At 44.9% G+C, this 210,488-nt stretch overlaps 9 protein-coding genes and 2 long non-coding RNA genes across 22 annotated transcripts; 5 read left to right on the top strand and 6 right to left on the bottom strand.

The window, feature by feature from the left end:
• The first annotated feature begins 15,579 nt into the window (after nucleotides 1–15,579).
• Nucleotides 15,580–57,790, top strand: TJAP1 (tight junction associated protein 1). 8 transcript variants are annotated; one of them, XM_077925673.1, is made up of 12 exons: nucleotides 15,580–15,746; nucleotides 16,183–16,298; nucleotides 35,310–35,404; nucleotides 37,132–37,183; nucleotides 39,770–39,927; nucleotides 42,949–42,977; nucleotides 45,514–45,675; nucleotides 47,307–47,373; nucleotides 47,831–47,860; nucleotides 50,449–50,556; nucleotides 51,701–51,784; nucleotides 53,772–57,790. In XM_077925673.1, exons 5-12 carry the CDS (start codon nucleotides 39,802–39,804, stop codon nucleotides 55,089–55,091), a joined length of 1,926 nt encoding a protein of 641 aa, XP_077781799.1. In that variant the 5' UTR covers nucleotides 15,580–15,746; nucleotides 16,183–16,298; nucleotides 35,310–35,404; nucleotides 37,132–37,183; nucleotides 39,770–39,801; the 3' UTR covers nucleotides 55,092–57,790. The 8 variants fall into 8 exon arrangements, with proteins under 8 accessions (XP_077781799.1, XP_077781798.1, XP_077781797.1 ...); XM_077925672.1 differs by having other exon boundaries at nucleotides 15,580–16,298; nucleotides 35,310–35,400; XM_077925671.1 differs by having other exon boundaries at nucleotides 15,580–16,298.
• LOC144327232 (uncharacterized) lies at nucleotides 29,537–30,908 on the bottom strand. The gene is made up of 2 exons (XR_013392174.1): nucleotides 30,555–30,908; nucleotides 29,537–29,762 (listed from the first exon to the last, which is right to left on the bottom strand). It is a non-coding gene; the product is annotated as an uncharacterized LOC144327232 (long non-coding RNA).
• Nucleotides 57,791–60,587: 2,797 nt separating the features above from the next.
• Nucleotides 60,588–70,580, bottom strand: LRRC73 (leucine rich repeat containing 73). The gene is made up of 6 exons (XM_028724320.2): nucleotides 69,133–70,580; nucleotides 68,004–68,164; nucleotides 65,492–65,614; nucleotides 62,900–63,000; nucleotides 62,502–62,685; nucleotides 60,588–61,131 (listed from the first exon to the last, which is right to left on the bottom strand). The coding sequence occupies exons 1-6, from the start codon at nucleotides 69,402–69,404 to the stop codon at nucleotides 61,061–61,063; spliced, it is 912 nt and encodes a 303-aa protein (XP_028580153.2). The 5' UTR covers nucleotides 69,405–70,580; the 3' UTR covers nucleotides 60,588–61,060.
• Nucleotides 63,613–68,164, top strand: LOC114594516 (uncharacterized). Its single transcript, XR_003706005.2, has 2 exons — nucleotides 63,613–63,932; nucleotides 66,909–68,164. It is a non-coding gene; the product is annotated as an uncharacterized LOC114594516 (long non-coding RNA).
• A 6,086-nt stretch (nucleotides 70,581–76,666) lies between the features above and the next one.
• Nucleotides 76,667–87,899, bottom strand: YIPF3 (Yip1 domain family member 3). Its single transcript, XM_028724329.2, has 9 exons — nucleotides 87,657–87,899; nucleotides 85,357–85,557; nucleotides 83,919–84,025; nucleotides 82,634–82,679; nucleotides 82,216–82,308; nucleotides 81,838–81,969; nucleotides 80,767–80,880; nucleotides 79,549–79,672; nucleotides 76,667–78,259 (listed from the first exon to the last, which is right to left on the bottom strand). Exons 1-9 carry the CDS (start codon nucleotides 87,753–87,755, stop codon nucleotides 78,138–78,140), a joined length of 1,038 nt encoding a protein of 345 aa, XP_028580162.1. The 5' UTR covers nucleotides 87,756–87,899; the 3' UTR covers nucleotides 76,667–78,137.
• Nucleotides 87,900–88,054: 155 nt separating this feature from the next.
• Nucleotides 88,055–98,983, top strand: POLR1C (RNA polymerase I and III subunit C). Its single transcript, XM_028724331.2, has 9 exons — nucleotides 88,055–88,406; nucleotides 89,101–89,172; nucleotides 92,229–92,336; nucleotides 94,135–94,267; nucleotides 94,767–94,883; nucleotides 95,128–95,277; nucleotides 96,740–96,889; nucleotides 97,634–97,750; nucleotides 98,337–98,983. Exons 1-9 carry the CDS (start codon nucleotides 88,338–88,340, stop codon nucleotides 98,453–98,455), a joined length of 1,035 nt encoding a protein of 344 aa, XP_028580164.2. The 5' UTR covers nucleotides 88,055–88,337; the 3' UTR covers nucleotides 98,456–98,983.
• A 388-nt stretch (nucleotides 98,984–99,371) lies between these two features.
• On the bottom strand, nucleotides 99,372–138,103 carry XPO5 (exportin 5). 2 transcript variants are annotated; one of them, XM_028724322.2, is made up of 32 exons: nucleotides 137,872–138,103; nucleotides 135,140–135,261; nucleotides 133,349–133,421; nucleotides 131,334–131,471; nucleotides 130,954–131,136; nucleotides 130,532–130,558; nucleotides 129,843–130,028; nucleotides 129,084–129,160; nucleotides 128,203–128,302; nucleotides 125,348–125,431; nucleotides 124,722–124,847; nucleotides 122,593–122,683; nucleotides 121,954–122,082; nucleotides 121,460–121,575; nucleotides 119,620–119,775; nucleotides 118,824–118,865; nucleotides 117,725–117,814; nucleotides 116,166–116,365; nucleotides 115,855–115,954; nucleotides 114,673–114,854; nucleotides 109,909–110,009; nucleotides 108,137–108,233; nucleotides 107,403–107,539; nucleotides 106,682–106,779; nucleotides 105,989–106,035; nucleotides 105,058–105,155; nucleotides 103,661–103,723; nucleotides 103,415–103,497; nucleotides 102,894–103,001; nucleotides 102,577–102,717; nucleotides 102,211–102,375; nucleotides 99,372–100,894 (listed from the first exon to the last, which is right to left on the bottom strand). In XM_028724322.2, exons 1-32 carry the CDS (start codon nucleotides 137,974–137,976, stop codon nucleotides 100,757–100,759), a joined length of 3,603 nt encoding a protein of 1,200 aa, XP_028580155.2. In that variant the 5' UTR covers nucleotides 137,977–138,103; the 3' UTR covers nucleotides 99,372–100,756. The 2 variants fall into 2 exon arrangements, with proteins under 2 accessions (XP_028580155.2, XP_028580156.2); XM_028724323.2 differs by having other exon boundaries at nucleotides 105,058–105,152.
• POLH (DNA polymerase eta) lies at nucleotides 137,660–150,949 on the top strand. Of its 3 annotated transcripts, XM_028724328.2 has the most exons (11): nucleotides 137,660–137,722; nucleotides 138,854–139,031; nucleotides 140,147–140,281; nucleotides 141,117–141,334; nucleotides 142,824–142,993; nucleotides 144,322–144,425; nucleotides 145,025–145,144; nucleotides 146,554–146,677; nucleotides 147,323–147,388; nucleotides 148,278–148,450; nucleotides 148,778–150,949. In XM_028724328.2, the coding sequence occupies exons 3-11, from the start codon at nucleotides 140,196–140,198 to the stop codon at nucleotides 149,619–149,621; spliced, it is 1,905 nt and encodes a 634-aa protein (XP_028580161.2). In that variant the 5' UTR covers nucleotides 137,660–137,722; nucleotides 138,854–139,031; nucleotides 140,147–140,195; the 3' UTR covers nucleotides 149,622–150,949. The 3 variants fall into 3 exon arrangements, with proteins under 3 accessions (XP_028580161.2, XP_028580158.2, XP_028580159.2); XM_028724325.2 differs by lacking the exons at nucleotides 137,660–137,722; nucleotides 138,854–139,031 and adding an exon at nucleotides 139,071–139,348; XM_028724326.2 differs by lacking the exons at nucleotides 137,660–137,722; nucleotides 138,854–139,031 and adding an exon at nucleotides 139,310–139,417.
• Nucleotides 150,950–152,107: 1,158 nt separating this feature from the next.
• Nucleotides 152,108–163,951, bottom strand: GTPBP2 (GTP binding protein 2). 2 transcript variants are annotated; one of them, XM_028724332.2, is made up of 12 exons: nucleotides 163,672–163,950; nucleotides 160,005–160,031; nucleotides 159,298–159,482; nucleotides 158,374–158,482; nucleotides 157,882–158,079; nucleotides 157,610–157,784; nucleotides 157,179–157,398; nucleotides 156,345–156,480; nucleotides 155,865–155,923; nucleotides 155,311–155,482; nucleotides 154,628–154,792; nucleotides 152,108–154,330 (listed from the first exon to the last, which is right to left on the bottom strand). In XM_028724332.2, the coding sequence occupies exons 1-12, from the start codon at nucleotides 163,855–163,857 to the stop codon at nucleotides 154,133–154,135; spliced, it is 1,830 nt and encodes a 609-aa protein (XP_028580165.2). In that variant the 5' UTR covers nucleotides 163,858–163,950; the 3' UTR covers nucleotides 152,108–154,132. The 2 variants fall into 2 exon arrangements, with proteins under 2 accessions (XP_028580165.2, XP_028580166.2); XM_028724333.2 differs by lacking the exon at nucleotides 154,628–154,792 and having other exon boundaries at nucleotides 163,672–163,951.
• A 4,387-nt stretch (nucleotides 163,952–168,338) lies between these two features.
• On the top strand, nucleotides 168,339–175,140 carry MAD2L1BP (MAD2L1 binding protein). The gene is made up of 3 exons (XM_028724335.2): nucleotides 168,339–168,801; nucleotides 168,928–169,181; nucleotides 171,948–175,140. The coding sequence occupies exons 1-3, from the start codon at nucleotides 168,717–168,719 to the stop codon at nucleotides 172,485–172,487; spliced, it is 879 nt and encodes a 292-aa protein (XP_028580168.2). The 5' UTR covers nucleotides 168,339–168,716; the 3' UTR covers nucleotides 172,488–175,140.
• On the bottom strand, nucleotides 175,109–188,435 carry LOC114594523 (epoxide hydrolase 1-like). The gene is made up of 9 exons (XM_028724334.2): nucleotides 188,279–188,435; nucleotides 184,012–184,222; nucleotides 180,589–180,769; nucleotides 180,215–180,445; nucleotides 179,985–180,114; nucleotides 178,568–178,773; nucleotides 177,377–177,485; nucleotides 176,999–177,124; nucleotides 175,109–175,525 (listed from the first exon to the last, which is right to left on the bottom strand). The coding sequence occupies exons 1-9, from the start codon at nucleotides 188,305–188,307 to the stop codon at nucleotides 175,324–175,326; spliced, it is 1,425 nt and encodes a 474-aa protein (XP_028580167.2). The 5' UTR covers nucleotides 188,308–188,435; the 3' UTR covers nucleotides 175,109–175,323.
• Between the last annotated feature and the right edge of the window lie 22,053 nt (nucleotides 188,436–210,488).

Raw genomic sequence — 210,488 nt, 5'->3', positions numbered from 1 at the left:
AGTTGCAAATGAAATGGTAGGGGCAAATAAGGAACACTGACAGTCATTCCGAGTCAGAGTCAAGTTGCACTACTGCAGTCACTGAGTCACTAACTATCATTGGAAATATTAGGTGATACCCAACAGTCATACTCAGAGAGTAGATTCTTTTAATTTAATGGACTTGAGTTATTTACGTCAATTGATTTCAATTGATCTACTCTATCATTTGATGTCATTCATTCATATTAGAATTATTAGGTGTGTTAAATGCTTCTACAGGGACTTTTCTGCAGAAACACTTTACACTTAAATCCTTAGCACAGTTGCTAGGGTGCAAGTCCCAGTGAATTAAGTGGGATTTGCTTCTTAATACACTTAGACTAGAATCCATTGGTTTGTAGTTACACATTTACACAGGTATCCAAGCAGTGGAATCAGTCACAGAAATGGTCCCTTGAAAGGAGTATAATATGCTTTAACATATATTATAATACACTGCCCTAGAATCCATAGGATGAAGGCAGTTTAAATATTTTTAAAATAAACAATAAATGTGTGATTTAGCCCTTAAAGGTAAAGGTACCCCTGCCCGTACAGGCCAGTCGTGTCCGACTCTAGGGTTGTGTGCCCATTTCACTTAAGAAGCCGGGGGCCAGCGCTGTCCGGAGACACTTCCGGGTCACGTGGCCAGCGTGACGAAGCTGCTCTGGCGAGCCAGCACCAGCGCAGCACACGGAAACGCCGTTTACCTTCCCGCTATAAAGCGGTACCTATTTATCTACTTGCACTTAAGAGTGCTTTCGAACTGCTAGGTGGGCAGGAGCTGGGACCGAAAGACGGGAGCTCACCCCGCCGCGGGGATTCGAACCGCCGACCATGCGATCGGCAAGCCTTAGGCACTGAGGTTTTACCCACAGCGCCACCCGCGTCCCTTCGATTTAGCCCTTAGCAACTTCAAAAACAGAAGTACATTTATTGTAAGCAGACATATTTATGTTCCAAGGAAGAGGTGTAATTTCCTGAAATATTCAGACAGCATTCATCAAATAGCCTAAAGCCAAAATTTGGGAAACTATGATAACACTACAGAGTAGCATAGAAGTCTCCATCCTAACTCTAACCCCCTGCAATGTATTGGTCCTCAATTCCCAGTGTCGGAAATGTGAAAAGATGGATGGCAAAGCCACCAAATCATGGAAATTCAAAGGATCATTTATATGCAAGTTGTGTAGTTGACTCATTTGGACTACATGGGAATCATTCCAGGTGCCATGCCATGGATGGTAGATATTATGTTGGAACTGACTTTCAGTGAGGATATGTAGTGCTGTGTACTCGTGTTGCTGTTTCTCTTGTCAAAGCGCAGCCATTTTCATATCAGGTCTACGAGAGTTATGCTTCCAGCTTGCCAATCACCTTCTGCTTCATGTTAACCAAGCCTTCCCAGGCAACAGCTTCTATTTTTCCTCAGGTCCAATTTGAAATGTAACTAGAGTTTTATTTCATTTGGGCAACCTATCTGCATGACTCAGGAGCTCACCAGCTATGCTAGAAACTAGGATCTATTATTCTAGAAAAGGAAGTGTGTTTCCCCCCCAGCAGTGGTCCTGGCTTGTTAGATTTTTTGAGCCTCTGAGTTATTTTGTTCTCTAGCAGTGTAGCAACTTTATTACAAACCATTGCAACTAGTAATCTTGCCCTGACAGAGCAGTCAGACTTTTATTGACGTTAGCAGGCTGATTTAAAAATAGTAATTCTGACATTTGTATATTACACTTTCTCCCAGGGCCCAGAGTGGTGTATGTGATTTCTCCCATTTTATCTACAGAAGAATCCCATGAGGTAGGCTAAGGTGATAGGTAATGGCTGACCCATGGCCCCCTAGGAACCATAGATGAAAATTAATTTGAAAGCAGATCTCCACATAGTTTGATACTATCCACTACGCAATACTGGCTCTCAGTGATTTTTGTTTTTGTTTTTGAAAATCAATCTTATTGTTTAATTTATCCTTTTGCTTTGTGTTATTCTGAAACTCTGTCCAGATAGTGAGTCATGCAGCAGTAGTATGAGTCATACTACTACTTGATTCTGTGTTACTGAATAAATATTCCTTAGGGGAATGGAGAGGCTGATGTTATTCAGACTACCAGCTTGGATATAAATATGTAGTAATAAAGCTGGTGGCAGCTATTTTGGATGAACATGAAACCAAGTTAGCTTAAGTGTTGAGAGCCAGCTCACAAATTCGTCTGATGTGGACTCACATTGACTCAATCAGACCAAGTGAAATCATGCACCTGCAATCTGCCCATTAAATCAACTCTGTTGGTAATAATAAACCTTGATTGCAGCCAATAGACAAGCCATTGCATTCTTCTCAGTTGTAGAAACATGACTGCAGAACAAGGTTAAATTGTCACGATCCCTTCCGGGACCTCATAAGCATAAAAGTGGCATAAGATTTAAGCCTTTTGTACAGCAGAAAATGTAACAGGATATGTGTATGTCACATATCAACCTCATTCCCACCCTACACACATCTGAGGTCCCCTTGACATAGGAACCCATGCATACAGGAGACTCCGGTTCTACAGTCTATACTCTGCCAAAATTGAGAGTAAAGATTATTTGGCAGCGAAATGGTAGTGTTGCATGTCATGAAGTTTCCTGACAGGGTAGTATACCATCTCTCCCACACATGTAGGATAAACCTCATGATCCATTAGAAGGTTCCTGTGACCCACAGACAGGTCCTGAACTACTATCTGAGAATGCCTTACAAGAGGCAAGGATAAGCAACTTATACACCCTGATAAGTTGTTTTTCCTTGCATTTGGTAGGGCATTCTCAGGTAATAGACCAGGACTTGTCTGTGTGTATGGCTGGATGACCCCTTAGGAGACAGGGGAAATAAAAGAATGTGCAATTAAGTTGCATATTAATTCATTAATTCATTCATCCTCATCCTAACTTGATCCTTCCTGAATGAATAAAGTGGACTGTACGGTGCTATCCTCTTGAAATTGTTAAACTGGAAAATAAAAAAGGATGTTATTTAGTGATACCCAGACTGACTATGGGCATTTTGCAAATCCAGTAGTTGTTCATGAGTTTGTGATGGGGGGCAGCTTCTGCAAAAGTATAATATATGGTGTGGGTCTAGCCCCTGAGAAGGACCCATTACCTATGCCCATCATCCATCACCAGATAGGTTCTGACTTGTGAGCAGTCTTGGTTGTCTAAAAGGTGAGTTTTATAATGTGACCTTTAGTGTTTTGTCCTGTCACTTTAAAATGGATTCAGTGTGCTATAGAGACACTAATGTAATGAGAAGGCAAAATATTTTCTGTTTTTGGGGGTGTTGTATGTATGTCAGAATCTCCAAATTTTGTAACAAGATGACCCAAAACAGTACATTCTACTTATTGTCTTTTAATTCCCCTAACACCCTGCCCAGCCCTGCCAGTGGACCATAAGGAAATAGTGTGGGCTACTTTAGCATTTGCGCTTCAGAACAGTGGCGTAGCGTGGGTTGTCAGCACCCGGGGCAAGGCAAGTAATTTGCGCCCCCTAACCCGTGGATCTAGGTAGGGGCAGAGAGCTGCGAGTGCGAGTGCGCCCCCCCCCAGATGTTGCGCCCGGTGCAGCCGGCCCCCCCTGCACCCCCACGCTACGCCACTGCTTCAGAAGTATTTATTGGCCCTCTCAATTCCATCTCCTTCCATCAGAACTTTCTTTAATCAATAGAAAGATAAGAGTGTTTGATAGGATGGCATTGAATGCTCCTGAATATCTGCTAAGCAAAGATATACGGTATATTCAATCAATCTATTGTGTGTGCTGCAGACATTGTCTTCCTTCCCAAGATCCTCAATTCAAGATTCTCAGTTGGGGGGGGGGGAGAATCAAAATTAAGCAAATTGGGTAAAGTTAACCCCCTTTAAAAATCTGGATTTCATACTAACCACTGACCTTATCTTCAAATTAGTGTAATCTTGCCTGTATTTTATTTTTGATCCCAGCAACAAACATTCAACAGCGACTGGTTTGTATTTATTGATGTCTAGCAGGCTAGGTACTAAAAAGATCGGTGAACTACTGACTCTTTTGCTACAACCTGAATCATAATGGGTTACAGCAAAATGTCAGGATTCCTGGCCCAGATTGCATCTTCTTTTTAGCAGAAGAACTCAGAACAATAATGTCTGAATATAATCTTCCCCAGCCAGAGGTTCATTTCAGACTACATGACTCCTTGGCCACAGAGTTTTCTTGTGAGCAGGCAGTAATGAAGTCAGCTAAGCGCCAGCCATGTCCTAGGGTAAGGTAATTCTTCCTTCACCTGCCTGGACCTGTCCCTATAAACAACAGGCTCCACAGGGGAAAGCAGTGTTATGGATTTCACAAGACTTCTCCTTGATGCTGCAGGGATATGTTCAGCAGAAACAGCAACATTCCAACGGTCCTGTCACCCCATGCTGCATAGCTGTGCATCAGACCAGGCAGGGACTCGGTGTGATCAGGAGTGTGGGGTCAAATGCAGTCACAGTCTGCGGTGAATTATCAACATAAAAGTGTTGCTGAAACACACAGGATGAGAATTCCCCTCCCCCCTTCACAGAGAGCACTGTGAAACTGCACACACAACTCGCCTCACGCTCAGCCCAAAGCCCACAGGCAGTGGTGAAACTAGGGTTTATTTCACCTGGGTCAAAATCCCAGTTTGGCAAACAACAATATGCTACCACTCAGTGGATTTGTAACTGGCTGACTGACCGAACCCAAAGGGTGCTCATCAATGGTTCCTCTTCATCCTGGAGAAGAGTGACTAGTGGGGTGCCACAGGGTTCTGTCTTGGGCCCGGTCTTATTCAACATCTTTATCAACGACTTGGATGATGGACTCAAGGGCATCCTGATCAAATTTGCAGATGACACCAAACTGGGAGGGGTGGCTAACACCCCAGAGGACAGGATCACACTTCAAAACGACCTTGACAGATTGCAGTGTTTCCCAACCGGTGTTCCGCGGCACACGAGTGTGCCGTGAGACGTTGCCTCGTGTGCCGCGAGATGCCTGGAGGGAGGCGGGCGAGTCGGGCGGCGAGAGGCGGGGCGGCGGCGGCGAGGAGAGGCCGCGCCTCCTGCTGTTGCCTGGCGCTCCTCCTCGCAGCCGGAAGCGCTGCCTGGGTGCCTCCGCGCGACTCTGCCTCGCTGGGTTTGGTCTCCCAGCAGAGACGGGTCACACGCGCCCCTCCCTCCCTCCCTCAGCCTGCGCGGAGGGAAAGCCAGAGAGAGGCATCGCTCCTGCGCGGCGGGAGAGGGAGCAGCCGGAGCGATGCCCCAAACGAACGCATGGGACCGGAGGGGAAATCCTCTCCGAGGCGGATTGAGCGCAGCTGAGAGAAGCCTTTCGAGGAGCTGCCGTGTCCCCTGGAAACCCCCTTCCCAGCTCTGCCTCAGCCGCCGCCGCCTCAGTTGCCGCCGTCCCTCAGTCCCTCGCTCTGCTGCCTCCTCCCACCCCCAAAGCTTGGAGGTTCCCCAGCAAGGGGGAGGGAAAAAACTTTCACTTTTGTGCGTCCCTCCCGGCGTGACGCTGCGCGCTGACGTCACGGGGCGGGGCTTTAATGGTGGTGTGCCGCGAGATTTTTTTTTAGTAAACAGGTGTGCCGTTGCCCAAAAACATTTGGGAAACACTGGATTAGAGAACTGGGCCAAAACAAACAAGATGAACTTTAACAGGGAGAAATGTAAAGTATTGCACTTGGGCAAAAAAAATAATGAGAGGCACAAATACAAGATGGGTGACACCTGGCTTGAGAGCAGTACATGTGAAAAGGATCTAGGAGTCTTGGTTGACCACAAACTTGACATGAGCCAACAGTGTGACGCGGCAGCTAAAAAAGCCAATGCAATTCTGGGCTGCATCAATAGGAGTATAGCATCTAGATCAAGGGAAGTAATAGTGCCACTGTATTCTGCTCTGGTCAGACCTCACCTGGAGTACTGTGTCCAGTTCTGGGCACCACAGTTCAAGAAGGACACTGACAAACTGGAACGTGTTCAGAGGAGGGCAACCAAAATGGTCAAAGGCCTGGAAACGATGCCTTATGAGGAACGGCTAAGGGAGCTGGGCATGTTTAGCCTGGAGAAGAGGAGGTTAAGGGGTGATATGATAGCCATGTTCAAATATATAAAAGGATGTCACATAGAGGAGGGAGAAAGGTTGTTTTCTGCTGCTCCAGAGAAGCGGACACGGAGCAATGGATCCAAACTACAAGAAAGAAGATTCCACCTAAACATTAGGAAGAACTTCCTGACAGTAAGAGCTGTTCGACAGTGGAATTTGCTGCCAAGGAGTGTGGTGGAGTCTCCGTCTTTGGAGGTCTTTAAGCAGAGGTTTGACAACCATATGTCAGGAGTGCTCTGATGGTGTTTCCTGCTTGGCAGGGGGTTGGACTCGATGGCCCTTGTGGTCTATTCCAACTCCATGATTCTATGATAACCACCACCACAACAACAACCACATGCATTTGTGTACACACACAGAGAGGCTGGGAGCCTCAATAGTGCCCCTCAGGAGGCTTCACCTGGAGTAGAAAACCAGGTTAGCCCCCCACATAGCTACAGCACTGCCCACAGGTGGTAATCTATGCAACTGCATACCCATATTGCAAGCCTTATCCCTTTTCACCCATTCCATAAAGTCTGACACCCCTATCCACTAAGCATTTTAGTCAGCTTCTTGAGGAGAGGGGAAATGAGTATACTTTGTGTTCGCACAAGAACCAATATCCATAATCCACATATACCCCTGAATCCATTTCATACTTTTCTGATTTTTCTTAGTTCCCATATTCTTGGCCATGGAGATCGTAAGTCCTTAACAGGCTGGACAGTTTGCATGGCAGGTGTTGCCACAGGGACCCTGAGGATCATCTAGTCCAACCCCTGCAATGCAGGAATATGCAGCTGTCCCATACGGGGATCAGACCTGTAACCTTGCTGCTGTTAGCACCATGCTCTAACCAACCCAGCTATCCAAGCTCTACATGTACTGAGATTTCCATGTGGCGTAATTAAAGCATTGCATCTCTCCCTGAAATTCAAGGCATGGTCCAATCCTCATGTGATCCCACGGTCCAATCAATCATGTACATTTGAATGTAACAACAACAACAACAACAACAACAACAACAACAACAACAACAACATAATAATAATTGTCAGTTTCCTGCATTTTAATTGTACCTCTGTTGCTTCTGCCTCTGGAACAGGTTGCCTTGTTCTGTCTTGCACTGCTGAATGGGATGGATATCCCAGTTTCTTGGTGGGAACATGCAGAACCTGGTCAGTTCCCCATGAAGAATCTGCACAGTCCCCCATTATGACATGGAATGACTATGAAGCTAAGAAGACAGAGGTTCTGTTAAATCTCTTTCTAGATGATGCATTATGCTCCAAGTTCCAGGCATCCGCTCTGTCAATTCTCAGACTTGTGCTTTACTAAACAGAGAGATTCATCTTTCTGCAGAGGGACACATGACCCTCCAATAGTCTCTTCTATGGACTTATGCCAGTCTATATAAAGTGCTGACTCTTGGAAAGTATGTTGAAGAGATTACTTTCTGCTTTTCACCAAGGGCCATAAATTCAGCTGGTATTTAATAGAATTTAAAATGTATTTCCAAGGCTCTTTGGTGGTAACTTCAGCATCAGCCGGAGCCCCCTTGAAATAAAGGGATTATTGGGAGCCAAGTGTTAAATTACCTGATGCTTGTTAATTGAACTTCAGAGGATTTACTGAGCAACTGGTTCCAGCAAGGAACAGCACTGTGGTATTAATGGTGTTTATAATAGTAAATATAATATTGCATAGTCAAGTTCCTCTCGTAGCATCCATTGTGCAAAGAGCTTTCTGGTCTGCTTAATGAAACCCGAGGAAAGGGAAAATGATGGACACTCAACAGTGAGTCTTGGGTTTGGCATTTAAATTGGGAGGAGGGGAATAGGGTTTTCTGTTGTGATTAGAGTTAGAGGCTGGGAACTGGATTTTTTTAATTCTGCTGCCAGCACTTTCCTGCATATTTATCATGAAATTATTTGAAGGAACATAAAAATCCAACTAGTTGATCTATACCTTACCTGGTGTCCTCCTGATGTTTTATGCTGCAACTCCTACGAAACCTGACCATTGGTCACTGGCTGGGGTTGATGTAGTCCAAAACATGTGGAAGGCACCAGATTGCAGACGGTTGATGTAATCTAAACCTGCAAACATGGCTCTGTACAGTCAAACCACCTTGAAAGTACTAGTCCATTCTATAGCCTAGAAGCCGCCTATGTTCCAACAGTTTATAATAACCATCCATATTGTAGAATGTTGCAGAAAAGAACCAAAGTGTGCAAGATTCTTTACCACTCTTCACCAAAGACAGGGCAGTTTACCAAAATACAAATTGCCTTGAAGGAACAGGAGTTTCTGCTTGATTTTGAGCACATTCGTTAGGATGTATTTATTTAGAGATTTAGAGATTTCTGTCCTCCCGCCCTTCTAGTGTCCATCCATGCACCACTTGGAGCAGTTTATAAACATTTAAAACAGTAATAAAAAGCACATACAATACATTCAATAAATTAAGGGTGTAACAAAAATATAAAGACAGAGTCAAACGTGTAGGAAGAGAATACAGATAAAACCTAGCGTTCAATAAAAGTTCACCATTTGGTAGACAAAAGCTGGCTATAATAAGAATGTCTTGACCAGCCAAGGAATGGACAATGCAAGAAGGATCTACCATGGGGCCAAGTGTTCTGCAATATTGGGAAAGTCACTGAGAAGGCCCTGTCTTTTGTCACTACCAGTCTACTCTTAACAGGGACACAGAGGACCTTTACTGATCTTATGAAGTGGACAGGTTGGTAAGGGAGGAGGCACTCCTCCAGTATTCTGAACTCAAGCCATTTAAGGCTTTAATCATCAACACTTTGAATTGTTCCCAGAAGCAAAGAGGCAGCCAATGCAGATATTGCAGGGTAGGCATCATGTGTTCCCAAGGACATGTGCCTGCTAACATTCTTCCTGCTGCATTTTGGACCAACTGCAGCTTCCAAAGGCTCTTCAACCATAGTCACATGTGAAGTGCATTGCTGCGATCCAGTCCTGATAGATCTTAGTCCTGTGCATTATCATAGTTAGGACTAACTTCCTCAGGTTCAGGTGCAAGTGGCACATCAGGCTAATCTACGCAAAAGCACTCCCGGCCACCACCACCTGGTCATCCAGATGCAGGGCTGAATCCAAGAGCATACCAAAACTGTATACCTGTTTTTTTAAGGGGAATACCATCCAAAATGGATCACTGGCATCTTGTCTGGATTGAGCTTTACCTCCAGTTTAGAACTCCAACAGATTTCATGGCATTAGGTACAGAAAGGGAAAGAAGAGTGGGGTGTCATTCACATACTGATGACAATGTATTCCAAAGCCTCAGACAAATTCTTCTAGTAGTTCCATGTAGACATTGAATGATATGGAGGATAAAATGGATCCCTATGAAGGGCACCAAATTGTCAAAAATGGAACCCTACAACATCACCTTCCTGAACTGAACTTTAAGAGAGGACTGGAGCCACCACTGAAGAGCACTTTCCAAACCCTCCCCTGCTAGGCAGTATAGAAAGATATTATGCTCAATGGTATTGAATTCCATGGTGTGGTCCTTTTTAGGTCCTGGAAAAGGTCATCTACTCAGCTGACCAAAGTTGCTTCCATCCTTAAACCAGGCCTGAAGCCATTTTGAAATGGGCCGAAAATTTATGCTGAGAATTTCTGGATCTGAGATGCCACTACACGCTCAAGCATTAATTGCCCCTACCTGGGGCAGAACTCAAAAAGCCTGTAAAACAACCTCTTACAAGATTTTAATGTGTTACTTTCTTTTAAATCCTCTGCTTTTAAGAGCACTGTAAAAGAGCAAATGGCTCTTATAATTGTCACCTACAGCAGACACCCTCAGAAACCTGAACAGGGCACAACTGTGAAGGCTTCAAGACAGAAGGGCCCATCGGAAACGGGAAACCTCATTGTGGCTATGAAAATTTCATCAGCTGGCGCTAGGGAGGCAAGAATCTGGAAGTGTAGAGCAGATGGGCAGCCTGGATTCTTGGAGTCATTGTCTTTCTGCCTGTTATCTGACTCCAGTGCCGAGAGAGGATTTGGAGAATTTATGGAGGGCCAAGTACTGAGCGCCTTTCTTGAAATATCCCTGACTGATGTATGAACTGATGTACTGCTAACTCCCCAGAAGTCATACAAATGAAGTAATCTCTTCCTTTGCACAATATGTTCCCAAGGTCATGCAAGTCGGACCCTGCCAAGTGCCTCTTCTTCCCATGTACGATTAACTGTATCAGTATTTGCTACTGGGCTGTGAGTCTTGGGGGAGGGGCATGATTTTAAGGCAATTGTATTTTAGATACTATCCAGATAGCATGCATCTTTCTTCCATTTCTATAAATAAAGGAGTTTTAGGTAAAGGTAAAGGTACCCCTGCCCATACGGGCCAGTCTTGACAGACTCTAGGGTTGTGCGCCCATCTCACTCTATAGGCCGGGGGCCAGCGCTGTCCGCAGACACTTCCGGGTCATGTGGCCAGCGTGACAAGCTGCATCTGGCGAGCCAGCGCAGCACACGGAACGCCGTTTACCTTCCCGCTAGTAAGCGGTCCCTATTTATCTACTTGCACTGGTGTGCTTTCGAACTGCTAGGTTGGCAGGCACTGGGACCGAGCAACGGGAGCGCACCCCGCCGCGGGGATTCGAACCGCCGACCTTTCGATCGGCAAGTCCTAGGCGCTGAGGCTTTAACCCACAGCGCCACCCGCGTCCCTAAAGGAGTTTTAAGCATCATTAAATAAGCAGCAAGTTATCTTCATAGACACCTACCATACCTCCATTTTGTACAATTAATTTAATAAAGAAGTGTGTACACTGATTATAGGAATGCAGAAGAGTCCAGCAGGGTCTGAATATGATCTCTTCCTGGTCCTTTGTCTCACAATTGGCCAAGCAGAGATCTATCTATTTGAAGTCCACAAGCAAAACCTGAGTTTAACATTACTCTCCTGCTTCTTGAACCCTAGCAACTGGCATTCAGAAACATAGTGCTTCTGATGCTGGAGACTAATTCACAGAGAGTCAGTTGGATACAGCAGCTAGGGCTGGGATTGGACTGTAGAGAGCTGGGTTCAAATCCCTGATCACCATCAAGCCACTTGACTTTAAGCCAGTGAAATCTCAGCCTGACCTGCTTCACACAAGAGTTTTAAGGGTGTGGAAATGGGAGAAAATAACCCTTTGCATTTTGTCCAGAAGATTTTGGAAGAAAGGTGGAACACAGATATAATGAGTACTAATAAACAGCAAACAGGATACGGTCCGCATTGTGGTATAGGACTCAAATAATCATGAGTACTGTACAGTATTGAGAACAATCCACAGAGTTGCTCAGAGATACCTTCAATAGACCTTGATACCAAAGGTATACTAGCCACCATCCTATCTTATATTTCAGAAACACCCACCCTCTTGTCTTTTTCTAATATGGTTTATTCCATTCTCCACCCACACCTTTTCCTTTCTGCCTAGTCCCACAGCCAGTTTAGAAGAATCCTTTGTTTGTGGTTCTGTACCTGTTACCATAGAAACTAGTTATGCTTTGTCCTCAGATATTGCCCGCAGAGCCCCATCCTATGTAAAGTCAGGAGTGCCTTTGAAATGAATGGGCTTGGATGTACTTAGGACTAGGCTGGTACAGAGTCAGAAGAGGGTTATTGGAAACTAGTTACATAACAAGGGAGAAGAGGTCCAGTTCCATTCTTACAATAACTACCTTGTACTCTCCTGTCTGTACAAGTCCCCATCCACAGAACTCTCTCCTTTCAGTACATTTGTACAGCTAAATGTTTGCCTGATCATTTTAGTGAGAGAAATGGACAGGCAGCAAACCACTATAGGGTTGGAGATAATTCCTCACCCCCCCCTTGCATTCATTACTGAGCTTAGTGAAGTATTCAAAGATTTATTCACTGGGCCATCTCCTCTCCCAACTCTGTTAAAGAAGTCTGGGGTTTGTAGCAGCCAGCCAACAATGTATACATACAAGTACATGGACACTGTGGAGGAGCTGAAACCAGCTGCTAGATTCACAAGCATCCTCATTATAAAATATACTTTTCCCCCTTTTGTTTTTCCTTTCTTAATGATTTATTAAAGGTAAAGATAAAGGGACCCGACCATTGGGTCCAGTCATGACTGACTCTGGGGTTGCGACGCTCATCTCACTTTATTGGCCGAGGGAGCCGGCGTACAATTTCCGGGTCATGTGGCCAGCATGACTAAGCCGCTTTTGGCGAACCAGAGCAGTGCATGGAAACGCCGTTTACCTTCCCGCCGGAGCGGTGCCTATTTATCTACTTGCACTTTGACGTGCTTTCGAACTGCTGGGTTGGCAGGAGCAGGGACCAAGCAACGGGAGCTCACCCCGTCGTGGGGATTCGAACTGCCGACCGGCAAGTCCTAGGCTCTGTGGTTTAACCCACAGCCCCACCCCTTTCACCATTGCTTGCAAGGTCCTGCCATAAACTGTACTTCAATTTATCTCCACCTCCCACCTCTCAAAGCTAATAATAGACAATTCTTTATATACACACACACACACACACACACACACACACATATATATATGTATATATACTATATATGATTTTCTTTTCTCATAACAAATATCCAATATCATTGCTTAACATTCATTTTCCAGTTTCCCCCCTCCCTGTTGACTTTCCCCAACTTCTATTTCTGGTTTATTACAGCAAATGTTACATTCTGCTGTTTGTACATAATATTATGTTGTCACCTGCTATATTTCTTGTTCTCTGTAAATAAAGTTGAAAATGTTTATTTAAATCCTGCCAACGAGTCCATTTTTGTTGTTGTTTCTGCAAACAAGTTGTAAAAGGTTCTCATTCCTTTTCAAAGTCACTATTGTCCTTTTCACACAGTTTATCCGTTAACTTTGCTAACTCTGCATAGTTCATCAGCTTTTCTTGCCACTGTTCTTTTGATGGTACTTCTCCAGTCTTCCAATTTTGTGTTATTAAGATTCTTGCTGCTGTTGTAGCATAAATAAATAATGTCTGTTTTTCCTCCGGCAAGTCTTGTCCTTAAAAACCTAACAGAAAAGCTTCTGATTTTTTAACAGAACTTGTTTCAAACATTTTTTTCAATTCATTGTATATCATTTCCCAATTTTTTAAATGATCTTGCAATTTTACATATGGTAAAATGTACAATTCTTTGTCCAATGCAGACGTCCTTCACAGTAAGAACAGTTGAGCAGTAAGATGAGTATTAGCAAAATGCATGCTTAGAGGTCACTTCAGGATTTTGGAGACAAAGCAGGGAGGTTCCAGCAGTTTATGGCAGAAGCCCTAGAAAATTAGTATTCTGATGAGGAGCCTCTGCTTGGAATTTCAGATTTTGTTGCAAGTGGTTCATAGACCTCAGGAGGCTAATTTGCTAAATGGGTGCTGTACTTGCACGACTCCGTTGGCAATCTTATACATACTTACCTATGAGTTCCCTATTGAACTCCATTATACTTACTTCTGAATAGGTATGCATAGGACTGAATAGGCACACATAATTTCCAAGTCAGATTGCAGTATTGCTCAGTTTGTTATTGCAGGTGATTTTAGTGTCATTTGAAACAACCCCCTGAATTACTTTATTCTGTCAGAATTACATTCATGTGGGTTCTCCTGAAGGATGCTCCTGACATGTGATTATGGTCCTGGTTTGGTAATCTTCCCCCAGGGCAATTGGCAAGGCTCTGTAGATCCTTTTGGTTGTTCAGAGACCCTTCTTCAGAAAACTTTTCAGGCTGTAGACAAAAATTACTTGATGGGAAACGATGCAGGCAGAAGTTCATTATTGCATTTCAAAAGACTAACCTGTGTATTGTGGCAGGATATATTGTGGACTACAGTCTTCTTGATCAATAGCATGAAATGTTATCCCCAGTTTGCAGGAAAGAAAGAAATAGGTTAGCTAGCCAGTATTGATACTTCATTGGTTTACTGTGGTCTTTTGACATTCCCTGATATTTTAATACCAGATGTTATTGATCCTTAGATTGAGCAGTTATCTAATTTTTATATTATTGTTGGGTGCAGTGTGTTTTAAATTATAATTATATTTACATTATATTTATATTAATGATGCTTTTGAATTATGGTGCTGGAGGAGACTCTTGAGAGTCCCATGGACTGCAAGAAGATCAAACGCATCCATTCTTAAGGAAATCAGACCTGAGTGCTCACTGGAAGGACAGATCGTGAAGTTGAGGCTCCAATACTTTGGCCACCTCATGAGAAGAGAAGACTCCCTGGAAAAGACCCTGATGTTGGGAAAGATGGAGGGCACAAGGAGAAGGGGACGACAGAGGATGAGATGGTTGGATAGTGTTCTTGAAGCTACAAACATGAGCCTGACCAAACTGCGGGAGGCGGTGGAAGACAGGAGTGCCTGGCGTGCTCTGGTCCATGGGGTCACGAAGAGTCGGACACGACTAAACGACTAAACAACAACAACAACAATTATAAATTATAATTAAAGTACAGTTATAATGTATACTGCCTTGGTCATGTTTTGTTTAAGGACAGCATATAACTGTTTAAATAAATAAATGAATAAATTAAAGCGCGCTGCAAATTCAACAAAGTGATCCAGCTGTTTACTTGGACGTACGTTCCACACCACTTCCAAGTAAACACACTTCAGTATTATTCCCAAGCGTGCAGAGGATTGCAGCCTGATGCTGTAGCCTTACAATGCAATCCTATGCCTCCTAATACGAAGCAAGCACCATTGAGTTCAATAGGACTTAACATGAGGTAAGCAGGACTGCGCCCTTAAGCCCTCTCACCGAAGGAGTACCTAATTCATTTAGACTTAACTAGCTTATTAAATATTGCGCTGGGAAGGGAAATAATAATTTAAGTAAACAAAGTATACTCTATATGTTAATGTATTATAAGATACACTTAGGTTGGACTTTGAGTATTTATATGTATTCTTATTGTTACCTTCTCTCCTTTTTCTTTGTCCGTGTTTTTTCTTTTTGTATAATCTCAATAAAAAAGTATGATGCAAAAAAAAAAATATTGCGCTGCAGAAGTAATGCGTGACATGTAGAGCCGCCATAAATAAAAAAGCATTTATTATTGACTATATCACCACCTCAACTAAAACACAAAAAAATCATTTAAATGTGTTGAGAAGCCTACAGTTTGCCTCAAGACTCGCCCCGCCCGATTCCACCCATAGCAAAACTTGTTTTTTCTTCTTCGTGTTTTATTTCCTAAGGTCGCCGCCTACCTTTCCCCATCCTCCACTTTCCCCGCTGTCATGGTAACCCTCCCGACGCCCGGCGCGCTCTCTCCCTCTCTCAATATCATCCCACCCGCTCCTTCGCTCTCGGTTTGATGATGATGCAAGCGCGCCGGTACGTGGGGATTCCGCCGGATTACCCGGCATGCCCCGCGGCAAAATGGCGGCCTGAGCCGAGCGCGCGGGTCCCGGCTGAGAGGGGCGGGGGGCAAAGTTTTGCGGCGGGCAAAGGGCGCTTTCCAACCGGCTCGGAACCGGCCTCAAAGTTACGGGGGTTTCCCCAGGGAAGCCGGAGCGCGGGGTTGGGCCCGGGTAGGGGGAGGCGCGGATCCGAAGCGGGGAGCCTGTTGCTGAGATCCGGAGCCCCTCGGTGGGACCACGGGGCGCCCGTGGTTGGGGCCGGGTCGCCAGCCGCCTCTTGGCCCTGGGCTGATGCGGGGTCGTCCGTAGGCAGCAGCAGCAGCGGGTACCGGCGGGCGGGGCTGACCTGCGTCCTCCGTCGGGATCGCGGCTGAGTTGCAGGGAGTGGGCAAGCCGGCTAGGTCTGGGGGTGAAGCGGAGCGGTGGGCTCTCTTGGGGCTGAAAGTTTGATATAAGTGAGCCACGGGGGAGCTGGCTTTTGGGGGACAATTGGAGCAGGAGTTGGGGGAATTGAGAATGGATATTAATACAGTAGGTGCGGATTTAAGAATTGATTTAGATCTACTCTTGGGGCAGTGATTTCTTACCCGTACTGTGTGCACAACAGAGGGGGGAATAAGTAAGACTGAAACTTACTGCTGGAGGAGAAATCGCCTGCCTGAGGGACAAAGGATGGAAACAGTGGAGATTAGTACATAGTACTAAAAGGAGCTGCTGGAGCAGGTGAGAGTGAAATTCATGTAGTGTAATTTAACTTTATCTTTATTCCCATTATTTGTGATGATAAAACTTGTTTCTGCCGTCCTTATAGGAATTGGAAATCTTCAGTGAATACAGCTCCAGACTGAGAGTTATTCTAGGTTATTTATGTTTATTTATGGTTATTTGTTTTGAAGATTTATATCCAGCCTTTAAATCTAACGAGTCTCAAGACGGGTTACAAGAAACAGGTGACAGTGTGTAGTCTCATGGATGCTGGCATAAGTGATTGATTGTGAACAAGAAGTCTAGCTAAGGAAGGTAGTAAGATACAGTATGTGAAATAAAAGGGAAAGATGATATTATTTGATATTTCAGTGATAGGCAAGAGTGAATGGACAATGTATTGAATGGCCATGACCTGAGAGAAGCTGGAGAAAGTGAGAGGCTTCTCCGTAGTTGTTTGTGACTCTCAGCACTGCACATCTGTCTTGCAGAATTGCATTTGTTGTGGATACAGATTTAAGTGAAGTAATGAAAGAGGAAATTTGTGGCTTTAGACTGTGTCATCTGCGCTGACACAGCTTTGTCTGCCAGTTGGACCAGCAGGGCTCATAAATAAGAGTTTGTGGTTTTTCTTGGCATATAAACAGGATTAAATTAAATATGCACAATTTGTGGATACAGTAGAAATGGATTTGGTTTCTGAAATGGATTAGTGTTGTCTACGTACACACAAATTTAGCTGAAATCTCTTTGTTTTCCAAAAAATAAATTGATTGCAGTATAACAGAACCACAAGGCTGTCAAACAAAATGGACACCGTCTACCAAGATCTGCGAGAGGAGTTAAAATGATCATTTGTATAAGTAATGTAATTTGCTTGTTTTCACCAAAAGGATGGGAAACTACCCAACTAATCTGTATCAAGAAGCTGTTATACCCCTGGCATCTAGGTACCGTTGGTGAGCACCAATGACTCACATAATCCCTGGTCATTGTAGCTGTGTCTAATGGGAGATGGAGGCCAACAAAATCTAGAGGACCATAGGTTAGTATATACTGTTCTAAATGCTAGAATGGAAAGATCTCTGCCAACTGCTTCATTTTGAAGAGGAAAAAAGTGACACTTCCGCTTACAATTCAGCTATGAGAAAATATCCCAAACAAACCAAATTCAAGAATAATGTGAGGGAAAGTACGTTAGAGGGGATTAGTATTAGTATCCATTCCTCATCACTATACAGGAGATAGAGGTAAACTAGGATGGAGTTGTACCAGAGAAGGCTTGACCTAGAAGTCTTCCTTGCCTTGAGAAGAATAGGAAGTTGAATGTAAGCACTGAATTGCCTTTCCTTAAGGGCAGGAGACATTCTAGCACTGGGATATAGAAAGCAGTACATTCCAAGGTTAGTGTTCTTCCTCTTTCCCCCTACCCTGCCAGCAACCCTGCTAATTGCAGAAACTCTATGATCCATCACCCAAATACACCCTCAGTGGAGACAAACAAGCCTGTCTTACAATGCCTCATGAAAGTATACCCAGAGACCTATGTGACCATGGTGTGGAAGTCACAGGTCCCTTTTACCGAATGATACAGGAAGTCACTCGGCACTTGGAGGACACTGGATTTCTGGGTCAAAGAAATGATTTCCCTAAGCCAGGAATACTATGAAGACCACCTTGCTTGGAACAGATTTCTTGAATGAAACAAAAGGGGTTATGTGTTGCATTAGGGGCTGCCTGTGCATTTCCTGAGTGTCCTGCATAAGCCTAACATGTGCTTCTCTTCCAGAGAGTAGAAGATGTGGGATGAAAGGAATATGGGAGGCTGCTTTATGCAGAGTCCAATAATTGGCCTGCCTAGCTCATTATTGACTACAGCGAGTGGCATTGCCTCTCCAGGGTTACCTTTAAATGCCAGGGATTGAACTCAAGACTGCCTGCCTGCAATTTGCAAAGCATGTTCTCTATCAATGATCAGTCTTAAAAATCATAAAACGTAGCAAAATCTGTTATACTTTTCCCACTTAGGGGAGAGTATAAAGGGATTGAGATGGATAATGTGGCAGTCAAAGGCTATGTGAATAGGCAAGGAAGAGAGGAACTGGTCCCTCTCCTGCAAATAGCCCTCTTGATTTTCTCTGGCAAGAGCGTCTGAAAGGTATATTTGTGGCCATCATGTCTAACTTATTAGCTTGCAGAGCACCTGGCTAGTTACTATAGATTGCTAGATTAGGCTGATGTTGGTTTGCTTCAGCAAGGAAATTCTTATGAAAGAAGTCTAATCTGTATGGGTAATTCCTAGATAGCTTCGGCCAGTGCTTTTCTTCTGGGGGTACGCATACCCCTAAACATTTTGTGAATGTAAATATGGCCTCATTGAGGGGCAGTATTTCAATATGAGTAGAAAAATGAGAATACCCCTAAACATTTTTTTTTGGGGGGGGGGAAGCATTGACTTCAGATGATACTTTGCAAATCAGGAATGGGGAACCTCCAGCCCCTGGACCAAATGTGGTCTGACGGGTTCAAATTTGGTCTGCAAGACTATTTTCCCCAAATCTTGTCCAACTAACATAATATGTGCCATCAGGTGTGTGGCAGGTAGTGATGTGGCTGCCTGTGCACAATTGAGAGCCTTAAAGTATGCTCCTAATTGTGCACTGGCAAGGGAAAGCAGCCATTGGCTCTACCACCCATCAGTGGCTCAGCAGTAGAGTTGAAACTTGATGGATTGACTGTATATGATTCTTTGATGTCTGACTTTGGGACTTCAAAGCACCCAGTCACCTGATATTGTGATTGACAGGTGCAGAGCCCTCCCAAATTTGGCCTGGTAGGCTTGATCCAGGATCTGGCCACAGAGCTCATACCTGCTTTAAATAATCGCTGTAAGGAAGACTTTCTCAAAATGGCTTATTAAAATAGTTCTTAAGAGCTATGAGGAAGTGACAAAGACAAATACACAGCAACCTTTATTTTTAAGTCCATTCTTTTATCTAAAATTTTTGTAAGCCATATCCATTTTATATGAATTTTGGCTAATTGCCTATTTAGTGCTCAAAGTAAACTGCATGTAAACACAATGGCAATCAACGGGTCACAAATCTGGATATTTTAGAGGCGTGAGTTGCACAACTAAGGGTATACCTGTTGCCTAGCCCTAAGTGTTGTTTTTGCACTAAAGACTCTTGCCAGGCTTGGATATAGTTGTGTCTGATCTTCAGGAACACTGAGCACACTTTTTCTTAGTCACTGCTCGGAGAATAAAAGTATGTGGAATTTGGTCCCTCCACGTCGCAGGCCCATAGTGAACTTTAGTCAGAATGAAACGGGAAACTGTGCTGCCTTGTGGGAAGGAGATCATAAGACTATTCTAGCTTGATCTCATGCCTCCTTCATCCTATTCATACTGATGTCTTTGACCCATTATGCACCGAAGACCTGCTCATAATTCAGGATTGGCTCTTGTGCTGTCCCTGGTTGGAAGAGCTGCTGATTGATTCAGAAGCTAATAAAGGAGGAACTCTGGTAAGCAGGACTGTCTGACGTTCTTAATATGGGTTCTCTGAAGCCTGCTGGAGAAAGCATATTAAGTGTCGAGTCTTCTGATTTCCATTTAATGTGAGGAAGATCAGCCCCCTCTCAGTTCAAAGGATCTCTTGGAGGGATTCATAGTGGGCTCTTTTCTTCCCCACTTTAGCCATTTGCCTGCTTTACCCCCTGTACAAGACTTGTTGGAAAAACATCATGTCGTTTCCTGCCTGTGCAGGAAATCCATTGGTGTCTTTCTCAGGGAAGGGGTTGGCCTGCATCAACTACAGTTCCTTGAACTATGAGGTAGGCAAGTGAAGTCCACGTGAGAGAGCCAGTGTGGTGCAGTGGTTAAGAGCGGTAGTCTCGTAATCTGGGGAACCGGGTTCGCGTCTCTGCTCCTCCACATGCAGCTGCTGGGTGACCTTGGGCCAGTCACACTTCTTTGAAGTCTCTCTGCCCCACTCACCTCACAGAGTGTTTGTTGTGGGGGAGGAAGGGAAAGGAGAATGTTAGCCGCTTTGAGACTCCTTAAGGGGAGTGATAAAGTGGTATATCAAATCCAAACTACTACTCCTCCTCCTCCTCTTCTTCTTCTTCTTCTTCTTCTTCTTCTTCTTCTTCTTCTTCCTGGGACAGGTGTCCTTTCGCTCCCACATGTAGACTTCTGGTCAAAGGTGGAACTGGTCTGTTGGCTGATTCTCTTCAATTGAAGCCACCTGGTAACTGAGGGCCCTCCATTGCCAGGTCTCCATTGTCGTATGAGGGAAGCATGTGTTAAACAGTCAGCCTTTGGTCTTCAGGAAGTTTTAACAATAGTTTGCCTTTGTATCCCAAGTTTCCCCAGGTATGGAGGAATCACCTACCCTTACCTAAGTCTTGTTGGGGCACCCTCCCAATTCTCACACAGTATACCCACTTGAATATTATATGGAATGATACAGTGGTGCCCCGCAAGACGAATGCCTTGCAAGACGGAAAACTCGCTAGACGAAAGGGTTTTCCGTTTTTTGAGTCGTTCCGCAAGACGAATTTCCCTATGGGCTTGCTTCGCAAGACGAAACGTCTTGCGAGTTTTTGCGAGTTTGTTTCCTTTTTCTTAAAGCCGCTAAGCCGCTAATAGCCGTGCTTCGCAAGACGAAAAAACCGCAAGACGAAGAGACTCGCGGAACGGATTAATTTCGTCTTGCGAGGCACCACTGTATGCTAAACTGTGCATCTCACTTTGCACACCGTTTCTGGCAAGTTCCCTAAAGTCAGTTGTGTGTCTGCCTGCCTTGCTTCCTGTACTGCCTTTTCAAATTGTTTGCTTAAAATTGTTTTTGCATGGAAGTAGAGTAATCAACATATCCCGAAATGCAGGGAAAATGAAATCTTTGGTAAAATTGGCCAGAAAGAGTAAACAAAGTGGTTATGCTTATGATACTGTTGCAGATTTTAAGTATTGGGGAGAGTCTATAATTGTATACTGTATATGTTGTTGCCACAATTCATTTTCAGTGGCTTGAGTTTGGGGGGGTAAAATAGTTTACCTTAGACCCCCTTTTCCCACAGTGCTTTTAATTTAGGCCTGGGAAATAGTGGATAAATATTAGTAATTTTTTTTCAGGGTCGAGGACTTAGTGGTTCAAGTTAAATCAGAACTGCAGTATAGCCAAAAGAAGAGGGATTTTGGAGCTGGAAAAGGATTTTAGATTATTTGAAGCTTCCATGCATAGTTCTTGCGAAACTTCGTTAGGAATTATGTGCATGCAAGAGCAGAGTTAAGCCTTTAGTCTATATAGTATATAAATCTGTCTGGGGATCAAAAAATAAACATCTCGGTTTAGCTAGTTTGAAGAGGTTGAAGAAGAGAGAAGCAGCCATTTTCCTTGGGACATGACCTGTGACTGGTTCACTTCAGCACCAGGTTGGAGCTTTGATTTGACTAACTGGGATGGTCACTTAATGCAGTGTTAATGATCGTTTCAATGCCCAGGGATCAACAGAGTCAGACTTTTGCTTCCAGCAAGGTCAACATCTTATGCCTGAGGCTGCTTTATCATAGCCAAGCTATAAAGTTGGATTCACAGACACCTGCTGCAGGAATTGCCATTGGGAGTTCTGGCTTGCGTGTTTTAATGTTTCAGTTCTAAGCTTTCTTTAATGTGCTTTTGTTTCTCAAAAGGATTAGATCAAACATACATTTTCACCGGGTTTCTTTTAAATGTTCAAGTGAGCACCGCCTACTACTCCCCCCGTCCCCATGTCCTTTAATTTAACCAATATATATGTTTTACATCCCTAGTTCACACAGTAGTTGTGCCTTAATTTTGGCTGTTCCTGAACCTGAATTATGTTTTTTTTAATTATTATTATTATTTTGTGATATAGTTCCCTCCCCTGAATCTTAATTTTCTTTGTTCTTTATAAATAAATGCTATCAGCTTGAAATCAAATTCTTTCAAGGAAGAGGCAGGAAGTACTCAGTGGCACTAGGTAATTTGAGAGGGCTTCTTTTGAGCACTGGTTTAAAACTGCATTCATATCACACTACTGTTTTTGTCTCTATTTCCTTATTTCCTTCTTTTCACCTTTAAGTAGACATGGTTAGGCTTGCAGCCTTCATCCTTCTAATGAAAGCATGTAATATTTGTTCATTAATATGCCTTCAAACGTGGTGATGGCAGTGATTTCCAGGGCATGGATTTTTAAGTTGTTGCAACTTAAAAAGGGCACATAATTTTAAACCGGTCTGTTTGTGATTATTCAAAATAGCAGTCTATTTCTTAAAAGGTCAAAAGAGTTTGCACACACATTTACATATTTACCTGCTGCCTCGCAGGACATCTTTGGGAGGAAAAAAGGCTAAGGAGTAAACCCTATACAAATTCGGAGTGGAGTTCCTAAGTGTTGGATGGCACATGGTTCTCCTCCTTTTGGCAACTCCTGTAGCCAAACTGGGGCTAAACATATTGCTCTGCTTTCCTTTGGACCACGTCAGTGAGGCTGTGAGGGGGTTCTTTTCATCTGGGCAACCCAGGACCTCTATACACGCAGCCAAGGCTTGTGGCTCAGAGAGAGTTCACTTTGGTGCTGCTAATGCAATAAAACCAACGTGGGAGGCAGCAGTTACCAGTCTCTGCAGCCACAGCAGCTGCTGTGATTCTACAATGATTTGTAGTCCATCGTCTCAAGACAGACAGATGCCAACAACAACAAAATTTTGATTTATTTGTAATTATATATTATTTTGTAAAGAGTTGGTAACTACAATCTTTAGAAATAACAAGTTGTTGAAATACTGAAGTACCTTGATCCGGAAACGCATCATTTAAAAATACCCACTATAAAACCAGAACACAGTTTGTGCTGTTAAGACATTTAGCATTTGTTTTAAAATAGGTATACAGTGTTTTTACTTTTGGCTAGTGTATAGTGGCAGCTGTAGAATTTCTACACACCTTGTATTGATATTGAACAATTTTCAGTCTTGTGTTGGAGTGTATATCTATTGCTATATAAATTCCAGCCCTGAGAAATTTAGACTCTCCTGCTTAGATGTGTCTCTGGGGCAGGAGGAGGTTGATTTGAAGTTGTGTTGAAGTTACCACCATTTCCTTGTTATGGTCGGATCCCTGTTCTAAGAGACCCTTCACCTCTGTGGAGGGGCCCAATTCACTGAGAATCCTAACAGGAAAGGACCCAATACCCCTTCCCTTTCACTGGAGGAGAAGACTATATTCTTCGAGAATAGTATATTCTTGGTGGCAAATGGGGGTCATTTCACAGTTACCTATATATAAAGAGGGAATTTAGTAAACTCCTCTCCTTTCTGCTCTTTTGTGGGAAGCTGAAAGGAAACTCCCTTTTCTCTCGCCTGAGGAGAGGAGGATTGTGTCCCAATGTAAACTCCTGCATTGTTCTCCATTCCAAACCCAGCATTTTCCCCCTGTGTGGAAGGCTGGGAATAAGCACCACAAGCAACATTACACATCATTGCTTAGTTCTTCAGAGCCTATAACTCATAAATAAGTAAATAAATGTAGTCTGATCATCTTTGTTGTTGAGACAAAGTCTGTCTGGGTCCTTAGGAAATTTTAATCTGAAAATCATCCACAACAGCAGTAACTGGTAGAACTACAGCCTTTTTTAAAGCTTTGCTATGCTCACTTAATACTTAAAGTGTAGAGAAACAATTGTGTTTGAGGCCTTTAGGAAATAGTATCAAACTTACTGATAAATTTTAATTGAGCAACTGCCCGTTGGAATTTTCATTTCATTGAAGAGTAGTGATTTTAAGGAGAGACTGAAACACCGTTCCAAAGAAACAAAAGACATTTTTCTGAGTTTGTAGAAAGTCTTCAAGGGAAGAGTTACTTCTGTGTTCTCTCTAGATCAGCTGAAAAATTTGACTATTAAGATTGGGATGGGCATTTAATGATGTGTGTGCATCGTGAGGCTACCTATGAATAAGCAATGGTCTCATGCTAACTGGGAACCCTTGAAAGTACAGGGATGCTGCAGAAAGTAAGCCAAGTTCTTTGTAAGATTCTAAAACTTCTAAAGGGTATATTTACAAGGATCAAACCTCCCAGCTCCCAACTTGTAGCTTCAGAAATAACTCTGATAGGATTTAGCGTAGTCAGCGCCCCGGCTGGGTGTGGAGAATGTATTGCCATGTAGTATTTAGTATTGGATTGACAGCCTGTAATATAAACATTAGTCCAAACACGATCTTATACCGAAACTCCGCCCATGCAAGGAGCCAGCCGTCTTCCTGCCACGCGCCATAAATCGTTTACGGTTTGCTCGTGCCAGTGCATTTGAGAAACAGCTGCACACTGGGATTAGCAGTTTGTAGAGGGCCTCTGCTGAGCTAAATTAGGGCCTACTGCCCTGGTTGTCAATGCTGGTAATGGGGGGGGGGGAGTGAAATAGCAGAAGTGTTTCTCTGCACCAAAAGGCTATTAGTTCAGGGAATGAGGGTGGGGATTTGTGTAGTAGAGGGCAGTGAGTAATGGTGTTCTGGGCTGATAGAGTAGCTATGTGCTGACATACTTCTTGCTCATGAGCAGAGCTGGAATGCCTGATCGATGGTTGCCCCGCATCATGGGGAGATTAGTCATTAAATGGAACCAGTATGCCATCAAGCTTTTTTTCTGTAGCATGGCAAATGTGCAGGTAAATGTTAACATGCTGAGGAAGAGAGTAGCTTGGCAGTAGGGATGTTTCGTTGGGATTGCTTTCTTCTCATACAGAATGGCCACCCTTCCCAGTTATTTGGAAGGAGACTTTGTGCCTAATATCCTAAAGATATTTCTCTGTAACTCTTAGGTCTTCCTTCTGTCCAGTTCTCTTTTCTCATGACCTGTACAGTTTTTATTTTTTAATTGCTCTTCTAAACTGCCCTTTACTCAAATGAACTCCCTAAAATATAAATGATAGACTTCAGGACAAAGAGTAGCAGCAATTACAGATAAAAATTCAGCAGTAGACATAATACTCCTCAAATTCCCAAACCTTGGAGAGTCTAATCAGTGCCAACAAAAGCCTGGGTAAACAAGTGTGTTTTACTTGGCACCAGAAACCCATCAGTGTAGAGGCTAACTGCACCTCTGTGTCAGGGAATTCCTTAGTTAGGGTCTTCTCTGTAGTGGCACCCCATCCCCTGTCACTATACAGTGTTTTATCCCCACTGAAACAAGGAAGAAAGCCTCTTCTGCTGATCTCAGGTCAGCTTGTAAATGGAAACAGGTATTTTGATTCTGGGCTTATTTCGGGCTTTGTTTCTCAGCATTGACACCTTAAATGGGAGCCAGAAATTTATAGGGAGCCAGTGCAGGCCACACCACTAGCATAATCCTGCATAGATGTTCCAGGCAACAGCCTAGCAACAGTGTTCTGCACTAGCTGGTGTTTTCAGACCATCTTAGAAGGCATTTCTGAGTAGGAAAAGCATCATGTTTGGAACAGCTTTGACTTGCACTATGGATGCTGGTCTGATATTAGAATAGCTCCATAATTTCTGTGGGATAAAATGTTGGGTGAGATCACATGGAACCTCTTTAATATTCTGTCTTTTTTCATTCTGCAGTTGAGTAAGTGGGCAAGAGGCCACTATATTATTGGTTACAGAAACAGAATAAAAATGATCCATAAATACACACATGCACAAACAAAAAACTAGCCATTTTTTGGAAACCCATGTTGCAGAGTTTGGGGTACTTTGCAGAATGTATTATTTGTTTATTAAAAACACCCTCAATTCAAATGATTATTTGGAGGATCAGTGCATTAGTGACTTCCTTTTCCATTCCCTGTTTCAACATGAACCATAGTTTGCTTTGGGCTTTGTGCTTTCTCTCTAAATCAGAATTAGAAACCTACTTCAAACTATGGTTTCAGATTCCAGTTTGGAGGGCAAGTTCTAACCAGAGATTGCCAATTCAGACATCACAATACATGATTGTTAGTGCTAAATGGGAAGCAGAGATAGACACTGCATGCAAGAGGCAAGGAGAGGATGTACAAGTCTGTGGCTTGTACACGGTCTTCTAAAGTACCATTTTGCAGAGCTATCTGATTTTTTATTCATTCTCTTTTCACTTAACGCTGGTTGAAAACCCACAATTTTGCTACTTGTGCCCAAGTATTAACCTTAGGACACATTAATAATTCAGCCTATCACAGATGGACTTCCCATGCTGTTTGGTAAGTAAAACAGTATTTTATTTACCTGTATGTAGTGAGCTATGCTTGGGAACGACCATTTTAAAATCTTGTAGTTTTATCTGTTGCCATGTCTCTTCGGTTAGCTCCACTGAGTATTGAACATATTGATGTTCGTATTATATTTATTTTCTGAACCAAAAGGACATTGATAGGGAGGAAAGAAAAAGCCCAATTATGGCCTGGTTCCCATGTTATGCTAAGCCATGGTTAAGCCAAAGTTTATAAACTGGTAAGAAACCATGGTTTGTGAGATGGTTTGTTCATGATTAGTAAACCATGGTTAAGCTACTGGGCCAGGTTCATAAAATGTGGTTTATAAACTGTAGTTAGTATTGCATGCAAACACAGCCATAAAAATATTGAGGTGGAAGTACTTAGACATAGGCCTTGTTCCCATCTCACTGGAAACCAAACTATGGCTTACTAGAACTGCACAAACATACTGCTTCCTGCACAAGAGCTTATATCCACTTTGCTGCTCCCTGGTCCTTTTAGCATAGCACTCTGCTGCAGCTAAGCCAGGGTTTGACTTAGTGTGTTGTCTGAACCAGGCTAGAGTCTCTTTTTGCCCCTGTTCCGAGAGCCAAAATAGTATGAACAAAAGGCCATGGAAGGCCCAGGAGCACAGCTCTAGGTTTACAGGGCTTGATTGTGTTCAGTGACGACAAATATATGCTTTTTGCAAAAACCTAAATTTCTCAAACTGATGACATTGCTATGACAGGGTCATCAGCAATGGGTTGGCTAACTGTATGTATCTGAAAACTTAGTGAATACCTGTATCCACAACCTTTTCACCTAGGCACAGTCCCACCACACAAGTTCAAAGGAGCCCACTGATGGCATCCTCTCCAGCACTGTGGAGGTATTAAAGTGGGGTCTACAGTCACCGTAAGAGTACTTTGAGCAACGCCTCCTGAATTCTGGCAGAGGTAGAGAGGAGGTTTAGTCCAAATCGAGTCCCCACAGTTCTCTTCAGTGCCTATGTCCAGATCACCTTCCCATATAGTTCCCACCAGTGATAATTGGTATATCTGGGAGGCCTCCCTTGAGCTTCCATCTGGCTGGATGAGGAAGTACTCATAAACTAGCTGTGAGTAGATACCATCTCAACAGCTTCCACACAATGACCTCCCCTGGGCAATGCATATTTCTACTTTTGCTCAGAGTGAAGCCTTGCTGCAATTTGCTCCTAGACACTGTTTTGTTCTTAAGAAACAACTGGAGAGTGGTATGCAAATATAACAAAATGATTGATAGGCATAAATTCAAAGTCCCACCTCCCCAGCCCATTAGTGTTCCTAAGCAACCATGAGGGCTAGTAACTTTAGTAAAGCAATATGTACTGAAATATAACAGGGTCTCACGAGCTGTGTCTTGCAGTGCCTTTCCCCAAATAAGTAAATCAAGATTCTTTGTTTGTGTAGAATTCAACCTACATATAATGCATGGAGTATTTCCCCTCCACTGTGTGTGTGAGAGAGATATTTCTAACCCTCTCTCTCCTCCTGCTGGGTGTTTGTTGTTGCTGCTGGAAGTGATTTTCTTTCCACCCCTCACCCCCACCCCATTAAAAAATCCAAAATAGAGTGTTAGCTTTCTGCCTGAAAGAAGTTAACCTCATGTTGACCGATGAACCTTGGATATGCTTATTTCAAGGGATTGCATGTTGTCCACTGCACCTGTGTGCATCTACACTCACTGACTTTTAAACTGGGGATAATTCATTGTCGGTCATGATAGTTCTTGGTCTGTTGCTGGCTACTTTTCACATGGAAATGTTTTGGAGGTACTGTGAATAATTGGGGGGGGGGGTTGTTGAGGGGAGGGATTGGACAAGGGAGAGCTGATGGGCATGCAAATAAGACTTTAATTCTCCTTGTCGTGTTCTCTTTGCCCAGCTGTATATAGTAACTTCACAGTACGTGTCTCTTCCTATTCCTATGAAAGTAGACTTTGTTCTCTGAAGACTGCTAATCATGCCCCATGGGGGTGTAATCAGTTATAAGGTATTTAATATATGCAGGCAGGAACAGGCCGCCTGGCCAGGCTGGCAGATTGCAACACTACAATTATAAAGGGCCCCTTTCCCCTGCTCTGCCCGCCCACCAGTGGCAGGATGAGGGCTTTGCCCTGAGATGCTGTAAAACATACAAAGGATAAACGTGGGCGGGAGCTGGGTAAGCGCAGAGACTCCTCCTTTGCCTGCCTGCTGTTTTCCTGCTTATCTGAATGCTGGGAGAGACAGTACTGCTGAGACTTCTGGAAGCTGGGAGCAGTTGGAGAGGGGGGGGGGTGGCTGGTAAAAGGGCTCCCCCCCCCCTCTTTCTTTTGGTGGAGCCTAAAGGGGCTTTTCTTCATGGGCATGTGCTTGGAAACGAGGAAACGTATTTCAATATCTTCGAAGAGAATGGGATTTTTGTTGCATTTCTCTAGCTTGCGGTGCGAATGTGGCACACCCTGCTGCCTCATCGGTCTTTACTTCGTATTGCCTCTCTATGTTTTTGGCGCTTTCCCTGCCCATTTTCATTTTTGTAGGCCGCCCCCCCCCCACCCCGCAGTTTTAATTAAAACCATGGTAGCAAACCTTCCACAACTTTCCAGGTGCTCCCTGTGTTCCTTGATCGTTTACATGAAGCCAAACCACCCCTGGATTGTTGAAGAGCGTTTGCTAAAAAAGCAAAACCAAACCGATTGTGCTATAAAATGGAACAAACAAGGCGTGAGCTGTTTGTCTTTGCCTTGCAATAACACTTGGTCTGGGGTTCTAACAAGCTTCTACCTGTAAGGGGAGTGGGGCAGAAATTGTCTTGGACAATCTCAAGGCAGTCCTGGATTTAAGTTCAGTGTTTTTGGAGAGAGAATGTGATTCACACTTTTAGTTTCCAAAAGCAAACTTGAAAGCAGAACATTTGTGTGAGACAATTAAGAGGGAAGGCAGTGCCCTTCAGCTTGATCTAGGCTTGTCTGGGAAGCTGGCAACAGCTCTTTTTGAGGTAAACCGTCTCCTATTTCAGTAATGTCCTTTAATTGTATGTTATTAGCACAATCCATTCATATTAGTCCTACATAGTGCACACCACGGACAGCTGCTTGTACTTGACAAAAACTGGCAACCGTTTGATTTTGATGGAGACATAAGGTTACCTGTTCATATTGTCCACTGTTACTGTACGGCGTCACTCATGTCAGCGCCTAAGTGGAGTGGAATTGGCTTTGCTTGTCTTCACAACAGCACTGTAGGGAGATAAAAGTTGTAGTACTGTATTCTGCTTTGCACGTGGGCACTTGACACTAAGCCATAACATAGCCAATGTGGTCCTATAGCTGAAACAGAATCAGAGCTTCTCAGTCTGGAGAAGTTTAATAGGTTGGAGTCTCAGAATTCACTGTTGCCTTTGCGAAGGAGAAGCAGAATTAGAGAACACTTCTGCCTCTGAAGACTTTGTGGGTGCATAGCATGTATGTAGCTCCACCCTGTGTGGGCGGCTATAAGAGCAGGGTCCCCTCCATGTTTACCAGGCATCAGAGACCTTTGCCTTGATTTTTGAGGCTTTCTGTTGTGGCAGGTGGCTCTGAGAGGAAGAGTTCAGTAGAGCAGAAATCATATCAGCCTTTGCTGACTTTTGGCAGTGTATTTGTGTGAAAGGGTGTTGAGGTGGAGAAGAGAGAGAGAGAAATACCCTGCCGGGGGGGGGGGGGGAGAGGATGGTAACCGGCTTTGAAAAAGGGAGTTGTGTTAAACCAAACATTAAAGGGTAGTTTAGCAGTTTCTTTCAGCTTCCTTCTGTTAAACCGAGATTTTTCGATGGTTGAATACTGGCTGTTTTGAGCAAAAGCTGGGTTGGCAGGGAGGAAGGGAGAAGCTTCTTACATATTTCTTAAAACCATTATTGGCTAGAAGGATCCAGCTGCTTCCCAGTTAGCCCAGTCTACAGAAACAAATGCGCATGCGTGCACGTGCGCGCGCGCGCGCACACACACACACACACACACATGAAAGTTATTCTTATGAATTCCCCTTCTCACCCTATTTCGTTTGCTTCAGTGCACTTGGTAGTCACTCCAGTACTCCTCTGTCCGGGTTCACGGCTAAGGCAGTGGTGGAGGTCTGTAGCTGGCATAGTTGGAGGGACTGCGGAGGCCACGTGGGCTTGGCTGCTTGTTTTTGTTCTCTGCTTTGCGTGGAATGCAGTGTGTTTGTCTTTCTTGGCCTGTGGTTTCAGCCTGCATTCCTGCGCATAGAGTCAGCCTGGCGGCAGGCGGCGTGCTGTTCATGCCCTGCGGCTACATGCTTTCAGCTCCACATCAAAGGTGTGTTTAGTGCGTAGCTTGTGCCGTTCTTGGCCACACCTGGTGGCCTGCAGGCACGCAGGTAGGAGGGGCCTGGGTTGTGTTTGCAGACGGTGTTTTAAGATTTAGACTTCTTCTCCGTACTTATGAAAGCAGAAGAGTTGAGTTTATGTTAAACAGTGGGAAAAAAATCCACATCCATGGTAACTGAGGAACTCAGCAGGGAGAGACGGTTGCTTTAGGGTTGGGTGGCGCTGTGGTCTAAACCACTGAGCCCGCGATAGGGTGAGCTCCCATTGCTCGGTCTCTGCTCCTGCCAACCTAGCAGCTCGAAAGCAAGTAGATAAATAGGTACTGCTCTGGCGGGAAGGTAAAGGGCGTTTCCGTGCGCTGCTCTGGTTTCGCCGGAAGCGGCTCAGTCATGCTGGCCACATGACCTGGAAAAACTGTCTGCGGACAAACATCGGCTCCCTTGGTCAGTAAAGCGAGATGAGCGTCACAACCCCAGAGTCATTCGTGACTGGACTTAACTGTTGGGGTCCTTTACCTTTACCTTAATCAGCAGCAGCACCTAAAAGCCTACAATAACTGTTGCCTGTTCCCTTCAAATGGACTAGCTTGTGCTCAATTCAACTCCAGTTAAGGTCAGTTGAGGTGGGTCCACTTCTGCATGTTACTGGTTGGATCCCTGATGACTGGATTAGTTGCTTGAGCTATCAGACTGTACCTTCTGAACTGAAGGGGAAATTGGGACTCATCCTACTTCTGCTCTCAGGAGAACAGCCATGTGTGGCGTGCTTGGCACCTGCCTGTTCCTGCCAGTCTACACAACAGAGGTAGCTCACATCAGTGTGGTTGTGGGGCTGTTCTGGAAGGAAAGGTTGACTAGGATGCTTTCTTCCTGGTTGAGTGTGCTCTCTCCAAGTACAGATGATTTAATGCCTTTATAATTGAAGATCTTGCCTGTGATTGAAAGCCCATATTTTGGGGTGTTGTTCTTTGAACTGTGGGGGAAAGAGTTTCATGGAAACTGCTTTTCAGTGGGTGCTTCCCATATTCCCAGCTGCGAGCTACAATACTTTGCCTGGTGTGTGAAAAACTGCTGTTTAGAAAAGTCCTTGTGGTCAGAGGTTTCCTTGTTCCGCAAAAGCACTACCAATTATTTTCTTCCTTTATTCTCCCAATCTCGTTGACCTCCCTGGACACATCCCATATACCCAAAGGGTATACATATTTTAAAAGTGCACATAATGGATTGTTAATAGCATATGGTCAGAAGAGCTCACCTGTTCCCATTGGCAGGTGGTGGATCTCAACAGAGACCGCAAGTAATACTTTCGTTTAGAGCGGGTGGCTCTGTGGTCTAAACCACAGAGCCTAGGGCTTGCCGATCATAAGGTTGGCGGTTCAAATCCCCATGAGGGGGTGAGCTCCTGTTGCTCGGTCCCTGTTCCTGCCAACCTAGCAGTCAAAAGCACATCAAAGTGCAAGTAGATAAATAGGTACTGCTCCGACGGGAAGGTAAATGGTGTTTCCGTGCGCTGCTCTGGTTTGCCAGAAGCGGCTTAGTCATGCTGGCCACATGACCCGGAAGCTGTATGCTGCCTCCCTCGGCCAGTAAAGTGAGATGAGCGCCGCAACCCCAGAGTCGTCTGCGACTGGACCTAACAGTCAGGGGTCCCTTTACCTTTAATGTTCACATTGCAATTTGTGAGCTTTAATGGTAGGGTTATGTGAGGATACGGAGACTTGCTACATAGCCATTACTCAATATAGTGCAAGGTGCCACTTACAGATTTTTATTCTGAAGCTCTGTCATGTTCTTCGTCCAGAGCTATGTGCGGGATGCTCCTAGGAGTGGAGTGGTCTGGAATTGTAAGGGTTGTAGACAAGACTTTTAGGGTTGAAAAGCCAGGTTTGTCTTCTGCAGTGCAACCTCGACTCGTTCTGGCTTGTCCCATGTAAGAACATAATAAGTCTTTTTGGATCAAGGCCCATCTAGTCCGGCATCCTGTTCTCACAGTGGCCAGCCAGTCGCCTGTGGGAAGCCTGCAAGCAGGACTGGCATGCGGCAGCACTCTCGCCATTTGTGAATCCCAGAAAACGGCGTTCAGAGTCATATGATCTTGTTCAGTGGAGGCAGAACGTATCCATTGCGGCTAGTAACCACTCCTAAGTAGAATGTGGTACTTGTGTGTTCTCTAGCCTCCTCCCCACTCTACTTGTTTGTGGTGATTGACAGTGGAAGGAGCTGATGGGGCAGCACACTATTTTAAGCAGGCTTATAAATAAAAGAGAGACGAAGGATTCATCTAATAAAAATATATATAAGTTTGTGAGAATCCCCGTGACAACACTACCGTTCTCTGGCTAGAGCTAAAGCTCCCTCTCCTGGACAGATTTGCTTCACTGCAGTCACTTAACAAGGCACAAACTATTGATGTAGTGCTGGACTACATATTAAATTCAGTTGTGTGTTTCATTCCTCTGACTTTTTATCTTTTCTCCACGGAAAAGTAACTGTGGAAACCATCATCAGAACCATGCAACTTCCTCCCCAGCCCTCTGCCCCCCGTAGGAAAGCAACATTTTCCTTGCCATTTGTCTACCCTGAGAAGAATTAAAAGCGTGTATTCCACTCCCAACAACAGCCTCAAAGTCTGTTTCATTGAATAAATAGAAAAGCCAGGGGAAAGTAGCATACAATTTCATGCCATTTGTTGACTGTCCCAACATTTACTTAGCTTGTCAAAATTTTTGATAGATTCCCTCTTCACTGGTTCTAGGAAACAAAATAATGTACAAAATAATGAAGGTTCGGTTTCTTTAGATTTGTAGAAATAACTTTGCTGCAGTACAGAATACTGACTGCTGAAGGCAGGAATGACAACCGTGTACCAAAATAATGCTTAGGGGTTGAATCTTCAACCTCAGTCCTTTAAGGACCCAGGAATCAGTTAAGTTGATTCATCTCATTTTCCAGTGGTGTGAAAATTGTTAGGCATGCTCAGCTGTAACACTTGTATTATGAAATTAGTATCGGAAAGGTGAGGAAATTGAGCTTCTACTCTCTGAACTGGCCATAATTAAAGCTCTCAGAAAAACAACAGCAAAAACTGCTCCCTGCTTCTTTGGAAACCTGGTTATCTAAATCTTCAGCTTCCTGTTGTAACCTGTTTTTTTCTCCGCAGCTGTGCAGCAACATAATGAATCTGCTTGTGTTTTGGTGGCAGCTGAGTGGTATTGGGAACAGTGATTGTTTGTTGTTGATAAATTTTATAAAAGGCTTAGGATAGAAGGTGGTGAACAAATGGAAGACAATAATCCACAGTTCATGGAATAATTGATGAGTTTGTTTAAGAATGGAAGTGCATGTATGTGTGTTTTGAACAGAAGAGGAAAAATGGGCAGTTTGGGGAATGTGGTTTGTTTTTTATAGTTTCTTCCTCCATTCTTTTTAATGCCAAGTTTTCTTAGCCAGATCTTCCGAAGGCTGCATTAATTTTCTCAAAACAATTTTATCAAACAATGATGCGCGAACAAGGCCTGTGAGTTCGACTCTGAACTAAATCCAATTTGTAGTTAAATTTCATTGGTGTTTTGGCATAAATATGAGAACTAATTTTGTGGAATTGATGTTGCTTTTTAAGCCTTAACATGGGTAAGCTGTGACTGTGCTAGTGAACTAGAAGAGGGAAAGCTATGGGAGATTGGCTATTTCACATGATCCCTGATAGCATGACTTAGAAGCATCTTATGATACGACTAATCCAGAAAATAACGTAACTTAAAAGTGTTGAGGCTTATTAGATTCCCATGAATGTGGCTTCCTTATAAGTTATAGAGACCAAGCTTTTTAAAACCAAGCTACTTTTTCTTTTTACCATTATAAAGCTAACTGTAAACTATCTATTGCTGTCACTTGCCTGTGGCTTTAAACTTTCAAAAACCTGTTTCTCTCAGGGAACTGCTATTCTCCAGTTACTCTAGTTGTCCTTAGATAAGATTACTTCTCAAAACCGGATGGAATACCGAATTGCAGATTGTATTGACCTGCTGCTCACTGAGCTCTTAACAGCATCCAAGCCTCTCTGTGGCCAAGTGAGGGACACCCCGCACAGAAGATCTCTCCTCTGTTTCACAGCAAATTAGGTTGGGCTGTTGTGACTGAGGTGGAACAATGAACGTATCTGCATAATTCATGGCGATCTTCTACTCCAGAATAAATGCCTGTTCAATAAGTACATCAAAGAGTTGAATATTCCTGTCATTTTTTTCTTTTTTTAAAAAGGGGGATAGTTTTAAAGGCCTTTCCAGTATGCTGTGGAATTGTGGCCTGATGCTCGGGTTCTGTGATACTCATTGAAAACCTAGTTAGAATACTGTGTCCAGTGCTGACCGTGTTCTTGCCTGTACTGTGGTTTTCTTTGTGTGCTCCTGCGTGTCAAGCCGATTGGTAACTCTCACAAAGTTCCCTTTCTCCGGTTTCAGAAGCCGTTGCCCAGATGCTGTTGGATGCGGTGCGGATACCGCAGACTCAGAGCCGGGAGGACGAACATGTTTGGACAGGACATCACTTTGGGTCTGTAAGTCCCTTATTTTATGAGAGGCCTATGTGGGGAATGTCTGCAAGGGATTGTGCAGTGGTACCCTGGGTATTTTGTCATGTGCGATGGACGGGAGGAAGGGAGCTGAGCAGGGGACGTGTATGTTGTACTCTAGAACCCAGCAGGACACAGGAGTGGTTGCGAATGGGATCCGTTCCGGAGGCCCATTTGCCACATGAAAAGAGCACAACCTGAAGTGCCATATCTGCGCAGGTGCGCGGCGTAATTTGGCACTTGTGTGCATGTGTGAAGCAGCAAAACCTGGAAGTAACCCTTTCCGGTACTTCTGGGTCGCCGTGGGACGTAACCTGAAAGAACGTAACATGAACGTAACATGTAAATAAAAAAGTGAGATTCTCAGGCTGCTGAATTTTGCACCTGATGAAAATAATTGTCCTGTTTCTGTGTGTGCATGGAATTGGAGAGTATGCTGAGCCTTCTTGGAAAGCCTCTCCCCACCCCCACAAGTCTATTCACAGGCACCGTGCTGCGTTCCTGTATTGTTGGACTTGGAGAAGTGTAGATCTAGTTATTGCTCTGTGGCCTTGGAACAGAATAGCTATGCTATTGTGAGATTGTTTGTTCTGTGCTAGTTGAGGCCCGAAGAAAACACTGTAGTAAGGAAAGGGGCCAACAAGCTTGTTGGGGCAGGGCCAATCCTAGGGCATCTCAAAGACTTGTTTCAGCAGCTCTCTTGCCCAGCACAGGCCCTCCTGGCTTCCTGTTACACTAACTTTGTTTATGGCTCTGACTTAGGGTGTGGAGTTTTTGTACACATAATGTAACCCCAACTCCAAGGTTGGGTGTCATTGATAGAGGAAAGTAGCTGGGAGGGCCAGGGAAGACTTCAGCAATGCAACCCCACCAGATTGTGTGAGAGCTTGAGTGGAAATAGCAGGCCAGAATCCTATTCTCCGACCTGTTGTTCTATCCCTCTGTTCATAGTTCCCTGACCTTGTGGGCATCCGGTTGTATATATGCCATACCTGTACATTTTAGGCTCATTTTGGTCTGAGAGCTAGGCATGGGAGAGAAGGTGATGGACATTCTCTTAAGAGGGCCAACAAATAGTTGGTACAGATTTCAAAAGCATTCCCCCCCAATACATCTTACAATTCCTTTCAGAAATAGAGGACAGTGTAGTCTGTTTCATGGGAATGTGCTGCCCACCTTCATTTTGACTCCTGAGCCTTTTATGAATCAGTACCTGAACTCTTGTTTTCTGATGGATCAGTGCAGCAGCAAATAGTTGTAAAATCAAAATACAGTTGTACCTTGGTTCTCAAACGGAATCCGTTCTGGAAGTCCATTCGACTTCCAAAACGTTCGGAAACCAAGGCGCGGTTTCCGATTGGCTGCAGGAAGCTCCAAAGATAGTTCACAAACCAGAACACTCACTTCTGGGTTTGCGGCATTCGGGAGCCAAAGCGTTTGAGAACTAAGCTGTTTGAAAACTAAGGTACGACTGTACTCACTATTACCCTTTGGTGTAGATGGGAAAATGTGCTCTACCAGAATGTTTTGTTGACAGTTTTGAGCTTTATTTAGGTATTTGCAGCTATTCCCCCCACCCCCATCTGACCTGTGATCCTACAGACTGGGCATATTTCGGGTGGGGACTGACATATGTGTTTATTCCTTGAGCTGGAAAAGAGAGGAGGAGCTGAGCTCCATAGTAAACTGTCTTTGTTTTCCTCACTTTTTAGGTTGTTGGGTTGAGTGCCTTCTTCATGAGGCTTCAAATCTGAATCCAGGCTGGTAAGTTCTTCAGCACATCTCTTATAGGCTTAGCTGTGGGGATTGCCTCATACTTAGGCATTGGACTGCTCCACATTTGACCTTCCTTTAGTGAGAGTCGGCCAAAGAGGCCTTACCCAATCCCCTTTATGAACGAGATGTACATAAGAAGTCGTCATATATCTGGTCACTACTTACCCATCTAGTCCAGTTTAGCCTATTTGTTGAGGCTCCCCAGGGAGTCTCACTCGTGTCATCTGCTCTTTGGTCCTTTTACCTGGAGATGATTCAGCCTGGGGCCTTTTGCATTCAAAACCATAGCTACTACTGAGCTATGATTCTTCCTACAATGAGAAATGTAGAGCGCCGAGGAAGCCCTTCTCAAGACTGACCCCAGATTATAGAACGTTACTTCCAGAAGGTCTCTTAAATGGCCAGCCTTCTTCTTCTTCTTCTTCTTCTTCTTGTTGTTGTTGTTTTTAAAAAACCATAAGTCATTTCTGTTTAAACTGGTTTTCAAGAATATACTAGGACATGTTTAATTTGCAACCAGTTATCTTTGCTCATTTTTGCGCTTGCTGTTATGATTTAATTAATGGATAGTTTTTACAGCCTTTTTTGATTAGCAGGGTAGCATGTTTTAATTCAGTGGGTTCAATACTGGGGAGGAGGTAGCAAAAGGCATGCACTTTCACCCATGAGTCATCAGGTTACTAGAGGCCTTACAGAAGCTTTGACTGCTGCAGTCTGGAAGACGTGGTGCCTGCAAAACATTGTCATTGGTATTGTAGCTGCCCTGTGTTTACCTCCAGCTGTACAGATATGTTTTGACTTGTGTGTAATGGAATGCTGGAGGGAACCATGGGAGTAATGGGACAGTTCCAGGCAGTTTAAGCACAAAGGTACTGTGCCTTCTTTACCCAAATTGTTATTGACTTGATAAGAACCCAGTGGCTCTACAGAGCAAAATGCCACGGAGAACCTGTGTTTGTTTCTTTGTCTTCGTTTACCTCTTGCTCTGCTCTAAGCAGGCATTACAATAGGCTGACTCTTGAGGGCTGCAAAACCTATGATGTTGGTTTTTTTTATTGCACATTGGCTGAAGGAAATGCATTCCTTGTGGAGGAGGAAATGGACAAGAAACTGCTTGCTTGAAATGAAGGTGCCTTCAGCAAAGCATTCCCTGAAGCGTCATACTCTGGCCATGTCTGTGCTTCCTGCTCCTTTAGCAGGCCTCACCTTTTCTGCCCTGACTGACCTTTGTTGTGAGCACGTGCTTCTTGTCACTTTCCTGCAGTGCCAAGCCTGCTGTTTGCCCTTGATGTATGTCAGTAGTAGAAGTACTTGATGCTGTTACATCATTCTAGCGTAGTACTTAGAAACGGAAGCAAGCCAAGAGCTGTGCCGAATCCAGCACAGGCAAGTTCTGCGTGCAGTCCTTGTCTGTAGAGGAGTATCATCTGTTAAGGGCGTTCTAGTTGAGATTTCACAGAGCAACATTTCCTGTATCCTTTTAGCTACCTCAGGAAATGCTGTTTTGGGGCCACATGGTTTGTGAACTTTGCAGGGGTTGTGAGGACTGAAAGGCCCGAGGAAGGCAGATTCCAGCTCCCTTGTATATCATAGAAGGATTTCATGGCTGAGCTTCCATCAAGCCTGGCTGCCTGATTTCTGGAAGGGTTTTGGACACTTGCATTTGTTGACAAGTTTATAGTCTTGGCCGGCAGCAGCATGATCACTGCCTTTGGCTAATTTTTTACCTACACAGCAGAAGGCAGAGGCCTCTTGTCTGTGCTTTCAGGAACATTTGCATCAGTCCTGATTCTCCCCCCCCCCCATCCCCATTATAAATTGCCTGCTGCCTCTGGCCAATGCTGTCCTGGAACCTGACACAGGTAGGTGCTGTTCATGGCTCATAGCTTTTACAGAATGTAGGCCTGCGTTGTTAAGCCCTGATGCAGCAGCATAGCTCAGCAGCTTTCAGCAGGCTTCCTTCTGTCCTAGAAGTGCCTCCAAGCTTTGCCCTTAGAGAGAGTGGCAGCGAAAGTGCCTCTCTCTGCCGTTTTATCCCTGACACACTTGGGAGTAATTTGGCTTTAACTAATACAAGCACATAATTCCTCCAGCCTGTCGGCATGCTTAATGCCTGCCGTTCTCTCCCATGTAGTCCCTCTTGGCAGCGACAGCACAAGATCAATAGCTCCTGCCTGGCCTGTCATTCCCGCCTGCAAGGTTTTCAGTTTCCATATCGGAAACGGCCTTTCCTAAAGAGCCCAATCAATATGCCGCTCTGAGGCCTGTTCTCGTTTGCTATATATAATCTGGACACACACTGTATGTTAGTGTGTGTATGTGCATAACAGAGAGAGAGAGAGGATGAGCCAATCCTCTGCTCTTGCTGGCTGGGAGGACGCAGCTGTGCTTTTTCTTCTTCCCTCCTTTTTTACTACAGCTGCTTTCCAAGGCTCTGGCCTGCCTCTTTCCTCGGTTCTCTGGATGTTTGGGTGCTGTGGGACACAGGATATCTGACTGCCTTGTGGGAACGTATCTGGGCTGAATGGGGCATATGTGACTCTGTCTCTCCTCTGCAATTTCTGCTCTCGGCAGGTGACCTATTGTGCAAGTCAAGTGAGGGGACAATGACGAGCACTGCACCTTCCAAGAAGCCTTACCGCAAGGCTCCTCCGCAGCACCGCGAGATCCGGCACGAGCTGCCCATCCTGCGCGACGACCAAGATGGTGTGATTTTGGCGGAGCAGAGTCAGGTAACTGAAAGCCGGGCAGCTAAGGGCCTGGTCCCACTTCGTCAGCCGAAGGGGTTTAGTTACCCCAAGGCAGGCCAGCCCAAACAGCAGGTGGATGGGTATGAGGTTTGCAACGTTAACTTTTCTTCCTGGTCTCTGGAGTCGAGCAGCGACAAGGAGCTAGCAGGGTGCCGAGCAGAGCTGAACCTGAAGAGCCGGACTCTGTCGCCTGTGCTGCTTCACAGCGGGAAAACGGGAAGGCGGAGTGTGAGGCACTGTCGGCACCCTAGCCGCGGGCGGCTCAGTAAGTTCATGAGTCGAAGCGTCGAGACGGTAGTGGTTTCTGGGGACGAAGGCCGGAGGCCGACTTGCTCCTTCAAGAGTAGAAGCCTGGAGCGCTCCCTCATGTTCAAAGAGCCCGCTGAGATCTTAGCCCCTAGGAAGTTCCATGTCCCATCGACCCACCTGCTGCCCCTCAAGGGCATCTTGAAGCAGGCAGACATGCTGGAAGTGCGGCCGGAGAGCCTGCGCAAATCTCGCTCGGTGGAGACCCTGGCCCGTGGCCGCCGCTCACGGAAGTACAGCGACCCTCAGCTGTGCCTGAGCAGGCAGGACAAGCACAACAGCGGGAGCTGCTCCGACTCTGTCAGGCGGAAGGAGAAGATCACGGAGGAGAAGCTCCAGTTCTCCAAGTTCCTGGACGAGATCACCCACCGGGTGCTGAGCCCTGTCCACTTGCACTCCTTGGGGGAGGGCAGAGCAGGAGAAGGGAGCCAGGACTCCCCCACTTCTCCCAGGTGCTCCACACCAGAAGGGCAGAAGGAGAGCCAGCCTGAAGGCACCAGGAGGACCGCTGAGAAAAGCCCTCGGCTCACTAGGAGGAAAGCAGAGCGGAGGCGCGAGGGTCTCGATGTGGCACCTTGCCGTAAGAAGCTGCCAGAGGAGATGGAGAGGGCTTCCAGGCTAAGGAGGAAGCCCGTCTTGGTGAGGGCGGACAGCAAGGAGAAGTTCCTCTCCATGGAGAAGCGGGTGGTGGATCTGTGTCAGTATCAGCTGCAGCACCTGGCAGAGCTGGGCTTGGCAAGGGTGTCTTCTGAGCAGCAGCATCTCCCTCCGTGGAAGACGCTGGGTCAGGAGGGAGGGAGGGACGAAGGGCAAGACCAGAGTGAATACCCACCGCGGCTCGTGTGGCTACAGCCCCTGGGCTGCAGAACTAGCCCGAGGCCAGTGCTGGAGCCGAGCTACTCAGGAAAAGGGTCCTTCTCCCCTCCCTCACGTTGGAGCCAGGAGGAGGGCAGTGCCTCACCCAGAGCCTCCCCTTCCTTCAGCTTAGCGCTAAACAAGGTAGGTGCTTAGTGAGGAGGGAGTGAGGGACAGATGTTTGTCTGCCAAGTTTTGTCTGTCGTAGCTTAGAGCAGATCTCCTTAAGTCTCTGTGAGGTTTGACCAAAGGGGTTTTATCCCCAAATATTATCCACCCAACATGTTTCTTATCAGCTCATTCCCTGCTTGTGTTTATCCTTAAAATCGGAAACTGAGCCCACATGCTTGAATACTGAATACGTCATGCTTTCTGCGTAGCCCTTTGATTTTTCTTCCTTCCTTTTGGCATCCAGGTTGCCCTGGGTTTGCTTCTTTGGAGATGCTTACCTGTCGAGTGCCAGTATATGTGTTTGTGGCAGCTTACCTGTTTTGCTAAACTGCCCGGTAAATTCCTCAGGCACCTTTGTATGAGTCACAGTTCTTGAGAAAAACTGCCACTCACTCCCATCCATCACGGAAAGAGGTTCTTAAGCTGAGTGTACCCTAATGAAAAGGCGTTTTGTCTTTGCCCAGATCTCTCTCCTGCCCTCTTATATCAGGCATTGCATGCTGGGAGATTGCCAGTTGCCCCATACTGTGTAATCTGATAGGGCAAATCTTGCTACAGTCAGTACGTTCAGGACCACTGTCTTAGGCTGGCATGATTGGGCACCTGCCAAGGCCCTTTGCCCTAGCAAGGGGCCCATCATTGAAAGCCCCCTGGACCTAGAGATGCAGTGAGCAAGCAAAAAGTAGCAGAGACCCGGACAAACTGGTAGATAAGCAGGTGGTAGCAACACAAATAAAAAGAATGGAAGCAGGCAGTTGCAGTTTGCTGAGGGTGTTTTGCTCAAGGGTCCTCCCCAAAATCTGAACTCAGCAGTATTTGTCAGTATTGTTTAGGGATAATAAGTCCATATGGTGTAGTGTTTGATTAGGTCTGGGAAAACCAGAGTTCAAATTCCTACAGAGGCACGAAGCTCACAGGACGACCTTCGACTGCTAACACTCTCTAGGCCTAACCTACCTCAAAGGCCTTTTTCTGAGGATAAATTGGGGGGTGGGGAGAGGCCCTGCATGCTCCCCTGAGCTCCTTGGAGGAATAGCTGGTTGGGAGGGGGCCAGGAAATGTAAGAAATAATTAAAAACAAAACAATGGCATGTAACTTGAAGTGTCTTCCTATACAATGGGGATTGTTTTAAGATTGTTGGTAGCGGTCTCATTTGTGTGGTGCTTTACCTACATGTATGGTGGCCTGAGTAATATAGAGTACAGGACAGTATACAGTATTTGCTGGCCAGTGGGTATCCTAAATGCAGTGTGGATGCTCATGGGCAGTAAAAGAGAACAAAAAAAGTGGCTGGGAGTATCTCCCTCGGTCTGTTCATTAACGAAGGATCATATTCACCACAGAGCAGGTCTTCGGTTTTCATAGTGAACACTGTAATGCTGTCAATTTAAAGCTGTCTAGTGACTGAGATAATTTAGGCTGGTATAGTGCAGGATTGAATCTTAACCGCCCTGAGATCTCTGGGTATAGGGTGGTATATAAATTCAATAAATAAAAAAATAAATAAAATTAATCCCATCTGGGTGTGGTTGGACCAGAGCTCTTTGTATGAGAATTAGAGGGTGCTGTGGGTTATATCCATCTGGCACTTGTATGCTTCAGTTTGCCACTCTGAAAACTTGCCCATATTTTTCAGTGAGATTCTTGCTTCTGTTTCCTTTTTTGCACAGGAGCCCTTGACGGATGCAGAAAGGATGAGGTAAGTATCCTCGTCGCTTTCGTTATGCAAATCTTTATTTTCCAGGCTACTACGTTTATGCTCATTCTCTGAACTTATGTGATGGCTTTCCCTGCCTTTAAGGCTCTACACCAGGGCTGGGGCCTTTTGGGTTGGATGGGCCAGATCTTCATCTTCCCCCACCCTGATGGGCCAAGCTTGGTAGGTGGGTGGGACCACCTACCTGCCAATCACCTGGTGTCATAGTGACACCAGGTGATTGATAGGTGGTGGTGCTGCCCACCTGTTAAAGCTGGGGTGGGGGAGATACTGCCCAAGTGGGATTAAACGCATATCAGCTAAAATTTAAACCTGCATTCTGCAGCCATGTTTCTACCTGCCCTACCTGCCATCACACATTATGTCAAGCGTGGAGAAGGTGGGTTTCGTTTTGGGACCGGAAGTTGTCACCTGGCAGGTGAGGTTTACCCTGGCCTTCGGCACCTGAGATACTCCTATTATTGGCACCTATTATTGTGACTGAAATTTGTTTTAATGGTTTTTAATACTAAATTTCAAATTTTTGTAACCCGCCCTGGTAATAAATTTGATGATGATGATAATTTGCAGGCCAGAAGTTCTCTGCTCTGTGCCCATCAGGAAGCATTATCTCACAACCTTGATGGTGCAGTGGCTGAAAGGACGGTCCCGGAACTGATATAGCTGCCTCAGGCATAGATGCCAAAGCTAGTGTAGGTGGAGACCCAGCTGTACAAGCACAAACAAAGGGTCCAAACTCTACATTGGGTTTTCAACTTGCTGTTCCAGCAGGAAGAGTGGATAGGCAATCATTCCTTCCAACAGCAGGCATCTATTTTAATTTCTTGAAAACACGTTTTAAGCGCTATTATTTGAATGTGATCTGCTGTGCTTGGGATATGTCCTTTGTGCAGTCTCTCTCACTATGAAAGTTGGATGTGTACAAATACCTGCGGGAGGCAATTTTTTGGACTGCTCTTAAATCAGTGAAGAACAAACCCAATACAGTAGTAGCAGAACTGTTGGGAGACTTTGTGCATGCAAGCAGATGTATGGCTGGGACAGCAGAAGACTTCTGTGCCAGTGAGCCGTTACGCAAACATAGGCTGTATCTTCCTCCATAGACTGATTCCACTCACTTGCTTGGAAACTGGGTCACTTTTCCTCTGTGAGGGTGGAGATGGGCCGATGTCAACTAACCCGCCTCCCTGCATCCTTGCTAGATGTTTCATGGCAGCACGTAAATTATTGAGTGAGTCTCATCTTCCAGTGGAGGACACCTAAACTGCACAGCCCCATCTGGCTACTGTGTTTAGTACAGATACTGTAAACTGAGACGCTGCTGGCATGGATGAGTGGCGGGCTACTGAGAATAAGGCTCTCTGTCTCTGCTCTGGTGGCAATATGATCAACTGACATGACCTTTTCTTATCTACAGCAGATTCCCGTATGTGCTCAGGCCTCTGCTCAAAGCGACTCGCTACTCATAAACAGAATTTAGTGGCACAAGATCCAGAAAAGGCTTCACTAGAACACCCTTACTATTCCTGACCCCCAGAATGCACCCTATTACCCATCTTTCCCAGTGTCTGCTGTTCCTCTTCTTCCTGGTGTGCAGATAATGCCTTCAGAGTCGTCCTCCTGGAACTCGAAGGCACTGGCAGGAATCCAGTAGAGCTTAGGGCAGGCATAGGCAACCTTCATCCCTCCAGATGTTTTGGACTACAATTCCCATCATCCCTGGTCCTGTTAGCTAGGGATCATGGGAGTTGTAGGCCAAAACATCTGGAGGGCCAAAGGTTGCCTATGTCTGGCTTGGGGGATACCTGAAAACCTCTGTAGTAAAATGTACTGTAATTCCTTGTTGAACATGAAAACTTAAGAGTGAATAAACTGGTTTTTTTGCTCATTCATGCATTTGAAGTTGCACTGGGTCTAGAGCTGAGCATGCCTCAGCACTATGAAATGGAGGTTTGCAAATGGGGTTTTTAAATTATTATTATGTTGGAAACCTGGGCTTTATTTCCTCTCTTGTGGTGAATGGTTGCTGGGGGTAGGGAAGATCTGTAAACTCATCCCGAGATTTTTTCACAACACAGTCATTTTCTCCAGATGTCTTTTCATGTCCTGTGTGCAGCTTTGCACCTGAACAGAGAAGGGGAGGGGTTGGCAGAACTGTCGGAGTGCGTCTTGCTGCAGCCCTCTTTCAGAAGTGAGGCTGTAAGTGTTGTACAGTCGTACTATGGAATGGAATTCGTTCCGGAAGTCCGTTTTCAACTTCCAAAACGTTCAGAAACCAAAGCGCAGTTTCTGATTGGCTGCAGGAAGCTCCTGCAGCCAATCAGAAGCCGCGGAAGCCCCGTCAGACACTCGGGTTCCAAAAGAATGTTTGAAAACCGGAACACTCACTTCCGGGTTTCGATCATTTGGCAGCCAATTTGTTCGGGAACCAAGGTATTCGACTTCCTAGGTACAACTGTATGGAAGACTGCAGCACTTGTAGTTTTTATTCAGGATGTTGTTGCTTTGTTTGCATTAGGTTGTTGCAGCATGAGAATGAGGAGCTGCGTCGGCGTCTGGCTTATGTCACCAACAAAATGGAGGCAATGGAAAGGGAGTTGGAGTCTGGGCAAGACTATCTGGAGATGGAGCTGGGCCAGAATCGTGAGGAGCTGGAAAAATTCAAGGACAAGTTCCGTAGGTATGTCAGCTTTAAGAAGCTCTGGGGTGCTGTAAGAGAAGGGAACCAGCTGGATAGAAGGACACATTGCTTCCTAACAATCTGAGATGTATGTCCTATACTTGGGATTGCTATTTGCAGATTTTTGGGGGAAGCAATAAATGTGTCATTGCACAATATATTTTGTCCCCTCCCTCCCCGCTGACAGTTGTATGAATCATTCCGTGCACGGGAAATGGTTTAGTGTTAAGTGGGTCCATGGGATGGGGGCCATGAGTGGGGTGGAAACATTATTTTAAAAGCCAAAATTCGTCCGTCAGCATTTTTCATGCTATGACTTGCTGGCTTCGTGTTCCCTGGGACTGATATGTTAATATCTTTATGACTACCACATGGCACAATCTGAGAGGTGAAACAGGTATGATGAAGAAGATTAGGCCTTGCCTCATCTTTGCTAAAAACTAAAAGCAGCTGAGTATCTTAAAGGGATTTGGCTTCACCCTGCCTCAAGGGAAGGGTTCTGCATTTAATCATCGTAGGGTAGAGGGAAGGCAGGCACAATTGTCAGAAGATGCGTTCATTAATCCTCCCCCATGGTATCTGTTTTAGCTGCATCATTTTGTTCCAGTGAGCAAAACTACTAGCATTTGTTGAGGCATTGAGGTGATGACCTGTAGATGGAAGTTTGGAGGATTCTTCCCCTGTCCCCAGCAACCTTGGAGGTTTACCAGATGGAACTGGACCTGAGACTTAGGTTCATACCATGTTCAGCTCCTGATTTCTCGAGTGCAGAGAGCATAGACAAGTTGACCGTCCTCAGCTTAGAAATAAGGATAATGGTGGCAAGTTCATTATGAAGATGGATGCAGTAATTACAGTGGTGCCTCGCAAGACGAAATTAATTCGTTCCGCGAGTTTTGTCGTCTTGCGATTTTCTTCGTCTTGCGAAGCACGGTGTCGGGAAAGTTTTGGAAAAGCTTCAAAAATCACCAAAGTCTTTAAAAACCTCAAAAAAGGCTACCACACCGCGTTCTATGAGTTGCTCCTCGAAGTCAAGTCGCAACTGTATTAATGGTGTTAAGAAAAAGGAAACAAACTTGCAAGACGTTTCCATCTTGCGAAGCAAGCCCATAGGGAAAATCGTCTTGCGAAGCAGCTCAAAAAACAAAAAACCCTTTCGTCTAGTGAGTTTTTTGTCTTGCGAGGCATTCGTCTTGCGAGGTACCACTGTATTGTAAAGGTCTTCATAGATAGAAAAGAAGATGGGAAATGCAGAAAGGGCGATGGGGTTGACACTTGTTGGCATAGCTTTTCCTCCCAGGTTTAGGAGTCTTCTTTGAATCTTCTGATTCTTTTAGCATCCTTTCTCCAAGCCTGAGACCAAGACCAGTTTTGGTCCTCTGCAAGTTGGTCAGGCTTGTTTTTTCTTCCATCTCTTCTATCCATGAACATATCGTTCCTCCCTCAACTTAAACTTCTTGGGCTTGCTACAAGGAAAGGTCAACTGCTCATCTATGGACTGGAAGGTGTGAAACTGTGGCTTGGAGCCATGGCACACGGCTTCTTGAAATATCTCCACCTTACCTAACTTCTGAATTGCAGGGTGTCTGGTGTCACTTCAGTAACCTGAACGATCTTGTGTCTGTCTATAGGTTGCAGAACAGTTACACAGCCTCACAGAGAACCAATCAGGACTTGGAGGAGAAGCTGCACACCCTGGTAATTGACCTGCTGAGTCTATAAGAGGGAAGAGCGGGTGGGCCACACTCTTGTCTAATGGCTTGACTCCGATTGCAGTGTAGTAACACCAGGATGTAAGTCAGGATTTGAGGCAGAATCTCAGCATGAAGTTGCCCAGAGGGAGCTTTGCATTCTAGATCGTCTATGTTGCCTGCACCAGAGTTTGGGTTCTTCTGCAATGTAGCTACTTGTAGTTTTTGTCTCACATCAGCTTTTTAAAAACCCAGAGTGCTGGAAATTTGATGTGCTGCTTTTTGTAGGATCTGGGTGGGGAAAACTCATCATGGGGTTGTGGGAGTGGAGCCAACATTTGTGTATTGTGTGCATTCATAACACTCATGGCTGTTTCTTTTCTTTCCTTTTTCTCTCTCTGTCTCTCTCCTTTTCTTTCCAATGCTGCTGCTGCTGGCAAATGCTGGGTGCACTCACCTCTCAGGCCTCGCTCAGTCAAAGCTGGATTTTTGCAGTTGCGTCTTTTCGTTTGTGTGTTGTTGTTTTTCTATCTCCTCTGCACATGCCTCAGCCTGTCCAGTTTCATTGTTGGTCGCACATTATCCAGCCCTACTTCTGTCCTAGATGGGGTCCCAGCAGCTTGGGTTTTGCAGGGGAAAGGTTATTCTTGGGAATCCGACCAGTTCTGGCCCGCATGTTCTAGCATGGACTGCTCCTTCTTACTTTCAGCTATTGTCTAGCTTGGGAAAGAAATGTCCTCTGCTTAGAGAAACCTGGAACTCATGGGACCCTCTCTAGAGTAGTGCTCCTCTCTAGTCATCTGGATGCAGCTCCAGTGATTAGTATGTTGGCCACCAGCTTGTATTATAAGGCACTTCTTGTCACTTGGGATCTCTGTGGATTGTGAACAAATTCCTGCAGAACTTCATACATTTTTAAAAAAGACGTGCCCTATTAACATTTAAGGCACTGAAATTGGACGTGGTAGTTCAGCCATCTCTGCCCTGTGGCATTCCCCTATTCATCTCTGTTGAATTTCAGAGAAGCAGAAAAACTCTTCCCTGGCATCTTGAATATGTCTCTTTAATTATAGCTCTTAGGGACCAAGTTAATAAGTCCCACAGAGGTGTGCACACTCAGGGCCGTTCATTGCAGTACAAACTCAATCTGCATCCCAGATCATTTTAATAGGCTACCTGCATCCTGCTGAGGTCATCCGTGCCCTCCATTTTTCTTGTAGAAAGGCAAGTGTGGAGGAAGTTCAGCTGTTATCTGAGCCTAGTGAAATTTGCTGCTGAGGCAGGTGTTTGGCGGGATGGCCTTAGGACTCTTCTGTGTTGGTGCCTGAGCCATCACATGAAGGATCTGGGGGAAGGCAGAGGGCTGGGACCTTGATTCTTGGAGCAAGGGGTCTCCAGTTCCATTCATTTTAAATCCAGTTTCTGTAACTGGAGGGAGGGGGGGACTTGGATCCAAAGTTAATTGGACTTCGTGCTCATTGAAATCAATGGTACAGGTTAATCACGGCTTAAATTCCATTGATCCCAGGGGAGACGCAAGTAAGTTCAACTAACTTGGTCTGGAGCCTACCTTTTTTGCAGTGTATTATACCGCTCTCTGATTGCACCGCACTGAATGCAAAATAAGCACCCGGAGAATCTCAGCTTTCTTGTTAATACTTAAGGCTGCAGTTTTATGCACACTTCATTTGATGTAAGCCCCATTGGAGACAGTGATAACTTACTTCTGAGCAAACATGCATGGTATTTGACTGCATGTCTGCAAAGAAGATAGGTTTCAAAATGAGCAAGAAAATGCCTATTGAATTTCCAGAACTGGATTTCCCCTTCACAGAGCTCTTCCCTTCCCTGTGACTGGAAGTAACAGAATAATTTTTGCAAAATAAGAATCCCCCCCCCCCCCATTTGCTTCTCTTCCATAACATACACAATTTCCAGTATTCTAACTTTCTTGCTTCTGAAGTTTTATTCTTTTTTTAGAAAAAAAAAGACTTGCATGTACAGAGCTCTGTATATGTATACTCTGCTTAAAATTCTCATGCCTTGATCGAGTTTCCAAATTTGGCAATTCTGCAGAATCTCTCCCACTCTTTTTTGGTGGGGAGGCTAGGAATTGCAAGGAGTTAAAAAAAAGCCTGGTGAAATTAGAGGAGCAGGAATTGAAGCTTATGATGCAAGCACTGAGTGAATGTGTGCTGCTCTTGTATATGCTAGAAAACCTGCCATGATTCTTTGTTTTTTTAAAAGTGTGTAACTCTGGCCACATGTCTCCAAGGTGCCCCCCCTCCAGCTGTGTGGACTAGAAGCATGTTCTTTGGTAAAATGAAAACTGAGATTTTATTGGAATTTGCAGAGGGTGCATAGTTTGTTTTACAGTCATATTTTACCATCAATGAGGTGCAAGCAGATTGCTGGATCCCTACCTATAGTGTCAGAAGTGTCATTATATATTGCCATTATCCTTTGTAGGATAAAGTGTTAGTAATTGCTGTGCTGAGGAAGAGAAGGTTTGCTTAGGAGACCACATTACTCAATGGGAGCTGGGCTGTGTACTCTTCCAGTTGTTACGGTTGCCATCCATGCCTTAGATAAAGAGGTCCTACACTAGCGGTTGTTGTTGTTTTTTAACTGACTACCCAAGTGATGGATGCGCTACAGGTATGCTAAGGATATCTCTCAACAGGCTTCACACAACTAGGGAGCATCTTCAAAGCCCAATGTCACAATAGTCCCTGTTGGCATGTCCAAACCCTGACTACTTAAGGGACGGTGTTCACCCTCTGCATGATCTGCTTGCCAAATAGCTATGAAGAGCAGCTGCACCAGTGAAGGCTCCAAGTGCAGACTGCTTTCATAACTAGTAAATGTGTCTTAAGTCCTCCAAGCAAACGGATGCAGAATGACTGATTCCATGTGCTGTTTGAGCCCCATCTTCCTCCCTTGCTTAAGGGCAAAAAGGGAGCTATGAATTTATCGGCGTTGAGTGGGGTTGGGTTTCTTTCTTTGAAGGGAATTGGGCAGGGAGGAAGTTCCGCTGCCGCTGACAAATGGGACTCACCCCCTATATATCCCTGTACTCCAGATTAAAAAAGCCGAAATGGATCGCAAGACTCTTGATTGGGAGATTGTGGAGCTCACTAATAAACTATTGGATGCCAAAACAACCATCAATAAACTGGAAGAGCTTAATGTAAGTACTCCTTTCCCCCAGATTATGAATTCACTGCAAGGAAAGAAATGAACTAAGAGGTTTCATTTTCCATGAACAAAGGACCTGTATAATCACAGTTGGTGTTGGAACTTTTGCTGACTATGTAGGTCAGAGCTTTCCATACTTTTCATGTTGGTGACGCACTTTTTAGACATGCATCGTTTTGCGACACGGTAATTCAGTTTTATTAGCAAATCAGGGGTTAAACCAACCCCTTTCCAGCCCCAGGAGGAGCGTGGGGAGTGTTTGTGTGACACACCTACACACTGCAGCCACCACTAACATGTCGCAACACACAGTTTGGAAAGCTCTGATGTAGGTTATCTTATGTTGGATGGGAAGAACTGTTTCCTTAGCACACCTACTGTCTAGGAATGCTATCTTTAACAATAAATGGGCATCTCTTTCACCTTCATGCATTTTGGTGCAATGGTAGTGAGATTATCCCACATTTTTTGGGCATCTCAATACTGAAAATCCTGTGTTTTATTTTAAGACATTCAAGGGATGAACAGCAAAGAGGCATCTTCAGTAGAATTAAATGCTCAGGCTGCTTGACTTAAGAAAGCAAGATCTGTGTGTCCCTACTCTTACTGACCAGTTCGTGAGCCATTTTAATCCAGAACATTTGGATTGGAATAATACTAGATTTCGTTGACGCAGATGATCTTAAATCTTGTTTAAACTCAAATACTCTGGTTGTGGATGGAGGTGAAATATAGCATAAATTTGTTGAAATTCAGTAAGTCTGTAAAACTTAACAGACATACAGGATAGATTTGGGAGGGTGCTCTGCTTCAAATCTTACAGCATTTTCTTCTGTCCAGATGAATGTGAGTTAGCACCTAGCTCATTTTACAGGGCTGGCAGGGAGGATTATTATTGCTATGATTATTATTGCTATGATTATTATTATTAGTGATGTAATCAGAACCATTCCTACTGCTAGCCTAAGTGAGCTGGCTTTCTTTAAAGTGGCAGATTCTGAGGTACCATTAAAGTTCTCAGGTATCACCATGAAGCAACTTTTTGGGGGGTCTTTTTCATTTTTTGCCTCAGGCCCCAAAATGTCTTGGGGCATCTCTGAATGCGATTTGCCAATCCCTGCATGTTGTCTTGACAGGAGCGATATCGGCAGGACTGTAACCTGGCAGTGCAGCTTCTGAAGTGCAACAAGTCTCACTTTCGGAATCACAAGTTTGCTGATGTGAGTGGAAATCTTGAGTGGGGTGGTTGGTTGGGGGAACCTTGTTCCAGGCTTCTCTCTCATCCATTACATAGAAAGTGTAGGAGGAACTGCTTTTCCTCATTCTGCAGGGACTCCCATGGGGGACAACAAAAGACAATGAATGCCTTGTCACCTTCTCATTGTTCCTCAGCTGCGTTTCTGTAGGTGGGAAGGAGGGAGGTTGTTGTCATTGCTACACCAGCCTTGAGCTTGATAGCCTGTTAGGGCCCTGAATGGAGCCTAGAGAATTGCAGGTCTCCTGCTGAATCGTCTCTTTCTTCCCCGTTGCGGCAAAGGAGTTAGTGAATGAATGAAGAAGCCTGTTAACTCCAGGGGCTCTTGACTCATCATGATGGAGGAAGTTTTGTGTAGTGTCAGGAGAGAAAATAAAAGAGACTAGGTGGGCTGGGATGGCTGGCAACCCTTGGGTGGTTTCTAGCCTTCAGGAAGATTTCAGTTTATCATCTCACAGCTATCCCAGAGTTCAGCACATCTTATAATGGGCATATACTTGTATAGATTGCAGCTTTTTTATACCCATATGTGCTTTGCATGCATTATATGCTCAAAGCAGGCTCCTGGACACCAGTAGCAGTCAGGCAAAGAAGGTGGGAGGAGGTTTACATTGCGCAAGGAGTAACCTTGTGCTGACAGAGCATTCATTCTAGTGCTATTGAATACAACCTCCTCTACCTTAACTGGATTTATGTCCTACCAAGTCTGTGCCCCTTCTCATTGCAAAGCCTCAGTATAGGTAGGCAACATGTTAAATGCCAGAAACTGTTAAGCAAGAAACAAAATTCATACGGACATTTCCCTGCTGTATTGACTGTGGAAAACACTGAGGCTTGGACTTCAGCAAAAAAGAGAAAAAGGAATGTTCTTGCCTTTCAAGCAAAGCGCTCTGATGCTCCTATAAAGGATTGCACCTGCTTGGTCCATATTACTGGTTGTGATGGGACACAGAAAAAGAGGTGCTTGCTAAGGAGTATGGGGTTGTTCAAGCCTCTTGAGGACTGGAATTCATTTGTTCACTCATTGCCAAAGCCAGTTAGGCAATTTAGGGCAAAATCTCCCACTGAATTTCTTATGCATCTCCTGCCATACTAATGAATACTTGGTGTGTCCCTCACCTGACAATCCATGCATGCATGAAGCAAGGCTGAGGTCTTTGCCTGAATTTAGCATGGAGATATAGAAGGCCGTGTAGCTAAACCCCTCCTTCTAATCTAGTTCCTTGCTGTCAATCCATGGGGCAGAGGTATATCTAAGGTCCTGTGGAGTATACGCCTAAGCCCAGGGCACAGTCCTGTAGCTGCTCAACCCTGGGAGGAGTGGGATGCTGCTTCTCTACATTAACAACACGGTTCTGATGCAGGTGGACCACCTCCATGTTCCTTGATGCAATGGGCTTGAGGTGGTTTCAAGAGCAGTGGGAGTGTCAGGCTGCTTCTGTCTCCGGAGCCGGCAAGTGCCAGGATGGCAATTGATTCTTAGTCTGGGGCAGGCTGCCAAGGCAGTGCCCTATAATTACTACAGGCTTCCTGGGAGCCTCAGATTCTAGTAGTGGGGGCTGGTCACTCGATTCAGCGCAGCCACCAGCTAATTTTTTCCACTAATCAATAGCATTATGCTGGCCTAACATGCACCAGCAAGGCTCTCTTGTTCAAGTTTGAGCGTATGCTTCTCCCTGTTTCTTCTGAAGGGGCCTTGTTTGTCAGGCCCAGAGCCAAGGCGGGGGGCAGAACCACATTTTTTCCCCAGTTACTGGGACACAAATGGATCTTTTGAATTTATAGGTGCCTGGTGGTTTGAAAGATGCTTTTAATGACATGGTGTGTCAGGACAGGAAGTTAGAGCTGGGCAAACAGCGCCTTCCACATAACTGCTTCATCCATCTGTCCTGCCCTATTAGCTCAGTGGTTCTCTTAGTTCCGAGATAACATCCTTTTTCCTGTCTCCGTAGCTTCCCTATGAGCTGCAAGACATGGTCAACAAGCACCTGCATAGCACTCAGGAGACCTCCGGCCCTGGCCAGGAGGCCCCTCACACCTTGGCTCCATCGGACGTGGTGCCCACTTCGGTGATTGCCAGAGTCCTGGAGAAGCCGGAGTCCCTGGTGCTCAACTCAGCCAAGTCCAGCAGCGGCAGTTGCTCCATCGCCGAGGACGTCTTTGTGCACGTCGACATGAGCGGAGCTCCGTCCGACGCTTGCCCAAGCCCCGGCCAGCCTGGGAGCGAGGGGGCAGAGGGAGCACGGCAGCAGAATGGGGGCTGCAAACCTCCAGGCGGCTTGGAGGGCCTCCCTGGCGAGGTGCCCACATTTGAGAAGCTGAGCCCGTACCCCCCGCCGCCCCCGCCCCACCCCATGTACCCGGGCCGCAAGGTGATCGAGTTCTCGGAAGACAAGGTGCGGATCCCGAAGAACAGCCCCCTGCCCAACTGCACCTATGCCACGCGCCAAGCCATCTCCTTGAGCCTGGTCCAGGGGGAGGAGGAGAACGGCGACAGGCAGCGCACCCTTCCCAGCAGCCCCGCCTCAGAGGGCCAGCGCTCGGCTTCCAGCTGCTCTTACCAGCCGTCCCCCAAGGTGAGCCGAGCTCACGGCTCCTCACAGAGCAGCCCCTTCAGCAGCCCCCCGCAGGTGCCCAGCACCTTTGCCAGCTCGGCCAGCTCCGAGGAGGACCTGCTGGCCAACTGGCAGCGGATGTTTGTGGAGAAGGCTCCCCCGACCACGGAGCGGGTGCTGGTGAACCGCACCTCCTTCAGCCGCGACACGGCCCAGGAGCTCCAGAAACGTTTCAGCCGCTCCATGCAGGAGCTAGGCCGGGCCGCCTCCACCTACTCGGACGGCGAGGAGTCGGTGCAGAGCTGCAGCTGGACGGTGAGCAGGGACTCCAGCACCGACACCGACAGCACCGAGTCCCGCGCTCGCCGGGGCCACCTCTCCTCCGACTACGGCACGGACTTCTCCCAGGACGAAGCCCACAAGCTGCTGCAAGGGGGTGGCGGAGAGGGGGCGGCAGAGCCCGCCAGCTCTTCCCCAGAGAAGCACAAAGACTACGTAGACCTTGACTCGTCCGGGAGCCCGGCCGAAGAGCAGGAAACGCTGCTGCAGGGAAGCCAGGAAAACAGCCAAGAGGGCAGCTCCGAGCAGAGCAGGGAGTGCAAGAGCAAGCCTCCTCCGGGCCGCCCCCACCGCAGCCCCAAGAGGATGGGGGTTCACCACCTCCATCGGAAAGACAGCCTGACGCAGGCCCAGGAGCAAGGCAACTTGCTCAACTGAGGGTAGGAAGGAAGCTGGCCAGGTGCAGCGTTGCACCCAGCTCCCAAGGGCTGTTACTCTACTCCTTAGGTTGAAAGGAGGACCGTCATGGGACTCCTTCCCAGGAATTCCAGGCCATTTTTATATATTTATTGTCTTTTTTAATGCACACTAAGAATGGAGGCAGCTCTCCTGCTACAGCGCCAGGGCAAAACACTCGGGTTCCCACCAGCACAGGTGCTTTGTGTCCACAGCTCAGTTTGCACTCATGCCCTTCCTTCCACAGCTCAGTTCTGCCTTCACACTCCAATTCCTTCTTGCTAACATCCCATCCCATTGTTGGTTCTGAGTTACACCCCTTCGGCATCTCAAGCCTCTATTCCTACGTGCCAAGAAGTAGGAACACGCTTTCCCTATTTTCCTTGTGTGAATCTTCCCCCAGGTGAAGGCTGCGGGTGAGGTGCGACGGCTTCCATTAGGTGGGCGTCCCCAGATGTGTGAGCTTCACTGCTTTCTTTTCCTGCATTCTGCTACGTGGATGTGCGCTGGCATGAATAGGTGGAACGATGCTCAGAGGCCACCTCCAGAGTTCCCTTGCTTCCTGAACCCAGCATGGTTACTCGTTGGGAGGAGCGCCACTCGGGAGCCTGCCAGAATGGGCCTTGGAGCTTCTCTGCTCCAGCTAGCCAGCAAAATGGAGGCTGGTCCATTTGCCATAATGGGTTCGGCTGTGTATGACTGTCATGTTGGCTCTTTCTTGGGTGGTCTGTGTCTCATTTGAATGACGTGAAGCTATGTGTTCTTTTACTTGCTTTCTTATAGGTCTTTGTCTTTTGAAATGTGCTTACCTCTTCCTTTTGTGAACGAGCAAAGAATGTGCAGGGGTGGGGTGGGGGGATTGGTCAGAGAGCATCTGCTCTGCAAGAAGTGGCTTATCTCATTGTCGCTGTTGCTCTATGGCCACCACCCGCTGAGGAGTTGCTAAAGCCTAAGCAATGCGGCCATCTTGCCTCTGTAGGACCATCCTGTTTGCCCCTTGGAGAGATGGTGGAGTGAGGATGAGCATCCTATTGGGGCTGTGATCCAAATCGATACTAGTGCCTTCCCAAGGCCTTAGGCAAGGTCTGATATTCCCCCTCCCCTACTTGCTTTGTTTTTTTGTATGTATTCAGTGTTGTATTATTATTATTTTCTCCCATTGCAGTATGTTTCTGTGTTTTGCGTATATCTGTGCACGCACCTGGGGGAGGAAAAGGTTGCCAGTGTTAGGAATTTTTCACTGAATGATCACGTTCCATAGACACAGTTTCCTAGCCTGCCCTTGGTGCAGCCAGTGCAATCTTCAAGAAAACAGTGAGAAGACTAGGCTGCTGAGCTTGGTTGCACTGCCAGCTGCTTATGTCCGGATGGAGTCTGTGTGATCTTCTGCTGGAGAGTACCCTAAAGCCTTTCTTCTCAGCACAGGGAGTCTTCTCCCTTGCAAACACCAGCAAAGCAGCTGCAAGCTGCTCAGAAAACCCACTCATAGACCTGCAGGACCAAGAACTTACCCCAAAACCTTCCAGTATCCATTGGATGGCTGCCATGGCCCATCTTGTGTTGATCTGCTTGCCTTTTGTGCTGTCCCCTGCTGCCTCCCTTTAGACCTAACCAGGGTCTGCTGTGTGTTAATTGTGGAGCAGTCTGGCCATAGCTAACTTTTTGATGTGGCCTTCTTCATTGGCCACTTCTCTTGCTGATAAGCTGCTGGCGGTTGCATCCCAGCATTGGGGTGTGACTCAGTATTTTCAGTTTAGCTATGCTAATAAATTGGTGCTAAATATGGACACCCTACATTTTGCCTATGCGGCACTTAACCCGTAATGATCTGACTTCTACAGCTGGCAGCTGCTTGCTTTGCTCAGCCACTCTCCTCCTTCAACCCTTGATTTCTTGGAATTCCCTTTGCTCTTCAAAAGGTAGAACCCAAGTTGCCACATGTTCCTGCTCCAGCACTGCAGTGTTCTTTTTCTCGCTGCAAAGGCTGCTGGAGATGGGAAGGCTTTGGGGCTTCCTGGTGACCTCTCGTTTGTGGTCAGTATTGGACAGACATGGTGCTGGGTGAAGCCTATCCCATAGAATCTGGGCCCTTCTCATGAGCTTGGCGGAAATGGAACTGATTTTAGCACATCCCACCGAGACAATTTTTTTAGTCCGGAGCCCAGGCCTCTTTTCTGTGACTGGACTGCACAACTGCACATAAGGCAATCTGAAACTGTCACAATTGCAGCCACCAAACGGACAATTCCAAGCAGTCACTATGATGTTGATTGAGACCAATCTCCATTTCTTTTAATTCTATTGTACTAAAGGTTGGGAGGAGGGGAGAGAAAGGAGATCATTCTCGAGTGCAACCGAACTGTGCCATTTATTTCACATGGGTCTGGGTGGCAGCGAAAACCTGCAGGAGAATTGAGGATCAGGTCTGTGTTAGTCCTGCTGCTGCAGCCTTCCTCCCAGAGCTCCTTTTGTGCAGTCCTGCATCTCAGCCCTTTGCATCCTTCTCCTCTCTGGCAGTATTATGAATTCTCTCTCGGGGAGCTTGAGTTGCCTTCTTTGGCTGCCCCGTATTTTACAATGTCCCAACTCAAGACTGTTAATCTGCGACTAATGTGTTTTTTCTGAGATTTTCAAACTGATGATGTATATTTTAAAGCCAGAAATAAACTATTTTAAAAGTACGTCTGAAGCTGACTGTTGTGATGCTAGGAGCTGAAAGGGGAGCACAGGAAACCACAGAAACTGAAAGATTTTTAGGGTATTCAGTTTTTTGACCTGCGGCTCTGCATGGCTGCAAGCAAAGGGTCTTCCCTTTCATTCTTTTAACTCAGGGTTGGTGAGCCTGTGGCCCGGACACTGTAGGATGAAAATTCCCATCAGCCCTTACTATTGGCCATGTTTCCTGGGGCTAATGAGAATTGGAATTTCAGCAACATGCAGAGAAGGCCCCAGGTTCCCGATCCTTGCTTTAATTTGAGATGCATGGGATTGAATCTTGAACCCTTCTGCAGGCACAATGTGTGCTGCGTCCATGATCTATGGTCCTTCTTGTAAAGGTACACCCAGACTTGATTGGTCTTCTCAGTGGGCCACATGCAACTGGTTGTGCTAGCGGAAGCCAGCACATGGACTCCTGCTAGCTGTGAATATCTTCCCATGCTTGCAATACTCTGCCCCACCCTCAAGTCTTTTTGTGCAGGCTTAGGGGATACACAAGGGCAGAAGAGGGTGAGCTTGCCTTCCCAAGGAAAAACATGGCACTGATGGAGCTATGTTGAATATAAGCCATTGTCATGACTGTGTTTACACTGCCAATTTGCTTCTGGATCTTTTAGCAACTGTGCTACTAATGTAGGGTTTGTATTTGGACCTCTGTAGGATAGAAAGCAACCTCTTGCTATATGACGAGGCATCTGCCTCTGTAAAATGGAAGTAGATTGTCCACTTTCACGACATAATGTCTCTATTCCCTCTCCCCCGTTTATGTAGCTGTCCCATAAATCATGCGGTCTGTGGCAGCCACAATATCCTAATTAGAAGCTGCATGGCACTGCTGCCTCCTGGTGGTTCTCTTGGCTTTTGTGATTGACACAGAGAAAATAATTTATTGGTTTTGTTTGTGTGGGGCTAGGAAAATAGTCCAAAGCAAAACAGAGTCCTGCTGTCCCTAGAATCCTGCATGGAAACAACAGAGCCGCTGTGAACTCTTAGGAGGAGGAATGGGTACCATTGTAACAAAACGCATTTCCACAAACTGCCTTACATGGCTGAGGCCTTACGTCACAGATGGAGAACTTGTGGCTCTCCAGATGTTCTTAGACTGCAGCTACCATTAGCCCCAGCCAGTATGGCCAGTGGTTGGAGGTGGTGGGAGCTGTAGTAGTCAACAATTGCTGGAGGGCCACAGTTCCCAACAGGAGAACAGGAGGTATTTCCTGTTGCCCCATTTTGCAGCCCTTGTGCATACTATTCCAAAACAGTTTACCCGCAGTGAAGTGGCTGTTTACACAAAAAAGAAGCAAGGTCAGTAGTTGTCCGCATATAGCACTTTGGGGTTTGCTTGAAGTTGGGTTTGTGTGCTTAGAATTACACATATCTTCAAATGTAAAAATGGAGCAGATTCTGAACAACAGCAGAGCCAATGCTCACTGCCTTAGATCTTGCGTGTCACTGGATTGCAGAGCGGTATAAACATCACAACCAGACCAATTTAGTCCTCTGAGAGGGTTGAATGAGAGGTGCTTGTGTGCATAGATTGATAGGGATGTGGCCACCTCCACTGCTGGCATATGACCCAAATTATGACCTTCAAGGTAATGCAGCCTTCTGAAATTAGGGGTACTTCAAGAGCACCCAAAGTGTGCACTCTGTCCCTATAGGATTTTTTTCTCCTGGGTATTTCTGGTAGCACCTGTGACTGCCTTGAGTGTCTTAGTACAGTCGTTATGGAACTCAAGGGCATTCACTCCAACTTATTTGGGGAAAATAATTATTTAGGCCAGGGGTCAGCAACCTTTTTCAGCCGTGGGCTGGTCTACTGTCCCTCAGACCTTGTGGTAGGCTGGGCTATATCTATTTTTTTTTTGGGGGGGGAATGAACGAATTCCTATGCCCCACAAATAACCCAGAGATGCATTTTAAATAAAAGGACACATTCTACTCATGTAAAAACACACTGATTCCCGGACTGTCAACGGGCCAGATTGAGAAGGCGATTGGGCAGGATCCGGCCCATGGACCTTAGGTTGCCTACCCTTGATTTAGGCTATATAAGGCCTGGTTCACAGGAGCCTTCTGCTAACAGAAATCAGCTTTCTCTTTGTGGGGGGTTTTAGACTTAATTATCAAGTGCTAAGTTGCTTTCTGGGACGCGGGTGGCGCTGTGGGTAAAAGCCTCAGCGCCTAGGGCTTGCCGATCAAAAGGTCGGCAGTTTGAATCCCCGCGGCGGGGTGCGCTCTCGCTGCTCGGTCCCAGCGCCTGCCAACCTAGCAGTTCGAAAGCACCCCCGGGTGCAAGTAGATAAATAGGGACCGCTTACTGGCGGGAAGGTAAACGGCGTTTCCGTGTGCTGCGCTGGCTCGCCAGATGCAGCTTGTCACGCTGGCCACGTGACCCGGAAGTGTCTGCGGACAGCGCTGGCCCCCGGCCTCTTAAGTGAGATGGGTGCACAACCCTAGAGTCTGTCAAGACTGGCCCGTACGGGCAGGGGTACCTTTACCTTTACCTTTAAGTTGCTTTCTCAGCCCATTAGAGGCAGCGCAACAAAAAATGCATTACTATAAGGTTGCATTGTCTTTGTCACAATGCAACCTTCTAGTAATGCACCGAAGACAGGAGTGCCTGGCGTGCTCTGGTCTGTGGGGTCACGAAGAGTCGGACACGACTAAACAACAACATAAGGTTGCATTATTTCCCTTAGTGAAGCTGCCTTGCTGATGTGTAGTTAGAAAGGAAAGAGCCTCATGGCCACAACTGGGCCATTTCTGTGAACTTTATATAAAATTCTACTTAAGACATAGGTACAAGCAATAAAAAGTATCTGTTATACATAAATATACACATCTGAATAAATACAGCCTCCCGCAAAGATTAGTCAAGAATGGATGGTGCGACCTAAGAATACAGCAACTGGACAATCACAAGCAACTGACAAGTTGTGTGACACAGACATCGAGATTCACTTGGGTCACGTCCCAGTGTGGAGCTAAAAGTGACTTCAGTAAGACACAGTGTGTGGATCTGCACTCAGGGCAGGCGCAGCAATTACACATAGACATTAGGCTTTCACACCCATCTGTTTGCCTAGTGCATACACTCACTTGCAAACACACAAGCACAGTACACATTCACACATGATATATGTGTGAATGCACTTTTTTTTTTAAATAAACACAGTCTTTCCACATACATGGAAGTGATGTTCTCATCAGAGGCAATGGGAGTTTCCTTTTCACATCTCTGTTTCTGCTAGAAGACTTTCTCCAAGGCCCGAAGTTACCAAGACCATCTGGGAACTAGAATCTGCGAAATGGAGAAAAGGTGGTTTTAGCCGATGAACAGGATATGGAGGGAGACAACCGTGATTTGTAGCTGGATCCTAAGCACAGGGCTAGGAAGACTATTATAAAGGAGAACATGAAACGTTAAGTACAATTCAAGAAAGCACCTGCTTGAGTACTCCTGAAGTGAAGCACTTGGCAATTAAATAGATTCATTTTATGCCTAAAGTGTATAGCACAATACTAACCATGTCTACGCAGAAGTGTCTCTTACTGAATTCAGTGGGGCTTACTCCCAGATAAGTGGGATTGCAATTGTATCTGCAGACCATGACCACATAGAGTCCAATCCCCTCCCTTCCTCCCCAACTCCATGGATTCCTATGTGCTGTTTCTGCAGACAGGCTGTGTGGTTCCACTAGTTTTCCTTAACCTAGTGCCCTCCCTGTTTCCAGCATCTGCCAGTTTGGTCAATGGTCAAGGATGATGAAAGTTCAAATAAGCACCAGGTTGGGGAAGGTAAGGGCTACACAAGCAGGCAGCTCCTCTGTTGTAATTATTGGGCTCCAAGTGCAGTATCAGAACACCCATTAGGATGTGCTGCCTCTTGGTTTGAAGTCTGCACACAACAAAGTTTCCTTTTCCAAAATACACAGTTAAAAAGGAGACCTGCTAATGTGAAGCTGGATTAAACTCTGTGCTTAGGCATCCACAGTTAACTTGCTCTAGTCTCCTTTTCCTTTTGCTCTAGTATTTTCCTTTAACTCCTGGAGACAACGGTAGCTCTCTGCTTGATAGGCACATGAGATGTGCTTTACAAAATCTTTGGGTTTCCATTTAAGGCTTTGCCCTATAATTACACAAAAGAACCCAAATGGGATACCAGACTCTGGTTTTTGTTCAAACAGGAGATTACCACCCCTTCATAAGCCAATTTGTAGGGTTAATTTCAGAAAATCATCAGAGGCTGGATTGCATTTCAGTTTAGGGCTGCCAGTGCATTTGTGCCAAGGACTAGATTTCATAGTGTAGGAAAGTGTTTTCATCCCTAACTAAGCTCTATTCTAATATCAGTACTGGGACAAAAGTACATGCTTCTATGTGTGCATTTTAGCTCAGCTGGTAGAGCATGAGACTCTTAATCTCAGGGTTGTGGATTCGAGACTCACATTGGGCAAAAGATTCCTGCACTGAGGGGGGTTGGACTAGATGACTCTCATGGTCCCTTCCAACCCTATGATTCTAGGATGCTGTTAAATACCAGTACTGAAATTCTGTGACCTTCAATTTTTTGAGGGCCTGAATGTCATGGTTTCCCATGGTCAGCCTCCCCCTTCCAGCTTCACCCCCCCCCATCCTCCTCCTCCTTAGTGGAGGCCCCAGCAGACTTACTGCTCTGGCAGATCCAGTTGTTCTTCTCTCTTGCCATGACTTCACGAGTCTCCGTCTCGTCGTCTTCCTCGCCCTCAGAAAGAAGGTCAGAGATCTGCTGCTGAAGTTCAGGGCTGATGTTGTTCTCTGCCAGGATCAGCGTCCGCAAAGCCGTCGGGTAGTTTTCCACCATATCCAGCAGGATCTGAACAGAACAAGAGTCGAGAGGCTGGTTGGTAAGCAACTCGGCTTAGAGGCAAGAGAACCAAGGAAGGAGAATGCAAAGGGGCTCCAGTCTTCCTGGCAAAATGCCCCTGAGACAGTGCATTTGGGGTGGATAAAAGCAGACGACGCTAGTCTGCCCACTTCCATGACTTAGAAGGCGAATGGAAGGCGGCAAAGGACCATGTTCTCCTTACCAAGGCTGATTGGTTGGTGAGTCCCGTTCCTTCCAAGTCCAAAACCTCGAGGGTGCGGCTGGATGCCACAGAAACTGCCAGCATTCCTGCTATTTGGTCACCTAGATGGTAGAAAGTCAGGAGATGTTAGAAGACCTCACAGAGGCCATGTTGCATGCAGCCATTCCAGGAGTGGCAGAATTTGCTGGGCAGTACAACAACCTCAACTCTACCAGCACTTCCCCCTGCCCCCAAAAAATGAATAACCACAGATGCATTCAACAGGTGCAGTTTTCTAATCTCACTCAAAGGTGCTGCACCTGTTTAATGTCTGCCTGTTAAAGGCACAAGACACTGGGGGAGAGTGATCACTTTATGCATCTGTTTTGCTGCTGCTGCTGCTGCTTTTCTTTCTCTTCTTAAATTGGCTAAGGGGAAAAAAACGATACCTCTGCACCTGGGGCAGCAGCACATGACCTCTAGGCGAGCTTAGTCTTAATTAGAAGGTATTGCTTCTGGGTCAGAGAAGAAGCCTTCTGCCAGGCTTTAAGGCCCGAGCACCTCTCATTTTGCAGGGTAAGCCCTGACAGCGGAAAGGCAGAAAGAAGAAAGGCCTCACCCAGTTTTGAAAGGGCAGGATTAGGTGGGGTGTGCTGAGGAGCGTCTCACATTTGCTTCCCTGAGGCAGGAGGGATGGGGAGAGGAGAGAGCTGCCTGGTCTAGTCTCTTCTCTCACCAGCTGCCAATTCTGCTCAGGCAGCACAGCTGCAGAGAGAGGGAGAGAGGCGGTTTCCATGGTAACCACTGCTGGGGCTCATCTCCTCTTTGCTGTATTTGGAAGAAGATGAGGAGGCAAGGGCGGGGGAAGAAGCATGGTCTGACTCCCAAGCCCAGTGGCAGCAGCCTACATGGGGCTGCAAAGATAACATTCGGAGGACGGGTACTGCCACACTGTACACAGGAAGAGGAAGTGCACATAACCTAAGGCTTGTATGGTGGGCTGCTCTTCAGGCCTCCTCAGCTTGGAAGCAAGTCTCATCCCTTGCAGAATATGGTAGGCCGCCATCTTATATTCTCCCAGGCCCAGGCTGGCAATTGTCAGTTTCATTTCGCATTTTGAATAGCCAGGTTCTTTAATAGCCTATTGCCTAGGCCTTTTTTAAAAAAAAGGTGCAAAGGTGGTAACTATTCCAGACAAAGGGGACACTAGTTTACACACATAGGCAAACTCTATCAGGAAAAGAAAGGGGTTGTAGCTCAAGGGCAGATCACACAGGTAGGAAACATTCCTGTCTGAAATCCTGGAGAGCTGCTACCTAAGTACAGACCAGGTGGATGGAGCACCTCTCTGACCCTTCAGGTGCCTCTGGACTACAACTCCCATAATCCCTTACCACCAGCCATGTTGGGTGAGCTGATGGGAGTGGAAGTCCAACTTCTGGAGGGTGGCAGATTTCTCATTCTTGGTGCAGATCGAGATGGACCGTGGTCTGACTCAGTAAAAAGCAACTTCCTATTTTACCTAACCATGAAGACACAATGGCCCTCTGCCAGTCATTCAGCAACTTCCAAACTGGACCATTGTAAGGCACTCTATGTGAGACAGGCCTTCAAAACTGTCCAGAACCTGCAAACAGGGCAAAATACTGCAGCCAGAGTGCTGACAGGTGGAATGGTGAACTTAGGTACTACTATTATGGCAGCTTGTGTAAGGCACCTCCGCCACCCTCATGTGCCTTCCCAAAGGCAAGTGAGGAGGAGCCCAGCTTTGAGAAGGAGGTGTGGGGGCTCTGGCAAGTTCTAGAACCCTCCTACCTCCTTCCCAAAGCTGGGAAAGTGCTAACGAGGCTTTAGGAAAGGGGGGGGGGGGAAATAAGACTCTAGGACTCTCTCAGAGCCCTCACGCCTCCTTCCCAAAGCCCAATGCCTTTGAGAGGGCACCCCTCCTCAGCTCAGCACCCAGTGTGTGCACTTCTGACCCAGCCCTAAATCCGCTTGACAGGTGTTTGGTGATTTGATTCCATCATATTGGTTTTCTGTTATCAGAAACTAATCACTGTTGATTAGTTTCAAGCTCGATTCAAGGTGCTAGGGTTGGTTTTAAAAACCCTTAAACAGCTTTGGACCTAGGAGCTGCCTCAACCTCAAGAGCTTTAAAGCAGGGTCAGGACCTTCTCTGCTTTGGCACCCAACTATGTGGAATGCTTTGCCAAGTAAGATGTGCTGGGCCCCGTCATAATACTGCAGTTGCTAGCATAGCTTTTGACTGATTAATTCATTTTCTGGTAGCTTAGTATGATGGTGGTTTTGGAAACGTTAAATTAGCTTTGTGTTATATTTTCAGAGAGCATGTGCAATATTGGAATGGATACTTGTTTCACAGTGTTTTGTTATCTGCTCTGTTTGCCGCCTTGAGAAATTAAAAAAAATACATAAAATAATGAAGAGGAAGGGCCGAGTTGGATTGTGATTGGACTTGTCCTAGATGTGGGCTCTTTAACTATCATTAACCAAGCAACATCCCCATGTGTTTAAGAGAGAGAGAGAGAGAGAGAGAGAGAGAGAGAGAGAGAGACATACATAAGTCACGCACGATATTCATGCTCCTCTCACCCAGTGGGTTGTAGTCCAAGTTCAACACTCGCACCTGGGAACTATGAGCCACTGCAATAGCCAGGCGCCCCCATCCTTTGCCTGTGATGCCAGGGTTAGCACTGAGAGTCAACTCCTTCAAACCTAAGGGAAGCCAAGTGAGTTTACACAGTTACAAGATCTCACTCTTGTATTCAGGATTATATCAACTGCATATATACTGCCCTTTCCTTCTCCCTGCAGAATCATGGGTGTGGATTAAAATCCCCACTCCGCATTTTACATTTGCTTTAAAATACTATTACTACAGTCATACTTCATGTTATGGACGCTTCAGGTTACGTCTTTTCAGGATGTGTCCCGCAACGACCCGGAAGTACTGTAAAGGGTTACTTCCGGGTTTCGCTGCTCACGCATGCGCACATGTGCCAAATCGCACCGCACACCTGCATAGATACGGCGCTTCAGGTTGCGCTCTTTTCAGGTTGTGAACAGGCCTCCGGAATGGATCCCATTCGCAACCAGAGGTACCACTGTACTACTACTATTAATAACCCCTGAACACATTTTAACCACTCTTTTGGGCAAACTATCAGGATGGTTAAAAGGACAGATTTCTTAAGAACAAACTGTGGGACAGTTGTATGTTAACACAAGTTGTATTCAGAGACATTAAATGTGTAGTTAAATTGTTGTCCTCCAGCCTTTTAAAGGCTTCTTGGAGCAGAAGTGGCTCAAGTCATTTTGGTGGCTGGCAAAGGAAACTCCAACAGCACCCACATCCCCAAGGCTGATAAAAATAAAATAAGGGAAAGGAAAACTAATCTGTACCAAGTCATCTTGTGAATGCTTGATTAGAATTTGACATTTTGATGTTTGCCACTCTCGGCTCCTTTGGGAGAAAGGGTGGGACACAAATAATAATAAATAACAATTAAATGTTCCTGAATGTCCTGCAACTTTGGCAGCATTTGATGACATGCTACATTTGCCCATGTGAACACACACTTCAGCTGAGTCTGATAACTGTAGACATAAATGTTGTGGAAACTGTTCCCAAGATAAGCATTGGGAGAACATGATGTGCTAATTTTCACATGCTAACAGGATACAAGCAGAATAATTTGCATCATACTTACAGAGTTAATTTTCTGGTATGATACTGTCTGAACGATCCCCTCATTTGTCTATGCTAGAGATGGGAAACTATATTATTTTTATTATAAAATATATTACCCGCCCTTCACCAGCAGATTCCAGGGCAGGTTAACAAAAATAAATCCCTCCAGATGTGGACTTTCAAGCCCCATCAATCCTAGCCCGCATGGCCAATGGTCACAGATGAGGCAAACTTTAATCCAAGAACATATGGAGGACAACAAGTTCTTGATCCCTGGCCTACAGTATCTGATCCCTTTCCCTTTCACCCCAACCACAGAAACAGCAAGCCCCAAACGAGGACAAAGTGCTATCACAAGAAGGACAAGAAGAAGCAAGAAAGAAGAGCTCTTTAAGGCGAAAGGATGATCTCATGCAAAAAGGCAGAGGGGCAATGTTTCTTCCTAATGGACCATGTTAAACACCAAGGTTCCAAATTTACCAGAATACACACAACAGATCTGCAGTGCCCTTATTTTTCTTTCTCCGGATTTTGCTCTTGCAAGCCTAGTGGCATGCTTAATGCAGTAGAGTGGAAGAGGACGGCTGAAAACTCGGTCAAAGTATTATTTTCCAGTCCGCCAGTCTCCAATACTCTTTTCTCAAAAGACTTTTGATTTAGCTCAAGATAATTCCTTCGGCAAAAAATAACCTTTGGTGATATTTCTGAGTAGCACCAACAGATAAAATTCACAGCAATAGGGCATTTCAGAAAAAGGAAAACGGCTTTTAATGTGACAGCATCAAGTTTTGGTTGCAAAAAATAAAATGCAAAACAACTGCAAAGCCTACAGATCCTCACACTGACTTAGTGGGAAATGACACCGTTTAGTTCTATAACAGGGCAAAGTATAATTACTTCTATTCTGAATACCTTCTCTCCCAGAATGAGAATCCACTTATTCTTAGCAAGCCACAGATCCTTAGCCGACAGAGTAAATTTCACTATAATTTCACTTTGCTGAAAACTCAGTGCTACAATTTGTCAGGGGGTCTCTTTACTCTCTGAAGAAGAAAAAGAATAGTTTAAAGGGATGTCATGAAGGCAGAGCAGACTTGTTCTCTGTTGTTCCGGAACCAGCACGCAGAAATTGCAGGAGAGCAAATTTTGGCTAGAAGTTAAGAACAGAAACTTCCCCAATGGTTAGAGCTGTTAAACAAAGAACAGGCTGCCTTGGGAAACATTTAAGCGGAGGCTGGACAGCCATCTGTCAGGGATGCTGTGGTTGCATCCTGTATTGCAGATCCTGTACTGAACAGGGAGTGGACATTACCTCCACAACCGTTCCAACTGTAGAACTGTATGAACAAAGATCTGAAGTCCATTATGAGCTCCAGAGATATACAAGAACCCCACACATCCAGTTTTGCTTACCTGACTTGGCCCCATCAGGAGGGAGCAGTCCACAGATCAAGTTAATACCTTCATCACCCAGCATGCAGTCCCCTAAGTCCAAGGCCACTAGTGAGGGATGGATGGAGAGTGCTGGGTTCAAAAGAGCCAGACCAGCGTCTGTCAGGGGACTTCCGTGGAGGCTGTGCAAGAATAAATGGTTAGGAATTAAACTATTGTTCCTCAAGAGTTGCAGTTGACTTCACCCAGCTCAAACTATGACAAAGAAATGCAGTAAATAAGTTAACAGGGGCGATTTATACCAACAACTCTAAAAGGCGAAGAGTCATTAACGGAGTCTTTGAATCTGCTTCCTTACTCCCCGCTCCCTTTTCTGTCATGGTAGCAGATTCCTTTATCACTATGGTTTCCTCCCCACTCCACCCCCACCTGCGTTTCAGTGTCCTACTCTTCCTTCTGACACAACATACATAGCTTTGTCCTGGGTTTGCTGACCTGAGATATACTGGAATTTGGCTTAGGGTAATAAAATGTTGCCCAAATCCAAGTTTCACTGTTTCTGTTTAAGAAGATTAATCTGTGTTGGGTTTGAAATAATCTAGAATGCTATCACCATTTTGGATTAGAATCACAACCTTGCCCTCAAAGCCCTTTTGGTGTGGGTAACTTTGCACCTAGAGCAAAAGGTTAGTTAAAAGGTGTTAAGGACTAACAGCTCAATTATACAGTATATCCATGTCTACTCAGAAGTCAATGGGATTTGCTCCCAGTAAGTGGGGTTTGGACTACACAGATACACTAAACAATTTTGGAAGCCCACCAGCAACAGCTGCAATCCTATGCACACTTACCTGTGAGTAAGATCTATTTAACATAATGGGGCTTACTTTTGAGTAAACATGGATATGAATTGGACTGCAAGACTTCTGCCAGCAGAACTGGGCACCTTTCCTCAAGTCCTACTAAGTAGAGGGCCAGTGGCGTAGCGTGGGTTGTCAGCACCCGGGGCAAGGCAAGTAATTTGCGCCCCCTAACCCGTGGATTTGCGCCCCCTAACCTGTGGATTTGCCCTAACCCCAGATGTCGCGCCCGGTGCGGCCGGCCCCCCCCCTGCACCCCCCACGCTACGCCACTGTAGAGGGCTACTCACAACAAAGACTGGACAGAGCGGTTGGTCTTCAGGGCTTCAGCCAGTTGCTTGACCCGATTGATATTGGAGACAATCCCCAAGTTAAGATTAAGTTGAGCTAAGGAGTGAGATTCTGCGACCCCCCTGCAGATGCGGCCAAAATCTCTGTCGGAAAGCTGACAGCCCCGGAGCGAAAGCAGTTTGATGGAGTTCTCTCTCAGGCTCTCACAGATATCCCGAATCTCGGCACTTGATAAAGTCTCCCCAGAGATCTGGATAGATCCCGGCAACATATTTATATCTTTGTGAATAAAACACTCTCAGCAGCAAGATAATCCGGATTTGTGCAAGCAACGTGCAATCCAGAGCAGTGCAGGGATTGCTTTGCAATCCGGATCAGAAGAGGTAAGGAGCGCGTTAAGGAAATCAGTGGACCGACGGTTGTGCAATCCTGTGCAAACGAAGCTGGAGGCCACGGTGCAATGTTACAATACCTACAATACCCGAATTCAATGTGCTATTCGGCTCAGGCCAGAATACAGTACTTCTTGTACGCAGTTCAAATAGGTGCTCCTTAAAGCAGCTTTAAGCGTTGCGCAAGCCGGATCCGCGTGGAAACTTCTATGCGACCCGGATACATCAAGGTAAATTCTGTGCAACTCCAAATTAAAGCATGTGGAGAACAATAACGGGTACTCTCTAAGATATGTCAAAAGCAGAGCGCTTTCCAGTCCCGAGCAGGGTTGTGAAGAGGGTAAGGTGAGCAGACCGGGATAAGGTGGTGCAGGCAGATGCCAGGCAATGTGAAATAACAGGAGCAAGAAATGCAAATCCAAATCGGTGCCAGATCCTTTCTGGAATTTCACACGAATAGAAAAAACCGAGCGTGTGCGTGTGTGTGTGTATTCAGGCTTCTGCGCAATCGGAGAACAAGCCGCCGTGTCCGCCGGGGAAGGGGTGGGGGCGGGCTGCCGTGCCCTCCAGCTTCAGTCGTCTATGAACGATCTTCCCCCTTCCCCGGCGCCCTCCTTGCCATCCACAGCAATGCAGCCTCGGTCGCTGAGGCTTGTACTGCCGCTCCTGCCGCCGCACCTGCTCCTTCACTCCCGGGGCAGATCCGACGACTCCCGGACGCGAGTACCTCCTCCGGCCGCCGCCGCGCCTGCTCCTCCTCCTCCTCCTCTTAGCGCACCGGCGGCTCCCGCGGCAGCGCCCAGCGCATAGTGCCGGCGGCGGGACGGAGTCGCCAGCGCCGCTGCAGAGACCGGAGCTGCGCTGTCTCCTCCCTCCTTATGCCCCCAGGGTGCGCGTGTGGCGGGGCGGGAGGAGGGAGCGAGGGAGGAGGACCCAGCTTTGTTTGGCGCTGCGCCGGTTCCTATGGCCACAGCCAGGCACCGCAGCCTGCGCTCTTGCCAAGCCGGGCCACGCGGCTGCTGCCGCCCCGCCGCCGCCTCCCCAGGCGCGCTGTCCTGCCCCGGGCTCCACCTCCAGGCCCTCCCCGCCGACAGGGGCTGTGCGTGAGGCCGGGGCTGACGGGATTTCATTTAGATCCAGGCGCTCGGTTGGTGGAGGAAGCCGGGGCCGGGCGGGGTCCTGGAGACCTCCGTCTTCCATCTCGGCGAGATGCTTTGCGCCATCTCTTGGATGCGACTGTGCGGCGGATCGTGGGCCGAGCCGCACCCTGTGACCCAGAGCCCCAGACTGACCTTCAAGGGAGTGGGGTCGTCGGGGGTGGGATTGGGACCAGCTTTTTCCCGCTTCCTCGGCAGCGATGAGAGAAATGAACTCTGCAGTTGCTCAGAGGCGCCCTGTTTTGACGGTCCAAGTTCCAGAGCAGGGAATCTGCCGCTTAGAATAGGTTCGGATGGGGGCCTCTCCAAGAGTAAAAGGAGGCATGATATACAGTATGTCTGTTTTATCTGTCTAGTAGTTTAAACAGCAGCGGCAGCGGTGGCTGATAGATCCTTCCCTGTTTCCAGCACCACGTTTCCAAAATGGCTGAGAAGTCAGGCTTGGACATCTTCCGCACCCCTCACGTCCAGGTCCTTATTCCCAGCAAGACCACTCCTGCAGTCATAAAGACAATTCCCACATCTTCTTTCTTTTAATGGAAGCACTCATGGGAATGTTTTTTTCATCTGTAAGTTTTTAATAGATCTGCTCTGTTTATACTGTATATAGTTTTGATTATATGTTTAATTGTTTTTAATTATTGTTCTTTTCAAAAAGTTTTTAGCTGTTCTTATTTTATCAGTAAAAAGCAGGAAATACACACATACATACATTCAACTTTAAGAATGTCATTCAAATACGTTTATTGTAGGATTCATGCGAGTGGATGAGTGGAACACCCAAAATGATAGTAAAAATAGCCTTTGGTTCTCTGAGTGGCTCTGCTCTGCTCCTGTATTCATGAACTCTACAGGAGCAGGAGCAGCAGCCAAAGGGCAGTACTGTACAGTAGAGGTTTGTACTGTATTAAAGGATTACACATCTCTTAATCTGTGTTTCATTTTACCTCAGCTTTAGGTGTAAGCAGAAATGGAGATGTAAGATAAAGCAAGGTCTGCAACTGAAGGAGCAGTAGTGTTAACCTTTTGTATATGAGTATATCCACCCAGAGCAGGCCAGAAGGACTTCTTACTGCCATTATGGAATGAGGGAATTGGGGAGGAACCACTTTGCCTTTCCTCCATTGCTGCTTAGAACAGTCTCCCAGAACACCTGTGTGATCCCAGCTCTCTTCGCTTACTTCAGCAGCAGCCTCCCCCAACCTGGTGCTGGTCCGTCCCAGTCAGCTCCAGCCAGCATTCCCAAAACATTTGGAGGGCACCAAGTTGGGGAAGGTGGGCCTACAGGTAACTAGGCCCATAATCAAGCCTAAACATATGTGACTGAGTTGCACATTCTCTGCCTGTTTACTCCTACCTCTACTTCCTTCTGTTTTGTGTCAGATTTTTAACAGCCAGCGCCTCAGGGCAGCGACCTGAGCCTTTTCTGTAACATTCCATATGCACACACAACTACGGTAATTAGCAAACAATTTATACTTCACTTAAGTGCCGCTTGCCATGTAGACTGAAGGAAAGTGAACAGAAGCAGCTTTTTACAGGAACACAGATATGAACACATCTGATTCAGTTCGGGATCTGTTTACAGCTGAATTAGATATTCCTGAAGGGATTATTAGGGCAATGAGTACATTCTACTCAGCCACCTTCTGAATAGCTCCATCTGATTAAACCTGGGATGGTTGCATGAAAATCATGTGCTCTTCCAGTGTGCTAAACTGACAGTGGATGTTGACAGCTGGAGAGGGGCGGGGAAGGAATTTCCTTTCGTGAATTAATAGTATGGGCCTCAGCTAAATGGATGGGTGCATGAAGGCTCTGTGAGCAATAGATCTCATCAGCCATGCCAAGTCTTGTTGAGTAGCCCATTCTTACTGTTATAATCCTGTTTCCTTTCTGTGCTACCACTGCTTGCTCCCAGTGATGACTGCTCTTTGTGTTCTTATGGCATTGTGGATGTACATTCATAGTACCATATGAAGACACGGTGACCAGAAGTGTTGAAGTGCCCACAATCAAGAGGAGCTGCAAGTGTGGAGGAAAGCAGTAGGTGTGAATAACTCTGATGACAAGTTCTTTTTTTAGCAATAGTGGTGTTAAGGGATAGGCTGGAAAAAAGAGCCAGGAAACTGAAGTTCTTCTGCTCTGGCAGAAAGTTCAAAGGACAGCAAGGGGTAGGAGGCATTCATCTGCAGTAAGCTCAGTGATGCAATTCTCTGCCCTGAGGAGTTTGTGGTCTAAACTAATCTAGCCATGATTTTGCTTTTCCTCAGCTGGAGGGTGGCAGCTGGTATTAAAAAATAGCCTGGCAGGCACAATTTTTACAAAGAAGCTTTGCTTACTTCAGCAAGCATACTGCGCAGGGCTTTTTTGGCTGCAGCTCTCTGCAATTAATTAAATGCTAGGAACGCAGAGGAAAGGAGCATAAACTCCTGCTACTCTCCCCTTCTTCTTGGGCAATGGGTTGTAACATCAAGGGCCCTAGGAGCTTTGTATCAGGGGGGTGGCGGGGGGGGGGGGGGAGAGCAAAGCCCAGAGATAATGGCTAGAACAATAAATGATGAAAATGTTAGTGGGACTGAATGAGGTTGGGACTATTAGGATCATAAGCCATGTAAGTAGAGAGCTTTCTACATATAACTAATCTGCTAATGCAGAGTCCAAACTCCAAGCAAAATCCATTTTGTCTTGTAATTAAGGCAGAGAATAAAATAAGCACTTGAGCATTCGTTGCAGGATAAATGAGAAGAATTAGAAGACACAGAAATAAGAAACACAATATTGGGGAATATAATAGCTGCTTTACAGCTTGCAATAGATGACCTGGCTTAGGACTTGCATTTCATTTTATTCTCCAAAGGCTGCACACTGTAACCAAAATAAACAGTAGGACAAGCCATAGAAGACTCAGATGACAACCCCGAAGCTTTGACAATATGGTCTGCATAATTGATGTAATAACATCCTATGGCATGAAAGGTAAAGAATATCAGGTGCCTGCCATTTATCTGGTGACTGAGCACACTCCAAATTATCCAAAGTGCTTCCACCAGGAAGGTACTGGACTAGGCCATGTTAATGGTCTGGTTATATACAGTTTTAAAGATCCAGGGATAAAGGCATGCAAAGAGTTCCAGTCTAGAAATGAAGCAGCTTCATGAGATTTATGGTTCCTCACTAATATATTAATTAGGCCAAGCTGTTCATGATAGGCTTGCATTTCAAACCTTTCCTTCTTTTTTGTAGCTCTTCAGTTGCTGTTGGAACACTTGCCTAGCCTAAAATATTTGAAGCCAACATAATAAAATTAGGAAAAGGTAGCATAGAGATTTCAGCTTTGGAAAAAAACACCTTGATTAATCTTAAGCAATTAAATCCCCACTTCAGATTTTTTTAATGATAACTAATCAGCTTCCATCTGAAAACAGATTGCAGCATGGTTACCAGGGTAAAGCAGTGAGAATGAAGCATAATTTCAGCCCTTTGGACCAGCACAGTATTTGAGACATGGATGTTACAACTCTGCAGCAAAATCAGTTGCAATTTTCAATTAAATTATGTCTCATTAGAAAGACTGTTATTAGACATAATAGTGTGGGAAAGAGGACTCCAGGGATGTATCCAACTTCTGTTAAGAGGTCATCATTATTGCTTGCTTGCTAACTAACTAACTAACTGCTGACATCTTCCCCTTCATTCCCCACCCTTGCTTTGAAGGTGACAGTTTGTGATATCTTCATTACCAGGCCCATTTCTTGTCTGTTGGGATCTATGGGAGGGCTCATAGAATCATACAATTGAAGAGTTGGGAGGGGCCATGAGGATCATCTCGTCCTGCAATACAGTAATATTTCACCCAATGTGGAGCTTTGATTGGGTGGGAAGCTTCCATCATATCCACGGAGAGATTCTTGCTGCTGATGGGAGATAAAACAGCTTGGATCTGAACCTTTTGGGATTTGCCTGCTGGTTTCTCCCTACCCCTCCTCCCCTCCTTTGTAGTACAGTCCAACATGCCATATCTACCTCCCTGAAGCTCAGCACTGGAACCCCACAGGGACATGTACTGAGTCCCTACCTGTACTCGTTGTATACATGACTGTATTTCATCTGATCCATCCACTCTAATTATTAAGTTTGCAGATATAATGGGTCTAAATACAGGTGGAGATGAATCAGCGTACAGGGGGGAGGTTCAAAAAGTATCTACATGGTGCTTAGAGAATAACTTGTACCTAATATTAGCAAGACAAAGGAGATGGTGTTGGACTTTTGGAGGAAGAGAGGGGAACTAGCCCCATTATATATCGGGGGGGGGGGGGTTGCGTGGAGAGAGTCTCTTCCTTTAAATTCCTGGGAGTCTACCTTAGTGAAGACCTCACTTGGAAAAACAATATAACTGAGGTGGTTAGGAAGGCCCAACAGAGACTCTATTTTCTCAGGGTCTTGCGAAAGAACAATGTTAAACAACAGTTTATGACCTCCTTCTACCGGTCCACAATAGAAATTGTCCTTATATTGTATCAGAGTGTGGTATGTTGGCTTGAAAGCCACGGACAGAAAGTCTTTACAGAGGGTGGTGAACACAGCACATGATATCATGGGCTGTCCCCTGAGCCCGCTAGATGACATCGCAAGGGATCGTTGCCTTAGGAGAGCGAAAAAAATTCTCAGGGACGATTTACACCCCGGCCAGCACCTCTTTAATCTTCTACCCTCGGGCAGGAGATATAGAAGTCTAATCAGTTGTAAAGGTAAAGGTACCCCTGCCCGTACAGGCCAGTCTTGCCAGACTCTAGGGTTGTGCGCTCATCCTACTCTATAGGCCAGGAGCCAGCGCTGTCCGCAGACACTTCCGGGTCACGTGGCCAGCGTGACAAAGCTGCTCTGGCGAGCCAGCGCAGCACATGGAACGCCGTTTACCTTCCCGCTGGTTAGCGGTCCCTATTTATCTACTTGCACCCGGGGGTGCTTTCGAACTGCTAGGTTGGCAGGCGCTGGGACCGAACGACGGGAGCGCACCCCGCCGTGGGGATTCGAACCGCCGACCATGCGATCGGCAAGTCCTAGGCGCTGAGGTTTTACCCACAGCGCCACCCGCGTCCCCCCTAATCAGTCGTACCAACCGGCTAACAAACAGTTTCTATCCGTGGGTTGTTAGGCTACTGAACGTAAAATAATATAGTGCAACTGACTTTCGGGGTTGGTGTGTTGTGCGACAAGCACACAGAGTGCAATGAGATTTGAGGGGGGGAGGGAGGCTCGCTTAATTTCATTGTACACAGGTTGTACATTGGCAATAAAGGTATTATTATTATTATTATTATTATTTTGCATACCACCTGGGAGGGCCCCTGCACCCCCAGGAATGGCTTGGGGAATAAGAGATGTATTGGGATGTTGAGCAGGAAGGCTCTACTAGGCAATCAGGACTCAAGCCATGTTTCTTCAGATCCAAGCCGGTGCACAGATGAGAATGCAGGGCTAAGAACTGTCAGTGTATGTATGCGAGCGAGACAGAATTAAATTAAATATTTTGAGTACATACACTCATTCGGATACTTGAGCCCAACCTGTATAGCTTTCCACCTGTCCAATGTGTCGGCTGCTGGGCTTTTGGTGTGCAGTATAGGCCATGTGGAAGATACAGCAGCATTTTCCATCCCCCCCCCCTATAGTTTCCCACATGGCTGGATTATTTAAAATAAAGAATGTGGTAACCCTCCCATGCAGACATGGTTTCAAATATATGATGGCAAATCTGGTAAAATTGTTCCAGTTTTTCTGACAGCACCAACTATTATCTTACCGTTTTCACCAATTTCCACAAGTGAGAATGGTTTACCAACATTACAAGTTTTATTCCCTTATTGGCTAAGGTACTTTGTAGGAAACATTGGCCTTATCACATTGAAACCCAGTAATCTGAAAAGGCACTGGAAATTTAGAAGGGTTTGTAAGGTTCAATATTCATGATACATCCATTAGTGTTAAGAGTTGCATTTTATTTATACCATTTTTTCAAAAAACAGAAACCTTTAATCTTTTTCTTGTTAAATGAATCTCAATCCCTCTTTTCTATATCCCTGATTACGTACTGGCTCCTTAAAAAAAAGAGAGAATTAGACCAGGGCAGAAAAATAAATGAAAGTGCTTTGTGTTCTAATAGAAATTGTGAATAGAATGTACCATGCCATATGTATCAGCAAATGTAACCTAACTAGTTATGGTAATTATGGTCTAAAAAAGGCTCAGCTTTCTGTTATCCAGAGATTAATAGATCTGGATTTTTATCTGAGAATTTCAGCTGTTAAGTCTTGCTCTTCACTGTTCCAAAGCAATATTCCTAATTATGTAACTGTGAAGGCTTCACACTTGTCAACATTAACTAATTACAAAGATAGGACAGCATTTAAGTTGACTTGTTTTAATGATCTGCTCTCTGCTTCACTAACTGGCCAATTTAATAAGATTCTGCTTAATGAACATCTTTGTTCCAGTGCAATCAGAGGCTTGTGTCTAGACATGTTATATTCAGAGACCTATTGAAATTAATGGGCCTAAATTAGTCATGTCCATTATTTACAATAATACAACTCAGTAAATGGAATATGTGGGTTATGTCCTTTTGTTCTCCAATTTCTGTAAGGAATCCAGAGAGATTTATTCTGTATTAATAACTCAGAAAAGCCAGTGCTACTGGTATTTCTTTTTAAATGATGACTTTTTCCTTATTATTGAAAAGTAGCTAAATTCTGCCCTTAATTCCTTTCAGGCTCTTATGCAAATTTATCTGTATTCTTAGACTAAATCTCCAGATTTAGGAAGGAGAAAGTGTGGAGGACAGCAGCAGTTGGGAGAGAACACCACATGGATGAGGGGGAATTAAAAGAGGTACAAAGGGTTGACCATCCATATTAATCTGAGATCTGGACGGGCTCATAGCCTGCCATTGTTTGCATCAACCAAAGTCAAATGCTGCTCACTTGAGGGAAGCAACTTGGGCAAATGAAATTATAGGTTTGGTTGGATTTTAGAACATAGCAGGAGAACAAACAGGACAGAACTATCTGTTCTGCTCTTTTAAATTTATGACGAGGATCCAATGGAAGAGATTGCTCAGAACAGACATCCATTAAATTTAATTCTTCCCTCAGCAAAGAAGAGGATTACAAGTACACAGGCTAAAGAGACAAGAGCAAGAACAAAGGGTGTATGGAGGAAAGTGAATGAGCTATGCAATCCGAGCTAAGTGGGCCAGAAAAAGAGCTCTGCCCAGTACAATCTGGCCAAAACCGGACAAATACATCTTCTCTCTCTTCTGCTGCTCTCCGTTTCCAAGGGGAGATCTGCAGATAAAGCCAGGTCCTGCTCCCGTTACTTTGTCCCTTTCCCCAGGTAACAGCAACAGAGTACATGACCTATGTAGCGGCAGGGGGCGCACAGTCTGTAAGGCTATAAGTTAAGTCCAACTGCTTTGGCTGTCATGTTCAGTACCACAGAGGAAACAGCTGGAATGTCTCTGGGAACTCTCTGAAAAGGAGGGATGTTGGGTCCTTCCAATGTGTCCAGGATGCCTGTGAGAAAAGGAACAGGGCTAGTCAATATTAAATGTAGGCTGTACTTACATCAGTTTTGTTTCATATTACTTTGGCCCTTTGCTGTTTCACAGCATTAATCTCTTCAGCCTTCTCCTATATGTGTGCATCTTTTCCTCAATACACGTCAAAACTGCAGTGAAGTGGTGGGTCTTGAGATGGAACTGTGTATATAACCAGCTTCCAGAATCATGGTGTAGCTGAGCATGGTGTAACTGAGATCCAGCGCCGAGGGCCTTCTGGCAGTTCCCTCATTGCGAGAAGTGAGGTTACAGGGGACAGACAGACAGAGGGCCTTCTCGGCAGTGGCGCCCGCCCTGTGGAACGCCCTCCCATCAGATGTCAAAGAGATAAACAATTACCTGACATTCAGAAGACATCTTAAGGCAGCCCTGTTCAGGGAAGTTTTTAATACGTAACGCTGTACTGTTTTTAACACTTGATTGGGAGCCGCCCAGAGTGGCTGGGGAAACTCAGCCAGGTGGGCGGGGTATAAATATTATTATTATTATTATTATTATTATTATTATTATTATTATGCTCTTCATAGCAGATGACATTAGGAAAGTATTTTGCTACATGGGCAACATACCGCAGATTCACTCTGCCCACCAAGGTAGAGATGGGGCAATGCAAGACTGCTGTCGGTTCAGGCTGAATAAAGTTCAGGACTTGATATGATAAGCAGTACAACTGTTGCAGATCACAAGATGTTGAATGCAAGCGTTAACATAGCAGACTGTACAAAAAGTCGACTGTTTCAGTGCACTCTCAAAGCTTCTCGAAAAGTAAACCTCTACCTGATCAAGTTCAGTACTGAGTAACACAAACAGAATCAACTCCCTCTCAGACATTTTAGGGGCTCAGAATTCATTGCTTTTATTTATATAACATGAGAGTGAGTGTGTGTGTGTGAGAGAGAGAGAGAGGGGGGGCTACTTATTGAATTTAAATAATGTCATATACATCAGCGCATTCATCACTTGTGACAAAAGTGTGCACATTTACCATGTACAGAAGTTTCAGCTCTGCAGGAAAACCATTATGTGTGAAAGGTCTCAAAGAAGGAATGGGGCTCAGACCATATAATTTATGAAATCCAAGTAGTGATCTGCTCCCAGGGAGTGGAAGACACGGCATGAAACAGAGAATCCTTTGGGTGATGTTCTCACAGAGTTCTGAAGCCTTCATTTCAATGGGACAAAAACAACAAACAGCTGGAAGTGTGTGCTTCCAAAAACTTACTACCCAGCATTGATCTCTCTTACCTTCTACAACCTTGTGATAAGCGAAGTGCAGATAAAGAAGGAAGAGCATGTGCAGGGCAGCAAGCGCTCCACACAAGATGAGTCGCTGGGTATGCCCCACTGTGCGTGACACCAACACAGCAACCTAGGAAAGACAGATCTCATAGGTTTCTCAGACTCTGGCTATAAACCCCAAAGTACAAATGCATAAGGCATCAGAGCTATTATTTCCTATGGCAACATTTCCCACAGAATTCACAGGCCTAAGAGGTACAGGGATGTGTGGTTTGGTTTCACATGGATGAATACACTTTTAAACCTCTCAATTCCTTCTTTAAATATTTCCTATAGGCGTGCCTCCAAGTGCCATCAGAGTTTGGGTATTTAAACCAGATCTAATGGGTAACGTGTCAATGCCAAACTGAGGAAGCAGCTGTTGTCAGTTAATGATATGACAAAATGGTGAATGAGTTTAGCAGAGGTCTTTGGGAATCCACACACTACTAAACAAGAGTCAGTTCTTATGTGCTGAAATGGAAACGAGATCCTTAGTTTCAAAACACAACATCTTTCAAGTCTCCCGTTACCTATAGCCACAACAGATCCAGGAGGAGAGAGATTCAACCGTGTCAGAAAAGCACTTCCACCACCAGACCTGTGATTCCTTTTGTTAGTATTCTTTATGTGTATTTGATGGATGGCTAAAGTAGCCACCATTGTTGTCAGCATCCATCTGCCCCGACTGACAATGGAGTGCGCCTCCAGGGGTGAAGGCAAACCACTGTGTTAACATCACCAAAGTGACCTCCCTGGGGTGCAAGTATGGGCAGCGTGCATGGAGATCTTGGGCTGCCCAGACAACAAGACCTTCCCTCTCAGCCTCACTGATGTGGTGCAAAGGAAAGCATAGCAGTATGTTTGGAACCAGCTTGACCTCAGGAGTTGTCAGAAGGAGGCATACAAGGCACCATCCAACCAGAAATAGCCACTATATAATATGGTTTTAATGCTATTCAGTCAACATACTTGGAATGATAGAGGTGCTAATTTTGAAGGAGGCATTCAATGGCTGATGAGTGCATAATACAGTTAAACATTTCATAACCTAGGACAGGTATAAACAATGCTAATAGAAAAAGAGATTTATAAGGAAGTGGGGGTGGGGGGGAAAAATGCAGCTACTAATTCTTCCATATCTCTGAACAACTCCTAAAAACTGATACACATGCTGTTACTCACCATTCTTAATGTGGAGAGGCCGCCAATCACCAGCCAGAAGATATAAAAAAGGGAGTGGAAGTGGATGTTGTAGGTGACAAAGAGGGTGATGCAGTGCCCAAAAAGTCCGTAGCCCTGTGTGTAGGAAGGGAACCCATTAGAGACAAGCATGAGGGCATGTGAAAACCTCCAAGCAGAAGCAGCAGTATATTCTGACTGCATTTTCTCACACAGCCTAAAGTGCCAGGAGCTGTACAAGTCAATGTACTGCAGCTGAATGCCAGAATTATGCCTGGCGACTAGAGCTATTAGACAAATGTCAGATTATGCCCAAGGCATGTCTGAATATATTATGGGGTTAATCACTACAAAGGCCTGGAGAGTGTTTGGAAGCTAACGAGAATGGCCTAATTTCACAGTCATTGTCCCTTTCCAGTTTATTTAAAGCATTATTTAAAACATCTCCTTAACCAATGAAGATCAATGACTTGACCTCACCAATGCACTCAAATCAACCCCAAAGAGAAAGAGCTGTTGCTCTACACTTGGTGAAGATACAAAACCATCTACCAAGAGGGAAATTCACAGTCCTCCTTTTTAGACCACGGCTGGGGAACTTCCAGCCCGCATGCGTCATTAGCTTCCCCAGCCTTTCCTATTTGACCCACAGACCGTTTTGTCAAGCCACGTCCATCTGCCAATCATTTGGTATCATGCATGATGTCAAATGTGTACATGTAAAAAGGTGGCTGAGCCAATAGGGCCTTTTGAAACACCAGTAACTGTGGTGCATCTGGCTTCTGAAGCACTGGTGCTCAGATGTTTGTCGGGAGTTCAATGCACAGTGCAAAGCTCTTTGCAAGCCCCTGCTTGAGGATTTGATGTCTCAATGGTCAACTGACTATTGGGTCTTCAAAGCGCTGTGTCACCCGATTTCACATTGATGCCAGGTACCTGCCCATCTCCTGTCTAATCTAGCCCATAGGGTTAAAGGAGAGTAAAATTGGGTCTACTGGCTGGATCCAGTTCCCCACCCCTGCTTTAGACACTCTCGGAGACTGTTAGTTGGTTGGAGAGCTTATTCTTACTTACCAATAGTGACAACATTTGGACCATGGTGATCTGAGCATTGCACAAGTATGCCAGGAAGTAGATGAAGGAGGAGACGCCTATCCAATAACCAAAACAGGTGCCAATTGCTGTACCCATCAATGTGCCTTCCCTCTGTTGAAAAAGCAAGAGAAGCTAGAAGAGCACTCTTTGCAAACTGGAAATGGGACTATCAAGCAGTAATTGCCATGAAACTCAACTGGAGAGAAGTGTGTAGTAGTAATTACTTGCACCTCATACACAGAACTCTCTCTCACCATAGAACGTTTTAAGATACTTCAACACTCCTGTGCAGAAAGTTCTAAAGCTAAATAAGGCTCTGACTCGTAACATGTCAGGAAAACCAGTTCCTTTGCTTACAATGATAGTATCAGATGTCTTCATTCCATGGAGCAAGATGGCCACCAGTGTGAAGACCAGCATGAGGGGACCATAAAGTTCACCAGCAATCTTCTATAAAAGAGGAAAGGTGTAATTGATCAGTTGGGTGGGATTTTAATGATGGATGAATTTGTGAAGAGGAATACAAATGCAGAAAGGGAACCACAAAAGTATGGCCCCACTATGTCTGGAATAGGAAAGCAGTCAACCTGCCCCAAAGAGCTTCTGACCTACGGATTCAACATCCGAGGACACACCAATGCACATCCACACTGGGACACGGGTAGAGTACCTCACCAGCTTTAGAGAGGGGGAAAGTGAAGCAGAGCTCCAACTAAAAGCTCCCTGCTCTTCTGACACAAAAAACGTAAACCTATTATCTACCACACAAACTCACCTGGGGAAAATTAATCATCTTAACAGGTATCATAGACTCCAACAACCTAAACGAGAACAAGGTGTGCACATGAGAGTTAATAGCTATGAACAAGCAGCAAGGTCTCTTAGAACAAACATCTCATTTAAAACTCACATGCAACTCTGCTAGACTAAAAATCAGGCTATGAATTAAAAAAATAAATAAAAAATAACTTATGACAGATCTGATGCTGTAGATCAAAATGTTAATGATGGAAGGCTTCATATCTTAGCATACAATAAAAACTTAATGTTGTCATTTTGCAGTTCACTTGGTGTCTGAGTGTGATGACAGACTTCTGAAAGCTGCTGGGACATCGTGTAAGCACTGGAGTGTGAGAAGGGAAGTGGAGGAGTGAGACAGAGGTAGGTTGGTGGGTTGTTCAGGTGAGCCATGAAGGAACCATCAGGCAGGACAGGGCAGCTTCCCAGCAACCATCCTGCTCTGCCACCACCTCCCTCCTCACACTCTGCTGCTAAGGATGAAATAGTGTTGCTGGTGAGGCTGGCAGTATGAGCAGGAGGTCTAAGGAGAGGGAGGGAGGGTACGATGAGGTCTAAATGTAGCAGAGGTAGTTGGCAAGGTTCATGGGGAGGGTTGGCGAGGGGAGAGGCAAGAGCAGGTGTACATCCCCAGTCTCATTAAATAATCCACACAGCACGCCACTAAAATGGATACAAAGCCTGGGGTGGTTGGTAGGTGGGAGATATGTACAACCCTGATCCTGTCTAATTTGCACTGGAAATAAGTTTTTTAATTGTCTTCCTGTGGTTAGTCCAATAGTCACGTACAAGAGAGGGAGCCCAACAGCAGTTTGTACCTTTTAATAATCAGTATTGTAGGGACAGATTAAAGGAACTCTGATTTACATTCATTTGATAGGGCACACAAGGCTAAGCAATTTGTTGAATCTTTTGATGGTAATGCACAAGCCCTGTTTCTCTTGTGCACTACCATCAAATGATTGAAAATAAAAAAGTTTGTAATAAATGGTTTGAGAAATTACAGCACAGCTAGAAGAATTCTTGAACATCTCCCCCAAAGCTGCATTATAAAAGGCTGGTAAGCAAAACGGATGTGTGGTACTTGTCTCTATAATCTGAACAGCCAGCTTTTTCATAACAAAGATGTGGGGTGCCAGGTAACTGGTTTCTTAAATGAATTGTGCTTCTGTTATTAACATAATAAACAGCAGCTTTAGGAAAGCCACTGGTAGACAAAGCAAAGCTGGAAAAGTGGAAGGAAGAACCTGCCATTTGCTTACCTGTTCCGAACCTGGTTTGGCTCAACATCAAAGTAGGGCCTGAGGATATCAATGTTGGCATAGAGATTGAAAGCCTTGGAGGCTTGTCTCTTTCCTGCTTGCCACATCTAGAAAAGAGAGATTGTAAGAAACTGAGCTCTCCTTTCTTGGTGCTGATGACTAGATTATTGCATTGAATTCTACAGCTTTTGCACAGGGATTAACATTCATGCCATATTTTAGAATGCACCACACACCAGTGATCTTTGTAGTTGAGCAACAGAAATTTATGCTGCTATGAAAATTATGACACTAGCTTGGAGCTGTGGGTAGGGACTACTACCTCTGCAAATGAATGCGGAGAAGGCTCAGGCATGTTGCTGATTCTTGCTCAGTTTCTCACGAGGAATACAAGATTGTGAAATAGAGGGGGCGTCATGCCTGACCAGACCCAGTGCCAGGCACGAAGCCGTTGGAGAGTTAACCGGAGAGTCCACAGGTTGAGGACCTTGAGGAGCAGGCAGGGACTCATGGAACCAGTGCTGAGGATCCTTTCAAGGGGCCCTGCTGAATAACCCTTGGAGCTGTCAAAGGAGGAGGTGAAGCCACCCATCAGTTCTTGAGAATGCTGGTGCCAAAAGGGGCAGGTTGAAGAGGGATGACATAGCATGGGTCTTTGGACCCAGAGACATGGCATGGCTTGTGAAGCATCTACTTGTGAGTAAGCAGTCCCATAGAACTCCTTTACTACCAGCAGTTGTGGTTAGGGTGTGGTCTAGGAAGCCAAGATATAAGGTCTCCCTCTTGAGCCCCATTGGAAACAATGCAGGTCTTCAGCTCCTTTCCCATGCCTGAACTCCTATATATTCAGCTTTGGCTGTTGCCTGACCTTTCCTCTGGATCACATTTTGGAACTAGACTGATTTTCAGTGCTTGACTTAGGCTTACTTGGCCTATGCTGCACCTTCAACCCTGCTGCCCTTAGTGAGTGTTTCACAAACAGGCTTCTTCCTCTTGGGGTTGAGACTAATAAAATTTATTTATATACTGCTTGATTGTTAAAAAACAAAAAACAAAAAAGGGTCAAAGAAGTTTACAAGTCTAGCTTATGTTTCTCCAACCAGAAGAGAAATAAACGGTCTGTTTTCTACTGTGTGGATTAAAAGAACAGGAGCTAAATCTAATTTTGTGTAACAGGTTTTATAAATCTAGTTCTGGCTGCACTTGTCTTGCATGCATATAGCAAGGCCTGTAGCCCATGTGCAGGTCACAGAATATATGCTGTCCATCTGAGAAAGACAAATGTGAACATAGAACCCAAGACTATACTTTGGAAGAAACGCCAATCATTGTCCTTAAAGGATTACAGTCAATGAGCTTGCAGGAACCAGCAGTCTCCTGAGCTTAGAACTTATTCACAACAGAGAAGCAAGAACAAACCAAGTAGAATGCAGCTTACCTGATCAGCTACTTGCCGACCCAACTGACCCTTAAAGCCCTTCATTCCCAAGAACTCGCCATCTTCCTCATCTGCAGCTGCCGCCTCTGCGTCCACTTCTTCTTCTTCCTTCATGCGTTGGTGTATCTCACCCATGTCTTCAAAACTGGAGCCAGATGTATCATCCATATTTTCCATATCAATTACAGCAGAGCCCCCGCCCTGAATAATGCAAAGATATGCAAAGCATTAAAGGTAGCTGGGTGCCATTTTTTGTGCCTGGCTGACACACAGGGATTACTGAACACATGTGCTTTGAAGCCTCAAAATAAATGTTAAGGATAGACAATATGTTAAGGAGTTTAACAATAAAGAGTATTTTTATTGTAAACACCAAATTAAACATGTATTAACAATTTCTGCTAAAAATGTGATATTAAGAATGTGTCACTTACCTGAATTGCGTATTAATTCATGCTTATCAAAATAATACATAGAAAGTGGTGCCGACCCCCCCCCCCCGGCAAATGGTGACTAGACATTCTGTTTTGATGCCCACAACCCAGGTCCCAGAAGCCATTTGGCTCCTAGCGTTTCTATCCCAGTTTCTAACACTGCTCTCACCTAAACCAGTTTGTACACTACAGTAATTATGGGTGCTCTCACTACTTAAAACAAGGCCCTGATGATCAGGAAGTGGGCCTTCTCAGATACAATCCCACACCTCTGGAACTTTCTCAAGGAGCCTCGCCTTGCTCTCACCTTAATATCCTTGTGGCACATTTTACTGAAGTTTTGAATATGTTGTAAGCATAAATATTCATAGGACAACTTAACAAAGCACAAAATGAATGGCATTTTACCTAAATAGTGACACAATTTCCTGATACCTGCTAGTCAAAATTTTACATTTTACAAGATGCTGCTTCCCCACCTCTCCCCTACATTATATATGGTTCCAACTTAAACTTCAGGGAAAACTTTCTGACACTAAGAGCTCTTTGACAGTGGAATGGGCTCCCTCGGGAGGTTTTTAAGCAGAGGTTGAATGGCCATTTGTCATGGATGCTTTAGTGGAGATTCCTGCATTGCAGGGGGTTTGACCAGAAGACCCTCAGCACTCCTTCCAACTCTACAAGTTTATGATTCTATGACTGAAGCCGTAAGTAATACATTGATAGACCTGGCATCCATGCCTGGAAACTAGAACTGACAGTTAGCTCCTTAAACTGGGATATATAGCTGTCTCTTGAACCTCTTCCTCCCTGATGTACATTTTGGTTGGATTATATGTAAGGGACGTGGGTGGCGCTGTGGGTAAAACCTCAGCGCCTAGGACTTGCCGATCGCATGGTCGGCGGTTCGAATCCCCGCAGCGGGGTGAGCTCCCGTTGCTTGGTCCCAGCGCCTGCCAACCTAGCAGTTCGAAAGCACCCCCGGGTGCAAGTAGATAAATAGGGACCGCTTACTAGCGGGAAGGTAAACGGCGTTTCTTTGTGCTGCGCTGGCTCGCCAGATGCAGCTTTGTCATGCTGGCCACGTGACCCGGAAGTGTCTGCGGACAGAGCTGGCTCCTGGCCTCTAGAGTGAGATGAGCGCACAACCCTAGAATCAAGACTGGCCCGTACGGGCAGGGGTACCTTTACCTTTTTATGTATATATTGCTAAAAACCAAAAACATTTTGGAGTCCTCCCAGTACCAGATGTGGAAGTCTCAAATCAACTCAGCAGGGCTGGAGGCAAGCAAGCACCACTTATGGCTGCAATTTTAATCCTACTTACCTGGGAGTAAGACCCACTGAATCCAAAAAACATACTTCTGAGGAAACATGGTTAGGACTTAGATGTACTGACTGACAGCCACCAGCTATGAAAATAATTACTACTTCTCACTACTTCCCCTAACTTTCAAGTAGAGACGAGCATTCGAAGCAGGTTGGTGGGTTGTTGTGGTTGGTCTTAATACATGAGATAGACAGACAGATCTCCCTCTTTTGTAATTCTAGCCAAACGTTGCAGACATAAATGCCACCTATGTGTTTTCTTTTACTCGGACTGAAGCTGATCTGTGGGGTTGGATCTGACCATAGTTTACCCCATTCCTCATCTAATATTGTAAATCCCATAGCATCTTGGCGGGTTGGTTGATGGCTTTACCCCGAACCGGGGTAAATTTCCACGATTATGTGAAGGGTGGCAGTTACTCCGGATTAAGTTACTGCGAAACAGGGCAGCAAACGTAACCGGCAGAGTACATACACCATCGCGGATGGGGCTCTATCCTGCACCCCTTTTCTCTCCTCCCTCCCTCCTTCCCATACCTGCATGTTGTCCTCGAAGGCTCCCCACTCCGGCGCCGCCGCCCCAGGACTCCTCGCCCCTCCGGCGCCTGCGGCCGTGGGCACCCCGGGTCCGGACATCTTCCTGCCACCAGTTGCGGGGAGCGAGCAGGCGCCCGCCCTCCTGCCTCACCCCACTAGCGGAGGATACAGGAAGCCAGGGCCCCGACTGGAGATACAGGGAGAGGGACCCGGATGTAACGAAGCCAAGGCAACCCTCCCCAATAAGGGTATGGACCGTCCCAGCCAAGCTGAGGACGTGGAGACTTAGGAGCTCTCGCGACATTTCGTGACAGGCGACCTATCCTTTGCGCCATCTTGGTTGCTCCGGCCTAGGCTGCCCAAGGAGGGACCTATGAAGCCGTGGTCTGTGAGAGACGGACAGAGAGGAAAAGGAAAGTCTAACAGGTAGCACTCGAGGCCAATATGTATTCAGCTCTAGGCCAAACCGATACAAAGAGCGTTTTTGACGCCACGCACAACATGGCAGGTTGAACGCGAGCAACGTGTTTTCCTTTCGGTCTATGAATGTGCCTTAGCCATAGGCTGGCCTGTATCACGTGACGCAGAAAGCTTTGCTCTCCCCCCGCCTTCCTCCTGAAAACAAATCTCGACGCCGCGCGCCGCCGCTGGGTGTTTCTTCCGCAGCCGGTGGAGAGGAAGATGGCGGCGTCCAGGAGCGTGGAAGAGATGCGGAGCCGGGTGGTCCTGGGCGAGTTTGGCGTCCGCAACGTAAGTCAAAAGAGCGGGAAAGGTGCCGGAGGAGCGACAGCCTCTGGTCCCGAAGTGGAGGCATCTAAAGGGCTGAGTGTGGGGCTTCATGGGGACTGGAAGGGATACACGCGCCGAGAGCTGCGTGTTTCGTGCGCGTGGCGCCAGTCTTTGGTGTGGACAGGCGTAGTTCCTGCTCAACGATGCATATTATTTATTTAATGTATACTGTTTTTTTAATGACTGGTGTCCATTACAAAATGAAAACCCAATGCAAAAATCTAACTAAAATACACTGCTGATACAGAAAAACATCTATTGGTTGGCATATATGAAGTGGCTTCATTAAAAACAAAGTGATGTGTCTGAGATGCTTGGGAAGTTTTGCCTGTTTTCCACATGCAAGTCGACTTATTGGGCAATCGTTAGATGACCAGTAACACACACGTGTGAATTTTGCCCTCTCCCTTTGTGCTGCAGATAGCTAAGTAAAGTGAATATCTGCCACTCGTTCTGCCCTTTGAACATCTGAATCTGCCTTACATTGAGTCAGACCCTGGGTCTGTCTAGCTTGGTATCATATACTTTGGCTGGCAGTGACTCTCCAGGGTTTCAGACGATAGCCTTTCCTAGCTCTAGCAGGGGATTAAGCCTGGAACCTTGTGGGTGCAAACTACATGCTATACCACTGAGCTGTGGTCTTTTCTTCTTCCAGGTCCACACAACAGACTTTCCTGGGAATTACTCTGGATATGATGATGCCTGGGACAAGGAGAAGTTTGAAAAGGTGAGTACTTTTGGTGCTTAAGTAAATGGGTTGGAGTCCATCTTCCTATTGGACATTCTAAAATGCTGGCTTCCTTTAGGCCAGGGTTCCCCCCTCCAATGGCGCTCCTGTGGCCGTCCAGATGTTGTTTGACTCCAACTCCATCAGCCCCAGTCAGCATGGCCAATAGTTAAGGATGATGGAAGTTGTAGTCCATGCGCATCTGGAGAACCCCAGGTTTCCCACCTCTTCTTAATAGTTTTTATTGTGCCTACTGATGTCCTTCATAGTGTTATGAATTTGGGGTGGGAGGAAGAAGGCTGTATGCAGCTCCCTTCTAACCCCTGGATCCAGCAAGTGTAAAAATATAAGCTAGGCTAGCTTCCTGTGTTGAGGTGATAGCCAGTGTGATGAGCTGTTAAGGGAAACAAAGGAAAGTGGATCTGTGTGAGGCAGCAAATGGATGCCCTCCTCCTTCAACTGACTGGTAACTGGAAAAAGACAAAAGCAAGAATTGAGAGTTGGCAGTGAGGTGACATAGAACTACAGCAGTAAGCTGGAGGGAGACTCATAGCAACATTTGAGATCAATGTTTGATTTTTAATTGAATCTAAGTCTGCGGCTATGGGAAAAACAAGACCCTCCATTGTAGGCTCAGGTTATGTGTGTGTGTGTGTGTGTGTGTGTATATATATATATATATATATATATGCAGGTTTTGGTGTCCTCGGGTATCTTCCCGTGTAAAAGTTGGGGTGTCTAGGCGACGTTTCGACGAGGTCTCACTCGTCATCTTCAGGCTGGTGCTTTCGGCTTCTTGTTACTGGAACAGAGCAGGATCTCAGTGTTTGAGTTCCTATAAATACTGTTGAGGAGGTATGGTCTGGGCAGAGAGGAAGTTCCCAGGCTAGTGTGCCTTTTCTTCTTTTGTTCCTTAATTGCTTGAGGGATATCTTGAGTGATTTCTTGAGTGATATCCTGAGTACCACTTAGGTGGGTCATTAGGTGTGGATTAGTTGCTAAAGCCTTTGTGTCTTGACCTCTTGAACTTTGTGAAGAGTTTTTCTGAGAAGATGGGTGTACTACATTTAGTTGTGCTCTGGCTTGGCTTCGTGTATAGGGGCGAGCTGTGGTTTTGTGGCCTGTGCCAGCCAGATCTGTGTAGGGATTGCAGGGGGGTGCAGCATCCGGAGGTGCCACCATGGTTTGGCTACTGGATGGTGTCTGTAATTTATCTGTGGAGAGGGTCTGGGTTTGGGTCTGGTGTGGTTGATTGGTGATGGCGTTCTGTGTGCCTCTGGATCTGGTGTCAGTTTTTGTGGGGAGGGCTAATTTCCAGATGTCTGGCAAGCGGGATGTGTCGTCACGCTTGTTCATGTTGTGAGGGTGTTTCTCTATCTCGATGGCTTCCATGATTATTCTCTTGTGGTGATGTTCCATGTTAGAGAGCAATTTGGAATCTGCAAAATTAATTTCGTGTCCTGTTTCTTTCATGTGTTGGAAGAGAGAGGAAGTTTTTTCTTCTTTTTTGACGGCATTCTTGTGTTCTGCGATACGTGCATTTATTCGTCTGTTTGTTTGTCCAATGTACGTGGCTGGGCAGACTTTGCAGGGTATTTCATAGACCCCTTGGTTTTCCAACTGGATTTTATCCTTGGGGTTTCTGAGGATATTGGCTATTTTTTGGTTGGCGCAAAAGGCTGTTTTGATATTGTGTTTATGGAGGATTTTGCTAATTTTATCTGTAGTGCCTTGATATCCCTCAAGCAATTAAGGAACAAAAGAAGAAAAGGCACACTAGCCTGGGAACTTCCTCTCTGCCCAGACCATACCTCCTCAACAGTATTTATAGGAACTCAAACACTGAGATCCTGCTCTGTTCCAGTAACAAGAAGCCGAAAGCACCAGCCTGAAGATGACGAGTGAGACCTCGTCGAAACGTCGCCTAGACACCCCAACTTTTACACGGGAAGATACCCGAGGACACCAAAACCTGCATTCCTGTACCCGTGAAAATCTACGAAAGCATATATATATATATATATATATATATATATATATATATATATATATGTAAATAAACCATATATTGTAAAGACACCACAATCTCCACTGTGCCTCATTTCCAAAAGGAAACATGAACCCTGGGTAACCACCTAAACCCCTGGAATCTTGCATCACTCAGTGATTGTGGGGGCATGCAAAAATAGCAACCTGTAGGGTTGTGGAATATCCTGTCTTTCTAGATCAACCTTCTCCAACCTGATTGCATCTAGATGCTTGAGATCAAAAATCTCATCACTCCAGCCAGCATGGCCAGTGGTTAGGAATGATTTGTAGCTTTGTTCAGGCTGTCGTACTGTTCAGACAAGAATTCAGAAATGCTGTCAGCCTAGTTGGACACTATGCATCTGGGCTGTGGGTTTAAAGTGTGCTGCAGGAGGCTTTTCAAAGGTACACAAATGAAAAAGTGCATCTTAGCTTGAGGTTTGTTGAGAATGATGCTGCTGGTGGTAGGCAAATGACTCTCAGTCAGAGATACAGGAGGCCCCTTCATTATAATGTCTCCAAGGGCAGTTAAAACATGTTTATTCACGCAAACATTTCACTCTGGTTCAATTGCCCTTTGCCCATTCTGTCATTAAGTTTTTACGCTGTTGTGTCGTATTGCACTGTTGTCAGTGAAGGGTGCTCTCTTAGAAGAAAGATGACACTGCCCCACCCAGCTCACCTAACCCTGAACAAGTCCTCACGTGCCTGCCTTCTTTCTTACATCTAGTCCAGGGGGTAGCACTGGCCATGAACCTCCTCCTGCTTGGTCTCTGTGTTGTCCTTGTACGACTCAGCAGGGAGGTGGATAGTAGCAAAGCTAAAATTAGTTGGTTCTATCTGACATTGGCTCTGGTGTCACCTACTGTTGGTCTCCTTGCCTTCCACCCTACGGTTCCCAATGAGCACCAGCCATGGGTCCTTGGGTTGTGTGGGTTACTTGCCACATTTTATTTCATGGCATTTTTATCATATTAAACCTACAAACAATGTCCATTTTGAACACTTGTCCTTCTTGTCCCCAACAGAATTTCAGAGTAGATGTGACGCACATGGATGAAAGCACTCTGGAATTTGACATGGTGGGGATTGATGCTGCCATTGCTAATGCCTTCCGACGCATCTTGCTTGCTGAGGTATCCATTTCTCTTCCCAAGCAACTAATAAGACACTTGCAAGATAATCCTTTAGTTGAACATTATTGCCCAGGTTTGGCTGCTACTCCTTTCTGCAAGTACAAAAAGGCCAGAATGGAGTTGTTTTAGAATATACAATAAATATATTTCAGATTTCCCTGAAAAATATACAAAAATATGTTGGGGGAAAATCTGTTGAGCAGGTTAGTTAAAGACTCCAATGTGGGCAAAATGAGATGGGAGGCCTTGAGAACCATTTGAAATATATAGAAACACTTCTGAACGTTGCAATGTTTAAAATATACTTCGCTGTTATGAAAAGCAAGCAGACATTCATGAATTTCAGATGCCATTAGAATCTAGAAAAACCATTGTCTGGAATAGCCAGCTTGGTGCTGTGTATAGATTATCTAGTCATTTGGGGATAATTTGTATAAATCAGATTTTTAGTGTTTTATTGGATGTGTGGCCATTGGTGTTAGGCACTTTCATAGAGCATGGATTGAGGAACAGCTCTTGGCCAATGTGACTACACAAAATGTTCAAATTCTTATGATGAGTTTGAGTCATAGAATGATAGAATTGTAGAGTTGCAAGGGATCTTGAGGATCATCTAGTCCAACCCCCTACATTGCAGGAATATGCAGGTGTCCCATATGGGGATTGAACCTGCGACCTTGGCATTATCAGCACCACCTTCTAACTAACTGAGCTATCAATGCTCAAACCAACCGAGCTGTTCCATGATAGCTTAATTCCATAATACATTTGATAGTATTTAAGGTGCCACAAGACTTCTGCTAATTTTTCTTTGTTTAGAAGCAGTATAAATCTTAGTCCCCTGCATTGCATACTAACAATGAATGTGGCATCCCTGCTCATGAGATTCTTGGCGGCACCTGGCTAGCCTTTGTTGCAAATAGACTAATAGAGTAGATAGGCCACTTGCTGAATCACACAAGCTCATTCTCAAAATAATACGCCTTGGTAATATTTTAAACTATCCTTGATAAATTTGCTAATGGTGAGGTGTAGACAAACTTCCTGGCCCAGCGTCCTCATCAATGCACTAAACTGGTCCTCGTCTATTAATTTTACTTGATTTCTTACCCACATTTTACCATATGGTTCCAGGGCAGGTTAAAGCAATTTAAAATCCAATAGTGAAGTTTTAAACAAACTCTCATTTTATTTATACACCACTTCATTGTAAAACCCCCCTGCAAAACAGTTTACAAAAAGATAAAACAACAAAACTGAGAAAAAATCACAGCCATACTTTAAAACACACAAAGGTTAAAACATGGAAACAGATTAAAATCACCATAGCTTCCTAAGCATCTGGCTGGGCTTGTCTAAACAAAAATATTTTTAGCAGGCGCCGGGAGTCCCAAAGTGCAGGGAATTTACACACACTAAACAACCAAGTTATTTCAAACGGGTATTACGTGGCATCTGTAGTAGTTCCAATTCCGCCATTTGAAGGGGTCAAGTGGGCACATGTGGGGTAAGGTGATCCCATAGGCAAACTGGTCCCAAGTTGTCCTCCTAGAATGCCTGCAGCTGCCCTACCATGGCCCTCTCCATCAGCTTCCCCCAAAAGGGGTATTCTGGCTGATACCTGTTCCAATCCAAAGGGTCCAGAGCTAGCGTCTTTAGAAGCAGCCGCACCACGGCCTCTTTCAATGCAGGTAGGGCTGAAATGATCGCTGTAGCTCTTTATTGAGGACTGCTGCTTTGAGAGGAAATGTGTCTGGATATTGATTTGAAATGACCTTCTTTTTTTACTCTTGCTTAGGTGCCAACCATGGCCGTAGAGAAGGTCTTTGTGTACAATAACACCTCCATTGTGCAGGATGAAATTCTAGCTCATCGCTTGGGACTGATCCCTATCTGTGCAGATCCTCGTCTCTTTGAATACAAGAGTGAAGGTGAGAAGAATTTGTGGAAGATCCCATTAGCTAGGACGGACTAGACATTAAAACAATGGTGGCTAATCTACAGGCTGCATACAGCCCACTAAGGAACCCCCCACAATTTATTTATTTTTTACTGTTCCCTTCCCACCGTGATATTACAATGCCAAAAGGATTTTTGTAGCCTTCTCCACAATTTGTCCAGTAAAAAAATGTATCATTTTATTTTACTAACCCATGACTCCGCTGCTGTGATTGCGTAATACCAAAAGGTATTTGTGCCCCAACAAAATGTGTCTTTAAAAAAAGGCATCCTTTAGAATTCGGCCACACCCACTCTTACACTTTGGCTACACCCACTTTGACTCCTGGCCTCCAGTGGTTGACTGTGGGTCAATGCAATGCTTGGCCTCCCAAAAGATTAGCCATCCCCTTCACCAGAAGAACCTGGGCATCCAGTGGAAGCGGCAGTTGCTCAGGGTAGCTTCAGTTTATTCTTCTGTTCCTTTTGCAGAAGATGAATGTGATGAAATTAACACTCTGCAATTCCAGTTGAAAATAAAGTGCCACAAGAATCCTCAGGCAGCCAAGGAATCGTCTGACCCTAACGAACTGTATATCAACCATAAAGGTAAAGCTGCTCCTTCTTCTGCTGTTAGTGCCATGAGAGAGACAGTCCCCAGTCCCTTTGCTCTCTCACTCCTGAAGCTCTGAGATGACAACACCAGAGCTTGCTTTGCAATATTAATTGCTTTATGCCTTCCCCAGCTTCCAGCCTATTGTTTGTTTCCTTTTGTGGGGAGAGGAGTTAAGAGTTGATTCAGTTGTCTGCCTTGTTACAGACGCAAGTCTTTTTTGGCCTTTTCTTTTTTCAGTTTACAGCAAGCACATGGAATGGGTGCCCCTGGGCTCTCAGGCCGACAACATGAATGCCAAGTTCCGTCCTGTACATGACGACATCCTCATTGCCCAGCTGCGGCCCGGCCAAGAGATCGATGTACTTATGCACTGCGTCAAAGGCATTGGTGAGGCAGCTGGAGTACTGGGATGGAGTTGGGAAACTTTTTGGAAATGTGGGGCATGGGACCACTGAGATTTCTGGGTTTGGCTAGTATTTGCTCCTTGGTGATTTACAGGACGTGTTTCGCTAGGATCCTTTTTACAAGAGGATAGGATGTCTTTGGTTTGTTGGAATGGGCATTCTGGATTGTTCAGTAGTTTGCCTTTGCTTTAAGGAAGAAACTTGTCTCTGGTCCATGGTGAGAGCTTGCAGTTCTCACCTCTTTGCATTGCTAAAGATCTGCCTGTGACCTTTGGGCTGTGTAAAGTATGGGCGGTGACCTTTTTGTGCAGGGGTTACTTTCCTGGCTCGTGTCTGCCATCACACGTCAATTGGATGCACGTAAAAAGGTTGCTGCCTGAATAACCAAATATAAGTATTTTGAGGATGGTTGAAGATGGCACACCATCCATGGGAATAGAATCTACATTGGCAGGACTGGCACTATAGACTTCCATTTTCAGAAGGTAAAAGACTAAATTGTGTGGTACAGCCAAGGAAAAGCACCCTAGAACTTAGGTTGACCAATCTTAGATACTTGTACATAGCTTTGGAGGGAAAGCGGTGGTGCTTTTTGTGTCTAGGAATGTGACATGTTAATCAGCCTTGCTACCAGTTTGACATGTCAGGTATAAATTCTACCTTTCCGAATCATTTGAATCAATCTGGATTAGCATAGTTACAGTGGACCCTTGGTTCTTGAACGGCTTAGTTGACAAACAAATCTGCTTCCAAAAACCCGGAAGTAAGTGTTCTGGTTTTCGAACTTTTTCCGGATGCTGAACGTCTGATGCGGCTTCCGCTTGAGTACAGGAAGGTCCTGCAGCCAATCGGAAGCCATGCCTTGGTTTTCAAACAGTTTGGGAGTCAAATGGACTCCTGGAATGGATCAAGTTTAAGAACCAAGGTACCACTGTACTGGAAACTCAAATTAGTTAGCAAGGGCTTTCCTAGCATAAAAGATACTGATGGGTTTATGTAACTAGGTGCTGTGAACATTCTGTGCCTGATGCTGAAGGGTGGAGGTCTTTCAAAAAGAGTCCACCTGTCTACTCTCTACCAATCCAGGGATTGGGTGACTCTCTTTTAGGGGGCACCTGCCTGGGCTACTGCAGTGGGAGAGGAGAAACTGAAAGCCCTGTTGCACAAGCAAATGGATATCAAAGGATGTCTCTGCAGCTAATGAAAGTCCATATGTGTGTGGTCCATCATGCGGCAACAGAAATAGATTCTTTCTCTGTTTCGAATTCCAAATGACCTGATTTCTAACCTGTTTCGGGTAGTGCAGGTAATTTGAATTATTAACCACCAAGGAACTGGCTGTGAATATAAGTTTAGGTGGCTGATTAAAGAAAAACAACAGTTCCAGGTTTCTCAGCGACTGTCCCTCTCTGATTTTTTATTTAATGAACACTCTCTTTACTCAGGTAAAGACCATGCAAAGTTTTCTCCAGTGGCTACAGCCAGTTACCGGCTATTGCCAGAAATCACTCTACTACAGCCTATCGAAGGAGAAGCAGCTGAGAGGCTGAAGAACTGCTTTTCTGCTGGGGTTATTGAGGTCCAGGAAATCAAAGGTATTTTGTACCTCCTCCCCTTTGAGGACTCTGTGACCCTCCAGAAGCTGTTAAGACTGTAGCTCCCATCATCTCTGACTTTGCCATGCTGACTGGGATGGATGAGAGAGACTTGGCATCCAACAGTTTCTGGAGGGCCAATCTCTACCCTAGACTGCAAAAATCAGAGGCTATGTTTATTGAGATGAGAAAACCAGAAAGGCTGATACCCCATCTCTATACCAAGTCTGGGTAAATGTGTATTCTTCTGAGGTCTCATTTCTGGCCTACAGCACCTTGCCCCCCAGGTATTTTGTCGAGTGTGGTTTGTAGAAATTGAAAACTTGGGGCTACGATTCTTTCCTTCTGCTTGTTGTCTGCACAATGTTTCAGGGATCCTATCCTATCTCACCATCAACATGTCAGGATAATTTGAGCTTGTGAAAACTGTCTTTGAGGTCTTGGTGAGTTCCTTACAATAGTAATATGACTTATGCACACATACTTGGGGAGTAAAATTCCCTTGAGGCCTGTTATGCATAATAAGATTAAACTGTAATTGCCCTCTGGCTAGCCTGGAAAATGCCACCTTTGGCCCCACTGCTCTGGCCTTGAGGAAATTCTTTGAAACTGTTTCCTCATTAGAATATATGCCCCTTGTCTTTGGGATGCGGAAAGGGTCGTAATTTAGCAGTAGAGAGGGAAGGTTCAGTAAACACATTAGCATACCTGTTTAGCATATTAAGCGTTGGTCTGTTTCTCTAGGGCAAAAAGTGGCAAGAGTGGCTAACGCTCGATTGGACACATTCAGTAGAGAAATTTTTCGTCACAATGACCTGAAAAACCTTGTGCGCTTGGCTCGGGTGCGAGATCACTACATCTGTGAGTAAGCCTTCAAATGCTTCTGTCGCTGCCCCTTTCTCTGACATTTTACTATATGTAGTAACTGTGGGTGGTAGTCATGCGTCTAAGGGGCCTCAAGTAGTTTTCTATGCTTTTACCTATAGTTCTATATAAAATCTCTGCATGTATGTACTGATGTGAAACAAAGTTGGCAATCATTTTAGCTGAGTAAGGCTGCAAGCTAATTCTACTTACCTGAAAGTAAGACATAAATATGAGTTATTTCTAAATAGTCAGGATTGCAGATTTAGCCCCAGATTTCAGTCTTCAAACGTTTAAGCTTACCCCTCAACCATGCTTAAAAATCTAAAAACAGTAAAGTGTTGTCGATGGTTACAAAATCAAAGATTTTCAAACAGCAGAAATGTCCTCTCTTCCCATTGGATGTTAAGACTGTTCTGAATTCTTAGGGTTATTAACAAGAGCATAAGACCACACAGTGCATTGAGGCATTATGTTGCCAATTGAATTGCCTTGCCTGGAGCATGTTTTGGGGTGGATTTTTTTTTGTATTTTCAGTTATTAAACTGGCTACCTTGGATCTAATTCTATCCCGTTTCTTCAGTTTCTGTTGAGTCAACAGGTGTTTTGCCTCCAGATGTGCTGATGAGTGAAGCAATCAAGGTATTGATAGGAAAGTGTCAGCAGTTCCTGGAGGAGCTTAAATTCATCCAAAAGAAATAAGTTTTTCTTTCTGAAAAGTTCAGCATAAGGATTCGGTTGGGATCGCTGCAGCTGTGTCATGAAGGAGGGCGTCAACCAAGTCTGGGTCAATAGACAAGGCAAAACGGACCCTCTACCACAGATGTGAAAGACTGAAGCAAGTGGCTGTGTACCTTTTACTTTTGTGGCACTCAATTTGATAAGTGGCTGAAAAGGCAGTGATATGTGATGCCACTAGGCAGCTTATTGCAAAGACCAGATATAAGTGGATAAAAAATAGCCTGCAAGCAGAAGATGGGTAGGCTCCAGCAATTGCAATGTCTTCTAAGTTGCTTTTTAAAAGACTACATCAGACCTGTAACAGGACCACCTTTTTTGAGAATTGCCATTAACTTTCCACTGATGTACATTGATGGATAATCTCAAAGGTGCTACAGAGTAAGGTCTAATGCCTATGATGATTCTTCTGCCACTCAAAGAGCAGAATTCTAAAAAATATGGTGTCATTGAGCTTCTCTATTATTTATTAAATATTTTTTGAGGCCTCAACTGCCTATGGAGTAAGCTGATTTTTTTATCTTCTAACTGCTTTATTTTAATACATGAACGGAGGTGCAGCTGGGCTAATTATTGATCTAATAGCTTATATATAGTTTGGCAATTTTAACTGTTGAGCATGATAAACTATCTGCTTAAGGGACTGATCTTTACCCCATATTCAGAATGAATAGCCAAGATAATTTTAGCAATGAACTTTACCTTTGAACATTTAGACTAAATAGCTTTTGTGAGCTTTCCAGCTGCAAATGTAATCTTGCAGCTTTTGACCTATAAAAGTTTTGCCGTAGTAAAAAAGCTGCTGTAAAATTCAAACATGAGAAAAGTTGCTTCAGTGAGAACTAACTGCAAATTAGTGAGAATAAACCCAGACTAAGAATTTATGTATAAAACTGAAAGAGCTTTATTGACATTCAGAGGTGTATCACAATTGATTGGAGACATCTTTAGATACAACATCCCTACCAAAACCCCTTAACGTTATTATTATTTTTTCTATTATGGCCACAGAAAATTAAAAATATACTCATGACACAATAAATACAGTTAGGCTAGACTTCCAACGCTATTTGTCGTGGCAGTTTTGTTTTAATAAAAGTTACACCGAGATCAAGACTTTAAAAGGGTAAATGGAAGTTGGAGTAGATTTGGGGGTACTAGTGAGGATCTGAACACCAGCTTAAGGCCTGCTTCCTTCACACTTTTCCTATTAATGTGACCAGATCTATGCACTGCAAAGCCACTTTAAAACATACTGGTACTTCTCTCCAATGAACGTTCTTTTGCATCTCCAGCTAAACTACTGCGGCAGTTGTTAAGCAAAGACCAAATTAGTGCTGAAGATTTAAACTTTTAAGCGGGCTAGGAATCCTATGCTATACAAGCAAACCCAAACCTACTTTAAGGCCCGATTTGGAGGCATTTTGAACCATCAGGCACTGCAGAGAATAATCCAGAACTCGGCTGCTGCACCCCCAAATGCAGCATTTCATCCTAGTTGTTCTTAAGTATTTCAGACCAGCACAGAGTATCCCTGGGCTATTGTAGTCTACAGTACTCGGGTCTTCTGACAGCAAAGACCAGAGTTCAAGCTAGGATACGATTTTGATAATGTTCTTAGGCCAAATGAGGACCAATAGTTCACTTCAGGCTTCCTGAGGTATGGCTGAGCCAAACTGACAGTAAGAGAGACTTCACCAGTTCCTGAACTGTCTCCGGTTTGATGGGATATATGGCAGAGTGCTGCTTCTCTAGAGAAACATCAAGTCAGCCGAGACTTGGCGGCTTCAGCAATGCTCAGTGTGCAGACTTGGGTTAACTTGGAAGAGCTGGGCCTTTCCGAAGGGAAGCAGACGAGTCCTCTGGTAGTGCCATATTGAGGCAGCCACAGTGCAGGGATCCTGATTGAAGAATAGTAGAGATCTGGCAGCATGCTGCCTTCGCTGGAAAAGCATTGTGTGCCCATGTGAAAGTTAGTTCCGACAGAACTGGTCCACTGATTGATAGGGCTGAATGGCTAGGTTCCATCCAAGGAAAATGAGGTTGTGCAATAAAGCTGCAAATGGAAATAGGGAAATCCAACAGGTTTTGTGTAGTAGATGGGATGGGATGAACTCAGTCCTCCAGCCTCCGAAGCAGAAAGAGCTGGGGGGCCAGTGAGAGAGCTGAATCCAAACACAGGGGGAAGAGTAGACAAAGTAGGCAAATGGCGACTGTGGAAAGAACACAGAATAGAAAAGGGGGTAGTGAAAGTGTCCTGAGCTTCTATTGCTGAAAGAGCGCAATGAGGGTTCCATCTTCATTATCCAATGAATTTGTATCTAGGGGTGCCTTCACCTTCTTGAAAAGAGAGGGAAGGTTTCTGATATGAACTTCCTTCCTAAATTGCTCTCCAAGGGGCTTCTGTAAGGAACAAGAGAAGTCTCCATTAGGCATTGCACTTGCACAATAACTCCAGTAGAATTTCCTCTGCTGAAAAAGTAAAATATCTCCCATGCCAATACAACACTTTCATTTTGCCACAACCCTTTAATTGAGAGATGGTAACAACTCATCCTCCCTGGGCAACTGGTGGTAGAGCCATGATAGGGTCAAAGCCAATTCAAGTGTCTGTAAGGTACTTTAAGCCTTGCCAACATCCTTCTATCAGTTCTGTTGAAACAAAGAGTTGACTTGCTGCATGCCAGCAACAAAATGCTATCTTTGCTAATGATTTTTCTCCCTGCTGGATGCGGGTGGCGCTGTGGGTTAAACCAGAGAGCCTAGGACTTGCCGATCAGAAGGTCGGCAGTTTAAATCCCCGCGACGGGGTGAGCTCCCGTTGCTCGGTCCCAGCTCCTGCCATCCTAGCAGTTCGAAAGCATGTCAAATTGCAAGTAGATAAATAGGTACCGCTCCAGCAGGAAGGTAAACGGCATTTCCGTGCACTGCTCTGGTTCGCCAGAAGCGGCTTAGTCATGCTGCCCACATGACCTGGAAGCTGTACGCCGGCTCCCTCGGCCAATAAAGCGAGATGAGCGCCGCAACCCCAGAGTCTGTCACGACTGGACCTAATTTCTCCCTGCTAATGCATTCTTAACAGTTGGCCTGCCACCGATCACAAGCTATGAGAGAGGTACTTTTAACCTTTCCTCTAAAGATCAGCATATTGTGCTTTCAAACTGTGATTATTTATTTAATATTTTTATTATTACATATCCTATCTTTCCTCCAAGGAGCTTTAAGTGGCAAACATGGTTCTCCGCTTCCTCATTATATCCTCCCAAATGTACATTAGGTTGGGGGAGAGCAACAGGCCCAAGGTCACCCCGTGAGTTTCATGGCTGAGTGGGGATTTTACACATGGGTCTCCCAAGTCCTAGTCCAAAACTCTTTAACAATTACACCACAGTGGATCTTGCACTGAAGCTGTATACTTATCCATGCAGCCAATACATGCCTAGGTCTTTTTTTTTTAAGAGAACTAGACCTCAAGAGAAAGGCACTTGAGTTTTGCTACTGTTGTGACTAACCCGAGGCTAGTGGGACCTAGAGTCAGGACTAATAGGCTAAAAAAAGCTGTCACTGATCTAACAGTAGCCTAGGTAGAGAGAGTTGTAAATTGCTTCGGGATGCCTCATGGGAAGCAATTAATAAATGAAACCAACAACATGGTTCCATTTTTTCCCCTGGAGGTAGGAAAGAGAGCTGTTTCTGTGCTGCTTGATGCCACAACCTACCCCTATGCAGCCTGCGATCAGACGTTTAAAATGGTCCTTCCGACGCTTGTCTGTTACTTTCTGTAGCGTTACGTTGAGTAGCTTAGAATCAAACTGTTCCAGGGAGTCTTTCTGAATTTCTGGAATCTGTTCCATCACTGCTTTCAGCTCAGCATACCGTGGACGCTTCAAGTAGCAAAGAAGATAGTGAACAAGGATCGTTACCAGAACAAAACCAACACATAAGCCCTGGGAAATTAAGAGCCTCCCTCCCAGATCCAAATCAGGTCATAGGGGTTGGTTCAGTGGGCTTGCATCACCACTAATCCTCAAAGATGGCAGCAGACAGAGAGAGAAAGAGAAATTCTTTCCCCTGCATTTCCTTACCAAAGCTTCATAGATCTGGAAGGCCAAGTGAACGAGAGCTGCCATACACCCGTCGTGTTGCCCATGTATTTGTAAACCTGTCAGTACACTTCTGAAAAACCAGGCCACTGCTTCAGGAATCATCATGTTCTTTGTAAGCGCCTACAGAAGACAGATGAACATGTAGCAAGATAACCCAGATTCTACGCATCTTCCCAGAAAAGGTGATTTCTACGATTCACTCATACTATGCACACTGTGCCCAAAAGGAATCACTAACTCTTGGCCATATTCATCTTCACCACACTCCACCCTACTAGCCCCTGTAATGGAAGCACCTCTTTGAGCAGCGGCCAGCACAGATTTGTGGTAGTTCTTTGGCAGGACAATGTATCCTTCCATGAAAGGGATGTGAAGGCTGTAACCAGCAGCGCACTGCAGACATTCTGGAGAGAGAAAAGACAGACACGTGGCAGCCAGTGAGATTTGTTCTTGGTTCCTGAGAACAAAGGCTCTTGAGTCTAAGTATTGTACAATGTGCTGTGATATTGAAGAAGGCCAAAGTAAAAAAGGCTGAAAAAGGATTTATGATCATATCAGCCATGAAAGCTCCCTGATGCCCCTCCAGTTCGTCCAGGACAATCGGCCATCTCGGACTCAGATTTGCCCAGGAACCTTGATATGTGGAGGGCGCATTTGGCTGACTGAAGCTCACAACTGCTCCTGAATTTCTAAGGCCAAAGGTTTCTCCAATAAAAGTTCAGAGCTCTGTTTTAGGCTTAGAAGGGTCTACTAAAGGAAAGTCTGTTTCAAAATGTGCACACAACATGGGGAAGGAATGGAAGCTCAGCTTCCTTACCTCTTGCTTCATCAAACACTTGCCCAATTCAGTGAGCTCAGAATTAGATGGTGGAGTCACCTCTGTAGACATCATCTCCTCATCTACGGGGGAAAAAAGGGCAATGTGAATGCATTCTTCATGGAACCTCAGCTTCATGGCTGAGGTGGGAAACTGAGAGCCCATTGATTTGTTAGCTTAATGATTAATCTGATCAAGAATAGAGGACCTCAAATGTGGAACAGAAAGGACAACCCGTTTACTCACCATCTCCATCTGTAGCAACAGCACTGTTCTGCTCAGCACCCTTCTTTGCGACACAGCAAACAGCTGCAAATACACCAGAGGGGGAAAGATGTGAGATATTCACAGGGGGAAAAAACTTTACAAGACATTACACATCCCCCTCAGGACTACCCAACTTAATTCTTCCTTTGCAATGCCTTTATATGTATATAATGTATATCAATGCACTGAAGGCCATGCCCTCCTTACTCTGTTAGCCAATCCCCCTCCCATTCCTCCACATTAACCTCCTAGGGCTTCCCCTTCTCACCTGAAGCAACAACTAAGTTCACTTTTCACCTTCCCCACCCCATTTCTAAAACCACCTCTCTTCCATTCTCCAGTCTCACTTTGTACTCATTTTCACCTTCGCCCCCGTGTTCGTGTGTCCTCCCCCATCCTTTGTGCAATTTCCCTTTCACACTGGCCACTCCTGTGGGAACCTCTGGCATCTTTCTCCTCTCACATCTTCAACACCTTACCCCACCCTGACTTCACACAAATCCAGGATGGGATTTCCAATGGGAGCTATGCAGGATGACAGCCTTGCATTTTTATGTCTATAGGAGGATATTACTATATATTGATAATGTATAATAAGGAGGAAAGGAGTGAAACCCACCTTTGCAGAGCAAAATGTATTTCAAATGGAACAGTATTTCCTCCAAGCCTCCCATCAGGGTGAGAGGTTTGGTATGGTTGGAAACCTACATATGAAGCACTCTGGAGGTCACTAGAAAAAAGCTATTGCTTGGTTATGTGTCTTGGACACCTAAACCAAATGGCAAAGGAAGCTATAAGACCCAATTCCAAAAAGGACGGCAACTATTTAGGTCAGTGGCTTCCAAACTCCTTATTCTCAGGGAACAATTTCTACGGCCATTTATCTGCTAAGGAAGTCCTGTCCCTCTACTGCAAAATTGCCACATATTGCAAAGGATTCTGGGCCACATTTTAGGTCATGCTATCAGATCCCACAAGGTGCTGGCAGAATTGTTTTGGCCTTGATGCCACCCTGTGTGAAAATATAGTGTGCTGTACAACATGCGCAACTCTGTTGCCATACATTTTGGGCAGCTTGTCTCTCACTACCATTTTTCCCAATTAAGGAATTAATAAACTTCCAAGGAACACAGACTGAAAACCAGTATTCTAGGCCCTATTTAGGCCTAAATTGGGTGTGCAGCGTAAGACTGAAAAATGACAGCTTTGACAATGGAAGCATTTCTGGAGCATGAAAAACAAGATTAAGAATTGTCACAACAAGCCACTGTGGTCCCACAAATCCCAGAATAAACTTACTACTGGAATTTATTTTGCTCAGAAAGACATACTACAGATGGCCCAGGCTTTTCATGCAACCTACTAGTTTCTCTCACCAATTAGATCCACAACTTCTCGGGTAAGCACCCTAACTAGCTGCTCCTCTAACATCTCTTGGGATTCTGGGTTGTCATCTGCTGCATCTTCGTCACTGCTGAAGGAAAAGACAATCAATTTTAAAAACGCAAGATAGACCTGAGGACTACAACTGAAGCTGAGCATGATAGCATCAACAAGACGAAGGTAATGTTGATGGGTAGCTCATCTGTCCTGGGCAGTGAGGTTCAGTCTGTCCTAGGCAGGGTTGCACTCTCCTAAAGAATCAGGTTCATAACTTGGGGTGCAATTAGATCTAGCCTTTACTTTTGATGCCCAAATGGTTATCTGTGACAGAAAACACAGCTCAGGTAGATGTCTGTTTACCCTGGACAGAAGCAATCTGGTATTTGTTATTGTTGCCCTCAGAACACTCAGGTTATGCTATTTTAATGTATTATATGTGGGGCTACCTTTGATGAGTACTTGGCTATTTAAAATTGTGCAAAATACAGCCGCAAGGAACATCTCTCACTGTTTCTGGCCTATTTATGAACATAATTCAAGCTGCTGGTCTTAACCATAACTGCTTGGGACCCAGGTAATCTAAAAGACTGTTTGCACTCCCATGGAGCTGCCTGATACTAGACACTGTCGGTAGAGCCCTTCTCTAGGCACTTCCACAATCAGAGGAAGCATGGGAAAGGATCTTTTTGGTTGCGGCACCCAGACCTTGGAGCACTCTCCTTAGAAAAGATACTCTGAATTCTTTGACCTCTGGGCACAAGGTGAAAACCTTTTAATTTCCCCACATCTTTTAGTCGGTGTTAGGTGTTTTAGAAAACGTTACGGCTTTGGTTGCCCCCTTCAAGAGAGACTGCAGTAGTGCAGACATCAGGTGGCATTTTTGAGTAGCAGTCCCCCTCGTTTCTTTTAAGCCATCACACTTACCAAAGCACACTTCGCTGGTTGATCACCTGCCATTTTTGGGACAGCCTCTGACAGAAAGGGACAAAGAAAGAACAGTAGCATAATATGAAGGCAATCAATGAGATACACTCAGGGCTGTGTGTGTTCCATGTCAAGGGAACCCAAATTATGTGACAATAAAAACTGAATTTGGTAATCCATTTAAATTATGCAAACCTCATCACCTTATGTAACACCTCATCAATTCTGATTCTGCTATTTATAGAAATAGGCAGAAAACTATGCAGGGCACGAAAGCCTTCCCTTTCCCTGCAAGACATTTTGCTCAGCTGCACCTCTTAGCCCCTTCAGCTTTTGAGAGTTCACTAAGCTTCACCTTGCTACAGAGTATGAAGCCACCTAGACCTTGTTGTTGGGATAAATCTGAAGCCTGAGCCAGGGTGCAGTAGTCCCTAGAGGGTTGTCTTGCATGCAGGAAACCTGGTTAAAATGTGTCCCCAATGATAGTGTTACCTAGGTATTTGGGCAAGCCACCATATCCCAGTTTAACCTGCTTCATACGATATTGCTGAAGTGAAACTCGGGGCTCTCCGGAGAAGGGGCAGGATGCAGATGTAACAAATACATTTCAGAACCCCGAACAACAACAAAGTCTGGAAGCCCTGGCCAGTAACAGCAGCAAATGATGCAAGTCATAAACATGCTATTTCTTACCACATACAAGTAGGTGAAAAGTGGTCCAAGTATGGGACATATAAGTGATTCATAGTGTTCAGATGGACAGGAAAGGACCAAGGGCTTCACAAACACACCTGTGCAGAGCGAGTTAAAGAAGTCCAGCAGAAGCATTAACATTTTCACACTACAAACTATTGAACCACCCAGCCCTGCGGCTGAAGCTCTCCTTTAATGATAAACAGACTAGGAGACCAACTCCACCACCAGAAATCCCAAAGCCTGATCAGTACAGGCAACTGCACAAACCACTCCTACTTAAAATGCTCCATAAATCTGAGTTGAGAAGAATGTAAAGGCTGATTTATACAGGCTTTTTACTGCCTGCAAAACAAGGGAGTTAAACACATGGTAGGCCACAATACATGGTTGGAGGGCTGAATTCTGAAAAGAGGGTCACAAGGGAAATCTCCAACTTAGACGCAGAACCAGAACCATTCTGAGCCATTTCTTCCCAGATTGTTTTGAAACCCTAGCAGACATGCCTCCTCCAGATATTCTGAAGATGCTCTTTTCCAGATATTTTTCTGAGAAGTGAACTATCTGCACCAGGAGTGGTCAGGTGCAGAAGGAAGGCAAAGGGAGCAGGAAATCGTTAGTGCTATTTTGAAAATAAGACCTCTCATGTCATGGACAAAGAGAGGAAGTCAAAAATGATTTTGGAAGGAGAGCCTAGCAACAAACAGCAGATAAAGGATACGAAGCATGGGGCGGAGTCTATAGTCAGGGATGTTGTTTAGGTTGAGAAAAGCAGAGTTGAGCAGCTCAGTAGCTAGGCCCTCTACTGTGTAGAAATCTTGCTGCATTGAAGAGCCAGCATTCCCCAGGACATGGAAACTGCAATTCAAAAGACAATTCAATTTAGACAACAAACATGAAGGTTGGAAGACATTCTGCTCTGAAGATACAGATTTGTGTTTGCTTATTCATTTGTGAAAAGGAGGATTGCCTTTTGGGGTCAGACCAAAGTCCAACTAGTCCAGCATTCTGTCTCCGACAGTGATCAGCCGGAAATTCCTACAAAGCTTACAGGCAGGACATAAACTGATACCAACCTTTTTGTCCCATTGTCCCAAGGGCCAAGGCACCCAAGGTGATTTACACATTTATAATATTAGAACAAACAATTGGTACAAAATATTCTCAGGCCAACCTCAGGAGTCGATGGCCTGTTTCCTTGTCTGGGGTTCCTTGTTTCTGGCGTCCCTCAGGGCACACAGGTCTTTCTTAAGTAGGCCCAGGGAAGGTGGTGTGAGTGAGGTTGCACCAACAGCTCCCAGGACAGTGATGGTTTTATTGAATGAGGCAATAAAATTTCATGAGACAAGAAATTATAGTAATTAAAGGGCACCAAACTGCACTGTATGCCTTTTGATCTGCTGCTGTTTTTGTGCATTCCACAAGTTTATTTTCCTAAATCATTGAAGTTCTTACCAGTTGTCATACAGGGTACAAAAAAAGCCCTGCATCCTTTCCAACACTGTTTTGTAAACAGGAGAGTCATAAATTTCCAGCAGGGGCTGAGGAAGGCCTAAAAAGAGTGAAATATTATCAGTGAATAGATTCATCTCCACAAGCAAATGAAATGCTAATGAAAGACAAAAACATTATTACAGGAAACCATGGAATGAGAATGTTTGGGGAGCCAACTGAAGGAGCAAACACAGATGTGGATATATAATCAGGGTTGCAGGGTCTATCTAGAGCAATGCTGCTGCTACAGCTTTAAAAACTGATAGGAAGGCCAGAAAAAAATGTCACATTACCTCAGGCTGAACTAGAAGAAAGCTGGCATGCTTTAACAATTTCTCAAAAGCAACTTGGACATTCTAATCATATACATTTCTACCTGTGTCGGAGATTGTATAACTTAAGATGCATCAGTGCCTGAAATGGTTTAGAAGATCCTTTGCAAAACAAATCTAAAGCAGTCGTCTCTACCTGGCATGACATGAGCACAGGCTACATAGGTACATAGAGCTAGCCACATTGTAAGCTTTATGTAAGAAGTGGCCCTGAGGCAGAATTAGAATCCAGCTCCATGTCACAATTGTACAGATCATCACTAAAAGTCAACCCTCCTCTGAAAATGTGGTGGATTTAGAGCAGAAGTAAGGAACCTTCTTCAGTCCCAAGGCTGCATTCACTCATGGGCAACCTTCTGGCAGATGCATATCAATGGTGGGGGCAGGGCTAAAGGCGTAAGTGGGAGCAGCAACGGATTTGACTCTTCCTTTTGTACAGTAGGCCACATTTTAGCCCTGCAAGTCAGAGATTTCGACACACGTACCCACCCTCCTTTCCATCCAGGCCAAGCAAGAGGCAGTACCACAGTTCAGGGACACATTCCAGTCACACAAAAGCACTGCAGGAGGGGGGTGGGAAAAGTCTTGTGAGGCGTGTGGGCTGTGAGGAGGTCAGAAACGCCCAAAAGGCCACATTAGGCCCCTGGGCCTGAGGTTCCTGACCCTTGGGTCGAGAGTTAAGATCTGGAAAGCCTTTTGGTGATGGGCCACCAGAAAATGGTGAACCTGTGTGTTATTAGGCCAAAGTACCTGCCAATTCAACCCCCTCCACTGAGCCAGGAGATGGCAAATAAGTCAGCTAGAAATTAAAAAGCCTTTCTCTTGGGCCAGGAACTTCTTTGATCTTGCTAGAAAAACTAGGCAAATCAAAGGCTTAGGACATATCTTGAGTGACACAAGGGGAATGAATTTGTTTTAAACTCCAGACTCTGGCTTGTTCAGAGCAACAAACCACGTTTCATGGGAAGTAAAACAAAATTCTGCTGAGGTTTTTTTCTTGTGTGTGGGCAGCCCAAGGATCAGGGCAGCTCCTTCCTGCTCATGCATGCACCACTAAATCACAGTTTAGCATTACTTGCACAGTCATTATATGACATGGTGCCTATTCCTGTTCCCAGCAAAAATCAAGGCAGCAAAAATCTTGCACAAAAAATGTTGCTCTCTCACACACATGGCAGGCAAGCAGACAAGTAGGCAGGAGCTCAACCCTTGGGTAACTACATTTGCCTAGGCCTACTTCAAACTCTTGTTGAGCTAGAGAAACGCAGCATATAGTTGTTTTAAGCAGAATGCCCCTGACTGCAGCTAAGGTAACAATTTCTGCATCTTGAAGAGAACACAGCGGCTGTAAAGATTAACACACAAGGTGTAGAAGTGCAATGAAGAGGAGCAGATACTTACCTAGGATGGCATTCTTCTCCACTTCCAGCAGGTCTAAGGCCTTTGCAAAGGTTTCCCCAAACCTGGCTACCATCTCTGGCATATACAGATTGTTATGAGTCCTGGAAGAGAGCAGGATGTTGCACAGTCACAAGTTGTACCTAATAGCTGCTTGGCAGCAGGAAGCCACCATCATCTTACGAACAGCTCCTGTGTCTGGTGATGAGGAAGGCGAGACCATGCACTTGTGCATGGGATCCCCCTTCCTTACCAATAAAATCGCTATACTCTCTTGGGGACATGGAGAAGTCTCCGCTTTATCACACAGAGGGTACCAGCTGCCCCACACAACAGTTACCCTCTGTTCACCTCACCTCAGCCCTTTGAAATACTGGCTGCAATGACACCATCAAAGGCCACAATCGGAGAGAGGCCTTGGAACCCACAGGCAAATTCTGCTTCTAGCAAACTGCTCTGCACCCGCTGAGCAGCAAAGGAGAGGCCATCCCACCTCTGAAAGACACAGAGTGCCTCTCCGAGGAGGGATCACAGTCCCTGCAATGGCAGCTGACGCTGGAGGAATATAAAGCTCTTAAGTGATGTGCTTGTATGCTGTAAGCAGCTGTGTGGCAGAGAGATGACCCCCTGAAAAGGAGAACAGCTCTGCATTGTCCACACCACGCTGCCAGGGAGGAGCCTCTGTCCAGCCCCAGATGGCTTCTCTCTTGCCATCAAGGCTATCGCAGGGTCCCTCACCTGCTAGATGTGTCATCTGAGTGGGGGTGGGGTGGGGAGAAGGGTCTCTGTCTCACCTACCTCTCTCCTTTGAGACCACAGACCTCCACTCAGGGCTTCGGCAACTGCACACAGCACAAATTCTGCAGCCAAACGGCCCAACAGCCTCCGCCAACATTGCAATGCCACTGTACCTGCTGCTAGAGGTGATCAACGGTAACTCAGTATCTCCCTCTAGAGCAGCGTTTCCCCCCCAAAGTGTGAGGGTACAGGGGTAACAAAGGACTAGGACGTTGGGTGGCAGGGGCAGGCCTCTCAATTGCCCTCCAGAGTCTCATCTTTCATTTTTAGAAGTCTCTAAAGGAAGTCTCTATGCTTGTGAAGACAAAACCTTCCAAGAATGTGATCAAAGTGCAACCAATGCAGCGATGTTTGCCTGAGCTTGCAGACAGCCTGGAACAATAGTTCTGAGGTGTGAACTGCCCATTCATTTCAAGGGGTGCTAACAGAGGCTGCAAGAGAGGAGAAGCATCGTATTATGAAGACTAAGTGACGACGTGTTTTGGCAAAAGCCTGCAAACACTATATAGAGGACTTTATTGTTTAATCATTTGTGCTACCCTGACTATACTAACTGTGAAGAGAATGGGGAAATGCTGCCTTAGAGGTCTTATACATCCCAATATGGCAACCAGAACCCTTTTCACAGCACTGAATGTTAACACTTACAAATATGTTGTTTGCTAAGCCTGGTTTGAAATCTTATTGCTGTAGCTAAGATGGCTTTTGGGTCAGACCCAAACTAAAGTATTTGATCAACATCAGAATAGGAAGCACAGGATGCATGGTTGTGGAGCATGCATAAACCGAGTATGAACGCCACAGCCTGGCCTCTGTAAAATACCATATGCCTTCCTTAAAGTGCAAGGATGAAGCTCTCAGCAATGAAGCAGGGGGATCATGAAGATCCTTGCTGGTGAGGCCAGGTGTGCCAAGAATACTGGTAGTCAGTTTCACCTCTGCAGCTTACTGCTATTGAGGAATACTCTCGTTACGTGACTGACCCTAGCTCACAGAGGTCAGTCTTTTGAAGCATATCTTGAAACTAGGCCAATGCTGTTGCATATGCCAAAATAGAATTTTTTAAATACCTACTATCAAAAACTAATGTGGAATAGAATTTAAGATCTGGAAATAGCAGTGAACAAATAGAAAAATTATTCCAAGTTATTTAAAGTTTTCTTCATTATGTTATTCATTTAGTGCCCTGTAGATCTCAATGTTCATCTTACTATCTTATGATTTTACCAATGTATGTACCACCACACATTAGGTTTGAAGCAAGACCATTTAACATGTGACACATTAATCAATGCAGGATTTTAACTGGTGTGTTTTAATGTTTCCAGAATGATCCAATATAATAATTACTAGGACCCTTGAAGGCCAATCTGGATGTGGAGAATGTTTACCAAGGCCACATGAGCATTACGTTTTTTAAAATCCAAGAAAAACAGTGAAAAACCTTTCCCCTCAGCAGAAGCTTGCCCCCATTGCCTTCTGCAGTCCCCACCCCACCCCGCAAACTGCTGCCTATTTACAATGTTTTCCAACATACTCTCCCCATCCCTTTCCCATTCTGCCAGACTGCTCTTTCCCTCTAGGAGTCTGCATATTCGCAGTATTAGGATGGCCTCCGCAGGCTGATTAGTGAAGTCCTTACATGCCAAATCACAGAACAGTCCCACAGCTGCATACAGGCTAACCTGTTTCATTCACTATTGTGCATAAAGATCTCCTGGGACCAGGAGACAGCAGGTGAGCACAAAGGGTCTCATGAGATCTCTACAAAAGGAACCATTAGTCTGGTTCAATAATTTCTAACAAAATAAAAACAGCAACAAAACAATAAAAGCTGAAGTGGTTAGGGAAAATGAAGTACCAAAGGGAGTAAAAGGAGGTATTCTGCATTTAATAGGTAACAGAGCAAAACTATATATATCCAATATGATGCAGATATGAAGCTAATATAACTGTTAAGCATGGATTCCCTAAACAGAAGATTTCCATATATTTAAGCTACTTACATGCTAAGGGTATATAATGAATTGTTCATCTTCTCAAGGGCATAGCAGAGAATGTTTAACACACTTAAGTTACCTTTGTGCAGACTGTGAGCTGTATCCACAGCTTTACCTGCCACACATTGAGCACAAGGCACCATGCAAAACCCCCAAAGAACAAGTGCATCCATTTACTTGACATTCTCATCATCCTGCAAGCTACCATAATTCACAGTAGTGCTGCGATGTGGTCTAAGACAGCATAGGCAAGGGCCTACTCAAGCTCATATTTGACTCCCCTCCCATTTCCTTTTTTTAAAATTTGAATAATTGTGTAAGCTAAGTTCACCTGAGAGCTGTTAACATAAAAAGGTGGAAGCTCTTGGCCTTTTATCACAATAGCATCCAAAAAACTATGTAGTTACGGATTGGCTACCGTAAGCTCCATTAGGCAGGAAATTGTGCATTAACTGGTGCCATTGCCATGAAATGCTTGGCAATTCATCCAAGTCAAAGGAAAATATTTATTTAGACAATTCATATGCCACCCTTCGATATAATTATTCCCAGGGTGGATAAAGATAAAAATACAGATTGCCATGGTCAAGGCTCAGTATCTCTATTAGATACATTTTTAACTGGTCAGCTAAAGAGCTTCCATGTGGGCTTTACAATAAAATAAAACAAACCCTAATGATTTCACTTCCCATCCCTTGTTTAACTCTCTTTTGATTCTAGTAGATGACATCACCTCCACTGCTAGTCACAAGAGCATATGGTGCTGCCATTATAGATGAGTTCAAGGGCTCACCTAGCCTAGTTTCCTGTCCAAAAGTGCCCATTTACCCTATTTCTCGGAGAAGGCACACAAGAAGCCAGGCATATAATGTCCTTGTCACAGATCTCCATCTTTTTTTTTGGGGGGGGGGGGAGGGAATTGGAAGTAATAACCAGTTTGAGAATCAGAATACACACTGCCACCCATTTTTGTTAGATGTCTGTTGTCTATGGATTTTTGAAACCACTTATATACTGTTAGCCATAACAGCTTCAAAGAACATAAAAACACAAGAGGAGCCCTGCTGGATCATACCCACAATCCAACTAGGCTAACATCCTGTTCTCAAAATGGCCAGCCAGAAGCCTATGGGAAACTGAGTGCAAGCAGGACATGAGTGCACAATTGGTATTCAGAGGCATGTTACCTCCACTACTGAGGGCAGCACATAGTCATCTTGGCAAGTAGCTACTAATAGCCTTCTCCTCCATGAAAAATATATAATCTTCAAGAAGACAAAAATGGGGGAGATGGAAATTTCTCGTGGCAATTGCCCCAGAGTGGCTGGAGCAACCCAGCCAGATGGACAGGGTATAAATAATATAATAATAATTATTATTAATAAATCTCTCAAATGCTGTTGATAACCCACATATACCATGACTGTCAGGATCGCTCCTTGTTACGGTTTCACAAGTGCTGCCATTTTAGCAATCAGGGAACAGGTCATCACAATGTTCCCCAGACCACCACAAACAACTTCACCAAGTAAGGTTGATTTGCACTCTCCTCTCCAATTTCTATCTTCAGGAAGAGTAAAGAGACCATGCACAACAACAAGGAGTGGAGGCAGCAAGCTGTGTTTTAATTTTATGTTCAATGAAATTTGGGGACACCTCCTCCAATAAGAATTCCCACAAGTAAGTGTGTCGGGCTGTTAACCAGAAGGCTGGTGGTTCAAGCCCACCCAGGGACAGCTGTGAACATGATTCCTGCACTGCAAGGGATTGGACCAGATGACCCTCAGGGGTCCCTTCCAACTCTACAATTCTATGATATGTGCAGGGTAGAACTGGGTTTCTTTCCCCTTATCTACTTCCTTACAAAATTTCAATATGGAAGAGCTGAACTGGCTCCAATGAGGAAACACACTGCTCAGAGTACATAGCATTTTCACTACGAGACTGTTATCAAGCTGAGCTGACCCACCTTATGAGCGCAAGCAAGTTGTCAAACAGTTTCAGGACCTGCACAGAGCAGGGATTACGGTAGATTGGACTGCCATTAGACATGTACCCAACCACAAATCCTCCAGCCTTCGCCTCTTCCAAGGAAGCAGGCCAACGAGCCCGTTTTATAATGCCCAGAATGGTATACACACAAAAGCTTATCTATAGGGAAACAAACAAAGAAGGAAAGATTCAAAGGGTTAAAGAGAAAAAACAACAAGAGGCCGAAGGAGTCACTTTCCTTGGAACTTCTCAATATAGCAACTAGGTAAGACTGCTTTCTGCCTCTATGAAAACCTTGGGCATGGGAGAGGGGAAGGAAATCTGGCCCTTCGGGGCTGCCTACTTGGCCCTCGGGAGCCTCCCCAGACCACAGCTCTCACTGACCCTGTTCAGCATCCTCCTTAAGTGGTTTTGCTTAGTTGGATATGTGTCACTGAATGCCTTTTGCTTGTCTGAATGGACCATGGAAAGATGCACGTGGGGCTGTGTGTATAAAAACCTCTGAAAATGGCTTCAATTTATTTATTTGCTTGTTTTATTTCTATACTGCCCTATACCCGAAGGTCTCAAGGAAGGAGATTCCGACTAAACAACAGGAAGAACTTTCTGACAGTAACAGCTGTAAAAACAGTGGAGCAGACTCCCTCGGGACGTTGTGGACTCTCTTTCACTGGAGGTTTTTAAGCAGAGGCTGGATGGCCATCTGTCATGTATGTTCTTGTTGAGATTCCTGCATTGCAGGGAGCCGGACTAGATGACCCTTAGGATCCCTTCCAACTTTACAGTTCTAGGATTCTATGACTTTTATGGAGCTGTACAGCAGAAACCATCTGCTATTTGACTGCTTTTAGTAGTTCAGGATTAAAACAAGAAACAAAACTAGCTGTTGGTTAGGCCATGTCACTTATCAATTCCTCTGTAGGAGGTCCAGCCAAAACAATATAGATAAAAGAGGCAGAAAAAAAACCCACTCTAGCTCTCATTCTCGAAAATGTTCCAGATCCCAGATGTTTCAGCTTTTCTTTTTTTCCAGAGATGATATATGCTCAAAAAGTCCTTTATGAAGTAGCAAAGACTATGCATCTACTGAGCAAGGAGAAATATTCCAGAAAACAGCTAAATCCCACTTCTCTAAGGTTCATGCTTAATAACTACTTACTCTAGAACGGTTTAGGCCACAGGGATCTTCCATGACTGGGTCTGTAAGTTTATTATCAGCACCAACATAGCGGACAAACTCTTCAGGATTCGTCAGGACTCTAAAGAGAAAGAGAAAGAGAGGAAGAAGTCAGATTCAGCTTGAGAGCTGCGTAAGATTATGTTGCCAATGATTAGCATGCTAAATCTCATGATCTGGATTGCTGGTGTGATTCTTGTACAGGATATTATTAAACCTTACAGCCTAGCACTGTAATTCCCGCCTGCCCCCACTGTACTACATTAGAGAAAGAACGGAGGAAGTCCTTGCACCTCCTCATTTCTTCAGACAGCCACAAGTTTGCGACAGGAGACATGAGTTCTTCCAAGAAAACCTTCTGCCGTGGGTAGTCCTTAAACTGGTTGCTGACGAGGACTAGGGCTTCCATGAGAGCACACTTCTCCATCTGGGTCAGGAGTAGCTCATTGGAGAGCAGCTGCTTTACATGGTTGTACAGCATGTCAAAGTTTGGCTAGAAGAAACAGATTCAAGCAAAGGTCAGTCAACTGACAGAATCACACGAGACTAGACTTCTTGAATACACGCGGAATTCCTACACAGACTATTTGGTGGGAGGCTGCTTTTGTTTGAGGCAACGCCATGCATTATTTGATTTAACATTTGTATCCCGCTTTCTCAGCAACAAATGTTCAGCTCAAAGTTGCTCGCAATAATCACAGTAGCATTAAAAATACAACCAATATTGCAATCACTACAATATCAAACGCAACGGCTATAAATAAAGCAAATAAAGCAAACAACGGCAATGAATTGATCAAAACAATTAATACAATTCAATAATGTAATAGTAACTCATTGTATTGCCAGGATACTTCCTAATCACATGGAACCTTATTCCAGAACAAAAAATGGATTAGCTGTGCCAGGGATGCTAACTTGAATAAAATACTGGGAAGGGGGCACATACTATTTGAATGGCAATGCCCATCAATTGGGGGGGGGGGGAAACGGCCCCCTCTAATATTTTATGGGGGGGAGGGATCTTGGCCCCTAGGAGTTGGCTCCTTTGAGCTGTGCCCTGTTGGTTATGGCATCTGAAGAAACCACAGCATTTCCAGCACCAAACAGTTAACATATGGAAAAAAACAATTAGGTTTCCCAGATGCATATGCACTGGTGCCTAAAAATACGTGTACAATTGTGAATGGGATGTTTACACATTTGCTATGGAAACCACCCAGTATTTTTCACCTCACTATGTGTGAAGCTGTATTCAGTTGCTGCTTTAGGTTCTTAGCTCTTGTAACCACATGCTGAATCTTATATACACTCCACCCCTATGTTTTCCAGCCTCTACCACAAGGACGTCTCTCTTCTGTGACTAATAATAATATTAATTTATACTCTGCCAATCTTACTGGGTTCCCCCAGCCACTCTAGGCACCTTCCAGCATTTATAAAAACACAGTAAAACGTCAAATATAAAAAACTTCCGGATACAGGGATGCCTTCAGATGTCTTCTAAAGGTCTGTAGTTCTTTATCTCCTTGAGATTGGATGGGAGGGCATTCCACAGGGAGGACGCCACTGCTGAGAAGGCCCTCGTGGTTGAAACAATCAAGATTGACTGACTGACTGACAGACAGACAAGACCTCAAGCGTCCATGAAAGGTGGATGACAATGATCAATGCCACTGCTACCAAACACTAACAACCACACATCGAACAAACACAGGAGCTTTAAACCACAAGGGGAATAACGAAAGCATACACACACACACACACACACACACACACACACACACACACCGCTCCGGCCTACAACACACACCAAGTAGCTCCATGACATATAGAAAATTCAATAAAGTACCAGGACAAGCTGAGGGTAATCCCGGCACATCTTGATTATTGAGGAACAGGCATGTCTTCTCACATTCTTCACTGCACGGGTCCTTGGGGCCTAGGAGAATCAGTCAATAAAGCTTGAGGATTGCATTTGGCTCTGCACATTTTAACAGAATCAGCTGTTGGTCATACTTAGAACCACAGAGTTGGAAGGGACCGCAGGGGTCATCTAGCCCAACCCCATGCAATACAGCATGATCAGTAGCTTTTTTGTAGGTATTAAACAAAAAATTACCACCCCAGGTCAAAAGCCCTCTTAAAACAGGAGCGTTTTCAGCACCTGTCAAAAGGACAGTCAAAACTCAACACAACAAGCCACCCTGGGCAGGCTAAAGGCACAGGCTCCCCATCGCAAGACCACCTGACTTTCTAATGCTGATTGAACCCTTAACAGCAAGCCTCTGGTGACCATAAATCCCAAGTTGTGGGAGAGGTATGCAGGAACATCTGCACAATATTTTCTGCTTTGGCTAGTTACAAGGAGGGATAAAGAGTTGCACAGCACTGAAATCTCACCCTTCCCCAGCCCTGGGTAACTGGAAATGTTGCTCAGTCACCATTCTGCTGCTGATATTTTATTTGGCTTTGCTGACCCATTCATTTTCAAACCTACCTTTACAGTCATATGGGCTGAAGACTTAGACTTGCTTTTTTTTTTTTTAAGTGAAAGCTGATATTCTAAGGAAACCGAATTCTGTACCTAATGTAAGATTCTGTAACACTTGCTCAGAATTGTGGAATGCACAACCTTTTGTTATGGTTCTCCACCCCCCGCCATAACACTGTTTAAATGCTTCATATAAGCATTGCTTATGTGGCATGGATGCAGTTGCTTATCAATCACATCCATGTCAACTGCATCCATAGAGAACGAGTGAAAGACGTGTGTGGTCAGTACCGAAATGTACTTCCCCCAAGGGTCCCGTGAAAGAACTGGTATCCAAGAATTTATATATAGAATTTTAGTCTATAGTGCCATTATTGCATATAAGCATGCTACTTTGCTATGTGGAAGTTTAATCCATGCACCTATACATTGTACAGTATGGCCAAAATTATCTTACCTTACTTTCTTCTACAACTTCAAAGGTAACAGAGGCAAAGAGCTATGGGAACAAGAACAAAAGTTTTGAATGTGCTGCATACCAGTCACTAGTCTATGAATAGCTGTTCCAAGTCCACAAAAATGTCTTTATCAGAGAAAAGTTTCTTATTTTCTATTTCAACACAAGACAAGGATTCCATCAGGTAGGAGGAGGTATCCCTTAATAGTGACAAGGCCAGCACTGTGTTCAGATCTTAAACATATTTTACCCAGGGAATTAAGTGTATCACAGTTCTTCAGTGTTCTCCATTTTGAGAACTGAAGGGTCACCTGTAAGCATGAAGGTAGACTAGCAGTAGTACAGAATCAAGTACCAAACCTCACCAGCTACTAGAAGCAACACAGTCTCCCCTTGAACTTCTAGTATTTAAAAGAAACAACCATATATTTTCTAAGTACGTCTCTGCAATGTACATATACATATACACATATAAATAGATGTAAACACACACACATATGTACATATACATATATACATACATACGTATATCTGATACACACATGCACAAACTTTAAAATTCAGCCACATTATTGGGGGGGGGTGTTCTTTAGTCCACCAGAAAAACTTGGCATGCTGGATATGGGTCACCCCAACAACAAAAATTGTCCCTCCTAGGGCATCGGTTCTCTAGAATGATCAGAGAAAAATGTTTAGCCTCCCTAGATCTATCCTATGAAATGTTTACAGGTAAGGATCTACACGGTATCACTTTTAAAAGCCTCATCATATTAACAGGATAAAAAACAGGGCTTGCCTTTGAAAGAACATCTGGCAGGTATTCTGGCCTGTAAGTGACAAATGGAAAGAGTGCCGAAACATTAGAAAGGACACAGGACAGGATGAGAGGATCCTTTGTTTCATAGCTGAGGACAAGTTGTAGCAGTTCTATGCCATCGGATACTGGGATCTCCTAGGAGAAAGCATAACAAATTAACACAAAGGTATTTCAAGCCATGAGTAGGAGTTAAAAATGACTAGCCAATGATGTGATAGAAGTTCGAACCAGTGGTTGTCTAGGCTCATTATAAACAGAGAACTTTATCATTTCCTTTTCTGTAGAGCTTTTGGCGACATACTTGCACAAAGTCAAAAGCATTTAGCAATATCAGCAGAGCTACTGGCGTACTGAATCGTTTATAGTCTCTTGTTCAACTTTTAGCATCACAGTAGAGAGCGAGTCTCATGGATTCACTATTTGTGATCTGTGCATGTTCTAATACAGGATCTACTCCCATCTGAGCACTTTCCAGAATAGCAAAGACACATTTTGAGAAGAATTACTTTACCCAGTCAGACAGAAGTCACAATCACAAAACATCAACATTGTGATGACTGCATTTGAAATTAGTGACATGTGTTCCTGCTCGTTTTTAAACTGGCTGCAGAACTGCCCATCACCAAGTTCAATTCACACACTATATTGATAATGTATGAATATTCTGCAACATTTGATCCCACAAAAGCAGCTCCAACAGAAGGGGATGTGGGAATGGAAATATTCATCTGAGGCAGAACTTCCATCCAATTTCAGAGGCAGAGGAACCAAAACATAGGCACGGGGGAGAAGTTTTGTAGCGGCAACCACGCTGCAAAAGCATTGTGTGAATTAAGTCTTAGTTTTATTGTTCAAGTTCTACTGCTGGAAGCCTTTAAGTATGGCAAAATAAATGTCAGGAAAAATGTAACCACAAAATTATACATTTATTACATTTACATTCTACCTTTCCTCCAAAGACCTCAAGGTGGCATACATGGTTCTCCCCACTTTCCACATACAGTGGTACCTTGGTTCTTGAACTTAATCTGTTCCTGGAGTCCATTTGACTTCCAAAACGTTTGAAAACCAAGGTGTGGCTTCCAATTGGCTGCTGGAGCTTCCTGCACTCAAGTGGAAGCAGCGTTGGACATTCGGCTTCCGAAAAACGTTCGCAAACCGGAACACTTACTTCCGGATTTGCAGTGTTCGGGAGCCAATTTGTTCGACAACTAAGCCATTCAACTAAGCCGTACCACTGTATTTTATCCTTGCAACAATCCTGTGAAGTAGGTCAATCTGAGACAGTCTGACATTCTAACCCAAGGGTGTGGCAAGTCACACTGGTGTGGCAGGAGATGATGGCAAGTGTGGCGGAAAGATTCAAGGGCAATCAAAGAAACATTTAAAGTTCTTATGTAGCTGCATTGTTGTATGTTTTCTGGATGTCTCATGATTATGTTATAAAGTAGTTGTGCTCTATGTTATAAATCAAGCGCTGCTAGGAGTTGCTTCTTTTTCTTTTCCAATATACCAGTATTTCTTATTAATAAAAGAGTTGATGTGGTGCCAGCAATTTTTTATTCTGAAAGTGTGGCCCAGAGGAAAAAGTTTGAGAACCACTGTTCTAACCACTACATCACATTGGCTCTTTTGCTCTTCATAAAAATAGCAGAGCTTGAAAGACTTCTTTAAGCTAGTATTTTCCAAATAATATGTGCTACTGTAAATGTAATATAATGTGGTCAAGTTAGCATCCCCACTCCATACTCTTCAAGAGACACTGTTGTCACAGCAAGCCAGCAGAGGCAGAAAAAAATGAAACATCAAGACTACATACGTCCTTTTCCATGAACCGGAACATCGGGCTAACAACACTCTCCAAGAAAAAGGTCATAGCATCCCATTGCACAAAAGAAACTGAAAAGATGGAGCAGAGGCCTTCACCAGTTTTAGCTATAAGAGGAAGAAAAAGGAAAGCATTAGAACACTTCCAGATTTGTAGCATTGTAGACCCCTATCTTCAGACAAGAATTTACTTTCCTACACCAGTGTAAAAAGTTCTCAAAAAGTCTTGCCCTATGAAACCCCCCTCCCCAATCCAGTTGTTTGGTAGCCTGTTTACAAGCTGTTTTTACTAAAAAAAATGAGCTTAAAAATGTAAGAGTAGGGTTTGCATTTCAACCAATATCAGGTACTAACCCCTTGCCCTCCAGCTGGACGGCCTAGGCTGGAAAAAATAATGAGGATTTGTTTGGGTGAGGAAAAGGTAAAGCAAAATGTCCACCACTGCTGGAGACCAAGCCTACTTCCCCTCCCATTAAGGAAACTTACAGTTCACGGGTCCAATATCAACCGGAGTGGACAGCTGATATTTCAGCCATTCTCCAGCCATCTGGAAGCCAGTTCGAGGGTCCAAGCGACATGCCATCCTTATCACCTCTCCCTGTTGTGCACGGAAAGCTGCCAAGGAAATTACACATGAAAGGCTTGGTTTCAAAATGCTTTTAAATTAGAGGGGCACCTACTGCTACAGCTCAAATGATATAGTCATGTAAAAAGCAGAAGTAATCACCACATGGAGTGTCCAGGTGGCAGCTGCTTCTGCTTGCTCACTTCAACAATTGAACATTAAGTCAGATGCAGGAAGATTTGGGATGCAGACACTTGAAGGAAGCATACAATCAGGGCATGAGGGCAATAGATTGTGCTCCAGCAACTAGGATCCAGAGGCATGTTGCTTCTGAACCCAGAGGGCCCACTTATCTACCATGGCTAATAATTGTTGATATACTTTCATGAAACTGTTTAGATTGAAGGCATGTGGGGACCTTTCACACTGAAGCATCTCCTTCTGCTCTCAAATGGCCTATTCTGAGATTCTGTTAATGCCATTCAAACTGAAGAGCATAGGGGGAAACTTCCAAGTTATCCTCCAAAGCGATGGGTTTTACTAGAACAAAGGTAACTTACAGTTGAAGAAGCAGTTAAAGTCTTCATCACTGTCAAAGTCGAAGTGAGAATATTTACAACTGGGGCTGTCTGTCTTGGAAGGAAACCCCACCTGCAAAAAGAAGGGATGTCAGATTCAAGAGATTGCGTGGGAAAATAGCAATTTCACAGAACTCTCCCACTGGCAGAATTCTCATGTGTGTTGCAGCAAAACATTTTCAAGAACTCAGCTTGTTGAGCCACGCAAATTTCAACTAGGATATAACTATGCAAGTGGCCTTATGGTATCTACTTATGTTTTTAATCTAGAATAAGTTTAAGCAGCAAGACTTCTAGGGGGCTGTCATTTCAGAATAAAAAAGCATGGAGGGGGGGAATAGGTTGTCCCTTTGGGACATACCGTATTTTTCGCTCTATAACACGCACCAGACCATAACACGCACATAGTTTTTAGAGGAGGAAAACAAGAAAAAAAATATTCTAAATGAAACAGTGGATGTATGATTTTTGTGGTTCATGCTGTGGCCACAGACATGTGATCTGACAGTGAGTTTGGAGTAGCCCAATGCCAAAATCCTGAGGATCCATGTGGATCCATGCTTTGTAACCACGTTTTTGCACCACTGCGACCCTAGGCAACAGTGGGTGCGTGATTTTTTTGGTGCAGGCTGTAGCCATGGACATGCTATGTTATCTGATGGTGAATTTGGGGTGACCCAATGCAAAGATCCTGTGGATCCATGCTTATAAAAGTCCCTATTAAGGATAAAACAGACAGGATATACGAAGTATGATTTCTTTTTTATTTACGGTATTTCTTTTTTGGCCACCTCTGTCACTGCAACCTTTGCTCTGTGCTTGCACACTTTTGGGCAATAGGGCATGTAACACACTTTTTTTCATCTGCCAAGATGTAGAAAATCAATTTTAATGTCCCTATATAAAATGCCTAGTGAAGCAGAAGGGTATTACATCAGCCACTGTATTAAGGCTAAACGTTTGAAGAACAGCTCTCTGTGGGGGGGGGGGGGACTAAATTCCATTTTCAATCAATTGTTATTGTGGCAGCAATTATCAGTGTATAGCGCACAATGAGGAAATGAACTTTAAAAAAATATATAAAAAACATTCTCACGTTATACTTCTTCAAAGAAGAGTATTAGGCTTTTAATGAAGGGGAGAGGAGAGATGCTGTAATCCTCCTGGCTCAGGAGATTCTGATTTACCTGCCTCGTTAGAAAGTATAGATTAAGATATTTGATATACAGCATATAAATCCAGAGATTTCCATGTCTCACTCTGCAATCCAGCCTGCTGTTACTTACGAGCAGGGAAGCAGGGTTTCTCTTCCAAACAAGCATACTGTCTCCCTCCAGCAGTACATTGCTTGGAGAAGCTGTAATTTGGAGGGGGCCTGGGGGCAGGGCTCTCTGCTTTTGGAAAAGAAATGAGAAACCTACCATTGTAAAGCAAAAGTCCCCTCCACCCCACCCAAGCCAGCCCTCTCTCTCTCTCTCTCCCTCTCTCTCCCACTTGCGTGTTTTTCGGCTGCCTGCGAGTCCCTAGAGCACGGAGAGGAGGAGGTGGTGGGCTGGAGCCTGCACGGAAGGACTCGATCATTTCCTTAACCCTCTGCTTGCCAGGAGGGCAGGGGATTTCCTGCTCTTTGTTGAGTTTGAGCAAACGCAGCAACAGAAGCGGGTGGGCAGTAAGACCCTGAGGCAGAATGCAGGAAAGCAACAGCTTCCGCCTTCCCTCCGCCCGCCTGCCGCCCGATCTTATTTTTGCCTGATTTTTGCCTATTTTGCCCCTTAGCTCTGGAGAGTCAGCTCCAGGGACCACACATTCGCTCAATAACACGCACAGACATTTCACCTTACTTTTTAGGAGAAAAAATCTGCGTGTTATAGAGCGAAATTTACGGTAATCTGCACTAACAGAAAAGGGGGCAAAAATTGTTATTGCTCTGCCTTCTAGCTGAATCAAAATACCCACTGAAGGGAGATGATGGCAGAGACCTCCACCGGCATACCAGCAGCCTTCCAACTGTTCCTCAAGATTGCCGCTCCACACTTGGAAAACCAAAGGTCTTAAGAACATTCCTACCTTACCATGCCACTCTAGAATTAAAGACTCTCATGGCACCATACCTTCACAAGATTAGTCATAGATGCTCGCAGGTATTTTGGAATCATAGCCAACAACAGAGGATCACGTGACAGGACTTCATGCCGAAAAAGAGCTCCCCATGTGATCTGAGTGGAAGAGCGTAGGAACTAGGGGAAAAACAAAGAATCAATCTATCAGGCTAGTAATCTCCAACTGTAATGCTCAAATGACAATAGTGATCCACACTGATCCTCTCAAGCTTAGGCACTGGTAAATACTCCCAAGCTCAGCTGAAACCAAGCAGCAATCACTTCCAACAAACACATGCCAAAACAACTGAAACTTTTGTTCAACACACACACACCACCGTTTGCTACTGCAAGCTGGATCTTCATGAATGCTGGATGGCAGGAAAGAGTATGCCACATCACTTGACAGAGTTTCAAAGAAGGAAAGGATACAAGTATGCAATAGTTACTATCCTGAGTTACATAAACAGACCAAATCAGCACTGAGAACGAAGTGTTTAAGGTTAAGCACCATGCTGCTGACAACAAAGCCTTTCTTCCATTGAGAAAGGCACCTAAAACATTTTCAATACACAGGCACAGAGCACAAATGGCTGTTTTTATACACAAGAGGTTGGAAAACCTTCCCCTTTACCTACCTGGCTGGGGTGGGTTGTGAAAGCTAGAAATGACTCGAGGTATTTTCCAAGGTTGACAGGTGTTTCCACATCTGAATCAGAGCCCTGTTGAGAGGGGAGGCAAACTTCAAAGGTGGATTCAGATGACAAGCTGCCACATGGCAGCTGCAGAAAAACTAGTATGGCATAGTGCAGAGCTTTCCAAACTTTTCATGTTGGTGACACATTTTACAGACATGTATCATTTTGCAACACGGTAATTCAGTTTTACTATTAAACCAGAGGTTAAACTTGTCAGTTTGCATTTCTTAGTACAGAAAGTGTGTTCATCTGAAGTGTAGAGATCTTTCCTATTCTAATTAATTCAAGTGGGTCCTGGAAGCTTCTCTGTGTGAAAGAAACAAGCAGAAGGTTCATGATGTTTCGCTTATTCCTTCAGAGAAGCTGAGTACAGCTGGCTTAAACTGGTTCTGTTATCTTTTCTGTCAAGGTCATGATGACTATAATAGTAAGGCCAGAAGGAGCCTGGATCTCTCTTTTTCTCTCTCTTTCCTTCTGGTGTGGTGTTCAGTATATAGTGTTAAGGTTTAGACTTATTGTAAGTTATTATACATTTAAGTCAAATCTGCTGCAACTGGACTTCTTATGGACAGTGCCAATCGTGAACGTATTGGATTTGTGACCATTATGCTTATTTACCTTCAGTAGTAGTAAAGCTCTGCTGGATGGAATAGAATTGCCTCTGGTCTATTTTTTAAGAATCCTGCAATGTGTTTAAGTTTTTACTCTGCTAACTATATGTTGGAGTTCTGCTCTGGATCAATACAGTGGTGCCTCGCAAGACGAAATTAATTCGTTCCGCAAGTTTTTTCTTCTTGCGAGTTTTTCGTCTTGCGATGCACGGTTTCCCATAGGAATGCATTGAAAATAAATTAATGCGTTCCTATGGAAACCGACTTCAGACCAGGTCCGGGGACAATCTGTCCCCCGACCTCTTCTGAAGGCTGGGGGGGGGGGCGAAAGTCTTTGCTCCCCCCCCCCACGGCAGCATTTTAAAATCGCCGCGGACAGCGGAGGACTTCTCCGCTGTCCGGGGCGATTTAAAAGCCCTCCCGGGAAGGCAGCCAGGGGGGACAAAGATTTTCGCCCCCCGCCAGCCTTCCCCTCTTTTGAAGCAAGGGGCGGCAACGGGGAGAAGATCGCTTCTCCCCTTTGCCGCCCCTTGCTTCAAAAGGGGTCCGGGGGGAGAGAGAGGAAGGCGCGCGCCTTTCCCTCTGTCCCCTCTTTTGAAGCAAGGGGCGGCAACGGGGAGAAGATCGCTTCTCCCCTTTGCCGCCCCTTGCTTCAAAAGGGGTCGGGGGGGGGAGAGAGGAAGGCGCGCGCCTTTCCCTCTGTCCCCTCTTTTGAAGCAAGGGGCGGCAACGGGGAGAAGATCGCTTCTCCCCTTTGCCGCCCCTTGCTTCAAAAGGGGTCGGGGGGGGGGAGAGAGGAAGGCGCGCGCCTTTCCCTCTGTTCCCTCTTTTGAAGCAAGGGGCGGCAACGGGGAGAAGATCGCTTCTCCCCGTTGCCGCCCCTTGCTTCAAAAGGGGTCGGGGGGGGGGGAGAGAGGAAGGCGCGCGCCTTTCCCTCTGTCCCCTCTTTTGAAGCAAGGGGCGGCAACGGGGAGAAGATCGCTTCTCCCCGTTGCCGCCCCTTGCTTCAAAAGGGGTCGGGGGGGGGGAGAGAGGAAGGCGCGCGCCTTTCCCTCTGTCCCCTCTTTTGAAGCAAGGGGCGGCAACGGGGAGAAGATCGCTTCTCCCCTTTGCCGCCCCTTGCTTCAAAAGGGGTCCGGGGGAGAGAGAGGAAGGCGCGCGCCTTTCCCTCTGTCCCCTCTTTTGAAGCAAGGGGCGGCAACGGGGAGAAGATCGCTTCTCCCCTTTGCCGCCCCTTGCTTCAAAAGGGGTCCGGGGGGAGAGAGAGGAAGGCGCGCGCCTTTCCCTCTGTCCCCTCTTTTGAAGCAAGGGGCGGCAACGGGGAGAAGATCGCTTCTCCCCTTTGCCGCCCCTTGCTTCAAAAGAGGTCCGGGGAGAAAGGGGAAGACGCCAGCATTTTAAAAAACCTCGGGACAGCGGGGGACCTCTCCGCTGTCCGGGGCGAATTTAAAATGCTGGCGGGCGGCAGCGAAGCCTTCGCTGCCGCCCGCCAGCATTTTAAAAAACCTCGGGACAAAGGAGAAGTCCCCCGCTGTCCCGGGGTTTTTTTAAATGCTGCTGGGCGGCAGCGCTGCCGCCCGGCAGCATTTTAAAATCGCCCCGGACAGCGGAGAAGTCCTCCGCTGTCCCGGGGTTTTTAAAAAACCTCTCCGCCCCTGCCAGGCTTCAGAGCAGCCTTCCGAAGCCTGGCGGCGGGAGGAGGTCCGAGGACAGTGGGCAAGACGCCCTGTCCCGGAGATTTCCCTATGGGCTTTCGTCTTGCGAAGGAAGCCCATAGGGAAATTCGTTTTGCGAAGCGTCTCCAAAACGGAAAAACCTTTCGTCTAGCGGGTTTTCCGTCTTGCGAGGCGTTCGTCTTGCGGGGTACCACTGTACTGAGTAGAATTCCATGATAAAACTAACCCCTTTCCAGCCCCGGGAGGAGCACAGGAAGTGTTCATGTGACACAGCTACACGCTGCAGCCAACACACTAATGTGTCACGACACACAATTTGGAAAGCTCTGGTGTAGTGGTTGGCATGTCAAACTAGGACCTGGGAGAACAGGGTTCAAATTTCCACTCAGCTATGAAGTGCACTGGAAAGAGATGGGAATTGTATAGAGCAGTTCAACCTGGGGCATGAGATTATGTAACAGCCACTGAATGGCAGTCTGGGAAAAATGCTTTGTGATGGAAAACTCACCACCAATGCATACAGCTGACTACCCAAAGAACACAAGACTTGGCAAAGTCTCTTTAAGAAAACATAGTGCTTCTCTACTAGGCCTTCACCATCTGCTGTCCTGAAAAGTACAAATAAAGCAGAAGTCATGTATCACTATGAAATACTGTAAACATCAGTTTATGGATTTAACTTAAGTAGTATGAAACTTTAACAAGAAAACTTACTGGATTAAGTACCACATGTATCAACTCTATTGTGTCTATCAATAGGACACGAAGGAGAACACTAGAAGCAAAGAACTATCTTAACTGAACTGTTTTATAGCACCAGATCTTCTGACAATACAACATGCTTCAGGAGGTAAGGTGTGGCCATTACTACACCAAAAAGGAATGGGCGGAAATCGTCACAAAGTAATTTTATGACATCAATTTTCAGTACCTGTGCATGGCGAAAGAAACACCTAGCATCCAGTGGCCTAGTCTGATGTGGAAAATGCCAACTCACATCCTTCTAACAAAATCACCTTGAGATCAAAGGCAACATGTGACTACATCTCAAGTGGTGACTGCTGTGGGCAATATCCAAAAGTGATGTCCTGCTTAAGTAATGGGCTCTGCTTGTGTAAAATGGGACTTCTCCTTCCTCTCATTTGCACTGCAGCCTCCTCAGCACACACAAAATCCACCTGAGGGCTTGGGGGTACTCTCTATCAACCTGGACTTGTGGATCATGGCTGGAATAGGAGGCATTCTATGGTGTGCTCCTGGTACCTTCGTCCAACTCTTGAGCCACTGGCTAAGATTTATGAGCTCCACAATCTATTTTGTGCCAAAACTAAGAGCAGCTTCTTTCCCTTGGGAAGTCATCATGCGCTCACAGAAGCGGATATTACTCACTGGGCGGCAGAGAAGATGTAGTGCATGGCAACATCCCCAAACAAAACCATCAAGGGCTTGCGATCATCCAGTTTCCCCTGAGCAGAAAACAAAGGAGATCTTTGTCACAACATACGAAATTAGCTCTTCAGCATCAACTAGCAGCTGCCAGTTCATTAGTTACCACTTATACTACATGTCAGCTTTCTTTACAGATGTGACCAATAGAAACCACAAATGCTGCTACAGGTTAACGTGTGATAGGAAATGGAACAGTAACTCATCCAGTGCTCAAAGGGCAGACGACAGCTATCATACTGCAGACTTCATTCTCCCTGAACAACATGTCCCTCAAATCAAAGAGGGATAATTACAATTTTTTTTGCTCTATAAGACTCACTTTTTCCCTCCTAAGAAGGGGAAATGTGTGTGCATCTTATGGAGCGAATGCAGGCTGCGCAGCTATCCCAGAAGCCAGAACAGCAAGAGGGATTGCTGCTTTCACTGCGAAGCGATCCCTCTTGCTGTTCTGGCTTCTGAGATTCAGAATATTTTTTTTCTTGTTTTCCTCCTCCAAAAACTAGGTGCGTCTTGTGGTCTGGTGCGTCTTATAGAGCGAAAAATATGGTAATTGCAGTGCAGAATAGGACAGGACAAAATCCTCAGTAGACAAGATATAACTTTGTGGCCTTACCCTACTCATTCCTGGATTATATCCATAAATATATTCATACCAAAACAACAACAACACCTTGAAGGGGACAGAAAAGAGAAACTCACTTTTCTGCTGACCACGATCAAGAGACACTCTGCTGCTCCCACTTGAAGTTCTGGCTCATTCAAAAGCAGACATAGCATCTCCAGCAGCTTGCAGTTATCTGCTGTGATGTGGCTCATAGCCACCCAGTCAATGTAGCCGGCCAGAGTATTGAGTGCTGCTATCCCTACTCGACAACTTGCTTGTGCCTGTGAACAGAAAGTAATTGAGAGGTTATAAACAGTCAATACTGGATTCTGCAATCTACTTCACACAGTCCCAAAAGAACAATAATACTTTGGCATCACTGACAGCAGATCCTATGGAAAGGTGAAAAGAAACAGCTTTTTGGTTTTTTTTTACTAAGTTTTGGTTCTGATGCAAGTCATTAAGTACTATGAGAAACTTATTTCTCCTATGGATACAGAGGAACTAAGTAGAAATAAAGTTGATGCAGCTCTACGAAAGTTTCCCAGCATGCTTGTGAAAGTTAGTTTGGAAAAATCGGTTTAGGATGAATGGGTTCTCCTTCTACCTCTGTCATTACTCTCTCCACAAATAAAATGAGCAGTTTCTCCATATTCTTCACAATTACTCCATCAAAGGTAACTGCTAACTTATATGGGACAACCACAGTTCAGCAATAGACTACTAGCTCAGCACAATGAACAGCAGGGGAAAAAATGTGCCTCTTTGTTCTGGCTCCACTTACTTTTGATTCCTGTGTTGCATCCATTTTCTGGAAAGGAGAATAAGGAATGAATGAGCTACTGACATGTACATGGCTTCTCACTACTAATTCCCACCTCATCATTATTATCGTCTATATTCTTCTTAAATGAAACAAGTTGAACAGCCCAACTACTACCACATTTCAAGTTCATTTGTTTCACTTTGAGGGGTAGATCACAAAATCAAGTATATTGCAATAGCCAAGATTAGAGTTTACATATCACCTCTTCCACCCTGCGGCATTTAAGCAGCAGCAGGGTTGCTATTGTAGACTGAGGATCTCCAATCCTAACCATGCAATCCTAGTCATGTTGTTTCAGAGGTCCTAATGAATTCAATGGGGCTTGCTCCCAAGTAAGTGGGGTTAGGACTGCATCATAAGCCAAAAGAAAAGAGACTTACCATGCGTCTGTATTTGTTTACATTCTGCTGCAAGGTGTTGAGCAGGAAACTAAAGATAGTCTCCATGTTCTGGGTGAGAGTTTGCTGGATATCACGTCGTCGCTGGGCTGGCAGAGTCTGGAAGGTCACCACATCTTCTGCCAGTCGTAAAAGTATGAACATCACTAACTCTGTCTGAGTCTCCTAGAGTCCCAAGCAAAACAAAAAACACAAATAGACAGAATGAATACAGGAATAACCTTGTGATCTTTGAATAACATATTTGGATAATGCAGGAGGAGTGCTCATATGCATTACGTCTGTATACTTTGATATAATTATATCCTACAAGTAAAGCCTAGAAAAGATGCAGCAATTCGATTGTAAGATGTATTTCATACCCCCTGTTTGGAGAGAGTGTCCAGCTCATTTAACAAATCAGGCCAGTGCTGGGGCCATTCACGCTTGATCATCTCTACTACAATGCGAGAGAGAACATCTTTAATGTGACTTTCTTCTTCTAAAATATTCTGAGTACCCTGTAAATGAAAAATTAAAGTGTTAAAAGACAGAAATTTTAGATAATCCAATACCTAAAGGTAAAGGTACCCCTGCCCGTATGGGCCAGTCTTGACAGACTCTAGGGTTGTGTGCTCATCTCACTCTAGAGGCCGGGAGCCAGCGCTGTCCGCAGACACTTCCGGGTCACGTGGCCAGCGTGACAAGCTGCATCTGGTGAGCCAGCGCAGCACACGGAACGCGTTTACCTTCCCGCTAGTAAGCGGTCCCTATTTATCTACTTGCACCCGAGGGTGCTTTCGAAACTGCTAGGTTGGCAGGCGCTGGGACCAAGCGACGGGAGCGCACCCCGCCGCGGGGATTCGAACCGCCGACCTTTCGATCGGCAAATCCTAGGCGCTGAGGCTTTAACCCACAGCGCCACCCGCATCCAATACCTACCCCGCAGCAAAAGCTTGCTATAGACACATTCCAGACCAAACAAACTTCACATGAAATTTGCACCCCATCCTAGCCTATCATACCTTGGGAGCCTCCATGAGCCAAGGTAACAGTTGCTTCAATAAAAATAGAACTATCAGAAAGGGACAATCTGTACTGAGACAGATCAGTAAGTTTTGAGTTTTGTTATTAATTATCCTCCAAAACAGAGGTTCCCAAACTGTGGTCTGTAGCTTTATTATTGTGGCTTGTGACATTTCTGTGGACTTGTGGTCGAAGATGGGAGATGGCACATCCATCACATGAAGTACACATATTGATTTTTTATTGTATTTCATGTACTTCTATTCCTTACGTAGTATTTTACTGCATTACCATTTGCATGCTATGGATTTCAAACTCTAACACAATACAAAACAATATATAAGAAATAAAAGAAGCAATTAAAATGCAATTAAAAATCATGCCGCATCTAGCACAACACATTACAATTGTCACAGAAGGCAGAAAAATCATCAAGTGGTCTGTCAAAACTCTCAGCAACTGTCAAGCGATACATTGGGGAAAGGGAATTTAGGGAATCACTGCTCTATAATGTCAGATAAACTTTTTCTTAGTGGAACTGAGGGCTATATGACTGAATTGTCCCAGGAGGACAACTTAAGTTGCATTCCCCACTTCAAGGTCTCACAAACATGAGACCCCCTTCCACAGCTGATTTATGGGTTCTCTCTTTCTCACAGGACAAATACAGTGACACAACTGCAAAGGATAGAATGGAACTGAGGTGGTCCCACGTGCCTTAATGGAGACAGCCCCCATGACAGCGGGGGATTATCGGTGAATGAAAAACAAGGATGAGAGAGGGTAAATCATCCTTGCAACTTCCCCCCAGGGATGGGGGGAATGGGCTTCACTTGCAGTTCATCTCGGTACCCAGCTCTTGCTCCAGCATGGAATGTGGGAGGCGGGGAGGCGCTGATTGCAAAAGCACTTTCCCTGGCAAAAACCCTCCTACGCCGCCATTAAGAAACAGAGGTTCTCCATTTAATTGGATCCTTAATTGGCTTTAAAGTACCGGCATGTGATGGGAAAAGGTTGCAACAACATACTGCTGAATATACCAGCTACATAGATCAAAAGTTTGAATTGAGATTAAGATTTCTTTGGCATGAGAGTCAGCTGGGGAGAGGGAAGCCCACAGTTTGTTTATTCTAAGCTTCTTTTATATATTTATGATTTGGCAACCCTCTCTGGAGTATAAGATAAAAAAAAATTTACAAGTGAGGAAGAGGCACTAGAGTAATATTGATATTAACAAGCAAAAATTGAAACTGCATGTGATCTGAAATGAAGAAAGGAAAGGGAGCGGAACCTCAAACTCGCTTCCTTGAAGTACATTCTATTACTAAAAGAAATAACTCAGAAATTTAACTTCATGAACAGCTTGACTCACATTGGATATGAGCTCCATAACGTTGTTCTTCAAAAAGACTTTCTCAAGCCGACTCATATTGTTCCACCGGAACCTGCCCAATAAAACACAGAGGCATCATCTTTACAATACACTGATAGCATAGCTAACATGGCTAGGGCAAGAGAGAAGTTTGGTTCTCAAATTGTCTCACACTACTCCACTGGAACCTGCCCAATAAAACACACAGTGAAAGCTGAAGTGTGTGGGCCTCTAAGTTTAGAGAAAAAAGATAGGGAGGAGCAGCATGGTAGATGTCTGTAAAACTATGCATAACACGGACAGAAGTGGATCGAGAAAGTATCAATCAATCAATAGACTTTATTTGCGTAGCCGACAGGCCATAGCATCAAAGGACGAACACCGACAAAAATGCATTACAAATATAGTTACCATAAAATCTTATGACCTATTAAAACCCTAGGTAGAAGCTGGATTATCATTCATCAATGACCCTCTGTCCCATGGGCGGCGGCCTTTTCTCTGATAGATTGTTCCAGGTCGGTTAAGTAAATAGACCAGCCAAATTGAAAGATTATAAATATAAATATAACCTCGGAGGGATGGTCAGGACAGGGAGAAAGATAATAATAACCAGATGCAGATAAATTAATAATCTCAGTACTTAAAACTTGGCAGAGGTAATAAAATAATAATAATAAAACATAATAAAACATAATGATAATAGTAATAAGTAATAAGATCCTAGGCGAGTATTTTCTCTTTCTCCCTTAACACTTGGATCGGAGGCTACCCAATGATTGGAAGCAGATTTAAACTAGGCACAAAAAGGTAATTCTTCACACAGACAATGCACTTATAGAACAAGATGTGGTGATGCCCCCCAATTTAGATGGCTCTACAAGGGAATTAGACAAATTCATGGAGGAAAGGATTTTCAACGGCTAGCAGCCACAACAGCTAAATAGGACCACCAAGCTAAAAAGCAGTACAGTTGTACCTTGGAAGTCGAACGGAAGTCCGTTCCAGAAGTCCGTTTGACTTCCAAAACGTTTGAAAACCAAATCGCGGCTTCTGATTGGCTGCAGGAAGCTCCTGTAGCCAATCAGAAGCAATGGAAGCCCCGTCAGACTTTCGGATTCCAAAAGAACGTTCACAAACCGGAACAACCAGTTCCGGGTTTGCGGTGTTCGGGAGCCAAAACGTCAGAGTTCCAGGGCGTTCAGGATCCAAGGTATGACTGTACTGGAAACCAGTTGCTGGGTAGCAACAGTGGAAAGGGCTACAAGCTCTGCTTGTGGACTTCTCAACAATCATCTGGCTGCCCAATGTTGGAAACAGAACTCTGGAATAGGTGGCCCTCTCATCTGATCCAGAAAGGCTTCTTTTATAGTATCTGTCATCAACACAGACCCCTCTGGAAACAGTCAATAATGAACAATACCTAGCACAGCTGAGAAAACAGGCAGGAGTCAATACAAGACACACACACACACACACACACACACACACACACAGATAAGGTGGTGTTAGTTTGCTAGAAACAGAGAGGAAGTTGAATCTCTAGACAGCTCAGCAAAGAGAAAAGTGGGATCTCCATATAACGGAGTGATCTTGTTGCTGAACTAACACAAAAAATACTGATTATAAATTCCTTATTCAGCTTGTCACTGGGTTTCCCTTGCTATATATAAACTGTAGAGGTATTAACAACCAGAGATAATTATGGTGACAGGTGCATGCCTGATTTTCTGCTAAAAAGCTCTCAAAAGTTGCAATGCCACACCACTTGCTTTGCATTCACTTCCTTACTTCACCACATGCTCCAGAATCTGAAGACCAAAGTGTCTGACAATAGCAGTCTGTGTTATCTCGGCCAACTTCAGTCCACAGGGAACACATACTGGGCTCTTTTCTTTAAACTCTTCACAGAACTGAAAAAGAGCAAGAATTATTTTTTTAAGCAAACAAGAACGTTCATATTTAATTATTTATTACATTTATATCCTGCCTTTCCTCCAATGAGCTCAGGCATCCCACATGGCTCTTCCCCAACCTTTTATCCTTACCATAACCATGTGAAGTAGGTTAGGCAGAGATGCATAACTGAAGGTTTGAACCTGGGTCTCCACAGCTCTAGCCTACCCATTATACCACACTGGCTCAAAAAATATCCGCCCTCCAAGATAATGCAGAGAAAGATGTGTGAGAAGGCCAGTTTTGGTTTTCAAATAAACTGTTCCTAGAAAGGAAATCCCTTCACACTTGTTTTGAGAATATAAAGGGCTTGCTAAGGCAACAAAGCATATGGTACTGAAATGTGCACCAACTGTCAAAAATCTGAAGCATATAATGGTTTTGAATACAACCTTTAGGGTTTATAACCAGTAAAACTGCTGTTCTTCCTACTCCTTTTTTCACCTTCTATTTTAATATGTGAAACACACACACACAAATCTCAGTGGACTCCTCCTTCCCCCATACTTGGGGGGGGGGGGGTTCCCATGTAAGAACTGATAAGTTCTGTGCTACATAGACAACTGTGCACACATCAATTGTATCACGCCCACTTCAGCTTTATTTTGCCTGTCTTCTCTCTGGTAATTTCATTTATTGTGTCAATTCACAAAGCTTGTAACCAAAACCATTCTCCCTTCACCAAGTTAGAGCACTTCTCCTCAATTGTCTATATACATTAATTCATTGCTTTCTGCATCAACCTCAAGTTGCTAGAGATTACGCTAAAGGCTGTCTGCTATTCCCTCATATAAGTCTCTTATCTCTCTAGTGTCTCTCACTGCTGTTTATGCCTCTTTTATTCCATTTTCCTACTCCTGTCTTTGCTCATCATTCCACAACCATTATGCCACCAACATCTTTCCCCTCCTGGTTTAACACCCTTTGCAGAAATCCTGCTTCTCTGGGGCTATCCTAGTATCACCTTGAATGGAAATGGAAATGCAACCAATGTTACTCTGCTTCATCCAGGGTTGTGTCATCTCCTTTAACTCTGGCAGGGCTCTTCTGTGCACAAAACAGAGAGAACCTATTCAAGTAGAAATACCAGGGAGGTTGGACCTAGTGGGTCCCCACTCTGCCACGAAGCTGACTGGGTGATCTTGGCCCAGTCACTACCTCTCAGGCTAACCTACCTCACAGGGTTGTCATCAGGACAAAATGGGGAAGAGGTAAACTATGTACACCACCTCAAACTTCTCGGAGCTGCCTTCCCCAGCACTTCTACTACTGGATAGATTTCACATACTCAGGAACCAAACGTTTTGTGTCTTTTGTAGGAAATGTATACTTTTTGTGCGTTCTGCAATGGGATATAAATGCAACACAGAAACAAAACAAAAAACTAGTGTGGCTTTACATGACCTGCATCTGTTGATTTTTAATTTGTCAGCGCAGTTGGACTCTTGGGTGGGGTACGGAGTGAGAGAAAGAAGGTGGCAATCCTAATATAACAATCCCTGCCCCTCCCCAAGCATTCTTTCCCCTTTTACATCTGCCTGCTTCTTGGGAGAAAAGCAATGACAAACCTAGACAGCATTTTAAAAAGCAGAAACATCACCTTGCCAACAAAGTTCCATATAGTTAAAGCTATGGTTTTCCCAGTAATGATGTATGGAAGTGAGAGCTGGACCATAAAGAAGGCTGATTGCCAAAGAATTAATGCTTTTGAATTATGGTGCTGGAGGAGACTCTTGAGAGTCCCATGGACTGCAAGAAGATCCAACCTCTCCATTCTGAAGGAAATCAGCCCTGAGTGCTCACTGGAAGGACAGATCGTGAAGCTGAGGCTCCAATACTTTGGCCACCTCATGAAAAGAGAAGACTCTCTGGAAAAGACCCTGATGTTGGGAAAGATTGAGGGCACAAGGAGAAGGGGACGGCAGAAGACGAGATGGTTGTTCTTGAAGCTACCAGCATGAGTTTGAACAAACTGCGGGAGGCAGTGGAAGACAGGAGTGCCTGGTCCATGGGGTCACGAAGAGTCGGACACGACTAAACAACAAAATCTGCCTTGCACTGTCGAGATCGCACCCAGCGGGCACACTCACACATTGCCACACTCCCAGGCCAGCGCGGAGAGTCCGCGGAGGAGGCAAGGGGTTTTTTTTTGCCCCCGCTCACCGCTGTAGGAAGCCGGCCATGCAGGATGCTCAGCCCCCTGCAATGGAGACACCCGGCCACGTGGGCCCCAGGGCGGGCGAGGGGGCAGCATGGCCGTGGAGCGACACCACACTCTGGAAGAAGAGAGGCCGAGGCTCCCCACGGCGGGGCAACCCCTTTCGAAAGCGGAGAGGCCTCGGGGGGCAGAAACCGCCGCAGTTTCTGCTTTGCATACGGAAAGCCAACGAGGCACGACCTGCATCCGAAGGAGCAGCGGTGCGAGGGGCGCACGGGAGTCCCGAGCTGGCGCCGGCCATGTGTCTGCCTGCCACCCATCCCGGCTCCCCTCAGGCAGCCCCCCGCCCCAAAAACAACCCCGCGCCCGGCCTCAGGGGGCTCTTCGGGAGGCGGAGGCGCGGCGGTACCTTGAGGGCCTCCAGGCGGTACCGCTGCGTGGAGGCCGGGTCCATCATCACCGTCACCGCCTTCACGAGCTGCTCGCAGAGGGTGCTCACCGGGTCCCACGACATGGCGCTGCGGGGCTGGGGTGGGGGCAGGGGGGGAGCGGGGGGAGAGGAAAGCCGCTGTTGCCCCGGGCAACCGGGCTCGAGGAGAGTAAGGGGAGCAACGCTGCGCCGGGTGCGACGGCCAAAGTGGCGCAGTGCGCAGGCGCAGGCGACCCCGGCGACCTTTTTTCGCACACGCTTCTTAAACGCCGGCAGTGAATGCGATAGTAGCTCTACGGTCGTCATGTAGAGATAGGAAAGTTTAGAGAGGTTTCGTTGTTTGACGTGGAACTTTCGGGTTGCTTCAGGCTCGCTCCTGTAATCTCTCTTTTAAAAAAAACAAAAAACTTTTAGCCCACGCATCTTTCTCATAAAGTAAGACTTGAACTAGAAATAACACCCCTCTCTGCCTCTACTTTTTATTGTAGGGGGGAATACTTTGCCGACCCCGTTCAGCTAACATAATAGATTTCAGCTAGTTTTCTAGTTTTCTTTTCTTCGTAGGGACGAAAGTAACTCTTTCCCTAGAAAGTGACTCTTTCAGCTAGAAAACTAGCTGAAAGAGTTACTTTCGTCCCTAGGAAGAAAAGAGAAGTCTAATGAGCCCCATGAGTTTGCTTTTTGTGTATGTCCGCAGTAAATCTATGCATCAATTGGAAAAATAATAAGCGGCATTACCCGATTCTGACGTGTAGTGATAGAATTGTAAAGTAATGCATGCGTGCTTTTTTATTTTATTTTAAATTGGGGTTACTGTCAGCTTCCAATGTCCCTGAACGAGCAGCTGTCACTTTTATCCCTCTCCGAAAGTGATCACACGACCGGGGGTGGAATTCAGAAAATCCACTGAGCAGCTCAAGGAATTGTCAGTCTAACATTTCTACATCTATCATCCCGCTAGTTTGGTGAAGGAGAGTCGCGTCACGGTGTCCCTGAAAGAATGACGTAATCGATGGCCCTTCCACTACGGGGCGGAGGGAAATCCGTTCTCGGTCTAACCCGTGGCCTTCTTTTCCCCTCCGAAGACTACATTTCCCAATATGCATTGCTGTATAAGCAACTGCGTTCGAGGCGCAAAGGTAGTTAAAGGCATGCTGGGAGTTGTAGTCCTTTAGGCGTGAAGGCGGGAGTTTTAGCGGCTGAGGCAGCTGAGCTGTTGCCTGGGCTTGTTCAGCCTCCGCGCATCGCACCTGCGGCCCTCAAGCCGAACCCGGCTCCGTTCTTCGCCTCCTTGCCGTGGCGGCCCCGCGTGGCCCGCCATGTCTCGCGGGCGGGAGCGGGTGGTGGCTTTGGCGGACATGGACTGCTTCTACATGCAGGTGGAGCAGCGCCTGGAGCCCAGCCTGCGCGGGAAGCCGTGCGCCGTGGTGCAGTACAAGACGTGGAAAGGCGGCGGGTACGGAGCTGCTGCTGCTGCTGCTTGACCCTGCTAGCTTTGCTGCTCTGCTCGTGTCGGCGGAATGAGGTGGGAGGAGGAGGATCTTGACGCGGAGGAGCTGGGGGAAAGGGGCCGTGCCGCTCAGTGGTCAGAGCAAAAGGCTTTAATCGCCCGCACCCCCAGGGAGGGCTGACAAATCCAGAAATCCTGCCGAGTTGCTGCTGCTGCCGCCGCCACAATCGTTGATGATCGATCGATGTGGGGTCGATACTGTATAGGGCGGCTTCCTGAGTTGCCTCCCCACCCCAACTGCTTCATAATGCTCCTTCCTGTGACCCATGTTTCTGTTTGTTTTCTCTACCCGCTCTCCCCAAAATGATAGGATGCATTCCTGCACACTCCCAGTCTAAAATGGACTTTGATTTTCACCTCTCAGGGTGGGAAAGCCAAATGCAGCATGGAATCCACTTCCCCAAGTGTCTATACAACTAACAATTACCTATTTCTGGACCCAAATTGATTCTAGCATTCTATAAACTATTTATAGTCTTCCACCTGCCTCTCAATATCTCCTCAAAACCTTTAAAAATGTACCTTCCTCTTAAGATGGCTAAAATATTATAACGTGCAAGGAAAACTCTCCTTTCTTTTAAGCTACAGTAATTTGTAGGTGGGGTTTTTTTTAACATGTTAATTTGTTAAAGACTCATTATCTAATGCTAAACTGAACCAAAAAAGTGACTGGGTTTGTGTGTTCCTTTCACTGTCTTAAACTCATAACTTAATAGCTCATCATTTCTCCCTCACCCAACTCAGAATCATTGCAGTGAGCTATGAAGCTCGTGCTTTTGGAGTTACCAGAAACATGTTTGCTGCTGATGCAAAGAAACTATGTCCGGATCTCCTGTTAGCGCGAGTACCAGAGGCCCATGGTAAAGCAGATCTCACCAAGTAAGCCCTGGATTGATTATTACTTGCAGCTATTGTTGTCCATGTGATTGTGAAGTACTCTGAAACAAAATAGGGTTCAGGATGGTTACAGATCAGCTATGCTTTTGATGAGTTTTCTGCTTTGGGGCTAAGGTTTGCTTTTGGGAAAGTTTTTTGAATCCCCTTTTGCTGTTTTTTTCCAATGTGGATACAGTTTGTTTATTCTGGGTCTTCAGGCAGCAGTCTCTCTAAAAATTATTTTTACCGTTCTTTGCAAATTGAACAGTCCAGGCTTTCTTTGGAGTATAGTGAACTGAGCTCAATACTTTTTCAGCTGGAGCTTATCTGTAATAGGTAAGGTAGCTCTGTTAGCAGCATGCGAGGTGGGGGGACGACAACTGCTACTTTCTGGTATACCACTGTTGATGTCGTATTGCTAATTAGTTACCCTAATTATCAGTTAAGGGACACGGGTGGCGCTGTGGGTTAAACCACAGAGCCTAGGACTTGCCGATCAGAAGGTCGGTGGTTTGAATCCCCGCGATGGGGTGAGCTCCCGTTGCTCGGTCCCTGCTCCGGCCAACCTAGCAGTTCGAAAGCACGTCAAATTGCAAGTAGATAAATAGGTACCGCTCCGGCGGGAAGTTAAATGGCGTTTCCGTGCACTGCTCTGGTTCACCAGAAGAGGCTTAGTCATGCTGGCCACATGACCCGGAAGCTGTACACCGGCTCCCTCGGCCAATAAAGCGAGATGAGCGCTGCAACCCCAGAGTCGGTCACGACTGGACCTAACTTGAATTATCAGTTAAGAGGGAATGGGAATATTAGAGCATTGTTGGGTCTCCTTCCTACATAGGTACCGAGAAGCCAGCGTGGAGGTGATGGAAGTGATGTCACGCTTTGCTGTGATTGAACGTGCCAGCATTGATGAAGCCTACATGGATTTAACTAGCGCTGTGCAGGAAAGGCTTCAGAAGATGAAAGGGCAGGCTATTGAAGCAGAGCTGTTGGCAACTACCTACATCCAAGGATGGCCAGACAGCCTCACAGCAGAAGAGAATACAGGCAACAAAGGTATTGCATGGCTTCAGACATACTGTTCCACTCTTTTACTTCAACTTCCCTTGCTCTTAATCCTGCTTAGATTATAGTTCTATATAGAGGTATTTTCCTTTTCAAACTTGTGTGTCTACAGAAGAGCATGGTGATGGTGTGGAGCAAATCCACGACTCCCAGGTTTACCATATATTTTTCGTTTTGTCTTTGCTTCAGTGTTCATGTGAGGGTACTAAAGGTTTGAAGGGATGGTAAGAAATTGGAAGTGTGCCCTTCAGAGGTAATGGATATGGTACCATAGCATTTTCTTCTTGAGCTGCAGCTTATAATACAAGCATCTTTTCTCTATTTTGTCGCTTTCTAATATTTAGCGTAGGGACGCGGGTGGCGCTGTGGGTAAAACCTCAGTGCCTAGGACTTGTATGGTCGGCGGTTCGAATCCCCGCGGCGGGGTGAGCTCCCGTCTTTCGGTCCCAGCTCCTGCCCACCTAGCAGTTCGAAAGCACCCTTAAGTGCAAGTAGATAAATAGGTACAGCTTTCTAGCAGGAAGGTAAACGGCGTTTCCGTGTGCTGCGCTGGTGCTGGCTCGCCAGAGCAGCTTCGTCACGCTGGCCACGTGACCCGGAAGTGTCTGCGGACAGTGCTGGCTCCCGGCCTCTTAAGTGAGATGAGCGCATAACCCTAGAGTCGGACACGACTGGCCCGTACAGGCAGGGGTACCTTTACCTTTACCTTTAATATTTAGTGTGCTTCTTGTTCAGCTTGTAAGACCAGATTAATTTGACCTCAGCAAAATGTTCCCTAAAAAGAAAGACATGTCTGCTTTCTAACCTGCAAATCAGACAGCAGGAATAAAGGAAGGTGATTAGTTTGCTGCTGAAAGGCCAGTATTGCAGTGGAGAGATCTGGGGAGTAGTTAAGAGTAAAAGCAGTAGGAATTGCCAAGACTGATGTACATTGAGAGAGCTTATTGCTCAAGTCTGCGTGGCTATTTCCCATGTGGCTATTGTCTTCAGATCAGTTCCAAATTTGGAAATTTATTTTAAGCACTTAAGTTAATTGCACATCTTCAGCTACTTTGCTACTAGTGTTAGAACATCTTTGAAGGCCAAATGGTATGAGACTTCCTTGTTGGGTGAGCTGTATGCTAGGTTGTGTGTTGCATTTTTACTTTGATTAATCTAATCTTTGAGACTTGCCTAAAGGGTGGCACTTCTTCGGCTGCGAACATCTTTACAAAAATGCAAAACCATTTTCCCTCTCCTGCTTTCTGTTTATTTGTTTGCCCTGCAGGATCTTCCTTCCTTCCTTCCTTTTGCTTTCTAAGAGTGGGCTTATTTGACCAAGGATGGCCTTATAAAGGGCTTTCTGGTTTCTTTTGATTTCTTCTTTTCTAGGTGCTTTACAGCACTATGTGCTTTTTGTAGCTTTCCTGACCTGTCACTCTGCCATGACAATCATTATTCTATCAAGATTGGAGATAGGTTGCATTGTGTTCCCTTTTAGAAGAACTGCGGGAGTGTGGTTTGCGACAGTGGCTCGAGTCGTTGCCTTTTGGAGATCCCAGCAGTCCAGAGCTGCAGCTGACAGTGGGAGCTGTCATTATGGAAGAAATGAGGGCAGCTGTGGAATCTGTCACTGGATTTAGGTGTTCCGCTGGCATTTCTCACAACAAGGTGTGTGTAAGACCAGCATGTTTGTGGTTTTGAACTCAGCACTACTAAAGCGGTGTACCTCTTGGCTGCTCTATGTATTCAGTGGAATCTGTTCTGAACAGATTATTATTGTGACCTGGCACAGAAAACAGTAATGGAGGACTCAGGATAGGATTAGACCCAATAATTGTAGTAAATACCATCTGCAATCTGGTTTTGGTAAAATGTATTTTTATGAACAGCTCCAGAATGTGAGATTGGATGATGTGATGGACTGAAGAATTTGGCATCTTAACGTAGAGCAGGATTTACAGGAATACATCTCCAGGTTAAGCCTCTTGTAAGCTTCCTGGACATAGATGTGTGGCTAGCTAATTGAGTTATTCAATAGGTTTCAACCTATTAGATCACATTTGTGTGGACCTAGTCAGTTACTAATGGCAATTGCCTCTGAACCTTCTTATACAGAGGGCCTGAAGCTGGAATGAAGTATTCTGATTCGGAAGCTAGGAAAACTGCTTGTTATAGCATGCAGGCACAACAGCTTACTGTGTTTCTTGCTCTAAAACTATTGGCACTTTTACAGAAGAGATTAATAGAGAGAGAGAAGATGCAAGTTATAATAACAAAAAACATGGAGTTAGCCATTCCTGCCCTAGGTGATAATTTTATTGATGCCACAAGGAGGCCAGGATACCTAGCACCTGAGAGTGAGATTTCCTCTTCCACACAGCTATTCTGCAAAATGCTAGAATTTAGTGTATATAGTAGACCTTAGAGGTAGTATTATTTATTTGATCAGTATTATTCTGTATTCATAATATTAGGAATAAACAAATTGTTGTTGGATCTTTCAGCCATAGGCCGTAGACAAAAGTCATATACCCAAATAAAAAAAGGGTATCATTGTATGAGGTTTGCTTTGAGGAGACAAGATTAGCCCAGATAATAAGCTCTGAAGCAGTAAAAGTTTTTTGAGTAGAGATTCTCTTCTCCCTGCCACCAAACTTTTGGTTTAAGAAATTCAGCAGGACGTAATTATTCTTTGATTATAAGAACCAAAATCTGACAGTATGAGAGATTTTCTATCCCTCTAGCGCCACAAATGCAATGTCTAGTTTCATTTAATTTTGAATTCCTTTCTAAAAACACTGGGTGTGATTTGGAAAAGAAAACAATCCATGGTAACATTTGAAAACATAAATTGCCAGCTCATTACTTGCAGTATTTGTGTATTCAATTCAGCCTTTTCTCTAAGATGGCAAAATAAACTCTGATAGACCAGGTGTGTGTTGGAAACCCAACTTGGAAAGCCAAGCTTCCTAAATTGGATACTTTGTTTATTCTAGGTATTAGCAAAGCTGGCCTGTGGTCTCAACAAGCCTAATCGTCAGACTCTGGTGTCACAGGGTTCCGTCCCTCAGCTCTTTAGCAAGATGCCAATCAGCAACATGTATGTAAAACTGATGATCTGCTTCTAGAAGCCCCATGTGAGATTGCACTCATGAATCTCGGAACTAGCATTTTTCTTCTGCACATTATTGTTTAGGGGTATTCTGGGTATATTGTAAGCATCAGACCAATGGCACTCAAGAGATAATAATAAGAATGGATGCTAGAGGGGGGGAAATCCTTGTGCAAGCACCAGAATTTGGGGAGCCATAATTATTTTTCAGCCATCCTTCCTTTGTGCGAAAATTGATAAACTATCAATATTTTTATATGCCAGTTTATTATTAGGGAGTGGACTGGGATTTTTCAGGCCTGGTTGCAAATGTAAATGATTCTAATAAATATCTGGTGCTGTTTTGTTACATTATCTTCCCAGTTGATTTCTTCTCCTGCACATACTAGTGTAGGTAAGGAAGAGGCTACTTGTTAATTTCTTGCTCCGTTGGGATGTTTTCCATGCCTGTCTCAAAAAGGCAAGTTTTGCATTGCTTTTTCTCCTTGTCCTGCTTATCTATCTGCCTTCTGCTAGCTGGTACACAAGAACCTGTGTCTGAAGACTTCTGCCTTTTTACACATGACAGCTTTCCTTTTCTCCCATAGCCGCAACCTTGGAGGGAAGCTTGGGGCCTCTATCACTGAACTTCTGGGAGTGGAGTATGTAGGAGAGCTGATCCAGTTCAGCGAATCACAGCTTCAGACCCACTTTGGAGAGAAGACTGGGTAAGTTGCTCACTAAAGTTCTGGCCTCTGCTACAGATTCAGATTCCATTCATGTTTGCTTATGCTGCTGAGGATTCTGCTCAAGACAGGGTCTGTCTTGGGTTTCCGAAGTCTCATTTCTACTGAGAACTTGACACAAACACATTAAGAGGCAGTGCATTTGCTTAAAACCAGATGAAACATCTACAAGATTCAGGGAATATTGCAGCACGTGCATTTTTAAAAAGCTCACTTCAGTCATTGCATTGAAGTAACACTTAATATGACAAAATAACAAAAGGGAAGCAAATATTATGCATATACTGTGCAAATTCTATAGCAGTAGCTGTGTTAGCTGCAGCAAAAAGAGACTATTGGGTCGCTTTAAAGACTGACAGATTTATTATGGCACAAGCTTTCAAAGGATAGTCTGTTTCATCAGATGCATATGGAGTGTCATCCTCAAGTGACAGATATGTAATAGAGACTGCTGTTTTCACTGTCCAAATGTTCTATTCATGGTCGCCCATAGCAGGAAGCTGCAATTTATTTAACATATTCGCTTCTACAGCAGATGAGGTCATGTAATTACATATTTATCCAAGTGGGACAGCAGAGTTTATCTGACTCTGTTAACCCAATAAGGCTATTATGAAATCAAAACAATATACCCTCTGTGGGGGTTTTATACAGAGGGCTGTAGTATAAACACCAACAACTGGGAAACACTGGCCTGCAAGCGTTCCAAATGGAGAACAGCCTTTCCCAAAGGTGTCATTGGTTTTGAAGATGCTCAAACTCAGGACGAAAGGGAGAAACACACTAAGGAAGGCATGCTTGGCAAACCCTCACCATGATCAATTCCTACCTGGAAACCTATGTCCCCACTGTGGAAGGATGTGTGGATCCAGAATTGGCCTCTACATTCACTTACAGACTCACTGCTAAAACCATGTTTATGGAAGACAGTCGTCCTCGGCTACAAGTAATCACCAAAGGAAGAAGATACAGACGGTAGCAGTGGATTATGTCATCAACTGTCTTTTGGACACAAAATTGATGCTGATCTACCAGGATCATATTTCCATGTTCTTCCCATAATATCCAGCTTGGTCCTTGCTATTGATTCACGGCACCCCAGCAAAATATGTCATAACGGATTAGGGTGCATCACTAATAGCCACGCCATGCAGTTTGTATACCAATATCTATTCAGATGTGCTGTTAAGTGGCAGAGACAATTATGATAGGGAGCTCTCCATTTGCCTTGCCTGTATTCTCTTTAGAATCTAACTCTTGGACTTGATCCTCGTCTCCATTGATTTGTGTGCAGGTGCCAGATACATTGGATGTCTCTAAGTAAATAAGTAACATTTCCAACCTTGGAACCACTTCTTTATTTAACTCGGGTTTCCATATATGCTTTGCAGCTCCTGGTTGTATGATTTGTGCAGAGGGATGGAGCATGAGCCTGTGAAACCTAGACAGTTGCCCAAATCCATTGGCTGTAGTAAGAATTTCCGCGGAAAAACAGCTTTGGTTACTCAGAAGCAGGTAAGAGAGTGTCCAGAGAGCCAAACCAAGTTTGCCCTGAGAGCAGGAATAAAAGATAAGGCAGCACACATTGCTGCACCCTTTCTCAAACCTAATTTGGTCATCATCTTTCAGCATCACTTTGCTCTGAAATGGTCAATAAATTGTTGAAGAATTCTATCAATGGGGAGGAGAGTGCCAAATGTCTCCTGTGACCTGCTGATGAGCTAATATATTATTCCTTGGACCATGATCTCTCTCTGCAGTGCTAGCAAATGAGATCCTTGTTCCATTTTAGCATCTAATGCAGAGTCCTGTCCTTTGAGCATTTTGCAACCACATCTTTCCCTGCAATTGAATTGCTCCGTGGCAACATTTCCGATCATTTCAAGGTTATTTTATTTATTAAATTTCTATACTGCTCTTCATCCCAAGACCACAGGGTGCTTTGCAATATAGAAACATAAACATAACCAGAAATGAAAACATTACTCTCCCCCTACAGTATTGTTTGTTTAGAGATCCGAAAGCTTTTGTTGTTGTTCTTGGCCTTCCATCTGATAAAAATGTCCTGTGGATGTTCCCTGCATATTTTGGTTTTCTATTTGTAGTAAACTGAGCAGTGTCCCAAGACAATAATGAAAAACACAGTAATTATGTATGTAGGTACAGCATTGGCTTCTGCAGCTGGCCTTGGAGCTGGAGGAGAGACTCAACAAGGACAGAGACCAAGTAAGTAGAGAAAGATAGAGTCCTATTATCTCATTGAGTACTTGATGCCTGAAGGAGATCTCTGTGAATTGGGTTGAGAAGAGCAAGCGTGCCTGCCTCTGGTAACCATACATATCATTTGTCAGGATGTAGCTTGCTAGAGGTCTGTAGTAATTAAGTATCTTCAGCAAATCAGGGGTATGTCCCCTCAATCTGTTCTGGGTGTCCGTCCCCCCGCCAGTCCTCTGTAGTAATTTGGGAGCAGGGATGGAGTCACAGAGAGGAGGACCAAGTCCCATTGCAGAAGTGGATGTTATTCCACTCGTGCCATTATTTAGTTAGCATATGAAGCCTATGGGTGGTATATCCATCTTTCCACTAAGCACTGACTGGACCTTGACCAGCTCATTTTATTAAGCTGACTACAGCATGTGCCTTTAGATCACTTCCTGAAAATAACAAATACATCCCTTTTTAGCATTGGACTTTCCTTGCAGATGGTGTCACAGTTGAGGTGAGCTGCTCATGAGTACTGAGCTCTTGTTAAAGACTAGAGTTCCTTATAGTTTTCCTACATTTTTAGCTTCAATGGAGAATCATGGAGAAAGACAGTAGGGTTAAGCTCCCTGCTGGAACACATCTGGATTAATCCAGCCCAGGCATAGGCAAACTCCGGCCCTCCAGATGTTTGGGACTACAAATCCCATCATCCCTAGCTAACAGGACCAGTGGTCAGGGATGGTGGGAATTGTAGTCCTAAACACCTGGAGGGCCGGAGTTTGCCTATGCCTGATCCAGCCTGATACCCACTGCCCCCCTTTTTAAGAATGTCCTCCTAGAATCCAAGTTATTGATATCTCAAGCATTTCTTGTCAGGATTCTTACATACTGTATATCTTTCTTCCAACAGAACAACCGCGTAGCTAAACAGCTGACTATTGGGATCCATATGCAGGGCTATAAACATGCCAACGGCTTATCCCGCTGCTGTGCCTTAGCAAATTATGACGCTCATAAAATCAGCAGAGATGCTTTTGTGCTAATCCAGAACTGCAATACTGCAGGAGGCCAGCAGGCTGCATGGTGAGAACTCCCCCCCCCCCCCTTGGACACAAGAGTGTTACTGCAGAGGAGGAAATGTTAGCTTTATCCCTTCTTCCAATGTACATATTGCAGAGTCTGTGCTAGAACAGAAAATGAACTACTAGTGGGCTGGACAGCCACGCTGTTAAGACAAATATTTATGATATGAGAACATTTATTCCGATTAGAGCTAAGATGAGGGTTGCTCATCACATATCCTTGGGCCAGCTTCTTCCAGGCTTAGCAAATTGCTGAAAAATATTTGTGCAACCTTATTTTTTGAGTTTACTCCCTTTGAATTGTTTGCTAATGTGCCCTCGCCTACAGGTCTCCTCCCATTACACTTCTTCAGCTTTCTGCGAGCAAGTTTTCAGAAGCTCGTGCTTCCTCCGTGAACATTACTTCCTTCCTGATGACTGACAGCCAAGGTACCCAAGCCACTTGCACCAGTGCATCCAGCCCAAATGGCAAGTCCATTGAAAGCCCCAAAAAGGAGACCCTCAAGAAGACAACCAATCCTATTCAGATGCTTTTTCAGAGGGCAGTGGAAAAGAAACAGGCCCAGGCTATGGCCAGGAACTCTCTTCCTGGTGTCAGCAATGAAATGAACTTACCATCCGTACCAGAGTCCAGTATCTGTCAGGATAAACGACTCACCCCCATTAACAGCCAGATTCCAAAAGTTCCTGCGGAACAAAGTATCACCAGGAGCAACCCAGACTGCATGCAGAAACAGCTCTCGGTGGAGCAGTCTGTGGCCAGCTCCGAAGCAGGGCTCCTGGAGACCCCTTTAGAAACAGAAGTGCCTGAGGTCTTTTCAGAGCTCCCTGATCTGTGCAAGGAAAAGGAAGTGCATCCTGCTGCTGGAATTTCCCAGGTAGGGGCTGATAGTTGGGCTCTTCAGCCCTGTACTGGTGACACGATGCTGTGCGAGAAATGTAATCAACAGGTGTTGGTATGGGAGTTCACAGAACACTCGGACTACCACTTTGCTGTGGAGCTGCAGAATTCTTTCTCAGGAACTGACGCCTTCAGGCCATCTTTGCCTCCCACCAGCCCTCCAAGTAAGGGCAAAAGTAAACAGAAGACACCCACAGCCTCTAGGGCCAAAAGGCCAAGGCAAAGCACAGATAGGACTTTGGATTTCTTTTTTAAGCGGTCACCTCCTTAGGATGAAGCTCATCTGAGCAGCTTATCTTGGAAAAAGAAGGTGCAACTTTATTTGCCTTTATCTTATATTCATAAGTAAATAAATAAACGGGATAATAAATTGTTCCAAACAGGTGCTTGGAAAGCTACAGGACTCCCTGGTGTTGTTACGAGAACCTGCACTTGGTAGTCAAGGTTGTTATGCCTTCTGTAGCATGTTCTTGGCTCTGTAGCTTCAGATGGTGACAGATGTCGCATCAAGGTGCCAATTTACTGCCAATTTATGGTAGTCATTGGGGCCGTCTCTAGTCCTCCACAGGACCATCTTTACATTGTATGTCATTCATTTGTTTTAGTATTTTAAACTTGTAAACTGCCTTGGCAGAAGGGAGGTATTAAATGCAATACAGTCATACCTTGGGTTACAGACGCTTCAGGTTGCGTTTTTTCAGGGTACGGATCGCCAAAACCCAGAAGTACTGGAACGGGTTACTTCCGGGTTTTGGCGGATGCACAGCAGCCCCACGCATGCGCAGACATGCTGCTGCGGGTTGCGAATGTGCATCCTGCACGGATCACGTTCGCAACCCGAGCGTCCACTGTACATGCGCTTGAAGATCTAGAGAGGTGCTGCTCATGGGCTTTCCTAGACCTGCTCTAGGCAACTAAATGTCAAGGGATGAACTTGGGCCCTTCTGCATCCTGCTCATGTGTTCTCTCATTGAGCTGCTTAGATCAGAGTTGTAGGTTGTGACTGGCTTTTACTATGGTGGGGATTGCCCTTCCATAGGCACTTTGAGGAAGACAGTCATTAGAGTTGAATGGATACTGGAATATGCGTTGCGCAAGTCCACGTGTGCCCATTTGACCACTTTGATCAGCAGAATTGATGCTATCTAGGTGCCATGTGATAACTGTTCTGCATTTTTAAGAATTCGATTGTTTAGTGTGGCAGCACCTGCACTTTGGAACCCCCGCCTACTGAGATTAAGAAAGCGTCTTCATGGTACTCTTTTCATCATCTGCAAAAAACATTCTTCTTTAGACAAGCCTAACCAGATGCTTAGAAAGCTGAAGTGATTTTAATCTGTCTTTAATATTTTAACTTGTGTATTTTAAAGTATGCTTGTGAATTTTTCCACTTGGAGGTTTTTTTTTACAATCGAATGGTGTATAAATTTTATGAAATAAATAAAAGTGTAGAAACCAGTGTATACATATGGAGAGTTGAGGCAAATCTATAACATCTGTACTGTAATTTGATAACTTGATTAAATATCTACTTGATGAGTATAGGTTTTATCTATATAAAAAAGCAGGACCTTATTTAAATAAAGTTGTCCAGTATGATTTAGCGTGTTTTACACCTTTAACTTTCCTACCTGGATAGTAACAAACATATACAATTATTGCCCCATGGTGCAGTTAGGGTATTGGACTAGGAGATGGTAGAACAGGGATCAAATCACCGCTGTCATGAAACTTCTTGTGTGACCTTGAGCCAGTCAGCCTCTCACCCTAATTTGACTCGGGGGTTTTGTGAGGATAAAATGAGGGGGGAAGGGAGAACCATGTATGGCACTTTGAACTTCTTAGAGGACAGGTAGGATATAAATAAAAGTGTCCAATTGCAGCTTTCTATCTCCTTGGGTGTGAGCTATAGTTAAGTATATTCCATATGAAACCCATGATGTATGAAGTCTTCAACTATATTCTGGAACCATGGAAATGTGGTTACTGCTAGTGCAAAACCTATCTGTTTAATCCTAACAGCCTGTAGTACTTAGTGGTATCAGGGACAGGATTTCAAACTAGTTATAGGGCTTTAGGGAGTGCATTATTAGGCGCAGGTTACAGACACAAGATATCTATCTGGTCTTGTTTTGTTTTACTTCCTGCTAAAACCTTGGTCTGCTTTTTTCCCTTTTCTGTGGAAGTTGCTGGAAAGGAATTTTCCTCATATGCAAAAATACTATCCAGTAAAGCAGAATAAGGGGAAATTTTATGTGTTGAAAGAAATATTGGCAGGTTTGGGGCTTCTGTATAGAAATTGCAGCCTGTTTTGTTGTTATTGTCCACAATAGGATGGAAACAATGCTAGCAACAGCACCCGATTTTAGGCAGTATTACTAACATAACAGGCTAAGCAAGAGCTTCATCCCACAGATGGTGGAGTCAGTGCTATTAGGATAAAGGAACTAGTCATATAATTGGCAAAACGTGTGGCACTTTGCTATTTCAAATGCAAGTGGCAGAAGTTCTTGCGTTATCTATATCCAGAGACCTATTGGCATAGTGTGGGAGTAGAGAAACCTTCAAAAATTCACTATCTCTGCAAGCAAGCAGCAGCATACAATCCTCCCCTTTATACTCAAAACTGCTGTGGTCAGGCCGATAGTTCTCTGCACGCACTGCGGAATGTCAGATAAGCATGTGCTACCAACTTGTAAACACTCATCTGCATGGAAAACTAACAGAAAAGCCTCCACATATTGCCTGGCATCTCACTGCTGGCACAAGTTGCTGTTCAGCCGTACAGCACAATTTTATTCTTTTCAATAAAACATCTTTATTTTGTACATTATATATCTATATATAGAGAGAGATGAAAACACCTCTCTGATTTTTAAAGAATCCACAAACAGTGAATATGAAAAGCATGGCACCGAGAACACTCACACAACAGAAGGCAAGGAAAAGACAACCAGAAAGAGCACCTTTGAATGTTTGTCTGCAATGGGGTTAACTCTGCCAGAACTGTAAATTGCAGGAAAAGCACCTATTCCTCCCACAGGACAAGTATGTAGTGGCAATGGGTTACAGCAAACCCTCTAGAGGAGTGCATTAGGCGGCCAATTTTCTTCGTCTTTTCTAAAACAAGCGATCCAAAAATGCCTCTTGTAGAACCAATCCAAGTGATTAAAGGGCAATTGAGAGAGAAGCCAATTTAATCAGCAAATAACCATGATGCTTTGGGCCATGTTTGCTACTACTTTATAGTTAACTGTCCATTGTGCTATTAAAAGGATGATTAGAAGAAAGATAAATGATTGTGGGTTATACTTAAAAAGCATCAACTTGGAAGCTGGCTGTATGGTTGCGCAGCTACAAGTTAAATCTCAAAGAGTACTTGCATTAAATAAACAGCTGTTGGATTGAGGCGAACTAACAGAAGGGTGTGCGTTTTATAGTGAATAAAAATGGATCGTTGTTTTCACTGGCAATGTTGGCTGTAGCAGCTGAACACTCAGTGCAGCAGTGGCTAAGATGGGGATAGGCAAAAACAAGAAATGTATTGCTGACTTTTAAAATATAATTTCCTACCAATATGTTAAAAATAGCCCACAATGTTTGACTGTCTCGCTCTATTGCAAACTCCAGGCATTCACTATAGCTTTAAGTGAACTGATTGAAATCTTAGGTATATCGTATGGTTTTCTGTGGTGCATACCAGCAATATAGACACACTGCTGCAGTAGGCAGCATTGATAATTGTAGTAAAAGTAATTGTAGCAATACTTCAAATCTTCCTGGGATAACCAAGCAGCGCTTACTGCTTTGGCTTTGAGAAAGTAAGGCATGTTTCCCAAGGAACGAGTTGGATTGGGGTGCTATTGAACTCCTAACGAAAGCCAAACGGTACCAATCTTTCAGTCAAGATGGTGAACAGCAGCGGCTCAGAAAACCACCAGCAAAGTTCTGAGAAGTGTCAACGCTAAGGAGGAGGGCAGTTATGCTCTAGGAAGCCACATTATATATAGGGTAGCTGCTCAACTCTGCCCAGGAATAAGTTGTCTTAAGATGTTTGTGATTGTACCTGCTGCATGAGATGGGGACAGTAGTTTCCATCAGGTCAGGGTTATTTCAGGGAAATGTCCCTCTTCTCCCACACCCCCAACCCCACATTTTCTCTACAAGCAAAAATAAAAAGCCCACAATGAAATTAGCTGTTAAAAATCAGCACACAACGGTAGTAGGGAGGGGGAGACCCAACAAGCCATTAGATTAAAATGAAACCAACAAACAGTTTAAAATGAATCAGAAATATCCTGAGCTGTACTGTGGGCAATGCAAACTTTTCAGCTGAAGCTTCTTCATTTGTCACAGGCAGCCTGTAAAAATCAGGCAGCAGGACAATGGAGACTGAGTGCTGTGGGCAATGGATGTCCACTATTGCTGCCTCAGGAAGCAGAATCCCCAAGCTGCAGTCCAACACACTAATGGCTTTGCCCTCTACCCGGCAGTAACTTCCCAACAAAAGTCAACAGAACCAGGAGTTGCCGGTCCAGGCAAAGATGCAGCCGCTCTCATCTATTCCGGGGAAGGGACATGAAAGCAGCAGGTGATGAACAAACAACATGCTTAACTCGCTCCAGGAGGGGCACTCAATCCAAGCGGCAGTTCTAGCTTCCGCAGGAGCAGAAGGGGTTTGTCCATGTAAATTGACTGGCCAGCAGCAGCTCTGGACAGTGGGGAGAGACTTTCCTCCCTTCCCCTATTGCTAACATCAGGAAACCCCACTGATTTTGTGAGTCAGAAAGTGACCAGGTCAGAACTTAAGCCCCGATCCAGTCCATTCTCTTCGATGGTGATGGCTTGGATATAAGTGACATGTCCAATACCTTTGGTAACTCCTTCACGGAACAGCAATTTGGCTCCTATCTTCAAATATTCAGGATGTTTAATGAATCTGAAACATACCACAGCCTTTTCTCCTGTACGCAGCTTATCCTGAAAGAGGAAAATAATATGAGTTACAAGGTCAGTCGCCTAGCTACTCGGCTCAGGGATTCTAGGAAATGAGGGGGATGTTTAAGGCCACTGAGCAATTCAGTCCCAATATGCTTTGCGTGTTTATGAAACTCCTAGTGGATTTAACTATGCAGGTTCTCTTCTGAAATGGTGAAAGCACTGCAGAAGGGAGTCCTAATGTCATGGTTACAATAACTGATGCAGGATGAAGACGTGAAAGCAATGGAATGATTCCTTGAACAGACTAGAAAAGTACCCCTCTTCTTAAAGACCTACCTTCCCGTGGATCTTCTCCACAATTGCTGTTTGTCGTACATTGCCAACGTGCACCGTTACTTGAAATCCCTTCCGGAAAGTTGTGGCATGGAAGAGCAGAACAATTTCAGCTTCAAACACTGAGCAAATGGTGGGATTCATCTCTGGGCTGACCATCACCATACCCTAAGTGACAGCAAGACAGCTGAACCAATACTCTTGACAATGGTGCTCCTCCATTCCCCAATACATGCACACTAGGTGGACTGCTACTGTCCTTCAGGAAGTGCCCAGTTTTCCATTTGCAGGAAGCTGGCCTCTCCACAGACAGAAAGCCAAAAAATGGAAGGGTAAGATAAGAAGTGTGTACATGATGAAGACAGACTAACAGTGGGTGAGGATGTGTGGGGAGTGTTTAATTGCCGCCTCCTGCTCAATGGCTTTGACTCCATTTTCTTCATTGTAGTTTTTTGTGGAAGCAAACCACCCAAAGCCATGGCTTCAACTATTCCCAACCCCTGATCCTGAATCAAAATGACTTAAGTGAGTATATTGCCTGCAGCATTTTAGGGTGTCTTCTCAAGCAGGAGTTCCAGAGGAACCACAGTCCCTCACAATATCATCCCTTCACAACACATGGTTCCCAAGAGGGTAGGGGGAAGCTTTTTAAAACCACAGCTCCCAGAAATAGGAGACGGACTCACTTTGCGCAGCAGCGAGCGGTCAAAGTGCCCAAGAGCCAGCGTGGCAGCTTGCCCAGCCCGAAGCACACGGCACGCCGAACGATTTCGCTGCATACTGCACACTTTCAGCTGGAGGAACTTGCCATCATCGGTTGGACCAACCACCAAGTTATCTCCCTCTCTACATATCCCGCTGGCAAGGGCACAAAAATCAGGAGTGTGTATTTAGCTCTCATAGAAAGGGAAAGCTTTTGCTTTCTACCTTCTTAAAACATACCCTGGGGCAGTTTCTTTACAGTCTTTCCCATGTCAGCTACCCTCTGTATCCCACATGGAATGAATCCCTTTGTATGTATTCTCGTTTCTCTTTCACAGTCACTTCTGTCCTTGAAGTGAAATTGTATCCCCTTGATTATTGAGACAAGGTGTTCGGCTTCCACCTGCACAGTATTCCCAAGCCTACAATGAGGAAGGAAATACTACACTGCCAGTCCTCCCCTGGGGGACAGAAGCTCTTCTGCATCCCCTCCCTATCAATACTGACCCCAAGGCACCATGCAAATAGCAACACCCACCTTGACAGAGTTCCTCCAACAACAGTGCCCACCTCTGGTACTGTATAGATTTCATCCACCTGCAGCAAGACAAAATCAGGAGCTTGAGACCTGCTATATGGCTAGGCCTGCCACCCCACCCCCCTTTCTCATGAGTGTCGATACAGTTCTGTCCACAGGACCTCAGAACCCATTCCTGAGCACTTTCTTCCTTACACTATTTCTCACGTCTCAAGCATCCCAGAGTACCAGCCCTCAGTGAATACTCATTCTGCAGGCATTTCCTATGTTTGTCTACAAATGAAATAACCTAGAGAATCAACTAAATGATACCAGGGACCTAAATCAAATCCCTTTCTTTCTATAAAAGCCAACCATAAAAAGAGCCAGCCACAATCTCACTGGGCGACCATCCTTCCATCTCCAAGATGTCCTTGCCCTCGACACATGAAGGTACTTACTGTTTGAGACTCCCAATAACATGGAGAGAGCCTTGTGTACCTGGAACTCAGTGAGTTGCTGCATAAGCTCTTCCTGTTCTTTGCTGTTTGTCAGAGGAGGAAGGATGTTGAGGAAAACTTTCAGGTGATCCAGGTTATCTCCAGAAACACTGGACAAGGTGAAGATAGGAGTGATGCTGCCAACGCACATGAAAGAAATAAGATGGTGAGCTGTAATTCTGTGTACGATGCCACTGAACACAATGGGAACTTGACTTTTACAAGTAAATAGGCACAGGGAACACGTCCCTATGATTGGCTCCCAGAGAAGTTTGAGAGGAAGCATCTAGGATTACTCAAACTTGCTGCTGTGCCCATAAATAGGTCTGATCTTAGCTCTGTACTGCAGTCCCAGTCCCACTTGCCTTTATAATTTTATCTATTTAAATACTGCCTTGTAACAGGAATCCTTGGGAAGGCTTACATTAACAATTCACATTTAAATAAAATACAACAAAAACATTAAAAAGTCCATTCAAAACAGAGAGAACCTGGCTTGTTTCTCCTTCTCATGGAAATGTACTACAGGCTGCAACAGTTCAGGATGCAATCATATCGGAGGCATAAGTTATCTAGTCCCATAATGCACCACTAGAACTACTAACGCCTGTACCACCTAGTTAAGCCAGTGGGGTAAGGACTTCATCCATGCAGGTTTTTAAAAGTAGAACATGAGAGTGATCCCATTAGTCACACTGCAATATTCCACAGACCTGGAGGTACTCGCACCTTTCTCCTTAAATCCATTCTTCCTCTAGTGAGTTCGTTGCAATTGCACCACCCATGTCACCAAGTGATCTTCCCTCCCATGCTGAGAAGGGCAAGTGATTCTTACTTGGGAGACTGTGCAAATTGCTGTGCCGCAGTGACGGCATCGTCGTCCGATGTTACTAGCAAGGGAAGCTTGTTACAGCCAGGCTGCTTCAGGATCCTCTCCAGCTGCTTCACTGTCCGTTCCACAGTGGCTTTCGAGCACAAGTCTACTTTGCTAATGACAATGAAGAAGGGGACCTTGAGGGCCATAGCCAAGCCGAGATGTTCTCGTGTTGTGCCTGCTGCAAGAGATAGGATGGCAGGGAGGAAACAAGTTGAGAAGACGGGACCCCAGAGCAGTTCACATTCTGCTTGAAATGGGCATATGTATTACTGTGCTACAAGGAGTGAGGTGTTGATTTTTATTGACTGCACATCATCTTTGAACGAGATGATGTGTCATGCCTAGGTCTCAAAATATGATTAAATCATAACACGCAACATGCCGCTTACCAATTCCCGTATTAGCGCTCACCACCAGCATTGCAAAATCGGGGCAGTAACTTGTGAGCCCAAAGATAGTGGTTTTAAGGTACTTGTGATGACCAGCCAAGTCAATGAAAGTGATCATCTTAGAGGAGCTCTCGCAGATCTCTTCAGCTGTCCGCGAATCACTGTAGTTGACCACCTAGACAGCAGAAGACACTGCTGTTGAACATTCAAAAGCCAAGACAAGAAGCCATATTTTGAATCAAAGGAGCAAGACAGCAGCAGCACAAACATACCTCTCCTTTGCTGTTAAAGCCAAGAATTTCAAAGCTGATGCTGGACGTCCTCCCAGATTGGATCTCGTGCAAGTGCCGAAAGAGGTTGAGACGAGCTCTGCCTCGCCCGTTATCTAGCTCTCCTTGAGTCAGGACACCCAACAGAGTTGACTTGCCTGAATCCACATTCCCAAGCACAGCCACTCGCAGATCTAGGAACTTAAGGGGGAAATGAAGAGCTGGACAAGCATATTTTGAAACAGAACTAACCTATAGAAGAGTTTTTGAAGTGCAAGGTGTGATTCAGACCTTGACTGCCTTGCAGAGTAAAACACCAAGGGATCCAAAATCACTAGGACAATTTGTATAATTGCCTGTGATGTGTGGCTGCTCTCCAAAGCACTAACCAATGGAGCATCCTTTGAAATACCTTCATGGGACACGAAGTTCCAGTTGCAATTTTCTAATCAACAAACTGCTTGTATCAGAGGGCATTTGAATCGAGTGGGTTACCTGCTGATTATCTGGGACCTTTCGGACAAGGACCTCTGTTATTTTCCTGGGAATATCACTGTCATAATCCACTTCTCTTTCCCGTAGCACCGTGATGTCAGCTCCTACTCTGCACATTATAAAACAGAAAGCCGTTGGGTGTTAATACATCAACTGCAACAACTTCCTCAATAGATGATGGAACAGGACTATCTTGCTGTGTCTTTCAGAAAGGCCTCATGTGGACACAGCCTACAAATTCAGGGAAAATGTTGTCTGCTTCCCCATTTGGCGAGCCCTCATCGATCTCTGACCATTAAGTAATAGCTTGCTTGCCAATTTTGTGGGGGTGAGGACATTCACATGTGACATTTCAGCATAGATATTAGCCCAGTTTTCCAAATTTAATAACTAAGGATTCTGGGGAAATGTACGCCACCACATATCACAAACCATTTACTAGCCAGACCACGCAGCTGCTCATTTGAAATCACTAGACATGACAACACAGACATATAAAGTTCTCACCATAGAGGAGTAAAGTGGGTTAAAACAATGTGTGCAAATATAGCAAACTACGTAGTTCTCATTAAATAAATCTAATAGAGAGGAATACTGACTGTATTAGCACTGATTAGTGAGAAACCAGCCAGATTTGGCTTCTTTTCAGACAGAATCGGGCACCTGCTGTGCAAGGAAACTACATAGGAATTTTTTTTTTAAGGAACACTCTCTTCTTACAAGTGTGACTTGCCAGTAGGTGCACTTAAGGGATTATGGTAATGTGAGAAAAAACCCTTAGGGCAAAGGACTTGGTGCACGGAATGCATTTTCCTAGGCTGGAAATATTCTGTGGGATAGCAAAACCAGAATGCCAGCTCATTTGTGGAAATAATGAAGCATAATTTGCTTGCTCTGGCCCAGAAGTAGGACAGATGCACATACTTCTCAGCCATCCGCCGCAGTGTTTTGAGAGAGGCACGCATCTCCTCTTCTGACAGTCCTACCAGCAGTCCGTTGTCCTCTACACCAATCTGGTACACTGCCTCACCACGGCCTTCTTGTAGTCGCCACTTCATCTGCGTTACTAGGTGTTCAAAGCGGTACTGGGAAGGATTAACTAGTTTCAGCTGCCCAAAGAAAGGAGTGATTACAGTCAACAAGCAAGGAGATCTGATATGGGCAAGCAATTTGCTTTTTTTTAAAAAGAAAAAAAGTAGAGTTCTTCACTAGAGTTTGACCATTTTTATACAAGTCATGAATTGGGTTGAACAGTTTATCATTTGTTCTGAGTGACTCTGTCGAGTTCAGATGCAGCAGTTAAACTCCAGGCAGCTCAATAAAAGAAAAAAACAATTCACTGGGTAACAAATCTGAAAAAATATCCAAGAGTAAAAATATCTTGATTAATTATTACAGGTTGACTACTACTTAATATTAGTTTTTGAAGAGAGGTCCCCAGATTCAGTAAAATTAAATACGAAATATCCAATACAACCACAAACATTTCATTTGCTTTGTGTTTTCCAAAAAGTATTGTTTTGTTTGCAGCAATATACTCTAATTGCTAGGTACTAGTATGACTCGTAACATAATTTGACATATGGCTCTTAAGAACTTGGTATCAAGAGCCCATCCCACAAGTAACTCACCTTGTATTCTATGTTCCCATCTTCTGCCTAATTAAAAGAAGAAAACATCACAGGTTAGTGAATTCTGCACTGCTCATCATTTTACATACAACTCTTGACATCTCATTTGTAAGCTCAGGGAAGCTAGCGCATAGCAGTGCCTGATTTAGAAAGAATCAATTATATCAAGAGTTGCTAAATGCTATAGTTCTGGGCTCCATATCTATAAAAAGGACCAAACTAATGACATGGCTCTTATAGTGCACTTTTAGAACTATGCCTGCCTGGGTCATCACTGTTCTGCAAACAAAACAATAAGCAGATTTACGAATGCCACAACAGCTGACTGTGAGTTTTAGTAGTTATATTTCCAGCTGCTGTAATAGCTCAGATCATGGAGAAGGCTTCAGAAACCATTCTCTTAAGAAAAAGTATATCTCAGGTCAGTATTTCAAACAGACCCAGTCTCCTACTCTGTCTGCATGAACCACTTAGAATCCTTCACTGGGCCTCTGTCTCCAAGATACCTCCTGAAATCTGTGTGCTGGCTGCCAGTTTTTGAATCTGTGGATAGACATCATTTTTTGAAGTGGAGTAAGAACTCACAAATTCAGCTTCTACAACTAACTGGAACAACTTATGTTGACCAACAATATCAAAAATTCTGAATCTGTAAAACAAGTTCAACTGACTACCATCTAGCTCTATAGTAAGCCAGGAAACTGGAATAGACATGAGGAGAAAAACACCTTGCTTCATTAATCAATAACCAAGCCATACACCTGCAAGCACTGTCTGTGTCTTAAAGATATCTTCCTCCTCCTTTCACCATCCCAAGATATTCTCCTGCACTACCTCATACTGCTCTGGCAAATAGCATAGTTCTCTAACAAATGTGCCTTATGCTGGTCTCTTCCTTCAAGCACACAGAGCTTGGAATGACTAATGTGACTGGCAGCTGAGGGAGAAGAAACTACAGTAGTAACCAGCTTGTAGTACAAAAAACATCCCAATGCCATGGCAGATCCACAGGAAGATCGCCACTTCTGACATTCCCTAAGTACTCAGAAAATACTTCTCCAGAAGACACCCCCATATGAGCTAAGTGTTAATAACTAGTACTAAAAATTACTCAAGTGGGGTGGGGGAGACCAGACTATTTCTAAAAAGTAGATATGTGACATTGAATTGTACCCTGCTAATCTTAGTTCAGAGATAGTGGTGTGAGTGCAGAAGGAAAGTGTAATAAACAAGACTAACAGCAGCATGAAATCTGATCCACTCAAATTTCATTTCTTCCTCAAATAATCTTGTTTTTCTGGAAGTAAATATCACATTCCCTCTATGAGCACATTCAGAGTTCTTTCCATGCAGCCTGCTGCTATTTTCTAGCTAAAAATGTTGGTGGAAAGGGAAACACATAGTAAACAACATCATGGAATAAACCACCTACATACTGGAAATGAGGCAGGTATAATGCTGAGTTTTTCTCCTAATATGCCCACTCAATCCTCTAGCTTTTATTTTATTCATGTAGCATCATCCCCACCAGTTTAAGTTTAGAGTGCCTAGGAAATCACTGCCTTAGAAACACAACATATCAATGTATTTTAGGAAGCAAGAAGTTGTTTAACTGTTATCTACTGAAGCTGCCGTAGAAGTGATGCAGAAAAAGTGACAAGCTTAGGCATGCCCCAAAATAGTCCACTCAAGTCAACTGAGGGCAGAGAGGAAGTACAGTACCACTAAAGTCTCAGGGGGGATGAAATGACTAATTCTGCTCTCTGGGGGAAAGGAAGGCTCACCTTCCTAAAACAAAGGACCAAGTTTTTATTATTAACAATATTGTTGCACATCTTATATGGTTTGCTTCACATTGATTCTGACTGCTATCAATGCTTGATGAGACAGAAACAGAACAGTTAGAGATCAGCCTTCACTAGTATGAAAGAACTGAAGGGGCATATGTGTATATGCATATATGAGTTTTGAATGAAAATGAGCCAGGATGACAGAATGAGTTTGAGACTGTAATACAGCTTTATTAAGCCTTGAGTCTCTAGACCAGGCATCCCCAACCTGCGGCCCTCCAGATGCTTTGGCCTACAACTCCCATGATCCCTAGCTAACAGAACCAGTGGTCAGAGATGGTGGGAATTGTAGTCCAAAACATTTGGAGGGCCAAAGGTTGGGGATGCCTGCTCTAGACTATCTGCATCAAGGTCCAGCCCACGTTCAAGCTAATCTGTCACTGCCAGGTGACACACAGTAGGGACTAGTTCTCACAGAAGTAGTAAACCTATGTCTAGGTTGTACAGTTTCAGGTGGGGGCTCACTTAACAGTGCTTCTCTATATCACAACCCAAAAAAAGACCACCTACACATAGAAATCTAGATGTTAGTGAAAACACTAGGTTAAAAAGAAATCCCTGACATCATGTTTTCTATGTACAGGCAACTGTTAAGAGACAGCAGTAGGATTGAAGAACATGCAATTATGTGAGCCCCTAACTACAGACTGAAGCATGCCATTGAAATTCAAAAAAACCTATGTTATACTCAGTCAGACCATTGTTCCATCTAACTGAATACTGAACACTCTGTCTGGCAGTAGTTCTGATGGGCTTTGGTCCAAGGTTTTTCATATAACAAATTACCTGACCTTTTTAATTGGAGAATTAAATTGGACAGAAGATCTCAATGAGAGCTAGACAGAACTTTCCATAGGGACAACCAGGGCTTTTTTCAGTCAGAACTCACCAGAACTTAGTTCTGGCACCTCTCAGGTGGGCGCCATTGCCATTATAAAAGAACAAGGGAGGCATTTGTGGTGAGTTCCAGCACCTCTTTTTCTAGAAAAATAGCACCGGGAACAACATACTACAGAGTTTCCAATCCACAATCCAAGTAGATATGGACTAAATATATTTGCCCATTAATGTCATTTGGAACTACTAATGAACTTAAGCTTCAGTCTAAGAGAGTCCTAGTCCTTCCAAATTGGACTGGCTGCCTTCGTTTCAAGTTAACAGCTGTATGAACCAATAAAAGCGCAACTTTAGTGACTCGGAATCGCCACAAGTGGAAGAGAGGAAAAGAAACACTGCTAGAAGTTGACAAAAATGGTATCTATTTCCCTTTTGACACTCAGGAAGTCTAAAGTTTCGGAGCTCAAGTCATTCACTGTCAGAGAGAGGTCAAGAGAAACGTCAAAGTGTGGCTGTCATCTATTAGGCAAAAGGAGTGCGGTGGGGGGGGGAGGGAGACAGAAGGAAAGAGAGAGAGAGAGAGAGACTCTACTATAAAACCAAGGAACTGAAGTGAAATGTGCATACATTGCGGAACACAACAACCAGGCTACGAGTGTGAAGCCGATGGCAGTACCAGCTGTCCAAAATATCGAATGGCCCTATTCGGTAGGGCTATGCAGTCTTGGTAGGTTGGTCTTCTACCCCTTTCCCCTAAAACACAGCCCAGCCTTGTACGTTTCCAGACGGAGGCTCAGCATCTCCCTCTCTCCCCCCACATCCCGATTTGCCACAGGGGGCTTGCCACCTCCTTCCCCAAAGTCAGGGGGACCACAAAGAAGGCAGAAGCGGGAGGAAAACCCCGAGAGAAGCCCATCGGATGCAACACGAGAGGACGACCCTGCAAAGACAGCCGACCACCGGCGCCCTGCCTCACTCACCTCCGGGGGCAGGTAGGGCGGGTTGTTGGCCTTGCCCCCCCGGTGTCTCCCGTTCTTCTTCCTCCCCCTGGAAGACCCTCCGCCGCTACCGGAACCGCTGCCCGCGCGGCCTCGCAGGGCACCGCCGTTCCCGCCCCCCATAGGCCGGCAGCAGCCCCCAAATAGCTCCGACACCCCCGAGTCCATCCTGGGCCGGCCTGACACCCGGCCCCGCTCCGGCCCTTCCCCCGGCCAAGGATACTGCTGCCGCCTCCCAGCCCCGGACTTGGCTTATGACGGCTCTCTAAACTCCGGCTCCTGACGTGAGAAAGAACCGCAAGGCACCACGGGAAACAGGGCGGTAGAGCCGCTGGACTACAACTCCCAGAGCCCTTTTCGCCGCGCGGGCCGCGTTCGGGTAGAATGCCGCTCTCGCTTACGTTCTCTTCCAATGACGGGGTGTCGGGCGGCGTTAAGGGACGGATCTCGGGACGGGGTGCAGAACCACCTTTTCCTGCAACGTATATGGGGTGACTTATGCAGCTGCGTATCTGAATAGATTTGTTTCTTCTATGACACTAATAGGTTAGGACCGCGGTCCTCAGGAGCAGATTAGCCAGCATTTCCTTTGCTTAGAGAGCTATGGAGGTGCAGTATGTTTGCTTCTTGCATCTATTGCAACTCTCGAAAATCAATTTAATAGAAAAGGAGTGCAGTTTAGCAATTACATAGCCACACAAAAAACCCAACTCATCTCAGAGTAACAGTCTCAGATACACGATACTTTTGTATGTATCTTCACACCGTAGAAATGCAAAACAACGAAGGGCTAAGTGCACTAGTAAAGCAGCAGAACTACAAATACCATCATGCAATCGGAACATATGTACTGAGCTCCTCCCCCATTCGTGCGAGGCTTTGTTTTCAAATAGTATAGCCACATCTTCATATTTCTTTCAGGAACTTCCTCGGTGCTAAGTCTCTGTTGATGGCAACGCATTGCATCAGTTGGAAGGGATTGCTCTCTTTAATACGGTCATTGCATCAGGTTGAGATGAAAGTTCAGGGCATGTTTTGTGTCGCTCAGCTGTTTGCTGTGACAACTACTCCATCCAGGAACTACTAAAAGTATATTTGCTTACTAAAACCGCTTTTAAGATAGGATAAAGGTGGTCACTGTGGGTGCTCTTGCTCAGAGAAGACCAACTGAAATTAATGAACATGACTAAATTAGGTCCATTAATTTCAATAGTCCTACTCTAAGTAAAACTTAGTTAAATGTGACGCTTTGTGTCAGGTTAATTGTAATTAGGGCTATCCATAGCAAAGACACAATTATCATTTAAATAGCACTTAAAGAAATAACAACTGCTTTCCAAAATGTATTCCAAAATTTATTTCGTTCATTACCGCAGTCCAATGAAGTAGTTTATTTCCATATAATCCAAATTATGATTATGTGTCAGGGGCAAGTGGGGGAATAAAACATAATGATATAGGTGCTAGAATTTAATTAAGGTTTGGGGTGTCAAAGCTAATTTCCTTGGAATTAATAACCAGACTCTCATGTACTTAAGATGTGTGTTAGAAATTGCTAATCTGGAATTCCCCAGTAGCATGTTGGTCGGAAGGCGTCCAACATGCTACTGGGGAAGAGCGGAGGGCAAGTACAAGTAGATCCAGAGCTGATGAAGCGGCTGGGCCAAAGCCGAAAGGACGCTCAGTTGCGGATATGCCTGGAAGCGAAAGGAAAGTCCAATGCTGTAAAGAAAAATATTGCATAGGAACCTGGAATGTAAGAACCATGAACCTGGGAAAGTTGGAGGTGGTCAAAAATGAGATGGCAAGAATAAATATTGACATCCTGGGCATCAGTGAACTAAAATGGATGGGAATGGGCGAATTCAGTTCGGATGACCATCACATCTACTACTGTGGGCAAGAAACCCGTAAAAGAAATGGAGTGGCCCTCATAGTCAACAAAAGAGTGGCGAAAGCTGTACTGGGATGCAATCTCAAAAATGATAGAATGATCTCGATACGAATCCAAGGCAGACCTTTTAACATCACAGTAATCCAAGTTTATGCACCAACTACTGGCGCTGAAGAAACTGAAATTGACCAATTCTATGAAGACTTACAACACCTTATAGAAATGACACCAAAGAGGGATGTTCTTCTCATTATAGGGGACTGGAATGCTAAAGTAGGGAATCAAGAGATAAAAGGAACAACTGGCAAGTTTGGCCTTGGAGATCAAAACGAAGCAGGACAAAGGCTAATAGAGTTCTGTCAAGAGAACAAGCTGGTCATCACAAACACGCTTTTCCAACAACACAAGAGACGACTCTACACATGGACATCACCAGATGGGCAACATCGAAATCAGATTGATTATATTCTCTGCAGCCAAAGATGGAGAAGCTCTATACAGTCAGCAAAAACAAGACCTGGAGCTGACTGTGGCTCAGATCATCAGCTTCTTATAGCAAAATTCAAGCTTAAACTGAAGAAAGTAGGAAAAACCACTGGGCCCGTAAGATACAATCTAAGTCAAATCCCTTATGAATACACAGTGGAAGTGAGGAACAGGTTTAAGGATTTAGATTTGGTGGATAGAGTGCCTGAAGAACTATGGATGGAGGCTCGTAACATTGTACAGGAGGCAGCAACGAAAACCATCCCAATGAAAAGGAAATGCAAGAAAGCAAAGTGGCTGTCCAACGAGGCCTTACAAATAGCGGAGGAGAGAAGGCAAGCAAAATGCGAGGGAGATAGTGAAAGATACAGGAAATTGAATGCAGATTTCCAAAGAACAGCAAGGAGAGACAAGAAGGCCTTCTTAAATGAGCAATGCAAAGAAATAGAGGAAAACAACAGAATGGGAAGAACCAGAGATCTGTTCAAGAAAATTGGAGATATGAAAGGAACATTTCGTACAAAGATTACCATAATAAAAGACAAAAGTGGAAAGGACCTAACAGAAGCAGAAGACATCAAGAAGAGGTGGCAAGAATACACAGAGGAACTATACAAGAAAGAAATGGATGTCTCGTACACCCCAGGTAGTGTGGTTGCTGACCTTGAGCCAGACATCCTGGAAAGTGAAGTCAAATGGGCCTTAGAAAGCACTGCAAATAACAAGGCCAGTGGAAGTGATGGTATTCCAGCTGAACTATTTAAATTTTTAAAAGATGATGCTGTTAAGGTGCTACACTCAATATGCCAGCAAATTTGGAAAACTCAGCAGTGGCCAGAAGATTGGAGAAGATCAGTCTACATCCCAATCCCAAAGAAGGGCAGTGCCAAAGAATGCTCCAACTACCGCACAATTGCACTCATTTCACACGCTAGCAAAGTTATGCTTAAAATTCTACAAGGAAGGCTCAAGCAGTATGTGGATCGAGAACTCCCAGAAGTGCAAGCTGGATTTAGAAGAGGCAGAGGAACCAGAGACCAAATTGCAAACATGCGCTGGATTATGGAGAAAGCTAGAGAGTTCCAGAAAGACATCTACTTCTGCTTCATTGACTATGCAAAAGCCTTTGACTGTGTCGACCACAGCAAACTATGGCAAGTTCTTAAAGAAATGGGAGTGCCTGATCACCTCATCTGTCTCCTGAGAAATCTCTATGTGGGACAAGAAGCTACAGTTAGAACTGGATATGGAACAACTGATTGGTTCAAAATTGGGAAAGGAGTACGACAAGGCTGTATTTTGTCTCCCTGCTTATTTAATTTATATGCAGAATACATCATGCGAAAGGCTGGGCTGGATGAATCCCAAGCTGGAATTAAAATTGCCGGAAGAAATATCAACAACCTCAGATATGCAGATGACACAACCTTGATGGCAGAAAGTGAGGAGGAATTAAAGAACCTTTTAATGAGGGTGAAAGAGGAGAGCGCAAAATATGGTCTGAAGCTCAACATCAAAAAAACGAAGATCATGGCCACTGGTCCCATCACCTCCTGGCAAATAGAAGGGGAAGAAATGGAGGCAGTGAGAGATTTTACTTTCTTGGGCTCCATGATCACTGCAGATGGTGACAGCAGCCACGAAATTAAAAGACGCCTGCTTCTTGGGAGAAGGGCAATGACAGGCCTAGACAGCATCTTGAGAAGTAGAGATGTCACTTTGCCAACAAAGGTCCGTATAGTTAAAGCCATGGTCTTCCCAGTAGTGATGTATGGAAGTGAGAGCTGGACCATCAAGAAGGCTGATCGCCGAAGAATTGATGCTTTTGAATTATGGTGCTGGAGAAGACTCTTGAGAGTCCCATGGACGGCAAGAAGATCAAATGCATCCATTCTTAAGGAAATCAGACCTGAGTGCTCACTGGAAGGACAGATCGTGAAGCTGAGGCTCCAGTACTTTGGCCACCTCATGAGAAGAGAAGACTCCCTGGAGAAGACACTGATGCTGGGAAAGATGGAGGGCACAAGGAGAAGGGGGCGACAGAGGACAAGATGGTTGGATAGTGTTTTCGAGGTTACCAGCATGAGTTTGACCAAACTGCGGGAGGTAGTGGAGGACAGAGGTGCCTGGCGTGCTCTGGTCCATGGGGTCACGAAGAGTCGGACACGACTAAACGACTAAACAACAACAACAACAACAACAATCTGGAATTAGCACATGTAAAAGCTAGTTAAGTAGGCAGCTTCCAGTTCATTGGACACTGTAATCCTAGTAAAATCAACAGAAGTAATAAGCTAAATAAAAAGCAATTCAAGTTTCATAAAATGTATTTCATTTTATTAAATGGAGTAGAACCAGGGCTGGCACTAGATGTCATGAAAGTACAACAATTTGTGATTTTCATTAAAGTACTGTTGTATTTTTACTCCCAGAAAAAACGGAGTTTGTTGATTTTCAGTCTCTGGTGCAATATATTTTGATATTATGTATAACTTGGCTTGAGGCGGGGGCGGCATTCCCCTCAGGCAGTAAAACGTCTCGGGCCAGCCTTGAGTTAAAAGGCGACCTTTCCTTTGGGTTGAAGAGCGGCGCGTCTACTGGCGCCACGATCTTCTTCCCCGCCCACTGACGTCCCTAAAAAGTTCCCATGATGCTCCGGGAGGGCGGCCATTCAAACCAGAGCGACGTCGGAGAGCAGAAAATGGCCGCGCCCGAAGCGACGCAACGAGAAGGTAAGACTGGGCTTTGGGTTTTCGACGGCGGCCCCTTCCCTTCCCTTCCTTTGTGGGTCTCTGGGCCTTCGGCATCACCGCGGCCGAGTGACGAGGCCGCTCCGCCTTCTCTCTCTTTCTGCGCAGCCGACTCCGGCTTGGAACTGCGCGACGCTCCCGCCGTTGCCGTGACTGTGGCGCCGGCGCCGCCCGTGGCTTCGGTTCCCGGCGGCGCCTCCTCGGTGTCTGTGGTTTTCCCCGGCTTCGTGACCCGCGAGGGCTGCTTCCGTTTCACCTCCGAGTTCATGAAGCACGTCTTGTACCAGAGGCAGCAGCTGCCTTTGCCTTACGAGCAACTCGCCTGCTTCTCCCGGAGGCAGTTTCCGAAATCCCCCGGCCAGGTGAGTTGAGGCTGTTCGCGCATACACGGGATCGCATCCTCGCGTTACACGCTGTGCACCCGGGGAAGCGCTGGCTAAGATTTTCGCTTTCGCTTTAGGAGCATCAAACCGACACTGGCTCCAGGATGCTCACTTGTGTGGCAAAAAAGGTCTCTCTCTCGCACGGTTTTCCGCATGTTTTCAGAGACAAGAGAATGTCGGGGTTTTTTGTGGGGGGTAGGCGATTAAGCCGCACGTGCGGATGTATTCAACTTCCTTTTCCTCATGCTTGCAACCACAAATACAAATTGGGACCTTCGCTTTACCTCTGGGTGGTTTAGACTTGGTTAAAAGTATTTCCTGTGTTCTAGAGTTCGCTCTAGATTCAGCTGCAGTTTATCTTGGTGGTTTCATATGGTTATGGCAAGTATTTGGGGGCAGCCTGTGCATGGTGATAACAACTTGTGCATTTTAAAGGGGATTTTAAAAATGGGAGCAATCAGACCTCATTAAACTCCCGATTATGATGCTAACAGGGTGACTAAGAGCATCACAAGCTAACTCGGATGCATTGGGTGAAAATGTACTTATGCTTTGAGGTTCTATAAGGTGGAGTAGCCTACCTCACTGATTATATGGGGGATGGATGCATGTGGTTGGATTCTTCATTTATTTTTGAAGGTTAAATCATATGGCTTTAATTACTAATAATAATTGTTCTTAGGACTGGATTAATCAGGAGTTCTGAAGTAATGGGTGCTACTGATGCTGTGTACCTCACAAGGACCCACAAACAGTTCCTACTTCTTGGCATATGTACCTGCAACAATCATGTGCTGGAAAATGCAGTCTTACTGGAAGGAAGGAATAACTCAGTTGGTAGAGCAGGGGGTTGGAGCAGATGACTCTCGTGGTCCCTTCCAATTCTATGATTCTACTACTGTTTCATTATTATAAACTTTGTTAATGTGCCTTTACCACTTTGGAGTCTTTACCATGGTGTCAATTGTCTGCTGTGGCTAGAGTTGTAATCCCCCAGAAGATGCAGGTTCACAATCTGGAGGTACTCCTGGACCTACTTCTGCTACTAGTGGTCCAGGTAACATCAGTGGCTAGGGCAACCTTTTATCAGCTTCAGTTGGTAAGACAGCTGTGGCATTTCCTGCATCAGGTTAGCCTGACCAGTTAATCATACACTGGTAACTCCAGCTTGGTTTACTGCAATGCACTAAGTGGGGCTGCCCTTGAGGCTGATCCAGAGGCTGCAGCAAGTGCAAAACATGGCAGTTGGACTACTTATTAGGGCAGAACAGCAGAATATGACCATTGTATTATGCCTCTGCTGAAGGAATTCCACTGGCTGCCAAATGGCTACAGAGCTTGCTCCAAGGTGCTGTTATTGGAGTGTGCATCCTACAGGTACCATTCTACCAGGTGGTCTGTGACACACCATGTTGGAATGGTGTCTTCAGTGTGGCAGCAGATGCTCTTTGAAACTCCCTCCCACTGCATATCAGGCAGCAGCTTTCTCCATTGGTGTATCAGTGCCTGCTTAAGAAGTTCTTCTTTCAACAAGTCCTCTAAAATCTTTATCCCAGTTGGTATCTACCCAGGACCTGAATTGATGTTATGTATATATATGTGTTGCTGTTTAAAAAACTATAAATATAAAAACAATTTAAAAGTTGCTTTGAAACTTTTTATATATGCAACAGTTTTATATATGTTACTTCATTGTAAATCACATCTAGATAGATGACTCATGGGAAGAGATTCATAAATAAAATAATAACAAATGATGTGGTGAGCTGGTCTGTAGTGAACATAGTATAAATACACCATTATGACTAGCTCCTGGCAAAGAGATAAATCCTAAAATAAAGATTCACTGCTTATAATTAATGGCCATGAGCTTACTATGCACACATGATACTTCCTAGCATATAGGTAGTTGTAGTATTCTAATAGTTGTCCCTAATCTGCTAATATTAATAACAGCAAATTTAGCTATTATAGAAATGACTTACAATATGGCTAACCCCTGGCTAGCTTCGTACGTTAAGGTACTCACCAGCTACACCTTTTTGGCATCTTTTGGAGCTTAGAGATCTGATTGACTGGCAGTCGTTCTTCAGATTTGTACTTTTGGCCCCCTACCAGAGCTCCTTTAATATGACAACAGAACTTGGAATGGCTCTTGCATTAATAGGGATATTATGCATTGCATGAAACATACTAAGCAGACAAAACGTCACATTTTCCAATTTTCTAAAGCAGCGTTTTGAACTCCTGCATTATATCTTCCTAGCCAAGGCTGCATCTTCTGCGGAACTTGTCTGTTGTATGTATGTTGGTTTAGTATGGAACTGGGAACACCTGCTTTTATACTTGTTTTGACACCTTCCAAAGGACAGACATACCATTCCCAAACCTGGTCATATTTTGATGCAGATTTTATGGTGTGAGAGAAACTTTGGGTGAAATGGCACTACAGAAATATTAAGTCTTTGTATTTATTGGGGGAATGAATTTCCATAATTTAATGGGTGCTGTGCAGCAGTTAAGAGAAAAGTGGTCACTGAAGACAAACCACCTTATTAGTAACTGGCTTATTTAAGTAGTGATTTTGGTATGTTATGATTATGACACTTTTCTGGTTTGTTCTATATGTTATCAATTATATGTCTAGACTTTGAGATAATGTGTGAAATAACTATATTCAAGATTAAATATTATCATCTTTTCACCTAAAATATTGACATCATTTCAACCACCTTAACCTCACAGGATGAAGATGTGGTCAAAAAAATCAATCCAAAAGATCAAGAAAGCAACAACAAGAGGTGTCAGCAAGTACTGAGTGAACTTGAAGGAATGTTTCAGCACTTAGAAAACATGTTCAGTTTGACGTTGGTCCCACGAGTTCTTATTCTGCTTGGGGGCACTGCTGTCAGTCCCAAAGAACTCTATGAGATCAATCTGCAAGGTATCTCCATGAGCAGTGCTGATGAGAGTCTGCAGACAGGAGCCTGTATTCGCAAGCTTTTCCGTTCGCTCTTCCTGGCAGATGTATTCAGCGAGCTTCAAGCCATTCCCACTATGGGTGTCGTTGTTATGGTTCAAGGGCACCGCAACTGTGGCGTTAACTGGTTCAGACCGAAACTAAACTACAAAGTGCCAGCCCGAGGGAGGAAGTTGACGGTCAGCTTATCGTGCAGTCACAGCAAGAATACAGCCCTTTCTGCCAATCAGGAGATGAACTTTAACTTGGATGATTACATATGGTTTCAAGCTCCAGTGACAGTGAAGGGCTTTCGTTACTCTTGACGACGTTTTTAAGAGAGAATGCTTAACTTCCTGTCTCCATATTGCTTTGTAATAAATCTGATCAGCTGCAGCCACAAGTTCCCCTCATTTGAACCTTTTTGCCAGACCCTTTAGAAATCTGTGATGAGCAGATGAGTACTATCATATTCTCCAGAGTTAACTTCCTTTCAAAATGATGGAGCTTAGAAGCAGATCCACCTAGGAATATAGGAAGGGCCTTTGGGGAATTGATTCAAAAGGGAAAAGAGATTGCTTTAAGGCCTACGAAACCTATTACATGATACTTGAAATAGTTATACCAGCGGGGAACTTCCTGCATAATATTATATTATGGACAATGTTTACAGGTAGATAACTACAATGTTCATGAATTGCTTTGGTTTCTGTGATTGTTCAAGAATCTGGTAAAAGCCATATAACTTTCTGCTTTTTCCTGAGTAATAAATGTTACTGTCTAAGGAGCTATTGTAAGGGTTGTGGCCATAATTCAGAGCAGCACAAATCCCCTCAACACTGGAGGCCTAATAACTTTTAAAGTTTGCATCCCCACAGGATTATTAGAGTGGGAAAAGTTGGTTTAGAAATATTTATCTGGTGCTACGCAGGTGCTTTGAACTACAACTCCCACCATCCCTGACCATTGATCATGCTGGCTTCAGGTCCTGAGAGTTACAGGGCATGAGGAGGGCACTAGGGAAGGCTGCTTGTGAACAGTGATTTGTCTGAAAAATTACAAATTGGGGTGAAAACACTTTCTAAATTGTGGAATGTAAAATAATGGAAGCCTTTTTGGCTGAAGAGTTGGGTACAAATGTTATCTCTCATATTGAAAAGCTCATTTTGCTTTCCTAACAGTTTGCGTACATGAGTACTCTGATTAAGCCTCCTCCTGTGTTTGTCTCTGTTAGTCAAAGCTAGAAGCTAACATTGTAAATGTGCTCTTTTTGGAAAAGGCTCTGAAGCACAATCTTTGCTGTAATATCAGCTTCTATAAAGCTGCACAAGATGTTTTGCTCATCTTCAATTGCTGTGATCAAAGTGAAGCTATAGTTTTGCCTTCCCTAACCTGGTGTCCTCTGGTGTTATTGGACTCCAGCTCCCATCAGCCCCAGCCTGCATACCCAGAGGTAAAGGATGATGTGAGTTGTTATCCAAAGCATCTACAAGGAATAAAGTTGGTACTGATGATGTAAAAGCAGGTGTTAAGGCAGGTTCTCTGCTCATTTGCCACAGTGCACCATGACACTGATGTTCTTCATCAATGAAGGTAAACTGCAGGGTAGGGCTGGGGGGTTGGGACAACCACTGTTGGGCAAGCATTAAAGGAACTGGCATCTTGTTCCCAAACAATGGGCAACATTTTACTTAATGTGAACATACCCACTATGAAGGGTCTGGACGCTTTACACTGAAGTGAGCGAAGAGGTTAGTTAGTTGGAGAAGTGTGGCTTTCCTGAGGATAGATCCCTATGTGTTTAGGTGGGAGTAACATTTATCAAAAGAAGCTCAAGACAGATGTAAGGATAATTGGATGTAATAGGTTTTCCTCAGTTCCCTAAGGAAATATTTTTGGGATGGGAAGCATGAGTAATAAGGATTTTGTTCTGCTTGGAAGTTTTCAAGTTAAAGTTGAGACCTATGGGAGATCTAAGAACATATGTTACTTCTTGGGCCAAAGGCATTTGAGCTCCATTTAAACTATTATTTACAAAGCTGCTTGCCTGTTCTGGGCCAGAAAAGTTGCAAACTTTAAGGGAGAGTTTCTCTAGTCTCCAGCATTATGGATTTTCTGACCTTTGGGACATTTTTGTATTGTGTTCTAATTGTTCTGGGAGAGGCTAAACAAACATCCTGCTTTTAAAAAATGCCTGTTGAAAGCTAACAGAAACACAAAAGAAGCTGCATCGGTTACTGTAGAACAAAATATTATAGCTACTGAATGTATTTTTTTAAAACAACAACACTTTTTTCAGAGAAAATAGCATGGATTATGAGGAAAGTTGACTTGCCTTCTAAAAGGCTGCCTATATAGTGGAGCCCAGCCCTTGACAGTGTTCCTAATCCTAACTTTACAGCCCCTACGTACAAACCCAGTCGTAATCCACTATAATCTTACAATGCAGAACGCTGTGTTAAAAAGGTTGAGGAACTGTTTCTTCCCACTTGCCATATTTCCTTGAGGAAAATCTGTTGGGGGACTACAAGGCTGTTGTGGGTGAGGTTCATAGCCACTAATACACACCCTCATTCCATTCTCCTCCCTCTCTCACGCCACCTTTTCCCCTGCACAGCAGTTAAGCTTATACTGGCACCAGTGCAAGCTGTTTTTCACAAGGGGGGAGCTCCTTCCCAGCTGTAACTTTCTACCAAAAATTGTCGTCCTTGCATGGCCATTTGCTTCCATTGAAGCAGCTAAAGCCTATTTTCTAAAGCATAATTGCACAAAGCATAATCCTGGGTGAGGCAGGACTGAAAGAGGAGAGGCTGCTTGCCAGATGGGGAGGCTCCTCACGCCTGGGAAATGTATCTGTTTGATTTTTGTGAAGGTGAAATGAAATGTAAAAGGAATCTGTCTTGTAACAAATCTTGTAAAATCATAATAAGACAAGAACTCTACTACCTTGGCTTTAAAAAGAAGTTGCTTTAATGTAAACAGTGTCTTTTCCCTTTTTTCACACTACTTTGTATGGCTTCCACAGCTAGCCTCATAGAAAAATACTTGCCTACCCAAAACTTAAGGAGTAAATACACGCTTTAAGTACTGTTTAGTTGTCGGAAAGCTTCCGACTTTTGGTTCATAGAGCTCTCTGCAATGCTTGTGCCATTTAATATTAACTTACAGGTGTTCCACCTTCTTCACAAACTGCCTGAAGTCTTGAGCTAAAAGTGCTGGTTCCTCAAAGGCAGCAAAATGTCCGCCCCGTGGCATGTAGGAATAGGTGACAATGTTCTTAAACAACTTCTTTGCCCAGGAACGTGGGATATGAGTAAGTTCACCAGGGAAGGCAGCAATACCAGTAGGAACATGGACTTCAACCCTGTAGCAGAAGATACCATAACTTCTCAAGAGCTTACTAGGTAACATAGGAACTGCAAAACACTTTTTCTTAGTAAGCCTCACTGTGGCAAGTTAAGAGAACATGCTCTTCCATAGCCCACCCATTAATACATATTGCATTCTTTGTCTTCTCCAATTTTTTACCACGCATGCAAACTAAACTATGGTTGGTACACTAGTTATAGCCATTCCTGGACTGGGACAACCTGCCTTTATAACTCTTGTTCTAATAACCACATAACTGGATGTGGAAGCGTTCCACAATGTGGTCTATATTGTATGGGGTTTAAGTACCTGTTGAATCCCGCTATGAGATCTTTGAGGGAGGCCATGCTCAAGGTCCCTTTGCTGTGTAATGATAAGAGATAGGGCCTTCTCCTTGGTGGTACCCCATTTCAGAATGTCTGTCACCTAAGTGGATAATTTTCAGGAGTGCACTGAAGGCTCAGACTTTGGGGGCATAAATGTGAACTGGATTCCAATAGTGTCTTGTCTGCTGCATTACGGGAGTTGTATCTAGAGTTGCACTCAAATGTTTTAATTGTAAGCTGCCGTGAGCTCCTATAGGAGAAATAATATAACTTTACTAGTGAATACTAGTAATATATTGGCAACCATGAGGGCTAAATGGTTCTCTTCTTGCAGATGGGTTCCAAGAGAGTTGGGTTTGAAGCTTTTACCCCGGCTTTATAGCAACAATGGACCTGTGATAGTTTTGGTAATTGGGAAAGAAGCCATCATGGACTTTGTTCTCAGTGAATCATTTAGACAACTTAAAACTTGGAGAACAATTACCTGATCTTTAGGCATGGCCAAAGAATTCCATAATGCTAGTTGGGGCTTTGTTTATTTCCTTGGAATCAAAGCATGTAAGACTTCAAAACTTGCTTTCAAAAGCAAATTTGTGTTTTGGAGGAAATACTTCTGGATGTGATGAAACAGGAATATTGTGCTTCTATTATGTAACGCGGGTGGCACTGTGGGTAAAACCTCAGTGCCTAGGACTTGCCGATCGTATGGTCGGCGGTTCAAATCCCCGCGGCGGGGTGAGCTCCCGTCGTTCGGTCCCAGCTCCTGCCCACCTAGCAGTTCGAAAGCACTCTTAAGTGCAAGTAGATAAATAGGTACTGCTTTATAGCGGGAAGGTAAACGGCATTTCCGTGTGCTGCGCTGGTGCTGGCTCGCCAGCTGCAGCTTCGTCACACTGGCCACGTGACCCGGAAGTGTCTTCGGACAGCGCCGGCTCACGGCCTCTAGAGCGAGATGAGCACGCAACCCTAGAGTCGGACATGACTGGCCCATACAGGGCAGGGGTACCTTTACCTTTACCTTTATTATGTAACCAGCTATTGCTACTACCACCATAACAGCTATAAAAATGCCTTAAGGCAGAAAGCACAGCATTGCAGTGCAATGACTTCTCTTAAACCAGCTTCTGGTACCTCTTCCTTACCTGCTGTCAGGAGCATTCTGGGGATTCTGGGAAAGATTCTCCTTGTAAAAGCGCATTGATGGTACAATGGAGGAAGTGACCCAGTAAATCATGATATTGGTCAAAAGGTCATCAAGAGAGTATTTCCTAAACAGAGGAGTTTAAAGCATTATCATAGTTTTACCATCATACCTTTGGTACTTGACTGCAATTTGGTCTACTAATACAGAATAGAAAGTGAGCTAATAACATGCTACCTTTGGGGTGTGTTAAGAGTATACTGTGAAAAGCAGTAATAGGTTAAAAAAACAACGCCAATTTTATTGGCTGTTTTGAGATGAGAACTCCCCTCCCCCTTCCTAAAAAGGATCCTCACCCCATTATACTTGTGGTACAGACCTTTCCAGACCTCCATTGTCCATGTTCCGGAATGATTTGTCTGTCCAGGTGGAGAATTTCTCCAGGATGTATGCAGCGAGTCCCACAGGAGAATCATTCAATCCACAGCCTAGATCAGGGAAACAGCATATTACCGTTTACATCAGACACTTGCTCCACCTCTGGCTAGGAACTGGGCCCTGCATGGGACTTGCTCAGAGATCAAAGTGAGAACTAGGGCTTTGGATTGCAACCAACTTAATGCCACATCATTCTGGATGTCTTAACTGCAAGGGCCTGGTTCTTCCAAGGATCTAGTTAATCTGGCTGGAGAAAAAAAGCATTTGGCTAGAAAAGTGGCCACTGGGAGCACAGGGGTGCTGCTGACTTTCATCTATGGTACCTTGGTAGTTTGCTCTCCCCCCGCCACCTCCCCCCCCCTCATGTAAGCCCATTACCAGGGGAGCTAATCGTGTGAATCTTGTTTGCTTGCAGAGTTAATTTTGCTGTCTGTAAAAGTGGGGGACAGAGATCTCTCTGTGTGTGTACAGTAGTCTCGTGTAGATGTTACATTCCGGGGAGGGGCATAAATATGAAATCACATATAGCCGAAACAACACCTTGGAATTTTACCTGCCAGAGCAAGTGTGAGACCTTCCCAGAGCCCAGTAAGCAGGACAGAGAGCTTAAAAGCTATTTTTGTGCTGGGAAAACCTGGCATGGAAAGAGCTTTTGAGCTCTCTGCCTTGTGTGTGTTTAATTTGTGCAATATCAGCTGGCTGGCTACCAAGCACGTACAGCTGTGATCATGCAGGTTAAATGCACCTAAGTTGTAATCCTACTGTATTACTTTGCCCTTCCTCATTTGCTTCTGCAATTGTTGGCATCCTTCAGTCTCAAGACACTGGAGTCCACCTCTGGGGATGAAGGTTTCTAGGAGCCACAGGTGAGAGCTGAGTGCAGAGTGAGGACCAAAGGTGGACAAGCTACTCCAGAAGGAGCATGATGTGTCCCCCACCAGTGCTACATCCCATATACTCCTCTTTTGCAATAGAAAGTTATAATTAATGAAGCCTGATTAATCCAAATCTGTATAATTTATTGCAGTTATTCCTATGTGCCTTAGCTAGTATAATTTCATTCTGTATGGGGGAGACTAAAATGCCTCTTTTTTCAGTGGGGGCTTCAAAAAACACAGGATGATCAACAAACCTGCTGTGTCAGGCTTGGTGGCCTGGATGTGTAAGTAACCAGATTCTCGCAAAATTTCATACACGTGCTTCTCAAAGTATGGGAATAAACGACGTGCGTCTTCCCTGGTGAGGCCCACCAGCCATGGTACGTAGGCTCCCAGTAGTAAACCAACCAAGCTAATGTTACTGGTGAAAACCATGTTCAGATGAAGCCCTTTTACAGATCTGAAAAGAAGGCATGGAGAGTTTTCCTAAACTTTCTAGTAAATGTGCTTTGGCTAGCATTAGAGTCAGAACCAGCAAATATGGAAGAACAATGAGAAAATACTTGGGAGAAGTGACATCCAGGGAAGAGATATAATCATACCTTGTATACACAGGCAGGGATATATTGCTGTTATTTAATACTGCTTTTAATAGTGGTTCTTGTGCAAGCTGGCATTTCTCAGTTGCTTGCCATAAGTTCAATTAGGAGCAAAATCTGGATTTTCTTCAGGGCAGAAATTGATTCCTCATGCAGATGTAATCTAAAGCCTATGTTTCTGTTCTCAATTACTTCCATGAGTCCTGCTTTGACGACAAATGCTCATTATATTCTCCGACATCCTTCCTTGCAAACAAAAACCCTTGCAATGCAGTAGTCCAACCAAGTTGCATGAAGAAAGATTATGCCTAGATAACCCCCTGCTTTATAACGTAAATGTAAGGTAAAAGTAAGGGCTGCGGGTGGTGCTGTGGGTTAAACCACAGAGCCTAGGACTTGCCGATCAGAAGGTCGGTGGTTCGAATTACACAACGGGGTGAGCTCCCGTTGCTCTGTCCCTGCTCCTGCCAACCTAGCAGTTCGAAAGCATGTCAAAGTGCAAGTAGATAAATAAGTACCACTCTGTTCTGGTTCGCCAGAAGCGGCTTAGTCATGCTAGCCACATGACCCGGAAGCTGTATGCCGGCTCCCTCGGCCAATAAAGCGAGATGAGCGCCGCAACCCCAGAGTCGGTCACAACTGGAACTATTTAAGGTAAAAATAAAGGACCCCCTGGACGCTTAAGCACAGTCAACGGCGAGGGAGCCGGCGTTTGTTCACAGACAGCTTTCCGGGTCATGTGGCCAGCAGGACTAAACCGCTTCTGGTGCAACAGGACGGAAACCAGGGCCCACGGAAATGCAGTTTACCTTTCTGCCACAGCGGTACCTATTTATCTACTTGCATTGGCATGCTTTTGAACTGCTGGGTTGGCAGGAGCTGGGACAGAGCAATGGGTGCTCACCCTGTCGCATGGATTCGAACCACCTTCCGACCGGCAAGGCCAAGGGGCTCAGTGGTTTATACTACAGCGCCACCCACTTTACCTTTATAATGTATAGATATGCACAACCACTAATTTATGTTGAATGATTCGGAATATGCAATAGAGAGAAGCACCTCCACCACTTACTGTGGCACCATCTGGGCTATGTTTGTGGTGATCTTGGAACCCCAGTCTCCACCCTGCAAGTAATATTCCTGGAAGCCGAGTCTCTGCATTAGCTTGTGAAAGATTCGAGCAGCAGCCAATGAATCAAAGCCTGTCAGTGAGGAGAAAAAGTATCATTAAAAGACATCTACCACAGCTTTTAATTAAAAGCAGTGCCCTGGAAGTCCCTCCTTGGTTTATCTGCCACTTACCCTGTTTGTGAGGGGCCTCTGAAAAACCATAACCTGGGATGGATGGACAGACGATCTCAAACACCACATTTTCGCCACTCAGTCCATGCCCAGCAGGGTCCGTAAGCAGTGGGATGATCTTATAGAATTCATAGAAGGAGCCAGGCCAACCATGCACCATCAGCAACGGCCTAGCATTCTGACCTTTCAGGGTGTGAGATGGTTTCACATGGATGAAATGAACTTCAATTCCTGCCAGAAATCCAACAGACAAGTTTTAAGTGCTAGCTGCAGCAGAGAAAGCTCACTGTGGAAAATGGGGCTGGGGTTGGTCTGAAAGGATTAATCCCATTACAGGATATATTTATGTGTAGTTCAATGGGGAAAGAATTCACCTTCAATGGTTGTCTTATAATGTGGGTACTGGTTGAGGATTTTAACTTGTTTTTGCCAGTCAAACTGAGTTCTCCAGTAGGAGACCACTCTCTGCAGATAGTTGGAGTTGAAACCGTAGTTGAAGGCAGCCCCTTCCAGTGGTTTTGTGTAGCGGGTCTGATCAAGACGCTGGTACAAATCCTAGAGAGAACAGAGAGAGAAAGAGTCTCCACAAAGAATACTTTCAAAAGTGAGGCATCCTAACCTCTGTGAATAGTTCTTAGAGGATCAAAGCCTTTCTATATGGCCCTAAGGAATATTACGCAAAACAGTGTTGTTCATATGGGTTTCTGGCTGGATAAAGACTTTGACTGAAGGCCTCAAACTAAAATAGTTTTTATTAAACACAGATGAGAGAGGCTTTCATTTCATTTAGGAAGAATTGTTTCTTTTTTACGATTGAGGAATGGGACGTATAGAGAGTGTTCCATGTCCTAAAATGCCTGCCAAAACTGGGTAAAAGATTCTGAAACAGTCAAAACTCAGGAGAGCTTTCCCGTTGCTAGACAGCATAATTAATTTTGTTCCCAAGGATGCCATTTAGAAAATGTGACCCTCAAAACCTATCTTAACATCTTGAAATATTTTTAAGTCCCTTACAGAAAAGGGGCTGTTGCAATTTTTGAAGCTGCTTTGAACATGTCAATGATAGCATATTGCCAATATAAGCTACCAGGTGACAATTTATTAGTAGAGGTCTTCCTTCTCTTCTTCTCCTCTTTGGCGATTACTCATAACAGAGTAATATTGTCTTCCATGAACATGGTCTTAACAGTGTGTCCATAGGTGACTGTGGAGGCCAATTCTGGATCCATACTGTCAGCATCGCCCTTGAGCCAGTGCCATGAACTGGACTCATCCACTTCAGCCCGACTGGGCTAGGTGAGCTGGGTAGCACTTCCAGAGACCATCTTCTGCACAGGAACAGGTCAAAGTGCTGTGGACTCACAGCTTAGAGTTGTGAGCACCGGATTCACTTCCACAAGAAGACAGTCGTCGCACAGCAGAGTACAGAAGAGTCTAGCAGAGTATATAAACAACTCGGAGAGCAGCTCTGTAGAATATCTTCTTTATTCTATAACTACAACTATAATACAACTATATACAGAGCTAAGTAGGTCTAGGCATAAATGAATGCTGAACCGCACTGAGTGTCTGCAGCTGCTCTTAGCAGCAACCTTATCTAAACACACAATCTCTCTCTCTCTCCGACACACTGACTGACTGACTCCTTGATGTGGTGCTGGAGCAGAATAAGTAGAGAGCAGAACACACCTCCTCCTCTCTGGAGAATCAGCAGACTCCTCAGGAGATTCTTGGATATGGGAGGGGTGAAATCTCACATACGTCCTTCCACAGTGGGGACATGGGATTCCAGGCAGGAGCTGATCACGGTGAGGGTTTGCCAAACATGCCTTCCTCTTAGCACATTTCTCCCTTTCATCCTTAGTTTGAGCATCTTCAAAGTCCATGACACCTTTGGTAAAGCCTGTTCTCCAACTGGAGCGCTCGCAGGCCAGTGTTTCCCAGTTGTCGGTGTTTATACTACATTTTTTTTAGATTTTTAGATTTGTCTTGAGTTAGTCTTTAAACCTCGTTTGTTGACCACCAGCATTATGCTTTCCATTTTTAAGTTTGGAATAGAGTAGTTGCTTTGGAAGACAATACTCAGGCATCCAAACAACATTTTAATGTATTTTTAATCTTTGTTTTAATGTATTTTTAATCTTTGTTGGAAGCTGCCCAGAGTGGCTGGGGAAACCCAGCCAGATGGGCAGGCTACAAACAATAAATTATTATTATTATTATTATTATTATTATTATTATTATTATTACCACTCCAATGAAGTTGATGTTGAAGAATCATTGCTTCAACAATAGCGATCTTTGCTTCTTCCAGTACATGGGCATTAGTTTACCTGTCTTCCCAAGTGATATGCAAAAATTTTCAGAGACACCGTAGATGGAATTTTTCGAGGAGTTGGAGATGGCATTTATAAGTGGTCCATGTTTCACAGTAAGGTTGGTAGTACAATTGCTTTGTAAACAAGCATTTTGGTTTCCCTGCGAATGTCCCGGTCTTCAAACACTCTGCACTTCAATCGGGAGAAAACTGCCCTTGTGGAAAGATAACTGCCTAGGTAGGAAAAGTGGAGGTCATCCTCTGAGTGTGCACATACTACATTGTCATCAGCATACTGAAGCTCTATGACGGAAGTTATGGTAACCTTACTCTTTGCTTTCAGGCTACTCAAGTTAAAAGAGCTTTCCACCTATTTGATATATGGTTTCTACCCCGGTGGGGAGTTCAACAATGTGTAGGACAGGGGTCTGCAACCTTTAAGACAAAAAGAGCCACTTGGACCCGTTTCCGAAGAAAAAAAAACTGGGAGCCGCAAAACTCGTCATTATAAAAATAACTTTTTTGTCACTTTTTTTTTATTTCTTTGTTTGACCCCTCAGAATTACTCCTCCTCATAGAAATAAACGTTAAATTATCATGTTACCTTTTTTGTGTGTGTGTTCTTCACTCCCCTTCAAAACAGTGACCAGCGTACATGCCCCCTTTCAATGCAGTGACCAGCGTACATGCTCCTTACAATGTAGCGGGCAGGTGGGCGGGAAGGTGACGTCGGGACGGTGCGTGACTAACGCACGCACCGCCCCCATGCGACGCCACAGCCAGTACAGCGCCCGCTACGGTGGGGAGTGTCGGGGCGCACAATGCGCCTCCTCCCCTCGCTGGTATCCGCCCCGGAGCCGCGGCAAAGGTGTAAAAGAGCCACATGCGGCTCCGGAGCCGCGGGTTGCAGACCCCTGGTGTAGGGCAATGTATAGAGGTCTTCCCAGCCCTCCTCCAACACAGTAATGCTTGAATTGCTAGGGTGATGAAACCTGACACCCTCCCCCTGTTTCAGCTAAACCACAATCCTCTGCAGCCTTCTAAAATCAGATAACATGGCATGGCCACCTCAGGATCAAGTAATTAGTAGCTGGAGAGTCACAGTGATACAAAGCTTGTTTGCTAGCATAGTACCCCAATGACATAGGAAAACTGGCCTGGCCAGTTTGGGCTTTACCAGCATCCTCATCTGACCTAAAAAGCATGACTAACATGATTGGCTGAAAAGAAGGTAGGCAGCTACAGAACCGGAATGTGATCAACCCTTAGTGTAATCCTACTCAGTTGGCAGACTTACACACTCTCCAGCTCTCACAGGGCAGTTAGAAATTCAAAACACAATATTAAAAGCAGTTGAAAACAATCACAAAAATAAGCTGGCTCCTCAAAATATACATCTCAAGTGTCAAAAGCCAGGGTAAAGGCGTTTGTACCATAAATTTTACACATAACACCCCCCTACCCATCTTCTCTTTAGTACCTGGATTTCCTCCTCTGATGTCGTTACTTTGAAGGGTCTAATTCCTTTATCTTCTTCATCAGTATGCGGTCTCTCTCCAGAGCCCCACCATCCATCTCCCATTTCTAGGGTCTTCGTCCTCTGCCTAGACAGAAGCCAATATACTAGGAGGCCTCCACCTCCGAGCGCACAAGAAGCTGCAATCATGTTTTTCTGGGGTGTGTCATAAGACCTAGAAAGGCACCCAACATTTTGTGAGGCAATGGCGGTTAAGCAATCTATGTGTGCAAAAGAAGGATTACTTGCAAGCCTCCTTAGAAGCAAATGGTGGGTTTTCACTGAAATGCTTCTTGGTACAGTGGTACCTCAGGTTAAGGACTTAATTCATTCCAGAGGTCCGTTCTTAACTTGAAACTGTTCTTAACCTGAAGCACCACTTTAGCTAATGGGGCCTCCTGCTGCTGCTGCACTGCCGCCGCGCGATTTCTGTTCTCATCCTGAAGCAAAGTTCTTAAGCCGAGGTACTATTCCTGGGTTAGTGGAGTCTGTAACCTGAAGCGTATGTAACCTGAGGTAACACTGTATTTAAAATCGTAGCTTAGTAGAAATTAATAGGACAAAAAAAGTAGTTCTGAGCATATAATCAAAGGTTGTATATGCAAGTGGGCCTTCTGGCGGTTCCCTCACTGCGAGAAGTGAGGCTACAGGGAACCAGACAGAGGGCCTTCTCGGTAGTGGTGCCCGCCCTGTGGAACGCCCTCCCATCAGATGTCAAAGAGATAAATAATTACCTGATATTCAGAAGACATCTTAAGGCAGCCCTGTTCAGGGAAGTTTTTAATATGTAACGCTGTACTGTTTTTAACACTGATTGGGAGCCGCCCAGAGTGGCTGGGGAAACTCAGCCAGATGGGCGGGGTATAAATAATAAATAATTATTATTATTTAAACATTTTAATCACTCTTTTATGCTTGCATGAGGTAATAAACTGAAATTTCATTCTTTGTTGGGCTCAGCAGTGGCCCGAGAAATAAAGATTGGGGTACATGGAGACACAAAGAGGATTACAGGGCAAGATTTGGTCTATGTGTTAGGTTTCTGTAAAATAAATAATAGTATATTTTACATTAACGCTCCAATCCCAAACATATTTCAGAAGTAAACCCTATCGATTTTGATTGCATGAACTTTCAAGTAGACATGATTAGGATTGCAGCCTTGTTTTAATAATTTCCAGTTATCAACTGTACTTTTCAGGCTACAGATTATAACTGAATATGCATTTCATTCAAATAATCCCAGCGGTAGAGTGAGTGGGTGAATTACTTGTTTTGGGTGACTTGCCTCCCCCCCCCCCCCGCTCACCCATGCCACCTGTAATTTTGATTAGATAAACAGAGGATAGTAATTTGCACTGAGAGTTTCCAGGCACTATTGGTATTCTAAAAGTTAGACTAGTTGGAAGCTATTACTACTGCCATCCTGTCCAAATAGCTACTGTGTTTAAGACTGGGTAATGTGAAAGGAGCCGAATCATATAAACCAAATGGGCATACTCTGGGAATATATTCCAAAGTGGAAAACTCAATTTCAGTCCCCATTTTTTTAGCTTGGCATAATTGACGTGGGTGGCGCTGTGGGTTAAACCACAGAGCCTAGGATTTGCTGATCAGAAGGTTGGCGGTTCGAATCCCTGCGACGGGGTGAGCTCCCGTTGCTCGGTCCCTGCTCCTGCCCACCTAGCAGTTCGAAAGCACGTCAAAGTGCAAGAAAATAAATAGGTACCGCTCCGGCAGGAAGGTAAACGGTGTTTCCGTGCGCTGCTCTGGTTCGCCAGAAGCGGCTTAGTCATGCTGATCACATGACCCGGAAGCTGTACACCAGCTCCCTCGGCCAATAAAGTGAGATGAGCGCCGCAACCCCAGAGTCGGTCACGACTGGACCTAATGGTCAGGGGTCCCTTTACCCTTTACCTTTAACTGTCAATCTGGACCTGCACTCTGGAGGCTTCACGCGGCTATCCCTGAAGCCTTCGCAGCGCAGCGCGAGTTCCTGCTGCGCTCCGGAGGCTTCAGGTTCCTTTCGCTGAAGCCAGGAGAGTCTTGCTCTCCCAGCTTCAGCAAAAGGAGCCTGAAGCCTCCGGAGCACAGCAGGAGCTCCCGCTGTGCTCCGGAGGCTTCAGGCGGCTATCCCTGAAGCCTGGAGAGCAAGAGGGGTCGGTGCGCACAGACCCCTCTCGCTCTCCAGGCTTCAGCGAAAGCAAGGCGAAGCCTCCGGAGTGCGGAGGGAGCGCTCCCTCTGCGCTTTGGAGGCTTTGCCTTGCTATCGCTGAAGCCAAGGAGCTTGCATTCGCTCGATAGGACGCGCACACATTTCCCCTTAATTTTTGGAGGGATAAAAGTGTGTCCTATAGAGCGAAAAATACGGTACTTCATTTTGCCTGTGCCAAATCTTCCTGTATTCAGCTTCACTGGTTAACCTTGGATTTTAGTATTAGGATAGAAACTTCTCCCTATCTACTTTCTCTACACCAGGGGTGGCCAACTCCCAAAAGACTGTGATCTACTCACTGAGTTAAAAACTGGCAGTGATCTACCCCCTTTTTGGGGTTCAGGGCACAAATGTTGAGCTTCTTTGGGGGGAGCCAGTGATCTACCAGTGATCTACCACAGACGTCCAGTGATCTAGCAGTAGGTCACGATCTACCTGTTGGATGTGCCTGCTCTACACCATGCAGAGTTTTATGTGCCTCTGCCCTTCCCTCCACCCTTAATCATATTTATTCCAAATGAAAAGCTCCAGATATTGCAGCCTTTCCTCATTGAAGAGGTAGCTCACATTGATCATTTTAGTTGCCCTTCTCCAATACCGCCTTCTAAGCCATCCTTATTTCTAAACTTTGTTCCATTCTCTTACGTAAACTGGGCTCCTGGCATGTGATTGTGGGTTGTACTTTGGCTCTTTTGCCAATGCCTCTCTGAAGGGCTGCCCTTTGCCCCAGGCACAACAGTAACAAAAATCAAGCCTATTAATGCACATAGCATTTCAATTCCTGTCCGAGCACAATAGAGGAACCAGCAGAAGCAGTTAAGCAGTGCTTTTCTGAACATTCAAAATGCTTTGCACAATCTTCTTGCAATCCTTATGTCCTGTATTACCCTCATTTGACAAATGAGGTTTTCCACTGAGAGGCAATGATTTACTTAAGGCCACTTAGTGAGTTTGTGGCAGGAGAAAGTAGCTTTCCATGAAACCACCAGTTTGGGTACATATGACATAATGCGCAATTTTGCGACTAAGGGACACCTGGATTTCTGCAAACCAGGAACTTCCCCCTATTCCAAGTTTCCGAGCTCCTTAGAAGCAGAGTAGTCAGATCCTTGTTTATTTAAATCTCACAAGGTTTTAGCTACTCAGAGGCCTTATCCTGGTAAGATATGGCGTTGATTCAGCACCAAGCAGCTTTAGTGGTGCTAATCTGCCTCAAGCAGGATCAGAACTTGATGGCTTTATGGAGGGGTCTGTCTTTCCAGCACTTCCTCTGCAAACAGTCCTAGGCTCCTTTCAGTCTGTCCTTTGGTACATATGTGAAGGGAGCTTTAAAAACAAAGTAGCCGTTCTACTTAACTATGCATTGAAATTAAGAGCTATATGGTGTTTACCAACCTGATGAACACCCGCTTGTGGATAAAAAGAATAAATTGGGGGGGGGGGTGCTCCCACCCATGGGTGTAGCCAGGGGGGCAACTGCCCCCCGACATCAAGCGAATAAATAAAAATACTTAACTAAAAGTAGAAACTGTAGAAAGATTTTGACAGACTTTTCTGAGCACTTGGGGTAAAAAAAAAGTAATTTAAAACAACTGTTGCTGAGACATTTCATTCAGAATCTGTTTGACAGAGCCAGACAGAGAATGATGACAGGCAGGTGTCATGCTCGTCCCCTAACATAAATCTTGGCTACGCCCATGTCCGGACCTCTTTTCTATGTATGTTTATGTAGGAAGTAGGTATTCCAATCTACCTGAAACATGACTGTGATTACCTAACCGGGCTGGTAGCTATTCTAGTTTCATTGCTCCACAATAAAAATAAGGAGTTTGAACTGCCCTTTGCTTCTTAATTTGAGAGCACAGTGAACTGGGTTGGCTGCCCTGGCTTCTCTACAGCCAGCATTCAGACCAGTCCATCGCCATTTAGCTTCTGGCTAAATAGCAAGTCCAGCTTATCCCCCCCCCCCATAAGCTCCCCCAAGAGCAGCGCCTGCTGCCTCCTCTTTACACTCACCTGACATTCTGCAGGATCTGCTGCCACATGTCTGCAAGATGGGCCTATGAATCAACAAGAGTTCAGCTTTGACCCACGGATAATGCAGTTGGAAAAACCTTCCTAGGTCCGTACTTCCGCCTTCAACTGCCTGTTCCCTGTACTCCATTGAGTAGCATTGAGTAAACAAAAAGATTACATAGTTTCCTACTGCCACCTACTGCCTAAAGGCATGTTTCCATGATGGCTAGCAGGACTGGTCAAAGACATTTTGCTGCCTTGAGGCAAGAGCAGCAAATGGCGCCCCCTGGCTTTCTCTTTTTCTTCAGTACTTATACCACAAATCCCTAAAGGTAAAGGTAAAGGTACCCCTGCCCGTACGGGCCAGTCTTGACAGACTCTAGGGTTGCGCGCTCATCTCACTCAAGAGGCCGGGGGCCAGCGCTGTCCGGAGACACTTCCGGGTCACGTGGCCAGCGTGACATCGCTGCTCTGGCGAGCCAGAGCCGCACACGGAAACGCCGTTTACCTTCCCGCTAGTAAGCGGTCCCTATTTATCTACTTGCACCCGGGAGTGCTTTCGAACTGCTAGGTTGGCAGGCGCTGGGACCGAACAACGGGAGCGCACCCCGCCGCGGGGATTCGAACCGCCGACCTTTTGATCGGCAAGCCCTAGGCGCTGAGGCTTTTACCCACAGCGCCACCCGCGTCCCGTACCACAAATCCCTAGTGTGCTGCTAACACTATATGCATGTCTGAGACTGCCTAGATTTAGTTGACGTGACAGAACCTGTGCTATATATGAAAGGCAGGGATGCTCAAATGGCAGCAAGCTTTGTTGACCCTGGAGCTTCTGAAAAACCCTGCGTAAGACACAGAAATGGGAGTAGGTCTAATAAAGTTAACTAACACCATGCTCACTTCTCTGGCACCAACATGTCCACAACCACTTGGAGCCACATCTCTCTGAGGTTCCTTATTTTTTGAAATACAAATCTGGCCAATCTGTTGCAATACAGAGCAACTGCAGTAAACCCCCACATATAAAAATGGCTTTTCACATTGGGACCTCTCGTGATCACAATGCAGAACTGCTTTTGCTGAGTTTCATTGCAACTCATGCACCTGTAAGCATGTGCCCCCATTAGCTCTGAGGATGCCACAGCAACTTTACTCAGGCAACTATTGTGGAAACAATAAGACTTTCTGTAAATCCACTTCAGGGAGAATTTTTATTCTTAAAAGGCTTTAGCCACTTCACTGACATTATGAAAACTCCTAAGATGCCTCCTGGAACTGGATATCGCGTTAAAACGAAATTTACTTTTCAGATAAACAGTGAAGCTTTCCCAGTTTACCTGACACACTGCTGCTTCTCCTTTCCCCTTCTAAAGGTAAAGGTAAAGGACCCCTGGACAGTTAAGTCCAGTCACAGGCAATTATGGGGTTGCAGTGCTCATCTCACTTCAGGCCAAGGGAGTCAGCGTTTGTCCACAGACAACTTTCCAGGCCATGTGGCCAGCATGACTAAGCTGCTTCTGGCGCAACAGGACACTGTGATGGAAACCAGAGCGCACAGAAATGCCCTTTACCTTCCTGCTGCTGTAGTACCTATTCATTTACCTGTACTGGCATGCTTTTGAACTGCTAGGTTGGCAGAGCAACAGGAACTCACCACCATCGTGGGGATTCGAACCACCAACCTTCTGATCAGCAAGCCCAAGAGGCTCAGTGATTTAGACCACAGCGCCACCCGCATCCCATGCTTTCCCCTTCTACCGCCTGCTAAGTGGCAGTGACCAACAGGACAACAGGAGACAGCCCTACATACTGTCTGCTACTGCTCTTCCCTAGGAAATGAAAACAGCAAATTTATCAGTAATAGCCGTGTTTGCTGGGCTAATATAATCTGAGTGGATTAATTCTGACAACCCAGTTTACGAAGGAAGACTACACCATCTGGATAGATACCAAATCTTCCATATGGAGTGTTCAAATTGAATTATCCCAAGTAAGCTGCTCAAAGGGACTTTTAAGATTATTGTTGTTTTTGCGTAATAATCACTGAATTGTTAGCCTCCCCCCCCTTTTTTTTTTTTGCATAGGATCCAGACAGTGTTTCTCAGGTTTTGTTTTTCTGTTTAAAGATGTTGGATTTTCCAAGTGTTCAAATTATAATATGTAATTGTTTCTGTTTCTGTTTGTTTGCTTTTATATTTTGTAAATGGAGGCGAATATGAGGCTTGGGATTCCTACTGTGGAGGGGCGAGGGAGGTATGGCGGTGGGGGCAGATGTTATAGGCGAAGGGGATCGAGATACGGATATGCTCGTACCCCTTCCAATCTGCGCCCCATCCCGAGATACGAGGGTAGGGTGAGCAAGGATTACTCACCTCCGTCACTGGTGTTGTGCAATGCCAGGTCTATAGGCAACAAAACCGCCACCCTGCGAGATTTCTTCATCTCTCAGGGGGTCGACCTGGCTTGTGTGACGGAGACCTGGGTGCGCGAAGGGGATACTGTTACCTTACGAGAGATGGCGCCCCCGGGTTTCTCCGTCCTCCACCAGTCGCGGACTGTGGGCCGGGGGGGAGGGGTGGCATTATTAATCCGGGAAGATTGTTCTTTCAGGGCTCTACCATCGCCATCGATCCCCGGCATTGAATGTGTTGGCCTAGTGTGGGGCTCCGAGGTGAGCTTGGCTGTCTGGCTGGTGTACCGGCCACCTAGCGCACCAGCAGCCATCCTGTCAGGCCTGCTGGAGGCGGTGGCCGGCTGGGCCTTGGAGTTCCCTAACCTATTGGTATTGGGGGACTTCAACATCCATGCTGATGCCACTCCCTCCTCACAAGCTCTGGACCTGGTGTCTTCCATGGCGACACTAGGGCTCTCCCAGTTTGTTTCGGGCCCCACACATCAAGCAGGCCACACGCTGGATTTGATCTTTGGCGTCGGTATAGATGTGATCATGTTTCCTTCGATGAAGGTGCCATGGTCTGATCACTACGCTCTGAAAGCCAGGATTGACGTTCCACCCCCACCCTGCTTGGGTGGCGAGCCGATTTGGGCTCGCCCGCGGAGGCTGATGGACCCTGATAGATTCCGTCAAGCCTTGCGGGACCTTGCTCCCCCTGGCGACTCATTGACTGAGCTTGTTGAGGGCTGGAATACCCAGCTCCTGGCAGCCATCAATGAGATCGCACCTAAGCGCCCTCTGCGACCCCGCAGAAACCGGGCTCCCTGGTTTACCGAGGAGCTCCGGAAAATGAAGCGGGACCTCAGACGGCTAGAGCGAGTATGGCGGGGTGCCCGTGACGGAGCTTCAAGAACATCCTATAGAGTTTTTATGAAAACCTATGAGATGGCAGTGAAGGCCGCTAAGAAGTCCTACTTCTCGGCCTCCATTGCATCCGCTAGCTCTCGCCCGGCGCAATTATTTAGTATAATTCGGTCTTTAACGTCCCTCGAAGGACAGCCAAATTTAAATAACAATTGGACACACAGCTGTGAGGCATTTGCGAGCTTTTTTGCGGAGAAGGTCCTGTTGCTCCGCCATGACCTCCCCGCCAATTTCGATACAATAAAGGAACTGGAGGCCCCTCGACTGTCCTCGGGTCCAGTATTGGACCACTTTGACCGGATATCCCCAGCCGATGTGGACAGACTCCTCCGAGCTGGAAAGCCCACCACTTGTCCTCTCGACCCGTGCCCGTCCTGGCTGATTAGAGCGTGTCCAGACGAGGTGCGGGCCCCCCTGGGGGATATCATCAATTTGTCCCTTGGCACCGGGACATTCCCAGGGGAACTGAAGGAGGCAGTGGTGCGCCCGCTTTTAAAGAAAACATCATTAGATCCCTTAGATCTATCCAATTACCGCCCGGTTTCGAATCTTCCATTCCTGGGTAAGGTGATTGAGAGAGCGGTTGCGGAACAGCTTGGTAGGTTTCTGGATGAAACATCGGCTCTGGATCCATTCCAGTCCGGCTTCCGCGCTGGTCATGGGACCGAGACGGCTCTGGTCGCCTTAACAGATGATCTCCGTAGGCAGCTGGATCAAGGCGGGTCGGGGCTGCTGATTCTTCTAGACCTGTCAGCAGCCTTCGACATGGTCGATCACGAACTCCTGGACCACCGCCTTGCCGACGTGGGGATCCAGGGCACAGCCCTTCAATGGCTGCGCTCGTTTCTCTCTGGTCGGGGACAGAGGGTGGCGCTTGGGGGGGGAATTGTCATCCCGCCACTCCTTGGTGTGTGGAGTGCCTCAGGGTGCGATTCTCTCCCCGATGCTTTTTAACATCTTTATGCGCCCCCTTGCCCAGCTTGTCCGGAGTTTTGGGCTGGGCTGCCATCAGTATGCTGATGACACCCAACTCTATCTGTTGATGGATGGCCATCCTGACTCGGCCCCAGACACACTGATCAGATGCTTGGAAGCTGTGGCTGGATGGTTACGTGGGAGCCGGTTGAAGTTAAATCCTTCGAAGACAGAGGTCCTCTGGCTGGGACGGGACGATATGAGATTGAGGGGGCAACTCCCTTCTCTTGCGGGGGTGCAATTAGTGCCAGCACCGTCCGTTAAGAGTTTGGGTGTAATCTTCGATACCTCCCTCTCCATGGAGGCGCAGATTGCAGCTATAACAAAGGCGGCATTTTTTCATCTCCGCCAAGCTAAGCAGTTGGCTCCTTACCTCTCTCGCCCTGACCTAGCCACTGTGATCCACGCGACGGTCACCTCCAGACTGGATTATTGTAACTCGCTCTACGTGGGGCTGCCCTTGAGACTGACCCAGAAACTCCAGCGGGTGCAGAATGCCGCAGCGAGACTCCTTACGGGGTCTTCGCTGCGAGATCACATTCATCCGGTGCTATACCAGCTGCACTGGCTCCCGGTGGAGTACAGGATCAGGTTTAAGGTGCTGGTTCTAACCTTTAAAGCCCTATACGGCCTAGGACCCTCGTACCTACGGGACCGCCTCTCCTGGTATGCCCCACAGAGGAACTTACGGTCTTCAAATAAAAACATCTTGAAGGTCCCAGGCCACAGAGAGGTTAGGCTGGCCTCAACTAGAGCCAGAGCTTTTTCGACTGCGGCTCCAACCTGGTGGAATGCCCTGTCGCAAGAGACAAGGGCCCTGCAGGACTTGACATCTTTTCGCAGGGCCTGTAAGACAGAGCTGTTCCACCAGGCCTTTGGTCAGGGCGCAGCCTGACTCCCTCCTTTGGCAATCTCTACAAAGCTTTAGTCTATGGTTGCCATCAATTTGTATTTTAATTAATTTTTAGAATGTATTTATAATGTTGTATTGTTTTATTGTTGTTAGCCGCCCTGAGCCCGGCTTCGGCTGGGGAGGGCGGGATATAAATAAAATTTATTATTATTATTATTATTATGTTATCCAGTTTCTTGTGTTCTATGTCAGTGCAGGCCGTCACGTTCTTCAGGCACTGCATAACGCAATGGCTATTGGATCCACTATACTGTGACAAAAAACAATGATGGCAGAAATGGGCATGAGACTGGACTTCTGCAAAGAAAAATATTAGAAAATGAATGTTTTGGGGACCTTAGTAATGAAAGTCAAGCTGTGCAGTTCCCTGCCAGCAGATCTATTTGGGGAGCTACCCTTTAATAATCTGGGAATATTTCTCATGAGTAGATCCATTTGTGGGATTGCAACTCTGTGAGTAGTATATTACAGTGCATGGGATTCTTTGCGCAGGGGGAAATTTGTGTTTTAAAGGTATGGTGTGTACACAGCCCTAGACTTGCATGACCCGAAAGTTGGTTTCAAATGCTGTACACGCTAGCATCTTTCTTCTAGGAAAGTGATAGTCTCAGTTGCTACATGCTGCTTGGATTCCACAGGAACATTCTGGTTTGTTTTGGGATGATCCAACAGGAAAATACGAAGAAAGCTCTTGTGGATTTACAAATACAGTCTCCTCTGTATTTGTACAAAAGTTGGGGGGGGGGCACACACAGAGAAAATGGCTTGGAGGGTTCAGTGCTGGCCGGACTAAGTGAACAGAGCCTCAGGCTGACAACAGCTGCAGTGGGCTGCCTCCCAGGAATAGGGTGGACATGCACAGAAAACATCTGTGCTTTTAAAAATCTTTTATTTCTTTGTGTTTTGGCCTGGAACTCTTTTGTGCAAGGAGTGGCCCTGCCTTGGCCCCTGCACAGTCCCTGTCCTGAATCAAATGCTTCCAACTGGTGGTGGGACACTAGCTTGTTTGTTTGTTTTAGCACTCCAGTGAGAGATTTTACTTTCTTGGGCTCCATGATCACTGCAGATGGTGACAGCAGCCACGAAATTAAAAGATGCCTGTTTCTTGGGAGAAGGGCAATGACAGGCCTAGACAGCATCTTGAGAAGTAGAGACGTCACCTTGCCAACAAAGGTCCGTATAGTTAAAGCCATGGTTTTCCCAGTAGTGATGTATGGAAGTGAGAGCTGGACCATAAAGAAGGCTGATCGCCGAAGAATTGATGCTTTTGAATTATGGTGCTGGAGGAGACTCTTGAGAGTCCCATGGACTGCAAGAAGATCAAACGCATCCATTCTGAAGGAAATCAGCCCTGAGTGCTCACTGAAAGGACAGATCATGAAGCTGAGGCTCCAGTACTTTGGCCACCTCATGAGAAGAGAAGACTCCCTGGAGAAGACACTGATGCTGGGAAAGATGGAGGGCACAAGGAGAAGGGGGCGACAGAGGACGAGATGGTTGGATAGTGTTTTCGAGGTTACCAGCATGAGTTTGACCAAACTGCGGGAGGTAGTGGAGGACAGAGGTGCCTGGTGTGCTCTGGTCCATGGGGTCATGAAGAGTCGGACACGACTAAACGACTAAACAACAACAACAGATTCCTGGGATGCTCCAGAAGACAGTGATTTATACTGTAATACGGCCATTCCACTGGCGCATTTCAACATTCAATGCTGTACTGTAAGGCCATCACTCCCTCTAATAGCAAAATCAGGTGGTGAGTGCCAGCACCTAAGAAATCAGAACAGAGCCACACAGGTTGGCTTCAAAGCTCATTTCCCACATCAAGGAATTCTGGGCACTATAGTTTCCTCCTCACAGAGTTACAATCTCCAGCAACCCTATTAGAGTGAATTATTTGAGGCAGGAAATGTGTTTCAAATGTGCTTTAAAGGTATAGCGTGTACCCAGCCTAAGAAATAAGGGAGGTATCAGCACGCTCAGGGGAACCCCAAAGTTTGCAGAAGCACAAGAAGATCTGGGGAGAGGGGAACAAAGTCAACAATCTGCCTCCAAACAGCTCAATGAGAATTGAACATGGTCAGTAGCCACAGAAAGCCAAGTGTTTGCGTTGAAGGAGTGGTGGAAGAAAACCGGGACTGGATGGGAATGCGAACAGAGGGAATATCTTTGAAAGGGTCTTGTGTGGTTGGCTAGAACTCTGAGCTGAAGCACTCCACACTGCAACACTTGACTGAAGTTATCATTTGCTTCAGTGTTGCAATCATGTGTGGGAGATTGGATAGAATCATAGATTTGTAGAGTTGGAAGGGGCTTCCTTTTTTCACAACAGCCATGACCTTCACCTGTTGTGGTTTCACCTGCAGGGCTGGCACATCTTAACATCCCTGAGCCTAATCACTGGTCTAATAGGTCAGACCAGAAAAAGGGAAATACTCAACATGTGTTTAATCCCTCAGACCTTCAGCAAAGGACCTGGGGCCTGTCAGGTATCCCCTCTTGAAGCTCAGTAGCATGCAAAGATTAACAAGTGGTTTGCAACATGCAGGACATCTTAACCCAGGGGTCAGCAACCTTTTTCAGCCGTGGGCCGGTCCACCACCCCTCAGACCATGTGGTAGGCTGGACAATATTTTTTTTTGGGGGGGGGATGAACGAATTCCTATGTCCCACAAATAACCCAGAGATGCATTTTAAATAAAAGCACACATTCTACTCATGTAAAAACACACTGATTCCTGGACCATCCGTGGGCCGGATTGAGAAGCCCTTATGTTGCCTACCCCTGTCTTAACCCATATAATCCCCTGCAACCAGGGTGCAGTTCATAAAAGTGTATCTAGTGCTCAGGGGGCAATGCTATAAGGCCTCTCAGTGACAACGGTCCCTGAGGGCAGCTAAGCAATTAAAGGAAATGTCAGATATCATTGTAGATTTCCTGAGTAAATGCTGAGGAATAATCCATACCTGCTGCCTTGTGGGACATCTTTGGGAGAAGAAAAGGCCAAAGAGTAAACCCTGCACAAATCCAGAGTGAAGTCCCTTAGGCAGTTGGTACACCTCCTTCCTGCAGCTCTTGCAGTCCAGCTGGTTTCCATATCCAGTGGTTTGACTTCACCCCCAAAAGCTCACTCCTCCTCCATTGTCTCCCGAGACAGAGGGATGCCAACACCGATCTTGGGAAGGTCTTAACTGACTTTAGTCATACAGCTTTGGGTACATACTAGTTTAACTGGCAAGGCATCTGTGTTGCCTGGAGGATATTGGGCCATCAAGACTGTTCTTCATTGTCCAGGAGAAAGTGCTTGGCCAGAGGGTCGTTCCCCTTATGGCTGGTATAGAACTGTAGTTATTAAACTTGAAATGAGTTGGAGGGAGGAGAAAGAACCATGAGAACACTAAGGGCAACAGATCATGAGGCAATCTGTTAGTCTTGCCGCCTTTGCTGCTCCTACTAGTCCCCACATTGCCATGATGAGGACCAGCAGAGATCAGCACAGGAATTGGCACTGCCCTATGATGGCTTGTGCATGTCTGCTCACTTGAGTCTTGTCACTAAAGAAACCTGTCTGGAGGCACCCCAAGAGTCCTCTTGTTAATCGGTGATCATAGTCGATGTTCTCTAGTGTATGCACAGCAAATTGTTAAGCATTTGTCATACAGGAGCGCATCATCCTTCTATCTCTAAAATCAACAACCACTGCATTCAGTTTTTAAGAGGCCATTATAAACAGGACACAATCAGCTCAAGTACAAATGTGTAACCACTTGTTCCCGGAAATCAGCCTGCAGGCAAAGATCTTGTGTAGTCCTGGAGCAACTGCCAGGGAAAATAAACAGCCGTCAAGTTGCAACTCCCTCTCCAGGATTGCATTGTAGCATCACATCTCCAGATCCACCTCAGTGTATATAGCTCATTGCCTGGTCTTTTTACCTTGGTCAGACACAAGGTAGCAATACGAGACATCCATTAGGTGGGACTCCATCAGGATTTTAATTTAGAATTGTGGAATGATAAGAGATTCTGGTTCTTCTTACTTGCAGGAGAGAAGAAGGAAGAGGCAAGCAATAAAATCTGGAGTGGGGTGAAGTGGTGGTGGGGCTCGCTGTACATGTCAGTTTTTATTTTAACTCTAAAATGACATATTTCTGTCTCATTAGATGTGGGATTAAATCCATGCTTCTGTAGAAAGACAAGGGGCCCATGATACATTCTTTGCAGAAATTTCAAAATTTTCTTTCTTTCTTGGCCCCCTCCCCCAAAATACATGTCACTGCATTAATACTAATATGTATTAAAGTGGTGGAAAATATGTCAGAAAATATACCTGTTAACTATACTGATGGCTGTACTACGGCAGCTCATGTATCTGCGCAAAGAGCAAAAGCAATGCATCTGGAATTGCTTCCAGCTATATATTATGGTGATCAACTGTGAGGCTGAAGTTCTGGATGGGCTGGTAAAATTTTGGCCCAACAACACACATTCCCAATTCCTTCCTTGCTATCTGTAGCATAAGGCTCCCTATCCTATTGCTGTAGAATTGGAGAGTTGCAAGGGTCATCTAGTCCAACCCCCTGCAATGCAGGAATCTCAACTAGATCATACATGACAGATGGCCATCCAACCTCTGCTTAAAAACTTCCATGGGAGGAGAGTCCACCACCTCTTGTGCTGTCTCTCAAACTCTTACATGTTAGGTTGAAGAGGCATAGAAGGGGAGCAGGATCATGCCTAGCCCCCTTTGCTTGCTTGGCATAGTGTATTCAGAATGGTTAAACAGCTGTGCAGGGACCACTTAGTGCATGGACGTGAGTGAGGGGTGTGGCGTGGACATAGGAGAACATAGGAGAATTTCTATCTTTCATTTGTTTTCTGCATTCTGCCCTCACTCCTTCAACCGCCCCCCCAAAAAAAAACTGTTTCAATGCATTTCAGTCCCTTTTCAGGGGTAAATTTAATCCAGATTTATAATAGCCTTGTGCATTGCTTTGGAAGAGAAAGAACTGACAACAGAAGAAAGAGATAGTTCAGCAATATATATGTATGTCTGTGGATTCCTGGATTATCTGAGAGATGGGCTTGGGGTACAAGAGATGGCGATGCTGCTTGTTCCGGATGCTGAAGTGCTGCTTGCAACCATTTATTGTGTGCTGCAATTGAGTAGCCCGCCAATTACTCATCTGCTCATCAACTTGCTATTGTCCTTCCAGCTGCTTAAATACTCTTCCCCCATCTGCTCTGTAAACAGAGGCACAGTGCCACCAGCCTGAGAGCTTCCATGATCTTCCATCAGCAAAAGAACCAGCAATCCTTTTTTGCTGAAAGGTTTCTTTTCCTTTTGGTGTTTTCAGGTCTGTCAATATTTGCCAAGCGAGGCTCCACCTTTACTGAGCTGGAGCGTGACGGCCTTGCCACTTTTGCAGTTGGTGGCTGCATTAGGTAGCATTAACATTAGGAGGTGAAGAGTGATCCGGCTTCTTTGATAAACGAGGAGAGATTTGCAAACAGAGAACAGCAAATACTTCCGGGGAGTGGGTCAGGACACCTGCTCAGGAGGGGGGGAAAGATGCTCTTTCTCCAGGTCTCATTTGACTCCAGGGGCCTGAGTTTATGAGGAATGTACAGTACAAAGCATGGAATGAACATTGCAGTCCATTGGTTCTCCTTTTAGTTTTAGCACTCTCTTCCTCTTGCTTCTCTTATCCAAGTCATTTTCATCATGTGGTTTGAGTTGGTATGGACATACCTTCTGAGTCATGCGCATGCCCTGTGTGAGACACCAAACATGGCTTCAAGTTCTGCAGTGGCTCAACGTGCTCAGCTCATAGCTAACTCTGCCCATTTTCTTTAAATACACACATGCTCTGGCAAGACAGTTATAACGTGTTTTAAGTGGGGCTGCCTTGGAAGTCTGTTCAGAAACCTTAGCTGGTACAGAATGCAGTCGCTTGAATGCTTCTGAGGCCGAAGCTGTCAGAACATCTAATGCTTATACCAGGCTTCCTCAACCTCAGCCCTCCAGGTGTTTTTGGCCTACCACTCCCATGATCCCTAGCTAGCAGGACCAGTGGTCAGGGATGATGGGAATTGTAGTTTCAAAACATCTGGAGGGCCGAGGTTGAGGAAGCCTGGCTTATACTGTACCAGCTGCATTAATTGCCTGTTTGTTTCTGGATCCAATGCTAGTAGTAGCCTTTAAAGCGCTAAACGGTTTAGGACCAGGTTATGCCAGAACTGGCCCAGACCTTACCCTGCTTGGGGCCCCCAAATCAAGATGTTAAGTTGGCAGGCTTGAGACAGATTGCCTTTTCAGTAGTGGCCCCGTGGAACTGTGGAATTCTCTTCCTAGAGAAATATGTATGGCCCCTACTCTAATGGCTTTTAAATAGACCCTGAAGACTTTTTAAATTTCAAATGGTTTTTAAAATCTGTAGGTCACTGTCTTGTTTCAACTGCTGCTTTTAAAAGGTTCTAATATTTTAATTTTTTTAAAAAACCCTAATGTGGTATTATTGATACAATGGTTCTGATGTAAGCTGCCTTGGCAGGGATTTGCCCTAAAAAAGGGCATTTTTGAAAGTTATAATAAAAGTTGAACCTGGGAGCTGTCCTGCCTGTGTAGACAACTGTCTGAATGCTTAGCTGAATTAATAATATTTCAGCCATTATACATCATACGAATGCCTTCCTATTGATTGCTTAATCTCAGTTCCATCAGTTTAGTTAATGTTTTACTGCTCGCTGGCAGTTCTGCCTTACTGTCATGAGTTATGCTGCTAAGTGCACATTTCATGGTTACAAATGGAAATCAATACAAATGAAATGAGACTTAAAAAGTCATAACCATCTTTCCACAAATAATTTTGATGGCCTCAAAGTAACATGGGGAACAGATCTGAGGGAACTCCTAGACCCCAAAACCTGGAGTGCCATATGGGACAAAGGGCCCCTTAGCTCAGTGTCAGCCAACCTATGGGGAAATTCTCTTAAAACCATAAACCTGGTACCTCATGCTGGTGCACATGACCTAGATCTGAGGAGAGGGATCAACAGACAACTACAGGATATGTGGCTTCAGAGGCTTCTGTTTTAATATGTGGTGGCAATGCCCTCTGGCGGATGTCTTTGGGGGTGAAGTTATTGCTGAGATGAGCCTCATTATCTGCCACCCCATGGTTAAAAGGCCCCAGCTTGTGCTTCTCATCCATACTTTCTGGTGATAACACAGAAGCAGCTTCTAAGGACTTGATTAGGTTTATGCTTGTGGCGGCATGTTTGAGGGAGTAGACTAAGAATTGTGGACTATGCCACTACAGATCATATGTAAAATGTTCCCTGCATTGTGTAGTAAACTAGGACATCAGAGGGAGCTTTAGGCTAAAATTGTTCCCCCAATGTGCTTTTCTACTGTGTGGAGGGTGACTTATGCTGGGTACTCAAGCTAGAACTACCCATACCCCCAATGTCTGGAGCATGGTTCTGTTTTTAAGTAAAAAGAGCAGATCTGTGTTTATATAGGAGTTGTTTGATTTGATGGAAAGAAGTTCGCTGAGGCACCCAGTTGCAGAGAGGGATCTGGAAGGGTAGCAGACTTGGCTGATGGAGCTCAAAGGTCAACAATCACACAGCTGCTCTGCCTGGCTCAAGCACCCAGGTACTTTGGAGGTCTAGGGACATCTTAGTTCCAAGAATTAGAAAAAGCGGTAGCTAGGCCAGAGACATAACAAAAACACAAACTACATAATCCAGAAAAGGTACAAACTGTGCTTAGTTTCAACTTGTCTTCAAAGCAATACTATGTTACTCATAATCATTTTTAGAGATCTTGTCCCCAAAGAGGAAGTCATTAAGGTCAGAAATCTTCTTCCCACAGGGATTATGTTTATTTTTTTCACCACACTGACTATCTCTTATGAAAATATTCTTCTGTCCACCTCCAAGATACATTCTTATTTCAGCCAAGCAATTCCCTCTCCGAGTGACTCTGGTCACGTCCGCCTGAGCCAGAAGAAGAGAGCGCTCAGAACATTAAAAATATATATTCCTCAATAATATTCTACACATTAGAAGTTTTTGAGCTGAGGTTGGATGGCCGTCTATGAAGATGCTGTAGGTAGCAATGGATTTCCTGTGCAAGGGTGGGGAAATAGTGGACTATATGACATTGGAGGTACCTTCAATGTCTCTGATTCTATGACTGAATTCAGATGATTATTTTCCTAATGTTACTGCCCTGTGTGCATGAAACATGTGCTCAGCTGGTTTTCTTGAATATCTTTGGCTCCATAAACATTTGTCTCTCTACTCAGTGGCTTCAGCTGAACTACAGACTTTTAGCTACCTATAAATACTTTGTTGGTCATCTTCCAGAATGTGCCTTTACAATAGTTTGACTCTGCGCCTCAGGCTGTGTACACACTATACTTTTTTAAAAAATATTTTTATTACAGATTTTATTGGTTTACAAAAGTATGTGCATTGTCTCTTTTTTCCGGGTTGTAAGGTCTTTTCTACAGATCGGTTACCTTTGTTGTGAGGCCTTAGCGTTGAGTACATTATAAGGTTGGGGAAGAAGAGGGATACACACTATCAGTGCTTTTTTCTGGGGGTACGCATACCCCTAAACATTTTGTGAATCTAAGTTTGGCCTCATTGAGGGGCAGTATTTCAATCTGAGTAGGAAAATGAGAATACCCCTAAACATTTTTTTAGAAAGAAAGCACTGCACACTATACTTTTAAAGCACATTCAAAGTACATTATTTCCCTCAAAGAATTCTGGACACTGCGGTTTTACACTACACAGGGTTATGATTCCCAGAAACCCTTAACAAACTACAGTGCCCAGAATTCTTTGAAAGGAGAAATTTGTTTTGAATGTGCTTTAAAAGTATAGTGTGTATGCTGCCTCAGTTTCCAGGCTCTTTCCTTACTACTGTTGCTCTTCTTTCCTGCCAACTTACTCATGCCTGGTGTCCTTCTTCTACCTAAGTTCTCTTGCCTCTCATTCTACATCACTGGGGAAGGAGCACACCCTAATTGTGGCTCCACTATTCCTTCCTGGACTAATACTGTGTGTCAGGTCCAGTGTCCCCTCCATATCTGTCAACTTTTCCCTTTCCTTGCGAGGAATCCTATTCGGAATAAGGGAATTTCCCTTTAAAAAAGAGAAAAGTTGACAGCTATGGTCCCCTCCACCCACTGAATCCCTGAGCTTTCCTATTGATTGCTTTCTCTGCCTGTACACAAATTCATGCTCTTGAAGAAAATTCCTCTCAACCAATATTTGCTGTTGTCTACAGAGGCTTAGCCAGTTTATATTCTAAACCAGATTTGTTTAAATAGGTGGCTCTGAACAATGAAAGTTTCTCATATTTGGTTATGCAGGGTGAACAGTGTGTGCGATGTAATACTGTTTCTGGAGCAAGAGGGCAGCATTGACTAAGTTTCTTTTCCCCGTGTGGAGATCATTCCAAAGAGATATTGCCCTGCTCTCAAATTTCCTGAAGGCTGCTGCCTCAGCCACCCTTTCTAAACCGTTTAATTTACTATCTCCCCATCATCACAATGAAACATTCAGTCCATATAAATTGTCCATCGAACACAGAGCACATCTGTTCACCGTACGTAGGGAATGAGAGATGGCTCCTTCTGGCCTGTCCAGATGTGTTTGAAAAAGGTCAATGACCTAGAGAAATAAGGAGCTCTACAGAAAGAGCAGATTAAAAAAGAAAAAGAAAAAAGTAGCTCTATTCTTCAGACATAAAGAGCAAAGCACCTCACTTTTCATCACCCCCTGCCCCAGGATTCTGCTAGATTAAATCATTCTGTCTGACTGGAACAACGGAGGAAGAAGAAGATAAAAGAAATGAAATCATCATCATCATTAATTATTTGCTTCATGCAAATCCCCAGAAGGCACATATTTAAATTACAAGCTAGATCTCCTGCAAGCCATTTTGCCCCAGGAGTGGCTTCCTAAATGTTGTATGAGAGGAATTACCTGCTTGACATTCTTATGAGGACAGAGGATGTAAGGAGTCTAGGAATGTTTACAAGGCAGGATTTATAGGGTACACAGAGCCAGCTAGTCATCCGTCAAGGTTACCACCGGCTTGAGCAATCAGCTTAATGCATTTTAGTACAGTTATACAACTGTAACCATATAACCAGAAATCTCCCCCTGTGTGAGTTAGAACCGGTGCGCTCTCACATTGTGGCATGATGCAGGAAACAAATTTCCTGGACAAAGATGAGTAGCGCTGTTTTGTTCAGGTTGTAATCCTAGAATATTCCACATGGAATTCAGTGGAACAGACTTGTGAATAAACATATTTAGGATCAAGCTGCAAAAGTTCTGTTTCTGGTAATCTGTCAGCCTCATCCAGCGTTGACAGCTGAAGGGCCTCATCCCTGTTGCGCTAAACCAAAAACATTGTCTCCTGCAGCTACAGAGGTTTCTACAGCCTCTCCCTTTCTCGTAACAGCACTTGTGTTCTTGCCATCCAGAGGCCAAACCCCAATAAAGTTATTTTCCCACATCATGTTGCCAGCTCAAGCAGAGATTCTTGAACTCTTCCCGAGAGCGGCCCTTTCCAAGTCAGGAAATGGCTATCCAAGCATCATTTTATACTGACAGGCTCAACTAGTAACGATCCTATCTTGTGATGAGCACAGGCCCAAAGATATGCAATGACTGAGAGGAAACAGGATCACACGAAACTGCATGCTTGAAGGCACCAGGGACATGTGAGTATGAGGGGAATAATGGCTGTCCCATATATCTTTTGTTTGTTTTTATTACTTAGTATTTTATAATAATGTTTGTTAAATGTTGAAAGCCGCCTTGAACACCAGCTTGGGAGAAAGGCAGTATAGAAATTCTTCTTCTTCTTCTTCTTCTTCTTCTTCTTCTTCTTCTTCTTCTACTACTACTACTACTACTACTACTAAATATCCTTCACAGCAGCAATGAAGGCAAGGACTGCCACACAGATTATTCAGCCAACAGGGACACTCAGGGCTCAGGAAGGCAGCCCAAGTTTCCTATGACAATTCCCTGTGTATCCATCAGGGCTGGCCCCAGAAGGCAAGGTGCATCGTACCAAAGGCTGGCCAAATTACTGGCCCCACAAACACCTCTCCTGTTCTCTGGCAGTAAAAGTAGATTTTTTTAAAATTAAGGCTGTAATCCTATACACACTGAACTGGGAGTAGGGATGGAGAAGTCATTCAATTCAGTTCGCATTTCAAGGCGAACCTACCTAAATCTCACTTGGTGGAACATTGTGCTAACTGAAACATAGTCATCTTTTTAAGACTTGTACTTTTCTGAATTGTGCAATGCAGTTCTCCAGCCAAGTAATGCATAAATATCCATGTATTCATGAAAATAACCTACAAAAAGCACTATATTTGGGAACATTGCTTTGCAAAAAAAATATATATAATCGGTAAAATTGAATATAAAAATATGGAGCTTTGGAAAACTGGTACTAAAAAGCTGATGAAATTTCAGTTTTAAATTTTTCTTTATTTATTTGCATTTATATCCCAACTTTTTCTCCCAGGAGCTATATGGTTCCCTGCTCACCCCACCCCCCATTTCAACTGCAGAACAATCCTTTGAGGTAGGTTAGGCTGAGAGTCAGTGGCTGGCCCAAGGTCACCCAGAGAACTTCATGGTAGAGTAGGGATTTGAATCCTGGTCTCCCAGAACTCTAACCCCCACACCACACTGACTCTAGATGCAAACTACAGTGGTACCTCGGGTTACAGACGCTTCAGGTTACAGACACTTCAGGTTGCAGACTCCGCTAACCCAGAAATAGTACCTCAGGTTAAGAACTTTGCTTCAGGATGAGAACAGAAATCGTGCTCTGGCGGAGCAGCAGCAGCAGGAGGCCCCATTAGCTAAAGTGGTACCTCAGGTTAAGAACAGTTTCAGGTTAAGAATGGACCTCCAGAACGAATTAAGTTCTTAACCCGAAGTACCACTGTAATGTGGAAAAGAGGAGCACTGAACAGAAGGTTAGAAATTGTAAGGTTGGTCCTTAAGGAGGCCTACCTCCACACACTGAGAACCACAGAGTTTTCTCACACAAGGAAATATTTGATTTCCAAAATCTGACCAGTACATAACTATATTCCAATATAATCTTAGCATCCACTTCCTGCACTACAGGTGATAGGCTTGTATGAGATTGAGTTGTTCCATCTTCAGAATTTCCTTCAGTCTGGAACTTAGTCATCCAGTGCTATGTGGTTTTAATCTATTCTAACCCTTCTCCAACTTCGTTAAAACCCTAAAAACAAGGCAAGAAACATTAACCTACCTTTAGTGAGAGCTGAAGCTTGTTACTTAAAAGATACCATCTCCTTGCTTACAAAGTACCAGATGTTAAGCTGGCACAACTGCATTTTGCATAAAAAGAAAAGGAACCATTAATTGCTTCCACATTGTGAAAACAATTACGCTGGTGTTTGCAAACACAAGTCACAGAACACCCAGATCAATCAGCACAATGGCTCCAGATATTTCCCTGGAGAGTTTTGAAGGGCAAAGAAACGACTTGCATTTAGGCTGATAAGTATCAAACACCCAACCTGTTAGAAAAAGTTGCTGTTGCCAGGTACCTCCCCAGTGCTAACAAAGCAGGTAAACTCTGTTGTAACATACAGTAATTTATTTTATATTGATAAATCTGCCATAGCACATGGTAGGTAACAGCACTTATACAATAAAAAGTTACATCCAATAGGTTTAGTAGCTTAACTACTTAATCAGATAGGCTAGTCCTATACCCCTAATTCAGCCACAGCAGCTGGAGTAGCATGGAATTTATTCTAATTTCTAATTTCCCCACTCTTAAATTCAGTTTTCCAGATTCCCACATCACTGGAATTTTGTGTGTGTGTGCAAAGCCTCTTGAAAATTAATCTGTATTTTAGTGCAAAATTATTTTTTATGCAGTCTTGCCCAGCATACACAATTTTTTTTGCAAAGCAATTTCCCCTGATGTAAATAATTTTTTGTGTTTTGTATTAACTAATACATGCATTTTAATGCATTTTTACCCCAATATAGGCATATTTGTACAAGTTAGTTACTTGGCTTCCATTGCAAAGTTCAGAGAAGTGTGAATTTCCATGATTGTGCTTCAGAAGGTGTGAGATTAGGTAGGTTCATATTTAAATGCAATCTGAATTGAATTTATCCCCCATTGCTAAGTCACTTCCTTGCCTCAAACAGAGGCTCCCAAGGTAGCTTACATAAAAGCTAGCAAATTTGCTGCAACATCTGTTGCTCCACAGGGTAGGACCCAAACCAATGAGCTCAAATTACAAGAAAAGGGATTTGACTGAACATTAGGAAGAATTTCCTGATTGTATGAGCTGTTTGACAGCAGTACAGGCTGTCTTGCCAGGCGGTGGGCTCTCCTTCATAGGAGGAAGGGTTGTTGAACAGAGACTGAGTGGCCACCTACACCTTTCAAGGAAAGCTCTAGCAGTGGATTCCTTGCATTAAGAGCCAGATGGAATAGATGACCTAGAGGTCTCTTTCAGATTCTGGGATTCTAAAGGCCAAACTACACATTACACTTGATATGTAGAGTCAGTGCTTTTTTTCGGGGGGGGGGGACGCATACCCCTAACTTTTGTCCATTTACAGTGGTGCCTCGCAAGACGAAATTAATCCGTTCCGCGAGTCTCTTCGTCTTGCGGTTTTTTCGTCTTGCGAAGCACGGCTATTAGCGGCTTAGCGGTTTAGCGGCTATTAACGGCTTAGCGGCTTTAAGAAAAAGGAAACAAACTCGCAAGAACTCGCAAGACGAAACGTCTTGCGAAGCAAGCCCATAGGGAAATTCGTCTTGCGGAACGACTCAAAAAACGGAAAACCCTTTCATCTAGCGAGTTTTTCGTCTTGCAAGGCATTTGTCTTGCGGGGCACCACTGTACTGTATTTACGGTATTTCCTCCAATTTGAACGATAAAATGGTAATTTTCTTGAGTCAAAATGAGAGTTCCTCTAAACATTTTTTTAAAAAAAAGCACTGTGTAGCGTGAAGTTATGTCTCCAAGTTTTATATATTTCTATAATTGGAGGTTGCCCATAATTCTGACTGTTTTCGGGATCACAGCATCTGAAGAGTGGAGAAGATGTTTATCCCTTCCTGCCCTGCAATGCAACTACAAGGATTAAGAAAACATTTCCATTAGCACCTATGGGAATTTTTTTCTTATTGTTGTAGCTGTGCTGGAGGCAGTGCAGTTTTTGACCTGATCCTGGCTTGGAGGGAAGAATAAACCTCCCCTCCCTGTGCCTTGTGATCCTGATAACAATTGTTCCCTCTGCTCCTGTTATTAATTAAAATAAAACTGAAGCTATAGCTGCATGCTGTACACTAAGCATTATGGGAAAGTCCAGCCAGATGGGTGGGGTGTAAATAATAAATTATTATTATTATTATTATTATTATTATTATTATTATTATTATTATGTGTGGCTTGGACCTTAGTGTGCCTGGGACTGCACTCTCAGTTAACCTCGTGCAATCCCTCTTGCTACCCATAGGTGGCAGCAAAGCGGGGCAGATACCCCATAGAGCAGGCATGGCCAGACTTGGCCCTCCAGATGTTTTGGGACTACAATTCCCATCAACCCTGGCCACTGGTTCTGTTAGCTAGGGATAGCGGGAGTTGTAGTCCCAAAACATCTGGAGGGCCAAGTTTGGACATGCCTGCCATAGAGCATATCCTTCCTCCCAGTGTTTGACCTCTGTGATTGCTGGCATTTTCATATACAAATTATAACAATGATAAACTGGGAATTAAAACAAGTCTGCAGTCCTAAGCATACAAACTTGAAAGTTAACACCATCAAAGTATTTAAGAGTTACCTCAGAATTTGTTTAGGATGGAGGTACTACCATGAAATATATGATTGTTGCTCTTTCAGGGATATCTTGCTCCCACCTATGAAATACAATGTTCCCCTACTGCCCTGCTCCTCCATTCCATCCTCTCACCGCCCCCCCGGCAGAAGCTGCCACTGCTTACTCCCTGGTGCAAAGTTGCACAAGGCACGCCTCACCTATGAACCACATTTCCTGGGGCACTAGAATGCTCTGAGGACCCATTAAAGTACCCCCCATGCACAAATAGCTTCACATGTGAGGAGGGTTTTCTTTCTCTCCAAACCACATACTACTACGCCACTTAACGTACTCAAAGCTTGTTCTGCTTTTTGGGAACGTGATTTCATTTGCCCTTGCACCCCATCAAAATGTAATAGAAATAAAAAGGCCATATAACACCCATTAAAGTATATTAAAACAGATTGTGTTTGCCTAGGAAACATCTTGTGCCTGTTTTTGTAACTGTCAGCTGCGTTTGGACAGCAAACTGATGCACTCTGCTTAGCAGAACACTCCAGATAAGGGAGTCTCAATCCTGCTCACCACGATCGTTTGTTTTTGATGAACATTTTCTGCTTGCCAAGGCACATAAAACACTCGTCACATGGAAGCTGCTGTAAATCACTCTCCAGGGAGCTTTTCTCCACACGGTGAGTTTTTCAGGTGCAATGCTTGCCCATCTACTTTAGAAGTCAAATAAAATGATGGAATGGCATTAACGAAGTTGGTCAATGTGGGTGGTCAGCTGGCATATACAATGGTTTGTTATTGTTGTGGCTTTTTAAAAAAATAAAAACCCACTAAGGTCTTCCTTTCTTTTACACTGTTATACTGGAGGGTGGGAAGGCACAAATCGGTGGGGGGGTGGGGGAGACCATAGGAGGTGTACTGTATAATTAGGTCATTTGAGCTAACAAAAATCAGTCAGGCAGGAAGGGCAAAGACAAAATACAGTTGAATGCATTACAATGGTACCTTGGGTTAAGAACTTAATTCGTTCTGGAGGTCCGTTCTTAACCTAAAACTGTTCTTAACCTGAAGCACAACTTTAGCTAATGGGGGCCTCCCGCTGCCACCGCGCCACTAGAGCACGATTTCTGTTCGTATCCTGAAGCAAAGTTCTTAACCCGAGGTAATATTTCTGGGTTAGCGGAGTCTGTAACCTGAAGCGTATGTAACCCGAGGTACCACTGTACAGGTAGTTTATTTAAAAGGCAGGCACTGTTCTGTCACCCATTAATATAAAAATGGAAGTGTTCGCTCTCAATTACTAGTTCTCTTTCCATTGCTAGTGGCAAGGGATGGACAGTTCTCATTTCGTAGGTGGAATCTACACACATATAAAAACTGTTTTGAAAATGCTTTTTTAAAAAGGGTTTTAAAATATACATTGAATTTTCCATAAGGCTCACCATCCCCAGTTAGTGTCACATTGTATATTGCACTTAGAACACACTTAAAACATTTTACAGTCATACCTTGGAAGTCGAATGGAATCCGTTCCGGAAGTCCGTTCAACTTCCAAAACGTTTGGAAACCAAAGCGTGGTTTCTGATTGTCTGCAGGAAGCTCCTGCGGCCAATCGGAAGCTGTGGAAGCCCCGTTGGTAGTTCGGCTTCCAAAATTAGTTCGCAAACTGAAACAGTCACTTCCGGGTTTGCGACGTTCGGGAGCCAAAACGTTCAGGAACTAAGCTGTTTGACTTCCAAGGTGTATTTGCAGCTGTATTCCAAATCAGTTTGCATTTTTTAAAAAAGGTCTGCATTAAAATTCTTACAGAATTTCATGTGCATTTCACAAAATATATGCATTTTTGCAAGCAATTTCCCTATTATAGGGAAATTATAGTATATCATTTCACAAATATAAGCATGTTAATGCACAGTTCCCCCTAATACAGTACACACTTTTATGGTAGGCATTTTTTGGCTGGAGAAAAGAATCACAATAGTCAGAGAAGTTTCAATTTTAAAGATGAATTTTAAAGAACAAGTGTGCTTTGGTTTGTTTATCCGTTCAGAAAGTATGAATTAAGTAGGTTCACATTAAACGAACCAATTTTCCACCCCACCTCCCTACTGG

The sequence above is a fragment of the Podarcis muralis genome, chromosome 3 (genome assembly GCF_964188315.1).
Source record: "Podarcis muralis chromosome 3, rPodMur119.hap1.1, whole genome shotgun sequence".
NCBI classification, from domain to species: Eukaryota; Metazoa; Chordata; class Lepidosauria; order Squamata; family Lacertidae; genus Podarcis; species Podarcis muralis.
This window is presented reverse-complemented; position numbering and strand designations above follow the sequence as displayed.

Coding starts and splice junctions, on each gene's coding strand:
- MAD2L1BP (XM_028724335.2), top strand. CDS start 168,717: ATGATGCTCCGGGAGGGCGGCCATTCAAACCAGAGCGACGTCGGAGAG. Junction 168,802..168,927: donor CGAAGCGACGCAACGAGAAG/GTAAGACTGGGC, acceptor CTTTCTGCGCAG/CCGACTCCGGCTTGGAACTG. Junction 169,182..171,947: donor TTCCGAAATCCCCCGGCCAG/GTGAGTTGAGGC, acceptor TTAACCTCACAG/GATGAAGATGTGGTCAAAAA.
- GTPBP2 (XM_028724332.2), bottom strand. CDS start 163,857: ATGGACTCGGGGGTGTCGGAGCTATTTGGGGGCTGCTGCCGGCCTATG. Junction 160,032..163,671: donor CGCCCTACCTGCCCCCGGAG/GTGAGTGAGGCA, acceptor TCTTTTAATTAG/GCAGAAGATGGGAACATAGA. Junction 157,399..157,609: donor GAGCGCTAATACGGGAATTG/GTAAGCGGCATG, acceptor TATCTCTTGCAG/CAGGCACAACACGAGAACAT.
- XPO5 (XM_028724322.2), bottom strand. CDS start 137,976: ATGTCGTGGGACCCGGTGAGCACCCTCTGCGAGCAGCTCGTGAAGGCG. Junction 122,083..122,592: donor CTTTAACTGCTTCTTCAACT/GTAAGTTACCTT, acceptor TTTCCTTGGCAG/CTTTCCGTGCACAACAGGGA. Junction 118,866..119,619: donor TGCCAGATGTTCTTTCAAAG/GCAAGCCCTGTT, acceptor TTGTTCCCATAG/CTCTTTGCCTCTGTTACCTT.
- TJAP1 (XM_077925678.1), top strand. CDS start 40,219: ATGAGTCGAAGCGTCGAGACGGTAGTGGTTTCTGGGGACGAAGGCCGG. Junction 45,676..47,306: donor TTCAAGGACAAGTTCCGTAG/GTATGTCAGCTT, acceptor GTCTGTCTATAG/GTTGCAGAACAGTTACACAG. Junction 51,785..53,771: donor GGAATCACAAGTTTGCTGAT/GTGAGTGGAAAT, acceptor CTGTCTCCGTAG/CTTCCCTATGAGCTGCAAGA.
- LOC114594523 (XM_028724334.2), bottom strand. CDS start 188,307: ATGTGGCAGCAGATCCTGCAGAATGTCAG. Junction 178,774..179,984: donor ATAGCCCAGATGGTGCCACA/GTAAGTGGTGGA, acceptor CCTTCTTTTCAG/ATCTGTAAAAGGGCTTCATC. Junction 177,125..177,376: donor GACAATGGAGGTCTGGAAAG/GTCTGTACCACA, acceptor TCCTCTGTTTAG/GAAATACTCTCTTGATGACC.
- POLR1C (XM_028724331.2), top strand. CDS start 88,338: ATGGCGGCGTCCAGGAGCGTGGAAGAGATGCGGAGCCGGGTGGTCCTG. Junction 94,268..94,766: donor CTTTGAATACAAGAGTGAAG/GTGAGAAGAATT, acceptor TTCCTTTTGCAG/AAGATGAATGTGATGAAATT. Junction 96,890..97,633: donor TGAGGTCCAGGAAATCAAAG/GTATTTTGTACC, acceptor CTGTTTCTCTAG/GGCAAAAAGTGGCAAGAGTG.
- LRRC73 (XM_028724320.2), bottom strand. CDS start 69,404: ATGTTGCCGGGATCTATCCAGATCTCTGGGGAGACTTTATCAAGTGCC. Junction 68,165..69,132: donor CGCTCTGTCCAGTCTTTGTT/GTGAGTAGCCCT, acceptor ATTCTTGCACAG/CCTCCACGGAAGTCCCCTGA. Junction 63,001..65,491: donor CTTGGACTACAACCCACTGG/GTGAGAGGAGCA, acceptor TCTACCATCTAG/GTGACCAAATAGCAGGAATG.
- YIPF3 (XM_028724329.2), bottom strand. CDS start 87,755: ATGTCCGGACCCGGGGTGCCCACGGCCGCAGGCGCCGGAGGGGCGAGG. Junction 85,558..87,656: donor CCTTCGAGGACAACATGCAG/GTATGGGAAGGA, acceptor TGCATTATTCAG/GGCGGGGGCTCTGCTGTAAT. Junction 84,026..85,356: donor GTCGGCAAGTAGCTGATCAG/GTAAGCTGCATT, acceptor TCTCTTTTCTAG/ATGTGGCAAGCAGGAAAGAG.
- POLH (XM_028724325.2), top strand. CDS start 139,212: ATGTCTCGCGGGCGGGAGCGGGTGGTGGCTTTGGCGGACATGGACTGC. Junction 145,145..146,553: donor CACTTTGGAGAGAAGACTGG/GTAAGTTGCTCA, acceptor TATGCTTTGCAG/CTCCTGGTTGTATGATTTGT. Junction 148,451..148,777: donor GGAGGCCAGCAGGCTGCATG/GTGAGAACTCCC, acceptor CCTCGCCTACAG/GTCTCCTCCCATTACACTTC.